General features: G+C 46.9%; 1 pseudogene across 1 annotated transcript; it reads right to left on the reverse strand.

The window, feature by feature from the left end:
- Positions 1-21,629: 21,629 nt before the first annotated feature.
- Positions 21,630-217,417, reverse strand: LOC309361276 (annotated as a pseudogene). Its single transcript has 27 exons — positions 217,352-217,417; positions 132,171-132,288; positions 131,894-132,088; positions 126,645-126,827; positions 125,827-125,926; positions 125,434-125,684; positions 121,999-122,052; positions 120,061-120,164; positions 118,516-118,650; positions 117,909-118,019; positions 117,285-117,450; positions 116,263-116,471; positions 115,860-115,883; positions 111,969-112,075; positions 41,864-41,981; positions 41,587-41,781; positions 36,329-36,511; positions 35,511-35,610; positions 35,138-35,388; positions 31,703-31,756; positions 29,765-29,868; positions 28,221-28,355; positions 27,609-27,719; positions 26,979-27,144; positions 25,957-26,165; positions 25,554-25,577; positions 21,630-21,745 (listed from the first exon to the last, which is right to left on the reverse strand). The product of its transcript is annotated as an uncharacterized misc_RNA (transcript).
- Between the last annotated feature and the right edge of the window lie 70,941 nt (positions 217,418-288,358).

The raw sequence follows: 288,358 nt of genomic DNA on the forward strand, positions 1-288,358 counted from the left end.
TGATGAGTGTATTTTGGGAATAAGAATTTGTTGAATATTATTGCTTTTTTGGAAGATTTGGAACACAAGAGGGGGTGGGGAGGGGAAGTCCTGGATATTGGAAAAAGTTTATGAATTGGATTTTATTTGTTTTAATTTGGAAAACCTTAATAAAAATTATTTAAAAAAAAAAAGAAAGAATGTTCCTTCATTTTCCTTACATTTCCAACATTTGTTATCAGACGAATGGTATATTTTGGCCAATTTAACTGGGGTCATGTACCATGTATACATCATTTTCATTACATTTTCCTTCAGAGCATTACATGCAGTGAAGTTCAGCCCAGTGGTCCACAACCTTTCCCAATCTTCAAACATAATATTATGCCCAATATCCTGTGCCCACTTTATCATAGCCGATTTAACCATTTCGTCTTGTGTGTTCCATTTCAGCAGCAAATTATACATTTTTGAGGGTTCGGCCTGCTTTCAATCATTCATGAATCACGTCCTGGGGCCATTGCTCTACAAGAACTGCGTAGCGTTCTTAGATGACGTCCTGGTGTACTCAGAGAATGAGGAGCAGCATGTGCGAGATGTAAGAGAAGTACTGAGCAAACTGCGAGAAAATCGGCTGTGGGTGAAACTGGAGAAGTGTCAGTTTCATACCAGGGAGGTGGAATTCCTGGGGTACCGGTTGTCTGACAAGGGATTGGCCATGGATCCCAGCAAGGTTCAAGCGGTACTGGAATGGAAAACACCAAAGACCAAGAAGGACGTGCAAAGATTCCTGGGCTTCGGAAACTTCTATAGGAAGTTCATCAAAAACTTTGCCCATTTAACAGTGCCCATCACGGATTGTCTTAGCAGCAAGAAAAAAATTGTTTGGACGGAAGAAGCGCAGCGGGCGTTCGAACACTTAAAGCAGGCGTTTGCGTCGGAAGAGCAACTTTTGCACGTAGATTTACAACAACCAATGAGAGTGGAGACTGACGCGTCAGACCGAGCGGTGGGGGCCGTGCTTCTCCAGCCGCGAAAAGATACGTCTGAATGGAGACCGTGTGCATTCTTCTCGCGGAAGTTGAACAAATCCGAGAGGAACTACACAGTATACGACCGAGAACTGCTCGCCATTCATGAAGCATTCCGAAGATGGCGGCACTTGCTGATTGGGGCGCAGCACAAGGTTCAAGTCCGAACTGACCACAAAAATCTGGAATACTGGAGAACAGCCCGCGTGCTGAACCAGAGACAAGTGAGATGGGCCCAGGAGTTCTCCAAATTCCACTTTGAGATTCGTTACGTGCCAGGCTCCGAGAACGTGAGGGCGGACGCTCTTTCCAGGAAACCTGAGTACTTAGAGGGGGAGGCAGCGCCTGAGGCAAGGCATGTAATCCCTGAAGACCGCTGGGTGTGTGGGGCGGCATTGGTGGGGCAGAGGGAGCTGATAGAGGGTACTGAAAACGATGAATACGCCCAAGAGAAACTCAGAGAACTCAGGAGGACAGAGGAGAACACAGGGGGGTTTGAAGAAAAGAACGGGGCGTTGTATTACAAAGGGGCACTGTACATACCCGATGGGGAACTGAGGGGCAGAGTACTCAAGCAGTTGCATGACAGCCCCACAGCGGGACATTTTGGACAGCACAAAACCATGTGGTTGGTTACCAGGGAGTTTTGGTGGCCCAAGGTGAGGGAGGACGTACGGGAATATGTCAGGGGTTGCGACAGGTGCCAGCGAGCGAAAGGGGAGAGGGTGGCGCCAGCGGGGCTATTACAACCCTTACCCACACCAGAAAGGCCATGGGAGGCAGTATCCATAGATTTTATGACGGACCTGCCAAAATCCAAGGGCAAGACGGCTGTCATGGTGGTGGTAGATCTATTAACTAAGATGTGTCATTTTATAGCCTGTTCACATGCGGTCACAGCGGAGGAAACCGCCAAGTTGTTTGTAGAGCATATTTTCAGGTTGCATGGCGCCCCCTTGAGGGTGGTCAGCGACAGAGGGAAACAGTTTACTTCCAGGTTCTGGAGGAAACTTATGAGCTTACTGTACGTGGAACTCAATTTCTCAACTGCCCGGCACCCAGAAACAAATGGGCAAGCGGAAAGGGCAAACGGGATTTTACAACAATACCTGAGGTGTTATGTAAAAGACAGAGAAAATGATTGGGTAGATAAGTTACCTCTAGCAGAATTTGCCTACAACAACGCGGAGAACGTGTCCACAGGGATGAGTCCTTTTCTGGCAAATTATGGGTGTCATCCCCGGGCATTCCCAGGAGAAGGAGGGGAGAGGTGGAGCGTGCCGGCGGCGGAACATTTTGTTGAAGAGATGGAAGCGATCCACCGTCAGCTTCAACTTAACTTAGAGAAAGCCAAGGAAGAATATAAGAAGCAAGCAGACAGAAATAGGAGGGAAGGTGAAACTATAAGGGTGGGAAACCGGGTGTGGCTATCCACCCAAGGACTACCGTTCAAGGGAGGGAGTAAGAAATTGAGACCCAAAAGATTGGGACCCTTTGAGGTCATACAGCAGGTCAACCCAGTAGCATTCAAACTCAGACTGCCCAGTCACATGAAATTGCACCCAGTATTTCACAGGTCATTACTGTCGCCGTACCGAGAGGGACGTGAGTGGGGGGAGAGTGAGAGAGAGGTCACCCAAACGCCCGTGATAGAAGAGAGAGAACGTGACATGAACGTGGCAGGAATCATTGATTCCAGGTGGAAGGGGAATCAGGTGGAATATCTGGTAGAATGGGAGGGGGAAGTAGAGTCGGAAAACACTTGGGTACCAGCAGAGGTAGTCAATGACGAGGTTTTAATAGAAACATTTCATCAGCGTTTCCCAAAAAGACCGCAACCCGTGGCACGATTTAGAAGGGAACACTTTGGGACCACCGATGAGGAAGGAGAGTTTGAAGGGTACCCAGAGTCAGGGGTGGGTGAGGAAGCCGACTCCGACGAAGAAGAGGAAGACGGGGAGAGAGACGGTACGCCGTGGCTAGAAGTGTTTGAATCCTCGGACGACGAGGAGAGTTCCTTCAGGGGCTTTCCGCCCTCACCGCCAGTGGGAGAGGAGGCGGGGGGGGTGAAGGGGGCCCTGGGGGGGAGGTGGATGTCAGGGAAATGCCATTGGAGGGACAGGTGGTGGAAAGGCTCCAGGAGAATAGGAGAGACTCTGCAGCAGAAGAAGGAACCAGCAGGGGGAGAGCAGGAGTTCCAGCAGGGGGAGAGCAGGAGTTCCACTCTCCAGGCAGGCGCCCAACGTGGCCAGCTGGCAAGGGCTCTTTCTTACTCCAGCCTTGGCGTGCAGATCCCGGGTTCAGCCCCAGATCTCTGGAGCGGAAAGGCTCTTGGGCGTGAATATGAAAGGCAGCATCTGTCAGAATAGGGCATACTGAGCCAGTACAGATGAACGTGACTATTGGTTCGCTTCCTCTGCTATCTGCCTTTTCGGGCACAGAGAGAGGCAGGGGAGAGACCCCTTTCCTCCATGTCCCCACCCCAACTCTTAGGACCAGAAGCAAGAGACAGCTTTGCTGACAGGAAAATAGGATTTCAGAAGGAGAGGTCAAAGTTAGAAACAGAACTGTTAGAACCCAATACTAAGAACTTGTCTAGAATGTACAATTTGCTGTTGAAATGGAATACACAGGATGAAACGGTGAAATCAGCTATGATTAAATGGGCACAGGACATCGGTCATAACATTATGTTTGCTGACTGGGAACAGTTATGGACCACCGGTGTTAAATTCAAGGCATGTAATGCCTTAAAAGAGAACATAATGAAAATGATTTACAGGTGGTACATGACCCCAGTCAAGCTTGCAAAAATATACCATTTGCCCAATAATAAATGTTGGAAATGTAATGAGACTGAAGGTACCTTTTACCACCTTTGGTGGACCTGCCCAAAGATTAAAGCCTTCTGGGAAATGATCTATAATGAAATTAAGAAGGTCCTTAAATGGACTTTTCCAAAGAAACCTGAGGCTTTTCGCCTGGGCATGGTTGGCCAATTGGTGCCAAAGAAGGACAGAACCTTTTTTATGTATGCTACCACAGCAGCAAGAATTCTTCTGGCAAAGTATTGGAAGATGCAAGAACTACCTACTCTGGAAGAATGGCAGACAAAGGTGACAGACTTCATGGGACTAGCAGAGATGACCGGCAGAATCCGAGACCAGGGGAAAGAGACAGTGGAAGAGGACTGGAAGAAGTTTAAATTATATCTTAAAAACTGTTGTAAAATTGAGGAGTGTTGAGATGCCAAGGGGTAAGAAGTAGAGAAATACAGCGGTAACTATTAAGTTTAAGGAAATCTAATGAAAGGGAATCAACAGATAATCTGATCAAAGGGTTGCTAAAGAACTATGGAATAAGGATGCAGCGAAAGGGAGGTATGGGGAAGTCGGTATATGTTTAATGTTGTGTATGTTGTTGTTTTGTAATGTGTCTGTTTTTTATTATGTGTTTGAAAAATCAATAAAAATTCTTTAAAAAAAAAAAAAAGAGACAGCTTTGCTGAGCACGTGCCCCTTCCCAGGAAGATGCAACTCTGCACTACTGTTCCCTGAATTGCCCCCAAAGCAGCCATACTCCAGGCTCTTATTGTCACAGCCCTGCAGGATCAGACCAAGGCCCATCTAGTCCAGCTCTCAGCAGCCCAGCAGATGTCCAAGGGAAGCCCCAAGCAGACTCCAAATGCAGCCCCACTCTCCCCACTGGGGACACCCACAACGGGTAGGCAGAGGTAGACTGCCTCTGCGGCTGGAGGTGCAACATGGTCTAAGCCTCCATGAATTTGACGAATCCTCTCTTAAAGCCATCCCCATCAGTGCCTCTGGAAGGAGGAAATTTCAGTGTCACTAGGCACTGTGTCTGGCCTGAATCTGCCATCATTCCGCTTTCTTAAAGAGATCCAGGTTCTGATATTATGAGGAGGAAACATCGCTCTGCACCTTTCCCACATCATGCATACTTCTATGATGTCCCCACTTTCCCCCCTCTCGCAAAGCCCCAAAGCCTCCTACATTGTAAGCCTTCCTTACAGGGGAATCATCAGAAGCACCTGTGCTGCAGAGCTTCTGGCTGAAAGGCGACTCATGGAGATTTGCAATGACTGCTGCAATGCACCCCTAATGATTCAGATTGTATCATTATAGCGTCATTGCCTGTCCATTCCCAACAGCAAGGGCCCCTCGCCAGTTGGCTTGCTTCCTCTGAGGCCGCCTCAGCTCCTGGCAGCCCACACCCCTTGGCCAGCCCCAGAGGCACCATTCTCTGGGGGAGAACAGCTGGGCAAGCCTTGGGGAGGCAGAGATGGCATCCAAGGAGGGAGGGAAGGAAAGAGGGACAGAGGCCAGTGTCTCCCGCGGCACCCCAACCATCATTCAAGGCACCCCAGCTGCCACAGCACACTGCTTGAAAACCACTGCAGAACTGGGATGGGAAAGGTTTCTAGTCCAACTGACTGGTCTGGAGAAGAGGAAAGGCAGCCATGCTTGCTCCTTTGTCTTCTCCGAGGAGACTTCCAGCCTGACTTCTCATCTTGAGGCCCCAGGGAGAAGTGGGAAGAGGAGGAGGAGGAAGCATCCCCAGAAGAAGTGTGCTCCCCACCAGTAGGTGCTTCCACCCCCCTCTCCTAAATCTGCTTCCAACAGATACTTGGGGGGGGGGCATCCTGCACCATCTGGTCAATTCCTGGTGTTAGGAGAATTAGAAGGTCTAAGATATAAACACATACATAAATACCGTAAGTAGTTCCCATCACAAAAGAATATGCAGGTAAACCCATGAACAGCCAGGTAAACCCATCAACAGGTGTCAGGGAAATGCCATCGGAGGGACAGGTGGTGGAAAGGCTCCAGGAGAATAGGAGAGACTCTGCAGCAGAAGAAGGAACCAGCAGGGGGAGAGCAGGAGTTCCAGCGGAAGGGGAGTCGGAGGGGAGGCTCTGGGATACTTCTAGTGAGAATAGTGAAGAGGTAACAAGACCCCCGTTAGGAACTCCCACCCTTCGCCGGAAACTGTCACGCAGAGAGTCACGAAGGCGCATGTCCGTCAAACAGCTTTTATGTTGGAGTAAATTCCGTAGACGCCCACTGTCAGATTCTACCAGCGACTGACGGAGTCATGCTTTGGGGGCTCCGTTAGTGCCTCGGTTTGGTTGACCAGCCAAACCCCAGAGGGATCAAGCTTTTACGCACAAGCAGCTCATTATCCCATCACAACAGGTTTCCTGCCAGACAGGAGTCTGTTGTAGGCCGCCCCTTCTGTGATGTATGTATCGTTTTTCGCTGTATCGAATCGTATCCTTTTTGCTGTATCTTTCTCATTGACTTTAAGAATGGATCTGAATGTATTTTTCCTCAAAATGCTGTCCTTTTCTAAATGTATCCAAATGTATCCGAATGGGTTTTTGTATTTCCCCCCAATCTCATCGCCTAGAGAATGTTCCTTAAATGTAACAATCACTTGTTCCAAATGTATTTGATTCAAATGTATTTAAGGCCCCACTTTTCCCATGGTGTCCTGTTGTGTGGTCGGAAAGTACTCTTTATTGTTTGATTTGGGTTAATGTCAGAATAAAAGCGAGTTCCTTCAAAACAACACATTCCTTTTTATCTTACCAATTTCTCACATTGTAAGAAGCGGAAGAAGAAACCATAGAGAGCATTCCTATTTTCCTTCTGATCAATGAAGTCAAACGTTACAATTATCCATTTGAGAATGAGCACCTATAGGGAGAAGACAGATCTCAGTAAGCCAAAGCAAGGCCAAGACAACCAACCCCTTCTGGAATATGGTCAGCGTGTACAACATCTAGCTGAATCATCACCAGGATAACTAAGTCAGACTGGGGGAAATATCATTCTTCAGAACCAAGACATCATTGCCATGCTTTCCAAGTTACCTGAAAGTCACGACTTCCGGGTCGGCGCCATCGCCGAATGGCGGGCTCCCTCCGAGCTCCGGAGGGAGCCTGCTCGGCAGGGGCTGGGTCCTACCGCCCCGGCGATGCGGGGACCCTCAAAAACCACGGCCAGAGTGAGGCCGTGGACATGGAGACTCGGCTGGCACCGTTAGCGCCCTCCCGGCTCGTGAAGGAGCCTTTTTAAAGGCTACGGATCGGGCGCCGGGGAGAAGCGTGGTGCTTTGAGTTCTCTGCTATCCCTGCCGAGCGAAGCCGCATGCCATCCGGCGGAGAGCGCCGACTTCTTCTATTGAAAATTTGGACCTAAAAGAAGAACCCGTGAGTAATTGGACTATGGATTAAAAAAGAGGGATAAATTTTTAAAATCTGGAGCGAACGGGGGAGGTGGAAAAAAGGAAGTCAGCCTACCCCTTAATTGTAGAAGAGCCAAAACAAAGGACTTAACGACTAAGATCGAGCGTATCTCTATCTTCATGAATTAGCAACTTCGCGAGGGAAAATTATAAGACTGTGCTGGAGGAGAAAAGTGGAATTTGTATTAAAAAAACAACCCCCCCCCCGGAATCCCTGGAGTGATCCGCGAAACTACCTGGGGAAGAGCATCGGGAGTTTTGACAGCTGTCAAAGGCTGTCAAAACGGAAGAATAAAGCAGGGACTTTGCTGTGAGGACTTTGCCGGTTACATTTGTTTTAAATTGTATACAAATTGTTTCAAATAAGGATTTACAAACTATTTGGACTAATGGATTCGATCTGGAAGGGAACATAGTTACTGCGATCCACCTAGAGGAGCTGAGCGACATTGCATGTGTTTTTCTCAGGAAACCTGAACAGTTGTAACTTTTAATCTCTTGGGAACTGCAGAAATGGAACAGTGTTTTGTCTACAGAGGGCTACAAACTACAGGAAACAATGGATTCTTTAGTTGGAAAACGAAAGGGACATGACATAATGTTTTGCTTCTGAATAACAAGCCTCTGCAGAAAATAAGAAGGTCATGGAAAAAGAACATTTTTGCGGGAAAACAGGGAAACAGAAGGAGGAGAGAGAATGACAAGAATATGGAAACATCATGAACTGGACAGAATTGGGAACATTTGGGACATCCAGATTTGACAGGCTTATGGAAATTAAATGGGAGTTTTTTACTCCTGGATATAAAAATCTGGATAGAAAAAATGGGCCCCTTTTTGAGACAGACTCCTTCCAAGATTGGACATTTGTAATTAAATATGACTGGCAAACTACTAGAGGGACATGGATTAAGTGGGTAGGAACTTCAGGAAGACATTAGGATGAAGGGATAGAAGGAACACAACAGAGAAAGGGGGGAGGGAAATTTGGAATCCAAAGGTTGTAAAATTATTTTTTTTATCTTTATATCTTTTTTTCTTTTTTTATAAAATTTTGAAAGGGGGAACTCGTGGAAGGGAAAAAATCGATCTTAGGGGATGGGAATTTGGAAAAATTGGGTTATTGATGTTAAGTGAGTCATGGGATAAAAACTTGTTGAATTTAATTGCTTATTCGGAAGATTTGGAACGCAATTGGGGGCGGGAAGGGGAAGTCCTAGCTTTGGTTTTGGAAGAAAGTGTATGAATTGGATCTAATTTGTTTTTAATTTGGAAAATCTTAATAAAAATTATATTAAAAAAAAAAAAAATGAAAGTCACTAGAACACTTGCGAGCACAGAGCCAAGACGCAGCTGAAAGAAGAGAATCCTCTGTTCTTACGGAAATGGGAATCAGAGTCTTCAGTAGCCTAGTGCTTATCACTGTGCCTGCAAGACCTTGAAAGACACTGCTGAACATGCTGAACAACTTCACTCTTGCTAATTTCTCACAAGTTCGAAGCAGCCCCGGTTCTTGTTAAGGGAGAAGGCAGGGCAATGCAGCTCCGTTGACATACTTTGCTGCCAAGGGGAAAGAGAAGAAGCCAAAACATGTTTTCTTTACCAAGCTTGGCACTGAGTGCGAGTTCAGCAAGTTCTGAATTTCTTCTGGTGCCAAGCCTCTCTCTTGCGCAATCTTTTCCACAGTCTCCAAAGGACTCTGCAAAGCTCCCTGCTTCCGTGAGGCACTATCTTGAATTAGGAAAAAGTCCAAGTGTGATTCAAATCCATTCGAAAAACCGTCCTCATGCATGATGGCCTCTCCAATGGCTTGCTTTACCATCAATTGGCAAGGGAGCCCCATTGAGATGCCATGGCATTTGGAAAACTCTGGAATGCTGGACTTGCCTTTTGCTTTCTTGCTCCTTCGTTCAGTGGGTAGGTAGGTGTAGGTCGGGGCAAGTCGAAAGCTTCCTTGAAATTCCTCAGCCCCAGCCAGCATTGCCAATGGGCAGGATGGTGAGAATTGTAGCTCAGCAACGTCTGGAGAGCCAGAGGTTACCCTCACCTGTTTTATCAGTTAGTGTGCTAAGATCTGGGCACAAGCCCAATTCAGCTGACGGTACTTAACAAGGGCTTGCTTTACACAAAACATGAGAGCTAATACACTATTCTGCTCCAATATACAAAACAGCCCCTTCTCTAGAGAAAGCTCAAGAAAATACAAACTTTGGGGTTTGTAGATGGTTGTAAAGGTTTCCATTTCACTAGTTGGAAACAGCTTCCAGGCTAGGCAGGACCAAGGTTGCTTTGTAACTGTTCCTGTCTGCCTGCTTGCCATCGTGCATATTTGTAAACCATTTCTGCCAAAATATCTACATCTGCAATAGTAGTTTCTGGAAGCAGACCCTGCAGTAGTGCACACTCCATGAAGTCCATATGAAGAGTGTTACGGAATGGAGGGGGGGGCATATGAATGAAGTCTTACTCCCGAGTAAGAGACGTAGAGCCCGAGGCGATGACCTCAAGGGAACCCTGCCACACTAGGGCTCCCCTCGCCCCGTCCCAACGTTGCACCAAGCACCGCACAAAAGTCCAAAACCCCGAGAAGAAAGCGCCATTTCTGACCCCGTATCCCGATGCTATACACGATTGATGCATTTTATGAATGAACAATGCATTTGTTTTTGTTTTTTTTAAAGATATTTATTAAAGTTTTGAGAGTTATACAGAAAAAAGAAAAAAACAATAGCAAAAACAAAACACAAACACAGAAAATAACAGATATATATATATATATATAAGACAAAATACAAAACTAAAAACTATTTAAAAACAAATAAGGTTTTGTTCCCTTATTTTCTTATAACTTACTTCCCCGACCTCCTCATACCTCCCCTTTCTGTATTCCAATTTCTAATTATTAATTCAACAAATCCTCTCCCTTAATTTTCATTTAATTTTTAACCTTTCTTTTCTTTTTACTTAATCATTACAGCTGAAAACCACTTACTTTCTAAACCAACATCATTCTAACATTCATTAATTTTGCAGTATTTCCTGAGATAATCCTTAAATTTCTTCCAATCTTCTTCCGCCGTCTCTCTTCCCTGGTCTCGGATTCTGCCAGTCATTTCTGCCAGTCCCATGTAGTCTATCACCTTCATCTGCCATTCTTCCAAGGTGGGTAGATCTTGTGTCTTCCAATACTTTGCGATGAGTATTCTTGTTGCTGTTGTAGCGTACATAAAGAATGTTCTATCCTTCTTTGGCACCAATTGGCCGACCATGCCCAGGAGAAAGGCCTCTGGTTTCTTCAGGAAGGTAAATTTAAATACCTTTTTCAGTTCATTATATATCATTTCCCAGAACGCCTTAATCTTTGGGCACGTCCACCAAAGGTGAAAGAACGTACCTTCATTTTCTTTGCATTTCCAACATTTATTATCAGGCAAGTGGTAAATTTTTGCAAGCTTGACTGGGGTCATGTACCACCTATAAATCATTTTCATAATATTTTCTCTTAGGGCATTACATGCCGTAAATTTCATACCGGTGGTCCACAACTGTTCCCAGTCAGCAAACATATCTTGTGCCCACTTGATCATGGCTGATTTAACTGTTTCATCCTGCGTATTCCATTTCAACAGCAAGTTATACATTTTTGACAAATTCTTAATTTTGGGTTCTAACAATTCTGTTTCCAATTTTGATTTTTCCACCTGGAAGCCAATTTTCTTGTCCAACTTGTAAGCCTCCATTATTTGATAATAATGAAGCCAGTCTCGCACTTTATCTTTTAATTTCTCAAAACTCTGCAATTTCAGTTTATCCCCTTCTTGTTCCAGAATTTCCCAATATTTCGGCCATTTGGACTCCATATTGAGTCTTTTCACAGCCTTTGCCTCCATTGGCGACAACCACCTTGGAGTCTTATTTTCCAGCAAGTCTTTATATTTCATCCAAACATTATACAATGCTTTCCTGACAATATAATTTTTAAAAGCTTTATGAGCTTTAACCTTGTCGTACCACAAGTATGCATGCCACCCAAAAATATTGTTAAAACCTTCTAAATCCAAAATGTCTGTATTCTCAAGAAGCAGCCAGTCTTTCAACCAGCAGAAAGCTGCTGATTCATAATAAAGTTTAAAATCCGGCAGGGCAAATCCCCCCCTTTCCTTTGCATCAGTTAAAATCTTAAATTTTATTCTGGGTTTCTTGCCCTGCCAGACAAATTTAGAAATGTCTTTTTGCCACTTCTTGAAACAGTCCATCTTGTCCACAATTTGCAGTGTTTGAAACAAAAACAACATTCTAGGCAATACATTCATCTTTATAGCTGCAATTCGACCAGACAAGGAAAGCTTCAAATTTGACCAGATTTCTAAATCTTTTTTCACTTCTGTCCAACATTTCTCATAGTTATCTTTAAATAAATTCACATTTTTAGCTGTCATGTTAATCCCCAAATATTTCACTTTCTTAACCACAGTTAGACCTGTCTCATTCTGAAACCTCTCTTTTTCGATAGCTGTTAAATTTTTCTCTAATACCTTAGTTTTTAACTTGTTCAGTTTAAATCCTGCTACTTGACCAAACTCTTGAATTAATTCTAAAACCCTTTTAGTACTAGATTCTGGCTCTTGTAATGTAAGTACAAGATCATCTGCAAATGCTCTCAATTTGTACTGTTTGGCTCCGACCTGTACACCTTTAACCAGCTGGTCTCTTCTGATCATGTTCAGCAAGACCTCCAGGGCTGATATAAAAAGTAGTGGGGAGATTGGGCACCCCTGACGTGGAATGAACAATGTATTTGCATGAGGATGCGCTCTAGCCTATCAGATGGTGTTGAATGTAGCCCTTCAGCCAATCGCAGCAATGCCATGGCTCTGCAGAGGCAGCTCAGCTCCAGCTGTTTTGCACGCTCCACTGAGCGCTGACAAGGTGATGACAGCTCCCGCTGCGAGAACAACGGACTGAGTCAATCGAAACCTCGTTACCCTGTTAATCCAATCAAAACTTGATGTTGTTTAGTCGTTTAGTCGTGTCCGACTCTGCGTGACCCCCTGGACCAGAGCACGCCAGGCCCTCCTGTCTTCCACTGCCTCCCGCACTTTGCTCAAACTCATGCTGGTAGCTTCGAGAACACTGTCCAACCATCTCGTCCTCTGTCGTCCCCTTCTCCTAGTGCCCCCCATCTTTCCCAACATCAGGGTCTTTTCCAGGGAGTCTTCTCTTCTCCTGAGGTGGCCAAAGTCTTGGAGCCTCAGCTTCAGGATGTGTCCTTCCAGTGAGCACTCAGGGCTGATTTCCTTCAGAATGGATAGGTTTGATCTTCTTGCAGTCCATGGGACTCTCAAGAGTCTCCTCCAGCAGCAGAATTCAAAAGAATCAATTCTTTGGTGAATGTAAGCGGTATTGGCTTAGGCATTGATTGGACCTGACTATATCTGACTCCTGCCCATTGTGCAGGAAGTCCCAGCAGGGGGAGCCCTGTCGATGCGAACCAACTCAAGCTCCCCCTGGTGCTCCCGTCGGGGTCGTGTCAAGGCCTTAGTCCCCCAGCCGGGCTTCAGACTAGATGAACACCCCCGGATTCCTTTAACGGAATACCCTTAAGCATGGAGGGGCAGGTGGTGGCCACACCTCCCCTCCCCCACACAAGGTCAAACAATGCCTAACCGCAATAGAATGTCCTGGGAGATTGAAACCAGTAGGAGAACACTTCAATCTCCCAGGACATTCTATACAAGATCTCAAAGTAGCTGTTCTACTACAAAGGAATTTCAGAAATAGACTGGAAAGAGAAGCTGCTGAATTGCAACTTATTACCAAACTTAAAACCATGGAGAGACCTGGTCTGAACAAAGACATTGGATTCTTATCTCATTATACATGACAAAGCCATTTTTCACCTTCTCACCCCTTGCTTTTTCCTGTAAGACCTATTGCAGTCGTTAAGAGTCGTCAACAGGCTCATCACAGCTATCACCCATTCCCACCACCCTTCTGAGTAATACCCCTCCCCACCTTCTCACTATATAGAAGGGTCTGGTGACTTCTGTTTCAGTGTATCTGAAGAAGTGTGCATGCACACGAAAGCTCATACCAAGAACTAACTTAGTTGGTCTTTAAGGTGCTACTGGAAGGAATTTTTTTTTGTTTTGACTATGGCAGACCAACACGGCTACCTATCTGTATGTTGCTTTAAGTGTATATTTGACATTCTTCAGATTGTTTTATTTATGTTTTAATATGCTGTAAACTGCTTTGATTTTTTTCTTGAAAATATAAAGCGCTATAGAAATGAAATAAATAATAATAATAATAATAATAATAATAATAATAATAATAATAATAATAATAACAATAATGTTCATTGAAATGTTGTGTCCAAAGACTGCAGCCGATGAAGAGATCACCCCTCCCTCAATTTTCTATCAGATTATTTAGATTTGGTAAATAATTCTTATTGCTATTCTTATTGTATTGATTATTATAATTGATTTATGTAGTTCTGACGGTTTAGCTGCCTTGAGCATGAAAATAGAAAGGCAGGATACAAACCTAATCTAATAAAGAGCCCTCCTCCTCCTCCTCCTCCTCCTGAGCCTGGGGCAGGACCGTAGCCTGAGAGAGAGAGGGTTGCACAGTTCCCTGATTCTTTTGGAGGAATTCCACACCACACATTTAAAGCTCTTACACCACTTGAAAGAGTCCAGGCTTTCCCTCAAGAATCCTGGGAACTGTAGTTTGCCAAGGGTGCTGAGAGATGTTAGATCTGTAGCAAACAGAGGTTCCCAGGATGTGTTGGGTGAATCTGTGACTCTTAGTGCAATGCTTCTTGAAATGTGTGGTTGTGACCATTGCCCTCATAACAGCACTGGGGTTCGGATTGTAGTGTGTGTGTGTGTGTGTGTGTGTGTGTGTGTGTGTGTGTTGCAGAATGGTTTAATTAGCTCATTCTCCTCCTAGCACATCGTCTTCATTCAACTCTGGCTGTTGAATGAATGCTTTCTTATAATCATTCTGATGTTTAAGTGGGCTTTGGCCTCCTTCCAGACAGCAGCTTGAAAGGGAAGCAGAGGAAAGCTCAAATGATGACAGAAGGCAGGGGCATCCCACAACCAAGAGTTTTGGTTTGGATGTGACACTTTGAGACTTCCCCAAGCCATCCCGAAGCCCCCATTTCACTCTGGTCCATCTGAGTATCTCCTTTCCACCCATGCCTCCCCTCCCCCCCAAATATTCACAATTAAGAAATCAGAAAACAACCCCCACCTCTCTTTCGACAGAACTAGATGGAATGATCAGGCATAGCACCTCCTGCAGAGAGGATAAAACCAAAATGTTTCCAAGGGACACATTTATCAAGCAAGATATCTGCCCATAGCTCAGTCAGTAGAGTGTGAGACTCTGCATCTCAGGGTCGTGGGTTGGAGCCCCACGTTGGGCAAAATATTCCTGCATTGCAGGGGGTGGACTAGATGACTCTTGTGGTCCCTTCCAACTCTACAATTCCATGATATCCTGTGAGGAGTAGTCTGAAGTGAAGGCAGAAGACAGGAGTTGATCATCATGTGAGCTGCGCACAGGTGGGCTGAAGCGAGCTGCTGACCAGTCCTGTGGAGCCTCCTTTTATTGAGACAAATATGCAAGCTAGGCAGATACATTTTGGCCTGTGACCTTTACACACCTTTGGTCCCGAGATCGTGGGGTGGTACAAAGTTATTTTGGCACCTGTTTCCACCGCGTCATTTTCCCCTTGCACAGTGTATGACGAAGGAGACAAAAGGTCTCAGGGACAAAGGTTACAGACAGGACACCGCAGACTGCTGAGACCGCAAAAGGTCAGACAGAGGGAACGATGTTCCAGACAGCCATGACTTTGTCTGTGAGGGGGAGTATGCTACGCACCCCAGGGTCACGCGTGCAGGCAGACTGTGGCTGCCTGCTGGTGGGGAGTGTGCTCCCTCCGGACCCCACTGCCCACTCCGCGATTATCCCTACAGTAGTCAACTGAGTTTTACTCAAAATCAACACAGCCACGTAATTTGTGCCCATCAATTTAAATAGGTCTGCTGTGGAAAGGACTGATGTTGACTACAACCCTGATGTTTTCTGATTATTTTACAGAGCGTTTCCCTCAATACCAAAAAATGGAGGCAGAGACAATTTACTGAATTTCAAAACCACCGAAGCTTTATTGAATGAACGAATCAGTTTATTACAGTCACAAACCAGAATATGGACTTCTACAGAGATAGAGAAAATGTGGAAGAAGAAGAGTTTGGATTTGATATCCCGCTTTATCACTACCCTAAGGAGTCTCAAAGCAGCTAACATTCTCCTTTCCCTTCCTCCCCCACAACAAACAGGTGAGTGGGGCTGAGAGACTTCAGAGAAGTGTGACTGGCCCAAGGTCAGCCAGCAGCTGCATGTGGAGGAGCGGAGACGCGAAGCCGGTTCCCCAGATTACGAGACTACCGCTCTTAACCACTACACCACACTGGCTCTCATATATATGTAGGTTAAAATCAAAATCTATAAGCTAGAACACAGTAAAGAATACAGATGTGAAACTATTAAAATGTGTAGTTTAAGACCTTAACCGCTAATTTAAAATATGCATGTCAATGCTTTATTATAATTAAGGCAGGTAAAATAATTATTACTCTTAATAGTAGTCATTGCTATGAGGCTTCTTGAAGCAATTCAGAATACAATCAACATTAGCAGAACACTTTCCTTTACAAGGACAACTTAAAAAGCAACAATTTAAAAGCAATAAAAAAGTAATATTGCATAGGAAAGAATTCTAAAACAACAGCAACAAGACACAATGAAACAGCAAGCAACAATTGCCACTCCATCATCGCTGAGCCTTGAAACTTGTGTCTTCTCCCCATAATCGAAACTGACATCAAGTCTTATGTCATCTGGAAGAGAATGAAGGAGAAGAGAGATGAATTTCTGCCACCTTTACTGATTCACCAAATTGACCTGGCCCCCATTTACAAGGAGGCTTCCAGGGCTGGGGTTCTATTTATGGATCCTGCCTTTGGTGGCAACGACTCCTTCCAAGCCTGCAGTTTGGCCATCTTTGTGCTGTGGCAGGATTGCACAGCCACATGACCCAGGAGGTCTGCATCAAGCAAGGATGCTGCAGCTACTGAGTGGGCTCTCCTTAGTCTGGAAAGTGCGACTGAGGGAAGCGGCTGGCTCAGGGGGCGTGACCAGCCCTATTTATCGCTGGCGGGGCCGGGGATCTCCCTCTTTTGCCCGACTTGGTTTTTCGCCTGGGGGGGGGGGTGCGAGTTGACGTGCATCAGCAGGACTCCCCCTACTGGTGGTTAACCCTTCCCGGACCTCAAGCGGACGGGCTGAAGCCGGATAGTCGGTTAGGACCAATGCCTAAGCCAATACCACTCATCACCTGTAACCAATAAAGTTGTGGCCATATTTAGCCCATTGACCTGAAATAATTGTGGCATGTGTCTTTATTTCCACAGGCCCCAAACGGCTCTCCACAGGAACACAGTGGTGCATCTCATGTATGTGGGGGGGATTCCAACACTCCCCCCCCCCAATCCCCAGCAAAGGAAAGATAAGGGAAGCATTTCCAGCATTTAAAAGAGCCCTCAGCACAATGCTGTTAGGACAGCAGCCCTGCCTGGAGAGCGAAGGGGGCTGCTAGGAAGGTCGTCAAAGCATCAAGGCATAGATGAGCCAAAGAATGCAATGAAAACTCTCTTAGAGTCAGAGTGACTGACAGGAAGACTGACAGAACCCCTGTCTGTTGCAGTTGATGGCTGAAGAGTTGAGAAACGGAGAAGGGGTAGAGAGAGGGGGGTGTATAGTGGCTAGAATTCTGGACTAGGAGGACCTGGGAGATCCGAGCGCAAATCCCCACTCAGTCATGAAGTGCACTGTTTGATGTTGGGTCCAGTCACTCTCATCCTAGCCTGCCTAACAGGTTTGTTGTGAGGGGAGAAACAGGGGGAAAGGCAAGCCATCAATGCCACCTTGAACTGCTTGGATGAAAAGTGGGCTACGAATGTAATAAAAAGCATCCCCAAATAATGATCATGGAAGGTCTAGTCCAACCCCCTGCAATGCAGGAATCTGCAGCTGTACCTTCTGGGAATCGGGCCTGCAACCTTGGTGCTATCTGCAGCTCCCTCTAACCAGCTGAGCTGCAATGAGATTGGAGGGAGAATGGGAAGGCGGGTGGGAAGAGAAGTTAAGCTGTTCAGGAAGGGGTTAAATTCCATGGGGATGCTGGCCGTGTGGGGGACCCCAAGCCCTCGCCCCAGAAGATTAAAAGAAAGAAGCAGAAGACATCCTACTTACAGATTCACGATGCTGGCCATCTCTTCAGCTGAAATCCCCTCCTGTTTAAACTCAACTGCTTTAAAATGCTCACACAACACTAACTGTGAACCTTGCCTCCAACCCTATTGCTACTCCTCTCTGTCTAAAGTATACAGGAAAATAGGTGCACAAAATATACAGAGGAAAATGAAATGATAAAGTGAAAGCATTTGCTGAAATACAGTAGAGAACTCACGCCTCCCGAGTTGAGGGAGGCCTTGCTTTGCATGCAGGAGATCCCAGGTTCAGTCCAGGATCTCCACTAGACAGGGCTGGGACTGCCCCCGTCTGAAAACCCTGCAGCGCTGCTGCCAGTCAGTGTAGGCAGTGCTAGGCTAGATTGACTCTGTCAAGTGCAACTTCCTATGAATGCTCCTCTTATACGATTTCTCGAGACACAAGCAAGCTACCTTATCAACGAGTTGTGAGAGTTCATTCATGACTTTTAACAAACAGCAGAAACCATTTTATTATTTCTATGTGAGTACAGAAATCCTGAATATGAAAGGAAGGAAACCTCCTGCCTCTGCAATAAAGGCAGCTGCACTGCTAGGTGAGCTGTCCCGATGCCAACTGAAACAGACCCTCCAAAGGTGAAAAGGGAATTTTGAGCATCTGAGCACAACTGGGCCGTCTTCTGCGTTAACGTGAAGTGCAGGAAGTGATTGCCTTGAGCAGGGGTAGGCAAGCGAAGGCCCGGGGGCCGGACAGTCCGGGAATCAATGTGTTTTTCCATGAGCAGAATGTGTCCTTTCATTTAAAATGCATCTCTGGGTTCTTGGTGGGGCATAGGAATTCGTTCATTTTCTCTCTCCAAAATATAGTCCAGCCCCCCACATGCTGTGAGGGACGGTGGACCAGCCCACGGCTGAAAAAGGTTGCTGGCCTCTGGCCCTTGCTGATTCTACTGAGTCCATCAGTAGATTGTTGTGAAGTGACCTGGCATTTTTAATGAAGTGCAATATAGGCTTGTCTTACATCTTTAACAACAACAACAACAACACAGTAAATTGCACAGAAGAATTCCATGTTGCCTGTGGGAGCGGCTGGGTAGACCTCTTTGCAGCTGCATGATCCATGCATTTGATCTATAAGCAATTGGTCAATCTTCATAATTGGCTCTGGCTTCGTGTAGGAGATTGAACGCATTCTTCTAGTTCTCAGCCCTGTATTCCACCCCCACCCCCCTCCTCCTATACTCGGACGGTGCCGACTACTCATCTCTACAGAGTGAAATGTTTATGAGTCCTGCAGATCTAGTCTCAGACGTCAAAGCTCTACCCCAAAGACGGGGGAGCCTGTGACCTTCTAGAGCATACATTTCTTTGGACTGCTATATGCTGAAGTGAACAAATGTTTTGTCTGAAACCCTTGAGAGCTTCTGTGGGCCGCCCTAGAGACCACTGGGCTAGAGGGATCATGGGGATGACTTGTTCCACAACAGCAGATGGCATGCAGAAATTTAAACTGTAGCAAAGGGAGGTAAACTGTCTAGCTAGCATGCACTCCTCTTAGCCAAAGCCCCAAGAATTGCAAGCGTGGAGCCACACAAACACGCCTGATCTCGACACTGTCTTGGGGGAAACTCCTGATGCTGGAAAATTCATGTGCTCAATTTCTGCTCATTGAGACAGGAGCCAAAGAAAGCACACGCAGAGTAGGGGAGCTCATAAAAAAGGTTTCTTTGGGAGGGGGTGGGTTGAGGTTTGCTCCCATGTGAAAGCGAAAGAGCAGGCTTTCACAGAGAAAGGAGCAGAGTAAGGCGGAACCTACTGGGACCCGTGCTTTCCAGGCACGCTGACGGGAGGGATGAGTCCAGCATTGCATTGTTGGGTCGTATTTCCAGTGACAACTATTTATGACAGAGGTTTACAGAAAATTGATCTAAACCCTCTGCTTGTAAGAGGCTATGGGCATTTGAAGAAGCCCATCATAATCTTTACATGAAATGTATCTTTAGAACACCGGTGGCGTCATGTCCCCATTTGTTGCCTTAGTTTCTCCATCAATGCACCACCCACAATTTGCCATCATATTGGCATCAGGTGTTCTCCAGGCCAGTGAATGTCAGCAACCCCTTCTTCTCAAGCTGCTTCCCCAGTTTCATCCAAAATAGAAAGAAATGCCATTTGGTGGCCCAGTGAGAAGCTTTGGGAAGTAATGAAATACATTTCTGAAAGTTATTTATGGATGCACAAGGTCACCACATCTTTGCTTAAGGTGAATGGAAAGGAACATTTCCCCAGGCGGCACACCACTGTCCCCGAATCTCGTCCGCTGCTTGGTCATTTCAACAGATTGTGTGTACATTTCAGAAAGCTTCCCCTTGCCTACAAATGAAGTGCATGATTTTTCAAAAACTTATTAATGCCCCGTGCTTTTACTTCTGGTGTGGTAAAAAATGGCAGAATCTGGCTATCATTTAAAGCAGTGTAAGACGCTGGTTTACGTTTCCCCTCACATTTGGTGACTAGGTAGGGATATGCAGTTTTGTGTTTTGTTTTTTGAAGAGTTGCTAAGGAGTCCTGCTGCTTCCGAGTTTTATTTTGGGGGTTGTTGTTGTTTTTGTTTACAAAAAGGTAGTCCAGTTGTAACCCTTTTCTAGGTACAATTCTGTACATTCTGGTACTACCTGTTCACTCATGGTCCCTCCAAATCCCTTTGTTTCTTTTAGCAATGTGCCCTTGTGTATCTGCACAAGCTTTTCAAAGCCTGCTACCTTTGCTTACAGAATTTCTCCTGAGGGGCGCTTTGAACATGTCCCGTAATACATGTGGATAAAAGGAATCGCCTTTGTTAATTTCAAAAGCCATTTTATTTCTTCCATGATTTTCCTCTCTTGTTAATTTATTTTGTAAAAGCAAGTGGGGTTTAGTCACCAAAGAGGTGGAGTCTGTGGTTTTGCTCAATAGGTCATGGTCATTTCAAGAGCCATAGGGCCTGAGATGGTTCCAGCTCTAATTTACGTGTAAGATTAGGAGTCCAAGAATGTGGAATCAGTACTGCAGAAGGTCAGTTCTGACATACTTCCCCCCTAAATAGTGGGTGAAGTCCTTTTGGAAAGGACTCAAAGGTTTCAAAGTGTCAAGTTTTGCTGTACTGAAGGACTGTCCATATCTAATCTATTAGAACACTGAACCCTCCTCCCCACTCCAGGAATTTTGCTATCCAGTTGCTCATCTCATTTCCATGGAGGACATTCCAAGAAAGAAAAGTGGGTTTGAATTTGGATAATAAAAGTTTCCAGTCGAGTAGATTTATATATTTTAGTGAAGGTAAGCAACTTAAAATGACCCCAGACCCAGTAAAACTCATTACAAAGAGAAGAGAAACAACATTTAAAAGCAGATACAAATAATGAGGCATTATTCTTTTCTCAAGAAGCCAGCAAAATTTCATCTTTCCTGTTTTATTTTAAGCATGCTTTTTATTCAAGTTTTTAACAAACAACAAGGTGGTAAGCTGCTGACTATAGGCAGACCATCCTTTCTCAAGGGCCATTCCAAATGGGATGAGGTACATCCTGGATAGCATGAAGAACAATCCAACCCTGGGGTGCATAACGTGAGGTCGAGGAATGCCACAATGGAGAGAAGCCCCTCACCAAGAGAGCTGGCACAAGGGCTAAGAATTGTATCCCGCCTGCTTTCCACAGTAGCATTCCTACTACCCTTCTCCTGATTTGGGGCAATGGGAGAGTCAAATCATTCCCCGCGTCTTCTAGTGGCGAGTCTCAGAGAGCCGCTTTGCTAGGGATAGACAGACAATGGTTGGGAACACTTGGGTTCTTCTGAGCCGCTCTAAGGAAGACCGTATGCTGGATGTCCCACCCGCTGCGCTCCACCAAGGTGCCACTATACTCACAGCAGGAGCTCGTAACAGCGAGTTGGTAGCTAAGATATAAATCAGTTGGGACGTTTGGAACCTGCACACCCCAAAACTGGTACTGGATTCCAGCCCACACCCATCCTTTCAATGGTACCCTCCCCCTCAGCTCACCTGGTGGCAGGCATTCTTGAAGAGGTGGTCCACCAAAAGCCAGATCTCCTTGGCCGCTCAGTGGAGTCATCACCATCCTGGGGTACGATATCCAGAAACTGCTTCTCCTGGAGGTCCAATGACAAGGGGGACTGGCATGAGAGCCTGACAGAATGTGTGCCAGTATGCATTCTTTCCTTGCTCCAGCTGGGTGGACAACTCTTGCCCTCTGAGGCCAGAACTAGGGCTGGGTGATAGCTGACTTTCAACACGGTGATATATCACTAGCTAAACATTGCAATACACCAATATATCATGATGTCTGAAATAAGATGGAGCTATGTAGAGGCATTGGCTGGCTTCACGGTTTCCCCCGCATTGTGATTTCGGCTGCCCCCTGCAGGAGGGCAGGGGAAAGCTGAACCGGCAGAGTCCACAGGGGCTGCAGGAATCTAAAGAAGCATTGTCTGGCTTCACAGTTTCCCCCCACATGGTGTTTTTTGCATAGTACACACACACACATCATGATTCGCAATATATTGCCGGGTCAGAAATTATGAAACCAGTCTCACTATCTAGACTTCAAGCTGATTTGAAAATATATCGCCCGGCCCTAGCCACAGCAAGCATCTCAAGTGGGGAAACAAAAAACTAATTGCTCGCACCCCAAATCCAAGCTCCCCCTCCCCCTATTAATATGCAGCTAGTAATCCTCCCACTCCGGATGTGCAGTTCACCCAAAAGCTTACTGAATATGCAGCTGTGGACATGAGGTTTGGCTAACATTTTATTTAAATTGTTGGAACCTGCCCTGGGACCTTAGGGTGAAGGGCAGGAAATAAGTAACAAAAACAGCAACAGAACATGGATGGGCCTTCATAGGTTGATGGGCTGCAGCCCCAGCCAGCATGATGAGATGAGGGGGTCACATGTTCACCACCCCTTGTCTAGAGCACGTTGCAGAGGCAGGGGTAGAAACTGAGCAACAGCTGGAGCCCCAGCCCACGACTTTGTCTGGGCAATGCAGCACACAGCAGCTGGTGAACAATGCCTCCGGCCTCCTTCCCATCTTCCTCTCCAGGAATGTTCAGGGTGGTTATTTCTATCTCAAGCTACCACATTCAAGAGAAAGAGAAAGAGAGGAGGGGGGAGCAAGAGAGCTTTAGGAGCACAGCAGTGGCAAGCAGCCCATCACTGAAAGTGAGGCATCTAATGATAAGCCTGCATTTTTATCAAAGCTTATATATTTTATTAAGGCTTGCTTGTATTTAAAAATGAGCTTTAAAAAAAGGATTTTCAAATGTTTCATGCCAGGCAGAGAAAAAACCTTGGCTTTTCTCCTAAGACAAGAGGGCCCCATTGATTTATAGTAGAAAAACAATTCTCAAAGTCATAAAAAGGGGAAATTACATATGCTGCCCTTGCAGGCTGAGAAAACACAATTAGGAATGAGTAAATAGTAAAATAATACCAATGTGCCTCCCAGTAAAATGAGCCATATCTTCTTCCTAAGGTTGAAAGGCCAAGAGCAGTGAAAAAGACAACTGACTTGGCTGGAAGAATGAGAGTATTTTTTGGGAAATCTTTTAAAACATTTAGCTGACAGAAAAGAGAGCATTTTTGAAAAGTCTTTTCTAAAGCTGTTTCTTTCTTAAACTGAGAGAGTTAAAAAGGGCAATAAATGTTGGGAAAAGGCAACTGGCTTGGCTGGAGAAGAAGCTTCTTTCTACTTTATTTTTAGGCTGGAAAGGGGGGTGAAAGGGGGAGGTGTAAACTGAAGAGGTTTCTTTTTAAAAGCTGTTTTTTTACTGAGTTCCTTCCTTTTTACTTTGAGAAGCTTTATTCTTTTAAGAGGCTACCTATGATAATGTATGAAATATAATAGCTTAAATATATTGGCTTAAATGTAATTATGCAAAGGATTTAAGGAATGCTAGATTCTTATTTCATATGGTTGTAAGAGTTGTATTTATCCTGAAATTAAGTCAGCCACCAGCCTAGCCCCCCTGCCAGACAGAAGACGCCATCCAAGCACTCTTGATATATAGTTGTCAGGCATTTGTTTAGAAACCTTAAATGAAGGAAATCTTTCAATGTTGATGTGAACTCAAGATCCTTGACATCTGTTGAACATAAAAATGTAAGATTAAACATTTGTTTTAGAAGGCAATAGGGCAAGGAGGGCAAGAGGTGAGCTGGTAATTAAGATTCCATGTAAGATATATTATTACTTATTTGTCATATATATAGCTCTTTGTCTCCCTTATAAGGGCAAGGAAATGGGTGTATCTTTTGTGGGTGTATCTTTTGTGATTGGTTCTACCAAACAGCCAATAGGAATTTCAACCAGGCTGATTGGACAGAGGCAGCCACAGGAGGAGCAAAGGGGGCTGGATTAAGGGAATATAAGTGCTGGCCAGGATGGCAGGAGGCCAGGCCAGAGCTTGGTAACCATATACCACTGAGCCTCTCATTTATTTGTCTGACAAATAAATTAATATTTTAATTTCTCTATTGCTGCGTTGAATATTTCATTCCAGCTAAGCGTTAACCACAAGCAGAGGTGCTACAAAAGGAGTTGGCAAGGATGGAGAATTTGATCCCCTCATCCCCAGGGCAGCTGTTGATTAGGACCCAGTTCATCCCCCCTCCCCCCCCCCGCCAATACTCCCCGCCCCTGGAGAGAGAGAGAGAGAGAGAGAGAGAGAGAGAGAGAGAGTGTGTATTGGTGTGGGGAATGACACATGCTGTATCAGAGTCTTAGTGCAAGAGTAGCTGGTGCATGCTAAAGAACACAGGAGCCTTGCTGGGTTAGATCAGCATTCTGTTCCCACAATGGCCAACCACATGCCCTTGGGAGTCCATAGGGACACGGGGACAAGAGCACTCTGTCCATCATGTTCCCCAGAAACTGGTAATCAAAAGCATGTGGTTTGTGATAATAGTGGCAAGAAATAGCCCTGACCGGAGCCACTGATCAACATATCCTCCATGATTCTAAATGTCTACAGCTGTCCAAATTGACAGTCACCACGGTCTCCTTGTGGCTAGGATAATACACCCAAGTTGATCTGATTTCGAGAGGAGTGACATTTCCCTGAGCCACCCCAAAGCAGCCACTACCGCTTCCCAAATGCCAGTGCTCAGGTGGTGAGAGTAAGCCAGAGTGGCACAGCCTGTGCAGCAGTTGCTGAGCACAGAGACAAGGAGAAAACTGGCTCTTGGGGCCAGAGGGGGCTGGCGCCTGCATCATGAGACTGGGCTTTCTGCCTCCCGTGCTGCCAATCGCAAGCGGACCCAGAGTCAAGCAGCGATGGCAAATTCTGGTTTCGTCTCCGTTCTCCTCTGCCGAGTTCTACAAGGGCCACGTTGAGACTAGGGGAGAGACCAAAGCAGAGAGCTAGAGCCACCACCTGGACTGGATTTGAGTCAGAAGGCAGGCAGGTGTGGGTACCTGAGAGGAAAGTCCGGTTGGTGGGGTAGTGCCTGGTTTGCCCTAAGGGACCAGCTGCCACTGCATGGAGCAGCTGCTGATCGTTGACAAGGGCAACTCCATTTACGTGCCTTCGAGGCACATGCACACTGCCGCAGAGCTGGAAGGGGCACTGGAGGGGGCAAAAATGTCCCCCCCCCAAAAGCACAAAAGCGGCAAAGTGGCATGGAAACAGCATCTCGACTCCCTCCCAGGAGCTTTGGCACCGACCTTTCAGACCTGTGGAGAGTTGGAGCAAGGAGTTTTGCAGGGAGGCTGCTGGTTTTCAAAAGGCCTTTCAAAAGGGCTTCCGGGAGTTTAGAGGGTGTTTGCAGGCTTTTCCAATGCTGCCCCCAATATACGCAATTTCATTTAAATGCACGGCACCTCGGAACGCAACCCCCGTGTAAACCTGCTTTGAGCCCGCTACAAGAACATCTAGAGGATAGCAAACCAACTGTTACCTTTTCTAGGAAGCCGTCTTCTCCCTGAGATCAGAGGAGGAAGGCAAGAGCAACAGACAACCAAGGGTGTTAATGGCACAGGCCCTGAGAAGAGAAAGAAACAGCCCATTGGCTGAACAGAATCTGGGCAGATGGCAGGGAAATGCACACGGTTCAGTGGCCCTGCGAAAGGGCAGGTGGGAGGACCAGAACCTGGGATGACTCAGTCAAGGCAAACAAAGGGCATGAACAGCACACAGGAAGCGGATGCAGAGCTACAGAAGCTGAAGCTGAATGCAGCGGAGGACCCCCAGCCCCCACATTGCTGAGTGGAAGAGCAGCTGTTTTCCAAGCAGGCAAGCAGAGTGGGAAGGGTAGACATCCAGCACATGAACCTGCCAGGTAAATCAACCCCTTTCCCTACCAGGTCAATAAGTCTGGTGACGGGAACTCCGCCAAGCGGCTGCCTCATCCAGCACAAGGCTTCCAAGGAGGTCCCGAAGCAGCTTGGTAGGTAGCTCCCACCGATGGTGAGGAAATAGTCCTTGCCAGGGTCAAGGTGAAGGACAAAGATAGCCTCAATCTTCTCTTCCTTGCTGACGTACACATCCAGGGAAATGTCCACCGTCTCACCTAAAACGGGAGGAGGTCAGGTAGATACACTCTTGGGCACAGCCAAGTTGCCTTGTCTGTAAATTAAAAGTGAAGACGGTGAAGAATTGAACAGAAGGACACAATAGGAGGCTGCTGGATCAGGCCAACGGCCCATCTAGTACAGCATCCTGTTCTCACAGGTGTATGGGGCAAACCTTAACTTCAAGAATTAGGAGAAGAAGCGACTCAGTTCCCACCCCCACCCCACTTTCCTCTCTAGTCCTCCAAAGCAGCAGCTGCACAGAAGATGGTGACAGGATACTGGGGGGTGAGAGAAAGTGATCCTAACAAAAGAATATCAAAAGGGAAAGGATTTTTGCGCCCCCAATGTAACTTTCTTTTTTAGTTTACATTTCATTGAGTTTTTAAAGGTTTGGCTAGTTCTATATGTTCCCCAAGATATTTTTGTGCCTCCACAACATAAAAATACGATTATTTTTTTAAAAAAGTAATTTTTGGACGGACTGCTCTCACTGGTTCCCTGCGATGCCAAAAGGTGTTTGGGGACCCTCCAGCATTGCTTGGCTTCAATTCATTTGTCTGTGTGTCTTTGTTTAAAGCTGGTCACACACACTTTTACACTTTGGGCTCAGCTGCTTTGACGTGTGGCCCTTGGAGGCTTGAGCATGGGGCAATGCAGCCCACAAATGTTAAGCCTCCCCTGCTCTACCAAACTCCCAAGGTTTGAGGGAGGAGGGTTGGGAAGAGGAGGGGAAAAGGAAGGCCTTCCCTAGATGAGCCTTGGGGTCCCTTTCCAACTCTACAGTTCTCTGATTCCAGAGAGAGACGCGCAGGGCTCCAAGTATCCCTCGCAGGGCTCAGCGCGAAGCCATGGCTTCCAATACTGGCTGTCACTGAGCTTGGGGATAAAGGAGAAGTGGAGGGTGACCTGCCCGTTGTTTGTGATCTGGAACCTCTCCTTCTGCAGCTGCCGGAACTTCACATTCTCAAACGGAAACTGCAGAGCAAAACGGGGGGGGGGGGAGGAAAGAGAGTGTTTGCCTTCAGCAGAGGCAAGGAAACATGCTCCAGGGGGAAGTTTGTCCTTGGCCCCGGCCTCTCATTTAGGGGACTGCACATGCAACAGGTCCACGTGGGGCTCTCCAGATATTGCTGCACTTGCCACTGGCCATGTTGGCTGGGGATGATGGGAGTTGTAGTCCAGCATCTGGAGGGCACCACGCTGGCGACCCCTGGAGTCTTTGCCTGCGAGGAAGAGGAAGAGGCTGCCGCTCAGTGGAAGGGCATCTGCCTTGCATGCAAAGGTCCCAGGTTCTATCCCCAGCATCTTCAGGTAGGGCTGGGAGAGATCCCCCGGAAATCCTGGGGAACCGCTCAAGACTGAGCTAGATGGGCCAAGGCCTTCTTTCCCCCCTGGTCTTTTTGCAGCAAACCCTCTTTAAGGGGTTGGAGAGGATCCTATTCGTCCTTACCTCCCTCCAGGGAGGGAAGGAATTCGTTCTCCATCCTGTCCATCAACTGAACAATATCCTCAATCACTTTCCGGTACCGTCGGTCATCCACAACCTTCACCTATCGGGGGGGGGGGGGGCAGAGCACATTTGTTGGGGCTATGGACTAAAAAGGGGGGGCATGAGTTAAGAGCAGAAAGGCCTGATGCACCCCCTGTTCCCAGCCCTGAAAGAGGCAAGTACTGTAACTCTGAGAGCTTCCCCAGGATGGCAGCGGCTGTGACTTCCAGAGCCAATGGGCTGAAGCCCAATGCTCCAAGCCAAGTACCACAGAAGCTCCATTGCATGAATGGAGCCAACGGTTAAGGTATACAGTTCAGCCCATGTGGTCTGCCATGCCTGCAGGAGCAGCGTGTACTCAGAACAGTGGAGAATGGAAGCCTAGGGATTTAACAGAGCCAAAACCTGCCCACTCCTTGCACCGGAAGTCATTGGCCAAGGAGGAGCTCTGTGGAAAGGGGCCTGGTTGTTGGTCAGGGCCTGCCCAGATTCGAGGAGGTGCCACATAGCAGGCAACTAAAAAGCCTGAATAGACGATAGCCCTGGCCAGGGCAGGTGTTACCCTGTGAGGAAGAGGGAGCTGGCGGGCTTGTGGTCGCTCCTTTTCAATTCCATGTGGCTTCGGTAGCTGAGCTGATTCACGCTGCCTCCTCTCCAGAGGATTGGCTCACACCATGCTGGCACACGGCACTTCCCACTGCAAGGAGACAGTTGGACTGGCTGAGGCAACACACAAGGCTCACACAGTCAAACTTTGGCTCCACACACGGCCTGTGATCTTGACCACGGTCAAGAGCTGGAGATGATGGGGCTTGGGAGTCCAACTTCTGAAGGGGCGGACCTTGCAGGTGTGCAGGCATTTTGCCTCATGGAGAGAGTTGTCAGGAAATCAAAAGCTGCCTTCTACCAGGTCAGAATGATTTTCTGACCTCCCCCAGTTTGGATTCCTACATTGCAAGGGATTGGACGAGATGACCCTCGTGATCCCTTCCAACCCCACAATTCATTAATTAAGTCTCCTCTGGCTGGCAGCAGCTCTCTGTGGCCCAATCCTTTTTCAGGTGGAGGTGCCTTTCAACTTGAGACTCTGCATACAAAGCATATGGCACACCACCAAATGATGATCCTTCCCCAAAGCAAGGGGCCCCGTTATTCTTGTTCAGACACTATTTTTTCAGTGATCCAAAAGACCCTTTCTGGCACCTGAAATGCTGCCCAAAGGAGCCTGCCGTTTTCCGGCTTCGTCACTACATGTTCCGCCTGTCCTTTTGATTTCCCCATTACCACAGCAAGAGCAATGAAACTAGCAGGCCTAGGTGGCTTCTGACAGTTGTCAAGAACCACAAGAATATGCCACATCCTGGATGGTGAGGCTCAATGGCTACTAGCCATAATGGCCAGAGAACATACTCCACCAAGAGAAGCAGTATGGCTTGGAGGAGGGGAGCGTGCTGTTGCACCCAGGTCCTGTTTGTGGGCTGCCCGAGAGGCATCTCATTGGCCAATGTGAGAACAGGATGCTGGGCCAGATGGACCAATGGCCTGATCCAGCAGGGCTGCTCTCATGCTCTTATGCCCTGGCAGACTCATCTTGAGAGAGCACCAAGTCTCATTCCCAGACTTCCTTGACACAAACAGGATTCTCTGCTTAAACACGCCATGAAACAGGATGCTGATTATCAGGACAAATGTGGGGGAAAGGCTGCTTGTGGAAAGGAGCCAAAACATTTCCAGAGACTTTGAGCAGGGATGGCTTGAGGAAGACAACATATCACAGCCTTGCATTTCACAACTCGCCTAGCAGCCTTTGGCAACCGGGAATTCCATGCAAGCAAAGTGAGCAGGTGAAGGAGAGCTGGATCTCTCTCTTCCTCCGTGGCTTGGTGTCCATTCTGGCTGCAGAGGAAAGGAAGTCCGTCCAGCCCTCAACTCTAGCCCTCCTCCAACAGCTTGCTTAGCAGAAAGCCATGTTTAAAATATATGTTTTACTAGCCTGCTCAGGAGGATGGAAAGGCAGGACACTACTAGCATCTCAGCAGACTAGGAAAAACAAACAAGCCTTGCAGAAGAATGATTGAGAGGACTTACTTACAAAGGCTCAACTATCAAGCAGGATCTGTTTTAGAGTCGAATTTGTACGTCGGGATGAACTTGATCTCTCCCTCTGTGAAATCAGCAAAAGCTGTCTTTTGGGTACGCTGAATGTTTAGCTAAAGCCAAAAAGAAATCGCTTATCAGCAGAGAAGCAGAAGACCCCCTGTTGCCTGACAATGGAGTCTATTAACAGCCACTGTTGTGCTGGAAGACCAAGGTGAAGTACTAGTAGGTTAAAGGTAAAGGTAAAGGGACCCCTGACCATTAGGTCCAGTCGTGACCGACTCTGGGGTTGCGGCGCTCATCTCGCGTTATTGGCCGAGGGAGCCGGCGTACAGCTTCCGGGTCATGTGGCCAGCATGACTAAGCCGCTTCTGGTGAACCAGAACAGCACACAAAAACAGCGTTTACCTTCCCGCCAGAGCGGTACCTATTGATCTACTTGCACTTGGACGTGCTTTCAAACTGCTAGGTTGGCAGGAGCAGGGACAGAGCAAGGGGAGCTCACCCCGTCGCGGGGATTCGAACCGCTGACCTTCTGATCGGCAAGCCCTAGGCTCTGTGGTTTAACCCACAGCGCCACCCGCGTCCCTACTAGTAGGTTAGCCAAGTGCAAAAAAGGGGTATACCTGCTGAGATCCTATCTTATACCCAATTCTTAAAGGTACAGGATGCTTATGCATTTTTGCCCCATGTCATCTTAAATTACTTTGCTGCATCACACGACAGGAAAATCCTCTAACTCAGGAGTAGCAGACACGTGGCCCTCACAATGCTGCAGAACTACAATTCCCATCATCCCTGATTACTGGCCATGATGGCTGGAGCCAACAGGAACTGCAGCTCAGTAACATCCGGCAGACCACAGGTTAGCTATACCTCCAATAGACAATCTTATATGTACCAATAATCCATACAAACTGTTAACAACCACCAGAATACACCCCCGACACTAAGAGCAACTGCAAAACCACCCTTTTGCATCCTACGTTGGCTCCCAGGACGTTTCTGAGCACAATTCTCAGTGTTGGCGCCAACCTTTAAAGCCCTAAATGGCCTCAGCCCTGAAAGAGTGTCTCCATCCCCATTGTTCAGCCCAGGCATCAGGGTCCAGCACCGAGGGCCTTCTGGCCTTTTCCTCACTGTGAGAAGCGAAGTTACAGGGAACCAGGCAGAGGGCCTTCTGAGTAGTGGCACCTGCCCTGTGGGACACCCTCCCGTCAGATGTCAAGGAGATAAGTAACTATACAGCCTTTAGGGAAGTTTTTAATGTGTTATGATGGTTTTGCATATGTTGGAAGTCCCCCCCTTGCCTTCCTTGCAGCATCCTTCTCAAAGGGCTAAGGCACGACTACGCTCACAGAGTTTAAATCCACCGTAAGGTGCAGCAATCAGGCCTGTTTCAACACAAAATACCAATGCTCCTTATGCCAAGTGGGAGAAAGGTCGTCAACATGATGAACACACAAACCTTGGAGAGAAAAATGTAAAACAAAAAGCACCAGCAATTTAATTGGACTTAATGGAAGTCTCTGCTGATAAGAACATGTGAGCAACGCAGATTTTCCAGACAGATGCAAAACCTAGAGCAGGAAACCTTAGACCTTTCGATATTGCTGGACAGCAGCTATGCTGGGGCTGATGGGAGTCCAACAACATCTGGAGCGTGTGCTGAGCTAGGAAAGCCCTCTAACTGGGAAACGGCAGAGCAGTCCTACTTATTCCAAGGCAACCCTCCAACTTAATTGGGACTTGCTTCTAATTCAGGTTGCACAAACCGGCAACCTTAAAAAGCATTTGTAGAAGTCGCAGTCATCCTATGTTATAGCTACACTTTGCTCCTAACTGCCTGAAAGTGGTTTCTCTAGCCTAGGCTGGGGTATCCCAGACAAAGGAAATAAACAGGGCAATATCCTAAACCACCACATATAACACAAAGATGTCTCTCACCTGGTCGTAGGTCAGAAGTCTCTGAAGCTCATTTTTAGTGATCAGATGACAATGCTGGAAAAAAGCAAAGCAACCACAGCTACAGGCTAGCTCACGGGGTCGGGGGTCGGGGGTCGGGAGGCAGCCTGCTGCCACTTCCTGCAATATGTAGTAAGACTGATAACTAGGATTGGGCAGTATGATCATATTAGGCTAGTGCTCTGTGAACTAGACTGGCTCTTGAACTGCTTCCAGGCCCAATTCAGAGCATCCCATTTGGCCTTTCAAGTGTTTCAAGGTTTGGGGAAAGGGTACCAGAAGAAGGCCCACTTATGTTTGCACTGCCTCTCCACTGACTAGAATCCCTTTCCCAGGGAACTCCTGCTCTTTCAAGCATGGCAGGGCCTTTTCAGTCATGGCACCCGACCTTTCAGAATAATCTCCCAAAGAGGTTCACCTGGCCCCTGCTTTGATGTCCTTTCAGCAAAGACTTTTAGAATTTCCCCTGGTTCTTGAATTCATGGGCAGGGCGCTTGTGGCCCTCCAAACCCTGCTGTAGTACACAGGAACATGGGAAGCGACCTTATATTGAGGCAGACCATTGACCCATCAAGCTCAGGACGGACTACATGGACTGGCAGCAGCTTTCAGGCAGAGATCATGCCCAGCCCTAGCTGCACACACTGGTGACTGAGCCGGGAACCTTCTCCATGCAAAATGGCCGCTCTGCTTTCGCGTTACTGCCCTTAACAAACTGCAACTCCCACCCCGATCACTGGAGAAGTTGCCCACATTTGCTATAATCTCATCTAATACATCTCTGCCACTCGGTTTATGTTGCTCTCTCCTGGCTGCTCTAGTAGAAACCTTAGTGGTGCAGCTGCAGCAGCAGGGATCGCCGACACTGCACCCTCCTGGTGTTGCTGAAGTGGAACTCTCATGAGCCCGTCAGCAAGGCCAATTCTTAGCAATTATGGGAATTTTGGTCAATCAACATTTGGAGAGCACAATGCTGCCTGCCATAAAGAAGGCTGATCACCGAAGAATTGATGCTTTTGAATTCTGGTGCCGGAGGAGACTCTTGAGAGTCCCAAGGACTGCAAGAAGATCAAACCTCTCCATTCTGAAGGAAATCAGCCCTGAGTGCTCACTGGAAGGACAGATCCTGAAGCTGAGGCTCCAAGACTTTGGCCACCTCATGAGTGGCCAATGGATCCAAACTACAAGAAAGAAGATTCCACCTAAACATTAGGAAGAACTTCCTGACAGTAAGAGCTGTTCGACAGTGGAATTTGCTGCCAAGGAGTGTGGTGGAGTCTCCTTCTTTGGAGGTCTTTAAGCAGAGGCTTGACAACCATATGTCAGGAGTGCTCTGATGGTCTTTCCTGCTTGGCAGGGGGTTGGACTCGATGGCCCTTGTGGTCTCTTCCAACTCTATGATTCTATGAGAAGAGAAGACTCCCTGGAAAAGACTCTGATGGATGAATGTATTGCCAAAAATGTTATTTTTGTTTCAGTCATTGCAAATTCTGGACAAGATGGACTGTTTCAAGAAGTGGCAGAAAGACATTTCTAGATTTGTCTGGCAGGGCAAGAAGCCCAGAATAAAATTTAAAATACTAACTGACGCAAAGGAAAGAGGTGGATTTGCCCTGCCAGACCTTAAACTTTACTATGAATCAGCAGCATTCTGCTGGTTGAGAGATTGGCTGCTTCTTGAGAACACAGACATTTTGGACTTAGAAGGTTTCAACAATGTTTTTGGGTGGCATGCATATTTGTGGTACGACAAGGTTAAAGCACATAAAGCATTTAAAAACCATATTGTCAGGAAAGCATTGTTTAATGTCTGGATAAGATACAAAGACTTACTGGAAAATAAAACCCCAAGGTGGTTGTCACCAATGGAAGCAAAGGCTCAGAAAAAACTCAATATGGAGGCCAAATGGCCGCAATATTGGGAAATATTGGAACAAGAAGGAGACAAATTGAAATTGCAGAGTTTTGAGAAATTAAAAGATAAAGTGCAAGACTGGCTTCATTATTACCAAATAAGAGAGGCCTATAATTTGGACAAAAAAAATGGCTTCCAGGTGGAAAAATCAAAATTGGAAACAGAACTGTTAGATCCCAAAACTAAGATACTTTCAAGAATGTATAACTTGCTGTTAAAATGGAATACGCAGGATGAAATGGTTAAATCTGCTATGATTAAATGGGCACAAGACATTGGTCATAACATTATGTTTGCTGACTGGGAACAATTGTGGACCACCGGTATGAAATTTATGGCATGGCATGTAATGCATTGAGAGAGAATATTATGAAAATGATATACAGGTGGTACATGACACCAGTCAAGCTTGCAAAAATATATCATTTGCCCGACAATAAATGTTGGAAATGTAAAGAAAATGAAGGTACATTCTTTCACCTTTGGTGGACGTGCCCAAAGATTAAGGCCTTCTGGGAGATGATCTATAATGAAATGAAAAAGGTATTTAAATATACCTTCCTGAAGAAACCAGAGGCCTTCCTCCTGGGCATAGTCGGCCAATTGGTGCCAAAGAAGGATAGAGCTTTTTTCATGTATGCAACAACAGCAGCAAGAATACTTATTGCAAAGTATTGGAAGACACAAGATTTACCCACCCTGGAAGAGTGGCAGATGAAGGTGATGGACTATATGGAATTGGCGGAAATGACTGGCAGAATCCGAGACCTGGGAGAAGAGTTGGTGGAAGAAGACTGGAAGAAATTTAAAGACTATTTGCAGAAACACTGTAAAATTAACGAATGTTAAAATGATGTTGGATTGAAAATAAGTGGCATTAGCAACAAAGTTATTAAGAATATGCAAAAATGAATTGATAATGGTTGGAAATAAAGAGTTATAATATGTTAAGATATAGAGATAAGACAATGAATGAGGGTAAGGATTTGCTGATTTGATTATGTAAAGGGGATACAAAAAGGGGAGGTGAGAGGAGGTCAAGGAAACAAGCAAATGAGTTTAAAGTTATAAAAAAACAGATTTGTTTTTATTTTTTCTTATTTTCTTTTTGTCTTTTGTCTTTTGTATGTTGTATTTTTATTTTTATTTTTTCATGTATTTTTGTACTTATGTTTTTGTAAAACTTTAATAATTATTTCTTTAAAAAAGAGAAAAGACTCTGATGTTGGGAAAGATGGAGGGCACAAGGAGAAGGGGACGACAGAGGACGAGATGGTGGGACAGTGTTCTCGAAGCTACCAGCATGAGTTTGACCAAACTGCGGGAGGCAGTGGAAGACAGGAGGGCCTGGCGTGCTCTGGTCCAGGGGGTCACGAAGAGGCGGACACGACTAAACGACTAAACAACAACAAATGCTGCCTACCCTGAGCTACACACAGGCAGGAAAGTTACAGAAACGTGACTCAATTTGCTTCTCCAGATAGCGGAGACCAGCAAGTTACATCAGCCAAGGCTCTCTCCCTCCAAGCCCTCGAAACGCACTCGTGTTTCATGATTGTCAGCTGCGGCAGACCCTGGTCAGGGGGCAGGAAGCTCATCTGGGCACCGATATCCTTGTAATCCTGGTTTCGGCGCCCGAAGTCTTCCACGTGGGCAGCAAGGTGGGAATTGACCATGCAGAAGCTGGTATTGTTGCAGACAAGCCTCACGGCCACACACCCCTTGTTACCCTGCAGGGGCGGAGCAAAGATGGCTGTTAGTGAGCAAGCAGGAAAGAGGGGGAACTGGTTGGCAGAGATTAGAAAAACAGACAGACAGACAGACAGACAGACAGACAGAAAGATCGACGTAGGGAATTCCGCTGTCAGGGTCTACTCCCCATCTTCCCCATGATGCCTGTGGCCACTGTCTCCCTCATCACTTCCTTGATGCGGCTGAGCTGGTCCTTCCTGACAAAGATGAGCACCAGCTGCACCTAGAAGATGCAAGGTACTGGGATGTCTACCAGCTCTGTTCATTGCTTGCTGTCCTGGGCCGGCTGGATGCAGATAGGAGTGGCAGGTGGCACCAACTGGGGATCCCCCAAGGGAAGAAGGCTCAGAGCCAGGGAACTGGTGGGGGGTCGTCCGAGGGAGAAGAGGGAGCAGACTGTGAGCAAGAGGAGGTGTTGGAAACTGAAGAGGCAGGAGGGCAGGAAGATTCTGTGGCAAACAGCAGCCCAGAATCCGAGGCAGAAGTGGAGGCTGGAGGCGGGGGTCAAGAGGCAGAGATCAGGCAGGCTGCTGAAGAAGCCAGGGGGTCTCCCCATCCTGCTGCGATCAGCTCCCCTCCCTGCTGGTCTCCCAGAACACAGAGAAATTAAGAGGAGGGAGCAAAGACAGGCAAGGTGTCAGAGTCTCAGGATGCTTGGGAAGGACCAGGGGGAGGAGGAGACTTCAGAGAGTGGTGGGTGGGTAGCAACCTTCAGCCTTCACAACTACCTCACTGGGGCAAGACCTGTTGGGAAAGGTTTCTGTGATCACGAGGCCTGCACGGTTTGGGTTTCTTTGAATAAAGAATGTGGGCTTCTTTTGAATAAAACACCACTGACACCAGGTGTTTTTTCTTGCTGACCTCCTCCTCCTCCTCCTCCTCCTCACTCCAGCTCCTGACAGCTGTCTGGCTGCTGAAGAAATGGGTGGGGTTGGACTTACTTTCTTGTACTTGGATTTGGAACGCAAAGCCTTTTCCACAGCTGTCAGCCACTCTTGCTCCTTTGTCGAGTCCAAGTAGAAGAAAGCCTCTGTGCTCAGGTCCAGCTCCTGGAACCGAATGCCCAAGTGCCAAAGAGAAGGATGTGGAAGTGCAGGAATAGGACTCCAATCGGAACAGACGTGCTGGTCAAATATGCAAAGACAACAGGAGTGTGCAAGGGCAGGCAAGATCAGGACCAAGAACAAACAAGTAATACCAGCCACTTCTTCCTCAGCTTAGCTATTCGGGGCCCCAAAGGAGCTTTGCTAATGAAAGAAAAAAAGCTTTTCCCTTGTATTTTTTAAGATGTGTCAGCCAGCCTGATATCTAAGCACTATCCCAGTAGCCACAGGCAACCAGAAATTCTTTGAAGGCAAGTGAGTTGGTTGATCTCTCCATTCTTCCTTCACCTGGCAACCTGGTTTCCAGGCTGGCTTTCCGGGAGCAGAAAACCACCTCTCAGATCTGTTGTGCCAAGCTTGTTTGCTAGAAGATTACCCCGTAACACCCTTGTCCTCTTTGCAAACCTCCTAAAAGGCTAGCCTTCTGTGTTTCCATGCTGGCCATGAAGGAATGGGCATTCCCGACTCTGAAAACAGCACAGAAATACAGCCTGTCTAGTAAAGGGGTAAAAAGAGCAAGCTAAACAGCCTCTGTAAAACAGTAGCATCTGAAGCTGCTAACCACATACTGATAAACATATCATAAAAGGAGACATGAAAAACAAATGGCCACTGGGTACTACTAACAGTGGGACACGGGTGGCGCTGTGGGTTAAACCACAGAGCCTAGCACTTGCAGATCAGAAGGCCGGCGGTTCGAATCTCCGTGACGGGGTGAGCTCCCGTTGCTCGGTCCCTGCTCCTGCCAACCTAGCAGTTCAAAAGCACGTCCAAGTGCAAGTAGATCAATAGGTGCCGCTCCGGCGGGAAGGTAAACGGCATTTCCGTGTGCTGCTCTGGTTCACCAGAAGCGGCTTAGTCCTGCTGGCCACATGACCCAGAAGCTGCACACCAGCTCCCTCGGCCAGTAAAGCGAGATGAGCGCCGCAACCCCAGAGTCGGTCACGACTGGACCTAATGGTCAGGGGTCCCTTTAACTTTACCTTACTACTAACAGTACGAGGAAATAACCAAAGCAAAAACTCAAAAACTTTGTTTGAAGTAGTAAGCTTAGCATTATAAGGATGACCCACACCAAGTGTTGGGGGGGGGGGTGTCACACCTCCCTTTCCTCCAGCACAGCTTTTAGGAGGAGTTCCAAAGGTTTTGCTTCAGTTTTGGATTAACTGCATCTTGTCACAATGTCTGAAGCTGCACAAACCGCTTCATTTGAACCATGGCTCCTTGAAACAAGCCCATTTCCAATCGTGGGTTTACAAAGCTGGTCAAATGAACCACCTTAGGATCTGGACACACCAAACTGTGGTTAATTTAAAATCCAAGTGGAAGCTTCCCAATAGGCTTGGGGTGGGGGAGAGGTGTGCAAACCTGGAGGAGAGGCTGCCGTCCTGCTCATAATATGAAGCCACGGTTCAGTATGTGGCACCAAGGGAAATTGCCCACCACAACTAATACTTTCAATTACCCACCCATGTGGCCTGAGTGAACAGGACAGACTTTGCCTGGCACCCAACAATAAAGCTGTCATGTAGATGTCGCTTTCTCCAGCCCCAACTCTGATACAGGTTATAATAATAATAATAATAATAATAATAATAATAATAATAATAATAATAATAATTTATTATTTATACCCCGCCCATCTGGCTGAGTTTCCCCAGCCACTCTGGGCGGCTCCCAATCAGTGTTAAAAACAGTACAGCATTACATATTAAAAACTTCCCTGAACAGGGCTGCCTTAAGATGTCTTCTGAACGTCAGGTAATTCTTTATCTCTTTGACATCTGATGGGAGGGCGTTCCACAGGGCGGGCGCCACTACCGAGAAGGCCCTCTGTCTGGTTCCCTGTAGCCTCACTTCTCGCAATGAGGGAACCGCCAGAAGGCCCTCGGCGCTGGATCTCAGTGTCCGGGCTGAACGATGGGGGTGGAGACGCTCCTTCAGGTATACAGGACCGAGGCCGTTTAGGGCTTTAAAGGTCAGCACCAACACTTTGAATCGTGCTCGGAAACGTACTGGGAGCCAATGCAGATCTCTCAGAATCGGTGTTATGTGGTCCCGGTGGCCACTCCCAGTCACCAGTCTAGCTGCCGCATTCTGGATTAATTGCAGTTTCCGGGTCACCTTCAAAGGTAGCCCCACGTAGAGCGCGTTGCAGTAGTCCAAGCGGGAGATAACTAGAGCATGCACCACTCTGATGAGACAGTCCGCGGGCAGGGAGGGTCTTAGCCTGCGTACCAGTTGGAGCTGGTAGACAGCTGCCCTGGACACAGAGTTAATCTGCGCCTCCATGGACAGCTGTGAGTCCAAAATGACTCCCAGGCTTCGCACCTGGTCCTTCAGGGGCACAGTTACCCCATTCAGGACCAGGGAATCCTCCACACCTGCCCGCCTCCTGTCCCCCCAAAACAGTACTTCTGTCTTGTCAGGATTCAACCTCAATCTGTTAGCCGCCATCCAACCTCCAACCGCCTCCAGGCACTCACACAGGACCTTCACCGCCTTCACTGGTTCTGATTTAAAGGAGAGGTAGAGCTGGGTGTCATCTGCATACTGATGAACACCCAGTCCAAACCCCCTGATGATCTCTCCCAGCGGCTTCATATAGATATTAAAAAGCATGGGGGAGAGGACAGAACCCTGAGGCACCCCACAAGTGAGAGCCCAGGGGTCTGAACACTCACCCCCCACCACCACCTTCTGAACACGGCCCAGGAGGAAGGAGCGGAACCACGGTATGACAGTGCCCCCAGCTCCCAGCCCCTCTAGACGGTCCAGAAGGATGTTATGGTCGATGGTGTCAAAGGCCGCTGAGAGATCCAGCAGAACTAGGAAACAGCTCTCACCTTTGTCCCTAGCCCGCCGGAGATCATCAACCAGCGCGACCAAGGCAGTTTCAGTCCCATGGTGAGGCCTGAATCCCGATTGGAAGGGATCCAAATGGTCCGTTTCCTCCAGGCGTGCTTGGAGTTGTTCAGCAACCACCCGCTCAATCACCTTGCCCAAGAATGGCAGATTTGAGACTGGGCGATAGTTGGCCATTCACCACCCCGCAGAGCCCATCGCCCAGCCCTTCCCGGCTCGCTTTTATCAGCCAGGATGGGCAAGGATCAGGGAGACAGGTGGTCGGTTTCACTCGTCCAAGCAGCCTGTCCACATCCTCGGAGGTAACAGATTGGAATTGATCCCATGTAACAGGACCAGACAGAACTCTAGCACTCTCCCGCCCTGGCCCTGCTCCCACGGTGGAGTCTAGCTCCTTCTGAATCTGAGCGATTTTATTCGCAAAAAACTTTGCAAAAGCATTGCAGGAGGTCTTGGGGTCCCTACCAGGCCCCGGTGGTACAGGTGGTTCTGATAGATTGCGAACCACCTGAAAAAGTCTCCTGCTGCTGTTTTCTGCAGATGCAATGGAGGCGGCGAAGAAGGCCCTCTTCGCCGTCGCCATTGCCACTTGGTAGGCTCGACGTTGAGCTCTAACCCGTGTCCGGTCTGATTCAGAATGAGTTTTCCGCCACCGGCGCTCTAGCCGTCTCAACGATTGTTTCATCACCCTCAGCTCCGGGGAAAACCACGGGGCTGTCCGGGCTCCATGCAATCGGAGAGGGTGCTTCGGAGCCAGACAGTCAATAGCCCTGGTTAACTCCGCATTCCAGCGTGCCACCAGGGAATCAGCTGAAAGGCCATCAACTTGGGATAAAGCATCCCCTACCACTCTCTGGAAGCCAATTGGATCCCTTAAGTGGCGGGGGCGGACCATCCGAATCGGTCCCACCTCCCTGCGTAGGGGAAGGGTTGCGGAGAAGTCCAGTTGCACCAGGAAGTGATCTGACCATGGCACTTCTTTTGTTTCGCTTTTAGTTAATGTCAGATCACCAACATCCGTAGAGGTAAACACCAAGTCTAAGGCATGTCCGTGGCTATGAGTTGGGCCAGACTTATTCAGGGACAGCCCCATGGAGGCCATGCTTTCCACGAAGTCCCAAGCGGCCCCTTGTAAGGTCGTGTCGGCATGGATGTTAAAATCCCCCAGGACAACCAAGCTAGGTGTCTCCAGGAGCATATCCGCCACGACCTGAAGCAGCTCGGGCAGGGAATCCTTGGTGCAGCGGGGAGGTCGGTACACCAGTAGGAATCCTGTACTGCCCCTATTGCCCAACTTCCAGAACATGCACTCAGAAAACTGGGTCTTCCCAATAGGACGCCTGGTGCAGACTAATGACTTCCTAAAAATCACTGCAACCCCCCCCCCCCCCCCGCCCACATGACCTGGGTTGCTGTGCGTAAGAGAAACCTGGTGGGCAAGCAGCGGCAAGGACAGGCCCATCTGCTTCATCCAACCAGGTCTCTGTCACACATGCCAGATCAAATCCTCCATCCACAATCAGGTCGTGGATGGCAGTGGTTTTATTCATCATTGACCTGGCATTGCACAGCAACACCTTCAGGTCATGTGGGTTTCCCTTGCTGATTACTGTATCCTTCCGGTCAGGACCAGACCTGGAGGCAGGGATAGTCCTCAAACAACGACTAAACCTGCCTCCTCGGTAATGACATGGTCTGGTCTTAGCATAATTCCTCCTCCTGCCCGTGATCACTGAGATCGGGTGTCCCAATACATCTCCCCCTGTGGAACCTGCCCCACCCAATCTATTGGCTGAGGCCCACTCCCAGGCAGCCATGACCCTTCCCCTTAAAAGGCAAAATACAAACTATATAATAATTTAACAGAATAATAATAATAATAAAACAAAACAGAACAAAACAAAACAAAACAAAGCAAGAAACAATAGCCCTGACTAAATGCTTATCCCACCCCAAGCAAAAATAAAGTAATGAAATAATATAATATTATATAAAAAAAACAACCACCATTTAAAGTGCTGCAAATTAAAAGCGATTAAAACATTTAAAACCATTGTGTCCATTGCTGCTGGTAGCTGCTCTAAACTGTAGTGGTAGTGCAGGCCCCGCCCCCTAGGCCGGATGGAGTTGGCAGGAGAGGGAGCGGTCCTCCCAACACTCACGCAAGCAGCAGCAGCAGCAGCCGTGTCCCGGAAGCCTCTCTCAGGCCTCTTATGCTGTGGTGGTTCCACTGGTCTTTGCACTTTGGCATGATCTGAGCTGAAATTCTGGGTGTTGACATATTCCTTCTCTCTCTTGGCGAGGACGTGCTGGATGAGTCCCTCTCTCTGTCCGGACTGCGGATGTGTGGAAGGCACAAAGAGCTGGCGCATAGTGTGGGTCATTGGGGTTGCTTCTTGCTCATGCTCTCCTTGTCACGGATACGCCTCAGGGAGATGAGAACACAACTCAAGTAGTCCTTCAAAGCAAGGAGGCGGGAGGGCACAGTACACCTCTAAGGCAACTTACAGCCTGCTTGGTGGCAGCGGTGGGGGTGGAGGCTCCCCATTTGCTGATTCTGCAGGTTTCTTTCCTTCTCCATGAAGTTATCCTCGAATCCCAGAATTCCCGAGAGAGGAAAAGACTTCTGAGGTTAGAGAGGCTTGTCGCCGGAAATCACCCCCCCCCCTCCATTAACACGTGTAACGCACAAGCACCACACTCACACATGCACGCAGCTCCCCTCCCTGACCCCAGAGATGTCCCTTTAGAGGGCCATCTCTTAACAGCCTTCCGTAAATAAGGAAGCGCTAGTCTGACAGCTCTTCTCTACAGCGCTCCGCATCGCCCTATCTTTATTGTGAGTAGACCGGCCGCCTGAACTTTAGGTCAAACGGCGGCCGCCTCAGCCAATCAACATTGCCGAACAGCGCCCCTTGCGGCGGCCACGCTGGTACTGCAGGCTGCAAGCGCCTTTTCCTCACCTTTTGACAGCTCTCGATACAATGTTTCCGAGTTTAATTGACCGTGACTGATGTAATCAAAATGTAGCAAGTAACTTCCGAAAGGCGAAAGTACTTTGAACTTCAAGGACAATATTCTTTATAAATTCACCAAAAATCAGCCGTACATCGGATTTTCACCGGACCACTTTTATTTTGCTACATATTACAAGGACTATCAAAGGGGGGTGACCTGATGTGGGGCAGCCATAATCCCTTGACCGAGCGGTCACGTAGTCAGCGGCCCTTCTCAGCGGACGTGACTACCTTGATAGCCATCATGATGGGCTCAGACAGAAGGCTATCAAGGACACAATAAACTGCACCCTTTAGTGTATTCCATGCGGACTCGCACAAAAGGACTCTGACCGGATTCCCCTCAGGGGGCAGGAAACTTCGCCCTTCTCTTTTGTTCTTGTAAATAACTCATATGGGGAGGGGAGAGGAGGCTCCGACCAGGTGTCAGGTCACTCAGATTACCTGTGTAGCCCCTCCTCGACTCCTCCTAATATTAATGTAATCATGATGTAAATGTGATGTAATTCTGGGGGTGTAGCATAGGGGATTAGCAACTAATAAAAGTTAGGGTCTCCCTTTGTTCGGGGCTTCCATCTTGCTTCACCTCGTGGGCGGTGGGAGTCCTGTCGCGACAGTCTTTTCTTGAATAAAGACCGAGCCTACTGGCTGCTGTTTTGCTCTGAATTGCTCTGGTCGGTGTCTTCATTTGTCCAAGAGAGCCCTCGGACTTTCCTGTAACAGGCTTCAGAACCGTTTGGGGAAGTTTCGGGAAAGGAACTTAGAAAATACTTAACTGCAGGAAAATGTTCCTGCCTCCCCACAGCACCACATTTGCCGGACAATTGCCTCTCAGCTTATGCATGTTTAGGAAGGATTGTGGAGGCAAGAGGTCCTCCCCTCAAGGCCTTTTCCTCTAAAGGAGGTAGACTGGTCTTCTCCAATCCTCTGGCCACTGCTGAGTTTTCCAAACTTGCTGGCATATTGCGTGTAGCACCTTAACAGCATCATCTTTAACAAAATTTAATAGTTCAGCTGGAATACCATCACTTCCACTGGCCTTGTTATTAGCAGTGCTTTCTAAGGCCCATTTGACTTTGCTCTCCAGGATGTCAGGCTCAAGGTCAGCAACCACACTACCTGGGGTGTATGAGACATCCATATCTTTCTGGTATAATTCCTCTGTGTATTCTTGCCACCTCTTCTTGACGTCTTCTGCTTCTGTGAGGGTCTTTCCACCTTTGTCCTTTATTATGGTACTCTTTGTATGAAATGTTCCTTTCATAGCTCCAGTTTTCTTGAACAGATCTCTGGTTCTTCCCATTCTGTTGTTTTCCTCTATTTCTTTGCATTGCTCGTTTAAGAAGGCCCTCCTGTCTCTCCTTGCTATTTTTTGGAAATCTGCATTCAATTTCCTGTATCTTTCACTATCTCCCTCGCATTTTGCTTGCCTTCTCCAAGTCCACCTTTCCTTTTGAAGCAAAATGTCATTGAAATGGGGGAGAAATGCCCTGCATGAAGTCTTGGGTTTGCAATTTGGGGAGAGGGAAGACTGTCTGCGGCGCTGGGGAGCAGGCAGGCTAGCGAGGCCCCCTAGATCTAGAGGCCCATGGCTTCTGCCTACTTAGCCTATACATAAATCCGGCCCTGCCTATGTCACAGTGAGCACAGGCCCATCGATCACGTGCAAGGCATTCTGCATGTTGGGAAGGAGCCTCCTGTTCTGGGCCAGGTGGAAGAGTGACACCAGCAGAAGACTGGGTGGTGGGGTCGAAGCTGATCCCGGGGAGCACGTGAGGAGTCAAGGCTTCCCGCATGAAGGCCTCGCTTCCCCTAGAAGTCCCTGCCTCCTGGTCTGTGTTCGCTTTCTTCTTCAGGTACAGCGCCAGCATGTTCTGGATGGTGCACCTGCTTTCGGGGGAGAGCTTGTCGAACTGGTCCACACTAGAAGAATAGCCATGAGACGGGTGAGACTCCTGCAAGGCGTCCCCAAAGTCAGGGGAACATAAGCGCATTTGAAGAGCCTTGCTGGCTCAGGCCAAGGCCCATTCAGTCCGACATCCTGTTGGCATGTAGTTGGTCCACCACAATTGCAAGATTATTGCATCCTTCAGGAATGGTGTGTCCAGCTCCATCTGAGTCATCATCCAGGCACGCTGTGGAGCTGCATGGATGAGAGATGGGCATCTTCGGCCAGTCAGGGCTGAAGAGCTGGCAAGATCCCCAGGGGGCCATGATGTGGTAACACTGGTGAAGCATTGCAGAGCAACTGAGAAAGCAGAATGATGTTTGCGTGGACAGTCCATTAGAAAGCTGCACTATTATTGCATCGATAGCACATTGCAGAATACGGCCCCCCTCCAGGCAAAAACATCCGTCTGGCGGGACAGTAGCTTTGATTTCGGAGGTTGTGGTTTTACATCTTCCTATTTATTTATTTATTTATTTATTTATTTATTTATTTATTTAAAATTATTTATTTATTTCATAAAATTAAACGCTGAAGAAGTGAATACCAGAATAGATCAGAACTCACTCCCAAGGTAAGGGGAAGAGACATGGCTAAGATGGCAGGACAGCTTACTCTATGGTGTTAACCCCTTCATGCACTAATTAGACTGAAGCATGTTGGTTATATGAGACTGGTTATCCCGCACAATATGCTCTCACACAACCCATGCCCTCCAACTGAAAACCCATTTCCTGGACAATATCAACATTGTGTTTTGTGCCTGTGAACTGCACAGTGAATATTTTTATTAGAAAAGAAAACAGCCCGGTGTTTCAGCTTCTCAGAGTTGTTTTATTCAGTGCGCTGCTACAGCTTGTCACACCCAAATCCTCCAAAGGAATCTGCCAAAGTGCTTTTCCAGGCAAAAGGGGGCAGAGGGAGAGAAACCAAGAACCTCAAATTCACTAGACCAGGGGTGGGGAATTGTGTGGCCCTCTAGATGTTGTTGGATTCCATCACCCCTGACCGTCAGCCATGCTGCCTGAGGCAGAAGGCCATTGGATCTGGCAATATCTGGGAGCCCACAAGATTCCCTGCCCCCGCCCTACACAAACAACCAGGCACTCAGCTGTGAGGCACACCTCTTACCGGAGGGAGGGTCACTCCAGAGGCAGCTGTGGCATGAGGGTGCTGGATCATGCCTTTGTGGGCCCATCTGAGGATTAAAGAGGACCCCCTAGGAAGCGTGCTTGGAGATCTTCCTTACCACGTGGCTCTCTGGCAAAAACACAACAGTACTAACGGCCATATGGAACCACACCTCAAAGCTGGATCAGACTTCCCAGATCCTGTAGCCTACATCAGGAGGAAGACTGGGGCAGAGGGGCCTAGAGTGGGAGTCAGAGCTGCTCTTAGGGCTGCATGTCTGAAGCATGGGCAGAAATCTTTGGGTGTGAGGTTGCATGGGGCTGTCTCTTTGTGTTTTGGTGATGCCAGGCCGCCAGCCAGCCAGAGGCAGGCAACCAACTGGCTTCAGGGGCAAGCTCCTTTGCAAAGCCAGTCTGATTTCACCAAATGCAATGGCAGAGTGACCATTCGGCCCGTGTTCTGCTTCGCTGTGAAATGGCGTGTGTTCCTCAACCCAGAGAACCTCTTGTTCAACGTCAAGCTGGTCTAAGGAAGAAAAGCATAAGAGTCAGTCTTGAATCCCCACACAGATGTGCTGGGAGATGCCTGCACACCGCACACGTAAAGCACATCTCCTCCCACCCACACCCAAAACGTCCTGGGAACAATGGTTTGTTAAGGGTGCTGGGAATCGTAGCACTGTGAAAGGAAAAGTAAGGTTCTTAGGATGCTTTGGAGGGGGTGGAATGTTGAATACACAGCGGCCACATGGACGGATGGACACACCCACACCCACACACCCCAGCATAGCTTCAGCGTTTAGCACCAAAAGTCTTCAGCCAGATGTCATGCAACCCTTTGGCAGGGGCAACTTATCATTTTATTGATTTTCCATAACAAAGAATTAAAAAGGCGGCCAATCTTGCAAAGGAGTGTTGCCATTTAAACTGCAGGTGTGACGTAGGAACCCGAACAAAGAGAAGGAACCAGCTACCCAGAGTCTGCTTCCGATTGCCCTTGTTCTCCACCTCCCTCTTTCCTAATCAGCCGCAAACAAGAGTTCAGATTTGAAAGCCTTGTTATCACCTCATTCCCTTCAATTAGCCAGCTGCTCTGGCAGATGACATCAGTTCCTTCCCGCTCCCAATATTCCTGCTCCTAACCTGGTTAGCCATAGCCCGGAAGCTGAATCTCAGGGGAACGCCTTTGGGCTGGGAAGGGCTCCTGGCCTGTGAAATGCGCTCAAAATGTAAAGATGCCTTCTTTCCAGGGAGCCAAGGGAGAAGGGGGGAATTTGAAATACCTCCCAAACTTCCCACGTCAGAGATGCAGGAGTTGCATCACCTCCAACTTCCTCGGGGATGAAGCAGCTACGAAAAACGAAGCATCCCACCTGGGCACGGTTTCTGAGAGAGCAACAGCAGAAGACCCAGACTCTGGCAAGATGAGCATTTGTCCAGTGGATTCTGGCCGCTCCATGAGGGCAGACAGGGGATGGCTGCGGTGGCCGCCAGCCCCTTCCCACTCCATCTCAGATACAGAACACATTTGCTCTGCCACTCCTTGGCTCTGGCGCCACCTACTGTTGGCCTCCTTGCCTTCCACCCTCCCAGTCCCAATGAGCACCATCCACCCCTGCTCCAGAGGCGCAGAGCAGTAGTTAGGTGATCTTGCGCCCCGGCAGAACTGTCCAGATTGCGCCCCCAGCCAGGGACAAGTTAGCTCTTCTTTCTGCCTCTCCTCCACCCCACCCCCAACCATTCAATTCACCCTGGAAGTACAAGTATCAAAAAGTAAAATGTTAGAGGCTTCCCCCCACCCCATAGCAATATAATTGGATTCAGCTAGCTGGTCAGTCTACTTTCGGTTTCACTCCTGGCTCCTTGTTAAATTAATACTGCATCAGAAACTTCCCAAGCAGATATCCAAAGTTCTTTGGCATTTCTCCAGTTGTTAATGAGATGTCTCTTCTAGTCCAGGGGAGTCTTTTCATCTTCTTCCAGGAAACTAAGAGTCGAAAGCCTTGATTTTCCGTTTTTTTTTTTTCTTTTTCCAGTCATTTCCACAGTTAGTCATTATTAGAGTTATTAAAACCTTATTATATTAACAATTTTTTTAAGTCTCCCTTGCTTTCCTGGTGACCTTCAGCTTAAACACAAACTGCTCTGGAGTGAGAAAAACCCTTCACACTCCAAAAGCCCAGCTGGAGGGACCTGGAAGTGTGCGGGGAAGAGCAGTTTTGTAGTGGGTTTGTTGCACAGGAGCACCAAGTTCACTAACTGGCTGATTCAGATTGAATCCCATTCAAAAAGAGTGCAATGGTGTGTGTTTCAGCCAGCCATCCGGCTGCTGCAACTATTCCCTGGGTGCCACCACACTGTCCTGTCTGTGTGTTTGGAAGGGAATGGGAGCTATGCTCCCCCCAGAGACACTCCACTCCTTCTTCCTTAGCTGTGTTGCTCAACAGTTGAGGCAACCTTCACAGTTCTGGGATGCCGAGGAAGCGAACCAATAGTCATGTTCATCTGTACTGGCTCAGTTACAGATAGGTAGCTGTGTTGGTCTGCCATAGTCAAAACAAAAAAATTCCTTCCAGTAGCACCTTAAAGACCAACTAAGTTAGTTCTTGGTATGAGCTTTCGTGTGCATGCACACTTCTTCAGCAAGGTATCTGAAGAAGTGTGCATGCACACGAAAGCTCATACCAAGAACTAACTTAGTTGGTCTTTAAGGTGCTACTGGAAGGATTTTTTTTTGTTTTGTACTGGCTCAGTATGACCTATTCTGACAGGTGCTGCCTTTCATATTCACGCCCAAGAGCCTTTCCGCTCCAGAGATCTGGGGCTGAACCCGGGATCCCTAAAGAGGGCTGCCTTCAGTTGTCTTTTAAAAGTAAAATAGTTGTTTATTGGTTTGACATCTGCTGGGAGGGCGTTCCACAGGGCAGGTGCCACTACCGAGAAGGCCCTCTGCCTGGTTCCCTGTAACCTTACTTCTCACAATGAGGGAACCGCCAGAAGACCCTCGGCGCTGGATCTCAGTGTCCGGGCTGAACGATGGGGGTGGAGACGCTCCTTCAGGTATACAGGACTGAGGCCGTTTAGGGCTTTAAAGGTCAGCACCAACACTTTGAATTGTGCTCAGAAACGTACTGGGAGCCAATGCAGATCTCACAGAACCGGTGTTATGTGGTCCCGGCGGCCACTCCCAGTCACCAGTCTAGCTGCCGCATTCTGGATTAATTGCAGTTTCCGGGTCACCTTCAAAGGTAGCCCCACGTAGAGCGCGTTGCAGTAGTCCAAGCGGGAGATAACTAGAGCATGCACCACTCTGATGAGACAGTCCGCGGGCAGGGAGGGTCTTAGCCTGCGTACCAGGTGGAGCTGGTAGACAGCTGCCCTGGGCACAGAATTAACCTGTGCCTCCATGGACAGCTGTGAGTCCAAAATGACTCCCAGGCTGCGCACCTGGTCCTGCGCACCTGATCCTCTCAAGAGAGGAGAGTTTCCTGCAGAGTCTGGCCAGCTGCTCATCCCTTCTCCCTGCAATCTCCTTCTTCACCTCTTCCACGTGATTCAGCAGACGCTCTTCTTCTTCTTCTTCTTCTTCTTCTTCTTCTTCTTCTTCTTCTTCTTCTTCTTCTTCTTCCAGGAACTGGCGCAGTTGTCTCAACTTCTCCACAGTCTTCAGCCTCTCCACTCACAATTAGGATTGGGATTTGAATTGAACTGCTTCCACCCTCTCAGCTCACAAGTCCTCAGGCTTCTCCTTGACTGCTTTTCACATAATAAACAACAATGGGAAATAAACTCCATTTAGCTGCATTCAAAGGTGAACTTACCTAATTCACCATTCTTGGGAAAATATGGAGACCAAAACAGCATTCTTTTGAAATTCACACCTCTGAATTTCTCAAGGTTGACCCAGCCAGGTAATGTTCACAAAAAATGAATTTATGAGGGTAAAGCACGTATCAACATATTTATACGAGAAGGTAGCCACCCTAGCATTTGTTTTTTTTAAAAAAAATATTTATTACTTTTAAAGATTACAAAAAAGGAAAAGAAAAGAAAAAAAAGACAAAAGAGAAAAAACAAAGGAGAAAAAAACAATACAATATATAGACAATACAAAACACAACCTAAACCCGTTAAACTAAACACATTAAACTAAACTAAACAAAACCGAATCCCTAACCCTAACCCTAAATAAAACAAAACAAAAACAATTTAAAAACATACACCACACCTTTTCCATACTCTATCTTTCATTCCCTTGTTTCCTCGACCTCCTCTCACCTCCCTTTTTGTATTCCACTTCTATTAATTGTTTCAGCAAATCCTTTCCATCTTTCTCTATTTTCTATCATATTATAAATAACATATTTTTTAACCTTATTTTCCATTAAAACTAAAATACTTATATATGCTTAACTCTTTATAACATTTCTGCTAAGGCCATAAAATATCATTCCACCATTTTTCTATCACTCATTAATTTTACAATATTTCTAATCTTCTTTCACCATCTCCTCTCCCTGGTTCCGGATTCTGCCAGTCCTTTCCGTCAATTCCATATAGTCCATCAACCTGGAGATCTTATGTCCGAGGCTCTTAACTCTTTTCCAGGTCCCTTCTGCAGGTCTTCTTCATATTCTTTAATGCTAAAGAGCAAATCTCGGGAAAACTCCAACCTAACAATACTTTTATTCCTTCTGGACAGGTCAGCCAAATTTCCATATTTGAAGCTAAGATCCATAAAGTGTTTCAGAACATGTTTCAGGATTCCTCCAAATCCAAAGGCCCCCAGAACTTCAATCTCCTCCAGACCCAAGTCCATGTCAGTTAATCCCTGCATAGAGGGATCTTTCCAACTTTCCTTCTTCAGTCCAAGCCGGGATCCGATCCTCAAAATCTGACTTCTTCTAGATTCAATCATAAAAGGCCTCAATTTGTAGTCCTCAATTTGCTTCCGTAAGACTAAGGATCCCGCTTGTATTACTTTAGGTTCAACAACAACAGCTTTCTCCTTCTCCTCCACAATTTGTCCTGCCCAAGTAGATTCCTGTACCAAGTCCTGAATTACTTCTGTGTTGATGCTCACTTTTTGTCTCAAATTAATCACTTTCTGTTCCAAGTTATCAATTTTAAAAGTCATGTCATCCGTCTTCTTATGAAGCTGTTCCAGCGAATAGCTTATCTTACATAATACAGTCACTATGGCTTCTCCTGTCAACATTTTAAAATGGTCCAAGGTCAATCTCTGGTTCTCACAATTCCTTATCTTGCAGCTGGCGATTCCCCAGTTACACTCCTGTAACAGTTTCAAAAGCTCCCTCTAGAGGGAAACAGTCTCCACTTGTATCAATCCTTTCAAACACAACTCAAACCATAAAAATAGTTTCCATTTTCAGTTACTTTTCCTCCTTTTTAAGAGCAGAAGAGGGCAATGGAAACAGTATCTTTCTCTTATTTAGCTAGCTGTCAAATATGGTCTGTTCGCAGTTAATGAACTCTTTTCTTTCCAGGTTCAGAGCAGTGGTAATTTGATTTTTCACTCTCTCCTGCAGGCTCGCTAGGTCCAAAATTTCCCCCCTCTTCTCCTGCTTCCAAGGGGGGTTTTGTAATTTTAACCGATGGAAATTTAATCCTTTGCCAAAAGCTTTCAAAGACTTTAGCTTGTACCGTCTTTGCTTCAATGTATTTACAAAAGCGGAAGGCGGACTTCCTGTTTAAGACCTTCCCGCTTTGGTGCCAAATTAAGGTATTTAAAGATCCAATTTTCCGTTCTACTCACGGGTAGTTGTTTAAAGTCCAATTGTCCACAGGAAAAAGTCAGCGCTCTCCGGCAACAGCAATGCGGCTTCACTCCGTGAAAGAAGCAGTCAATTCGAAGCACCGCGCCACTCACCCCACGTCACTCTGGATCCCCAAAACAGGGTTTCCCCGCGAGTAGGGGAGGCGCAAAGGGTGCCAGCCGAATCCCAGGTTCACAAGCTTCTCCCGCTTGTGATTTCAGTGGGTCTCCGCCTTCGCCGTGGTGGTCAGACCCTGCTTTCCATGGAGCAAGTTCCTCCTGATCGGAGGAGCTCCGCCATTGCCGGAGGCGGGTAGCCACCCTAGCATTTGATTCATTTTCAGAATAATAAATAAATAGCAAACCGATATGGGAAAAGGAGAAATGGGGAGAAGTTGAAATGAGAAGTCAGTCCGGACTTGCTTCTTGAAGTGCTTGTTCCCTCACTAGTAACAAGAGGGACACTTCCAAGGAGGTCTTTGCTTTCCTTGTCCAGGTCTGCTTGATAGGCCAGAATTTCCCCTCTCTCTTTCCTCCGAATCTCCAGGCGGCGACAGATCTCTCCCTGACAAGAAAAGGGAAAACTCAGCTTTGATTGAGACACAAAAAGAGGAGATGAATATTATACTGGCTTCTTGGGTCCAGTGGCCTTGCTATATATATATATTTTAAATAATATTTATTAAAGTTTCAAAAAAGTTACAAAAATGAGAAAAGAAAAGGAATAAAAAAAATAAAAAGAGAGCACAAAATACAAAATACAGCAAAATAAAAACAATTAAAAACATTTCCTTCTTTCCATGTCTTGTCTTTCATTTACTTGTTTCCCTGACCTCCTCACACCTCCCTTTTTTGTATTCTAGTTCAATTAAATATTTCAGCAAATCCTTTCCAGCTTGGTTTTTATCCTAATAATTTATCTTAGTGTACTATAATTTTACATTCTCATTTCACCAATTAAAAAATCAATTTTTACCTAATCTTTTATATCGTTTCTGCTAAAACCACATTACTTCATTCCAACATCCTTCTAACATTCCTGGATCTTACAATGTTTCTGTAAATAAATTTTAATTTTTTTCCAATCTTCTTCCACCAACTCTTCACCTTGGTCTCGGATTCTGCCAGTCATCTCCGCCAGTTCCATATAGTCCATCACTTTCATCTGCCATTCTTCCCGGGTGGGTAAATCTTGTGTCTTCCAGTATTTTGCGATGAGTATTCTTGCTGCTGTTGTTGCATACATAATAAAGTTCTATCCTTCTTTGGCACCAATTGGCCGACCATGCCCAGGAGAAAGGCCTCTGGTTTCTTCTGAAAGGTATATTTAAGTACCTTTTTCATTTCATTATAGATCATCTCCCAGAAGGTCTTAATCCTTGGGCACGTCCACCAAAGGTGAAAGAATGTACCTTCAATCTCTTTACATTTCCAACATTTATTATCGGGCAAATGATAGATTTTTGCAAGCTTGACTGGTGTTATGTACCACCTGTATATCATTTTCATTATATTCTCTCTTAAGGCATTGCATGCCGTAAACTTAATACCTGTGGTCCATAACTGTTCCCAGTCAGCCATCATAATGTTATGTCCAACATCTTGAGCCCATTTAATCATAGCTGATTTCACCGTTTCATCCTGAGTGTTCCATTTCAACAGCAAGTTATACATTCTTGACAGATTCTTAGTTTTAGGATCTAACAATTCTGTTTCCAATTTTGATTTCTCCACTTGAAACCCAATTTTCTTATCCAAATTATAAACCTCCATTATTTGATAATAATGAAGCCAATCCCTTACTTTGTTTTTTAGTTTTTCAAAACTCTGCAGCTTTAAGCTGTCTCCTTCCTGTTCCAATATCTCCCAATATTTTGGCCAGTTGGCCTCCATATTGAGGCCTTAGCTTCCATTGGTGACAACCACCTTGGGGTTTTATTTTCAAGCAGATCCGTGTATCTTATCCAAACGTTAAACAAAGCTTTCTTGACAATATGGTTTTTAAATGCTTTATGTGCTTTGACCTTGTCATACCACAAATATGCATGCCACCCAAATACATTGTTGAAACCTTCTAAGTCCAAAATGTCTGTGTTCTCATGAAGCAGCCATTCTTTCAGCCAGCAAAATGCGGCTGATTGATAGTAAAGTTTGAGGTCTGGCAGGGCAAATCCACCTCTTTCTTTTGCATCAGTTAATATTTTAAATTTTATTCAGGGCTTCTTGCCCTGCCACACAAATCTAGAAATATCTTTCTGCCACTTCTTGAAACAGTCCATTTTGTCCAAAATTTGCAATGTTTGAAACAAAAACAACATCCTTGGCAATACATTCATTTTTATCGCTGCAATTCGGCCTAGCAATGAAAGCTTCAAATTTGACCATATTTCTAAGTCCTTTTTCACTTCCGTCCAACATTTTTCATAATTATCTTTAAATAGGTTCACATTCTTAGCAGTCATGTTAACCCCAAGGTATTTCACTTTCTTAACCAATGTTAATCCTGTCTCTTTCTGAAACCTCTCTCTCACAATCGGTGTTAGATTTTTCTCTAAAACCTTAGTTTTCAACTTATTCAACTTGAAACCTGCTACCTGACCAAATTCTTGAATCAATTCCAATACTCTTTTAGTACTAGATTCTGGCTCCTGTAATGTCAATACCAAATCATCCGCAAATGCTTTCAATTTGTACTGTTTAGCTCCGACTTGTATGCCTTTAACTAATTGGTCCTTTCTAATCATATTTAGCAAAACCTCCAGGACCGATATAAAAAGCAATGGAGAGATTGGGCACCCCTGCCGTGTTCCTTTCTCAATCTTAAACTCTTCTGTAACTACGTTATTCACAACCAATTTGGCTTTTTGTTCTGAATAAATTGCACCTATACCGTTTTCAAAACCTTGGCCTACCCCCATTCCCTGTAATTTTTTCTTCATAAAACTCCAAGAAATATTGTCAAAGGCTTTCTCCGCGTCCACAAATATCAAAACTGCTTTTGTGTTGACCTTCACTTGTAATTTTTCTAATGTAATTTTTTCTAATGTTAATTATATTCCTCGTATTGTCAGACAAGTGTCTCCCCGGGAGAAAGCCCGCTTGATCTTTATGGCTTTCTTCTACCAGTATCTTTCTTAACCTTTTAGCCATAATATCAGCAATAGTATAACAGCAAAGTAATTTACTGGAGGAAAGAAAAGTACAGAACACATACATAAATACCATAAGTAGTTCTCATCACAAAAGAATATGCAGGTAAACCCATGAACAGCCAGGTAAACCCATCAACAGGTTTCCTGCCAGACAGGAGTCTGTTGTAGGCCGCCCCTTCTATGATGTATGTATGATGTATGGAGGGATGGTCTTGGGCTCCAGGGTGGGCAATTTCAAATGTCTATATAAGGACTTGGTTCGGGGTCTCCTCCTCCCTCCTGCGTGGGGGGGTGTGAGCACCCTGTTGCAACAGGTAATAAAGATCTGGCTTACTAGCTGCTTTGCTTCTCAGTATTCTCTGGTTGGCCTCTGTTATTTTCTCCTACCGATAGAGAAGCTACAAAAGGACCCTATATGGGCTCTGAGGTACCCCAGAAGGGAAAAGGAGCCCCCAGTCCCCACCCCCTTGCAGCTGACCCCTTGCTGCTCTCTGCTTGGCAGGGTATTGAGGAGGCATCCTGCTAGCCAAAGGAGACATGTGCAATTCACATTTGTAGTGTTCTAAATGTGTACAAAGCAACCTTGCTGGGGGATGTGGATGAGGTTAACCCTTTCTCTCCCTGCCATGGTCCCAACCCAAATCTTTGAAGCTGCTGTATTTCAAGGGAAGATCCCTTGGCCCCCCTGGCAGAGAGAAAGACTTTGACTCCCTCCTCCCAGCCATCCCAGCAGCCCTCAGGCTTCCCCTTGGCTGCTTCTAAGGTAATAAACAACCACCAAGGAATACCATGCCTACTCTGGATCTGAGAATTAAGAAGATCACCTGCCAAGAAGAATACACAGCTATTTCTCCCCCTCAAGGTACCTTGTATTCCTCGGCAGCCTCTTCCAGAGGAATCACCTCGTGGTGTTGGTGCTTCTTGGATCTGCCCCAAACCACACAGAGAAGGACCCTACCAATATCAAATAGACCGTATTCTGCCTTCACACCCTACAAGAAGGTCAACGGTGCCTTGGGGAATGGATCCTTTTTCGCTGTATCTTTCTCATTGACTTTAAGAATGGATCTGAATGTATTTTTCGACTCAAATGTATTTTTCCTCAAAATGCTGTCCTTTTCTAAATGTATCCAAATGTATCCGAATGGGTTTTTGTATTTTCCCCCAATCTCATCGCCTAGAGAATGTTCCTTAAATGTAACAATCACTTGTTCCAAATGTATTTGATTCAAATGTATTCGAGTGTATACTTTTATGGGGAAACGTAGCTAGGACAATGTGGAGATATATATATCTTGCTTATAGTGCCTTTGAACGGTCAACGTTCCACCCTCTATCCTTTCAGGAGCTGCCAAAAACACTCTCCACACCACACTGCCATCTACTGGGTCTACAAATGATACCATGAATACACACAAATACAAGCTTTAAAATAAATTAGTTGTATTTCCCCATAAGTATGCAAACATAAGACTATCACACCCAAATTGATAGCTATGCAGAACAGGATTCCCCCCTCCCTCCATCGGATAGCTGCCTGCGCGGCTGTCTTTGGGGGGGTGGAGGGAGGAACGGGCGGGATCGACATCCGATAGCTGCCTGCCTGTCTGAAGATGCCGTGCCCCCGGGGGGCGCTGTGACATTTGGTCAAGTAGCAGGATTTAAACTGAACAAACAGAAAACGAAAGTGCTGGAAAAAAATTTAACAATGGAAGAAAGAGAGAGATTTCAGAGTGAAACAGGGTTGGAAATAACAAAAAAAGTGAAATACCTGGGGGTGAACTTAACATCTAAGAATGTGAATTTATTTAAAGACAATTATGAAAAGTGTTGGACATAAGTAAAGAAAGATTTAGAAATATGGTCTAGACTGAGACTTTCCTTGTTAGGCCGAATTGCTGTTATTAAGATGAATGTATTGTCAGGAAAGCATTATACAATGTTTGGATTCGATATAAAGACTTGTTGGAAAGTAAAACTCCCAGGTGGTTGTCACCAATGGAAGCTAAGGCGGTGAAAAAACTTAATATGGATTCTAATTGGCCAAAATACTGTGAAATCCTAGAACAAGATGGTGAGAAGCTTAAACTTCAGAGTTATGAGAAACTAAAGTTCAAAGTTCGAGACTGGTTACATTACCATCAGATAAATGAGACATTTAAGCAGGACAGGAAAATAGGATTTCAGAAGGAGAGGTCAAAGTTAGAAACAGAACTGTTAGAACCCAATACTAAGAATTTGTCAAGAATGTATAACTTGCTGTTGAAATGGAATACACAGGATGAAACGGTGAAATCAGCTATGATTAAATGGGCACAGGATATCGGTCATGACATTATGTTTGCTGACTGGGAACAGTTATGGACCACTGGTGTTAAGTTCACGGCATGTAATGCCTTAAAAGAGAACATAATGAAAATGATTTATAGGTGGTACATGACCCCAGTCAAGCTTGCAAAAATTTACCATTTGCCCAATAATAAATGCTGGAAATGTAATGAGACTGAAGGTACCTTTTACCACCTTTGGTGGACCTGCCCAAAGATTAAAGCCTTTTGGGAAATGATCTATAATGAAATTAAGAAGGTCCTTAAGTGGACTTTTCCTAAGAAACCTGAGGCTTTTCTCCTGGGCATGGTTGGCCAACTGGTGCCAAAGAAGGATAGGACTTTTTTCATGTATGCTACTACAGCAGCAAGAATTCTTCTGGCAAAGTATTGGAAGATGCAAGAACTACCTACTCTGGAAGAATGGCAGACAAAGGTGACAGACTTCATGGGACTAGCAGAAATGACCAGCAGGATCCGAGACCAGGGGAAAGAGACAGTGGAAGAGGACTGGAAGAAGTTTAAATTATATCTTAAAAACTGTTGTAAAATTGAGGAGTGTTAAGATGTCAAGGGGTAAGAAGTAGAGAATTACAGCTGTAACTAATAAGTTTAAGGAAATTTAATGAAAGGGAACTAATAGATAAATTGACTAAAGGGTTGCTAAAGAATTGTGGAATAAGGATGCAGCGAAAGGGAGGTATGGGGAAGTCGGTATATGTTTAATGTTGTGTATGTTTTTGTTTTGTGTTGTGTTTGTTTTTTATTATGTGTTTGAAAAATGAATATTTATTTTTTTTTTAAAGAGGATGTTCCTTAAATGTAACAATCAGTTGTTCCAAATGTATTTGATTCAAATGTATTCGAGTGGATACCTTTATGGGGAAACGTAGCTAGGACAATGTGGAGATATATATATCTTGCTTATAGTGCCTTTGAACGGTCAACGTTCCACCCTCTATCCTTTCAGGAGCTGCCAAAAACACTCTCCACACCACACTGCCATCTACTGGGTCTACAAATGATACCATGAATACACACAAATACAAGCTCTAAAATAAATTAGTTGTATTTCCCCATAAGTATGCAAACATAAGACTATCACACCCGAATTGATAGCTATGCAGAACAGGATTCCCCCCTCCCTCCATCGGATAGCTGCCTGCGCGGCTGTCTTTGGGGGGGTGGAGGGAGGAACGGGTGGGATCGACATCCGATGCCTGCCTGCCTGCCTGAAGATGCCGTGCCCCCGGGGGGCGCTGTGACCGGCGCCCATTGGGAAGGAACAAGACAGGAAAAGGAAGGAAATGGGAGAGGTATTTGTAAGGCCCCACTTTTCCCATGGTGTCCTCTTGTGTGGTCGGAAAGTACTCTTTATTGTTTGATTTGGGTTAATGTCAGAATAAAAGCGAGTTCCTTCAAAACAACACATTCCTTTTTATCTTACCAATTTCTCACATTGTAAGAAGCGGAAGAAGAAACCATAGAGAGCATTCCTATTTTCCTTCTGATCAATGAAGTCAAACGTTACAATTATCCATTTCAGAATGAGCACCTATAGGGAGAAGACAGATCTCAGTAAGCCAAAGCAAGGCCAAGACAACCAACCCCTTCTGGAATATGGTCAGCGTGTACAACATCTAGCTGAATCATCACCAGGATAACTAAGTCAGGCTGGGGGAAATATCATTCTTCAGAACCAAGACATCATTACCATGCTTTCCAAGTTACCTGAAAGTCACTACAACACTTGCGAGCACAGAGCCAAGACACAGCTGAAAGAAGAGAATCCTCTGTTCTTACGGAAATGGGAATCAGAGTCTTCAGTAGCCTAGTGCTTATCACTGTGCCTGCAAGACCTTGAAAGACACTGCTGAACATGCTGAACAACTTCACTCTTGATAATTTCTCACAAGTTCGAAGCAGCCCCGGTTCTTGTTAAGGGAGAAGGCAGGGCAATGCAGCTCCATTGACATACTTTGCTGCCAAGGGGAAAGAGAAGAAGCCAAAACATGTTTTCTTTACCAAGCTTGGCACTGAGTGCGAGTTCAGCAAGTTCTGAATTTCTTCTGGTGCCAAGCCTCTCTCTTGCGCAATCTTTTCCACAGTCTCCAAAGGACTCTGCAAAGCTCCCTGCTTCCGTGAGGCACTATCTTGAATTAGGAAAAAGTCCAAGTGTGATTCAAATCCATTCGAAAAACCGTCCTCATGCATGATGGCCTCTCCAATGGCTTGCTTTACCATCAATTGGCAAGGGAGCCCCATTGAGATGCCATGGCATTTGGAAAACTCTGGAATGCTGAACTTGCCTTTTGCTTTCTTGCTCCTTCGTTCAGTGGGTAGGTAGGTGTAGGTCGGGGCAAGTCGAAAGCTTCCTTGAAATTCCTCAGCCCCAGCCAGCATTGCCAATGGGCAGGATGGTGAGAATTGTAGCTCAGCAACGTCTGGAGAGCCAGAGGTTACCCTCACCTGTTTTATCAGTTAGTGTGCTAAGATCTGGGCACAAGCCCAATTCAGCTGACGGTACTTAACAAGGGCTTGCTTTACACAAAACATGAGAGCTAATACACTATTCTGCTCCAATATACAAAACAGCCCCTTCTCTAGAGAAAGCTCAAGAAAATACAAACTTTGGGGTTTGTAGATGGTTGTAAAGGTTTCCATTTCACTAGTTGGAAACAGCTTCCAGGCTAGGCAGGACCAAGGTTGCTTTGTAAATGTTCCTGTCTGCCTGCTTGCCATCGTGCATATTTGTAAACCATTTCTGCCAAAATATCTACATCTGCAGTTTCTGGAAGCAGACCCTGCAGTAGTGCACACTCCATGAAGTCCATATGAAGAGTGTTACGGAATGGAGGGGGGGCATATGAACAAAGTCTTACTCCCGAGTAAGAGACGTAGAGCCCGAGGCGATGACCTCAAGGGAACCCTACCACACTAGGGCTCCCCTCGCCCCGTCCCAACGTTGCACCAAGCACCGCACAAAAGTCCAAAACCCCGAGAAGAAAGCGCCATTTCTGACCCCGTATCCCGATGCTATACACGATTGATGCATTTTATGAATGAACAATGTATTTGCATGAGGATGCGCTCTAGCCAATCAGATGGCGTTGATTGTAGCCCTTCAGCCAATCGCAGCAATGCCATGGCTCTGCAGAGGCAGCTCAGCTCCAGCTGTTTTGCACACTCCACTGAGCGCTGACAAGGTGATGACAGCTCCAGCTGCGAGAACAACGGACTGAGGCAATCGAAACCTCGTTACCCTGTTAATCCAATCAAAACTAGATGTTGTTTAGTCGTTTAGTCGTGTCCGACTCTGCGTGACCCCCTGGACCAGAGCACGCCAGGCCCTCCTGTCTTCCACTGCCTCCCGCACTTTGCTCAAACTCATGCTGGTAGCTTCGAGAACACTGCCCAACCATCTCGTCCTCTGTTGTCCCCTACTCCTTGCGCCCTCCATCTTTCCCAACATCAGGGTCTTTTCCAGGGAGTCTTCTCTTCTCATGAGGTGGCCAAAATATTGGAGCCTCAGCTTCAGGATCTGTCCTTCCAGTGATCACTCAGGGCTGATTTCCTTCAGAATGGAGAGGTTGGATCTTCTTGCAGTCCATGGGACTCTCAAGAGTCTCCTCCAGCACCAGAATTCAAAAGCATCCATTCTTCGGCGAACAGCCTTCTTTATGGTCCAGCTAGATACAAAGTAGCAATGTCAGGCCAGGCCACTTCCCAAAAGAACCGTCTGTATTAAAAAAGCCTAAAAACGCTTGGAAATTCATAGAAAACCACTGGTTTCACCGATTCTCTTCATTCCACCGCCAGTCTGCGTTGTTGGCCAAGGACTTGGGAACCCCTGGGTCCCCGCCAGAATTCCCCAAGCAGGAGGTCACCTACTCACAGGAAGGTACTTTACCCGTAGGTGACAATCGCTGGGCAAAAGCTCTCCTCCGGACTTACCCAGGCGGCAGACTATGCAAACCAAAGTTCTATTGTCCTCTTCCAGTAGGTGCTTAGAATGTACTTGGGTGTCGAGACCCCGCAGCCACCCCCTCGTTGGAAATGACTCACACAAGGACACGGATATTAGGTTTATGTTACTGGGCAAATTTTGGCCACAACTTTATTGAAATTAAAGAATGTGAGCGGTATTGGCCAAGGCACTGATTGGACCTGACTATATCTGACTCCTGCCCATTGTGCAGGAAGTCCCAGTAGGGGGAGCCCTGTCGATGCGAACCAACTCAAGCTCCCCCTGGTGTTCCCGTCGGGGTCGTGTCAAGGCCTTAGCCCCCCAGCCGGGCTTCAGACTAGATCAACACCCTTTAACGGAATACCCTTAAGCATGGAGGGGCAGGTGGTGGCCACACCTCCCCTCCCCCACACAAGGTCAAACAATGCCTAACCACAACCCTAACAAAGTTGTGACGATTGCTATGAGGTAGGCGAAAAGTGTGGGATGTAAACACAGGAGCAGTCAATGACAACATTCCTAGAGTGTACATGTTAGAACATGGGGAGGGATGTCTGTCTAGCAAGCAGGTAAACTTCCTGGGTACGGACTTCCTCCGCATGTGACCAGAGGTGGGTGTGGCCTCACCTGTGCAGGTAAATGATAAAAGCACAGGGCAGGCAGCCATCTCTCTCTCTCTGCCATCTTCCTTCGATGGGGAAACATCTAAGGATGCTCTCTTGGCTCCCAGCCAAGAGAGGAGATAAGGACTATCTTGCTACAAGATAGATTCTAAATGTATTTTACCTTTTTAAGTCTGTGTGCCTTCTGGGATCATATTGTGAACAGAATGTGAGTAAACTCTTTTATACTTTTATAAAGACTGTGTTGTGTCTTGTATTTTAAGAGGGAACAAAGGGGAAATTACCAGAGTAATTATTATAGAGGTTCTAGCGAACCTGTGCAGACGTTACCGTTGCGAACTTAAAGGGGAATGTCTATAAACTCTGCTGATATTTTGGGAACTTGTTAGCACAAGTTGGATAAGGATATAATTAGTCAATATATCCTCTCCTGCACCCCTGAACATTCCCACAAAAACCAAGTGTCCAGTGCCAATTTGCCAAGTGGAAAAATTCCTACCAGGCCCCTCGGACAACCAAGGCGACCAACCAAAGTCCATAGCAAGGCCATTGCCTAACCTGCAAAATCGGGAGGGAGGGCGGGTGATTGAGGAAGCGAGCCAAAGAGGAAGTTCTCTGGGGGTTGGCTGGCCGGACTCTGACGTGGGCAGGATCCCATAGGCAACGGGGGACAGAGTCCCCCGCCCCTGGTGGGGAGTGGGTGGCCACGTGGTCCACCGCAATTCCTCCCCACTGGGAAGTGGAGCGGATTTCCCAAGACATATCCTGTATTTGCATGTTACCCCAACACATTCCTCCTATGTTAATCATGCATAACCCGCCCCTTTTCTGATGGAGTGGTGATGTTTAGCGAACTGCCTGCTGGGATAAGATAGGAACATTTAAAAGTCCTTGTCACCCCGTTCTTGGGGTTCAATTCCTCTCTGAACCTGTTGTGCGATAAACTTTGGTCTCCGCTATTTGCTCCGGTTGGGGGCTGGACTCCTTCTTTGTTCCGCAGGGACCCACGGGCTCTGAGCAGCCTCCCAGCTGCAATGTTGTAATCTAAATGAGCACATCTTCCTACAAGTGAATAGTAGCCACCTATCTGGGGGGAAATAAAGTGGTATGCTGAGAGACATGGTTACGGTGGAGAGCAAATCTGTGTTCCACAATCCGAACATCCCGAGAGAAACCAGATGGCAGCTATGTTTTACTGTGTCCACAGAACTCAATGAAAGCCAACCAATGGTTTGGGTCAGGTTAAGTAGAAGCATGTTGAAATCTGCAGATGGCACAAAGTTCATTGGCAGTAAATCAGAAAGAGGGGCAGTCCTTAAACAGCTGAAGAGAAGGGGATAAACCTCAACTGAGCATCCAAGTATTAACATCCTGACGGTAAGGACCTTACCCAACCCTAGTCACATGGAAACACCATTTTAAAGTATGGCTTGATGAGCTAAAAGATGAAGAGGAGTACCCATTCAGAAGCACATCATATTGGAAACAATGCAGTTCAGTACTAACACTCAGATATGCACCAGCTTTATTCCCAGTTCGTGACCCAGCAAGAGACAAACGTACTGGAGCTGATTTACATGTCTTGTTCTTCTTTGCTGGATTGGGGCATAAGCACTGAGCCCTATCTTTCTTCTTACCTTTATTCAAACGGGTCAAGGCTTCTTCAATGGAAAGTCGGTCATCTTCTGTCTCTTCTGGTTTGTTTACTACCAGTAGCCAGCAAAGCTTGTTCTGGCACCTTAGAATTCTCGTGTCTCTTCATTTTTTTCTTATTCCAGGAAAGAAACACAAGACAAGGTCAGCTTTTTTCCCCCTTTTCTTTTGCTAGTATTTTCCTGTCCTCCAATAATCAAGTTTGGTGCAGAAAAGGAATGGAGAGCTTTGTTGTTGTTGTTGTTTAGTCGTGCCCGCCTCTGTGTGACCCCCTGGACCAGAGCACGCCAGGCCTCCCGCAGTTTGGTCAAACTCATGCTGGTAGCTTCGAGAACACTGTCCAACCATCTCGTCCTCTGTCATCCCCTTCTCCTAGTGCCCTCCATCTTTCCCAGCATCAGGGTCTTTTATAATTCCTCATAGTAATCCCATCTGATCACTACATCTCTGGATATTTGCACTCCTACATAGGCTGAGCCTGTGACCTGGCTCAGGAACTAAGTCTTTGTCATTACAAAAGACTGGCCAGGCTCCCCAGGGTACCCAATCAAGTGAGCACTAACAGGTCACCTGCCAGACAGGAGGTAAACAACACACTCAGATGTCTGTTGTAGACCGCCCTTTCTGTGATGTAGGTACGATGTATCTGGGGGTGGTCTTGGCCTCCAAGGCGGGCAATTTAAAATGTCTCTATAAGGGCAGGCACATCTTTGTTGTGGGTCCTCCTCCTTCTCCTGCCTGTGGGGGGAGCACCCTGTTGCAACAGTTCAATAAAGATCAGGCTTACTAGCTGCTTTGCTTCTCAATCTTCTCTGCTTGGCCTCTGCTATTTTCTCCGACCGATGGAGAGCCTACCAAGGACTCTAGAAGGGCTCTTGTGTTCCCCATAAGGGAATAAGGACAGGTTTTTGCTTATTACAATATGCAGGAGTGGGCTGCAAAAGGCGGAGTTTGGCCTCATTAGGTCCCCCTACCATGAACTCCTTAGGTGGGCCACCCTGCGTCCGCCTCGGCATCGTGCCTCGCTATTCTGCAACTCGAGATAACACTGAACTGCTCTGCAGGGTTGTTGTAGGGATTGCAAGTCAAGGCATCCAAAGTGCCTTTGAACATTGAACAGCCCCTAGTCAATGCTTTGAACTACTGTCGCTTTAAAAAGGAAACTCTGATTAGTAAGTGTTTGGGGGATTAAAAATTGGTTTGTCCTGGGGGCGCTGAAGCTGTGTTCTGGCTTGAAAAGCCAGTGAGACCACTGGGCCATCTAGCTCTGTATGGTCTGCCACTCCAGGTCTGCTCTCCAGGATTTCAGAGCTCTCTTTCCCATGAATGGGTTGGAACTGCCGCTTTTTGCATCATGTGCCTCTCCCAGTGGGCCACCCCGAGCCATTTGCTGTATAGCGTTCTACATCCCATGTAGTCCTGCTTCTTCCAGCTCAGTTCAGTTCATTCTGCAACTGTGCAAGTTAGGCCGCATCTGCTTTATGCATTCAAAGCACCATCATGCCCCTTGACATGCTAACAGTTGCATCTTGGTATTCAATCCCTTCAGCACCTTGGACAGCAGTCTCTCAAGGCTCAGCCACAGGTTCCTGGTGCCCCATGCTTCCTAGGCCCAGGTCCGTGCTTTAAAGGCACTGTGTCCGAGTCTTTTGTTGTCCCAGGGCTTTCTAATTTTCAGCATCCCTTTCCAGGGCAGCTTTATTTATTTCATGTCTGAAAGGAGTCCTCTGTGCGTGGCAAAGGCTTCTTGCTGGGACAATAGGAGGCTGCCTTATACTGAGTCCCACTATGGCTCTATCTAGCTCAGTCTTGTCCACAATGGATGGCAAAAACTCTCCAGGGTTTCAGACAGAGGACATTCTAGCTGGAGATACAACAGATTGAACCGGAGAGCTTCTGCATGTAAGCAGCTGCTTTACCACTAAGCTATGGCCCTTCTCCCATTGCTTCCGCCCTGAATGAACTGCAAGCCTGTCCTCCAGTCCTCCCAAAACTCTCTTTTGTGGCTACACTCTGCAGGAGGTCATTGGTTGCAGAAGTTGAGCTGTCTGCACAAGTGACTGAATCCGTGAGAAGGCTGATCTGGAATGAAATGCTGACTTTCAAGCATCTCTTGAAGACCTTTTTTATGCCAACAGCTCTGTGCTATCATTTAAACATTTCCTGAGCACCCAGACATTTGAATTCTTTGGACTGATTTTAATGTCCACCCTCCACCCGCTTTTGTACATTGCTGTCTTTTATGACATGCCCTAGCTTCTGAGAAGCCTTTCGCTCAAACCAGTTAGACATGTATGGAACAGACCCTGACGAATCAAATGACAAGGCATAATTAATCCCCCAGCTGAACTGAACAGGGAGCAGCAGCTGGGGTAGAACATGCAAACAAGAAATTATTAGTTCAAGGTACAGAAGCCCCAGAATACCCCAGCCACATGGAGGTCTTGCTCAGATGGAGATGTCTTATTTCCTTTGAAGATATAAGCTGATTAGAATTTTAGGCTGCCGGGGGTGGGGCAAAATCTGAGGATGGGAAAAATGACATCACTGGCAGTCACATGGGAGGCTGCTGAAAATGCACATGGAGAAACAATGGGTCCTTGAACTGAGGGGACTGTCTGACCTGCAGGAGGAAGCCAGTTGTTGAAAGGGAACATGGATCTGAGAAGGAGCTTAGAGGGAGATTTCCACCTCCAGCTGGAGCCATCAATAGCAGTTCGTCACTAGTTTGGAGTTGGGGACTCTTTTTCAGTCTTAAGGGCCATATTCTCCTCTGGGAAGCCTTCCAGGGGCCGTGTGCCTGTGGTGGAAGGGGCCACAGGTGAAAGTGGGTGGAGTGATGAATGTAAACTTTGGTTTCCTAAGGAAGGCTGGTTTCTACACACATTCAACTCTCCACTCTCTGTCCTTCATGACTCAAGGGTGTGAGGGGAGGGGTAGTACCTCTGGTGGGGGGCACGTTGTGCTCCTTCTGGGGTAGTTTGTCCACCTTTGGTCACTACAGTTCTTCTCTTAGAAACTGTCAGCCTGCAGCAGCAGCCACACCCCAGGAATGGCTTCAACTGGTGGGCTAACCAGGTGAGGGGTGTAGATGGGTCTCAAACCCTCAGTGAGTTAGGGGCTTCCTCTGTAGACAAAGCTAGTGTCGGGTACTGGCTAGAGGAGGAGGAATGGTGGGAGGCTACAGCCAGGGAACCCCCGAGGGAAGCATCAAAGTGGGAAGGCTCCAAGCCAAGAGACTGCTGGTGGGGTGCAGGAGACAGGTCAGAAGAAGAAGGGGGAGCAGATGGCTTGGAGGCTAAACAAGCAACAGGTTTAAGGGAGACTGAGGCAGCTGAGGAGGAGGAGAAGGAGGTGGAGGCTGAGGCTGCAACAGATCCCCAGGCACCTGCCATGTCCACTGTTCCCTTCTCCCCTCCTCCTCTGTCCCCAGGAACAAGGGAGGCATTACATGGAGCAGAACAAAAGGCACAGAGAGCCCCTCCATGACTGTTGGGAAGTCAGCCGACTGAGGAGGAGTCTTAGGATAGGGATGCCATATTTCTAATAGTAGAAACCAAGACACCCCGAAAGCTGTGGCGCTATTTTTAGGAAGACCCCCAAATTGTTGAGCTTCTTAAAGGAAGACCCAGAAGCTGTTGATGTCTGATAGCCCTACCTTAAGAGGAGGCTAAGATCCTCCGTTCTGGCAACTGGGGCTAGTCCTGCCTGTGGAGTTTCTCTGTCGGGTTTTGTCTCTCTGAAGAAAGAGTCCACCTTACTGCTCATCTCTGAGTTTTGATGCTGAACTGCAGCTGAATCAGCCCTGACAGCCAGGCTCCGGCCAATTGGGCTGATGAGACCACTAGGGGGTCCAACAGTCAAGAAGGTGGTTTCTGCCCGTGCTGTAGAGGGAAGTGACGAGCAGTGGGGCTCATCCACCTGGGAAGGTAGCTCATTTAAGAGAAGCAAGTCCCTGATCCTAAACCTGATTGATCCATTTAGCCCAGTATTGCCCACTTCCGGCCTGAGTGGCAGAAGCTCTCCAAGGTCTTGGGCAGAGAGAGGCTCCTACCTACATTGAGCTTCTAACTGCAGGTGCTAGGGACTGCACCTGGGACCTTCTGCATGCAATGCAGGTGCTGAGACACTGAGGCTCTGGCGCCTCCACAAAACCTTCAGGTATGGGCAGGAGGCACTACTCGGCCTCCTTATATTATTCCACCCTTCCTCCCAAAGGAGTCCAGGGCAGCAAAGACACAACAGTTAAACAACCAAAACATCCAAAAACGGTTCCTACACAGAAGCAGACTAAGAAAAATCTCTCCTTAGAAGGCTTCTTGAAAGAGGAAGAGGAAGTAGGCATTGAAAAGATAGCAGAGAAGGGACCCCCGATAAGATGGTACCTGCAGGAAGCCGTCATCTGCAGAGCAGAGCCATCCATTAAGGGGTGATATGATTTTTCAGGTGCCTTAGCCTCAACCAATACCTCAAACTATCAATCAACCTCCTCAGTCTCCTATATGCTTCTGATGAAATAGGCTATGCCTGCATAAGTTTTTGTTATGTTGTCCTAAAATGCCCCTACTCTTTTGTCTCTTCCTTCTGAAGGATCCCCGTGAACAAGCCAAAAGCCCTTGAAAACACACACACACACACACACGGACAAGACAAGACAGGGCTGCGCACCACAAACCATCCCCAAATAAGCCTCCATTCCCCATCAATCAATATTGGGCTAAAAGCTATAGAACACAAAGCTAAATGCACCTAAAAACTGGTTTTGAAATAGCCTTGGTCTTGCCTAGTCCCTCAGCCTTGTGAGCATTCCACTTTCTCTACACTATGCGTGTACCCCTGACCGTGTCCTCCCTTACTCATTTCCCCCCTAAACTAGAAAGCCCCAAATGTTTTAGCTTCTCATCTGGGAGTTGCTCCAGCCCCTTGATAATTTTGGTTGCCCTCTGCTGAACATTCCTGCCCCCCCAAGCTCTGCCTTCAACTACAAACATGGCAGACAATGCCTTCCCTGCAGTTGCACTGCCAAAAAAGTTCAGTTTTACTTTTAAGGACAGGAAATTCTCCTGCAGGCCATCTGTGCTAAAGAGAGGGTGCAGCTATAAGTCTCCTTCTTTTGGACCACCCAATTTGCATAACAATAAGACAAGATTAAAAGTGTTGAGTTTTCCCCACCCCATGGAAAAGGAGCAAATGAAAAATCCTCTCCTGAGCTCTGGCTGCGACTTCCTGAGCATGAGAGATGAAAAGGGCCTGTGTGGATTTGGCAAAGTCAGCATTCACAGTTCGAGAATCACACTTGGCTCATGACCAAGGGTGTCCAAAAATAGCAAAAGCCAAACTTTTGGCTCAGAGTTGAAATGCTGACGTTCCTCTTCTCTATGGCCTGCTGGTCAGCGGATGCCTTGACCAAGACCTGGTTGTCTAACTTGAGACCTTTCGCCTACAGCTGCTGTTCTGGGCTATGAAACAAGAGCAGCAATTCAGCCCTTGGCTCACTGCAAATCATGTGTGCAAACACAGAACCTGGCTTGGGGCTGCTTTGCCTCTGACTTACTTTGCAACATCCTCTCCCCCCAGAGGAATCTTGCTTTGAACAAAAGTAACCCACAGTGGAGGATCAACTTCACTTTACTTGACTAGACCCAGTGGCGTAGTGGGCTGCGGGGCACAGGGGCAGTTGCCCCAGGCACAAAATTGTTAGAGGTGCACAATTTCAGCACCTGGTGCTGCCTCAATACAGCTGCACGCTTCCATCACTGGGGTCCGATGACAACGGCTTGTCCATGCGATCAGGTAAGTGACCTCTCCAGACAATGGGGTGGCTCTTCTTTTCTCATCTCTGTGGCTGTGATCCCCTGGGTGATGTGGATGCCATTGGGCAGTCGAATGCGCATGCATACTCCGTCTGTTTCCCTCCCTCCTACCCCCTCCTCCACGTGGCCCCGGGAACTGGCAAGGAAGAGCTCTGGCACCCTCCTCCCTTGGTGGAGTCTACCTCTTTTTATCTCATGACAGGAGTCATGGCAGGAGATCTTGGACTCTGTATCAGACCCTGATGGCAAAGGTGGTTCTGTTAGACTATGAACCACCTGAAAGAGTCTCCTGGTACTGTTTTCACCAACAGATCACAGCGCCAGGTTTAGACCGCAGCGCCACCCGCGTCCCTCCTGCACATCCATACCCTGGGGCAAGTCTGGGGATGGGCTCTTGGTTTCTTTGGCCAACTAACTGCTCAGTAAGTGTCACCTTTGGGCACTTCCCTGGGTGTACACGTGTCCTCACGCTTGAGGGATTATGGCGGGAGATAGAGGGGGAAAGAGTCCTTTCCTTAAGGGCAAGAATGGCGTTGGAATGGAGGAAATTGATGCAGGGGGTGGATTTTCTGAAGTGAGGGGCTTTTCCTAAGCCGGCAGTCCATAAGGGAAGTGGCTTGACAGATTTCTTGCAACAAAGGATCACTTTGGGCAATAGAAACCAGTTCATGGGCTTTTGATGGACGGAGTCCATTGTTCTCTCAGCCGGCGGCCACTCAGGAGCTCAGTCAAGCTGGCGAAGCTCCGCTGCTCCGCAGAAGGGAAACAGGCAGCGGCCCAAGACAGATTCTGTCCACTAGAGGCCGCTAAGCGCTATTGGCTAGCTGTCCAAATCCGATGCTTTTGATTGGGCTATACGCAGCAGTATGTAAATACAGAGTTCATGCCCAAGTCCCCGCTCATATTGATAGGCTTTCATACCAGAAAGAGGGAAGCAGGGTCTTTTCTTCTTAAAAAAAGATGTGGTGCTTGGTGCGACAGGGGAAGGAAAGGGCTTTCTCGAGCTCATTGTCCCGCGCCCTAGCTATGAGGAGGGGTTTCTGGGGAAGGCGAGATCCCTAGCGAATTCCCCCCTCGGAAATTCCGTGTAGCATATTCTTAGAAAAGGAAAAAAAGGAAAAAGGAGGGGGAGAGAAAAGACTGCAAGGGAAGAAAGGTTTCCTCTGTTCCCCTCCACTCTTCCAAAATACTTCCGAGCTGAGGTGCACAGCTCTTTCCTCCCTTGTGACCTCCCCACCCGCCTCCTCCTCCCTCCCACCTAACTGGCTGTGTCACCTTGCCTGCCAATCATACCTCCCTTTGAACTTAAGCAGAGTCCCATCCCTGTTTGTGCCAGTTCTGGAGTCTAAAAGCCGAGGACCTAAATCAGCCAAAGGAAAATGACACCCTTCCTACCCACGCAAAAATGCAACTTTCATTGGTCTGTTTGCTACTGGACGTGGGTTTGTTTTTTTCTTTTGGTTTAAGAAGCGAAGCAATAGCTCATTTGCTTGCGAGTGTGGGAGTCTGCAATTCTTGGTGTTCCAGGGCTTTTTGCAAGTTGGAGTTGCCTCCAGTCCACCCCGGATGTAAGAACAGTCCTTCTGGATTAGACCAATGGATGATCTAGTCCAGCACCTTGTTCCCCATAGTTGCCCAGCAGAGGCTCACAACAAGCCCATAAGCAGGACCTGAGTGCAATGGCCCTCTCCCACTCATATTCCCAAGCAGGGCCGGACCTCTGATGAGCCAGAGTGAGGCAGCTGCCCAGAATGGCTGGGGCAACCCAGTCCGATGGACAGCATAGAAATCTCAAGGTTGAATTTGTCTGATTTCCTTTCAGAGCCATTCAAGTTGGTACTTTTCAGCACCTAGGGGTGTAGTGGCATCTGGACCATGGACCTCTCAGCTGGTGACTTGTGGGAGTCAGTCTGCAGCTCACCACACCTCAGCCAGTGGGATGTATCACCAGAGATTACAGAACCCCAGCCGAGTCTTCAGAGATGTCCTGCTCTCAGCAGAACAGCTTCTTCCAGAGCAGTGGCGGAGCAGGGTGTCATCCTGCGGGGGGGGGGGCATTCACTGGTGGCTTGGGAAGCTGGGAGTCATGGGTGGGCGCTCCCGGCTGGAGGAGGCAGGCAGGGGAGAGGACGGGAAGGAGGCAGGTGAGCAAAGAACGGAGGGGGGCAGGAAGGGGAGAGGAAGGAAGCGGGATCGGTGGGTGCGCCTTTCATTCTGCCTGGAAGACCAGCGCCTACAGCTGGACTACCATGTGGATTGAAAGGGTCACTTTGGGGGCAGCGCTGCAAATGCAGAAGGAATCTTGATCGTTTGGGATCTTCATAAGCTTTCTTCAGCCCGAACATCACAGCGACTGATGCCAAGTGACACCGGCACACTTAGGGATCCGCAGAGTTTGTGCATCATGCGTGACAGACCTCAGCAACTCAGCATTTTGGCTAATCAACTTTATTTACATATCAACATACACACGGAGCACTGCAACATGGCTCCCTCTCTCTCGAGCATCAGACAGCAAAGAGAAAAAGAACAAAGGACAATAGTCCCACTTCACGGAACACAGGAACACAAACATCCTGTCGCCGTCACTTCCCACTCTGTGGAGTCAAAACATAGACAACAATCCCATGACTGCAATCATGGAGCTGGAATTCTCACAGTTTCAAGCGCTACCACAGGTTCCGCAGAATATCTGTACTGCATGGTTTAGTGTGGCAGCACCTGCCCTTTGGAACTCCCCGCCTCTTGCAACAAAGCACGTGCCTTTGCTAGACGCTTTTCAGGCACCTGCTAAAAGCATTCTTGTTGAGGCAAGCATACCTAGAAGCTTAGGAAGTTGAAGTAATTTTCATCTCTTTTAATATTTTAGATTTTGTATGTTTTAAAGTAGGATTATTGATTTTTCTTAATTTTACTGCTGTGGTGGTTTTTTTGTTTTTTGTTTTGGTAAACCACTTTGCAGGCTTTTAAAAATAAATTTTATTAAATAAAGAAGCAATACATAGAACTAAGAATAGAAATATATAGGGAAATATATATCCCCCCCTTTTCTTTATTTTTCCTTCTCCACCTGCTGCTGCTCCTCCTCCTCCTCCTCGTGTTCCTCACCTGAAGGAAAAGCCAAAGAACCACCATTAAAATTGGTGCCTGGTATGTGCAACCATATGCTGTATTTTTATTCTTTTTGGCAAGAAAATGGGCACACAAGGAGGCAGCAAACCTTTGTGCCCTTCAGAGGCACATGCGCAGTCTGCTACTGGCCTCTGGTCTCCTGCGCATGGGGTGGGGGTGGGGGGGAGGCCACCCCTTCCACGCAGCGAAGGCGACCCTGGCATGGCTACCAGCTGCCCACAAAGGCGCACTGAACTGGGCTCCAGACTGTGGTGGGACTCCCCTAAGCCCCAGCCAACATGGCCAGCGCTCATCAGGGATGATGGGACTTGAAACCCAACATCATTGGGAGGGAGGGCCATGTGAAGACAGGATTCTCAAAAATACCTCTGGCTTGCGGCTCCTGGAGTGTTGCTGGCAACGCCTGGAGTTTCTCTTCAAGCTCCTGGAGCTTCACACGGAACACTTGAGCTTCCTTAAATACTGTTTCAGCTGCATGCCACACCCCAGCCAAAAGAGCTGTAATCACTGAGAAAAAGAAAGGAGCATCTGTGCATGCCATTCCGGTCAAGTTGCACCAAAGTGGGGCTTGTTCATCTGAGCTCCACAGGCTTTTTTTCTAATTGTTTGACTGGGGTTGTTTGTTGGTTTTTCTTTAATTTGGGCAAGGCCTTTTTATGTGCCCTTTCAGTCCCCAAGAGCCAGCACTGTAAATCAGTTTTAAGGGAGTCTTACAACCACAGCTGCCGCCACCCCCCAACATCATCAGTAGTTACACATACAGGCTTTTAAAACCTATTTAATATCTTTTTAAAAAAGTTAACCTTGTAATTCCTAAATCATTTTAAACACTTTGAAATACTTTCTAAAATTCTGCTTTTTAACATTTATGTAAATGGTGTAGTAAAGGAACCCAAATGGCCAGATATTTCCCTGTTTCAGTTTTATCCCATAATGTATCCATTTTGCTACATGCCAACGATACGGTGTTGTTAGCACAAACGCAAGTGGGTATGAGGCGATTGCTAAAGAACTTTGGGAGACTGTGTCGTAACAAAGATTTGAATACAAATTATTCCAAGACAAAAGCCGTAGTATTGGGGGCACAGCCCAGGAAGCAGAAATGGCTCCTAAATGGACAAGCCATTGAACAAGCCAGGCATTTCAACTACAGTGGTACCTCTGGTTGCGAAGGGCCTCCGTTCCGGAGCCCCGTTCGCATCATGAGCAGAACGCAACCCGCGTCTGCGCGTGTGTGGGTCGCGATTTGCCGCTTCTGCGCATGCGTGTGACGTCATTCTGAGCGTCTGCACATGCGCGAGCAGCGAAACCTGGAAGTAACCCGTTCCGTTACTTCCGGGTCGCCGCGGGACGCAACCTGAAAAGACGTAACCTGAGCCGAGCGGAAGAAGAGGTATGACTGTATTTGAGGATTTGCTTCTCTGATAGGAGTACTGGGTCTCATCAGATGACAGCCTCGGCCTTGAAGGCATCAAGATCTGCACAAGCAATTCTTAGCTTTACCAGAACTGAAGGCGGCAATGGGATTGCCCCTGCTCCGAGAAGATATACAGTGGTACCTCAGAAGTCAAACGGAATCCATGCCAGAAGTCCGTTTGACTTCCAAAACATTCGGAAACCAAGGCGCGGTTTCCGATTGGCTGCAGGAGCTTCCTGCACTCAATCCGAAGCCGCGGAAGCCCCGTCGGACATTTGGGCTCCAAAGAACATTCACAAACCGGAACACTCACTTCCGGGTTTGTGGCGTTCGGGAGCCAAAACATTCGAGACGCAAGGCGTTTGGGATCCAAGGTACGACTGTATTGGTAAGGATAGGAGGGGATCGGGAGAGACAGGGAAGCCCGGAGGGAACGCCCCAGCTAGCCCAGCTCCGACCCCAAGCCAATATCACCAGCGGCTGGAGCAAAAGAGCAGAGGAACCGCGCACCGGGGACCGGCTGGGGGCTAGAAGAACGCGGCGTGGACCCTGCCCTGCCAGTGCAGGGGGGCACAGCAAAACCCATGCTTTATTTTATTTAGTTTATTTTCAGTCCATTTCTTATCCGTATTTTAAAGCCCTATGAACCCAGGTAGGCGGCCTGAACCATTGGAGCCCATTTCCTGGAACGGCCGCCTCAGCCCCGATCTAGGGACCCGACACCAAGCCCTGGGGGTCCCACAGGAGAATTCAAACTGCCCCTTTTTCTTGTTCCCTTCTCTCTCTCTCTCCTCCTTCTTCTTTAGTTATACACACAACCCTCCCTTTTTTATTAATACATTATTACTCATTATTCATCCATTTCTATTCACTTCTTACTCATTTACTCATTTTCATTATTATTACTCATTTTTTCTTTTTTTTTAAAAAAAAGTTTTTTTAAATTTCTCATTAATGAATTCTATATATACCGTATTTTTCGCTCTATAGGACGCACCGGACCATAGGAGGCGGAGAACAGGGGAAAAAAATTCTCCCCCTCTCTGCTAAGCATCCCTTCAGCGAAGTGGCAGGAGAAACGGAGCCCCTTCCATTTCTCCTCCCGCTTCGCTGAAGGGGCGCTGCACAGAGAGGGAAAACTGTGCAGCGCCTCTCCAGCAAAGCGTAGCCTCGAGAGCAAGAGGGATCGGTGTGCACAGACCCCTCTCACTCTCCAGGCTTCAGGCGGCAATCCGCAAGCCTTCGGAGCACAGAATTCCATTAGCCTTTACATTTTTAACTTTGGACTCTTATCTGCAAACTCCCAACCCCACCTCCCCACCTTAACACTGGGAGGGCCATGTCCCCGGAATTTGTGAAGACAGGATTCTCAAAAATACCTCTTGCTTGCGGCTCCTGGAGTATTGCTGGCAACGGCTGGAGTTTTTCTTCAAGCTCCTGGACCTTCATATGCAATGCTTGATCATCCTTAAGTACTGTTTCCGCCCCCGTCTTAGGGCTATTGGGCGCCTTCTTCAGTATTTCAACATCCTGGAGAGGACAGACACTTCCTGCTAGACATTTACTCCAGACATTTACAGAAGGCACAGAGGCACTGGTTGAAGAAGTTGGGAATGAGCAGACAGTGCTATTGCTGAGAAGGAGCTCCACCCCAGGGTGCTAGAGAGCTCTTTCCCTAGCCTGCAGGTGCCAGAAGGCCAAGCGCTGATGTTGCAGTGGTGGTACTTCAGAGGCGTAGGAGAAAAGGCTGCTCTGGATTCTGGGTATATAAATGGCCTTGCCTGAAGCTGTGGATTGTGCTCTGCATTAGCAGAGAGGCTCTACTTAGTTGCAAATGAAGCACATTTCAGTTATTATAGAAACCGGTGTTTCCATGCAGGCTTGTTCAGGAACTCTGTGAACTAGACAGCCACTGTTTTAAACTGGCCCTTTTTCTGGCAGGTTAAACGATTAAAGTTGACTTGATTCACTTCAGCCGCCAACTACCCTTCTAAGCAACCAGAGCAATTACAAATAAAAGGCTCTCCAACCGTGCGCTATCCCTATCTGCAAGCGAGCTCTCCCACAAAGTGGGGGGGGACAGGGGATCCCCTCTGCTGTGCTTTGCCTCAACGCCCCAAAGACAAGCCGTCCAGCTGGAGAAAAGGGGGGAGGGGTGTACGCCACAGGAACGGCCAAGAACGCTGATTTTTGCTCAGCAATGAGGCGTTAAAGCAGACAGACCTTCCTCTGGGTCTCTTCTCTCTCGGGTCGGGCTCTCCCTCTCCTCAGCGGCGGTGGCTGCAGCAAGGTCGGGGCACCCCCCCCCCAGCCAGCGGATTGGCTGGCTGGAATGTCCCCGGATTTAATTAATGTCCCCGGATGTAGTTGGGACCTCCGATGCTGCTTGCTGCCATGGCGTCAGCCATGTTGCAGCGCAGGAAGTCCCCAGGCGTAAATCCGGGGATATTCCGGGGACACATTTCTGCCGGGGACAGATTGCTGAGTCCGGGGACTGTCCCTGGCAACCGGGGACGACTGGTAAGCCTCCTTCTGGCCTTACCTGAGCAGCAAGTGCAGCTTGCCCTGGATCCCCATGGATCCCTTCAGCTGCCATCAAGCTCCCAGGTGTGGATCTGTTGTCCTGACCTGATTTTTAAATAGAATTCCATTAGCCTTTACATTTTTAACTTTGGACTCTTATCTGCAAACCCGCAGCCCCACCTCCCCACCTTAACACTGGGAGGGCCATGTCCCCGGAATTTGTGAAGACAGGATTCTCAAAAATACCTCTGGCTTGCGGCTCCTGGAGTGTTGCTGGCAACGCCTGGAGTTTCTCTTCAAGCTCCCAGAGCTTCACAAGGAATGTCTGAGTTTCCTGAAATACTGTTTCAGCTCCTTGCCACACCCCAGCCAAAAGAGCTGCTATCACTGAGAAAAAGAAGGCAGCATCTGTGCATGCCATTCCGGTCAAGTTGCACCAAAGTGGGACTTGTTCATCTGAGATCCACAGGCTGGTTTTTTTAATTGTTTGACTGGGGTTGTTTGTTGGTTTTTCTTTAATTTGGGCAAGGCCTTTTTATGTGCCCTTTCAATTCCCAAGAGCCAGCACTGTAAATCAGTTTTCTTGTCCCCCCCCCTCTCCCTCTCTCTCTCTCTCCCCTCCTTCTTCTTTAGCTATACACACAACCCTCCCTTTTTTATTAATAAATTATTACTTATTATTCATCCATTTCTATTCACTTCTTACTCATTTACTCATTTTCATTATTACTCATTTTTCTCTTTTTTTAAAAAAAGGTTTTTTAATTTCTCATTAAAGAATTCTATATATATATCTACTTTTCCATCACCACTCCCCCTCCCCCCTATTCTCAAAAATACCTCTTGCTTGCGGCTCCTGGAGTATTGCTGGCAACGGCTGGAGGTTTTCTACAAGCTCCTGGACCTTCATACGCAATGCTTGATCATCCTTAAGTACTGTTTCCGCCCCCGTCTTAGGGCTATTGGGCGCCTTCTTCGGTATTTCAACATCCTGGAGAGGACAGACACTTCCTGCTAGACATTTACTCCAGACATTTACAGAAGGCACAGAGGCACTGGTTGAAGAAGTTGGGAATGAGCAGACAGTGCTATTGCTGAGAAGGAGCTCCACCCCAGGGTGCTAGAGAGCTCTTTCCCTAGCCTGCAGGTGCCAGAAGGCCAAGCGCTGGTGTTGCAGTGGTGGTACTTCAGAGGCGTATGAGAAAAGGCTGCTCTGGATTCTGGGTATATAAATGGCCTTGCCTGAAGCTGTGGATTGTGCTCTGCATTAGCAGAGAGGCTCTACTTAGTTGCAAATGAAGCACATTTCAGTCATTATAGAAACCGGTGTTTCCATGCAGGCTTGTTCAGGAACTCTGTGAACTAGACAGCCGCTGTTTTAAACTGGCCCTTTTTCTGGCAGGTTAAACGATTAAAGTTGACTTGATTCACTTCATCCGCCAACTACCCTTCTAAGCAACCAGAGCAATTACAAATAAAAGGTTCTCCAACCGTGCGCTATCCCTATCTGCAAGCGAGCTCTCCCACAAAGTGGGGAGGGACAGGGGATCCCCTCTGCTGTGCTTTGCCTCAACGCCCCAAAGACAAGCCGTCCAGCTGGAGAAAAGGGGGGAGGGGTGTACGCCACAGGAACGGCCAAGAACGCTGATTTTTGCTCAGCAATGAGGCCTTAAAGCAGACAGACCTTCCTCTGGGTCTCTTCTCTCTTGGGTCGGGCTCTCCCTCTCCTCAGCGGCGGCGGCTGCAGCAAGGTCGGGGCACCCCCCCCCCCCCAGCCAGCGGATTGGCTGGCTGGAATGTCCCCGGATTTAATTAATGTCCCCGGATGTAGTCAGGACCTCCGATGCTGCTTGCTGCCATGGCATCAGCCATGTTGCAGCGCAGGAAGTCCCCAGGCGTAAATCCGGGGACATTCCGGGGACACATTTCTGCCGGGGATAGATTGCTGAATCCGGGGACTCTCCCTGGCAACCGGGGACGCCTGGTAAGCCTCCTTCTGGCCTTACCTGAGCAGCAAGTGCAGCTTGTCCTGGATCCCCGTGGATCCCTTCAGCTGCCATCAAGCTCCCAGGTGTGGATCTGTTGTCCTGACCTGATTTTTAAATAGAATTCCATTAGCCTTTACATTTTAAACTTTTGACTCTTATCTGCAAACCCGCAGCCCCACCTCCCCACCTTAACACTGGGAGGGCCATGTCCCCGGAATTTGTGAAGACAGGATTCTCAAAAATACCTCTGGCTTGCGGCTCCTGGAGTGTTGCTGGCAACGCCTGGAGTTTCTCTTCAAGCTCCTGGACCTTCATAGGCAATGCTTGAGTTTCCTGAAATACTGTTTCAGCTGCATGCCACACCTCAGCCAAAAGAGCTGCTATCACTTAGAAAGTTTAACAAGCTTTTTTTAATTTATCATTAAAGAATTCTCTCTCTATATAACTACTTTTCCATCCCCACTCCTCCCCTTTTCCTATTTACGTATTACAATGGGTTTTTTTTTCTTTTCCTTCTCTTTTCTGAACAAACAAACTATTTTCAGTAGGAATTTTTGTGTGTTTTTTTTTCTTTCTTCTTTTTCTCTCTATCTCTTTTCTCTGTTCCTTATCTTTTCTTTTCCATCTTGTCTTTTCTCTGACACTATAACTTGAACCACCACAGCGACTTTTGATTTTTAAATAGAATTCCATTAGCCTTTACATTTTTACCTTTGGACTCTTATCTGCAAACTCCCAACCCCACCTCCCCACCTTAACACTGGGAGGGCCATGTCCCCGGAATTTGTGAAGACAGGATTCTCAAAAATACCTCTTCCTTGCGGATCCTGGAGTATTTCTGTCAACAGCTGGATTTTTTCTTCAAGCTCCTGGACCTTCATAGGCAATGCTTCATCATGCTTAAGTACTGTTTCCGCCCCCGTCTTAGGGCTATTGGGCGCCTTCTTCGGTATTTCAACATCCTGGAGAGGACAGACACTTCCTGCTAGACATTTACTCCAGACATTTACAGAAGGCACAGAGGCACTGGTTGAAGAAGTTGGGAATGAGCAGACAGTGCTATTGCTGAGAAGGAGCTCCACCCCAGGGTGCTAGAGAGCTCTTTCCCTAGCCTGCAGGTGCCAGAAGGCCAAGCGCTGGTGTTGCAGTGGTGGTACTTCAGAGGCGTATGAGAAAAGGCTGCTCTGGATTCTGGGTATATAAATGGCCTTGCCTGAAGCTGTGGATTGTGCTCTGCATTAGGAGAAAAGCACATTTCAGTTATTATAGAAACTGGTGTTTCCATGCAGGCTTGTTCAGGAACTCTGTGAACTAGACAGCCGCTGTTTTAAACTGGCCCTTTTTCTGGCAGGTTAAACGATTAAAGTTGACTTGATTCACTTCATCCGCCAACTACCCTTCTAAGCAACCAGAGCAATTACAAATAAAAGGCTCTCCAACCGTGCGCTATCCCTATCTGCAAGCAAGCTCTCCCACAAAGTGGGTGGGGGGGAGGGGGATCCCCTCTGCTGTGCTTTGCCTCAACGCCCCAAAGACAAGACGTCCAGCTGGAGAAAAGGGGGGAGGGGTGTACGCCACAGGAACGGCCAAGAACGCTGATTTTTGCTCAGCAATGAGGCGTTAAAGCAGACAGACCTTCCTCTGGGTCTCTTCTCTCTCGGGTCGTGCTCTCCCTCTCCTCAGCAGCGGCGGCTGCAGCAAGGTCGGGGCACCCCCCCCCCCAGGCCTTTACATTTTTAACTTTGGACTCTTCTCTGCAAACCCGCAGCCCCACCTCCCCACCTTAACACTGGGAGGGCCATGTCCCCGGAATTTGTGAAGACAGGATTCTCAAAAATACCTCTGGCTTGCGGCTCCTGGAGTGTTGCTGGCAACGCCTGGAGTTTCTCTTCAAGCTCTTGGAGATTCACACCGAATGCTTGAGTTTCCTGAAATACTGTTTCAGCTGCATGCCACACCTCAGCCAAAAGAGCTGCTATCACTTAAAAGTTTAAAAAGTTTTTTTTTAATTTCTCATTAAAGAATTCTATATATATATAACTACTTTTCCATCCCCACTCCCCCCTTTTCCTATTTACTTATTACATTGGTTTTTTTCTTTTCCTTCTCTTTTCTGAACAAACAAACAAACCATTTTCAGTAGCATTTTTTGTGTTTTCTTTTTCTTTCTTTCTTCTTTTCTCTCTATCTCTTTTCTCTGTTCCTTATCTTTTCTTTTCCATCTTGTCTTTTGTCTGACACTATAATTTGAACCACCACAGCGACTTTTGATTTTTAAATAGAATTCCATTAGCCTTTATATTTTAAACTTTTGACTTTTGACAAGGTCCCAGGTGTGGATCTGTTGTGATTTTACATCTCCATTCCAACACGAAACGAAAGCCCAGAGCCTGGCTTCATGCTCCCCCTCATCTGGAATATGGTCACTTCAAGCCCCCTCCCAGCCCAAGGATCTCCTTGTAGAGGACGGCTTGCAGGAAAAGAATAGAAGAGTAGCCATAGATTTTGTAGTCCAGCCTATTCACATAAGCAGACCAGTCCCCTGCAGTGCACACCCTCCTACTCAAAACCAAGTCAGCTCACCGCCATAAACTGGGCCTCTTTCTCCTGCTTCACTTCTGAGATATTTCAGGGCAGGCTGGATTAAAGTCGGCTCACATTCCTGGCAAGGCTGTTTTCGTCCACGGAGTTTGTCCTATGAGACACATGAGCCAAATAGCCAAGGAGACAGTTTTTTAGCTGCCTGTCATTCATACACTTTATACTGAAAGGATTTCAGGGGCAGATGCTCTTTTTCTGCATGGAGGGTGGGGGTTTCCAAAGGGGCACTATTCAGACCTGCATTCATGGCTTATGAGTCGTAGCCGTGTGACAACTGCACATCATGCTGATGTGTTGAAGGGCTGATGTTGCACTTCCAGGTAGAAGAGCTCATTGGCATTATTTTAGGCTCTGTGTCAATTGACTTTGTAACATGATGGGGGGGGGGGGAGTTCTTATTTTTTGAGTATTTACCTGCAACCTATTATGTGGGAATCTCAAGGTACTTTACAACTAGGTCCGAAAATAGGCAAACATTGAAATGCAGGCCTACAGTAAAAAAATATCCTTCAAAGCCCATATTGGCTGGCAGCAGCATCCCCCCAAGTCCATGATGGATAAACATTTTCCCCCCATGGAGCAGAATTGCACCCATGTTGGCAAAGGCCTCCTTTCTAGAAGGGGGAGCAGAGGCTGCCCCCACCCACTGCTCTCTTCTCCCAGGCATCTGAAGAGACAAACGGCTCCCCTTCTCTACCTGTGTGCCACAAGCCTGAATTGCAAGACAGTTCCCACTTTGGGGCAACAGGGAACAAACATGCAGAGGATGAGTTCTGAGGCTCCCCCAACAAAGCCATTTCCCTGGGCCCACCTGCCAGCCTGCTGCTGGCTGGCTGCCCACCCACAGGAAAGTGGCACGATCCTCCCCACCAACAGGACATAACAAGAAGATGGGGACGATAACATAGGACTTCCTAACTTGTGAGTTCTGATGAGCCGCTGCTGCTTCCCCAGTTTAAAGGATGGCGGCTCAGGTGAGCCATTAAGCTAGAAGGAGGAAAAGGACCGACCCCGGGATGGGCTGTCTGCCTTCCTTTTGCCTTCCACCTCACGACATCCTTCCCCAGCCTGGTGCACTCCAGGTGTTCTGGGGCTCCATCTCTCACCAGGCCCAGGCGGTATGGCCAGGGGTCAGGGATGGGGGCAGTTGTCCAAAGCAGCTGGAGAGACTCAAGGAGGGCATTACAGCCTCAAAGCCCTTTCCCTACCTCTCAATCTGGACTTACCTGGCCTTGCCCCTGGCCGCCTTTAGCCAGATCAGCTGTGCTCGGAGCTGGGACAGACCCCTCTGGAGACTTAGAGGCAGAGGAAACAGCCTGGGTCCCCTGGAGAGCACTCTCAAAGGAGATGCCCGCAAAGCAGATCACACTTTTCCTACTCCCAGACTGCAGGCTAGAGAACGTCGCTGCACGCTGGTGACCCATTCCCTGGGTGGTGCACTGGGAAGAAGAAACCTCACCCAGAGATGGGAGGGAAGCACTTTGGCCAGTGCCATGGGGCCTTTCTTCGGCAAGCTGCTCGGGGACATGCAATGGAGCACTGCCCAAGGAGGAGGAAATGTGGGAGGCCTGCTGGGAAGGCTGCTGGGACCCCGACTCTTCCTGGCTAAGGGAAGCAGCTCTTCCAGTGGTATCTCTGGGAACAGAGGGCATCGAAGTGAGCTGGCAATGAGAAGGCTCAGCCAGGTGGGAGCCGGAGGTCTCTGGGGTCGCACCCAGGGATTCGTTGGGCGAACTTTTCCTCTCCATTCTGTGGACACGAAGGCAAGTCTTCTGACCAGTGTACCAGCTGGTTTCAAAGGCTAATTTTTATGAAAGCTTGAAAAAGAAAGAAAACACAATATACAGAAATCAGTGTCAGATATCAAGCATTTTGAAAACATAAAAATGAAAAGAAACAGAAGACGAAAAGCTTTCTTCTTTGTTGCAAAGTAATTCCCAAGAATAAGCCCAGAGTAGGTAGGCCTTTTTACTCCTGGGGAAATCACCGGCAATTTCATGCCAAATGCAGCAGAGAGAAGGGGCACAGGAGCTGCTATGAAACAGACGATCCTCAAATCACAGCTGTTTGATGCAGGGATGGAATCAATCCTTTTGCTTCAGTAAAAACCTCAAGGGTCGTAGGTTGTGGTTAAGCGAACTGGATGGTGTTACAAAGGGTCTCAAAATGAAACACCGCTTTTCAATTTGAAAACTGTTGAATGATCTTTACCTATCCTGGGAACAGTACATGAAGAACTACATGAAGATGATGTACAGATGGTATACAACACCAGTGCAGTTAGGGAAAATGTACAAAACTAGTTCAAATATATGTTGGAAGTGTAAGGAAAAGGAGGGAACATTTTATCATATGTGGTGGGAGTGTAAGGTAATTAAAACATTTTGGGAAATGATATACAATGAATTGAAGATAATGTCCCATTTATCATTTGTTTAAAAACCCGAGGCATTTTTGTTGGGGATTGTAGGGAAAGGTCTGCCAAAAAAGTTGAAAAACATCTTCATGTATGCGACAATGGCCGCGAGAGTTCTGGTTGCGCAAGGATGGAAGACTGAAGAAACCCCAACTAAAGAATCATGGCAAGAAAAGTTGATGGACTATGCAGAAGTGGCAAAATTGACATATAAGCTACAGGACAAGGAGAACTATGACTTTAAGGATGAATGGGAACCTTTCACAAAGTCTCTGAAGACGCATTTTTTTTTTTTTTTGCTGATAATAATCAGCTAAACAGTTTGAGGATCTATACAACTTTGTAACATGCAGAGAATAGCAATATTAGAGAAACCAAAGACTGGAACTGAGGGAAGTCAGGAGGTGGGGTGGGGTGGGGGTTATGGGGGGGAGGAAAAATGGGGGGGGGGATAAGGATATGTTTTTGGATAATATGTCTTGTTATAACTTTGAATATATTTTATTTTATTTTAATATCCTGGGAACAGTACACCGCAGTGGTGGGCAGTTCCACAGACCCTCCTCCTCTGCTCAAAATGCATACAGACCCATCTTTGCGCAGGGAAGATCCAGACAAAAGGAGTCTGTTTTCAAAGTACCCGCGGAGGGCTTTAGACGGCTCCATCCTCTTGCCTCCCCCGCCCCCCCCCCCCGATCACTGTTTCACTCCGGAAGGCGTCTCAGACCTGGGTGGAGCAGCCACAAATGACAGGCAAAGAGACAAGGTCCTGCCCAGATTCAGGCTTCCTCATGATCGTGTGGAATCTGTACAGGTTTCTGTTGGCGCTTCCACTAGTGATTTATCTGTACAGGATCGGACTTCATTTCAGCCAACCACATCCTTCCTCTTCCCCCGACAGCATACTAGAGTTCATATGGATTTCAAAGCATGCTTTGAGAACTTGTATGCTTAGCTTTAAACTCCACAAAATTAGCCTATGGCTAGGATGCTATTTATCAAGGTCTGTGTCCATTAAGATATGGTCAGATACAAGTATGCTTTCCCCCTTGTTATACAATTATTATTTTTAAAATTGCATTCAACCATTTACTATTTAAACAGCTTATACACCACTTGACTATAATCATTTCTGAAGTGACACACGAGAAATACATTGCAGAAAAAGTTAACATGGATGACATCAGACTTCCGTTAAAAAGACCTGCTGGAATAAAAAAAGGCTTCGGTAGGTGCTGGGTGCTCTGCCTGATGCTCTCAACTGACAAGATGTAGGTGTGGTTGAATCAAATGGGAACAGTGACCACAGTGCTATCAAATTCAACATACACAGTATGGAAGTGGACAATTGCTAAGGAAATCCAGAACAGTCACATTTGACGTCAAAAGAGGAGACTTCCTCAAAATGAGGGATTGGGTAGAAAGGCAGTTGAAGGGGGAAAGTCAAGGATGGTGAGCCCTTCTGTGCTCCAGAGGGCCTGGGTGGCCTCATTCCCCTCTTGTTCTGAGCACTGCAGAGGGAGGCAAACATGTCCTTCCTGGGGGCTGGTCCCTCCCCGCCCTGTTCCTGGAGGGCAGCAGGAGGAGGGGGCTGCTGCAGCTGCCTCCTTTGGGGGCATGGCTCACCTTGCCTGCTCCTGCCCTCCTCCAACACACACAACCTTACCTGCCTCAGCCATCCATGGGGGCTTGAGAGTGTGTGAGCAGACTTTCTCATGGGAGGAGGCAGGCCTTGCAGAGGAGGAATGCTGGGGGCAGGCATTCAAACTCAGCCCTGAAGCTCACTGGGTGACCCTGGGCCAGGCACTCACGCTCAGCCTAACCTACCTCAAAGGGTTGTTGTGAGGATAAAATGGGGGGGGGAGAGAGAGAACTCTGCACACCAACTGGACCTCCTTGCAGGAAATGGGGGCTATAAATGTAATTGTGTTATTTGTACCCCACCCACCTCACTGGGTTTCCCCAGCCTCTCTGGGCGGCTTCCAACACATATTAAAACAACAAACATTCAAAGCCTCCCTATAAAGGGCTGCCTTCCAGAGGTTTGATAGTTGCTCATCTCCTTGTCACCTGTAGGGAGGGCGTTCCACAGAGAGGCTGCCACCACCGAGAAGGCCCTCCCTCTGCCTGGTTCCCTGCAACCTCGCTTCTCACGGGGAGGGAACCACCAGAAGACCCTGGGAGGAGGACCTCCGGGCTGAAGGATGGGGGTGGAGATGCTCCTTCGGGTATACTGCGCTGAGCTTCCTGACCTAACATTTGCCTCGCTTAACATAATTAATTAGGAAGTGAAGTTTTCCTCTTTCATTCAAGCAGTACAGGAAGTAAGAACATGCAAACAGGAATACTACTTCTAGAATTCCCAACTCCTGACATAAAACAGCACAAAGGTTGCCTTTTCTTGACCATCAATCACCTGCGCAAAGTCCCTACACCCCCCCCTATTGTGCTTCAATACAGCCCCATCGGTCAGGCCGGACACTGAGGTCCAGCGCTGAGGGCCTTCTGGTGGTTCCCTCATTGCGAGAAGCGAAGTTACAGGGAACCAGGCAGAGGGCTTCTCGGTAGTGGCGCCCGCCCTGTGGAACGCCCTCCCACCAGATGCCAAAGAAATAAACAAGTATATGACATTTAGAAGACACCTGAAGGCTGCCCTGTTTAGGGAAGCTTTTAATGACTGATGTTTTAATGTATTTTTAATCTTTTGCTGGAAGCCGCCCAGAGTGGCTAGGGAAACCCAGCCAGATGGGCCAGGTAGAAATAATTTAAAAATATAATTATTAAATTATTATACGCGTTAGAAACAGAATTTGAAGGGGCAGTCTTTTCTGGCAGTGCCAAATGAAGCTGCTGACCCATTTCTAAGTCCTAAAATCCACATTTTCTCTGAATGCCTGAAAAACCCAGTGGTGCAGGACCTCCTAGCATGCCATCTGCTGGGGAACATTTCCTAGCACTTGGCTGGGAGCTGCTGCAGCGCTATAGTCAGGAAAGGCTTTCTGTATATCGGTAAGTCCCAACAGTTGAATAGGAACCTTCAAAAACAATGTATGTATTTGTATCTCATATGTTTTAAGCTATTTCACATGTCCACCAAGCACGAGAAAATGTCCTTTCATCTTCTTGACATTTCCAACAAATATTTGGTATGTTTTCATGTATTCTAAATAACTTCTTGGGAGTTAGATACCAACAATACTTAAATATATATATATTTAAAAGTCTATTTCAAGACATAACTCAATTATTATTTTAACTCTTTAGTCCACATATGTTACCACTATTCCAACTGTACAATATAACCAAAAAAGAGAAACTCTTGCCCCTTTAATCATGCACTTTTTAATCTGTTCCTCTTCCATTTAGGATTTCAACAAAAGTTTGTACATTTTTGATATCACATGATGTGCACAATTGTATCTCAAAACCCGTCTTCCACTCTTCCATACCCCAGGTCTTCATTTCCAACTAGACTCTCTCAATCAATCAATCAATCAATCAATCATTTATTTGTATGTTGCCTTTCCAAATTTCAAACCATGTGCAAGGCAGCTTACAAAAAAAATAAAACTTTACATAACTGCAAACATAACAAAACTAGTCGTAAACAATGAAGAAAATATCAAAAAGTACACAACGAAATTGAAAAAAATTCCACATAAATAATAAAGATTCCACGTAAATCATATAATCCAAGCTAAAGAGGAAAAAAAAAAAAACATCACCAACAGCAAACCCCCCCCCCCCCGGAAAAAGAACCCGTAAACAACACCCCAACCCTCTTTTATTAAGTGTAAAAGAGAAACCCCTTGTTTTAATTTTACAATCTCCCCGTTTTCACTTTAAGAACTCTCAGTAGATTAACCATTTCTCTTTATCCGTCACCCTTTTGTCTATAAAAAGGGTCTTCTGGTGAAACAGAGTCTTTGCGTATAAACTAACTTTATATCTATTTTCAGATTCTTAATACGCCACACACGTCTAATACAGTGGTTCTCAAGATGCGCATTTACTCTGACTTGATCTACCACAAATATCCAAGCCATCTAACCCTGAAATCCTAACCTTCTAATTCCAAGTCTCTTCTTTCTCAATATCCCCATTCCGTTAACCGCACCAGGCAACAAGCTGTAAAATGCAAGTTTAAAACGCAGGCTTTCCTTTGCATCTCGCAGAACTTTATATGTAATTCGTGGTTTTTTTCACCTGTCCTCCAAACTTCGGTCTTTTTGCCATCCTTTAAATGGGAAATCAGTAGTCGAGCCTTACTTTTTGGTAAAACGTTCGTCTGGATCCCGGAAGTCCTACCTGAGAAGAACAATGGGAGTGTCCGCTTCTCCTTCTGCAAGCAGCGCCACCCGAATTCCCACCTGGGATGAGCCGCTAAAGTGAGCCGCAGGAGAAAGACTGGGGCGGGCGGCAAGTGGGAGGGGGAAGTCGGGCGCCTCTGTCCCGTCAGAAAAGTGCTGCTCCTCCCCGGAGGCAGCCTGCTTGCAGAGAAGGGGGCCGGGCTGCCTCAAAGCCCATCAAGGCCACGGGCTGCTAGCATGACTCATCCCGGCTTTATCATCTGAGGGGAAAGGATGCGTGGTCTTAAATGCTTGGCAACTTGGCTTAGCAACCTTGGGTCAGCTTAGCCTCCCTCACAGAGGGTTGTTTTGAAGATACACTCAGGAAAACACCCGAGGCATGAAGAAGAAGAACGAGGAGAGTCTGGAAAGGGGGGTGGGGAGCGCTCCCCCCCCAGCCGCTCCAGGACGGGAAGTGCGTCCCGGGGGAAGCGGGATTCAGGCGGAGGAGGACGTCGGGTTGGGTGGGGGTTGCCAGGAGCAGCACGATGTCCCTCCAACCCCCTCTTCCACTCTCCAGGCAGGCGCCCAACGTGGCCAGCTGGCAAGGGCTCTTTCTTACTCCAGCCTTGGCGTGCAGATCCCGGGTTCAGCCCCAGATCTCTGGAGCGGAAAGGCTCTTGGGCGTGAATATGAAAGGCAGCATCTGTCAGAATAGGGCATACTGAGCCAGTACAGATGAACGTGACTATTGGTTCGCTTCCTCTGCTATCTGCCTTTTCGGGCACAGAGAGAGGCAGGGGAGAGACCCCTTTCCTCCATGTCCCCACCCCAACTCTTAGGACCAGAAGCAAGAGACAGCTTTGCTGACAGGAAAATAGGATTTCAGAAGGAGAGGTCAAAGTTAGAAACAGAACTGTTAGAACCCAATACTAAGAACTTGTCTAGAATGTACAATTTGCTGTTGAAATGGAATACACAGGATGAAACGGTGAAATCAGCTATGATTAAATGGGCACAGGACATCGGTCATAACATTATGTTTGCTGACTGGGAACAGTTATGGACCACCGGTGTTAAATTCAAGGCATGTAATGCCTTAAAAGAGAACATAATGAAAATGATTTACAGGTGGTACATGACCCCAGTCAAGCTTGCAAAAATATACCATTTGCCCAATAATAAATGTTGGAAATGTAATGAGACTGAAGGTACCTTTTACCACCTTTGGTGGACCTGCCCAAAGATTAAAGCCTTCTGGGAAATGATCTATAATGAAATTAAGAAGGTCCTTAAATGGACTTTTCCAAAGAAACCTGAGGCTTTTCGCCTGGGCATGGTTGGCCAATTGGTGCCAAAGAAGGACAGAACCTTTTTTATGTATGCTACCACAGCAGCAAGAATTCTTCTGGCAAAGTATTGGAAGATGCAAGAACTACCTACTCTGGAAGAATGGCAGACAAAGGTGACAGACTTCATGGGACTAGCAGAGATGACCGGCAGAATCCGAGACCAGGGGAAAGAGACAGTGGAAGAGGACTGGAAGAAGTTTAAATTATATCTTAAAAACTGTTGTAAAATTGAGGAGTGTTGAGATGCCAAGGGGTAAGAAGTAGAGAAATACAGCGGTAACTATTAAGTTTAAGGAAATCTAATGAAAGGGAATCAACAGATAATCTGATCAAAGGGTTGCTAAAGAACTATGGAATAAGGATGCAGCGAAAGGGAGGTATGGGGAAGTCGGTATATGTTTAATGTTGTGTATGTTGTTGTTTTGTAATGTGTCTGTTTTTTATTATGTGTTTGAAAAATCAATAAAAATTCTTTAAAAAAAAAAAAAAGAGACAGCTTTGCTGAGCACGTGCCCCTTCCCAGGAAGATGCAACTCTGCACTACTGTTCCCTGAATTGCCCCCAAAGCAGCCATACTCCAGGCTCTTATTGTCACAGCCCTGCAGGATCAGACCAAGGCCCATCTAGTCCAGCTCTCAGCAGCCCAGCAGATGTCCAAGGGAAGCCCCAAGCAGACTCCAAATGCAGCCCCACTCTCCCCACTGGGGACACCCACAACGGGTAGGCAGAGGTAGACTGCCTCTGCGGCTGGAGGTGCAACATGGTCTAAGCCTCCATGAATTTGACGAATCCTCTCTTAAAGCCATCCCCATCAGTGCCTCTGGAAGGAGGAAATTTCAGTGTCACTAGGCACTGTGTCTGGCCTGAATCTGCCATCATTCCGCTTTCTTAAAGAGATCCAGGTTCTGATATTATGAGGAGGAAACATCGCTCTGCACCTTTCCCACATCATGCATACTTCTATGATGTCCCCACTTTCCCCCCTCTCGCAAAGCCCCAAAGCCTCCTACATTGTAAGCCTTCCTTACAGGGGAATCATCAGAAGCACCTGTGCTGCAGAGCTTCTGGCTGAAAGGCGACTCATGGAGATTTGCAATGACTGCTGCAATGCACCCCTAATGATTCAGATTGTATCATTATAGCGTCATTGCCTGTCCATTCCCAACAGCAAGGGCCCCTCGCCAGTTGGCTTGCTTCCTCTGAGGCCGCCTCAGCTCCTGGCAGCCCACACCCCTTGGCCAGCCCCAGAGGCACCATTCTCTGGGGGAGAACAGCTGGGCAAGCCTTGGGGAGGCAGAGATGGCATCCAAGGAGGGAGGGAAGGAAAGAGGGACAGAGGCCAGTGTCTCCCGCGGCACCCCAACCATCATTCAAGGCACCCCAGCTGCCACAGCACACTGCTTGAAAACCACTGCAGAACTGGGATGGGAAAGGTTTCTAGTCCAACTGACTGGTCTGGAGAAGAGGAAAGGCAGCCATGCTTGCTCCTTTGTCTTCTCCGAGGAGACTTCCAGCCTGACTTCTCATCTTGAGGCCCCAGGGAGAAGTGGGAAGAGGAGGAGGAGGAAGCATCCCCAGAAGAAGTGTGCTCCCCACCAGTAGGTGCTTCCACCCCCCTCTCCTAAATCTGCTTCCAACAGATACTTGGGGGGGGGGGCATCCTGCACCATCTGGTCAATTCCTGGTGTTAGGAGAATTAGAAGGTCTAAGATATAAACACATACATAAATACCGTAAGTAGTTCCCATCACAAAAGAATATGCAGGTAAACCCATGAACAGCCAGGTAAACCCATCAACAGGTGTCAGGGAAATGCCATCGGAGGGACAGGTGGTGGAAAGGCTCCAGGAGAATAGGAGAGACTCTGCAGCAGAAGAAGGAACCAGCAGGGGGAGAGCAGGAGTTCCAGCGGAAGGGGAGTCGGAGGGGAGGCTCTGGGATACTTCTAGTGAGAATAGTGAAGAGGTAACAAGACCCCCGTTAGGAACTCCCACCCTTCGCCGGAAACTGTCACGCAGAGAGTCACGAAGGCGCATGTCCGTCAAACAGCTTTTATGTTGGAGTAAATTCCGTAGACGCCCACTGTCAGATTCTACCAGCGACTGACGGAGTCATGCTTTGGGGGCTCCGTTAGTGCCTCGGTTTGGTTGACCAGCCAAACCCCAGAGGGATCAAGCTTTTACGCACAAGCAGCTCATTATCCCATCACAGCAATCTGACAGTCTTTGAAAGCAGCTTGTGCAAGCAGAGGGCATCATGAGCGAACCAGCCGGAACCGGAGGAGCAGGAGCTGGAGCTGGAGCAGGTCCAAGCCTGGAAGAAAGGTACAGGGTGTTGGAGGTCCAGCTCGCGCTGCAGACGGCGAGGCTCGAGGAGAGGAGGGCTCAAGATGCGGATAAGGGGAAAACCACCCCACTTGCCAGAAAGGTGCCTGGATTGGTGCAGAAATTTGGGGGGGATCCCAGGAACTATCAAGCCTTTAGGGCAGAGATGCAATATGCTCTCAATCTACTGTTTGATGACTTCCCCGATGAGAACTCTAGAGTGGCGTACGTGATTGGCCATCTAGAGGGAGGGGCGAAGGACTGGGTTCGGCCCCTGATGGCAGCCAATAATGAAATCTTAAAGGACACAATGAAGTTTTTTCGCGCCATGGACTTGATGTTTTCCAGCGAGATTGAGCAGGGGGTGGTGCGCAGGCAGTTAATGGCGTGTAAACAGGGGAGCCGATCTGTACGTGAGTACTGGACTGAGTTCACCATGCTGATTCACAGATTGGGGTGGGAACTTGCGAGTGAACCTATTCAAATGCTGTTTGAAGAAGGGCTCTCTCCGGCAGTGAAAGATGAACTTTCCCGGGCGCCTAGGGCGGAGTCTATGGATCAGCTGACTAAATCTGCGCTGTCCATAGGAGCGCGCCAGGAAGCTAGAGCTTTGGAAAAGGAAGGAAAGGGGGAACGTTGGAAGGACTTCCGCATTCCAGAGATTCCGGAGCAGCCTTTCCCGCCAGCAGAGCCGATGGAACTTGGAACAGCGCGCGCGCACGCGCGCGCAGTTTCAAACCCCAGTGAAGGGCGGAAGAAGGAGGGAAAGAGCGGCAAGAGATGCTATCTCTGCCAACAGCCAGGTCACTTTGCCAGAGTCTGTCCGCAAAGGAAGGAATGGCAAGGGATGGCGGGAACTGTTGGTGGGAAGGAGGAAGAAGAAATCAAGGAGCAAGTAAAAGCCAACGCCTGGCTGCCAACATCAGGGCACAGCAGCCAGGCCAGGGAGTAGTGAATGTGCCCACACCGGAACCTCCAAGACCAGCGCTTGTGATAGAGGTGTTGCTGGAACTGTCAAACGGACACCCACTAAAGATAAAAGCGCTATTGAATTCAGGTAGCTCCTGTAATTTCATGAGTAAGGAGTTTGCAGCTGAACACCAGATACAGACTATCCCATTAAGTAAGCCTTTGCAGGTTACCACCATTGATGGGAGGGAGCTGTTGGGAGGAGAAGTGAGCCAACAGACTGTACCAATGATAATGAGGGTGGCACGACACACAGAACTGATAGCGTTTAACGTAGCCACCTTGGGAGGAGCTCCTATTATCTTGGGAATGAGCTGGTTGGCACTACACGATCCGCTAGTAGGCTGGCATCAGAGAGTAGTTTCCTTTGGATCAGCACATTGCCTAGAACACTGCAAGGAGGGAGAGGCTCAGTTAGGCGCCAGGGCCACTCTAGCAGGGATGGAAGTGATGAACAAGGGGAAGGTGCCACCGCAATACGCTGACTTGATTGACGTCTTTAGCGAAAAAGAAGCAGATAAACTGCCCCCGCACAGACCCTTTGACTGTCAAATTACCTTACTCCCAGGAGCACAATTGCCAGTGGGCAAGCTGTATGCAATGTCAGACAGTGAGATGCAGGAGTTAAGGGAGTTCATTGACAAAAACCTCAAGCGAGGTTTCATCAGAGAGTCACGAGCGGTGGGGGGCAGCCCAGTGTTCTTTGTGGACAAAAAAAACACGGGTAAACCCAGGCTTGTATGTGATTTTAGGGCCCTAAATGCAGTGTCAGAACCAGTGACTTTCCCTATGCCTAGAATTGATGACATTCTGACACGGGTGAGAAAAGGGAAATTTTTTACCAAGCTGGACCTTAGAGGGGCATATAACCTAATACGTGTGAGAAAGGGGGATGAGTGGAAGACCACTATGTTCACCCCCCCCTTGGGGGCCTTTGAGTACTTGGTTATGCCTTTCGGATTACAAGGGGGTTCGGCCTGCTTTCATTTTTTTTTAAAATATAAATTTTTATTAAGGTTTTTTAATACAAATGCATATTTAATAAACAACATTGGTTATTTAACATCTTTTCATTACTACTTTGGACCTCCTCACGTCTCTCGCTCCCACTTGCATCATTATAAAATTATTTCCAAGCAAATTATCACTTTGTTTAGAATCTTAACTCCAATCCTTTAAACACAATCCAAAAAGGTATATATACTTTCCTTATTTCCCTTATCATTAAACTCACATCTAATTTAATGGTAGACAGTTGTTTCTATTCTGACATCCTTGTTAACATTCAACCAAATTACAGTACTTTTGTAAATAAGTCTTGAATTTCTTCCAGTCTTCTTCAACCCTCTCCTCTCCCAGGTCTCGGATTCTGCCAGTCATCTCAGCTAGTTGCATATAGTCCATCAGCTGCATCTGCCATTCTTCCAGTGTGGGTAAATCTTGGGTTTTCCAGTTATTAGCGATGAGTATCCTTGCTGCCATTGTTGCATACATTAAAAAATGTTCTGTCCTTCTTTAACACATTCTGGCCGACAATGCCCAGAAGGAAGGCCTCTGGTTTCTTAGTAAAGGTATACTTAAACACCTTTTTCAGCTCATTATATATCATTTCCCAGAAGACCTTCACTCTAGGGCAAGTCCACCAGAGGTGAAAGAATGTTCCTTCATAGACTTCCGGGTCGGCGCCATCGCCGAATGGCGGGCTCCCTCCGAGCTCCGGAGGGAGCCTGCTCGGCAGGGGCTGGGTCCTACCGCACCGGCGATGCGGGGACCCTTAAAAACCACGGCCACGGAGGCCGTGGACATGGAGACTCGGCTGGCACCGTCAGCGCCCTCTCGATTCGTGAAGGAGCCTTTTTAAAGGCTACGGATCGGGTGCCGGGGAGGAGCGTGGTGCTTTGAGTCCTCTGCTATCCCTGCCGAGCGCAGCCGCATGCCATCCGGCGGAGAGCGCTGACTTCTTCTATTGAAAATTTGGACCCAAAAGAAGAACCCGTGAGTAATTGGAATATGGACTAAAAAGAGGGATAAATTTTTAGAATTTGGAGCGAACGGGGGAGGTGGAAAAAAGGAAGTCAGCCCCCCCCCCAAGTTGTAGAAGAGCCAAAACAAAGGACTGGATAACTAAGATCGAGAGGAACCTTATCTTGCCGAACTAGCAACTTCGCGAGGGAAATTTATAAGATTGAGCTGGAGGAGAAAAGTGGAATTCGTATTAAAAAGCAACCCCCCCGGAATCCCTGGAGCGATTCGTGAAAATGCCTGGAGAAGAATAACGGAGGTTTTGACAGCTGTCAAAGAGCTGTCAAAACGGAAGAATGAAATTGAGACTTTGCTATGAGGACTTTGCCGGTTACATTTGTTATAAATTGGAGATAAATTGTTTCAAATAAGGATTTATAAGTTATTTGGACTGGCGGATGTGATCTGGAAGGGAACTTTGTTATTGTAATCCACCTAGAGGAGCTGAGGGACATTGCATGTGTTTTCGACGGGAAACTTGAACAGTTGGATAGAACTTTTAATCTCCTGGGAAACTGCAGAAATGGAACATTATTTTGTCTACAGAGGCCTACACTTTACTGGAAACAATGGATTATGTTTTGCTCCTGAATAACAAGCCTCTGTAGAGACACTAGAAGCCTTTGGAAAAAGAACATTTCTGTGAGGGAACAGGGAAGTAAAAAGGAGGAGAGTGATTGACAAGAACAAGGAAACAACAAGAACTGGACAGAACTGGAGTGGGAACATTTGGGATATCCAGATTTGACAAGCTTATGGATATAAAATTGGAGTTTATACTCCTGGATATAAAAATCTGGATAGAAGAAATGGGCCCCCTTTGATAGACTCCTTCTATGATTGGACATCTGTAATTTTAAAAAAAAAGAGACCGGTAAAGAACCAGAGGGATGTGGGTTTAGTGAAATGTGGGTTCATCAGGAAGACATTGGAAGTGGAGGGATAGGAGGAACGCAACAGGGAAAGAGGGGAGGGAAATTTGGAATCCAAAGGTTGTAAAATTATTGTTTGTTTTTATTCTATTTTCATCTGTACTATATTTGAAAGGGGGGAACTCGTGGAAGGGAAGAGGTCGACCTTAGGGGATGGAAATTTGGATAAATTGAGTTATTGATGATGAGTGTATTTTGGGAATAAGAATTTGTTGAATATTATTGCTTTTTTGGAAGATTTGGAACACAAGAGGGGGTGGGGAGGGGAAGTCCTGGATATTGGAAAAAGTTTATGAATTGGATTTTATTTGTTTTAATTTGGAAAACCTTAATAAAAATTATTTTTTTTTAAAAAAAGAAAGAATGTTCCTTCATTTTCCTTACATTTCCAACATTTGTTATCAGACGAATGGTATATTTTGGCCAATTTAACTGGGGTCATGTACCATCTATACATCATTTTCATTACATTTTCCTTCAGAGCATTACATGCAGTGAAGTTCAGCCCAGTGGTCCACAACCTTTCCCAATCTTCAAACATAATATTATGCCCAATATCCTGTGCCCACTTTATCATAGCCGATTTAACCATTTCGTCTTGTGTGTTCCATTTCAGCAGCAAATTATACATTTTTGAGGGTTCGGCCTGCTTTCAATCATTCATGAATCACGTCCTGGGGCCATTGCTCTACAAGAACTGCGTAGCGTTCTTAGATGACGTCCTGGTGTACTCAGAGAATGAGGAGCAGCATGTGCGAGATGTAAGAGAAGTACTGAGCAAACTGCGAGAAAATCGGCTGTGGGTGAAACTGGAGAAGTGTCAGTTTCATACCAGGGAGGTGGAATTCCTGGGGTACCGGTTGTCTGACAAGGGATTGGCCATGGATCCCAGCAAGGTTCAAGCGGTACTGGAATGGAAAACACCAAAGACCAAGAAGGACGTGCAAAGATTCCTGGGCTTCGGAAACTTCTATAGGAAGTTCATCAAAAACTTTGCCCATTTAACAGTGCCCATCACGGATTGTCTTAGCAGCAAGAAAAAAATTGTTTGGACGGAAGAAGCGCAGCGGGCGTTCGAACACTTAAAGCAGGCGTTTGCGTCGGAAGAGCAACTTTTGCACGTAGATTTACAACAACCAATGAGAGTGGAGACTGACGCGTCAGACCGAGCGGTGGGGGCCGTGCTTCTCCAGCCGCGAAAAGATACGTCTGAATGGAGACCGTGTGCATTCTTCTCGCGGAAGTTGAACAAATCCGAGAGGAACTACACAGTATACGACCGAGAACTGCTCGCCATTCATGAAGCATTCCGAAGATGGCGGCACTTGCTGATTGGGGCGCAGCACAAGGTTCAAGTCCGAACTGACCACAAAAATCTGGAATACTGGAGAACAGCCCGCGTGCTGAACCAGAGACAAGTGAGATGGGCCCAGGAGTTCTCCAAATTCCACTTTGAGATTCGTTACGTGCCAGGCTCCGAGAACGTGAGGGCGGACGCTCTTTCCAGGAAACCTGAGTACTTAGAGGGGGAGGCAGCGCCTGAGGCAAGGCATGTAATCCCTGAAGACCGCTGAATACGCCCAAGAGAAACTCAGAGAACTCAGGAGGACAGAGGAGAACACAGGGGGGTTTGAAGAAAAGAACGGGGCGTTGTATTACAAAGGGGCACTGTACATACCCGATGGGGAACTGAGGGGCAGAGTACTCAAGCAGTTGCATGACAGCCCCACAGCGGGACATTTTGGACAGCACAAAACCATGTGGTTGGTTACCAGGGAGTTTTGGTGGCCCAAGGTGAGGGAGGACGTACGGGAATATGTCAGGGGTTGCGACAGGTGCCAGCGAGCGAAAGGGGAGAGGGTGGCGCCAGCGGGGCTATTACAACCCTTACCCACACCAGAAAGGCCATGGGAGGCAGTATCCATAGATTTTATGACGGACCTGCCAAAATCCAAGGGCAAGACGGCTGTCATGGTGGTGGTAGATCTATTAACTAAGATGTGTCATTTTATAGCCTGTTCACATGCGGTCACAGCGGAGGAAACCGCCAAGTTGTTCGTAGAGCATATTTTCAGGTTGCATGGCGCCCCCTTGAGGGTGGTCAGCGACAGAGGGAAACAGTTTACTTCCAGGTTCTGGAGGAAACTTATGAGCTTACTGCACGTGGAACTCAATTTCTCAACTGCCCGGCACCCAGAAACAAATGGGCAAGCGGAAAGGGCAAACGGGATTTTACAACAATACCTGAGGTGTTATGTAAAAGACAGAGAAAATGATTGGGTAGATAAGTTACCTCTAGCAGAATTTGCCTACAACAACGCGGAGAACGTGTCCACAGGGATGAGTCCTTTTCTGGCAAATTATGGGTGTCATCCCCGGGCATTCCCAGGAGAAGGAGGGGAGAGGTGGAGCGTGCCGGCGGCGGAACATTTTGTTGAAGAGATGGAAGCGATCCACCGTCAGCTTCAACTTAACTTAGAGAAAGCCAAGGAAGAATATAAGAAGCAAGCAGACAGAAATAGGAGGGAAGGTGAAACTATAAGGGTGGGAAACCGGGTGTGGCTATCCACCCAAGGACTACCGTTCAAGGGAGGGAGTAAGAAATTGAGCCCCAAAAGATTGGGACCCTTTGAGGTCATACAGCAGGTCAACCCAGTAGCATTCAAACTCAGACTGCCCAGTCACATGAAATTGCACCCAGTATTTCACAGGTCATTACTGTCGCCGTACCGAGAGGGACGTGAGTGGGGGGAGAGTGAGAGAGAGGTCACCCAAACGCCCGTGATAGAAGAGAGAGAACGTGACATGAACGTGGCAGGAATCATTGATTCCAGGTGGAAGGGGAATCAGGTGGAATATCTGGTAGAATGGGAGGGGGAAGTAGAGTCGGAAAACACTTGGGTACCAGCAGAGGTAGTCAATGACGAGGTTTTAATAGAAACATTTCATCAGCGTTTCCCAAAAAGACCGCAACCCGTGGCACGATTTAGAAGGGAACACTTTGGGACCACCGATGAGGAAGGAGAGTTTGAAGGGTACCCAGAGTCAGGGGTGGGTGAGGAAGCCGACTCCGACGAAGAAGAGGAAGACGGGGAGAGAGACGGTACGCCGTGGCTAGAAGTGTTTGAATCCTCGGACGACGAGGAGAGTTCCTTCAGGGGCTTTCCGCCCTCACCGCCAGTGGGAGAGGAGGCGGGGGGGGTGAAGGGGGCCCTGGGGGGGAGGTGGATGTCAGGGAAATGCCATTGGAGGGACAGGTGGTGGAAAGGCTCCAGGAGAATAGGAGAGACTCTGCAGCAGAAGAAGGAACCAGCAGGGGGAGAGCAGGAGTTCCAGCGGAAGGGGAGTCGGAGGGGAGGCTCTGGGATACTTCTAGTGAGAATAGTGAAGAGGTAACAAGACCCCCGTTAGGAACTCCCACCCACTGACGGAGTCATGCTTTGGGGACTCCGTTAGTGCCTCGGTTTGGTTGACCAGCCAAACCCCAGAGGGATCAAGCTTTTACGCACAAGCAGCTCATTATCCCATCACAACAGGTTTCCTGCCAGACAGGAGTCTGTTGTAGGCCGCCCCTTCTGTGATGTATGTATCGTTTTTCGCTGTATCGAATCGTATCCTTTTTGCTGTATCTTTCTCATTGACTTTAAGAATGGATCTGAATGTATTTTTCCTCAAAATGCTGTCCTTTTCTAAATGTATCCAAATGTATCCGAATGGGTTTTTGTATTTCCCCCCAATCTCATCGCCTAGAGAATGTTCCTTAAATGTAACAATCACTTGTTCCAAATGTATTTGATTCAAATGTATTTAAGGCCCCACTTTTCCCATGGTGTCCTGTTGTGTGGTCGGAAAGTACTCTTTATTGTTTGATTTGGGTTAATGTCAGAATAAAAGCGAGTTCCTTCAAAACAACACATTCCTTTTTATCTTACCAATTTCTCACATTGTAAGAAGCGGAAGAAGAAACCATAGAGAGCATTCCTATTTTCCTTCTGATCAATGAAGTCAAACGTTACAATTATCCATTTCAGAATGAGCACCTATAGGGAGAAGACAGATCTCAGTAAGCCAAAGCAAGGCCAAGACAACCAACCCCTTCTGGAATATGGTCAGCGTGTACAACATCTAGCTGAATCATCACCAGGATAACTAAGTCAGACTGGGGGAAATATCATTCTTCAGAACCAAGACATCATTGCCATGCTTTCCAAGTTACCTGAAAGTCACTAGAACACTTGCGAGCACAGAGCCAAGACGCAGCTGAAAGAAGAGAATCCTCTGTTCTTACGGAAATGGGAATCAGAGTCTTCAGTAGCCTAGTGCTTATCACTGTGCCTGCAAGACCTTGAAAGACACTGCTGAACATGCTGAACAACTTCACTCTTGATAATTTCTCACAAGTTCGAAGCAGCCCCGGTTCTTGTTAAGGGAGAAGGCAGCGCAATGCAGCTCCGTTGACATACTTTGCTGCCAAGGGGAAAGAGAAGAAGCCAAAACATGTTTTCTTTACCAAGCTTGGCACTGAGTGCGAGTTCAGCAAGTTCTGAATTTCTTCTGGTGCCAAGCCTCTCTCTTGCGCAATCTTTTCCACAGTCTCCAAAGGACTCTGCAAAGCTCCCTGCTTCCGTGAGGCACTATCTTGAATTAGGAAAAAGTCCAAGTGTGATTCAAATCCATTCGAAAAACCGTCCTCATGCATGATGGCCTCTCCAATGGCTTGCTTTACCATCAATTGGCAAGGGAGCCCCATTGAGATGCCATGGCATTTGGAAAACTCTGGAATGCTGGACTTGCCTTTTGCTTTCTTGCTCCTTCGTTCAGTGGGTAGGTAGGTGTAGGTCGGGGCAAGTCGAAAGCTTCCTTGAAATTCCTCAGCCCCAGCCAGCATTGCCAATGGGCAGGATGGTGAGAATTGTAGCTCAGCAACGTCTGGAGAGCCAGAGGTTACCCTCACCTGTTTTATCAGTTAGTGTGCTAAGATCTGGGCACAAGCCCAATTCAGCTGACGGTACTTAACAAGGGCTTGCTTTACACAAAACATGAGAGCTAATACACTATTCTGCTCCAATATACAAAACAGCCCCTTCTCTAGAGAAAGCTCAAGAAAATACAAACTTTGGGGTTTGTAGATGGTTGTAAAGGTTTCCATTTCACTAGTTGGAAACAGCTTCCAGGCTAGGCAGGACCAAGGTTGCTTTGTAACTGTTCCTGTCTGCCTGCTTGCCATCGTGCATATTTGTAAACCATTTCTGCCAAAATATCTACATCTGCAATAGTAGTTTCTGGAAGCAGACCCTGCAGTAGTGCACACTCCATGAAGTCCATATGAAGAGTGTTACGGAATGGAGGGGGGGCATATGAACAAAGTCTTACTCCCGAGTAAGAGACGTAGAGCCCGAGGCGATGACCTCAAGGGAACCCTACCACACTAGGGCTCCCCTCGCCCCGTCCCAACGTTGCACCAAGCACCGCACAAAAGTCCAAAACCCCGAGAAGAAAGCGCCATTTCTGACCCCGTATCCCGATGCTATACACGATTGATGCATTTTATGAATGAACAATGCATTTGTTTTTGTTTTTTTTAAAGATATTTATTAAAGTTTTGAGAGTTATACAGAAAAAAGAAAAAAACAATAGCAAAAACAAAACACAAACACAGAAAATAACAGATATATATATATATATATAAGACAAAATACAAAACTAAAAACTATTTAAAAACAAATAAGGTTTTGTTCCCTTATTTTCTTATAACTTACTTCCCCGACCTCCTCATACCTCCCCTTTCTGTATTCCAATTTCTAATTATTAATTCAACAAATCCTCTCCCTTAATTTTCATTTAATTTTTAACCTTTCTTTTCTTTTTACTTAATCATTACAGCTGAAAACCACTTACTTTCTAAACCAACATCATTCTAACATTCATTAATTTTGCAGTATTTCCTGAGATAATCCTTAAATTTCTTCCAATCTTCTTCCGCCGTCTCTCTTCCCTGGTCTCGGATTCTGCCAGTCATTTCTGCCAGTCCCATGTAGTCTATCACCTTCATCTGCCATTCTTCCAAGGTGGGTAGATCTTGTGTCTTCCAATACTTTGCGATGAGTATTCTTGTTGCTGTTGTAGCGTACATAAAGAATGTTCTATCCTTCTTTGGCACCAATTGGCCGACCATGCCCAGGAGAAAGGCCTCTGGTTTCTTCAGGAAGGTAAATTTAAATACCTTTTTCAGTTCATTATATATCATTTCCCAGAACGCCTTAATCTTTGGGCACGTCCACCAAAGGTGAAAGAACGTACCTTCATTTTCTTTGCATTTCCAACATTTATTATCAGGCAAGTGGTAAATTTTTGCAAGCTTGACTGGGGTCATGTACCACCTATAAATCATTTTCATAATATTTTCTCTTAGGGCATTACATGCCGTAAATTTCATACCGGTGGTCCACAACTGTTCCCAGTCAGCAAACATATCTTGTGCCCACTTGATCATGGCTGATTTAACTGTTTCATCCTGCGTATTCCATTTCAACAGCAAGTTATACATTTTTGACAAATTCTTAATTTTGGGTTCTAACAATTCTGTTTCCAATTTTGATTTTTCCACCTGGAAGCCAATTTTCTTGTCCAACTTGTAAGCCTCCATTATTTGATAATAATGAAGCCAGTCTCGCACTTTATCTTTTAATTTCTCAAAACTCTGCAATTTCAGTTTATCCCCTTCTTGTTCCAGAATTTCCCAATATTTCGGCCATTTGGACTCCATATTGAGTCTTTTCACAGCCTTTGCCTCCATTGGCGACAACCACCTTGGAGTCTTATTTTCCAGCAAGTCTTTATATTTCATCCAAACATTATACAATGCTTTCCTGACAATATAATTTTTAAAAGCTTTATGAGCTTTAACCTTGTCGTACCACAAGTATGCATGCCACCCAAAAATATTGTTAAAACCTTCTAAATCCAAAATGTCTGTATTCTCAAGAAGCAGCCAGTCTTTCAACCAGCAGAAAGCTGCTGATTCATAATAAAGTTTAAAATCCGGCAGGGCAAATCCCCCCCTTTCCTTTGCATCAGTTAAAATCTTAAATTTTATTCTGGGTTTCTTGCCCCGCCAGACAAATTTAGAAATGTCTTTTTGCCACTTCTTGAAACAGTCCATCTTGTCCACAATTTGCAGTGTTTGAAACAAAAACAACATTCTAGGCAATACATTCATCTTTATAGCTGCAATTCGACCAGACAAGGAAAGCTTCAAATTTGACCAGATTTCTAAATCTTTTTTCACTTCTGTCCAACATTTCTCATAGTTATCTTTAAATAAATTCACATTTTTAGCTGTCATGTTAATCCCCAAATATTTCACTTTCTTAACCACAGTTAGACCTGTCTCATTCTGAAACCTCTCTTTTTCGATAGCTGTTAAATTTTTCTCTAATACCTTAGTTTTTAACTTGTTCAGTTTAAATCCTGCTACTTGACCAAACTCTTGAATTAATTCTAAAACCCTTTTAGTACTAGATTCTTGCTCTTGTAATGTAAGTACAAGATCATCTGCAAATGCTCTCAATTTGTACTGTTTGGCTCCGACCTGTACACCTTTAACCAGCTGGTCTCTTCTGATCATGTTCAGCAAGACCTCCAGGGCTGATATAAAAAGTAGTGGGGAGATTGGGCACCCCTGACGTGGAATGAACAATGTATTTGCATGAGGATGCGCTCTAGCCTATCAGATGGTGTTGAATGTAGCCCTTCAGCCAATCGCAGCAATGCCATGGCTCTGCAGAGGCAGCTCAGCTCCAGCTGTTTTGCACGCTCCACTGAGCGCTGACAAGGTGATGACAGCTCCCGCTGTGAGAACAACGGACTGAGTCAATCGAAACCTCGTTACCCTGTTAATCCAATCAAAACTTGATGTTGTTTAGTCGTTTAGTCGTGTCCGACTCTGCGTGACCCCCTGGACCAGAGCACGCCAGGCCCTCCTGTCTTCCACTGCCTCCCGCACTTTGCTCAAACTCATGCTGGTAGCTTCGAGAACACTGTCCAACCATCTCGTCCTCTGTCGTCCCCTTCTCCTAGTGCCCCCCATCTTTCCCAACATCAGGGTCTTTTCCAGGGAGTCTTCTCTTCTCCTGAGGTGGCCAAAGTCTTGGAGCCTCAGCTTCAGGATGTGTCCTTCCAGTGAGCACTCAGGGCTGATTTCCTTCAGAATGGATAGGTTTGATCTTCTTGCAGTCCATGGGACTCTCAAGAGTCTCCTCCAGCAGCAGAATTCAAAAGAATCAATTCTTTGGTGAATGTAAGCGGTATTGGCTTAGGCATTGATTGGACCTGACTATATCTGACTCCTGCCCATTGTGCAGGAAGTCCCAGCAGGGGGAGCCCTGTCGATGCGAACCAACTCAAGCTCCCCCTGGTGCTCCCGTCGGGGTCGTGTCAAGGCCTTAGTCCCCCAGCCGGGCTTCAGACTAGATCAACACCCCCGGATTCCTTTAACGGAATACCCTTAAGCATGGAGGGGCAGGTGGTGGCCACACCTCCCCTCCCCCCCACAAGGTCAAACAATGCCTAACCGCAATAGAATGTCCTGGGAGATTGAAACCAGTAGGAGAACACTTCAATCTCCCAGGACATTCTATACAAGATCTCAAAGTAGCTGTTCTACTACAAAGGAATTTCAGAAATAGACTGGAAAGAGAAGCTGCTGAATTGCAACTTATTACCAAACTTAAAACCATGGAGAGACCTGGTCTGAACAAAGACATTGGATTCTTATCTCATTATACATGACAAAGCCATTTTTCACCTTCTCACCCCTTGCTTTTTCCTGTAAGACCTATTGCAGTCGTTAAGAGTCGTCAACAGGCTCATCACAGCTATCACCCATTCCCACCACCCTTCTGAGTAATACCCCTCCCCACCTTCTCACTATATAGAAGGGTCTGGTGACTTCTGTTTCAGTGTATCTGAAGAAGTGTGCATGCACACGAAAGCTCATACCAAGAACTAACTTAGTTGGTCTTTAAGGTGCTACTGGAAGGAATTTTTTTTTGTTTTGACTATGGCAGACCAACACGGCTACCTATCTGTATGTTGCTTTAAGTGTATATTTGACATTCTTCAGATTGTTTTATTTATGTTTTAATATGCTGTAAACTGCTTTGATTTTTTTCTTGAAAATATAAAGCGCTATAGAAATGAAATAAATAATAATAATAATAATAATAATAATAATAATAATAATAACAATAATGTTCATTGAAATGTTGTGTCCAAAGACTGCAGCCGATGAAGAGATCACCCCTCCCTCAATTTTCTATCAGATTATTTAGATTTGGTAAATAATTCTTATTGCTATTCTTATTGTATTGATTATTATAATTGATTTATGTAGTTCTGACGGTTTAGCTGCCTTGAGCATGAAAATAGAAAGGCAGGATACAAACCTAATCTAATAAAGAGCCCTCCTCCTCCTCCTCCTCCTCCTGAGCCTGGGGCAGGACCGTAGCCTGAGAGAGAGAGGGTTGCACAGTTCCCTGATTCTTTTGGAGGAATTCCACACCACACATTTAAAGCTCTTACACCACTTGAAAGAGTCCAGGCTTTCCCTCAAGAATCCTGGGAACTGTAGTTTGCCAAGGGTGCTGAGAGATGTTAGATCTGTAGCAAACAGAGGTTCCCAGGATGTGTTGGGTGAATCTGTGACTCTTAGTGCAATGCTTCTTGAAATGTGTGGTTGTGACCATTGCCCTCATAACAGCACTGGGGTTCGGATTGTAGTGTGTGTGTGTGTGTGTGTGTGTGTGTTGCAGAATGGTTTAATTAGCTCATTCTCCTCCTAGCACATCGTCTTCATTCAACTCTGGCTGTTGAATGAATGCTTTCTTATAATCATTCTGATGTTTAAGTGGGCTTTGGCCTCCTTCCAGACAGCAGCTTGAAAGGGAAGCAGAGGAAAGCTCAAATGATGACAGAAGGCAGGGGCATCCCACAACCAAGAGTTTTGGTTTGGATGTGACACTTTGAGACTTCCCCAAGCCATCCCGAAGCCCCCATTTCACTCTGGTCCATCTGAGTATCTCCTTTCCACCCATGCCTCCCCTCCCCCCCAAATATTCACAATTAAGAAATCAGAAAACAACCCCCACCTCTCTTTCGACAGAACTAGATGGAATGATCAGGCATAGCACCTCCTGCAGAGAGGATAAAACCAAAATGTTTCCAAGGGACACATTTATCAAGCAAGATATCTGCCCATAGCTCAGTCAGTAGAGTGTGAGACTCTGCATCTCAGGGTCGTGGGTTGGAGCCCCACGTTGGGCAAAATATTCCTGCATTGCAGGGGGTGGACTAGATGACTCTTGTGGTCCCTTCCAACTCTACAATTCCATGATATCCTGTGAGGAGTAGTCTGAAGTGAAGGCAGAAGACAGGAGTTGATCATCATGTGAGCTGCGCACAGGTGGGCTGAAGCGAGCTGCTGACCAGTCCTGTGGAGCCTCCTTTTATTGAGACAAATATGCAAGCTAGGCAGATACATTTTGGCCTGTGACCTTTACACACCTTTGGTCCCGAGATCGTGGGGTGGTACAAAGTTATTTTGGCACCTGTTTCCACCGCGTCATTTTCCCCTTGCACAGTGTATGACGAAGGAGACAAAAGGTCTCAGGGACAAAGGTTACAGACAGGACACCGCAGACTGCTGAGACCGCAAAAGGTCAGACAGAGGGAACGATGTTCCAGACAGCCATGACTTTGTCTGTGAGGGGGAGTATGCTACGCACCCCAGGGTCACGCGTGCAGGCAGACTGTGGCTGCCTGCTGGTGGGGAGTGTGCTCCCTCCGGACCCCACTGCCCACTCCGCGATTATCCCTACAGTAGTCAACTGAGTTTTACTCAAAATCAACACAGCCACGTAATTTGTGCCCATCAATTTAAATAGGTCTGCTGTGGAAAGGACTGATGTTGACTACAACCCTGATGTTTTCTGATTATTTTACAGAGCGTTTCCCTCAATACCAAAAAATGGAGGCAGAGACAATTTACTGAATTTCAAAACCACCGAAGCTTTATTGAATGAACGAATCAGTTTATTACAGTCACAAACCAGAATATGGACTTCTACAGAGATAGAGAAAATGTGGAAGAAGAAGAGTTTGGATTTGATATCCCGCTTTATCACTACCCTAAGGAGTCTCAAAGCAGCTAACATTCTCCTTTCCCTTCCTCCCCCACAACAAACAGGTGAGTGGGGCTGAGAGACTTCAGAGAAGTGTGACTGGCCCAAGGTCAGCCAGCAGCTGCATGTGGAGGAGCGGAGACGCGAAGCCGGTTCCCCAGATTACGAGACTACCGCTCTTAACCACTACACCACACTGGCTCTCATATATATGTAGGTTAAAATCAAAATCTATAAGCTAGAACACAGTAAAGAATACAGATGTGAAACTATTAAAATGTGTAGTTTAAGACCTTAACCGCTAATTTAAAATATGCATGTCAATGCTTTATTATAATTAAGGCAGGTAAAATAATTATTACTCTTAATAGTAGTCATTGCTATGAGGCTTCTTGAAGCAATTCAGAATACAATCAACATTAGCAGAACACTTTCCTTTACAAGGACAACTTAAAAAGCAACAATTTAAAAGCAATAAAAAAGTAATATTGCATAGGAAAGAATTCTAAAACAACAGCAACAAGACACAATGAAACAGCAAGCAACAATTGCCACTCCATCATCGCTGAGCCTTGAAACTTGTGTCTTCTCCCCATAATCGAAACTGACATCAAGTCTTATGTCATCTGGAAGAGAATGAAGGAGAAGAGAGATGAATTTCTGCCACCTTTACTGATTCACCAAATTGACCTGGCCCCCATTTACAAGGAGGCTTCCAGGGCTGGGGTTCTATTTATGGATCCTGCCTTTGGTGGCAACGACTCCTTCCAAGCCTGCAGTTTGGCCATCTTTGTGCTGTGGCAGGATTGCACAGCCACATGACCCAGGAGGTCTGCATCAAGCAAGGATGCTGCAGCTACTGAGTGGGCTCTCCTTAGTCTGGAAAGTGCGACTGAGGGAAGCGGCTGGCTCAGGGGGCGTGACCAGCCCTATTTATCGCTGGCGGGGCCGGGGATCTCCCTCTTTTGCCCGACTTGGTTTTTCGCCTGGGGGGGGGGTGCGAGTTGACGTGCATCAGCAGGACTCCCCCTACTGGTGGTTAACCCTTCCCGGACCTCAAGCGGACGGGCTGAAGCCGGATAGTCGGTTAGGACCAATGCCTAAGCCAATACCACTCATCACCTGTAACCAATAAAGTTGTGGCCATATTTAGCCCATTGACCTGAAATAATTGTGGCATGTGTCTTTATTTCCACAGGCCCCAAACGGCTCTCCACAGGAACACAGTGGTGCATCTCATGTATGTGGGGGGGATTCCAACACTTCCCCCCCCCCCCAATCCCCAGCAAAGGAAAGATAAGGGAAGCATTTCCAGCATTTAAAAGAGCCCTCAGCACAATGCTGTTAGGACAGCAGCCCTGCCTGGAGAGCGAAGGGGGCTGCTAGGAAGGTCGTCAAAGCATCAAGGCATAGATGAGCCAAAGAATGCAATGAAAACTCTCTTAGAGTCAGAGTGACTGACAGGAAGACTGACAGAACCCCTGTCTGTTGCAGTTGATGGCTGAAGAGTTGAGAAACGGAGAAGGGGTAGAGAGAGGGGGGTGTATAGTGGCTAGAATTCTGGACTAGGAGGACCTGGGAGATCCGAGCGCAAATCCCCACTCAGTCATGAAGTGCACTGTTTGATGTTGGGTCCAGTCACTCTCATCCTAGCCTGCCTAACAGGTTTGTTGTGAGGGGAGAAACAGGGGGAAAGGCAAGCCATCAATGCCACCTTGAACTGCTTGGATGAAAAGTGGGCTACGAATGTAATAAAAAGCATCCCCAAATAATGATCATGGAAGGTCTAGTCCAACCCCCTGCAATGCAGGAATCTGCAGCTGTACCTTCTGGGAATCGGGCCTGCAACCTTGGTGCTATCTGCAGCTCCCTCTAACCAGCTGAGCTGCAATGAGATTGGAGGGAGAATGGGAAGGCGGGTGGGAAGAGAAGTTAAGCTGTTCAGGAAGGGGTTAAATTCCATGGGGATGCTGGCCGTGTGGGGGACCCCAAGCCCTCGCCCCAGAAGATTAAAAGAAAGAAGCAGAAGACATCCTACTTACAGATTCACGATGCTGGCCATCTCTTCAGCTGAAATCCCCTCCTGTTTAAACTCAACTGCTTTAAAATGCTCACACAACACTAACTGTGAACCTTGCCTCCAACCCTATTGCTACTCCTCTCTGTCTAAAGTATACAGGAAAATAGGTGCACAAAATATACAGAGGAAAATGAAATGATAAAGTGAAAGCATTTGCTGAAATACAGTAGAGAACTCACGCCTCCCGAGTTGAGGGAGGCCTTGCTTTGCATGCAGGAGATCCCAGGTTCAGTCCAGGATCTCCACTAGACAGGGCTGGGACTGCCCCCGTCTGAAAACCCTGCAGCGCTGCTGCCAGTCAGTGTAGGCAGTGCTAGGCTAGATTGACTCTGTCAAGTGCAACTTCCTATGAATGCTCCTCTTATACGATTTCTCGAGACACAAGCAAGCTACCTTATCAACGAGTTGTGAGAGTTCATTCATGACTTTTAACAAACAGCAGAAACCATTTTATTATTTCTATGTGAGTACAGAAATCCTGAATATGAAAGGAAGGAAACCTCCTGCCTCTGCAATAAAGGCAGCTGCACTGCTAGGTGAGCTGTCCCGATGCCAACTGAAACAGACCCTCCAAAGGTGAAAAGGGAATTTTGAGCATCTGAGCACAACTGGGCCGTCTTCTGCGTTAACGTGAAGTGCAGGAAGTGATTGCCTTGAGCAGGGGTAGGCAAGCGAAGGCCCGGGGGCCGGACAGTCCGGGAATCAATGTGTTTTTCCATGAGCAGAATGTGTCCTTTCATTTAAAATGCATCTCTGGGTTCTTGGTGGGGCATAGGAATTCGTTCATTTTCTCTCTCCAAAATATAGTCCAGCCCCCCACATGCTGTGAGGGACGGTGGACCAGCCCACGGCTGAAAAAGGTTGCTGACCTCTGGCCCTTGCTGATTCTACTGAGTCCATCAGTAGATTGTTGTGAAGTGACCTGGCATTTTTAATGAAGTGCAATATAGGCTTGTCTTACATCTTTAACAACAACAACAACAACACAGTAAATTGCACAGAAGAATTCCATGTTGCCTGTGGGAGCGGCTGGGTAGACCTCTTTGCAGCTGCATGATCCATGCATTTGATCTATAAGCAACTGGTCAATCTTCATAATTGGCTCTGGCTTCGTGTAGGAGATTGAACGCATTCTTCTAGTTCTCAGCCCTGTATTCCACCCCCACCCCCCTCCTCCTATACTCGGACGGTGCCGACTACTCATCTCTACAGAGTGAAATGTTTATGAGTCCTGCAGATCTAGTCTCAGACGTCAAAGCTCTACCCCAAAGACGGGGGAGCCTGTGACCTTCTAGAGCATACATTTCTTTGGACTGCTATATGCTGAAGTGAACAAATGTTTTGTCTGAAACCCTTGAGAGCTTCTGTGGGCCGCCCTAGAGACCACTGGGCTAGAGGGATCATGGGGATGACTTGTTCCACAACAGCAGATGGCATGCAGAAATTTAAACTGTAGCAAAGGGAGGTAAACTGTCTAGCTAGCATGCACTCCTCTTAGCCAAAGCCCCAAGAATTGCAAGCGTGGAGCCACACAAACACGCCTGATCTCGACACTGTCTTGGGGGAAACTCCTGATGCTGGAAAATTCATGTGCTCAATTTCTGCTCATTGAGACAGGAGCCAAAGAAAGCACACGCAGAGTAGGGGAGCTCATAAAAAAGGTTTCTTTGGGAGGGGGTGGGTTGAGGTTTGCTCCCATGTGAAAGCGAAAGAGCAGGCTTTCACAGAGAAAGGAGCAGAGTAAGGCGGAACCTACTGGGACCCGTGCTTTCCAGGCACGCTGACGGGAGGGATGAGTCCAGCATTGCATTGTTGGGTCGTATTTCCAGTGACAACTATTTATGACAGAGGTTTACAGAAAATTGATCTAAACCCTCTGCTTGTAAGAGGCTATGGGCATTTGAAGAAGCCCATCATAATCTTTACATGAAATGTATCTTTAGAACACCGGTGGCGTCATGTCCCCATTTGTTGCCTTAGTTTCTCCATCAATGCACCACCCACAATTTGCCATCATATTGGCATCAGGTGTTCTCCAGGCCAGTGAATGTCAGCAACCCCTTCTTCTCAAGCTGCTTCCCCAGTTTCATCCAAAATAGAAAGAAATGCCATTTGGTGGCCCAGTGAGAAGCTTTGGGAAGTAATGAAATACATTTCTGAAAGTTATTTATGGATGCACAAGGTCACCACATCTTTGCTTAAGGTGAATGGAAAGGAACATTTCCCCAGGCGGCACACCACTGTCCCCGAATCTCGTCCGCTGCTTGGTCATTTCAACAGATTGTGTGTACATTTCAGAAAGCTTCCCCTTGCCTACAAATGAAGTGCATGATTTTTCAAAAACTTATTAATGCCCCGTGCTTTTACTTCTGGTGTGGTAAAAAATGGCAGAATCTGGCTATCATTTAAAGCAGTGTAAGACGCTGGTTTACGTTTCCCCTCACATTTGGTGACTAGGTAGGGATATGCAGTTTTGTGTTTTGTTTTTTGAAGAGTTGCTAAGGAGTCCTGCTGCTTCCGAGTTTTATTTTGGGGGTTGTTGTTGTTTTTGTTTACAAAAAGGTAGTCCAGTTGTAACCCTTTTCTAGGTACAATTCTGTACATTCTGGTACTACCTGTTCACTCATGGTCCCTCCAAATCCCTTTGTTTCTTTTAGCAATGTGCCCTTGTGTATCTGCACAAGCTTTTCAAAGCCTGCTACCTTTGCTTACAGAATTTCTCCTGAGGGGCGCTTTGAACATGTCCCGTAATACATGTGGATAAAAGGAATCGCCTTTGTTAATTTCAAAAGCCATTTTATTTCTTCCATGATTTTCCTCTCTTGTTAATTTATTTTGTAAAAGCAAGTGGGGTTTAGTCACCAAAGAGGTGGAGTCTGTGGTTTTGCTCAATAGGTCATGGTCATTTCAAGAGCCATAGGGCCTGAGATGGTTCCAGCTCTAATTTACGTGTAAGATTAGGAGTCCAAGAATGTGGAATCAGTACTGCAGAAGGTCAGTTCTGACATACTTCCCCCCTAAATAGTGGGTGAAGTCCTTTTGGAAAGGACTCAAAGGTTTCAAAGTGTCAAGTTTTGCTGTACTGAAGGACTGTCCATATCTAATCTATTAGAACACTGAACCCTCCTCCCCACTCCAGGAATTTTGCTATCCAGTTGCTCATCTCATTTCCATGGAGGACATTCCAAGAAAGAAAAGTGGGTTTGAATTTGGATAATAAAAGTTTCCAGTCGAGTAGATTTATATATTTTAGTGAAGGTAAGCAACTTAAAATGACCCCAGACCCAGTAAAACTCATTACAAAGAGAAGAGAAACAACATTTAAAAGCAGATACAAATAATGAGGCATTATTCTTTTCTCAAGAAGCCAGCAAAATTTCATCTTTCCTGTTTTATTTTAAGCATGCTTTTTATTCAGGTGTTTAACAAACAACAAGGTGGTAAGCTGCTGACTATAGGCAGACCATCCTTTCTCAAGGGCCATTCCAAATGGGATGAGGTACATCCTGGATAGCATGAAGAACAATCCAGCCCTGGGGTGCATAACGTGAGGTCGAGGAATGCCACAATGGAGAGAAGCCCCTCACCAAGAGAGCTGGCACAAGGGCTGAGAATTGTATCCCGCCTGCTTTCCACAGTAGCATTCCTACTACCCTTCTCCTGATTTGGGGCAATGGGAGAGTCAAATCATTCCCCGCGTCTTCTAGTGGCGAGTCTCAGAGAGCCGCTTTGCTAGGGATAGACAGACAATGGTTGGGAACACTTGGGTTCTTCTGAGCCGCTCTAAGGAAGACCGTATGCTGGATGTCCCACCCGCTGCGCTCCACCAAGGTGCCACTATACTCACAGCAGGAGCTCGTAAGAGCGAGTCGGTAGCTAAGATATAAATCAATTGGGACGTTTGGAACCTGCACACCCCAAAACTGGTACTGGATTCCAGCCCACACCCATCCTTTCAATGGTACCCTCCCCCTCAGCTCACCTGGTGGCAGGCATTCTTGAAGAGGTGGTCCACCAAAAGCCAGATCTCCTTGGCCGCTCAGTGGAGTCATCACCATCCTGGGGTACGATATCCAGAAACTGCTTCTCCTGGAGGTCCAATGACAAGGGGGACTGGCATGAGAGCCTGACAGAATGTGTGCCAGTATGCATTCTTTCCTTGCTCCAGCTGGGTGGACAACTCTTGCCCTCTGAGGCCAGAACTAGGGCTGGGTGATAGCTGACTTTCAACACGGTGATATATCACTAGCTAAACATTGCAATACACCAATATATCACGATGTCTGAAATAAGATGGAGCTATGTAGAGGCATTGGCTGGCTTCACGGTTTCCCCCGCATTGTGATTTCGGCTGCCCCCTGCAGGAGGGCAGGGGAAAGCTGAACCGGCAGAGTCCACAGGGGCTGCAGGAATCTAAAGAAGCATTGTCTGGCTTCACAGTTTCCCCCCACATGGTGTTTTTTGCATAGTACACACACACACATCATGATTCGCAATATATTGCCAGGTCAGAAATTATGAAACCAGTCTCACTATCTAGACTTCAAGCTGATTTGAAAATATATCGCCCGGCCCTAGCCACAGCAAGCATCTCAAGTGGGGAAACAAAAAACTAATTGCTCGCACCCCAAATCCAAGCTCCCCCTCCCCCTATTAATATGCAGCTAGTAATCCTCCCACTCCGGATGTGCAGTTCACCCAAAAGCTTACTGAATATGCAGCTGTGGACATGAGGTTTGGCTAACATTTTATTTAAATTGTTGGAACCTGCCCTGGGACCTTAGGGTGAAGGGCAGGAAATAAGTAACAAAAACAGCAACAGAACATGGATGGGCCTTCATAGGTTGATGGGCTGCAGCCCCAGCCAGCATGATGAGATGAGGGGGTCACATGTTCACCACCCCTTGTCTAGAGCACGTTGCAGAGGCAGGGGTAGAAACTGAGCAACAGCTGGAGCCCCAGCCCACGACTTTGTCTGGGCAATGCAGCACACAGCAGCTGGTGAACAATGCCTCCGGCCTCCTTCCCATCTTCCTCTCCAGGAATGTTCAGGGTGGTTATTTCTATCTCAAGCTACCACATTCAAGAGAAAGAGAAAGAGAGGAGGGGGAGCAAGAGAGCTTTAGGAGCACAGCAGTGGCAAGCAGCCCATCACTGAAAGTGAGGCATCTAATGATAAGCCTGCATTTTTATCAAAGCTTATATATTTTATTAAGGCTTGCTTGTATTTAAAAATGAGCTTTAAAAAAAGGATTTTCAAATGTTTCATGCCAGGCAGAGAAAAAACCTTGGCTTTTCTCCTAAGACAAGAGGGCCCCATTGATTTATAGTAGAAAAACAATTCTCAAAGTCATAAAAAGGGGAAATTACATATGCTGCCCTTGCAGGCTGAGAAAACACAATTAGGAATGAGTAAATAGTAAAATAATACCAATGTGCCTCCCAGTAAAATGAGCCATATCTTCTTCCTAAGGTTGAAAGGCCAAGAGCAGTGAAAAAGACAACTGACTTGGCTGGAAGAATGAGAGTATTTTTTGGGAAATCTTTTAAAACATTTAGCTGACAGAAAAGAGAGCATTTTTGAAAAGTCTTTTCTAAAGCTGTTTCTTTCTTAAACTGAGAGAGTTAAAAAGGGCAATAAATGTTGGGAAAAGGCAACTGGCTTGGCTGGAGAAGAAGCTTCTTTCTACTTTATTTTTAGGCTGGAAAGGGGGGTGAAAGGGGGAGGTGTAAACTGAAGAGGTTTCTTTTTAAAAGCTGTTTTTTTACTGAGTTCCTTCCTTTTTACTTTGAGAAGCTTTATTCTTTTAAGAGGCTACCTATGATAATGTATGAAATATAATAGCTTAAATATATTGGCTTAAATGTAATTATGCAAAGGATTTAAGGAATGCTAGATTCTTATTTCATATGGTTGTAAGAGTTGTATTTATCCTGAAATTAAGTCAGCCACCAGCCTAGCCCCCCTGCCAGACAGAAGACGCCATCCAAGCACTCTTGATATATAGTTGTCAGGCATTTGTTTAGAAACCTTAAATGAAGGAAATCTTTCAATGTTGATGTGAACTCAAGATCCTTGACATCTGTTGAACATAAAAATGTAAGATTAAACATTTGTTTTAGAAGGCAATAGGGCAAGGAGGGCAAGAGGTGAGCTGGTAATTAAGATTCCATGTAAGATATATTATTACTTATTTGTCATATATATAGCTCTTTGTCTCCCTTATAAGGGCAAGGAAATGGGTGTATCTTTTGTGGGTGTATCTTTTGTGATTGGTTCTACCAAACAGCCAATAGGAATTTCAACCAGGCTGATTGGACAGAGGCAGCCACAGGAGGAGCAAAGGGGGCTGGATTAAGGGAATATAAGTGCTGGCCAGGATGGCAGGAGGCCAGGCCAGAGCTTGGTAACCATATACCACTGAGCCTCTCATTTATTTGTCTGACAAATAAATTAATATTTTAATTTCTCTATTGCTGCGTTGAATATTTCATTCCAGCTAAGCGTTAACCACAAGCAGAGGTGCTACAAAAGGAGTTGGCAAGGATGGAGAATTTGATCCCCTCATCCCCAGGGCAGCTGTTGATTAGGACCCAGTTCATCCCCCCTCCCCCCCCCCCCCCGCCAATACTCCCCGCCCCTGGAGAGAGAGAGAGAGAGAGAGAGAGAGAGAGAGAGAGAGAGAGAGAGAGAGAGAGAGAGAGAGTATTGGTGTGGGGAATGACACATGCTGTATCAGAGTCTTAGTGCAAGAGTAGCTGGTGCATGCTAAAGAACACAGGAGCCTTGCTGGGTTAGATCAGCATTCTGTTCCCACAATGGCCAACCATGTTCCCCAGAAACTGGTAATCAAAAGCATGTGGTTTGTGATAATAGTGGCAAGAAATAGCCCTGACCGGAGCCACTGATCAACATATCCTCCATGATTCTAAATGTCTACAGCTGTCCAAATTGACAGTCACCACGGTCTCCTTGTGGCTAGGATAATACACCCAAGTTGATCTGATTTCGAGAGGAGTGACATTTCCCTGAGCCACCCCAAAGCAGCCACTACCGCTTCCCAAATGCCAGTGCTCAGGTGGTGAGAGTAAGCCAGAGTGGCACAGCCTGTGCAGCAGTTGCTGAGCACAGAGACAAGGAGAAAACTGGCTCTTGGGGCCAGAGGGGGCTGGCGCCTGCATCATGAGACTGGGCTTTCTGCCTCCCGTGCTGCCAATCGCAAGCGGACCCAGAGTCAAGCAGCGATGGCAAATTCTGGTTTCGTCTCCGTTCTCCTCTGCCGAGTTCTACAAGGGCCACGTTGAGACTAGGGGAGAGACCAAAGCAGAGAGCTAGAGCCACCACCTGGACTGGATTTGAGTCAGAAGGCAGGCAGGTGCGGGTACCTGAGAGGAAAGTCCGGTTGGTGGGGTAGTGCCTGGTTTGCCCTAAGGGACCAGCTGCCACTGCATGGAGCAGCTGCTGATCGTTGACAAGGGCAACTCCATTTACGTGCCTTCGAGGCACATGCACACTGCCGCAAAGCTGGAAGGGGCACTGGAAGGGGCAAAAATGTCGTCCCCCCCCCCCAAGAGCACAAAAGCGTCAAAGCGGCATGGAAACAGCATCTCGACTCCCTCCCAGGAGCTTTGGCACCGACCTTTCAGACCTGTGGAGAGTTGGAGCAAGGAGTTTTGCAGGGAGGCTGCTGGTTTTCAAAAGGCCTTTCAAAAGGGCTTCCGGGAGTTTAGAGGGTGTTTGCAGGCTTTTCCAATGCTGCCCCCAATATACGCAATTTCATTTAAACGCACGGCACCTCGGAACGCAACCCCCGTGTAAACCTGCTTTGAGCCCGCTACAAGAACATCTAGAGGATAGCAAACCAACTGTTACCTTTTCTAGGAAGCCGTCTTCTCCCTGAGATCAGAGGAGGAAGGCAAGAGCAACAGACAACCAAGGGTGTTAATGGCACAGGCCCTGAGAAGAGAAAGAAACAGCCCATTGGCTGAACAGAATCTGGGCAGATGGCAGGGAAATGCACACGGTTCAGTGGCCCTGCGAAAGGGCAGGTGGGAGGACCAGAACCTGGGATGACTCAGTCAAGGCAAACAAAGGGCATGAACAGCACACAGGAAGCGGATGCAGAGCTACAGAAGCTGAAGCTGAATGCAGCGGAGGACCCCCAGCCCCCACATTGCTGAGTGGAAGAGCAGCTGTTTTCCAAGCAGGCAAGCAGAGTGGGAAGGGTAGACATCCAGCACATGAACCTGCCAGGTAAATCAACCCCTTTCCCTACCAGGTCAATAAGTCTGGTGACGGGAACTCCGCCAAGCGGCTGCCTCATCCAGCACAAGGCTTCCAAGGAGGTCCCGAAGCAGCTTGGTAGGTAGCTCCCACCGATGGTGAGGAAATAGTCCTTGCCAGGGTCAAGGTGAAGGACAAAGATAGCCTCAATCTTCTCTTCCTTGCTGACGTACACATCCAGGGAAATGTCCACCGTCTCACCTAAAACGGGAGGAGGTCAGGTAGATACACTCTTGGGCACAGCCAAGTTGCCTTGTCTGTAAATTAAAAGTGAAGACGGTGAAGAATTGAACAGAAGGACACAATAGGAGGCTGCTGGATCAGGCCAACGGCCCATCTAGTACAGCATCCTGTTCTCACAGGTGTATGGGGCAAACCTTAACTTCAAGAATTAGGAGAAGAAGCGACTCAGTTCCCACCCCCACCCCACTTTCCTCTCTAGTCCTCCAAAGCAGCAGCTGCACAGAAGATGGTGACAGGATACTGGGGGGTGAGAGAAAGTGATCCTAACAAAAGAATATCAAAAGGGAAAGGATTTTTGCGCCCCCAATGTAACTTTCTTTTTTAGTTTACATTTCATTGAGTTTTTAAAGGTTTGGCTAGTTCTATATGTTCCCCAAGATATTTTTGTGCCTCCACAACATAAAAATACGATTATTTTTTTAAAAAAGTAATTTTTGGACGGACTGCTCTCACTGGTTCCCTGCGATGCCAAAAGGTGTTTGGGGACCCTCCAGCATTGCTTGGCTTCAATTCATTTGTCTGTGTGTCTTTGTTTAAAGCTGGTCACACACACTTTTACACTTTGGGCTCAGCTGCTTTGACGTGTGGCCCTTGGAGGCTTGAGCATGGGGCAATGCAGCCCACAAATGTTAAGCCTCCCCTGCTCTACCAAACTCCCAAGGTTTGAGGGAGGAGGGTTGGGAAGAGGAGGGGAAAAGGAAGGCCTTCCCTAGATGAGCCTTGGGGTCCCTTTCCAACTCTACAGTTCTCTGATTCCAGAGAGAGACGCGCAGGGCTCCAAGTATCCCTCGCAGGGCTCAGCGCGAAGCCATGGCTTCCAATACTGGCTGTCACTGAGCTGGGGGATAAAGGAGAAGTGGAGGGTGACCTGCCCGTTGTTTGTGATCTGGAACCTCTCCTTCTGCAGCTGCCGGAACTTCACATTCTCAAACGGAAACTGCAGAGCAAAACGGGGGGGGGGGGGGAGGAAAGAGAGTGTTTGCCTTCAGCAGAGGCAAGGAAACATGCTCCAGGGGGAAGTTTGTCCTTGGCCCCGGCCTCTCATTTAGGGGACTGCACATGCAACAGGTCCACGTGGGGCTCTCCAGATATTGCTGCACTTGCCACTGGCCATGTTGGCTGGGGATGATGGGAGTTGTAGTCCAGCATCTGGAGGGCACCACGCTGGCGACCCCTGGAGTCTTTGCCTGCGAGGAAGAGGAAGAGGCTGCCGCTCAGTGGAAGGGCATCTGCCTTGCATGCAAAGGTCCCAGGTTCTATCCCCAGCATCTTCAGGTAGGGCTGGGAGAGATCGCCCGGAAATCCTGGGGAACCGCTCAAGACTGAGCTAGAGGCCTTCTTTCCCCCCTGGTCTTTTTGCAGCAAACCCTCTTTAAGGGGTTGGAGAGGATCCTATTCGTCCTTACCTCCCTCCAGGGAGGGAAGGAATTCGTTCTCCATCCTGTCCATCAACTGAACAATATCCTCAATCACTTTCCGGTACCGTCGGTCATCCACAACCTTCACCTATTGGGGGGGGGCAGAGCACATTTGTTGGGGCTATGGACTAAAAAGGGGGGGCATGAGTTAAGAGCAATAAGGCCTGATGCACCCCCTGTTCCCAGCCCTGAAAGAGGCAAGTACTGTAACTCTGAGAGCTTCCCCAGGATGGCAGCGGCTGTGACTTCCAGAGCCAATGGGCTGAAGCCCAATGCTCCAAGCCAAGTACCACAGAAGCTCCATTGCATGAATGGAGCCAACGGTTAAGGTATACAGTTCAGCCCATGTGGTCTGCCATGCCTGCAGGAGCAGCGTGTACTCAGAACAGTGGAGAATGGAAGCCTAGGGATTTAACAGAGCCAAAACCTGCCCACTCCTTGCACCGGAAGTCATTGGCCAAGGAGGAGCTCTGTGGAAAGGGGCCTGGTTGTTGGTCAGGGCCTGCCCAGATTCGAGGAGGTGCCACATAGCAGGCAACTAAAAAGCCTGAATAGACGATAGCCCTGGCCAGGGCAGGTGTTACCCTGTGAGGAAGAGGGAGCTGGCGGGCTTGTGGTCGCTCCTTTTCAATTCCATGTGGCTTCGGTAGCTGAGCTGATTCACGCTGCCTCCTCGCCAGAGGATTGGCTCACACCATGCTGGCACACGGCACTTCCCACTGCAAGGAGACAGTTGGACTGGCTGAGGCAACACACAAGGCTCACACAGTCAAACTTTGGCTCCACACACGGCCTGTGATCTTGACCACGGTCAAGAGCTGGAGATGATGGGGCTTGGGAGTCCAACTTCTGAAGGGGCGGACCTTGCAGGTGTGCAGGCATTTTGCCTCATGGAGAGAGTTGTCAGGAAATCAAAAGCTGCCTTCTACCAGGTCAGAATGATTTTCTGACCTCCCCCAGTTTGGATTCCTACATTGCAAGGGATTGGACGAGATGACCCTCGTGATCCCTTCCAACCCCACAATTCATTAATTAAGTCTCCTCTGGCTGGCAGCAGCTCTCTGTGGCCCAATCCTTTTTCAGGTGGAGGTGCCTTTCAACTTGAGACTCTGCATACAAAGCATATGGCACACCACCAAATGATGATCCTTCCCCAAAGCAAGGGGCCCCGTTATTCTTGTTCAGACACTATTTTTTCAGTGATCCAAAAGACCCTTTCTGGCACCTGAAATGCTGCCCAAAGGAGCCTGCCGTTTTCCGGCTTCGTCACTACATGTTCCGCCTGTCCTTTTGATTTCCCCATTACCACAGCAAGAGCAATGAAACTAGCAGGCCTAGGTGGCTTCTGACAGTTGTCAAGAACCACAAGAATATGCCACATCCTGGATGGTGAGGCTCAATGGCTACTAGCCATAATGGCCAGAGAACATACTCCACCAAGAGAAGCAGTATGGCTTGGAGGAGGGGAGCGTGCTGTTGCACCCAGGTCCTGTTTGTGGGCTGCCCGAGAGGCATCTCATTGGCCAATGTGAGAACAGGATGCTGGGCCAGATGGACCAATGGCCTGATCCAGCAGGGCTGCTCTCATGCTCTTATGCCCTGGCAGACTCATCTTGAGAGAGCACCAAGTCTCATTCCCAGACTTCCTTGACACAAACAGGATTCTCTGCTTAAACACGCCATGAAACAGGATGCTGATTATCAGGACAAATGTGGGGGAAAGGCTGCTTGTGGAAAAGGAGCCAAAACATTTCCAGAGACTTTGAGCAGGGATGGCTTGAGGAAGACAACATATCACAGCCTTGCATTTCACAACTCGCCTAGCAGCCTTTGGCAACCGGGAATTCCATGCAAGCAAAGTGAGCAGGTGAAGGAGAGCTGGATCTCTCTCTTCCTCCGTGGCTTGGTGTCCATTCTGGCTGCAGAGGAAAGGAAGTCCGTCCAGCCCTCAACTCTAGCCCTCCTCCAACAGCTTGCTTAGCAGAAAGCCATGTTTAAAATATATGTTTTACTAGCCTGCTCAGGAGGATGGAAAGGCAGGACACTACTAGCATCTCAGCAGACTAGGAAAAACAAACAAGCCTTGCAGAAGAATGATTGAGAGGACTTACTTACAAAGGCTCAACTATCAAGCAGGATCTGTTTTAGAGTCGAATTTGTACGTCGGGATGAACTTGATCTCTCCCTCTGTGAAATCAGCAAAAGCTGTCTTTTGGGTACGCTGAATGTTTAGCTAAAGCCAAAAAGAAATCGCTTATCAGCAGAGAAGCAGAAGACCCCCTGTTGCCTGACAATGGAGTCTATTAACAGCCACTGTTGTGCTGGAAGACCAAGGTGAAGTACTAGTAGGTTAAAGGTAAAGGTAAAGGGACCCCTGACCATTAGGTCCAGTCGTGACCGACTCTGGGGTTGCGGCGCTCATCTCGCGTTATTGGCCGAGGGAGCCGGCGTACAGCTTCCGGGTCATGTGGCCAGCATGACTAAGCCGCTTCTGGTGAACCAGAACAGCACACAGAAACAGCGTTTACCTTCCCGCCAGAGCGGTACCTATTGATCTACTTGCACTTGGACGTGCTTTCAAACTGCTAGGTTGGCAGGAGCAGGGACAGAGCAAGGGGAGCTCACCCCGTCGCGGGGATTCGAACCGCTGACCTTCTGATCGGCAAGCCCTAGGCTCTGTGGTTTAACCCACAGCGCCACCCGCGTCCCTACTAGTAGGTTAGCCAAGTGCAAAAAAGGGGTATACCTGCTGAGATCCTATCTTATACCCAATTCTTAAAGGTACAGGATGCTTGTGCATTTTTGCCCCATGTCATCTTAAATTACTTTGCTGCATCACACGACAGGAAAATCCTCTAACTCAGGAGTAGCAGACACGTGGCCCTCACAATGCTGCAGAACTACAATTCCCATCATCCCTGATTACTGGCCATGATGGCTGGAGCCAACAGGAACTGCAGCTCAGTAACATCCGGCAGACCACAGGTTAGCTATACCTCCAATAGACAATCTTATATGTACCAATAATCCATACAAACTGTTAACAACCACCAGAATACACCCCCGACACTAAGAGCAACTGCAAAACCACCCTTTTGCATCCTACGTTGGCTCCCAGGACGTTTCTGAGCACAATTCTCAGTGTTGGCGCCAACCTTTAAAGCCCTAAATGGCCTCAGCCCTGAAAGAGTGTCTCCATCCCCATTGTTCAGCCCAGGCATCAGGGTCCAGCACCGAGGGCCTTCTGGCCTTTTCCTCACTGTGAGAAGCGAAGTTACAGGGAACCAGGCAGAGGGCCTTCTGAGTAGTGGCACCTGCCCTGTGGGACACCCTCCCGTCAGATGTCAAGGAGATAAGTAACTATACAGCCTTTAGGGAAGTTTTTAATGTTTTATGATGGTTTTGCATATGTTGGAAGTCCCCCCCTTGCCTTCCTTGCAGCATCCTTCTCAAAGGGCTAAGGCACGACTACGCTCACAGAGTTTAAATCCACCGTAAGGTGCAGCAATCAGGCCTGTTTCAACACAAAATACCAATGCTCCTTATGCCAAGTGGGAGAAAGGTCGTCAACATGATGAACACACAAACCTTGGAGAGAAAAATGTAAAACAAAAAGCACCAGCAATTTAATTGGACTTAATGGAAGTCTCTGCTGATAAGAACATGTGAGCAACGCAGATTTTCCAGACAGATGCAAAACCTAGAGCAGGAAACCTTAGACCTTTCGATATTGCTGGACAGCAGCTATGCTGGGGCTGATGGGAGTCCAACAACATCTGGAGCGTGTGCTGAGCTAGGAAAGCCCTCTAACTGGGAAACGGCAGAGCAGTCCTACTTATTCCAAGGCAACCCTCCAACTTAATTGGGACTTGCTTCTAATTCAGGTTGCACAAACCGGCAACCTTAAAAAGCATTTGTAGAAGTCGCAGTCATCCTATGTTATAGCTACACTTTGCTCCTAACTGCCTGAAAGTGGTTTCTCTAGCCTAGGCTGGGGTATCCCAGACAAAGGAAATAAACAGGGCAATATCCTAAACCACCACATATAACACAAAGATGTCTCTCACCTGGTCGTAGGTCAGAAGTCTCTGAAGCTCATTTTTAGTGATCAGATGACAATGCTGGAAAAAAGCAAAGCAACCACAGCTACAGGCTAGCTCACGGGGTCGGGGGTCGGGGGTCGGGAGGCAGCCTGCTGCCACTTCCTGCAATATGTAGTAAGACTGATAACTAGGATTGGGCAGTATGATCATATTAGGCTAGTGCTCTGTGAACTAGACTGGCTCTTGAACTGCTTCCAGGCCCAATTCAGAGCATCCCATTTGGCCTTTCAAGTGTTTCAAGGTTTGGGGAAAGGGTACCAGAAGAAGGCCCACTTATGTTTGCACTGCCTCTCCACTGACTAGAATCCCTTTCCCAGGGAACTCCTGCTCTTTCAAGCATGGCAGGGCCTTTTCAGTCATGGCACCCGACCTTTCAGAATAATCTCCCAAAGAGGTTCACCTGGCCCCTGCTTTGATGTCCTTTCAGCAAAGACTTTTAGAATTTCCCCTGGTTCTTGAATTCATGGGCAGGGCGCTTGTGGCCCTCCAAACCCTGCTGTAGTACACAGGAACATGGGAAGCGACCTTATATTGAGGCAGACCATTGACCCATCAAGCTCAGGACGGACTACATGGACTGGCAGCAGCTTTCAGGCAGAGATCATGCCCAGCCCTAGCTGCACACACTGGTGACTGAGCCGGGAACCTTCTCCATGCAAAATGGCCGCTCTGCTTTCGCGTTACTGCCCTTAACAAACTGCAACTCCCACCCCGATCACTGGAGAAGTTGCCCACATTTGCTATAATCTCATCTAATACATCTCTGCCACTCGGTTTATGTTGCTCTCTCCTGGCTGCTCTAGTAGAAACCTTAGTGGTGCAGCTGCAGCAGCAGGGATCGCCGACACTGCACCCTCCTGGTGTTGCTGAAGTGGAACTCTCATGAGCCCGTCAGCAAGGCCAATTCTTAGCAATTATGGGAATTTTGGTCAATCAACATTTGGAGAGCACAATGCTGCCTGCCATAAAGAAGGCTGATCACCGAAGAATTGATGCTTTTGAATTCTGGTGCCGGAGGAGACTCTTGAGAGTCCCAAGGACTGCAAGAAGATCAAACCTCTCCATTCTGAAGGAAATCAGCCCTGAGTGCTCACTGGAAGGACAGATCCTGAAGCTGAGGCTCCAAGACTTTGGCCACCTCATGAGTGGCCAATGGATCCAAACTACAAGAAAGAAGATTCCACCTAAACATTAGGAAGAACTTCCTGACAGTAAGAGCTGTTCGACAGTGGAATTTGCTGCCAAGGAGTGTGGTGGAGTCTCCTTCTTTGGAGGTCTTTAAGCAGAGGCTTGACAACCATATGTCAGGAGTGCTCTGATGGTCTTTCCTGCTTGGCAGGGGGTTGGACTCGATGGCCCTTGTGGTCTCTTCCAACTCTATGATTCTATGAGAAGAGAAGACTCCCTGGAAAAGACTCTGATGGATGAATGTATTGCCAAAAATGTTATTTTTGTTTCAGTCATTGCAAATTCTGGACAAGATGGACTGTTTCAAGAAGTGGCAGAAAGACATTTCTAGATTTGTCTGGCAGGGCAAGAAGCCCAGAATAAAATTTAAAATACTAACTGACGCAAAGGAAAGAGGTGGATTTGCCCTGCCAGACCTTAAACTTTACTATGAATCAGCAGCATTCTGCTGGTTGAGAGATTGGCTGCTTCTTGAGAACACAGACATTTTGGACTTAGAAGGTTTCAACAATGTTTTTGGGTGGCATGCATATTTGTGGTACGACAAGGTTAAAGCACATAAAGCATTTAAAAACCATATTGTCAGGAAAGCATTGTTTAATGTCTGGATAAGATACAAAGACTTACTGGAAAATAAAACCCCAAGGTGGTTGTCACCAATGGAAGCAAAGGCTCAGAAAAAACTCAATATGGAGGCCAAATGGCCGCAATATTGGGAAATATTGGAACAAGAAGGAGACAAATTGAAATTGCAGAGTTTTGAGAAATTAAAAGATAAAGTGCAAGACTGGCTTCATTATTACCAAATAAGAGAGGCCTATAATTTGGACAAAAAAAATGGCTTCTAGGTGGAAAAATCAAAATTGGAAACAGAACTGTTAGATCCCAAAACTAAGATACTTTCAAGAATGTATAACTTGCTGTTAAAATGGAATACGCAGGATGAAATGGTTAAATCTGCTATGATTAAATGGGCACAAGACATTGGTCATAACATTATGTTTGCTGACTGGGAACAATTGTGGACCACCGGTATGAAATTTATGGCATGGCATGTAATGCATTGAGAGAGAATATTATGAAAATGATATACAGGTGGTACATGACACCAGTCAAGCTTGCAAAAATATATCATTTGCCCAACAATAAATGTTGGAAATGTAAAGAAAATGAAGGTACATTCTTTCACCTTTGGTGGACGTGCCCAAAGATTAAGGCCTTCTGGGAGATGATCTATAATGAAATGAAAAAGGTATTTAAATATACCTTCCTGAAGAAACCAGAGGCCTTCCTCCTGGGCATAGTCGGCCAATTGGTGCCAAAGAAGGATAGAGCTTTTTTCATGTATGCAACAACAGCAGCAAGAATACTTATTGCAAAGTATTGGAAGACACAAGATTTACCCACCCTGGAAGAGTGGCAGATGAAGGTGATGGACTATATGGAATTGGCGGAAATGACTGGCAGAATCCGAGACCTGGGAGAAGAGTTGGTGGAAGAAGACTGGAAGAAATTTAAAGACTATTTGCAGAAACACTGTAAAATTAACGAATGTTAAAATGATGTTGGATTGAAAATAAGTGGCATTAGCAACAAAGTTATTAAGAATATGCAAAAATGAATTGATAATGGTTGGAAATAAAGAGTTATAATATGTTAAGATATAGAGATAAGACAATGAATGAGGGTAAGGATTTGCTGATTTGATTATGTAAAGGGGATACAAAAAGGGGAGGTGAGAGGAGGTCAAGGAAACAAGCAAATGAGTTTAAAGTTATAAAAAAACAGATTTGTTTTTATTTTTTCTTATTTTCTTTTTGTCTTTTGTCTTTTGTATGTTGTATTTTTATTTTTATTTTTTCATGTATTTTTGTACTTATGTTTTTGTAAAACTTTAATAATTATTTCTTTAAAAAAGAGAAAAGACTCTGATGTTGGGAAAGATGGAGGGCACAAGGAGAAGGGGACGACAGAGGACGAGATGGTGGGACAGTGTTCTCGAAGCTACCAGCATGAGTTTGACCAAACTGCGGGAGGCAGTGGAAGACAGGAGGGCCTGGCGTGCTCTGGTCCAGGGGGTCACGAAGAGGCGGACACGACTAAACGACTAAACAACAACAAATGCTGCCTACCCTGAGCTACACACAGGCAGGAAAGTTACAGAAACGTGACTCAATTTGCTTCTCCAGATAGCGGAGACCAGCAAGTTACATCAGCCAAGGCTCTCTCCCTCCAAGCCCTCGAAACGCACTCGTGTTTCATGATTGTCAGCTGCGGCAGACCCTGGTCAGGGGGCAGGAAGCTCATCTGGGCACCGATATCCTTGTAATCCTGGTTTCGGCGCCCGAAGTCTTCCACGTGGGCAGCAAGGTGGGAATTGACCATGCAGAAGCTGGTATTGTTGCAGACAAGCCTCACGGCCACACACCCCTTGTTACCCTGCAGGGGCGGAGCAAAGATGGCTGTTAGTGAGCAAGCAGGAAAGAGGGGGAACTGGTTGGCAGAGATTAGAAAAACAGACAGACAGACAGACAGACAGACAGACAGACAGACAGACAGACAGACAGAAAGATCGACGTAGGGAATTCCGCTGTCAGGGTCTACTCCCCATCTTCCCCATGATGCCTGTGGCCACTGTCTCCCTCATCACTTCCTTGATGCGGCTGAGCTGGTCCTTCCTGACAAAGATGAGCACCAGCTGCACCTAGAAGATGCAAGGTACTGGGATGTCTACCAGCTCTGTTCATTGCTTGCTGTCCTGGGCCGGCTGGATGCAGATAGGAGTGGCAGGTGGCACCAACTGGGGATCCCCCAAGGGAAGAAGGCTCAGAGCCAGGGAACTGGTGGGGGGTCGTCCGAGGGAGAAGAGGGAGCAGACTGTGAGCAAGAGGAGGTGTTGGAAACTGAAGAGGCAGGAGGGCAGGAAGATTCTGTGGCAAACAGCAGCCCAGAATCCGAGGCAGAAGTGGAGGCTGGAGGCGGGGGTCAAGAGGCAGAGATCAGGCAGGCTGCTGAAGAAGCCAGGGGGTCTCCCCATCCTGCTGCGATCAGCTCCCCTCCCTGCTGGTCTCCCAGAACACAGAGAAATTAAGAGGAGGGAGCAAAGACAGGCAAGGTGTCAGAGTCTCAGGATGCTTGGGAAGGACCAGGGGGAGGAGGAGACTTCAGAGAGTGGTGGGTGGGTAGCAACCTTCAGCCTTCACAACTACCTCACTGGGGCAAGACCTGTTGGGAAAGGTTTCTGTGATCACGAGGCCTGCACGGTTTGGGTTTCTTTGAATAAAGAATGTGGGCTTCTTTTGAATAAAACACCACTGACACCAGGTGTTTTTTCTTGCTGACCTCCTCCTCCTCCTCCTCCTCCTCACTCCAGCTCCTGACAGCTGTCTGGCTGCTGAAGAAATGGGTGGGGTTGGACTTACTTTCTTGTACTTGGATTTGGAACGCAAAGCCTTTTCCACAGCTGTCAGCCACTCTTGCTCCTTTGTCGAGTCCAAGTAGAAGAAAGCCTCTGTGCTCAGGTCCAGCTCCTGGAACCGAATGCCCAAGTGCCAAAGAGAAGGATGTGGAAGTGCAGGAATAGGACTCCAATCGGAACAGACGTGCTGGTCAAATATGCAAAGACAACAGGAGTGTGCAAGGGCAGGCAAGATCAGGACCAAGAACAAACAAGTAATACCAGCCACTTCTTCCTCAGCTTAGCTATTCGGGGCCCCAAAGGAGCTTTGCTAATGAAAGAAAAAAAGCTTTTCCCTTGTATTTTTTAAGATGTGTCAGCCAGCCTGATATCTAAGCACTATCCCAGTAGCCACAGGCAACCAGAAATTCTTTGAAGGCAAGTGAGTTGGTTGATCTCTCCATTCTTCCTTCACCTGGCAACCTGGTTTCCAGGCTGGCTTTCCGGGAGCAGAAAACCACCTCTCAGATCTGTTGTGCCAAGCTTGTTTGCTAGAAGATTACCCCGTAACACCCTTGTCCTCTTTGCAAACCTCCTAAAAGGCTAGCCTTCTGTGTTTCCATGCTGGCCATGAAGGAATGGGCATTCCCGACTCTGAAAACAGCACAGAAATACAGCCTGTCTAGTAAAGGGGTAAAAAGAGCAAGCTAAACAGCCTCTGTAAAACAGTAGCATCTGAAGCTGCTAACCACATACTGATAAACATATCATAAAAGGAGACATGAAAAACAAATGGCCACTGGGTACTACTAACAGTGGGACACGGGTGGCGCTGTGGGTTAAACCACAGAGCCTAGCACTTGCAGATCAGAAGGCCGGCGGTTCGAATCTCCGTGACGGGGTGAGCTCCCGTTGCTCGGTCCCTGCTCCTGCCAACCTAGCAGTTCAAAAGCACGTCCAAGTGCAAGTAGATCAATAGGTGCCGCTCCGGCGGGAAGGTAAACGGCATTTCCGTGTGCTGCTCTGGTTCACCAGAAGCGGCTTAGTCCTGCTGGCCACATGACCCGGAAGCTGCACACCAGCTCCCTCGGCCAGTAAAGCGAGATGAGCGCCGCAACCCCAGAGTCGGTCACGACTGGACCTAATGGTCAGGGGTCCCTTTAACTTTACCTTACTACTAACAGTACGAGGAAATAACCAAAGCAAAAACTCAAAAACTTTGTTTGAAGTAGTAAGCTTAGCATTATAAGGATGACCCACACCAAGTGTTGGGGGGGGGGGGTGTCACACCTCCCTTTCCTCCAGCACAGCTTTTAGGAGGAGTTCCAAAGGTTTTGCTTCAGTTTTGGATTAACTGCATCTTGTCACAATGTCTGAAGCTGCACAAACCGCTTCATTTGAACCATGGCTCCTTGAAACAAGCCCATTTCCAATCGTGGGTTTACAAAGCTGGTCAAATGAACCACCTTAGGATCTGGACACACCAAACTGTGGTTAATTTAAAATCCAAGTGGAAGCTTCCCAATAGGCTTGGGGTGGGGGAGAGGTGTGCAAACCTGGAGGAGAGGCTGCCGTCCTGCTCATAATATGAAGCCACGGTTCAGTATGTGGCACCAAGGGAAATTGCCCACCACAACTAATACTTTCAATTACCCACCCATGTGGCCTGAGTGAACAGGACAGACTTTGCCTGGCACCCAACAATAAAGCTGTCATGTAGATGTCGCTTTCTCCAGCCCCAACTCTGATACAGGTTATAATAATAATAATAATAATAATAATAATAATAATAATAATAATAATTTATTATTTATACCCCGCCCATCTGGCTGAGTTTCCCCAGCCACTCTGGGCGGCTCCCAATCAGTGTTAAAAACAGTACAGCATTACATATTAAAAACTTCCCTGAACAGGGCTGCCTTAAGATGTCTTCTGAACGTCAGGTAATTCTTTATCTCTTTGACATCTGATGGGAGGGCGTTCCACAGGGCGGGCGCCACTACCGAGAAGGCCCTCTGTCTGGTTCCCTGTAGCCTCACTTCTCGCAATGAGGGAACCGCCAGAAGGCCCTCGGCGCTGGATCTCAGTGTCCGGGCTGAACGATGGGGGTGGAGACGCTCCTTCAGGTATACAGGACCGAGGCCGTTTAGGGCTTTAAAGGTCAGCACCAACACTTTGAATCGTGCTCGGAAACGTACTGGGAGCCAATGCAGATCTCTCAGAATCGGTGTTATGTGGTCCCGGTGGCCACTCCCAGTCACCAGTCTAGCTGCCGCATTCTGGATTAATTGCAGTTTCCGGGTCACCTTCAAAGGTAGCCCCACGTAGAGCGCGTTGCAGTAGTCCAAGCGTGAGATAACTAGAGCATGCACCACTCTGATGAGACAGTCCGCGGGCAGGGAGGGTCTTAGCCTGCGTACCAGTTGGAGCTGGTAGACAGCTGCCCTGGACACAGAGTTAATCTGCGCCTCCATGGACAGCTGTGAGTCCAAAATGACTCCCAGGCTTCGCACCTGGTCCTTCAGGGGCACAGTTACCCCATTCAGGACCAGGGAATCCTCCACACCTGCCCGCCTCCTGTCCCCCCAAAACAGTACTTCTGTCTTGTCAGGATTCAACCTCAATCTGTTAGCCGCCATCCAACCTCCAACCGCCTCCAGGCACTCACACAGGACCTTCACCGCCTTCACTGGTTCTGATTTAAAGGAGAGGTAGAGCTGGGTGTCATCTGCATACTGATGAACACCCAGTCCAAACCCCCTGATGATCTCTCCCAGCGGCTTCATATAGATATTAAAAAGCATGGGGGAGAGGACAGAACCCTGAGGCACCCCACAAGTGAGAGCCCAGGGGTCTGAACACTCACCCCCCACCACCACCTTCTGAACACGGCCCAGGAGGAAGGAGCGGAACCACGGTATGACAGTGCCCCCAGCTCCCAGCCCCTCTAGACGGTCCAGAAGGATGTTATGGTCGATGGTGTCAAAGGCCGCTGAGAGATCCAGCAGAACTAGGAAACAGCTCTCACCTTTGTCCCTAGCCCGCCGGAGATCATCAACCAGCGCGACCAAGGCAGTTTCAGTCCCATGGTGAGGCCTGAATCCCGATTGGAAGGGATCCAAATGGTCCGTTTCCTCCAGGCGTGCTTGGAGTTGTTCAGCAACCACCCGCTCAATCACCTTGCCCAAGAATGGCAGATTTGAGACTGGGCGATAGTTGGCCATTCACCACCCCGCAGAGCCCATCGCCCAGCCCTTCCCGGCTCGCTTTTATCAGCCAGGATGGGCAAGGATCAGGGAGACAGGTGGTCGGTTTCACTCGTCCAAGCAGCCTGTCCACATCCTCGGAGGTAACAGATTGGAATTGATCCCATGTAACAGGACCAGACAGAACTCTAGCACTCTCCTGCCCTGGCCCTGCTCCCACGGTGGAGTCTAGCTCCTTCTGAATCTGAGCGATTTTATTCGCAAAAAACTTTGCAAAAGCATTGCAGGAGGTCTTGGGGTCCCTACCAGGCCCCGGTGGTACAGGTGGTTCTGATAGATTGCGAACCACCTGAAAAAGTCTCCTGCTGCTGTTTTCTGCAGATGCAATGGAGGCGGCGAAGAAGGCCCTCTTCGCCGTCACCATTGCCACTTGGTAGGCTCGACGTTGAGCTCTAACCCGTGTCCGGTCTGATTCAGAATGAGTTTTCCGCCACCGGCGCTCTAGCCGTCTCAACGATTGTTTCATCACCCTCAGCTCCGGGGAAAACCACGGGGCTGTCCGGGCTCCATGCAATCGGAGAGGGTGCTTCGGAGCCAGACAGTCAATAGCCCTGGTTAACTCCGCATTCCAGCGTGCCACCAGGGAATCAGCTGAAAGGCCATCAACTTGGGATAAAGCATCCCCTACCACTCTCTGGAAGCCAATTGGATCCCTTAAGTGGCGGGGGCGGACCATCCGAATCGGTCCCACCTCCCTGCGTAGGGGAAGGGTTGCGGAGAAGTCCAGTTGCACCAGGAAGTGATCTGACCATGGCACTTCTTTTGTTTCGCTTTTAGTTAATGTCAGATCACCAACATCCGTAGAGGTAAACACCAAGTCTAAGGCATGTCCGTGGCTATGAGTTGGGCCAGACTTATTCAGGGACAGCCCCATGGAGGCCATGCTTTCCACGAAGTCCCGAGCGGCCCCTTGTAAGGTCGTGTCGGCATGGATGTTAAAATCCCCCAGGACAACCAAGCTAGGTGTCTCCAGGAGCATATCCGCCACGACCTGAAGCAGCTCGGGCAGGGAATCCTTGGTGCAGCGGGGAGGTCGGTACACCAGTAGGAATCCTGTACTGCCCCTATTGCCCAACTTCCAGAACATGCACTCAGAAAACTGGGTCTTCCCAATAGGACGCCTGGTGCAGACTAATGACTTCCTAAAAATCACTGCAACCCCCCCCCCCCGCCCACATGACCTGGGTTGCTGTGCGTAAGAGAAACCTGGTGGGCAAGCAGCGGCAAGGACAGGCCCATCTGCTTCATCCAACCAGGTCTCTGTCACACATGCCAGATCAAATCCTCCATCCACAATCAGGTCGTGGATGGCAGTGGTTTTATTCATCATTGACCTGGCATTGCACAGCAACACCTTCAGGTCATGTGGGTTTCCCTTGCTGATTACTGTATCCTTCCGGTCAGGACCAGACCTGGAGGCAGGGATAGTCCTCAAACAACGACTAAACCTGCCTCCTCGGTAATGACATGGTCTGGTCTTAGCATAATTCCTCCTCCTGCCCGTGATCACTGAGAACGGGTGTCCCAATACATCTCCCCCTGTGGAACCTGCCCCACCCAATCTATTGGCTGAGGCCCACTCCCAGGCAGCCATGACCCTTCCCCTTAAAAGGCAAAATACAAACTATATAATAATTTAACAGAATAATAATAATAATAAAACAAAACAGAACAAAACAAAACAAAACAAAGCAAGAAACAATAGCCCTGACTAAATGCTTATCCCACCCCAAGCAAAAATAAAGTAATGAAATAATATAATATTATAAAAAAAAAACAACCACCATTTAAAGTGCTGCAAATTAAAAGCGATTAAAACATTTAAAACCATTGTGTCCATTGCTGCTGGTAGCTGCTCTAAACTGTAGTGGTAGTGCAGGCCCCGCCCCCTAGGCCGGATGGAGTTGGCAGGAGAGGGAGCGGTCCTCCCAACACTCACGCAAGCAGCAGCAGCAGCAGCCGTGTCCCGGAAGCCTCTCTCAGGCCTCTTATGCTGTGGTGGTTCCACTGGTCTTTGCACTTTGGCATGATCTGAGCTGAAATTCTGGGTGTTGACATATTCCTTCTCTCTCTTGGCGAGGACGTGCTGGATGAGTCCCTCTCTCTGTCCGGACTGCGGATGTGTGGAAGGCACAAAGAGCTGGCGCATAGTGTGGGTCATTGGGGTTGCTTCTTGCTCATGCTCTCCTTGTCACGGATACGCCTCAGGGAGATGAGAACACAACTCAAGTAGTCCTTCAAAGCAAGGAGGCGGGAGGGCACAGTACACCTCTAAGGCAACTTACAGCCTGCTTGGTGGCAGCGGTGGGGGTGGAGGCTCCCCATTTGCTGATTCTGCAGGTTTCTTTCCTTCTCCATGAAGTTATCCTCGAATCCCAGAATTCCCGAGAGAGGAAAAGACTTCTGAGGTTAGAGAGGCTTGTCGCCGGAAATCACCCCCCCCCTCCATTAACACGTGTAACGCACAAGCACCACACTCACACATGCACGCAGCTCCCCTCCCTGACCCCAGAGATGTCCCTTTAGAGGGCCATCTCTTAACAGCCTTCCGTAAATAAGGAAGCGCTAGTCTGACAGCTCTTCTCTACAGCGCTCCGCATCGCCCTATCTTTATTGTGAGTAGACCGGCCGCCTGAACTTTAGGTCAAACGGCGGCCGCCTCAGCCAATCAACATTGCCGAACAGCGCCCCTTGCGGCGGCCACGCTGGTACTGCAGGCTGCAAGCGCCTTTTCCTCACCTTTTGACAGCTCTCGATACAATGTTTCCGAGTTTAATTGACCGTGACTGATGTAATCAAAATGTAGCAAGTAACTTCCGAAAGGCGAAAGTACTTTGAACTTCAAGGACAATATTCTTTATAAATTCACCAAAAATCAGCCGTACATCGGATTTTCACCGGACCACTTTTATTTTGCTACATATTACAAGGACTATCAAAGGGGGGTGACCTGATGTGGGGCAGCCATAATCCCTTGACCGAGCGGTCACGTAGTCAGCGGCCCTTCTCAGCGGACGTGACTACCTTGATAGCCATCATGATGGGCTCAGACAGAAGGCTATCAAGGACACAATAAACTGCACCCTTTAGTGTATTCCATGCGGACTCGCACAAAAGGACTCTGACCGGATTCCCCTCAGGGGGCAGGAAACTTCGCCCTTCTCTTTTGTTCTTGTAAATAACTCATATGGGGAGGGGAGAGGAGGCTCCGACCAGGTGTCAGGTCACTCAGATTACCTGTGTAGCCCCTCCTCGACTCCTCCTAATATTAATGTAATCATGATGTAAATGTGATGTAATTCTGGGGGTGTAGCATAGGGGATTAGCAACTAATAAAAGTTAGGGTCTCCCTTTGTTCGGGGCTTCCATCTTGCTTCACCTCGTGGGCGGTGGGAGTCCTGTCGCGACAGTCTTTTCTTGAATAAAGACCGAGCCTACTGGCTGCTGTTTTGCTCTGAATTGCTCTGGTCGGTGTCTTCATTTGTCCAAGAGAGCCCTCGGACTTTCCTGTAACAGGCTTCAGAACCGTTTGGGGAAGTTTCGGGAAAGGAACTTAGAAAATACTTAACTGCAGGAAAATGTTCCTGCCTCCCCACAGCACCACATTTGCCGGACAATTGCCTCTCAGCTTATGCATGTTTAGGAAGGATTGTGGAGGCAAGAGGTCCTCCCCTCAAGGCCTTTTCCTCTAAAGGAGGTAGACTGGTCTTCTCCAATCCTCTGGCCACTGCTGAGTTTTCCAAACTTGCTGGCATATTGCGTGTAGCACCTTAACAGCATCATCTTTAACAAAATTTAATAGTTCAGCTGGAATACCATCACTTCCACTGGCCTTGTTATTAGCAGTGCTTTCTAAGGCCCATTTGACTTTGCTCTCCAGGATGTCAGGCTCAAGGTCAGCAACCACACTACCTGGGGTGTATGAGACATCCATATCTTTCTGGTATAATTCCTCTGTGTATTCTTGCCACCTCTTCTTGACGTCTTCTGCTTCTGTGAGGGTCTTTCCACCTTTGTCCTTTATTATGGTACTCTTTGTATGAAATGTTCCTTTCATAGCTCCAGTTTTCTTGAACAGATCTCTGGTTCTTCCCATTCTGTTGTTTTCCTCTATTTCTTTGCATTGCTCGTTTAAGAAGGCCCTCCTGTCTCTCCTTGCTATTTTTTGGAAATCTGCATTCAATTTCCTGTATCTTTCACTATCTCCCTCGCATTTTGCTTGCCTTCTCCAAGTCCACCTTTCCTTTTGAAGCAAAATGTCATTGAAATGGGGGAGAAATGCCCTGCATGAAGTCTTGGGTTTGCAATTTGGGGAGAGGGAAGACTGTCTGCGGCGCTGGGGAGCAGGCAGGCTAGCGAGGCCCCCTAGATCTAGAGGCCCATGGCTTCTGCCTACTTAGCCTATACATAAATCCGGCCCTGCCTATGTCACAGTGAGCACAGGCCCATCGATCACGTGCAAGGCATTCTGCATGTTGGGAAGGAGCCTCCTGTTCTGGGCCAGGTGGAAGAGTGACACCAGCAGAAGACTGGGTGGTGGGGTCGAAGCTGATCCCGGGGAGCACGTGAGGAGTCAAGGCTTCCCGCATGAAGGCCTCGCTTCCCCTAGAAGTCCCTGCCTCCTGGTCTGTGTTCGCTTTCTTCTTCAGGTACAGCGCCAGCATGTTCTGGATGGTGCACCTGCTTTCGGGGGAGAGCTTGTCGAACTGGTCCACACTAGAAGAATAGCCATGAGACGGGTGAGACTCCTGCAAGGCGTCCCCAAAGTCAGGGGAACATAAGCGCATTTGAAGAGCCTTGCTGGCTCAGGCCAAGGCCCATTCAGTCCGACATCCTGTTGGCATGTAGTTGGTCCACCACAATTGCAAGATTATTGCATCCTTCAGGAATGGTGTGTCCAGCTCCATCTGAGTCATCATCCAGGCACGCTGTGGAGCTGCATGGATGAGAGATGGGCATCTTCGGCCAGTCAGGGCTGAAGAGCTGGCAAGATCCCCAGGGGGCCATGATGTGGTAACACTGGTGAAGCATTGCAGAGCAACTGAGAAAGCAGAATGATGTTTGCGTGGACAGTCCATTAGAAAGCTGCACTATTATTGCATCGATAGCACATTGCAGAATACGGCCCCCCTCCAGGCAAAAACATCCGTCTGGCGGGACAGTAGCTTTGATTTCGGAGGTTGTGGTTTTACATCTTCCTATTTATTTATTTATTTATTTATTTATTTAAAATTATTTATTTATTTCATAAAATTAAACGCTGAAGAAGTGAATACCAGAATAGATCAGAACTCACTCCCAAGGTAAGGGGAAGAGACATGGCTAAGATGGCAGGACAGCTTACTCTATGGTGTTAACCCCTTCATGCACTAATTAGACTGAAGCATGTTGGTTATATGAGACTGGTTATCCCGCACAATATGCTCTCACACAACCCATGCCCTCCAACTGAAAACCCATTTCCTGGACAATATCAACATTGTGTTTTGTGCCTGTGAACTGCACAGTGAATATTTTTATTAGAAAAGAAAACAGCCCGGTGTTTCAGCTTCTCAGAGTTGTTTTATTCAGTGCGCTGCTACAGCTTGTCACACCCAAATCCTCCAAAGGAATCTGCCAAAGTGCTTTTCCAGGCAAAAGGGGGCAGAGGGAGAGAAACCAAGAACCTCAAATTCACTAGACCAGGGGTGGGGAATTGTGTGGCCCTCTAGATGTTGTTGGATTCCATCACCCCTGACCGTCAGCCATGCTGCCTGAGGCAGAAGGCCATTGGATCTGGCAATATCTGGGAGCCCACAAGATTCCCTGCCCCCGCCCTACACAAACAACCAGGCACTCAGCTGTGAGGCACACCTCTTACCGGAGGGAGGGTCACTCCAGAGGCAGCTGTGGCATGAGGGTGCTGGATCATGCCTTTGTGGGCCCATCTGAGGATTAAAGAGGACCCCCTAGGAAGCGTGCTTGGAGATCTTCCTTACCACGTGGCTCTCTGGCAAAAACACAACAGTACTAACGGCCATATGGAACCACACCTCAAAGCTGGATCAGACTTCCCAGATCCTGTAGCCTACATCAGGAGGAAGACTGGGGCAGAGGGGCCTAGAGTGGGAGTCAGAGCTGCTCTTAGGGCTGCATGTCTGAAGCATGGGCAGAAATCTTTGGGTGTGAGGTTGCATGGGGCTGTCTCTTTGTGTTTTGGTGATGCCAGGCCGCCAGCCAGCCAGAGGCAGGCAACCAACTGGCTTCAGGGGCAAGCTCCTTTGCAAAGCCAGTCTGATTTCACCAAATGCAATGGCAGAGTGACCATTCGGCCCGTGTTCTGCTTCGCTGTGAAATGGCGTGTGTTCCTCAACCCAGAGAACCTCTTGTTCAACGTCAAGCTGGTCTAAGGAAGAAAAGCATAAGAGTCAGTCTTGAATCCCCACACAGATGTGCTGGGAGATGCCTGCACACCGCACACGTAAAGCACATCTCCTCCCACCCACACCCAAAACGTCCTGGGAACAATGGTTTGTTAAGGGTGCTGGGAATCGTAGCACTGTGAAAGGAAAAGTAAGGTTCTTAGGATGCTTTGGAGGGGGTGGAATGTTGAATACACAGCGGCCACATGGACGGATGGACACACCCACACCCACACACCCCAGCATAGCTTCAGCGTTTAGCACCAAAAGTCTTCAGCCAGATGTCATGCAACCCTTTGGCAGGGGCAACTTATCATTTTATTGATTTTCCATAACAAAGAATTAAAAAGGCGGCCAATCTTGCAAAGGAGTGTTGCCATTTAAACTGCAGGTGTGACGTAGGAACCCGAACAAAGAGAAGGAACCAGCTACCCAGAGTCTGCTTCCGATTGCCCTTGTTCTCCACCTCCCTCTTTCCTAATCAGCCGCAAACAAGAGTTCAGATTTGAAAGCCTTGTTATCACCTCATTCCCTTCAATTAGCCAGCTGCTCTGGCAGATGACATCAGTTCCTTCCCGCTCCCAATATTCCTGCTCCTAACCTGGTTAGCCATAGCCCGGAAGCTGAATCTCAGGGGAACGCCTTTGGGCTGGGAAGGGCTCCTGGCCTGTGAAATGCGCTCAAAATGTAAAGATGCCTTCTTTCCAGGGAGCCAAGGGAGAAGGGGGGAATTTGAAATACCTCCCAAACTTCCCACGTCAGAGATGCAGGAGTTGCATCACCTCCAACTTCCTCGGGGATGAAGCAGCTACGAAAAACGAAGCATCCCACCTGGGCACGGTTTCTGAGAGAGCAACAGCAGAAGACCCAGACTCTGGCAAGATGAGCATTTGTCCAGTGGATTCTGGCCGCTCCATGAGGGCAGACAGGGGATGGCTGAGGTGGCCGCCAGCCCCTTCCCACTCCATCTCAGATACAGAACACATTTGCTCTGCCACTCCTTGGCTCTGGCGCCACCTACTGTTGGCCTCCTTGCCTTCCACCCTCCCAGTCCCAATGAGCACCATCCACCCCTGGTCCAGAGGCGCAGAGCAGTAGTTAGGTGATCTTGCGCCCCGGCAGAACTGTCCAGATTGCGCCCCCAGCCAGGGACAAGTTAGCTCTTCTTTCTGCCTCTCCTCCACCCCACCCCCAACCATTCAATTCACCCTGGAAGTACAAGTATCAAAAAGTAAAATGTTAGAGGCTTCCCCCCACCCCATAGCAATATAATTGGATTCAGCTAGCTGGTCAGTCTACTTTCGGTTTCACTCCTGGCTCCTTGTTAAATTAATACTGCATCAGAAACTTCCCAAGCAGATATCCAAAGTTCTTTGGCATTTCTCCAGTTGTTAATGAGATGTCTCTTCTAGTCCAGGGGAGTCTTTTCATCTTCTTCCAGGAAACTAAGAGTCGAAAGCCTTGATTTTCCGTTTTTTTTTTTTCTTTTTCCAGTCATTTCCACAGTTAGTCATTATTAGAGTTATTAAAACCTTATTATATTAACAATTTTTTTAAGTCTCCCTTGCTTTCCTGGTGACCTTCAGCTTAAACACAAACTGCTCTGGAGTGAGAAAAACCCTTCACACTCCAAAAGCCCAGCTGGAGGGACCTGGAAGTGTGCGGGGAAGAGCAGTTTTGTAGTGGGTTTGTTGCACAGGAGCACCAAGTTCACTAACTGGCTGATTCAGATTGAATCCCATTCAAAAAGAGTGCAATGGTGTGTGTTTCAGCCAGCCATCCGGCTGCTGCAACTATTCCCTGGGTGCCACCACACTGTCCTGTCTGTGTGTTTGGAAGGGAATGGGAGCTATGCTCCCCCCAGAGACACTCCACTCCTTCTTCCTTAGCTGTGTTGCTCAACAGTTGAGGCAACCTTCACAGTTCTGGGATGCCGAGGAAGCGAACCAATAGTCATGTTCATCTGTACTGGCTCAGTTACAGATAGGTAGCTGTGTTGGTCTGCCATAGTCAAAACAAAAAAATTCCTTCCAGTAGCACCTTAAAGACCAACTAAGTTAGTTCTTGGTATGAGCTTTCGTGTGCATGCACACTTCTTCAGCAAGGTATCTGAAGAAGTGTGCATGCACACGAAAGCTCATACCAAGAACTAACTTAGTTGGTCTTTAAGGTGCTACTGGAAGGATTTTTTTTTTTTTGTACTGGCTCAGTATGACCTATTCTGACAGGTGCTGCCTTTCATATTCACGCCCAAGAGCCTTTCCGCTCCAGAGATCTGGGGCTGAACCCGGGATCCCTAAAGAGGGCTGCCTTCAGTTGTCTTTTAAAAGTAAAATAGTTGTTTATTGGTTTGACATCTGCTGGGAGGGCGTTCCACAGGGCAGGTGCCACTACCGAGAAGGCCCTCTGCCTGGTTCCCTGTAACCTTACTTCTCACAATGAGGGAACCGCCAGAAGACCCTCGGCGCTGGATCTCAGTGTCCGGGCTGAACGATGGGGGTGGAGACGCTCCTTCAGGTATACAGGACTGAGGCCGTTTAGGGCTTTAAAGGTCAGCACCAACACTTTGAATTGTGCTCAGAAACGTACTGGGAGCCAATGCAGATCTCACAGAACCGGTGTTATGTGGTCCCGGCGGCCACTCCCAGTCACCAGTCTAGCTGCCGCATTCTGGATTAATTGCAGTTTCCGGGTCACCTTCAAAGGTAGCCCCACGTAGAGCGCGTTGCAGTAGTCCAAGCGGGAGATAACTAGAGCATGCACCACTCTGATGAGACAGTCCGCGGGCAGGGAGGGTCTTAGCCTGCGTACCAGGTGGAGCTGGTAGACAGCTGCCCTGGGCACAGAATTAACCTGTGCCTCCATGGACAGCTGTGAGTCCAAAATGACTCCCAGGCTGCGCACCTGGTCCTGCGCACCTGATCCTCTCAAGAGAGGAGAGTTTCCTGCAGAGTCTGGCCAGCTGCTCATCCCTTCTCCCTGCAATCTCCTTCTTCACCTCTTCCACGTGATTCAGCAGACGCTCTTCTTCTTCTTCTTCTTCTTCTTCTTCTTCTTCTTCTTCTTCTTCTTCTTCTTCTTCTTCTTCTTCTTCTTCTTCTTCTTCTTCTTCTTCTTCCAGGAACTGGCGCAGTTGTCTCAACTTCTCCACAGTCTTCAGCCTCTCCACTCACAATTAGGATTGGGATTTGAATTGAACTGCTTCCACCCTCTCAGCTCACAAGTCCTCAGGCTTCTCCTTGACTGCTTTTCACATAATAAACAACAATGGGAAATAAACTCCATTTAGCTGCATTCAAAGGTGAACTTACCTAATTCACCATTCTTGGGAAAATATGGAGACCAAAACAGCATTCTTTTGAAATTCACACCTCTGAATTTCTCAAGGTTGACCCAGCCAGGTAATGTTCACAAAAAATGAATTTATGAGGGTAAAGCACGTATCAACATATTTATACGAGAAGGTAGCCACCCTAGCATTTGTTTTTTTTTAAAAAAATATTTATTACTTTTAAAGATTACAAAAAAGGAAAAGAAAAGAAAAAAAAGACAAAAGAGAAAAAACAAAGGAGAAAAAAACAATACAATATATAGACAATACAAAACACAACCTAAACCCGTTAAACTAAACACATTAAACTAAACTAAACAAAAACGAATCCCTAACCCTAACCCTAAATAAAACAAAACAAAAACAATTTAAAAACATACACCACACCTTTTCCATACTCTATCTTTCATTCCCTTGTTTCCTCGACCTCCTCTCACCTCCCTTTTTGTATTCCACTTCTATTAATTGTTTCAGCAAATCCTTTCCATCTTTCTCTATTTTCTATCATATTATAAATAACATATTTTTTAACCTTATTTTCCATTAAAACTAAAATACTTATATATGCTTAACTCTTTATAACATTTCTGCTAAGGCCATAAAATATCATTCCACCATTTTTCTATCACTCATTAATTTTACAATATTTCTAATCTTCTTTCACCATCTCCTCTCCCTGGTTCCGGATTCTGCCAGTCCTTTCCGTCAATTCCATATAGTCCATCAACCTGGAGATCTTATGTCCGAGGCTCTTAACTCTTTTCCAGGTCCCTTCTGCAGGTCTTCTTCATATTCTTTAATGCTAAAGAGCAAATCTCGGGAAAACTCCAACCTAACAATACTTTTATTCCTTCTGGACAGGTCAGCCAAATTTCCATATTTGAAGCTAAGATCCATAAAGTGTTTCAGAACATGTTTCAGGATTCCTCCAAATCCAAAGGCCCCCAGAACTTCAATCTCCTCCAGACCCAAGTCCATGTCAGTTAATCCCTGCATAGAGGGATCTTTCCAACTTTCCTTCTTCAGTCCAAGCCGGGATCCGATCCTCAAAATCTGACTTCTTCTAGATTCAATCATAAAAGGCCTCAATTTGTAGTCCTCAATTTGCTTCCGTAAGACTAAGGATCCCGCTTGTATTACTTTAGGTTCAACAACAACAGCTTTCTCCTTCTCCTCCACAATTTGTCCTGCCCAAGTAGATTCCTGTACCAAGTCCTGAATTACTTCTGTGTTGATGCTCACTTTTTGTCTCAAATTAATCACTTTCTGTTCCAAGTTATCAATTTTAAAAGTCATGTCATCCGTCTTCTTATGAAGCTGTTCCAGCGAATAGCTTATCTTACATAATACAGTCACTATGGCTTCTCCTGTCAACATTTTAAAATGGTCCAAGGTCAATCTCTGGTTCTCACAATTCCTTATCTTGCAGCTGGCGATTCCCCAGTTACACTCCTGTAACAGTTTCAAAAGCTCCCTCTAGAGGGAAACAGTCTCCACTTGTATCAATCCTTTCAAACACAACTCAAACCATAAAAATAGTTTCCATTTTCAGTTACTTTTCCTCCTTTTTAAGAGCAGAAGAGGGCAATGGAAACAGTATCTTTCTCTTATTTAGCTAGCTGTCAAATATGGTCTGTTCGCAGTTAATGAACTCTTTTCTTTCCAGGTTCAGAGCAGTGGTAATTTGATTTTTCACTCTCTCCTGCAGGCTCGCTAGGTCCAAAATTTCCCCCCTCTTCTCCTGCTTCCAAGGGGGGTTTTGTAATTTTAACCGATGGAAATTTAATCCTTTGCCAAAAGCTTTCAAAGACTTTAGCTTGTACCGTCTTTGCTTCAATGTATTTACAAAAGCGGAAGGCGGACTTCCTGTTTAAGACCTTCCCGCTTTGGTGCCAAATTAAGGTATTTAAAGATCCAATTTTCCGTTCTACTCACGGGTAGTTGTTTAAAGTCCAATTGTCCACAGGAAAAAGTCAGCGCTCTCCGGCAACAGCAATGCGGCTTCACTCCGTGAAAGAAGCAGTCAATTCGAAGCACCGCGCCACTCACCCCACGTCACTCTGGATCCCCAAAACAGGGTTTCCCCGCGAGTAGGGGAGGCGCAAAGGGTGCCAGCCGAATCCCAGGTTCACAAGCTTCTCCCGCTTGTGATTTCAGTGGGTCTCCGCCTTCGCTGTGGTGGTCAGACCCTGCTTTCCATGGAGCAAGTTCCTCCTGATCGGAGGAGCTCCGCCATTGCCGGAGGCGGGTAGCCACCCTAGCATTTGATTCATTTTCAGAATAATAAATAAATAGCAAACCGATATGGGAAAAGGAGAAATGGGGAGAAGTTGAAATGAGAAGTCAGTCCGGACTTGCTTCTTGAAGTGCTTGTTCCCTCACTAGTAACAAGAGGGACACTTCCAAGGAGGTCTTTGCTTTCCTTGTCCAGGTCTGCTTGATAGGCCAGAATTTCCCCTCTCTCTTTCCTCCGAATCTCCAGGCGGCGACAGATCTCTCCCTGACAAGAAAAGGGAAAACTCAGCTTTGATTGAGACACAAAAAGAGGAGATGAATATTATACTGGCTTCTTGGGTCCAGTGGCCTTGCTATATATATATATTTTAAATAATATTTATTAAAGTTTCAAAAAAGTTACAAAAATGAGAAAAGAAAAGGAATAAAAAAAATAAAAAGAGAGCACAAAATACAAAATACAGCAAAATAAAAACAATTAAAAACATTTCCTTCTTTCCATGTCTTGTCTTTCATTTACTTGTTTCCCTGACCTCCTCACACCTCCCTTTTTTGTATTCTAGTTCAATTAAATATTTCAGCAAATCCTTTCCAGCTTGGTTTTTATCCTAATAATTTATCTTAGTGTACTATAATTTTACATTCTCATTTCACCAATTAAAAAATCAATTTTTACCTAATCTTTTATATCGTTTCTGCTAAAACCACATTACTTCATTCCAACATCCTTCTAACATTCCTGGATCTTACAATGTTTCTGTAAATAAATTTTAATTTTTTTCCAATCTTCTTCCACCAACTCTTCACCTTGGTCTCGGATTCTGCCAGTCATCTCCGCCAGTTCCATATAGTCCATCACTTTCATCTGCCATTCTTCCCGGGTGGGTAAATCTTGTGTCTTCCAGTATTTTGCGATGAGTATTCTTGCTGCTGTTGTTGCATACATAATAAAGTTCTATCCTTCTTTGGCACCAATTGGCCGACCATGCCCAGGAGAAAGGCCTCTGGTTTCTTCTGAAAGGTATATTTAAGTACCTTTTTCATTTCATTATAGATCATCTCCCAGAAGGTCTTAATCCTTGGGCACGTCCACCAAAGGTGAAAGAATGTACCTTCAATCTCTTTACATTTCCAACATTTATTATCGGGCAAATGATAGATTTTTGCAAGCTTGACTGGTGTTATGTACCACCTGTATATCATTTTCATTATATTCTCTCTTAAGGCATTGCATGCCGTAAACTTAATACCTGTGGTCCATAACTGTTCCCAGTCAGCCATCATAATGTTATGTCCAACATCTTGAGCCCATTTAATCATAGCTGATTTCACCGTTTCATCCTGAGTGTTCCATTTCAACAGCAAGTTATACATTCTTGACAGATTCTTAGTTTTAGGATCTAACAATTCTGTTTCCAATTTTGATTTCTCCACTTGAAACCCAATTTTCTTATCCAAATTATAAACCTCCATTATTTGATAATAATGAAGCCAATCCCTTACTTTGTTTTTTAGTTTTTCAAAACTCTGCAGCTTTAAGCTGTCTCCTTCCTGTTCCAATATCTCCCAATATTTTGGCCAGTTGGCCTCCATATTGAGGCCTTAGCTTCCATTGGTGACAACCACCTTGGGGTTTTATTTTCAAGCAGATCCGTGTATCTTATCCAAACGTTAAACAAAGCTTTCTTGACAATATGGTTTTTAAATGCTTTATGTGCTTTGACCTTGTCATACCACAAATATGCATGCCACCCAAATACATTGTTGAAACCTTCTAAGTCCAAAATGTCTGTGTTCTCATGAAGCAGCCATTCTTTCAGCCAGCAAAATGCGGCTGATTGATAGTAAAGTTTGAGGTCTGGCAGGGCAAATCCACCTCTTTCTTTTGCATCAGTTAATATTTTAAATTTTATTCAGGGCTTCTTGCCCTGCCACACAAATCTAGAAATATCTTTCTGCCACTTCTTGAAACAGTCCATTTTGTCCAAAATTTGCAATGTTTGAAACAAAAACAACATCCTTGGCAATACATTCATTTTTATCGCTGCAATTCGGCCTAGCAATGAAAGCTTCAAATTTGACCATATTTCTAAGTCCTTTTTCACTTCCGTCCAACATTTTTCATAATTATCTTTAAATAGGTTCACATTCTTAGCAGTCATGTTAACCCCAAGGTATTTCACTTTCTTAACCAATGTTAATCCTGTCTCTTTCTGAAACCTCTCTCTCACAATCGGTGTTAGATTTTTCTCTAAAACCTTAGTTTTCAACTTATTCAACTTGAAACCTGCTACCTGACCAAATTCTTGAATCAATTCCAATACTCTTTTAGTACTAGATTCTGGCTCCTGTAATGTCAATACCAAATCATCCGCAAATGCTTTCAATTTGTACTGTTTAGCTCCGACTTGTATGCCTTTAACTAATTGGTCCTTTCTAATCATATTTAGCAAAACCTCCAGGACCGATATAAAAAGCAATGGAGAGATTGGGCACCCCTGCCGTGTTCCTTTCTCAATCTTAAACTCTTCTGTAACTACGTTATTCACAACCAATTTGGCTTTTTGTTCTGAATAAATTGCACCTATACCGTTTTCAAAACCTTGGCCTACCCCCATTCCCTGTAATTTTTTCTTCATAAAACTCCAAGAAATATTGTCAAAGGCTTTCTCCGCGTCCACAAATATCAAAACTGCTTTTGTGTTGACCTTCACTTGTAATTTTTCTAATGTAATTTTTTCTAATGTTAATTATATTCCTCGTATTGTCAGACAAGTGTCTCCCCGGGAGAAAGCCCGCTTGATCTTTATGGCTTTCTTCTACCAGTATCTTTCTTAACCTTTTAGCCATAATATCAGCAATAGTATAACAGCAAAGTAATTTACTGGAGGAAAGAAAAGTACAGAACACATACATAAATACCATAAGTAGTTCTCATCACAAAAGAATATGCAGGTAAACCCATGAACAGCCAGGTAAACCCATCAACAGGTTTCCTGCCAGACAGGAGTCTGTTGTAGGCCGCCCCTTCTATGATGTATGTATGATGTATGGAGGGATGGTCTTGGGCTCCAGGGTGGGCAATTTCAAATGTCTATATAAGGACTTGGTTCGGGGTCTCCTCCTCCCTCCTGCGTGGGGGGGTGTGAGCACCCTGTTGCAACAGGTAATAAAGATCTGGCTTACTAGCTGCTTTGCTTCTCAGTATTCTCTGGTTGGCCTCTGTTATTTTCTCCTACCGATAGAGAAGCTACAAAAGGACCCTATATGGGCTCTGAGGTACCCCAGAAGGGAAAAGGAGCCCCCAGTCCCCACCCCCTTGCAGCTGACCCCTTGCTGCTCTCTGCTTGGCAGGGTATTGAGGAGGCATCCTGCTAGCCAAAGGAGACATGTGCAATTCACATTTGTAGTGTTCTAAATGTGTACAAAGCAACCTTGCTGGGGGATGTGGATGAGGTTAACCCTTTCTCTCCCTGCCATGGTCCCAACCCAAATCTTTGAAGCTGCTGTATTTCAAGGGAAGATCCCTTGGCCCCCCTGGCAGAGAGAAAGACTTTGACTCCCTCCTCCCAGCCATCCCAGCAGCCCTCAGGCTTCCCCTTGGCTGCTTCTAAGGTAATAAACAACCACCAAGGAATACCATGCCTACTCTGGATCTGAGAATTAAGAAGATCACCTGCCAAGAAGAATACACAGCTATTTCTCCCCCTCAAGGTACCTTGTATTCCTCGGCAGCCTCTTCCAGAGGAATCACCTCGTGGTGTTGGTGCTTCTTGGATCTGCCCCAAACCACACAGAGAAGGACCCTACCAATATCAAATAGACCGTATTCTGCCTTCACACCCTACAAGAAGGTCAACGGTGCCTTGGGGAATGGATCCTTTTTCGCTGTATCTTTCTCATTGACTTTAAGAATGGATCTGAATGTATTTTTCGACTCAAATGTATTTTTCCTCAAAATGCTGTCCTTTTCTAAATGTATCCAAATGTATCCGAATGGGTTTTTGTATTTTCCCCCAATCTCATCGCCTAGAGAATGTTCCTTAAATGTAACAATCACTTGTTCCAAATGTATTTGATTCAAATGTATTCGAGTGTATACTTTTATGGGGAAACGTAGCTAGGACAATGTGGAGATATATATATCTTGCTTATAGTGCCTTTGAACGGTCAACGTTCCACCCTCTATCCTTTCAGGAGCTGCCAAAAACACTCTCCACACCACACTGCCATCTACTGGGTCTACAAATGATACCATGAATACACACAAATACAAGCTTTAAAATAAATTAGTTGTATTTCCCCATAAGTATGCAAACATAAGACTATCACACCCAAATTGATAGCTATGCAGAACAGGATTCCCCCCTCCCTCCATCGGATAGCTGCCTGCGCGGCTGTCTTTGGGGGGGTGGAGGGAGGAACGGGCGGGATCGACATCCGATAGCTGCCTGCCTGTCTGAAGATGCCGTGCCCCCGGGGGGCGCTGTGACATTTGGTCAAGTAGCAGGATTTAAACTGAACAAACAGAAAACGAAAGTGCTGGAAAAAAATTTAACAATGGAAGAAAGAGAGAGATTTCAGAGTGAAACAGGGTTGGAAATAACAAAAAAAGTGAAATACCTGGGGGTGAACTTAACATCTAAGAATGTGAATTTATTTAAAGACAATTATGAAAAGTGTTGGACATAAGTAAAGAAAGATTTAGAAATATGGTCTAGACTGAGACTTTCCTTGTTAGGCCGAATTGCTGTTATTAAGATGAATGTATTGTCAGGAAAGCATTATACAATGTTTGGATTCGATATAAAGACTTGTTGGAAAGTAAAACTCCCAGGTGGTTGTCACCAATGGAAGCTAAGGCGGTGAAAAAACTTAATATGGATTCTAATTGGCCAAAATACTGTGAAATCCTAGAACAAGATGGTGAGAAGCTTAAACTTCAGAGTTATGAGAAACTAAAGTTCAAAGTTCGAGACTGGTTACATTACCATCAGATAAATGAGACATTTAAGCAGGACAGGAAAATAGGATTTCAGAAGGAGAGGTCAAAGTTAGAAACAGAACTGTTAGAACCCAATACTAAGAATTTGTCAAGAATGTATAACTTGCTGTTGAAATGGAATACACAGGATGAAACGGTGAAATCAGCTATGATTAAATGGGCACAGGATATCGGTCATGACATTATGTTTGCTGACTGGGAACAGTTATGGACCACTGGTGTTAAGTTCACGGCATGTAATGCCTTAAAAGAGAACATAATGAAAATGATTTATAGGTGGTACATGACCCCAGTCAAGCTTGCAAAAATTTACCATTTGCCCAATAATAAATGCTGGAAATGTAATGAGACTGAAGGTACCTTTTACCACCTTTGGTGGACCTGCCCAAAGATTAAAGCCTTTTGGGAAATGATCTATAATGAAATTAAGAAGGTCCTTAAGTGGACTTTTCCTAAGAAACCTGAGGCTTTTCTCCTGGGCATGGTTGGCCAACTGGTGCCAAAGAAGGATAGGACTTTTTTCATGTATGCTACTACAGCAGCAAGAATTCTTCTGGCAAAGTATTGGAAGATGCAAGAACTACCTACTCTGGAAGAATGGCAGACAAAGGTGACAGACTTCATGGGACTAGCAGAAATGACCAGCAGGATCCGAGACCAGGGGAAAGAGACAGTGGAAGAGGACTGGAAGAAGTTTAAATTATATCTTAAAAACTGTTGTAAAATTGAGGAGTGTTAAGATGTCAAGGGGTAAGAAGTAGAGAATTACAGCTGTAACTAATAAGTTTAAGGAAATTTAATGAAAGGGAACTAATAGATAAATTGACTAAAGGGTTGCTAAAGAATTGTGGAATAAGGATGCAGCGAAAGGGAGGTATGGGGAAGTCGGTATATGTTTAATGTTGTGTATATTTTTGTTTTGTGTTGTGTTTGTTTTTTATTATGTGTTTGAAAAATGAATAATTTTTTTTTTTTTTAAAGAGGATGTTCCTTAAATGTAACAATCAGTTGTTCCAAATGTATTTGATTCAAATGTATTCGAGTGGATACCTTTATGGGGAAACGTAGCTAGGACAATGTGGAGATATATATATCTTGCTTATAGTGCCTTTGAACGGTCAACGTTCCACCCTCTATCCTTTCAGGAGCTGCCAAAAACACTCTCCACACCACACTGCCATCTACTGGGTCTACAAATGATACCATGAATACACACAAATACAAGCTCTAAAATAAATTAGTTGTATTTCCCCATAAGTATGCAAACATAAGACTATCACACCTGAATTGATAGCTATGCAGAACAGGATTCCCCCCTCCCTCCATCGGATAGCTGCCTGCGCGGCTGTCTTTGGGGGGGTGGAGGGAGGAACGGGCGGGATCGACATCCGATGCCTGCCTGCCTGCCTGAAGATGCCGTGCCCCCGGGGGGCGCTGTGACCGGCGCCCATTGGGAAGGAACAAGACAGGAAAAGGAAGGAAATGGGAGAGGTATTTGTAAGGCCCCACTTTTCCCATGGTGTCCTCTTGTGTGGTCGGAAAGTACTCTTTATTGTTTGATTTGGGTTAATGTCAGAATAAAAGCGAGTTCCTTCAAAACAACACATTCCTTTTTATCTTACCAATTTCTCACATTGTAAGAAGCGGAAGAAGAAACCATAGAGAGCATTCCTATTTTCCTTCTGATCAATGAAGTCAAACGTTACAATTATCCATTTCAGAATGAGCACCTATAGGGAGAAGACAGATCTCAGTAAGCCAAAGCAAGGCCAAGACAACCAACCCCTTCTGGAATATGGTCAGCGTGTACAACATCTAGCTGAATCATCACCAGGATAACTAAGTCAGGCTGGGGGAAATATCATTCTTCAGAACCAAGACATCATTACCATGCTTTCCAAGTTACCTGAAAGTCACTACAACACTTGCGAGCACAGAGCCAAGACACAGCTGAAAGAAGAGAATCCTCTGTTCTTACGGAAATGGGAATCAGAGTCTTCAGTAGCCTAGTGCTTATCACTGTGCCTGCAAGACCTTGAAAGACACTGCTGAACATGCTGAACAACTTCACTCTTGATAATTTCTCACAAGTTCGAAGCAGCCCCGGTTCTTGTTAAGGGAGAAGGCAGGGCAATGCAGCTCCATTGACATACTTTGCTGCCAAGGGGAAAGAGAAGAAGCCAAAACATGTTTTCTTTACCAAGCTTGGCACTGAGTGCGCGTTCAGCAAGTTCTGAATTTCTTCTGGTGCCAAGCCTCTCTCTTGCGCAATCTTTTCCACAGTCTCCAAAGGACTCTGCAAAGCTCCCTGCTTCCGTGAGGCACTATCTTGAATTAGGAAAAAGTCCAAGTGTGATTCAAATCCATTCGAAAAACCGTCCTCATGCATGATGGCCTCTCCAATGGCTTGCTTTACCATCAATTGGCAAGGGAGCCCCATTGAGATGCCATGGCATTTGGAAAACTCTGGAATGCTGAACTTGCCTTTTGCTTTCTTGCTCCTTCGTTCAGTGGGTAGGTAGGTGTAGGTCGGGGCAAGTCGAAAGCTTCCTTGAAATTCCTCAGCCCCAGCCAGCATTGCCAATGGGCAGGATGGTGAGAATTGTAGCTCAGCAACGTCTGGAGAGCCAGAGGTTACCCTCACCTGTTTTATCAGTTAGTGTGCTAAGATCTGGGCACAAGCCCAATTCAGCTGACGGTACTTAACAAGGGCTTGCTTTACACAAAACATGAGAGCTAATACACTATTCTGCTCCAATATACAAAACAGCCCCTTCTCTAGAGAAAGCTCAAGAAAATACAAACTTTGGGGTTTGTAGATGGTTGTAAAGGTTTCCATTTCACTAGTTGGAAACAGCTTCCAGGCTAGGCAGGACCAAGGTTGCTTTGTAACTGTTCCTGTCTGCCTGCTTGCCATCGTGCATATTTGTAAACCATTTCTGCCAAAATATCTACATCTGCAGTTTCTGGAAGCAGACCCTGCAGTAGTGCACACTCCATGAAGTCCATATGAAGAGTGTTACGGAATGGAGGGGGGGCATATGAACAAAGTCTTACTCCCGAGTAAGAGACGTAGAGCCCGAGGCGATGACCTCAAGGGAACCCTACCACACTAGGGCTCCCCTCGCCCCGTCCCAACGTTGCACCAAGCACCGCACAAAAGTCCAAAACCCCGAGAAGAAAGCGCCATTTCTGACCCCGTATCCCGATGCTATACACGATTGATGCATTTTATGAATGAACAATGTATTTGCATGAGGATGCGCTCTAGCCAATCAGATGGCGTTGATTGTAGCCCTTCAGCCAATCGCAGCAATGCCATGGCTCTGCAGAGGCAGCTCAGCTCCAGCTGTTTTGCACACTCCACTGAGCGCTGACAAGGTGATGACAGCTCCAGCTGCGAGAACAACGGACTGAGGCAATCGAAACCTCGTTACCCTGTTAATCCAATCAAAACTAGATGTTGTTTAGTCGTTTAGTCGTGTCCGACTCTGCGTGACCCCCTGGACCAGAGCACGCCAGGCCCTCCTGTCTTCCACTGCCTCCCGCACTTTGCTCAAACTCATGCTGGTAGCTTCGAGAACACTGTCCAACCATCTCGTCCTCTGTTGTCCCCTACTCCTTGCGCCCTCCATCTTTCCCAACATCAGGGTCTTTTCCAGGGAGTCTTCTCTTCTCATGAGGTGGCCAAAATATTGGAGCCTCAGCTTCAGGATCTGTCCTTCCAGTGATCACTCAGGGCTGATTTCCTTCAGAATGGAGAGGTTGGATCTTCTTGCAGTCCATGGGACTCTCAAGAGTCTCCTCCAGCACCAGAATTCAAAAGCATCCATTCTTCGGCGAACAGCCTTCTTTATGGTCCAGCTAGATACAAAGTAGCAATGTCAGGCCAGGCCACTTCCCAAAAGAACCGTCTGTATTAAAAAAGCCTAAAAACGCTTGGAAATTCATAGAAAACCACTGGTTTCACCGATTCTCTTCATTCCACTGCCAGTCTGCGTTGTTGGCCAAGGACTTGGGAACCCCTGGGTCCCCGCCAGAATTCCCCAAGCAGGAGGTCACCTACTCACAGGAAGGTACTTTAACCGTAGGTGACAATCGCTGGGCAAAAGCTCTCCTCCGGACTTACCCAGGCGGCAGACTATGCAAACCAAAGTTCTATTGTCCTCTTCCAGTAGGTGCTTAGAATGTACTTGGGTGTCGAGACCCCGCAGCCACCCCCTCGTTGGAAATGACTCACACAAGGACACGGATATTAGGTTTATGTTACTGGGCAAATTTTGGCCACAACTTTATTGAAATTAAAGAATGTGAGCGGTATTGGCCAAGGCACTGATTGGACCTGACTATATCTGACTCCTGCCCATTGTGCAGGAAGTCCCAGTAGGGGGAGCCCTGTCGATGCGAACCAACTCAAGCTCCCCCTGGTGTTCCCGTCGGGGTCGTGTCAAGGCCTTAGCCCCCCAGCCGGGCTTCAGACTAGATCAACACCCTTTAACGGAATACCCTTAAGCATGGAGGGGCAGGTGGTGGCCACACCTCCCCTCCCCCACACAAGGTCAAACAATGCCTAACCACAACCCTAACAAAGTTGTGACGATTGCTACGAGGTAGGCGAAAAGTGTGGGATGTAAACACAGGAGCAGTCAATGACAACATTCCTAGAGTGTACATGTTAGAACATGGGGAGGGATGTCTGTCTAGCAAGCAGGTAAACTTCCTGGGTACGGACTTCCTCCGCATGTGACCAGAGGTGGGTGTGGCCTCACCTGTGCAGGTAAATGATAAAAGCACAGGGCAGGCAGCCATCTCTCTCTCTCTGCCATCTTCCTTCGATGGGGAAACATCTAAGGATGCTCTCTTGGCTCCCAGCCAAGAGAGGAGATAAGGACTATCTTGCTACAAGATAGATTCTAAATGTATTTTACCTTTTTAAGTCTGTGTGCCTTCTGGGATCATATTGTGAACAGAATGTGAGTAAACTCTTTTATACTTTTATAAAGACTGTGTTGTGTCTTGTATTTTAAGAGGGAACAAAGGGGAAATTACCAGAGTAATTATTATAGAGGTTCTAGCGAACCTGTGCAGACGTTACCGTTGCGAACTTAAAGGGGAATGTCTATAAACTCTGCTGATATTTTGGGAACTTGTTAGCACAAGTTGGATAAGGATATAATTAGTCAATATATCCTCTCCTGCACCCCTGAACATTCCCACAAAAACCAAGTGTCCAGTGCCAATTTGCCAAGTGGAAAAATTCCTACCAGGCCCCTCGGACAACCAAGGCGACCAACCAAAGTCCATAGCAAGGCCATTGCCTAACCTGCAAAATCGGGAGGGAGGGCGGGTGATTGAGGAAGCGAGCCAAAGAGGAAGTTCTCTGGGGGTTGGCTGGCCGGACTCTGACGTGGGCAGGATCCCATAGGCAACGGGGGACAGAGTCCCCCGCCCCTGGTGGGGAGTGGGTGGCCACGTGGTCCACCGCAATTCCTCCCCACTGGGAAGTGGAGCGGATTTCCCAAGACATATCCTGTATTTGCATGTTACCCCAACACATTCCTCCTATGTTAATCATGCATAACCCGCCCCTTTTCTGATGGAGTGGTGATGTTTAGCGAACTGCCTGCTGGGATAAGATAGGAACATTTAAAAGTCCTTGTCACCCCATTCTCGGGGTTCAATTCCTCTCTGAACCTGTTGTGCGATAAACTTTGGTCTCCGCTATTTGCTCCGGTTGGGGGCTGGACTCCTTCTTTGTTCCGCAGGGACCCACGGGCTCTGAGCAGCCTCCCAGCTGCAATGTTGTAATCTAAATGAGCACATCTTCCTACAAGTGAATAGTAGCCACCTATCTGGGGGGAAATAAAGTGGTATGCTGAGAGACATGGTTACGGTGGAGAGCAAATCTGTGTTCCACAATCCGAACATCCCGAGAGAAACCAGATGGCAGCTATGTTTTACTGTGTCCACAGAACTCAATGAAAGCCAACCAATGGTTTGGGTCAGGTTAAGTAGAAGCATGTTGAAATCTGCAGATGGCACAAAGTTCATTGGCAGTAAATCAGAAAGAGGGGCAGTCCTTAAACAGCTGAAGAGAAGGGGATAAACCTCAACTGAGCATCCAAGTATTAACATCCTGACGGTAAGGACCTTACCCAACCCTAGTCACATGGAAACACCATTTTAAAGTATGGCTTGATGAGCTAAAAGATGAAGAGGAGTACCCATTCAGAAGCACATCATATTGGAAACAATGCAGTTCAGTACTAACACTCAGATATGCACCAGCTTTATTCCCAGTTCGTGACCCAGCAAGAGACAAACGTACTGGAGCTGATTTACATGTCTTGTTCTTCTTTGCTGGATTGGGGCATAAGCACTGAGCCCTATCTTTCTTCTTACCTTTATTCAAACGGGTCAAGGCTTCTTCAATGGAAAGTCGGTCATCTTCTGTCTCTTCTGGTTTGTTTACTACCAGTAGCCAGCAAAGCTTGTTCTGGCACCTTAGAATTCTCGTGTCTCTTCATTTTTTTCTTATTCCAGGAAAGAAACACAAGACAAGGTCAGCTTTTTTCCCCCTTTTCTTTTGCTAGTATTTTCCTGTCCTCCAATAATCAAGTTTGGTGCAGAAAAGGAATGGAGAGCTTTGTTGTTGTTGTTGTTTAGTCGTGCCCGCCTCTGTGTGACCCCCTGGACCAGAGCACGCCAGGCCTCCCGCAGTTTGGTCAAACTCATGCTGGTAGCTTCGAGAACACTGTCCAACCATCTCGTCCTCTGTCATCCCCTTCTCCTAGTGCCCTCCATCTTTCCCAGCATCAGGGTCTTTTATAATTCCTCATAGTAATCCCATCTGATCACTACATCTCTGGATATTTGCACTCCTACATAGGCTGAGCCTGTGACCTGGCTCAGGAACTAAGTCTTTGTCATTACAAAAGACTGGCCAGGCTCCCCAGGGTACCCAATCAAGTGAGCACTAACAGGTCACCTGCCAGACAGGAGGTAAACAACACACTCAGATGTCTGTTGTAGACCGCCCTTTCTGTGATGTAGGTACGATGTATCTGGGGGTGGTCTTGGCCTCCAAGGCGGGCAATTTAAAATGTCTCTATAAGGGCAGGCACATCTTTGTTGTGGGTCCTCCTCCTTCTCCTGCCTGTGGGGGGAGCACCCTGTTGCAACAGTTCAATAAAGATCAGGCTTACTAGCTGCTTTGCTTCTCAATCTTCTCTGCTTGGCCTCTGCTATTTGCTCCGACCGATGGAGAGCCTACAAAGGACTCTAGAAGGGCTCTTGTGTTCCCCATAAGGGAATAAGGACAGGTTTTTGCTTATTACAATATGCAGGAGTGGGCTGCAAAAGGCGGAGTTTGGCCTCATTAGGTCCCCCTACCATGAACTCCTTAGGTGGGCCACCCTGCGTCCGCCTCGGCATCGCGCCTCGCTATTCTGCAACTCGAGATAACACTGAACTGCTCTGCAGGGTTGTTGTAGGGATTGCAAGTCAAGGCATCCAAAGTGCCTTTGAACATTGAACAGCCCCTAGTCAATGCTTTGAACTACTGTCGCTTTAAAAAGGAAACTCTGATTAGTAAGTGTTTGGGGGATTAAAAATTGGTTTGTCCTGGGGGCGCTGAAGCTGTGTTCTGGCTTGAAAAGCCAGTGAGACCACTGGGCCATCTAGCTCTGTATGGTCTGCCACAGCCAGCAGCTGCTCTCCAGGATTTCAGAGCTCTCTTTCCCATGAATGGGTTGGAACTGCCGCTTTTTGCATCATGTGCCTCTCCCAGTGGGCCACCCCGAGCCATTTGCTGTATAGCGTTCTACATCCCATGTAGTCCTGCTTCTTCCAGCTCAGTTCAGTTCATTCTGCAACTGTGCAAGTTAGGCTGCATCTGCTTTATGCATTCAAAGCACCATCATGCCCCTTGACATGCTAACAGTTGCATCTTGGTATTCAATCCCTTCAGCACCTTGGACAGCAGTCTCTCAAGGCTCAGCCACAGGTTCCTGGTGCCCCATGCTTCCTAGGCCCAGGTCCGTGCTTTAAAGGCACTGTGTCCGAGTCTTTTGTTGTCCCAGGGCTTTCTAATTTTCAGCATCCCTTTCCAGGGCAGCTTTATTTATTTCATGTCTGAAAGGAGTCCTCTGTGCGTGGCAAAGGCTTCTTGCTGGGACAATAGGAGGCTGCCTTATACTGAGTCCCACTATGGCTCTATCTAGCTCAGTCTTGTCCACAATGGATGGCAAAAACTCTCCAGGGTTTCAGACAGAGGACATTCTAGCTGGAGATACAACAGATTGAACCGGAGAGCTTCTGCATGTAAGCAGCTGCTTTACCACTAAGCTATGGCCCTTCTCCCATTGCTTCCGCCCTGAATGAACTGCAAGCCTGTCCTCCAGTCCTCCCAAAACTCTCTTTTGTGGCTACACTCTGCAGGAGGTCATTGGTTGCAGAAGTTGAGCTGTCTGCACAAGTGACTGAATCCGTGAGAAGGCTGATCTGGAATGAAATGCTGACTTTCAAGCATCTCTTGAAGACCTTTTTTATGCCAACAGCTCTGTGCTATCATTTAAACATTTCCTGAGCACCCAGACATTTGAATTCTTTGGACTGATTTTAATGTCCACCCTCCACCCGCTTTTGTACATTGCTGTCTTTTATGACATGCCCTAGCTTCTGAGAAGCCTTTCGCTCAAACCAGTTAGACATGTATGGAACAGACCCTGACGAATCAAATGACAAGGCATAATTAATCCCCCAGCTGAACTGAACAGGGAGCAGCAGCTGGGGTAGAACATGCAAACAAGAAATTATTAGTTCAAGGTACAGAAGCCCCAGAATACCCCAGCCACATGGAGGTCTTGCTCAGATGGAGATGTCTTATTTCCTTTGAAGATATAAGCTGATTAGAATTTTAGGCTGCCGGGGGTGGGGCAAAATCTGAGGATGGGAAAAATGACATCACTGGCAGTCACATGGGAGGCTGCTGAAAATGCACATGGAGAAACAATGGGTCCTTGAACTGAGGGGACTGTCTGACCTGCAGGAGGAAGCCAGTTGTTGAAAGGGAACATGGATCTGAGAAGGAGCTTAGAGGGAGATTTCCACCTCCAGCTGGAGCCATCAATAGCAGTTCGTCACTAGTTTGGAGTTGGGGACTCTTTTTCAGTCTTAAGGGCCATATTCTCCTCTGGGAAGCCTTCCAGGGGCCGTGTGCCTGTGGTGGAAGGGGCCACAGGTGAAAGTGGGTGGAGTGATGAATGTAAACTTTGGTTTCCTAAGGAAGGCTGGTTTCTACACACATTCAACTCTCCACTCTCTGTCCTTCATGACTCAAGGGTGTGAGGGGAGGGGTAGTACCTCTGGTGGGGGGCACGTTGTGCTCCTTCTGGGGTAGTTTGTCCACCTTTGGTCACTACAGTTCTTCTCTTAGAAACTGTCAGCCTGCAGCAGCAGCCACACCCCAGGAATGGCTTCAACTGGTGGGCTAACCAGGTGAGGGGTGTAGATGGGTCTCAAACCCTCAGTGAGTTAGGGGCTTCCTCTGTAGACAAAGCTAGTGTCGGGTACTGGCTAGAGGAGGAGGAATGGTGGGAGGCTACAGCCAGGGAACCCCCGAGGGAAGCATCAAAGTGGGAAGGCTCCAAGCCAAGAGACTGCTGGTGGGGTGCAGGAGACAGGTCAGAAGAAGAAGGGGGAGCAGATGGCTTGGAGGCTAAACAAGCAACAGGTTTAAGGGAGACTGAGGCAGCTGAGGAGGAGGAGAAGGAGGTGGAGGATGAGGCTGCAACAGATCCCCAGGCACCTGCCATGTCCACTGTTCCCTTCTCCCCTCCTCCTCTGTCCCCAGGAACAAGGGAGGCATTACATGGAGCAGAACAAAAGGCACAGAGAGCCCCTCCATGACTGTTGGGAAGTCAGCCGACTGAGGAGGAGTCTTAGGATAGGGATGCCATATTTCTAATAGTAGAAACCAAGACACCCCGAAAGCTGTGGCGCTATTTTTAGGAAGACCCCCAAATTGTTGAGCTTCTTAAAGGAAGACCCAGAAGCTGTTGATGTCTGATAGCCCTACCTTAAGAGGAGGCTAAGATCCTCCGTTCTGGCAACTGGGGCTAGTCCTGCCTGTGGAGTTTCTCTGTCGGGTTTTGTCTCTCTGAAGAAAGAGTCCACCTTACTGCTCATCTCTGAGTTTTGATGCTGAACTGCAGCTGAATCAGCCCTGACAGCCAGGCTCCGGCCAATTGGGCTGATGAGACCACTAGGGGGTCCAACAGTCAAGAAGGTGGTTTCTGCCCGTGCTGTAGAGGGAAGTGACGAGCAGTGGGGCTCATCCACCTGGGAAGGTAGCTCATTTAAGAGAAGCAAGTCCCTGATCCTAAACCTGATTGATCCATTTAGCCCAGTATTGCCCACTTCCGGCCTGAGTGGCAGAAGCTCTCCAAGGTCTTGGGCAGAGAGAGGCTCCTACCTACATTGAGCTTCTAACTGCAGGTGCTAGGGACTGCACCTGGGACCTTCTGCATGCAATGCAGGTGCTGAGACACTGAGGCTCTGGCGCCTCCACAAAACCTTCAGGTATGGGCAGGAGGCACTACTCGGCCTCCTTATATTATCCCACCCTTCCTCCCAAAGGAGTCCAGGGCAGCAAAGACACAACAGTTAAACAACCAAAACATCCAAAAACGGTTCCTACACAGAAGCAGACTAAGAAAAATCTCTCCTTAGAAGGCTTCTTGAAAGAGGAAGAGGAAGTAGGCATTGAAAAGATAGCAGAGAAGGGACCCCCGATAAGATGGTACCTGCAGGAAGCCGTCATCTGCAGAGCAGAGCCATCCATTAAGGGGTGATATGATTTTTCAGGTGCCTTAGCCTCAACCAATACCTCAAACTATCAATCAACCTCCTCAGTCTCCTATATGCTTCTGATGAAATAGGCTATGCCTGCATAAGTTTTTGTTATGTTGTCCTAAAATGCCCCTACTCTTTTGTCTCTTCCTTCTGAAGGATCCCCGTGAACAAGCCAAAAGCCCTTGAAAACACACACACACACACACACGGACAAGACAAGACAGGGCTGCGCACCACAAACCATCCCCAAATAAGCCTCCATTCCCCATCAATCAATATTGGGCTAAAAGCTATAGAACACAAAGCTAAATGCACCTAAAAACTGGTTTTGAAATAGCCTTGGTCTTGCCTAGTCCCTCAGCCTTGTGAGCATTCCACTTTCTCTACACTATGCGTGTACCCCTGACCGTGTCCTCCCTTACTCATTTCCCCCCTAAACTAGAAAGCCCCAAATGTTTTAGCTTCTCATCTGGGAGTTGCTCCAGCCCCTTGATAATTTTGGTTGCCCTCTGCTGAACATTCCTGCCCCCCCCAAGCTCTGCCTTCAACTACAAACATGGCAGACAATGCCTTCCCTGCAGTTGCACTGCCAAAAAAGTTCAGTTTTACTTTTAAGGACAGGAAATTCTCCTGCAGGCCATCTGTGCTAAAGAGAGGGTGCAGCTATAAGTCTCCTTCTTTTGGACCACCCAATTTGCATAACAATAAGACAAGATTAAAAGTGTTGAGTTTTCCCCACCCCATGGAAAAGGAGCAAATGAAAAATCCTCTCCTGAGCTCTGGCTGCGACTTCCTGAGCATGAGAGATGAAAAGGGCCTGTGTGGATTTGGCAAAGTCAGCATTCACAGTTCGAGAATCACACTTGGCTCATGACCAAGGGTGTCCAAAAATAGCAAAAGCCAAACTTTTGGCTCAGAGTTGAAATGCTGACGTTCCTCTTCTCTATGGCCTGCTGGTCAGCGGATGCCTTGACCAAGACCTGGTTGTCTAACTTGAGACCTTTCGCCTACAGCTGCTGTTCTGGGCTATGAAACAAGAGCAGCAATTCAGCCCTTGGCTCACTGCAAATCATGTGTGCAAACACAGAACCTGGCTTGGGGCTGCTTTGCCTCTGACTTACTTTGCAACATCCTCTCCCCCCAGAGGAATCTTGCTTTGAACAAAAGTAACCCACAGTGGAGGATCAACTTCACTTTACTTGACTAGACCCAGTGGCGTAGTGGGCTGCGGGGCACAGGGGCAGTTGCCCCAGGCACAAAATTGTTAGAGGTGCACAATTTCAGCACCTGGTGCTGCCTCAATACAGCTGCACGCTTCCATCACTGGGGTCCGATGACAACGGCTTGTCCATGCGATCAGGTAAGTGACCTCTCCAGACAATGGGGTGGCTCTTCTTTTCTCATCTCTGTGGCTGTGATCCCCTGGGTGATGTGGATGCCATTGGGCAGTCGAATGCGCATGCATACTCCGTCTGTTTCCCTCCCTCCTACCCCCTCCTCCACGTGGCCCCGGGAACTGGCAAGGAAGAGCTCTGGCACCCTCCTCCCTTGGTGGAGTCTACCTCTTTTTATCTCATGACAGGAGTCATGGCAGGAGATCTTGGACTCTGTATCAGACCCTGATGGCAAAGGTGGTTCTGTTAGACTATGAACCACCTGAAAGAGTCTCCTGGTACTGTTTTCACCAACAGATCACAGCGCCAGGTTTAGACCGCAGCGCCACCCGCGTCCCTCCTGCACATCCATACCCTGGGGCAAGTCTGGGGATGGGCTCTTGGTTTCTTTGGCCAACTAACTGCTCAGTAAGTGTCACCTTTGGGCACTTCCCTGGGTGTACACGTGTCCTCACGCTTGAGGGATTATGGCGGGAGATAGAGGGGGAAAGAGTCCTTTCCTTAAGGGCAAGAATGGCGTTGGAATGGAGGAAATTGATGCAGGGGGTGGATTTTCTGAAGTGAGGGGCTTTTCCTAAGCCGGCAGTCCATAAGGGAAGTGGCTTGACAGATTTCTTGCAACAAAGGATCACTTTGGGCAATAGAAACCAGTTCATGGGCTTTTGATGGACGGAGTCCATTGTTCTCTCAGCCGGCGGCCACTCAGGAGCTCAGTCAAGCTGGCGAAGCTCCGCTGCTCCGCAGAAGGGAAACAGGCAGCGGCCCAAGACAGATTCTGTCCACTAGAGGCCGCTAAGCGCTATTGGCTAGCTGTCCAAATCCGATGCTTTTGATTGGGCTATACGCAGCAGTATGTAAATACAGAGTTCATGCCCAAGTCCCCGCTCATATTGATAGGCTTTCATACCAGAAAGAGGGAAGCAGGGTCTTTTCTTCTTAAAAAAAGATGTGGTGCTTGGTGCGACAGGGGAAGGAAAGGGCTTTCTCGAGCTCATTGTCCCGCGCCCTAGCTATGAGGAGGGGTTTCTGGGGAAGGCGAGATCCCTAGCGAATTCCCCCCTCGGAAATTCCGTGTAGCATATTCTTAGAAAAGGAAAAAAAGGAAAAAGGAGGGGGAGAGAAAAGACTGCAAGGGAAGAAAGGTTTCCTCTGTTCCCCTCCACTCTTCCAAAATACTTCCGAGCTGAGGTGCACAGCTCTTTCCTCCCTTGTGACCTCCCCACCCGCCTCCTCCTCCCTCCCACCTAACTGGCTGTGTCACCTTGCCTGCCAATCATACCTCCCTTTGAACTTAAGCAGAGTCCCATCCCTGTTTGTGCCAGTTCTGGAGTCTAAAAGCCGAGGACCTAAATCAGCCAAAGGAAAATGACACCCTTCCTACCCACGCAAAAATGCAACTTTCATTGGTCTGTTTGCTACTGGACGTGGGTTTGTTTTTTTCTTTTGGTTTAAGAAGCGAAGCAATAGCTCATTTGCTTGCGAGTGTGGGAGTCTGCAATTCTTGGTGTTCCAGGGCTTTTTGCAAGTTGGAGTTGCCTCCAGTCCACCCCGGATGTAAGAACAGTCCTTCTGGATTAGACCAATGGATGATCTAGTCCAGCACCTTGTTCCCCATAGTTGCCCAGCAGAGGCTCACAACAAGCCCATAAGCAGGACCTGAGTGCAATGGCCCTCTCCCACTCATATTCCCAAGCAGGGCCGGACCTCTGATGAGCCAGAGTGAGGCAGCTGCCCAGAATGGCTGGGGCAACCCAGTCCGATGGACAGCATAGAAATCTCAAGGTTGAATTTGTCTGATTTCCTTTCAGAGCCATTCAAGTTGGTACTTTTCAGCACCTAGGGGTGTAGTGGCATCTGGACCATGGACCTCTCAGCTGGTGACTTGTGGGAGTCAGTCTGCAGCTCACCACACCTCAGCCAGTGGGATGTATCACCAGAGATTACAGAACCCCAGCCGAGTCTTCAGAGATGTCCTGCTCTCAGCAGAACAGCTTCTTCCAGAGCAGTGGCGGAGCAGGGTGTCATCCTGCGGGGGGGGGGGCATTCACTGGTGGCTTGGGAAGCTGGGAGTCATGGGTGGGCGCTCCCGGCTGGAGGAGGCAGGCAGGGGAGAGGACGGGAAGGAGGCAGGTGAGCAAAGAACGGAGGGGGGCAGGAAGGGGAGAGGAAGGAAGCGGGATCGGTGGGTGCGCCTTTCATTCTGCCTGGAAGACCAGCGCCTACAGCTGGACTACCATGTGGATTGAAAGGGTCACTTTGGGGGCAGCGCTGCAAATGCAGAAGGAATCTTGATCGTTTGGGATCTTCATAAGCTTTCTTCAGCCCGAACATCACAGCGACTGATGCCAAGTGACACCGGCACACTTAGGGATCCGCAGAGTTTGTGCATCATGCGTGACAGACCTCAGCAACTCAGCATTTTGGCTAATCAACTTTATTTACATATCAACATACACACGGAGCACTGCAACATGGCTCCCTCTCTCTCGAGCATCAGACAGCAAAGAGAAAAAGAACAAAGGACAATAGTCCCACTTCACGGAACACAGGAACACAAACATCCTGTCGCCGTCACTTCCCACTCTGTGGAGTCAAAACATAGACAACAATCCCATGACTGCAATCATGGAGCTGGAATTCTCACAGTTTCAAGCGCTACCACAGGTTCCGCAGAATATCTGTACTGCATGGTTTAGTGTGGCAGCACCTGCCCTTTGGAACTCCCCGCCTCTTGCAACAAAGCACGTGCCTTTGCTAGACGCTTTTCAGGCACCTGCTAAAAGCATTCTTGTTGAGGCAAGCATACCTAGAAGCTTAGGAAGTTGAAGTAATTTTCATCTCTTTTAATATTTTAGATTTTGTATGTTTTAAAGTAGGATTATTGATTTTTCTTAATTTTACTGCTGTGGTGGTTTTTTTGTTTTTTGTTTTGGTAAACCACTTTGCAGGCTTTTAAAAATAAATTTTATTAAATAAAGAAGCAATACATAGAACTAAGAATAGAAATATATAGGAAAATATATATCCCCCCCTTTTCTTTATTTTTCCTTCTCCACCTGCTGCTGCTCCTCCTCCTCCTCCTCGTGTTCCTCACCTGAAGGAAAAGCCAAAGAACCACCATTAACATTGGTGCCTGGTATGTGCAACCATATGCTGTATTTTTATTCTTTTTGGCAAGAAAATGGGCACACAAGGAGGCAGCAAACCTTTGTGCCCTTCAGAGGCACATGCGCAGTCTGCTACTGGCCTCTGGTCTCCTGCGCATGGGGTGGGGGTGGGGGGGAGGCCACCCCTTCCACGCAGCGAAGGCGACCCTGGCATGGCTACCAGCTGCCCACAAAGGCGCACTGAACTGGGCTCCAGACTGTGGTGGGACTCCCCTAAGCCCCAGCCAACATGGCCAGCGCTCATCAGGGATGATGGGACTTGAAACCCAACATCATTGGGAGGGAGGGCCATGTGAAGACAGGATTCTCAAAAATACCTCTGGCTTGCGGCTCCTGGAGTGTTGCTGGCAACGCCTGGAGTTTCTCTTCAAGCTCCTGGAGCTTCACACGGAACACTTGAGCTTCCTTAAATACTGTTTCAGCTGCATGCCACACCCCAGCCAAAAGAGCTGTAATCACTGAGAAAAAGAAGGGAGCATCTGTGCATGCCATTCCGGTCAAGTTGCACCAAAGTGGGGCTTGTTCATCTGAGCTCCACAGGCTTTTTTTCTAATTGTTTGACTGGGGTTGTTTGTTGGTTTTTCTTTAATTTGGGCAAGGCCTTTTTATGTGCCCTTTCAGTCCCCAAGAGCCAGCACTGTAAATCAGTTTTAAGGGAGTCTTACAACCACAGCTGCCGCCACCCCCCAACATCATCAGTAGTTACACATACAGGCTTTTAAAACCTATTTAATATCTTTTTAAAAAAGTTAACCTTGTAATTCCTAAATCATTTTAAACACTTTGAAATACTTTCTAAAATTCTGCTTTTTAACATTTATGTAAATGGTGTAGTAAAGGAACCCAAATGGCCAGATATTTCCCTGTTTCAGTTTTATCCCATAATGTATCCATTTTGCTACATGCCAACGATACGGTGTTGTTAGCACAAACGCAAGTGGGTATGAGGCGATTGCTAAAGAACTTTGGGAGACTGTGTCGTAACAAAGATTTGAATACAAATTATTCCAAGACAAAAGCCGTAGTATTGGGGGCACAGCCCAGGAAGCAGAAATGGCTCCTAAATGGACAAGCCATTGAACAAGCCAGGCATTTCAACTACAGTGGTACCTCTGGTTGCGAAGGGCCTCCGTTCCGGAGCCCCGTTCGCATCATGAGCAGAACGCAACCCGCGTCTGCGCGTGTGTGGGTCGCGATTTGCCGCTTCTGCGCATGCGTGTGACGTCATTCTGAGCGTCTGCACATGCGCGAGCAGCGAAACCTGGAAGTAACCCGTTCCGTTACTTCCGGGTCGCCACGGGACGCAACCTGAAAAGACGTAACCTGAGCCGAGCGGAAGAAGAGGTATGACTGTATTTGAGGATTTGCTTCTCTGATAGGAGTACTGGGTCTCATCAGATGACAGCCTCGGCCTTGAAGGCATCAAGATCTGCACAAGCAATTCTTAGCTTTACCAGAACTGAAGGCGGCAATGGGATTGCCCCTGCTCCGAGAAGATATACAGTGGTACCTCAGAAGTCAAACGGAATCCATGCCAGAAGTCCGTTTGACTTCCAAAACATTCGGAAACCAAGGCGCGGTTTCCGATTGGCTGCAGGAGCTTCCTGCACTCAATCCGAAGCCGCGGAAGCCCCGTCGGACATTTGGGCTCCAAAGAACATTCACAAACCGGAACACTCACTTCCGGGTTTGTGGCGTTCGGGAGCCAAAACATTCGAGACGCAAGGCGTTTGGGATCCAAGGTACGACTGTATTGGTAAGGATAGGAGGGGATCGGGAGAGACAGGGAAGCCCGGAGGGAACGCCCCAGCTAGCCCAGCTCCGACCCCAAGCCAATATCACCAGCGGCTGGAGCAAAAGAGCAGAGGAACCGCGCACCGGGGACCGGCTGGGGGCTAGAAGAACGCGGCGTGGACCCTGCCCTGCCAGTGCAGGGGGGCACAGCAAAACCCATGCTTTATTTTATTTAGTTTATTTTCAGTCCATTTCTTATCCGTATTTTAAAGCCCTATGAACCCAGGTAGGCGGCCTGAACCATTGGAGCCCATTTCCTGGAACGGCCGCCTCAGCCCCGATCTAGGGACCCGACACCAAGCCCTGGGGGTCCCACAGGAGAATTCAAACTGCCCCTTTTTCTTGTTCCCTTCTCTCTCTCTCTCCTCCTTCTTCTTTAGTTATACACACAACCCTCCCTTTTTTATTAATACATTATTACTCATTATTCATCCATTTCTATTCACTTCTTACTCATTTACTCATTTTCATTATTATTACTCATTTTTTCTTTTTTTTTAAAAAAAGTTTTTTTAAATTTCTCATTAATGAATTCTATATATACCGTATTTTTCGCTCTATAGGACGCACCGGACCATAGGAGGCGGAGAACAGGGGAAAAAAATTCTCCCCCTCTCTGCTAAGCATCCCTTCAGCGAAGTGGCAGGAGAAACGGAGCCCCTTCCATTTCTCCTCCCGCTTCGCTGAAGGGGCGCTGCACAGAGAGGGAAAACTGTGCAGCGCCTCTCCAGCAAAGCGTAGCCTCGAGAGCAAGAGGGATCGGTGTGCACAGACCCCTCTCACTCTCCAGGCTTCAGGCGGCAATCCGCAAGCCTTCGGAGCACAGAATTCCATTACCCTTTACATTTTTAACTTTGGACTCTTATCTGCAAACTCCCAACCCCACCTCCCCACCTTAACACTGGGAGGGCCATGTCCCCGGAATTTGTGAAGACAGGATTCTCAAAAATACCTCTTCCTTGCGGATCCTGGAGTATTGCTGGCAACGGCTGGAGTTTTTCTTCAAGCTCCTGGACCTTCATACGCAATGCTTGATCATCCTTAAGTACTGTTTCCGCCCCCGTCTTAGGGCTATTGGGCGCCTTCTTCAGTATTTCAACATCCTGGAGAGGACAGACACTTCCTGCTAGACATTTACTCCAGACATTTACAGAAGGCACAGAGGCACTGGTTGAAGAAGTTGGGAATGAGCAGACAGTGCTATTGCTGAGAAGGAGCTCCACCCCAGGGTGCTAGAGAGCTCTTTCCCTAGCCTGCAGGTGCCAGAAGGCCAAGCGCTGGTGTTGCAGTGGTGGTACTTCAGAGGCGTATGAGAAAAGGCTGCTCTGGATTCTGGGTATATAAATGGCCTTGCCTGAAGCTGTGGATTGTGCTCTGCATTAGCAGAGAGGCTCTACTTAGTTGCAAATGAAGCACATTTCAGTTATTATAGAAACCGGTGTTTCCATGCAGGCTTGTTCAGGAACTCTGTGAACTAGACAGCCACTGTTTTAAACTGGCCCTTTTTCTGGCAGGTTAAACGATTAAAGTTGACTTGATTCACTTCATCCGCCAACTACCCTTCTAAGCAACCAGAGCAATTACAAATAAAAGGCTCTCCAACCGTGCGCTATCCCTATCTGCAAGCGAGCTCTCCCACAAAGTGGGGGGGGGACAGGGGATCCCCTCTGCTGTGCTTTGCCTCAACGCCCCAAAGACAAGCCGTCCAGCTGGAGAAAAGGGGGGAGGGGTGTACGCCACAGGAACGGCCAAGAACGCTGTTTTTTGCTCAGCAATGAGGCGTTAAAGCAGACAGACCTTCCTCTGGGTCTCTTCTCTCTCGGGTCGGGCTCTCCCTCTCCTCAGCGGCGGTGGCTGCAGCAAGGTCGGGGCACCCCCCCCCCCCAGCCAGCGGATTGGCTGGCTGGAATGTCCCCGGATTTAATTAATGTCCCCGGATGTAGTTGGGACCTCCGATGCTGCTTGCTGCCATGGCGTCAGCCATGTTGCAGCGCAGGAAGTCCCCAGGCGTAAATCCGGGGATATTCCGGGGACACATTTCTGCCGGGGACAGATTGCTGAGTCCGGGGACTGTCCCTGGCAACCGGGGACGACTGGTAAGCCTCCTTCTGGCCTTACCTGAGCAGCAAGTGCAGCTTGCCCTGGATCCCCATGGATCCCTTCAGCTGCCATCAAGCTCCCAGGTGTGGATCTGTTGTCCTGACCTGATTTTTAAATAGAATTCCATTAGCCTTTACATTTTTAACTTTGGACTCTTATCTGCAAACCCGCAGCCCCACCTCCCCACCTTAACACTGGGAGGGCCATGTCCCCGGAATTTGTGAAGACAGGATTCTCAAAAATACCTCTGGCTTGCGGCTCCTGGAGTGTTGCTGGCAACGCCTGGAGTTTCTCTTCAAGCTCCCAGAGCTTCACAAGGAATGTCTGAGTTTCCTGAAATACTGTTTCAGCTCCTTGCCACACCCCAGCCAAAAGAGCTGCTATCACTGAGAAAAAGAAGGCAGCATCTGTGCATGCCATTCCGGTCAAGTTGCACCAAAGTGGGACTTGTTCATCTGAGATCCACAGGCTGGTTTTTTTAATTGTTTGACTGGGGTTGTTTGTTGGTTTTTCTTTAATTTGGGCAAGGCCTTTTTATGTGCCCTTTCAATTCCCAAGAGCCAGCACTGTAAATCAGTTTTCTTGTCCCCCCCCCTCTCCCTCTCTCTCTCTCTCTCCTCCTTCTTCTTTAGCTATACACACAACCCTCCCTTTTTTATTAATACATTATTACTTATTATTCATCCATTTCTATTCACTTCTTACTCATTTACTCATTTTCATTATTACTCATTTTTCTCTTTTTTTAAAAAAAGGTTTTTAAATTTCTCATTAAAGAATTCTATATATATATCTACTTTTCCATCACCACTCCCCCTCCCCCCTATTCTCAAAAATACCTCTTGCTTGCGGCTCCTGGAGTATTGCTGGCAACGGCTGGAGTTTTTCTTCAAGCTCCTGGACCTTCATACGCAATGCTTGATCATCCTTAAGTACTGTTTCCGCCCCCGTCTTAGGGCTATTGGGCGCCTTCTTCGGTATTTCAACATCCTGGAGAGGACAGACACTTCCTGCTAGACATTTACTCCAGACATTTACAGAAGGCACAGAGGCACTGGTTGAAGAAGTTGGGAATGAGCAGACAGTGCTATTGCTGAGAAGGAGCTCCACCCCAGGGTGCTAAAGAGCTCTTTCCCTAGCCTGCAGGTGCCAGAAGGCCAAGCGCTGGTGTTGCAGTGGTGGTACTTCAGAGGCGTAGGAGAAAAGGCTGCTCTGGATTCTGGGTATATAAATGGCCTTGCCTGAAGCTGTGGATTGTGCTCTGCATTAGCAGAGAGGCTCTACTTAGTTGCAAATGAAGCACATTTCAGTCATTATAGAAACCGGTGTTTCCATGCAGGCTTGTTCAGGAACTCTGTGAACTAGACAGCCGCTGTTTTAAACTGGCCCTTTTTCTGGCAGGTTAAACGATTAAAGTTGACTTGATTCACTTCATCCGCCAACTACCCTTCTAAGCAACCAGAGCAATTACAAATAAAAGGTTCTCCAACCGTGCGCTATCCCTATCTGCAAGCGAGCTCTCCCACAAAGTGGGGAGGGACAGGGGATCCCCTCTGCTGTGCTTTGCCTCAACGCCCCAAAGACAAGCCGTCCAGCTGGAGAAAAGGGGCGAGGGGTGTACGCCACAGGAACGGCCAAGAACGCTGATTTTTGCTCAGCAATGAGGCCTTAAAGCAGACAGACCTTCCTCTGGGTCTCTTCTCTCTTGGGTCGGGCTCTCCCTCTCCTCAGCGGCGGCGGCTGCAGCAAGGTCGGGGCACCCCCCCCCCAGCCAGCGGATTGGCTGGCTGGAATGTCCCCGGATTTAATTAATGTCCCCGGATGTAGTCAGGACCTCCGATGCTGCTTGCTGCCATGGCATCAGCCATGTTGCAGCGCAGGAAGTCCCCAGGCGTAAATCCGGGGACATTCCGGGGACACATTTCTGCCGGGGATAGATTGCTGAATCCGGGGACTCTCCCTGGCAACCGGGGACGCCTGGTAAGCCTCCTTCTGGCCTTACCTGAGCAGCAAGTGCAGCTTGTCCTGGATCCCCGTGGATCCCTTCAGCTGCCATCAAGCTCCCAGGTGTGGATCTGTTGTCCTGACCTGATTTTTAAATAGAATTCCATTAGCCTTTACATTTTAAACTTTTGACTCTTATCTGCAAACCCGCAGCCCCACCTCCCCACCTTAACACTGGGAGGGCCATGTCCCCGGAATTTGTGAAGACAGGATTCTCAAAAATACCTCTGGCTTGCGGCTCCTGGAGTGTTGCTGGCAACGCCTGGAGTTTCTCTTCAAGCTCCTGGACCTTCATAGGCAATGCTTGAGTTTCCTGAAATACTGTTTCAGCTGCATGCCACACCTCAGCCAAAAGAGCTGCTATCACTTAGAAAGTTTAACAAGCTTTTTTTAATTTATCATTAAAGAATTCTCTCTCTATATAACTACTTTTCCATCCCCACTCCTCCCCTTTTCCTATTTACGTATTACAATGGGTTTTTTTTTCTTTTCCTTCTCTTTTCTGAACAAACAAACTATTTTCAGTAGGAATTTTTGTGTGTTTTTTTTTCTTTCTTCTTTTTCTCTCTATCTCTTTTCTCTGTTCCTTATCTTTTCTTTTCCATCTTCACTTTTCTCTGACACTATAACTTGAACCACCACAGCGACTTTTGATTTTTATATAGAATTCCATTAGCCTTTACATTTTTACCTTTGGACTCTTATCTGCAAACTCCCAACCCCACCTCCCCACCTTAACACTGGGAGGGCCATGTCCCCGGAATTTGTGAAGACAGGATTCTCAAAAATACCTCTTCCTTGCGGATCCTGGAGTATTTCTGTCAACAGCTGGATTTTTTCTTCAAGCTCCTGGACCTTCATAGGCAATGCTTCATCATGCTTAAGTACTGTTTCCGCCCCCGTCTTAGGGCTATTGGGCGCCTTCTTCGGTATTTCAACATCCTGGAGAGGACAGACACTTCCTGCTAGACATTTACTCCAGACATTTACAGAAGGCACAGAGGCACTGGTTGAAGAAGTTGGGAATGAGCAGACAGTGCTATTGCTGAAAAGGAGCTCCACCCCAGGGTGCTAAAGAGCTCTTTCCCTAGCCTGCAGGTGCCAGAAGGCCAAGCGCTGGTGTTGCAGTGGTGGTACTTCAGAGGCGTAGGAGAAAAGGCTGCTCTGGATTCTGGGTATATAAATGGCCTTGCCTGAAGCTGTGGATTGTGCTCTGCATTAGCAGAGAGGCTCTACTTAGTTGCAAATGAAGCACATTTCAGTCATTATAGAAACCGGTGTTTCCATGCAGGCTTGTTCAGGAACTCTGTGAACTAGACAGCCGCTGTTTTAAACTGGCCCTTTTTCTGGCAGGTTAAACGATTAAAGTTGACTTGATTCACTTCATCCGCCAACTACCCTTCTAAGCAACCAGAGCAATTACAAATAAAAGGCACTCCAACCGTGCGCTATCCCTATCTGCAAGCAAGCTCTCCCACAAAGTGGGTGGGGGGGAGGGGGATCCCCTCTGCTGTGCTTTGCCTCAACGCCCCAAAGACAAGCCGTCCAGCTGGAGAAAAGGGGGGAGGGGTGTACGCCACAGGAACGGCCAAGAACGCTGATTTTTGCTCAGCAATGAGGCCTTAAAGCAGACAGACCTTCCTCTGGGTCTCTTCTCTCTCGGGTCGTGCTCTCCCTCTCCTCAGCAGCGGCGGCTGCAGCAAGGTCGGGGCACCCCCCCCCCCAGGCCTTTACATTTTTAACTTTGGACTCTTCTCTGCAAACCCGCAGCCCCACCTCCCCACCTTAACACTGGGAGGGCCATGTCCCCGGAATTTGTGAAGACAGGATTCTCAAAAATACCTCTGGCTTGCGGCTCCTGGAGTGTTGCTGGCAACGCCTGGAGTTTCTCTTCAAGCTCTTGGAGATTCACACCGAATGCTTGAGTTTCCTGAAATACTGTTTCAGCTGCATGCCACACCTCAGCCAAAAGAGCTGCTATCACTTAAAAGTTTAAAAAGTTTTTTTTTAATTTCTCATTAAAGAATTCTATATATATATAACTACTTTTCCATCCCCACTCCCCCCTTTTCCTATTTACTTATTACATTGGTTTTTTTCTTTTCCTTCTCTTTTCTGAACAAACAAACAAACCATTTTCAGTAGCATTTTTTGTGTTTTCTTTTTCTTTCTTTCTTCTTTTCTCTCTATCTCTTTTCTCTGTTCCTTATCTTTTCTTTTCCATCTTGTCTTTTGTCTGACACTATAATTTGAACCACCACAGCGACTTTTGATTTTTAAATAGAATTCCATTAGCCTTTATATTTTAAACTTTTGACTTTTGACAAGGTCCCAGGTGTGGATCTGTTGTGATTTCACATCTCCATTCCAACACGAAACGAAAGCCCAGAGCCTGGCTTCATGCTCCCCCTCATCTGGAATATGGTCACTTCAAGCCCCCTCCCAGCCCAAGGATCTCCTTGTAGAGGACGGCTTGCAGGAAAAGAATAGAAGAGTAGCCATAGATTTTGTAGTCCAGCCTATTCACATAAGCAGACCAGTCCCCTGCAGTGCACACCCTCCTACTCAAAACCAAGTCAGCTCACCGCCATAAACTGGGCCTCTTTCTCCTGCTTCACTTCTGAGATATTTCAGGGCAGGCTGGATTAAAGTCGGCTCACATTCCTGGCAAGGCTGTTTTCGTCCACGGAGTTTGTCCTATGAGACACATGAGCCAAATAGCCAAGGAGACAGTTTTTTAGCTGCCTGTCATTCATACACTTTATACTGAAAGGATTTCAGGGGCAGATGCTCTTTTTCTGCATGGAGGGTGGGGGTTTCCAAAGGGGCACTATTCAGACCTGCATTCATGGCTTATGAGTCGTAGCCGTGTGACAACTGCACATCATGCTGATGTGTTGAAGGGCTGATGTTGCACTTCCAGGTAGAAGAGCTCATTGGCATTATTTTAGGCTCTGTGTCAATTGACTTTGTAACATGATGGGGGGGGGGAGTTCTTATTTTTTGAGTATTTACCTGCAACCTATTATGTGGGAATCTCAAGGTACTTTACAACTAGGTCCGAAAATAGGCAAACATTGAAATGCAGGCCTACAGTAAAAAAATATCCTTCAAAGCCCATATTGGCTGGCAGCAGCATCCGCCCAAGTCCATGATGGATAAACATTTTCCCCCCATGGAGCAGAATTGCACCCATGTTGGCAAAGGCCTCCTTTCTAGAAGGGGGAGCAGAGGCTGCCCCCACCCACTGCTCTCTTCTCCCAGGCATCTGAAGAGACAAACGGCTCCCCTTCTCTACCTGTGTGCCACAAGCCTGAATTGCAAGACAGTTCCCACTTTGGGGCAACAGGGAACAAACATGCAGAGGATGAGTTCTGAGGCTCCCCCAACAAAGCCATTTCCCTGGGCCCACCTGCCAGCCTGCTGCTGGCTGGCTGCCCACCCACAGGAAAGTGGCACGATCCTCCCCACCAACAGGACATAACAAGAAGATGGGGACGATAACATAGGACTTCCTAACTTGTGAGTTCTGATGAGCCGCTGCTGCTTCCCCAGTTTAAAGGATGGCGGCTCAGGTGAGCCATTAAGCTAGAAGGAAGAAAAGGACCGACCCCGGGATGGGCTGTCTGCCTTCCTTTTGCCTTCCACCTCACGACATCCTTCCCCAGCCTGGTGCACTCCAGGTGTTCTGGGGCTCCATCTCTCACCAGGCCCAGGCGGTATGGCCAGGGGTCAGGGATGGGGGCAGTTGTCCAAAGCAGCTGGAGAGACTCAAGGAGGGCATTACAGCCTCAAAGCCCTTTCCCTACCTCTCAATCTGGACTTACCTGGCCTTGCCCCTGGCCGCCTTTAGCCAGATCAGCTGTGCTCGGAGCTGGGACAGACCCCTCTGGAGACTTAGAGGCAGAGGAAACAGCCTGGGTCCCCTGGAGAGCACTCTCAAAGGAGATGCCCGCAAAGCAGATCACACTTTTCCTACTCCCAGACTGCAGGCTAGAGAACGTCGCTGCACGCTGGTGACCCATTCCCTGGGTGGTGCACTGGGAAGAAGAAACCTCACCCAGAGATGGGAGGGAAGCACTTTGGCCAGTGCCATGGGGCCTTTCTTCGGCAAGCTGCTCGGGGACCTGCAATGGAGCACTGCCCAAGGAGGAGGAAATGTGGGAGGCCTGCTGGGAAGGCTGCTGGGACCCCGACTCTTCTTGGCTAAGGGAAGCAGCTCTTCCAGTGGTATCTCTGGGAACAGAGGGCATCGAAGTGAGCTGGCAATGAGAAGGCTCAGCCAGGTGGGAGCCGGAGGTCTCTGGGGTCGCACCCAGGGATTCGTTGGGCGAACTTTTCCTCTCCATTCTGTGGACACGAAGGCAAGTCTTCTGACCAGTGTACCAGCTGGTTTCAAAGGCTAATTTTTATGAAAGCTTGAAAAACAAAGAAAACACAATATACAGAAATCAGTGTCAGATATCAAGCATTTTGAAAACATAAAAATGAAAAGAAACAGAAGACGAAAAGCTTTCTTCTTTGTTGCAAAGTAATTCCCAAGAATAAGCCCAGAGTAGGTAGGCCTTTTTACTCCTGGGGAAATCACCGGCAATTTCATGCCAAATGCAGCAGGGGGAAGGGGCACAGGAGCTGCTATGAAACAGGCGATCCTCAAATCACAGCTGTTTGATGCAGGGATGGAATCAATCCTTTTGCTTCAGTAAAAACCTCAAGGGTCGTAGGTTGTGGTTAAGCGAACTGGATGGTGTTACAAAGGGTCTCAAAATGAAACACCGCTTTTCAATTTGAAAACTGTTGAATGATCTTTACCTATCCTGGGAACAGTACATGAAGAACTACATGAAGATGATGTACAGATGGTATACAACACCAGTGCAGTTAGGGAAAATGTACAAAACTAGTTCAAATATATGTTGGAAGTGTAAGGAAAAGGAGGGAACATTTTATCATATGTGGTGGGAGTGTAAGGTAATTAAAACATTTTGGGAAATGATATACAATGAATTGAAGATAATGTCCCATTTATCATTTGTTTAAAAACCCGAGGCATTTTTGTTGGGGATTGTAGGGAAAGGTCTGCCAAAAAAGTTGAAAAACATCTTCATGTATGCGACAATGGCCGCGAGAGTTCTGGTTGCGCAAGGATGGAAGACTGAAGAAACCCCAACTAAAGAATCATGGCAAGAAAAGTTGATGGACTATGCAGAAGTGGCAAAATTGACATATAAGCTACAGGACAAGGAGAACTATGACTTTAAGGATGAATGGGAACCTTTCAAAAAGTCTCTGAAGACGCAACAAAGTGAATTGGACTCCTTGCTAGGTTTTGAATAAGCATCCACAATTTTTTTATATGTTTTTGGATAATATGTCTTGTTATAACTTTGAATATATTTTATTTTATTTTAATATCCTGGGAACAGTACACCGCAGTGGTGGGCAGTTCCACAGACCCTCCTCCTCTGCTCAAAATGCATACAGACCCATCTTTGCGCAGGGAAGATCCAGACAAAAGGAGTCTGTTTTCAAAGTACCCGCGGAGGGCTTTAGACGGCTCCATCCTCTTGCCTCCCCCCCCCCCCCGATCACTGTTTCACTCCGGAAGGCGTCTCAGACCTGGGTGGAGCAGCCACAAATGACAGGCAAAGAGACAAGGTCCTGCCCAGATTCAGGCTTCCTCATGATCGTGTGGAATCTGTACAGGTTTCTGTTGGCGCTTCCACTAGTGATTTATCTGTACAGGATCGGACTTCATTTCAGCCAACCACATCCTTCCTCTTCCCCCGACAGCATACTAGAGTTCATATGGATTTCAAAGCATGCTTTGAGAACTTGTATGCTTAGCTTTAAACTCCACAAAATTAGCCTATGGCTAGGATGCTATTTATCAAGGTCTGTGTCCATTAAGATATGGTCAGATACAAGTATGCTTTCCCCCTTGTTATACAATTATTATTTTTAAAATTGCATTCAACCATTTACTATTTAAACAGCTTATACACCACTTGACTATAATCATCTCTGAAGTGACACACGAGAAATACATTGCAGAAAAAGTTAACATGGATGACATCAGACTTCCGTTAAAAAGACCTGCTGGAATAAAAAAAGGCTTCGGTAGGTGCTGGGTGCTCTGCCTGATGCTCTCAACTGACAAGATGTAGGTGTGGTTGAATCAAATGGGAACAGTGACCACAGTGCTATCAAATTCAACATACACAGTATGGAAGTGGACAATTGCTAAGGAAATCCAGAACAGTCACATTTGACGTCAAAAGAGGAGACTTCCTCAAAATGAGGGATTGGGTAGAAAGGCAGTTGAAGGGGGAAAGTCAAGGATGGTGAGCCCTTCTGTGCTCCAGAGGGCCTGGGTGGCCTCATTCCCCTCTTGTTCTGAGCACTGCAGAGGGAGGCAAACATGTCCTTCCTGGGGGCTGGTCCCTCCCCGCCCTGTTCCTGGAGGGCAGCAGGAGGAGGGGGCTGCTGCAGCTGCCTCCTTTGGGGGCATGGCTCACCTTGCCTGCTCCTGCCCTCCTCCAACACACACAACCTTACCTGCCTCAGCCATCCATGGGGGCTTGAGAGTGTGTGAGCAGACTTTCTCATGGGAGGAGGCAGGCCTTGCAGAGGAGGAATGCTGGGGGCAGGCATTCAAACTCAGCCCTGAAGCTCACTGGGTGACCCTGGGCCAGGCACTCACGCTCAGCCTAACCTACCTCAAAGGGTTGTTGTGAGGATAAAATGGGGGGTGGAGAGAGAACTCTGCACACCAACTGGACCTCCTTGCAGGAAATGGGGGCTATAAATGTAATTGTGTTATTTGTACCCCACCCACCTCACTGGGTTTCCCCAGCCTCTCTGGGCGGCTTCCAACACATATTAAAACAACAAACATTCAAAGCCTCCCTATAAAGGGCTGCCTTCCAGAGGTTTGATAGTTGCTCATCTCCTTGTCACCTGTAGGGAGGGCGTTCCACAGAGAGGCTGCCACCACCGAGAAGGCCCTCCCTCTGCCTGGTTCCCTGCAACCTCGCTTCTCGCGGGGAGGGAACCACCAGAAGACCCTGGGAGGAGGACCTCCGGGCTGAAGGATGGGGGTGGAGATGCTCCTTCGGGTATACTGCGCTGAGCTTCCTGACCTAACATTTGCCTCGCTTAACATAATTAATTAGGAAGTGAAGTTTTCCTCTTTCATTCAAGCAATACAGGAAGTAAGAACATGCAAACAGGAATACTACTTCTAGAATTCCCAACTCCTGACATAAAACAGCACAAAGGTTGCCTTTTCTTGACCATCAATCACCTGCGCAAAGTCCCTACACCCCCCCCCCCCTATTGTGCTTCAATACAGCCCCATCGGTCAGGCCGGACACTGAGGTCCAGCGCTGAGGGCCTTCTGGTGGTTCCCTCATTGCGAGAAGCGAAGTTACAGGGAACCAGGCAGAGGGCTTCTCGGTAGTGGCGCCCGCCCTGTGGAACGCCCTCCCACCAGATGCCAAAGAAATAAACAAGTATATGACATTTAGAAGACACCTGAAGGCTGCCCTGTTTAGGGAAGCTTTTAATGACTGATGTTTTAATGTATTTTTAATCTTTTGCTGGAAGCCGCCCAGAGTGGCTAGGGAAACCCAGCCAGATGGGCCAGGTAGAAATAATTTAAAAATATAATTATTAAATTATTATACGCGTTAGAAACAGAATTTGAAGGGGCAGTCTTTTCTGGCAGTGCCAAATGAAGCTGCAGACCCATTTCTAAGTCCTAAAATCCACATTTTCTCTGAATGCCTGAAAAACCCAGTGGTGCAGGACCTCCTAGCATGCCATCTGCTGGGGAACATTTCCTAGCACTTGGCTGGGAGCTGCTGCAGCGCTATAGTCAGGAAAGGCTTTCTGTATATCGGTAAGTCCCAACAGTTGAATAGGAACCTTCAAAAACAATGTATGTATTTGTATCTCATATGTTTTAAGCTATTTCACATGTCCACCAAGCACGAGAAAATGTCCTTTCATCTTCTTGACATTTCCAACAAATATTTGGTATGTTTTCATGTATTCTAAATAACTTCTTGGGAGTTAGATACCAACAATACTTAAATATATATATATTTAAAAGTCTATTTCAAGACATAACTCAATTATTATTTTAACTCTTTAGTCCACATATGTTACCACTATTCCAACTGTACAATATAACCAAAAAAGAGAAACTCTTGCCCCTTTAATCATGCACTTTTTAATCTGTTCCTCTTCCATTTAGGATTTCAACAAAAGTTTGTACATTTTTGATATCACATGATGTGCACAATTGTATCTCAAAACCCGTCTTCCACTCTTCCATACCCCAGGTCTTCATTTCCAACTAGACTCTCTCAATCAATCAATCAATCAATCATTTATTTGTATGTTGCCTTTCCAAATTTCAAACCATGTGCAAGGCAGCTTACAAAAAAAATAAAACTTTACATAACTGCAAACATAACAAAACTAGTCGTAAACAATGAAGAAAATATCAAAAAGTACACAACGAAATTGAAAAAAATTCCACATAAATAATAAAGATTCCACGTAAATCATATAATCCAAGCTAAAGAGGAAAAAAAAAACATCACCAACAGCAAACCCCCCCCCCCCCGGAAAAAGAACCCGTAAACAACACCCCAACCCTCTTTTATTAAGTGTAAAAGAGAAACCCCTTGTTTTAATTTTACAATCTCCCCGTTTTCACTTTAAGAACTCTCAGTAGATTAACCATTTCTCTTTATCCGTCACCCTTTTGTCTATAAAAAGGGTCTTCTGGTGAAACAGAGTCTTTGCGTATAAACTAACTTTATATCTATTTTCAGATTCTTAATACGCCACACACGTCTAATACAGTGGTTCTCAAGATGCGCATTTACTCTGACTTGATCTACCACAAATATCCAAGCCATCTAACCCTGAAATCCTAACCTTCTAATTCCAAGTCTCTTCTTTCTCAATATCCCCATTCCGTTAACCGCACCAGGCAACAAGCTGTAAAATGCAAGTTTAAAACGCAGGCTTTCCTTTGCATCTCGCAGAACTTTATATGTAATTCGTGGTTTTTTTCACCTGTCCTCCAAACTTCGGTCGTTTTGCCATCCTTTAAATGGGAAATCAGTAGTCGAGCCTTACTTTTTGGTAAAACGTTCGTCTGGATCCCGGAAGTCCTACCTGAGAAGAACAATGGGAGTGTCCGCTAGCGCCAACCGCTTCTCCTTCTGCAAGCAGCGCCACCCGAATTCCCACCTGGGATGAGCCGCTTGGCGCACTAAACTGAGCCGCCGGAGAAAGACTGGGGCGGGCGGCAAGTGGGAGGGGGAAGTTGTGCGCTTCTGTCCCGTGAGAAAAGCGCTGGGCTCTGTCTCTCCAGTTGCGCTTCCTCGGTTCAGAGGTGGACTATAGCAGCTGGGCTGGGTTGCCACTGTAGCAGGAACCCCCCCCCACCCCAATCATTCTGTTTGTATAAACTACACACTCACACACTATATACACCACATTTCTGTTATAAATTCATAGAAAATCAACCATACATCGGATTTGCACTGTTCCATTTTTATTTTACTCCATATGACAAGAACTAACAAAGGGGGGTTACCAGATTTTTTTTCAAAGAATCTGGGGACACTTTTTTTTTTTTCAAAAGAGAAAAAAATGTTATTTTTTAAAAATCATTTTTTAAAAAACTAAGAAGTAATACCTTCTCTTCTGGGTCTCCTCTGTCGCGTGGCCTTCCTCTGGGCCCCAGCCTGATCTCTTGGAGTGCTATCTGCCCTGGAGTAGGCTCGGGTCGGGCCTGGGCTCGGCCCCGTGTCCTTGCCCTCCTGGTGCTCTCCTACCTCTCTTCCTCAGCGGCCGCAAGGTCGGGGCTCCCCTCTTTTTTCTCCTTCCTCTTTCTCTCTCTTCCTTCTCCTTCTCCTTTCCTCCGTCTCCCTGGGTTGGCTCCGGGGTTTTTACTGGCCCTGGAGCGCCACTGGGCAATTGTCCACGTGGCCGGGCGCTCTCGCTCCCGCCTCAATTTGGGTCCTGGGGGGGGGGGTCAGCGGTTCCCCCAGTTGACGCACCGGGCATCCCTGGTTCCCCCTCGGCAGTGGCAGCGCAGGTGGCAGTCTCAGCAGCCCGGAGCCAGCCTGGTAGTGCACTTGGCTCTGGCTGGCTTCAGGAGCTGCTCATTGCCGTGGCACCCGCCATTTTGCCTCGCCGGAAGTCCCCATATGATGTGTCTTGTGCCGTTGAACCAATCACGCAACATTCCTTCCCTACTAATAAATCTACAACACTTAAAATATGAATCTGGGGGCCTTAAATGAAATCCAGGGACATTCCAGGGACTGATTTTGTTGGGGACAGATTTTTAAATCCGGGGACTGTCCCCGGGAGACGGGGACATCTGGCAACCATTCCGTAATAGGGCTTCTCCTGCCTTTGCCAGTATGTCAGCCTTCTCCGCCTCCTTAAAGAGGGCGTTCAGAAGCACTTGTACGTCTGGCCATATGGGATTGTGAGTGGAGAAGGTGGCGCAGTCTGGATGAGTCCCTCTGTCTTGCTCTTTGGTCACTGTGGCCGAGCACCATTTTGGGCCGATCAGGATCTATGGGGAAGGGGATCCACCCAGAAGTTGTGGAGGGAACGGGAAGAGAAGCTTGGTCAAGAGACTGGCTCATGTCAGAAGGAGGCCTGACTGCATCCTTGGCGAAGCCCAGGGCAGGGCAGGAAGGCAGCATTGCCCAGCGGGAAGGCATTCGGAGGCAAATCATCAGCAAGGAGCAGAAAATCCCCTCCCCTTCCCTCAAGAAGACTGAAGAATCTCTAGTCGGCCTTCAGGTGAGTTCAGCATCCCAGGTCTCTGGGGTGTTCCTGTCCATTACAAAGCTGACTCGAGGCTCCGTCAACTGAGCCCCTACACTCCTTGTGTACATGGAAGGGGCACATAAAGGATGGGAGGCAGCCTTTTCCTGGAGCCGTCTTACCTGCAGCAGTTCACTCGCTGGCTGCTGACCCTTTTCCTCCATCACCTGGATGATCCTCTCAGGAGAGGAGAGTTTCCTGCAGAGTCTGGCCAGCTGCTCATCCCTTCTCCCTGCAATCTCCTTCTCCACCTCTTCCACATGATTCAGCAGACGCTTTTCTTCTTCTTCTTCCAGGAACTGGCGCAGTTGTCTCAACTTCTCCACAGTCTTCAGCCTCTCCGGTTCTGAGGAGGTCTGAGTGAGGAAGATGGTCAGCCTTCAAAACATCAGCAAGAGAATTAGGATTTGAAGTGAACTGCTTCCACCCTCTCAGCTCACAAGTCCTCAGGCTTCTCCTTGACTGCTTTTCACATAATAAACAACAATGGGAAATAAACTCCATTTAGCTGCATTCAAAGGTGAACTTACCTAATTCGCAATTCTTGGGGGAAATATGGAGACCAAAACAGCAATCTTTTGAAATTCACACCTCTGAATTTCTCAAGGTTGGCCCAGCCAGGTAATGTATTTATGAGGGTAAAGCACGTATCAAACTATTTATACGAGAAGGTAGCCACCCTAGCATTTGATTCATTTTCAGAATAATAAATAAATAACAAACCAATATGGAAAAACGAGAAATGAGAGAAGTTGAAATGGGCAGATTTCCCTCTCCCTCCTCAATCCGGACTTGCTTCTTGAAGTGCTTGTTCCCTCACTAGTAACAAGAGGGACACTTCCAAGGAGGTCTTTGCGTTCCTTGTCCAGGTCTGCTTGATAGGCCAGAATTCCCCCTCTCTCTTTCCTCCGAATCTCCAGGCGGCGACAAAGAGAGGAGATGAATATTCTACTGGCTTCTTGGGTCCAGTGGCCTTGCTATAATAGGAAAGGAATTGACTGGAGGAAAGAAAAGTACAGAGGTTTTCAACCTTTTGGGGTCCACGGCTCCCTGGACCAACTCCCTTCTTTCTGCGGCACCCCTGTGGGGCTCAGGAGACCAGTTAGGTCCCCCCTTGCTTGCCACCCCTCCCCCTTTCTTGAACAGCCTCCCTTGCGGAGTGCTCTCTCAGCCTCCTCTCCTCTCCCCTCTCATTAGGAGTCCTCCTCTTGGTCTCTGAGCTGCCCCTGCTGCCCCCCAGGGGGCTGGGACTTGCCTGTCCATTCCCAACAGCAAGGGCCCCTCGCCAGTTGGCTTGCTTCCTCTGAGGCCGCCTCAGCTCCTGGCAGCCCACACCCCCTGGCCAGCCCCAGAGGCACCATTCTCTGGGGGAGAACAGCTGGGCAAGCCTTGGGGAGGCAGAGATGGCATCCGAGGAGGGAGGGAAGGAAAGAGGGGCAGAGGCCAGTGTCTCCCGCGGCACCCCTGACCATCATTCAAGGCACCCCAGCTGCCACAGCACACTGCTTGAAAACCACTGCAGAACTGGGATGGGAAAGGCTTCTCGTCCAACGAACTGGTCTGGAGAAGAGGAAAGGCAGCCATGCTTGCTCCTTTGTCTTCTCCGAGGAGACTTCCAGCCTGACTTCTCATCTTGAGGCCCCAGGGAGAAGTGGGAAGAGGAGGAGGAGGAAGCATCCCCAGAAGAAGTGTGCTCCCCACCAGTAGGTGCTTCCACCCCCCACTCCTAAATCTGCTTCCAACAGATACTGGGGGGGGGGGGCATCCTGCACCATCTGGTCAATTCCTGGTGTTAGGAGAATTAGAAGGTCTAAGATATAAACACATACATAAATACCGTAAGTAGTTCTCATCACAAAAGAATATGCAGGTAAACCCATGAACAGCCAGGTAAACCCATCAACAGGTTTCCTGCCAGACAGGAGTCTGTTGTAGGCCGCCCCTTCTGTGATGTATGTATGATGTATGGAGGGGTGGTCTTGGGCTCCAGGGTGGGCAATTTCAAATGTCTATATAAGGACTTGGTTCGGGGTCTCCTGCGTGGGGGGGGGGTGAGCACCCTGTTGCAACAGGTAATAAAGATCTGGCTTACTAGCTGCTTTGCTTCTCAGTATTCTCTGGTTGGCCTCTGTTATTTTCTCCTACCGATAGAGAAGCTACCAAAGGACTCTATATGGGCTCTGAGGTACCCCAGAAGGGAAAAGGAGCCCCCAGTCCCCACCCCCTTGCAGCTGACCCCTTGCTGCTCTCTGCTTGGCAGGGTATTGAGGAGGCATCCTGCTAGCCAAAGGAGACATGTGCAATTCACATTTGTAGTGTTCTAAATGTGTACAAAGCAACCTTGCTGGGGGATGTGGATGAGGTTAACCCTTTCTCTCCCTGCCATGGTCCCAACTCAAATCTTTGAAGCTGCTGTATTTCAAGGGAAGATCCCTTGGCCCCCCTGGCAGAGAGAAAGACTTTGACTCCTTCCTCCCAGCCTTCCCAGCAGCCCTCAGGCTTCCCCTTGGCTGCTTCTAAGGTAATAAACAACCACCAAGGAATACCATGAGAAGATCACAGCTATTTCTCCCCCTCAAGGTACCTTGTATTCCTCAACAGCCTCTTCCAGAGGAATCACCTCGTGGTGTTGGTGCTTCTTGGATCTGCCCCAAACCACACAGATGGGGGCTTCATCCTCCTTGCAAAAGAGTTTCAGGGGCTCCTGGTGCTTCTCACAGACTCCTCCTTTTTGCTGATATTGGGTCCAGCAAGCTTCCCAGTTTAGCTCCGTATCCCTGGAAGCACTGAGCTGGCCTAGCAGAGTAAATGCAGCGGTCCTGAGTCCATGTGAGAAAGGGATAAATTAAGTCCAAGAGACAGATCGGTTCTTATCTCTAGAAGCGTTTATTTACAAGTCATAAGTCAGTCTCTCCATCAGAAACCTCCGCCATTCCAAAGGCATTCCTCCGTGCTTTTAAAAAAGCACACAGACAGCTCCGTTGAGCTGTCTCTCTCAGCGTCTCTCAGTGAGAACTGAAACTAACTCTCACAGACAAAGCCTGTGATGTAGGGTCCTGCTTCCGGCCCCTCCCAGATGCAGGGCACCACGGAGTTTTAACCCTGTTTGTTCCAAACTCCACATCCTTTCCCTCTGGAAGACTGAGAGTCTTGGCTACTTCGCCCATTGCGGACGAGGCTCCTTCTCTGGACTCCAACTCGGCCTTGAGGACAGGAAGCCAGCCTCCTTTTTGCACTGCATCAGGCCGGACCGGCAGAAGTTGTGCCCACACTCTGGGATGGTCCCTGTGTCTTAAGAGAGTCAGGGTCAGAGAGGGGAATGAAGGAGAAGGACCCTACCAATATCAAATAGATCGTATTCTGCCTTGACACCCTACAAGAAGGTCAACGGTGCCTTGGGGAATGGATCCTTTTTCGCTGTATCAAATTGTATCCTTTTTGCTGTATCTTTCTCATTGACTTTAAGAATGGATCTGAATGTATTTTTCCTCAAAATGCTGTACTTTTCTAAATTGTAATGGTTCTAGGGGTTGCTCGTGTGTAAACCGGTGCAACACCTGGCTGGGTTGCCTGAGTGAACCTTTTCTGTCCGGACAGCCACTCACCTGTGGCTGTCTCAATCGTTGGCAGAATCCGTCAGCGGGCGTTTCTTGAACTTCTTCTAGAAAAGAAGCTCTTTGATGTCTAGTCTCCTCCTACTCTCCCTGCTCGGAAGCCTTCTGCGCAAGGAGGGCGTAGGCAGCGGAGGACCCTTACTCTCCCCGCTGGTCCCTGGCAAGGAGTCATGGGACCGCCTCGCCGATTCCCCCATCTGCCCCTCTTCTCCACTGGTGCTACGCTGATTCTCTTCCCCAGAAGATGGGCTGCCTCTCCCCATCCCGGGACGCTCTCTGGGACCCCTCTGGAGCCCTCCCTCTCCCTCCGGCCCTGATGGCAGTTCCCTGACATCCACCTCCTCCCCAGGACCCCCCCCCCCCGCCCCCGGCATGATCCACTGCACTCTGGGATGACGTCTGTGAAGACTTCCCCTTACCCATGCAGCTATCACCCTGGCGGTCTGCTTCATTCAGAATCACAGCAGTATCACAGGCTACTCTGAGCTGAGCATGTGGCTGATTGGCATCAGATTCCCCACTTGCATCAGCCAGCCTTCTGCAGCTAGCCATCATGACTCTGGCATTAGCCTTCTGCATCATCTCTGCTGCTTTAAATCAAGCTGCTTTATACAAGCTGCTTCTCTGCTGCTTCAAACCTCATTCCAAAGGCACTTTTAAACGTTACTTTCGCTTTCCCCCAAGCCTCTACGCTTGTGCCGTGGCAAACGGCCTTAAAAAGTTCAAAGTCCAGCCATAAAGCCATTAATTAGGAGCTGGCAGGCTGCCCGGAGCATGAGCACATACCTCTCAATCAATCAACTTGACGCAGAGAAGATAAGACCGGTCCGTTTCTCTGTTCCTTTGCCGGAACTCCCACTCGACCCACGGAGTCCATCCGTCAGATTGATCGCGTTTTTCTGGGCCCAGGACCAAAAATGTTGATTGTGCAGAGTCCTTTACACAGCAGAAGAATGAGTAGTACATGCTACATGCTTAAGTTTTAGTTTATTTACACTTCAATGCTGAGAGATTACAAGCAGGCATCTTGCCTCTGCTAGAGCAGAGAGGCAACCCCTCTCTCCTCGGAAAACAAAGAACTCCGAGAGAACTGTGAAAAACAGGAAACCAGTGTATGTCACATCCAGTCTCCTCTTCCCGTGGGAAACCAACAGTGCATTTACTGTGGAATGTAAACAACCTGTCTCGTGACAAGCACTTCGCTGCACAGAGAAGAAAGCAGAAACCAACAGTATTGCCTTAAGAGAGAATATAATGAAAATGGTGCCAAAGAAGGATAGAACCTTTTTTATGTATGCAACAACAGCAGCAAGAATACTCATCGCAAAGTATTGGAAGACACAAGATTTACCCACCCGGGAAGAATGGCAGATGAAAGTGATGGACTATATGGAACTGGCGGAGATGACTGGCAGAATCCAAGACCAAGGTGAAGAGTTGGTGGAAGAAGATTGGAAAAAAATTAAAGTTTATCTACAGAAACATTGTAAAATTCAGGAATGTTAGAAGGATGTTGGAATGAAGTAATGTGGTATTAGCAGAAATGATACAAAAGATTAGGTAAAAATTGATTTTTTAACTGTTGAAAGATCAGAATGTAATATTATACTACATTAGGATAAACTATTAGGATAAAAACCAAGTTGGAAAGGATTTGCTGGAATACTTAAGTGAACTAGAGTACAAAAAAGGGAGGTGTGAGAAGGTCAGGGAAATAAGTCAATGAAAGATAAGACATGGAAATGTTTTTAACTGCTTTTATTTTTCTGTATTTTGTATCCTTTTTTCATTTTTCTTTTTTTCTTTCTCATTTTTGTAACTTTTTTGAAACTTTAATAAATATTTTTTAAAAAATGAAATAGAGCTAGAATAAGTGCTAGAGCCAAAGACTGAGACAAAGCCTAATAAAGAGCAGAAGCCTGAGCCTGAGCCTGAAACAGTGCTTGATACAGTGCCAGAGCCTGAAACAGAACCAGAGCCACAGCTACAGCCATAGCGCCACAGCCTGAGTCTGCAACAGTGGTTGATACAGCGCCAGAGCCTGAAACAGAGACACAGCCTGAAACAGAACCTGAGCCTGGTTATTAGCATGGCAATTAAAGAAGAGAGAGGCAGAAAGGCTTATAAATAGAGTTAAGTGCAAAGGCAAAATAATAAACAACCCTAAAGAAATAGAGAAACGATAAGGATAAATCTATAAGGAAGGAAATGAAACAACAGAAGAAGTTAAAGAACATTTAGAACAGAACTGTCTTCCGAAACTTGCTAAAGAACAAAAAGAACTGTTGAATGCCCCTATCACATCGTATGAAATTCAAAGAGCAATTAAGGAAGCAAAGATAGGAAAGCCACCAGGGCCAGACGGCCTACCGGCAATATATTGTAAAAAATTGAGGAATTACTGTCTGACCCATTAAGAAGTATCTTAAAAGACGGAACCATGCCGGATTCTTGGAAAGACAGCCTTATTGCATTAATTCCAAAACAGGGAATGGACAATCTACTTATTAACAACTATAGGCCTATCGCACTTCTAAATAACGATTATAAATTATAGGCAAATATTTTAGCCGAAAGATCAACAAAAGTCTTCCAGATGATGATACACAATGACCAAGCTGGCTTTTTGCCCGGGAGGCACATTTATAGCAACACTAGAAACATTATAAACTTATTAGCGTATTTAGACTTAAGAATAGAAAAGAAGGCAGTCTTAATGGCTATAGATGCAGAAAAGGCTTTTGACAGGGTATTCTGGAAATTTATGAAAGGTCTATTACACCATATGGATTTTGGTATACAGTACAGTATATAAAAGGGATTGAAGCAATATAATCAAAACAAAAAGCTAAAATCATAATCAATGGAAATTTATCACAGGAGTGTGAAATCAGTAAAGGGGTCAGACAAGGTTGCCCACTATCCCCCTTAATTTTCATATTAACATTGGAAGTTTTATGTAAACAAATTAGGGAAGAAAAAGAAATAAAAGGGATTATGCTAGGAAATAGAAGTTACAAAATGAGGGCATTTGCTGACGATTTAATTATAACTACGGAGCAACCAAAACAGAGTTTAAGAAAGGCGTTGGAAATAATATATGGCTACGGTAAAGTTGCGGGGTTCAAAATGAATTTAAACAAGACAAAACTATTAGTTAAAAATATGTTGCCAGATGAAAAAGCAGAATTAGAACAAATAATACGCATTAAAATCTACCCCAAATCAAGTATTTAGGATTATGGATAACACCAAAGAATATTAACTTATATGAAGATAATTATACCAATTTTTGGAAAGATATCAAAAGACAGTTGGAGACATGGACAAGGTTAAATTTATCATTCCTGGGCCGTATTTCGGTAATTAAAATGATAGTTTTACCGAAGCTACTCTTTCTATTCCAAACGATTCCAATTACAGGAAAGACCAGCAGTATCAACAAGTGGCAAAAAGAAATTTCTAAATTTTTGTGGAAGGGTAAAAGACCAAGAGTAAAGCATAAGATATTAATAGATACTGTAGAAAGAGGTGGCTACGGGTTACCGGATTTGAAGCTATATTACGAAGCCTCATGTCTTCTCTGGTTGAAAGATTGGTATTTATTAAAAAATTGGGATATTTTAGATCTAGAAGGTCATGACACCCGTTTTGGGTGGCATGGCTATCTTAATTATGGGAAAATAAAGACGCATAGGAGTTTTTCAAATCATATAATAAGAAATGCTATATATAAGGTATGGGGAAAATACAAAAGATATTTGGAACAGGAAACCCCAAGATGGAACTCTCCACTAGAAGCAATCGCTGTTAAAAAAAGGAACAACATCAAAGAGAACTGGATAATCTATAACACAATATTAAGGGGGGAGGAGGAGGTGAATTACTTCCAGGTTGCTTCCAGGTGAATGAAGTGTTCAGACAGGATAAGCAGATAGGTTTTGAAAAGGAGCCTTCAAGATTTGATAGAGAACTACTGAATAGTAAAACCAAAATAATCGCAAAAATCTATAGACTTCTTTTAGACTACGAAGTAATGGATGAGGAGGTTAAGGCTTCAATGATAAAGTGGGCCCAAGATGTGGGCCGTCCAATTATGCTAAAAGATGGGGAAAACTGATGGAATGGAAATTTGAAATTTACAGCCAGCTATAATATAAGAGAGAACATGATGAAAATGGCTCGTAGGTGGTACCTCACTCCTTCCAGATGATCAAGAATGTATAAAAATTTGGCGAATGCTTGTTGGAGATGTGGAGGAAGTAACGGTGACATGAGTATTTTAGATAAAGAGATCCCAAAAAAATCTAAGAGAGGATTATTGTTTTGTGTACATTGCATTGTAAGAATGGAAACAGAGCCAGAGCCACAGCCACAGCCTAAGTCTGAAACAGTCCTTGATAAAGTGCCAGAGCCAGAGCCTGAGCCAGAGCGAGACCCTGAATCAGGGCCAGAGCCAAGCCCTCATTCAGAACCAGAGCCTGAGAAAGAGCCAGAACCAGAACCAGAGCAACAGCCACAGCCTGAAACAGCCCTTGATAGAGAGCAGTCTGAAACAGCCCTTGATAGAGAGCCAGAATCAAAGAATCAGAATCAGAGTCAGAACCAGATCTTCGGTAAAGACGTGGTCTGGTCTTAGCGCAACTGCTCCTCCCACCCGCGATAACAGAGATTGGGTGTTCCAGTACATACCCCCGTAGGGAACCTGCCCCAGCCATTCTGTTGGCTGAGGACCCCTCCCAGGCAGCCCTGACCCTTTCCCCTTGAAAAGCAAAATACAAACTATACAATAACCTAAAAAAATAGTAAAAGAAAAACAAACCAAGAAACAATTATGCTAAACCGCCCCAACTAAACATTTGTCCCACCCCAGAAAGAAACTAACAACAACAACAACAAACCACCGTTTTTGGCGCAACAGAGACACAGCCAGAGACAGAGTGAGACCCTGAATCAGTGCCATAACCAAGCCCTCATTCAGAAACAGAGCCTGAAAAAGAGCCACAGCCCGAACCAGAGCAACAGCCACAGCCTAGAGCCACAGCCTGAGTCTGCAACAGTACTTGATACAGTGCCGGAGCCTGAAACAGAGACACAGCCTCAAACAGAGCCTGAGCTTGAAACAGAGGCAAAGCCACAGCCACAGCCTGAGTCTGAAACAGTCCTTGATAGAGTGCCAGAGCCAGAGCCAGAGAGAGACCCTGAATCAGAGCGAGACCCTGAATCAGAGCCAGAGCCAGAGCCAGAGCCAGAGCCAGAGCCAGAGCCAGAGCCAGAGCCAGAGCCAGAGCCAGAGCCAGAGCCAGAGCCAGAGCCAGAGCCAGAGCCAGAGCCAGAGGGGGTCAACCTTGTGTCGGAACCAGTGACCTTCCCAATGCCCAGAATTGATGACATTTTGAGCAGGGTAAGGAAGGGGAAGGTTTTTACCAAGCTGGACCTTCGGGGGGAGTACAATTTGATAAGGATGAGGGAGGGGGATGAATGGAAAACCACCATGTTCACCCCTCTGGGGGCCTTTGAGTACTTAGTTATGCCCTTCGGATTACAATCAGGCTCGGCCTGCTTTCAAGCTTTCATGCACCACGTGTTGGGGTCCCTGCTGTACAAGAATTGCGTGGCTTTCCTAGATGACGTGTTAATCTACTCGGAGAACGAGGAGCAGCATGTTAAGGACGTCAGGGAAGTGCTGAAAAGGCTGCAGGAGCACCAGCTGTGGGTCAAACTGGAGAAATGCCAATTCCACGCCCGAGAGGTTGAGTTCCTGGGCTACAGGTTGTCGGACAAAGGCTTAGCCATGGACCCAGGCAAGGTGCAGGCGGTGCTAGAATGGAAGACTCCCAAGAACCGGAAGGACGTGCAGAGGTTCCTGGGGTTTGGGAACTTCTATAGGAAGTTTATCAAGAACTTTGCCCACTTAACTGCACCCATCACCGATTGTCTCAGCAGCAAAAAGAAGTTTGAATGGACAGAAGAGGCACAGCAGTCCTTTGAAAGGCTAAAGAGGGCGTTCGCTTCGGAAGAGCAGCTCTTACACGTGGATCTGCAGAAGCCTATGAGGCTGGAGACCGACGCGTCAGACAGAGCGGTGGGGGCCGTACTGCTTCAGACGGGAAATCAGTCCGAGTGGAGGCCGTGCGCTTTTTTTTCAAGGAAGCTGAACAAGTCAGAACAGAACTACATGGTGTATGACCGGGAACTGCTTGCAATTCATGAAGCTTTTCGACGCTGGAGACATTTTTTTTAAAAAAATATTTTTTATTGCTTTTTAACATACATATCATACATATCACAAACATACTTACACAGCCAAGAAAAAAGAAAAAAAGAAAAAAAAGAAAAACGAAACATGTAATACATAAAAACATAGGCAACTCAACTTACATTGACAAACACTCATCGACTTCCCTTTATCTCGATTTCGGAATAAAGTTATCATATTTTTTATCTGCAGTGTCTCATTTTTCAAGCAATTTTTACGTAGTAAGCGTTATCTCATACCTACTGTGAATTTTTCAAATATATATTTGTTTTTTATCAACATTTTTATTTTCCTTTTATTTCTGATTCCATATATAACTTAAATTTATCCCATTCATTATTAAATTTTGTACTTTTTTTATTTCTTATTTTCTGTGTCAATTTTGCCAGTTCTAAATAGTCAAATAGTTTAGATTGCCACTCTATTATCGTTGGGATTTTTTTTAATTTTTTTTTAATATAATTTTTTATTAAGTTTATAAAATGCAAAATCCAACTTCAAATTACAAATTTCAATAGATCTAGTGGACTTCCCCCATCTTCCGAACCCTGCATTCTCTGTAAATTCAAAACATCAGCAATTTGTTAACTTATTTCAAACACAATAATGTATCTTTCATTTTATCGTGATGTCTAATCTCTAAAACGTTGTAACCCAAGTCCTTAAGCTTTTAGTTTCAACACAATAAAGTTATTTCATTGCACCACCTCTAGTTTCTTGTACCTTATTTTCCATTTCAATAATTTACAAATGCTGAAACTATAATTTCCAAAAAAGAGCATTTTTTTAACATTCATACAGCTTATAGTGCTTTTTCAGATAGTCCTTAAATTTTTCCCAGACTTCCTCCGTTGTTTCTTCTCCCAAGTCTCGGATTCTGCCAGTCATTTCGGCCAATTCCATATAGTCCATCAACTGCGTCTGCCATTCTTCCAGCGTGGGTAGATCTTGTGTCTTCCAATACTTTGCAATCAGGATCCTTGCTGCTGTGGTAGCGTACATAAAGAAAATTCTATCTTTCTTGACCACTCTCTGGTCTACCATGCCCAGGAGGAAGGCCTCCGGTTTCTTAGGTAAGGTAAATCTGAGTACCTTTTTTAATTCATTATGTATCATCTCCCAGAAAGCCTTCACTTTCGGGCAGGTCCACCAGAGGTGTAAGAATGTCCCTTCCTCCTCCTTACATTTCCAACATTTGTTGTCCGACAGGTGGTATATCTTTGCAAGCTTGACTGGGGTCATGTACCACCGGTATATCATTTTCATAATATTTTCCTTCAAGGCACTACATGCCGTAAATTTCATTCCGGTGTTCCATAACCTTTCCCAGTCTTCAAACATAATGTTATGCCCCAGATCCTGCGCCCACTTTATCATGGAAGATTTAACTGTCTCATCCTGTGTATTCCATTTAAGCAGCAAGTTGTACATTCTCGAAAGTAACTTAGATTTTGGCTCTAGCAACTCTGTCTCTAATTTCGATTTTTCCACCTGGAAACCCACTTTTTTATCCGCTTTAAAAACTTCCTGAATTTGAGCATAGTGCAACCAATCTCGCACCTTGTTTTTTAACTTTTCCATACTCTGCAACCTCCAATTATCTCCGATTTTTTCAATTATTTCCCAATATTTAGGCCAGTAGGCCTCCATATTAAGTCTTTTACGTGCTTTGGCCTCCATCGGCGAGAGCCACCTCGGAGTCTTACTCTCCAATAAGTCTTTGTATTTTGTCCAGACCATAAAAATTGCTCTTCTGACAATATGGTTTTTGAACGATTTGTGAGCTTTAACCTTGTCGTACCACAAATATGCATGCCACCCAAAAGCGTTACCAAACCCTTCCAGATCAAGGTCATCGGTGTTCTCCAATAAAATCCAATCTTTCAACCAGCAGAAGGCTGCAGATTCATAATATAACCTCAAGTCTGGCAGGGCAAACCCCCCTCTTTCTTTCGCATCAGTTAGTATTTTAAACTTTATTCGGGGCTTTTTGCCCTGCCAAACAAATTTAGAGATGTCCCTCTGCCATCTTCCAAAACATTCCACCTTGTCCACGATCTGAAGGGCCTGAAACAAAAATAACATTTTCGGCAATACATTCATCTTTATAGCTGCTATTCTACCCAACAAGGAAAGTTTCAATCTTGACCATGTTTCCAAATCTCTTTTAATCTCTGACCAACATCTCTCGTAATTATCTTTAAACAAGTTCAAGTTTTTGGAGGTCAGGTACACCCCTAGGTACTTTACTTTTTTAACCACATTTAATTCTGTTTCTTTCATAAACTCCTCTATTTCTGTAGTTGTCAAGTTTTTTGCTAAAACCTTAGTTTTTTGTTTGTTCAACTTAAATCCCGCTACCCGACCAAAGTCAGAAATTAATTCTATCACTCTTTTAGTACTAGGGACTGGCTCCTGTAGTGTTAATACCAAGTCATCTGCAAATGCTTTCAATTTATATTGTTTCTCTCCGACCACAATTCCCTGTGCCAACCGGTCATTTCTAATCATGTTCAATAGCACCTCCAGGACTGAGATAAACAACAGAGGAGACAGAGGGCACCCCTGTCGTGTCCCTTTTTCAATTTTAAACTCCTCTGTCACCACGTTGTTTACTATCAATTTAGCTTTTTGTTCTAAATAAATTGCTTCTATTCCATTTTCAAACCCCCGCCCCACTCCCATCCTTTCCAAATTTTTCTTCATAAACATCCAAGAGATATTGTCAAAGGCTTTCTCCGCATCAATAAAGATCAACACTGCTCTTGTATTTGAGTTTGTTTGTAAAAATTCCAAAATGTCAATGATGTTTCTTGTATTGTCAAACAAATGCCTGCCAGGGAGAAAGCCTGCTTGGTCCTTATGAATCACTTCATTTAATACTTTTTTAAACCTACTTGCCAAAATGTCTGCAAAAATTTTGTAATCCACATTTAGGAGTGAGATGGGACGGTAGTTCTTAAGTTGGGTTTTTTCAGTTTCTAATTTTGGTATCAACGTGATGAAAGCTTCTTTCCACGTTTCCGGTGCCTTCCTCCCCTCCATAATCTGGTTGCAGACCTCCAACAGTGGTTGTATCAAAGAGTCCTTCAACACCTTATAATATTTGGAAGTAAGTCCATCAGGGCCTGGAGACTTGCCTAGTTGAAGGTTCTGAATGGCACATTCAATTTCTTGATGCGTAATGTTACAATTCAAGGTTGTTCTCATTTCCGGGGGTATTTTTTGTAATCCGTTAGTTGTAAGAAATTGATCCACCTCGGAATCTTTTTGCGGCCCTTGAGAATAAAGTTCTTTGAAATATCTCTGGAAACATTTTCTAATTTCCTCGGGTTTCTGAACCATTCTCCCTTTGATCTCTAGATTTGTAACTGTATTAAGTTTTTGTCTCTTTTTCAACTGCCATGCTAGCAGTTTCCCACACTTATTAGCTGATTCAAAAGATCTTTGTTTCATTTGTTTAATTTTCCATTCCACCTCTTGATTTATCAGTTTCGAATATTGTGCCTGGAAAAACTTCACTTCTCTCAACACTTCCTTCGACTTAGGCCTAGATCTCAATTTTTTCTCTCCTTCTCTTATTTTCTCCAAGATCTTCTCCTTCTTTTCATTCCAGAGCCTTTTTTTAATCGTGTTCTGCTGTATTAGAAACCCTCTCATAACTGCTTTACTTGCGTCCCAGATTATTCTTTTTTCCACAGCCGTCTTTAAATTTATTTCAAAATAGTCCTTTAAGGCTTTTTGGGCCTTCTTGACAATCTCCTGATCTCTTAGTAAAGTGTCATTCATTTTCCATCTGAAAGATCCGGTTGTATTTAATCTCAATTCCATTCTCAAAGCGTTGTGGTCGGAGCAAGTTTTTGGGCAGATTTCCACTTTTCTAGTCTTAGGTGCCAGTCCTCTAGTTATCCATATTTGGTCGATTCACGTCCATGTCATGTGAGCTTCAGAAAAGAAAGTTCCTTCTTTCCCTAGAGGGTTCTTGACCCTCCATATATCAATCAAATCCATATTGTCAGTCATTTCAAAAAAGGTTTTTGGTAGTCTGCCATCTTTCGTTATGTTAGCACTTTGCGACTTGTCCATATTCACAGAGACAACCCCATTCATGTCTCCCAACATAATGATGTTGTTGTAATCCAAATAGTCCAGCATAATCTCATGCAGCTTCCTGAAAAATTCCGATTTTCCTTCATTTGGGGCGTATATTCCTAAAATTAAAAACTTTTCTCCTTGTGTCTGAATTTCAATCGCCAAAATTCTGCCCTGTTCATCTTTAAATAAAAATTTTGGTGACAAGCTCTCCTTTGCATATATCACCACTCCTCTTTTCTTGACTTTGTCCGATGAGATAAATTCTTGGCCTAATCTTTTATTAATTAACACTTTTCTATGAAGCCTTGTCACATGTGTTTCTTGTAAGCAGATAATGTCCAATTGTTCTTTTTTCAAAATATGGAATACTTTTTTCCTTTTTTCTGGAGAATTCCCGCCGTGTATATTCCAGCTAAGAAGCTGCAGAGACATCCTGGTCTAGTTCTTAGATATTACAATTGGGTGTCTAAGTTTCCCTCCGTTCCCAGAGGTAGTGGTGCTGGTCCAGATCCAGGTGGTACACGTCCTGGTGGTAGTCCCGGTGGTGGTGGCCAAGAAGCTGCAGCTCCCTTTTGGAGGTCCTCCTCGTTGTCGTGTAGGAACTTCTGCTGGTCCTCAGGTGCTTTAATTCTTACCTTCCTTCCTTTGTAGGTAAATGATAGTCCTTGAGGAAATTCCCACCTATAAGGAATTGCGTTGTACCTCAGCAATTTGGTCAAGTCTATATATGAGGCCCTAAGGTCCAACAGATATTTAGGGATGTCTCTATAGATTTCTGCCTTTTTGCCTTCTATTTCCAAAGATTTTTTAAAATGTAGGCCTAATATCTTATCTCTTTCCTCTCTTGTTCTCAAGACAACCAAACAGTCTCTGGCCTTGTCTTTCTTAACCGATCTTCCCAGTCTGAAGGCCGTCACAATTTTAAAGTCTTTGTCTTCCTCAACCCCCCAAAATTTAGAGAATAGAAGCGTCAGAAATCCCTCTAGGTTGCCCTGTTCCAGTTCTGGAACGGCCCTCAGCCTGAGATTACTTTCCTTACTTTTCAGTTCCACCAGTGACAGGTAGGCTTGCTGTTCTCCTACCTGTCTTTTCAGAGGTCTTACTTCCCCCTTGATCTCTTCAACCTTTTTACACGCCTGCTCAGCTTTTTGGTTGGCTTCCGCAGCTAATTTATAATTCTCTGCCGTAGCTCCTTGCAGTTTCTCAATGGCCTGAGTATGCTGGGAAACCTGGTCCGATAACTTACTGATAGTGGATGTAGCTCGGTCAATTTTAGATGACTGATCGTCCACCTTCTTGTTCAAAAGTGCCAATTGTTCCAAAATTTGTCTCAGGACTGGGTCAGATCCTCCAGTTGCCATGTCTTCTGTGACAGGCGGTTCAACTTCCACCTCCTGTGCTGTCAGCACAGCTGGGACAGATGATCTGCGTTGGTGGGTTAACGTTGTTTGAACAAGTTGCGCAGATTTCTTTTCTTTTTCTTTGGCTTTAGCTGCTCTTGTTTTCCCTGAGCCACTCATTCCACAGCTGCCTCTGTTCAAGGTCAGATAGTCTTTCAATCCATGAGAAAGGCAGGTCCAGAATGTAAACAATTTAACCACAAAAAATCTCCATATGGTACAGTTCCCAGACCTCTATATCTCCGCAAATCCTCTAGGGGGAGTGTTTCAAAGTTTCATAAGAAGGAAAAGCTCTTTTCCGCCATTGAAGCTCCTATTAAACCTTTGTAATCCTCAAGTTCAAAAGGGAGGCTTCCAGAGGTTTCTGTTTCAAAATAATGCCACAAGATGACAGAAAGGTCCCAGCAAAGATGTTAAAGCGCTAGTGTATCAACCACAGTTTATACTCCAAGAAAAGTTTCAGCAGTTTGACAGTTCTCCTTTTGCACACTGGCAGCCCGGCAACTTGATTATCACCTTTAACTCCGCATAGCTCAAAAGTAGGAAGAAAGTTCCGTAATAAAAAAACCAGAAAGTTTAGCCAATATATCCTTTTGTCTTCTAAATACACAGTCTGTTAATGCCCCTTTGTCCTGCTTTTACAGTCTCTTTTAAGCGCTTCAGCCCACTTCAAATTCTTTGCTTTGATCTAGCTAGCAGGATCGGGAGACGGACTTCCTGTTACTCGCCTCCCGTTTTCAGCCCAATCAATCAGATTAAAGCCAGCCTTTGGTACCTCTTACTCACGGGTAAATTGCAGCCAATTCCGATATTTTCAAGAAGAAAGGTCAGCGCTCATCGGCAGCAGCAGCGCGGCTTCACTTCCGCGAAAAGAGCGATGAACTCACAGCGCCGCTCCCCCTTTCACGTTCCGGAGCCTCTTACGAGGTCCCTTCTTCGTTTCTGGGGGGGCTTCTGGCGCCCGCCGAGTCCCACGGCCGCAGGCTCGCTCTGCCTGCGGTTTTTCTTAATGGGTCTCCACTTTGCCGCAGCGGACGACCCTTTTTCGCGGAGCCCCTCTTCACACAGTAAAGAGGACCGCCATTGCCGTTTTGCGCCGCCTCCGGAAGTCCTTTTATTTTCCTTTTATTTCTGTTTCCATATATAACTTAAATTTATCCCATTCATTATTAAATTTTGTACTTTTGTTATTTCTTATTTTCTGTGTCAATTTTGCCAGTTCTAAATAGTCAAATAGTTTAGATTGCCACTCTATTATCGTTGGGATTTTAGACGTCTTCCAATACTGTGCTATGAGGGTTCTGGCAGCCACTGTTGCGTATTGAAAAAATGTTTTATCTTCCTTTTTAATTTCTTCGCCAATTATCCCCAGGAGGAAAGCTTCAGATTTTTTGCTAAAGGTGTATTTGAGGACTTTTTAAAATTCATTATAGATAGATTCCCAAAATTTTTAAAGTGTCTCACATGACCACCACATATGTATAAAGTCGCCCTCCTTACTCTTGCATTTCCAACACATTTTATCACCTGTTTTATAAATTTTATCCAATTTTACCGGCGTCATGTACCATCTGTACATCATCTTATACATGTTCTCCTTGAGTGTTGTACATGCCGTGAAGTTCATACCTTTACACCATAAAGCCTTCCATTTGTCAAATTCTATATTATAACCCAAGTCCACTGCCCACTTCACCATCACCTCCTTCACTTCCTCATCTTTGGTGTCCCACTCAAGTAACTGGTTATACATTTTTGATAATAATTTTGTTCTTCCTTCTATTATTTCAATCTGAAATCTAGATTTCTTCTCATTTATCCCAATCTTTTTATCTTCCGTCCACATGGAGTTAATTTGGTGATATTGAATCCAGCCAGTCAACTTGTTTTTTATTTCTTCATATGGTCTGATTCTCCACCCGGATTCATTTCTAACTAATAGATCTTCATATGTCCATCTTTCCCCTTCAGTGTTTATTTTCTTTTTTGTCAGTATATCGATTGGTGATAACCACCAGGGGGTTTTCTGTTCCAATAATTTTTTATTCCTTTCCCACACTTCTAACAGTGGCCCTCTAATAATATGGTTAGAAAAATCTTTATGTTTCTTTCCATTATCCTGCCACAGATAGTCATGCCATCCAAATCTTAAGTTAAAACCCTCTAGATCTAACAAATCTTTATTTTTAATGACAATCCATTCTTTTACCCAACAAAGGCATGCTGCTTCATAATATAACTGTAAATTTGGGACAGCAAATCCCCCCCTGTCTTTTTGGTCTGTGAGCAATTTGAATTTAATCCTTGGTCTTTTTCCTTGCCAAATAAATTTAGAAAGTAGTCTCTGCCAATCTTTAAATAGTGAAACTCCCCTAATTATCGGTAAATTTTGGAATAAAAAGAGTAATTTTGGTAATAGATTCATTTTGATCGCAGCCATTCTCCCCAACCAAGAGAGGTGTATTCTGTTCCAAGTATCCAAGTCCTTTGTTATTTCTTTCCATGTGTTCTTGTAGTTATTTTCAATCAGATTTATGTTCTGCCTCTAGGTCCCAGCTCACAGAGGGCTGCCTCTAGGTCCCAGCTCACAGAGGACCAACGCTAGTCAGTAATAACGTACAAAAGTCTTTATTGACGATTAGTTTCCACTTCCAAACCGCAGCGTGCAGCTCTACGTCTAGAAGCTAGACCGGCGAAGCTCCATCTGAGTCTCCGCCCCCTGTACACCAGTTTAAGACTCTAGCCTTACTCCACCTCTTCCGTTGCTCTTTCCTCCTCTGGGTCCTTCTGCCCCCTGGGGTTTCCTCCTTTCTGGACTCTTCTGACGCTGACCCCCCTGATTCTTGCCCCTCCTTTCGGCGGGCTTTAGGACCTGGCTCCCTATCCGGGCTATCTGCTGTGCCGCTCGCCTGTACATTTGAACTTGGCGCGCGCGCCCAGCCGGCAACCTTCCTCTCGACCGTTTCCCCGCTCTCCGATGGAGGCGTGGTCAATCCTGACTCATCTCCTCTCGCTGGTGGTGGGAACACTGGTCCCGATGCCTGGGATTCCTCCCCCCCACTGCGCTCTGGTGGGGAAGCTGGTCCTGATTTCCAACTGCTGCTCTGGGAGTCCCCGCTGGCCCCTTCCTTCTGGGGTGTCCCCCTTGGCACCCCCCTTGCCCTGGCCATCGGCGCTCCCTTCTGCGAGTCTTCCGATTCGCTGGACAGACTCCAGGAATCCCTCGGGCCACTGTCACCCCCTACACTGCCCTCGGATTCCTCCCCCTCGCTCTCCATTTCCTCCCTCTCCTGTGCCTCTGCTCCTGAGCCCCTGACAACCAGATTCCGAGATATTTTACTTTTTTGGCAATTTTAATCCCTGTTTGAGTTTCAAGATCATTTTTTGTCTTTTCTTCCAGATTTTTGGTCATTATTTTGGTTTTTACTCTGTTCAATTTAAAACCGGATAGTTTTCCAAATTCCTCTAGTAGTCCCACTACTTTACCAACACTCTTTTTTGGGTCTTCCAGCGACAACATAAGATCATCAGCATATGATTTCAATTTGTGTTCTTTCACTCCTATTTTTATACCCCGAATATCTTGAGTTTTCCTTATCTTATTTGTAATTATCTCTAGCACCATAATGAACAGTAACGGGGACAGAGGGCACCCCTGTCGGGTACCTTTCGCTATCTTTAACGGATCTGTCAAATTGTTATTTATGATTAGTCTAGCACTTTGTTGTGTATAAATCGCTTTAATTCCTTCCAGGAATGTGCCCTCTATCCCCGACCTTTCCAAACATTTTATCATGAAAACCCAAGACACATTATCAAATGCCTTTTCGGCGTCAACGAACATTAAAACTGCTGGAATTTCATTATGACATTCTAGATATTCAATGATGTCTATTGTATGTCTTATGTTGTCTTTAATTTGTCTATTGGGTAGAAAACCGGCCTGGTCAGTATGGATGAGATTACTCAGACACTTTTTAAGTCGGTGTGCCATTATATCGGCAAAGATCTTATAATCATTATTCAATAATGAGATCGGTCTGTAGTTCTTGATGTTAAGTTTGTCTGAATCTGGTTTCGGAATCAACGTGATGTATGCTTCTTTCCAAGATATTGGTGTTTTTCCTCCTCTTAAAATCTCATTCATTACATCACATAATACCGGTGTTATATATTCTTCTAGGGTCTTGTAATACTTAGCAGATAACCCGTCTGGGCCTGGGGCTTTCCCCAGTTTCATCCTCTTAATTGCCTCTCTAATTTCCTCTACTTTTATAGGTTTATTTAAATCGTTTCTTTCCTCTTCTGATATGTTATTTGGGCTGTTTTCTTCTAAATATTTTTCTATACTTGTTAAGTCTTCTTCCTCTATTTTATATAACTTTTCATAGAATTTAAGGAAGTTCTTTTTTATTTTGTTGGGGTCCTCTAGCACTTGCTCTTCCACTTTTATTTTGTTGATAAGACTGAGTTTTCTCCTTTTTCTCAATTGCCACGCCAGGAACCTTCCAGTTTTGTTTGCAGATTCAAAAAACTTTTGTTTCATTAACTTGATTCCCCATTCCACTTCTTGATTTATTAATATTGAGTATTGTGTTTGGAGCATTTTATATTCTTGTTTATAACCATTGTTGTTCGAATTTTTTATCATGTTTTTCTCACATATTCTCATTTTATTAATTACTTCTTCTTTTTTCTGTTCTTTGGCCTTTTTTCTTTGAATATTTTGCTGTATCAGGAGGCCTCTTAACACTGCCTTGCTAGCGTCCCACACTACATCTATGTCTGTCCCTTTATTCATATTTAGGTCAAAATAGTCTTTTATAGTAGTTTTTGCTTTTTCAATCACTTCTTCTGTTTCAAATAAGTAGTCATTCATTCTCCATCTGTATAGTCCCTGGGTGTTCCACTTTAGTTGTAGTGTTATTGGGTTATGGTCCGACAGAGTTCTGGGTTGGATCTCACAATTCACCACTCTTGTTGTTAATTCTCTTGAGATCCAGATCTGATCCAACCTACTCCAGCTCTGGTGTGGTTCAGAGAAGTGGGTGAATTGTTTTGTCGTAGGGTTTTTGTATCTCCGTATATCTATTAGATCTAAATTTTCCTCAAGGTCATTGAAGGATTTTGGTAATTTCCCTTGGTTTAACTTCTTTTTTCTTACACTTCTATCTAGTTCTGGTGTCGGTACTCCATTTAAATCTCCAAGTAAGACCAATTTGTTGTTATCTAAGTCTAATAAGATTTGCTCCAATTTTTTAAAAAACTCCAGTCTATTTGAGTTTGGGGCATAAACTGTAACCACATTTATTTTTTCTCCCTGGTATTTAATTTGTACTCCTAGGATTCTTCCTTCCTCATCCTTTCATATTTGCTTGGGTTCTAATCCCTCTTTTCTTTTTTGAGTCTGAGTTGATAAATTCTATTCCAAGCTTCTTATTTATTAAAATATGCTTGTGTTTTTTGGCAACATGAGTTTCTTGGCAACAAATGACATCAATATTTTTTTTCTTTATAATTTTTTCAAATTTATTCCTCTTGGACTTATCGTTAAAGCCATTCACATTCCACAATATAAACTTAATGGTCATTTCAAGTTATGACTAAGTACACTTTATCCTACTTTCTGATTTAAAGTCTGGTGCTTCCCTTTCTGTTGAACTCTCTGTCTTCTCCCTCCTCCTCTTCCTCCGATCTAAAATCCTCCGTTTCCTCCTCTGACTCCCCCCCTCCTCGACTCCACCCCCTCCACTCCCCCCTGTGACCAAGTCGCCTCCTCGCTGTCCTACTTCTTCTTTACCCAGGTCTTTCTCGTATCTTCTCACGAACTTTTCTGCTTCATGAATATCTGTCAGTTTGAATTTTTTATTTTTATGATAGAAAGAAACCCCCTCTGGGAATTCCCATTTGTATTGTATTGCGTTCCTCTTCCAAACACTTGTTAACTGTCTGTATCCTTCCCTTTTGCGCAGGATCCTAATTGGAATTTCTTTAAAGATGGTGATTGGACGGTCTCCAATCATCAACTTTCTTTTAAAACTATTTCTTAATATTATATTTTTCATTTCAATGGAGTTGAATATTACTAAACAGTCTCCGGGGATTCTTTTGGACTTAAATTGTTGTGGTTTTCCTCTTATTCTAAACGCGTTCTCTATTGTATATGCTATTTGTTCTTCTTTCATCTCCAACCATTTTGCAAGTTCCTGAACTATTTTTCCTCTTATGTTTTCATTTGCTTCTTCGGCAATCCCTTTAAATTTTAAATTAAGATTTTTTTGACGCATTTCTGTCATAGCTAAATTGTCCAATAATTGGTCTTGTGTTTTATTTAATTTTTTTATTTCTTCCTTCAGCTTTTCTGTTTCCTTCTTTTGGTCCCTCAAATCTTTTTGTGTTTTTTTTATTGGAGTTTTCAATTATTTTTGATTTAACTGTCAAATCTTGTATCTTTTTCGAGAGTTCGCCTACAGCACTTTCTATTTTCCTATCAATTTGCTCCTGTATTTCTCCTAGTTTGTTTTCCATGTGTGTTTCCCTTTGCTTAAATTCCTCTTTAATCTTAAACCACAAAAAGTCTAAGTCTTTAATTTCCTCTTGTCGAGATGCTTTTCTTTCTCCCGGGGTCCCTCCAGCTTTTTTACCATTTCCCCCCCGACATCCTGTGGTTTATATTTCTCTCCCCTAGAGGGCTCACAATCTGTTTTCCCCCCTTTTTTATGTTTTCCAAACCATAAACACCTTAAACTGTATTAGTTTAAAACTCTTGCCCTCCTGACCTCCTATCCTCTTTTGTTTTCTTAATATCAAGGGGGCTTCCAATACCTTATTTCAGTTTACTTACATCAATTATTCACACAATATTAACCAGTCCCACTTATATTTCCAGAAACTTTTTGTTGTTAAATATTTGCTTTGTATTAGTATATTAGTATAATTGTTTCAGAGACAGAGGGGGGATGAGCAAAAAATAAGAAAGCGTAAACAAAAATCGGTGTCTTTCTGTTATATTCCAGGGGGAAAAAAGAAGAAGTTGTATAGTCTCTATATATTCAGTAGTTTCAGCCACTTGTATAATCCTGTAATTTTCAGCCACTTATTTATTTAGTCCAGTTCGCGGGGGCTGTGCAAAGTTTTATTGCACTCTGGAATTTCCAGTTCCAAATTCCAATGCGTCTCTTTGTTCGGTCTTGGTGAGGTGTAGTTATATCCAGGAAACCACACTGGGTGCCTCAGATGTTAGCTGTTATCCCATTGGTTGTGTTTTCAGGAGATAAGGGATCATCCTAAATTAAATGTTATGATTCCGATGATTTAGAGTTCCTCCAAAAATTGGTGAGTAGAAAATAGGTTGGATAAGTTGTTAGTTATGTTATTAAAATAAAGAGGAAAGAGAAACAGACAGTAAAACAGAGTTGGAGGGGAGGGAGGAGGGAGAGAGGGGACAGGAGAGGGGAAGGAAAAAAAATATAGAGTAACCAATTTATTTTTTGACTTAACGCAAAAATGTAAATGTCATAAATGGTATAACAGAACGTGGGATAGAAGGGGGGACCAGGGGAGGGGAAAAGAATGATAATCACGAACTTATGAGCATGGTATATGTACAGTTTTGACAGAGGTAGGCTGGAGGAATATATTTTAGCTTCGTATGGTTTTTAGTTTCAGTCGTAGAGGCCTTGAGCAAACCTCCAGTGTGTCCACGAGAGCCAACAAGTTAGGGAGAGTTCTTTTTATTAATATTTCCGACGGTTTTCTCGAGCCGTTTTTTCTGTGCCCTTCTACATAGAGTTCCATAGGCAGCTCTTCTCTCCTGATCTGCAAAGCTCCATTTCAAACTGCTCTGCAGCCTTCCGATTTTACACTCTCTTTTTAGATTTTAGATTTAAGCCGCTCCTCTCCAAAGAGGCTGGCTGTCCAGGGTTGAGGAATGTTTCAAATTTTTACGTTCGTTACATTAGAAGTCCAAGACAGTTACTTAGTAACTCACACAGTCGGGCGGAAAGAAAAAAAACTTCCTGTCGACGCTGGAGACATTTTCTAATAGGCGCACAACACAAGATCCAGGTGTGCACGGACCATAAGAACCTGGAATATTGGAGGACTGCACGAGTCCTCAACCAAAGACAGGTGCGATGGGCACAGGAGTTTTCCAAGTTCTTTTTTTGAAATTCGCTACGTGCCGGGGAAGGAAAACGTCAGAGCAGACGCCCTCTCCCGGAAACCGGAGTACTTGGAAGGAGAGGGAGCGCCGGAACTACCACATGTGATACCGGAGGACCGATGAGTAGTGGTAGAGTGACGAGAACTAGCCGGGTTGACAAGGAATGACGAGTACGCCCAAACAAAAATCAGGGAGATCAGAGACGCAGAAGAAAATCAGGGGGGTTTTGAGGAAAAGGAAGGGGCACTGTACTATAGGGGAGCATTGTACATACCAGAAGGGGACTTGAGGAGAAGAGTACTCAAACAACTACATGACAACCCCACGGCGGGGCATTTTGGTCAACACAAAACCATGTTGCTTGTCACCAGGCAGTTCTGGTGGCCAAGGGTGAGGGAAGATGTGCGGGAATACGTACGGGGGTGCGAACGCTGCCAGCGGGCAAAAGGGGAGAAGGCAGCACCCGCAGGGTTACTGGAACCCTTACCCACCCCGGAAAGACCATGGGAGGTGGTATCCATAGATTTTATGACCGATTTACCCAAGTCCAGGGGGAAAACAGCAGTCATGGTGGTAGTTGACTTGTTGACCAAAATGTGCCATTTCATTGCTTGCTCGCATGCAGTGACGGCAGAGGAAACAGCTAGGCTGTTTGTAGATCACATCTTCAGGTTGCATGGCGCCCCCTTGAGGGTTTTGTCCGACAGAGGAAGGCAATTTACTTCCAGATTCTGGAGGAAGCTCGTGAGCCTGCTGGACGTCGAGGTGAGCTGCTCGACGGCCAGACACCCGGAGACCAACGGACAAGCAGAAAGAGCTAATAGCATACTCCAACAGTACCTACGCTGCTACGTCAACGAAAGGGAGAACGATTGGGTGGAAAAACTAGCGCTGGCCGAATTTGCATACAATAACGCTGAACATGTGTCCACGGGGATGAGTCCGTTCATGGCCAATTACGCGTGTCACCCCAGGGCCTTCCCAGGGGAGGGGGAGGGGAGGGGGAGTGTGCCGGCGGCCGAGCAGTTTGTGGAAGAAATGGAGGCTTTACACCAACAACTTAAGGTTAACCTGGAGAGGGCGAAGGAAGCGTACAAGAGGCAGGCAGACAAGCACCACAGAGAAGGGGAGACAATAAGGGTTGGGGACCGGGTGTGGTTGTCAACCCAAGGGCTACCGTTCAAAGGGGGTTGTAAGAAATTACGGCCAAGGCGACTGGAACCTTTCGAGGTAACACAACAGGTGAATCCTGTGGCCTTTAGACTCAACTTGCCCACCAACATGAAACTGCACCCGGTGTTCCACAGGTCATTACTCTCACCGTACCGGGAAGGGAGGGAATTTCTGGGGCGAGAAAGAGAAATCCCCATGCACCCACAGGTGGAGGAAAGGGAACTCAGTAGTCAAGCCGCGGAAATTCTCGATTCAAGGTGGAGAGGGAGACGGGTGGAATATTTGGTGTCTTGGGAGGGGGAGCCCGAGTCGGAAAACACTTGGGTTCCTGCAGAAGAGATCAAGGATGAGTATCTGCAGGAGGAGTTTCATCGCAGGTTCCCAAGGAAGCCGAAACCACTAGGGAGGTTCTGGGAGGAGCAATTTGGCACCACGGATGATGAAGAAGAGTTTATGGGATTTCCAGCCTCCGAAGATGAGGAAGGGGGGGGGTATCCGAGGGAGAGGAATCCGACTGGGGAGATTGGGCAGCGGAAAGAGACAGCAGCAGGTGGAGAGCGGTGTTTGAATCATCTGAGGAAGGGGATAGTTCCTTCCAGGGATTCCCCGCATCACCGTCCAAGGAACGGACGGGGGGAGAGGAGGGCCCTGGGGGGGAGGTGGATGTCAGGGAACTGCCATCGGAGCCAAGAGGAGAGGTAAGGCTCCCCAATGATGCCGGAGAGGGAACTAGCAAGGAGAGAGGGAGAGCTTCCGCTGGGGAAGGAAATCAAGGTGACACCAGGAAGAAAGGGGAGGCTGAGAGTACTTCGGAGGGAAGGCTCCGAGACTCTTCCAGTGAGATCAGCGGGGAGAGCACAGTGTTGGAATTCTGCCTGGGTCAGAGGAATGTGCCACAGCGTAGGCACCGGCAGATATTCCTTGTCGACCTCCCTGCTGCGCCACTCTGCTGATAAGCAGGCAAGGTCTCGGCGATTCATCTCAGATGTGTGAGAGGAACACACCGTTCTTCCTCTCTCCCCTTTGGTGTCTCCCAGGGAGGGGAAAGATTCAGACAGAAATCTATTTACATCCTTTATTTCTGTCTCTTTACATCAGTACAGAGAAACATGTCTGCACTCCACAGCAGTAAGAATAAACTCCACCCATGCACTTCCAGTACGGGTCATCTGACACACACACTGAGCTAACATCCGGTGCTCAGTACAGAATGGACTGCCCCTTTGTTCCCATGGCAACAGTCAGAAACATCCTGTTTGGCTTTCCAGCCACAAGCAGCTGACTGAGCTGCTAGAGCCTTTGCTTGCTGCAGCTTTGGTGCTTTATGGTAACATACTCCCCCTAAAGTATCAATGCATGCTGCGAGCAAAGCGTCATCCAGAGAAGAAAACAAACAGTTGTTATACTTATAACATTCCCCTGTTGTTTCAGTTCCACCCTTGGAACTACCCACCACTGGTTTTACCAATGTACCTCTCTGGTTGTGTGACTTCCAAGGAATGAGTGCTTCTGCATTACCTTGGTTAACAACTTTCTGTTGTGCCTTTGTCTCTGACTCAGACACAGCTTCAATTTGTCCTTGGTCGTTTACAACAGCAACACATGCAATAGCTAGGTTGGCAAATTCCTTTGAATACCTCTTGGGTGGTACACCCTTCGTTGCTCTCTCAGACCTACGTAAGAGTTGCTGCTCTTCTTTGCTTTCTGGTTCAACCTTTGAACTCTCTGGAGAACCAGTACTAAGCTTAATCAGTGGTTCATCCTCCTCTTCTGAGGGTCTTGTCATTATGTGAGATTTCCTCTCAATGACTGTGTCAACTGAGCTCCCTGAGCTATCGCTGTCATCATCAGTACTACTGAACTCAATAAGATCAAACTCATCATCATCATCATCATCAGAATCATCTGCAGTGAGAAATGTGTGATCAATCACTCTCTCCTGTTCAGGAGCACTCTCTAGAAATTTTGTGAGAATCACCTGACCAGATTCAGACAAAATTACTCTGTAGAGACCCTTTTCATAACCCACAAAAATGCCTCTGGCATTCTTTACCCCACCTGGAGTTTCTGTTCTCACATGAGACCCAAAAACCTTGAAATGGGCAACTGAAGGTTTTCTATGGAACAGTTTCTCAAACGGAGAACATCCCAACTCTTTTGAAACCTTTCTCAACCACGGGTGCAGAATGCCGCAGCGAGACTCCTTACGGGGTCTTCGGTTAGAGATCACATTCATCCGGTGCTATACCAGCTGCACTGGCTCCCGGTGGAGTACAGGATCAGGTTTAAGGTGCTGGTTTTAACCTTCAAAGCCCTATACGGCCTAGGGCCCTCGTACCTACGGGACCGCCTCTCCTGGTATGCCCCACAGAGGAACTTACGGTCTTCAAACAAAAACACCTTGAAGGTCCCAGGCCACAGAGAGGTTAGGCTGGCCTCAACTAGAGCCAGGGCCTTTTCGGCTGCGGCTCCAACCTGGTGGAATGCTCTGTCACAAGAGACAAGGGCCCTGCAGGACTTGACATCTTTCCGTAGGGCCTGCAAGACAGAGCTGTTCCGCCAGGCCTTTGGTTAGGGCGCAGCCTGACTCCCTCCTTTGGCAACCTTTACAAAACTTTATGGCTGCCATCAATCTTGATTTTAATTAATTTTTATAATGTTTTTATAATGTCGCACTATTTTGGTGTTGTTAGCCGCCCTGAGCCCGGCTTCGGCTGGGGAGGGCGGGATATAAATAAAATTTATTATTATTATTATTATTATTATTATTATTATTATTATTATTATTATTATTATAACAAAATGACATTAGCGACTCCGCCCAGAATTCATTTGGCAGATGCGAACTAAGCAATTGCGCATGCATTCCCTTTTGCAATTCTTTGTTCACCCTAACACAGACACATCTTTTCCAAGATTCTTCGGAACTAGCAATTTTGTGTCTTATCCCTTTCTTCTTCAGGAACCTCTGGAAATCCTGTGAAAGAAAAATTGGCATCTTATCTGTGCAAAGACAATCTATGTCAGCATCATGCATATTTTTAACTTTGTCACAAAACTCTTTAAACCTTTCTAAGGCTTTTTTAGGTCTCTTCAAAACATAAATCCAGACATAATTTGAGAAAGAATCCACACACACAAGGTAGTATTTTGCATTGCCTCTAGATGGTGCTAGAGGACCAATCACATCAGCATACACCCGCTGAAATTCTCTGTCGACCCTCGAGGTCACCTTCTTGGTGTTCTTCTTGGTCAGACCTGCAAAAGAGATCATGTTAGAATCACAAGAATTACATTCCATGTAATCACTTTGATCAAAAGTCAACAAATATAGTCCATCTTTCTCTTTGGCAGAAAGATACAACTCTCCATCTTTGTAGATCTCGCAGTTCTCATCATCATAGGACAGTTTTAGTCCCTTCTTGGCAATCTGCGAAACGCTGAGCAGATTGAACTTCAACTCTGGAACCAAGTAAACATCGCTTATAGTCAAGTTCAGACTTTCAAGGTACACAGTTCCAATCCCCGTCGCTTCCAACTTCTGACCGTTGGCTTGTTGCACAGCGAAGCTTTGCTTCTTAAACATCGAAAATAGCTGTCTGTTCGGGGACATATGAACCGTGGCGCCCGTGTCTATGACAAAAGCGTTCTCCACTTTTGGCGTGGTTCCTTTCGACATCAAAGCCTTTGCAGTCTTTGCCTTTGGGATGGTATGACCTTTGCCTGACGCCTCAGACTTTGTAGAGCTCGCCTTGGCTCCTTTGTGCTGACGTGGCTTCTTGCAGTACCGCTGAAGATGCCCAGTCTGGCCACAATTGTAACATCGGACAACGTTTAAAGCTACAGCATTTTCTCCAGTAGCAACAGCAGTGGGGGCGTTAGAACTCCGTTCTTCCCTCCCCCTGTCCTTGACCTCCAGGGCAGCAAGTCTGTAATGTTCATTCAGAACCACAGCAAAGACCCTCTCCGAAGTTAACTGCGCCGCCGGTAGCGAACCAAGCTGACTGGCAACGGATTTGTAAGTCCGATTCAGGCTGTTTATCACCATGAAGCAAAACACTTCCTCCTGCAGACGGAAATTACGTTCCACCATCTGTTGACGCAGATATTTCATTTCCGTCAGGTGCGCTTGAACATCTCCATCAGGCGCAAGCCTCAGATTGGTCAGCTTCTCAAAATACAGCAACGCTGAAGAACCTGCATCTCTCTGATGTGTCCTTCTCAGCGTGTCCCAAACCTCTTTCGCGTGCTCTAAATCCTGAATATGCACAAGCTGCGAGTCTGACACACACAGAATTATAGCCGTTCTGGCCTTCACATTCTGTGACTCCCAAGCACGTGTTGGTGCTGCAGGGATGGGGTTCTCAATCACCTGAAACAGTCTCTGATTCTGCCACAGGGCCTTCATCTTAATAGACCAAGATGCATAATTGTCATTGGTCAGGAGGGGTGGAGAAGGCAAGCCTCCGCCCTTCTTAGCATCCATTTTTGAGTCCTTGCATTAACTCTCAAACACAAGCCTCTAAAATCCAAAAGCTTGTTTGTTTGCACTCTTGTGCACCTGGCAGCTCTTAACGCTAGCTGCTTTGGAAAGTCCCTTTCCAAAGGGACTTCATGAGAGCCTAGTCACAACAAACTTTGTTTTTGCCTCTCTGAGGCATAGCCTGACTGTCCAGCCCTCTCGAGTAACTTTCCACTTGACTGGCGGGCGTTGCTTAGCAACAGTGCATTCCTTCCCTTGTACAGGAAACCACAAGAATCTCTGGAATGCAAGCCTCTTCCCACTCGGAGCTGTTTTTCCCAAACGCTGCTCCCCGTGAAGCAGAGAATAACTCAATCTGTGTTCACTCTTTTAAGCCCGAAAATCTCATACCTTGGGCTCCGTGGCTTTGGCTGTCAGCTTCTTCTGGTCAGCTTCTGGCTGCAGAGGATCAGCTTTCTCACCTCAGGCTTCCATGGAGGGATGAAAACAGCAGCTCTGCTACTCTTTTTGCAGACTTCCATGGATTGAGGAAACCAGCAACCGGCATCTGCTACCACTGTTGGAATTCTGCCTGGGTCAGAGGAATGTGCCGCAACGTAGCCACCGGCAGATATTCCTTGTCGACCTCCCCGCTGCGCCACTCTGCTGATAAGCAGGCGAGGTCTCGGCAATTCATCTCAGATGTGTGAGAGGAACACACCGTTCTTCCTCTCTCCCCTTTGGTGTCCCCCAGGGAGGGGAAAGATTCAGACAGAAATCTATTTACATCCTTTATTTCTGTCTCTTTACATCAGTACAGAGAAACATGTCTGCACTCCACAGCAGTAAGAATAAACTCCACCCATGTACTTCCAGTACGGGTCATCTGACACACACACTGAGCTAACATCCGGTGCTCAGTACAGAATGGACTGCCCCTTTGTTCTCATGGCAACAGTCACAAACATCCTGTTTGGCTTTCCAGCCACAAGCAGCTGACTGAGCTGCTAGAGCCTTTGCTTGCTGCAGCTTTGGTGCTTTATGGTAACACACAGGACCTCCGCTTGGCACGCCTACGCTGCGCAGAAAGCTTCCGCGCAGAGACTAGGCGGACTTGGAGTCAAGGAATTTTTATGTTGGAAGAAATTCAGGAAACGCCCACTGACGGATTCTGCCAGTGACTGAGACAGTCGCGTTGTAAGGGCTGTCAAGCCAGGGAAAGGTTTAGCCATACAACCAGCTTGGAGCAGTTTGTGGCTTACGCACAAGCAACCCCAATTCCCATTACAATAAGGTATGGGGAAAATACAAAAGATATTTGGAACAGAAAACCCCAAGATGGAACTCTCCACTAGAAGCAATCGCTGTTAAAAAAAGGAACAACATCAAAGAGAACTGGATAACGTATAACACAATATTAAGGGGGGAGGAGGAGGGCCAACTAATATTGATAAGTTATGAGAAAATAAAAGATCACTTTTCTAGTTGGCTAGATTACGTCCAGGTGAATGAAGTGTTCAGACAGGATAAGCAGATAGGTTTTGAAAAGGAGCCTTCAAGATTTGATAGAGAACTACTGAATAGTAAAACCAAAATAATCGCAAAAATCTATAGACTTCTTTTAGACTACAAAGTAATGGATGAGGAGATTAAGGCTTCAATGATAAAGTGGGCCCAAGATGTGGGCCGTCCAATTATGCTAAAAGATGGGGAAAACGGATGGAATGTAAATTTCAAATTTACAGCCAGCTATAATATAAGAGAGAACATGATGAAAATGGCTCCTTCCAGATAGAGAGCCAGAATCAGAGAATCAGAATCAGAGTCAGAACCAGATCTTCGGTAAAGATGTGGTCTGGTCTTAGCGCAACTGCTCCTCCCACCCGCGATAACAGAGATTGGGTGTTCCAATACATCCCCCCGTAGGGAACCTGCCCCAGCCATTCTGTTGGCTGAGGCCCCCTCCCAGGCAGCCCTGACCCTTTCCCCTTAAAAAGCAAAATACAAACTATACAATATCCTAAAAAAATAGTAAAAGAAAAACAAAGCAAGAAACAATTATGCTAAACTTAAAATAATCCCCGCCCCAACTAAACATTTGTCCCACCCCAGAAAGAAAATAACAACAACAACAACAAACCACCGTTTGTGGTGCAACAGAGACACAGCCAGAGACAGAGCGAGACCCTGAATCAGTGCCATAACCAAGCCCTCATTCAGAACCAGAGCCTGAAAAAGAGCCACAGCCCGAACCAGAGCAACAGCCACAGCCACAGCCTAGAGCCACAGCCTGAGTCTACAACAGTACTTGATACAGTGCCGGAGCTGGAGCCAGAGCCAGAGACACAGCCAGAGCCAGAGCAAAACCCTAATTCAGAACCAGAGCCTGAAAAAGAGCCAGACCCTGAAATATAGCTGGGTCAGAGGCAGAGGAAGAGCCATCATGAGACCCTGAATCAGAGTCAGAACCAGATCTTCATTCAGAACCAGACCCTGAAAGAGAGCCAGAGCCACAGCCAGAGCCACAGTCTGAGTCTGAAATAGTGCTTGATAGAGTGCTGGATCCTGAAACAGAAACACTGTCTGAAACTGAGCCTGACGCTTAAACGTAGCCAGGGGCAGAGGTTCAGCAACTTCTACCGGAAGTTCATCAGGAACTTTGCCCACTTGACAGCGCCTATCACAGATTGTCTCAGTAGCAAAAAGAAGTTCGTCTGGACAGAAATTGCCCAGCAATCCTTCGAAAGGCTGAAGAAAGCGTTCGCTTCGGAAGAGCAGCTCCTGCACGTGGATCTGCAGAAGCCAATGAGGCTGGAGACCGACGCGTCAGACCGGGCCATCGGAGCGGTACTGTTGCAGCCGGGGCCCCAGCAGAGCTGGAGGCCGTGCGCCTTTTTCTCGAGGAAGCTGAGCAAGTCGGAGCAAAACTACACGGTGTATGACCGCGAACTGCTTGCAATTTATGCAGCATTTCGACGATGGAGACATCTGCTAATAGGGGCGCAGCACGAGATCCAGGTGTGTACGGATCACAAGAACTTGGAATACTGGAGGACTGCGCGAGTACTCAACCAGAGACAGATTTGATGGGCACAGGAGTTCTCCAAGTTTTTCTTCGAGATCCGGTACGTGCCGGGGGAGGAGAACGTAAGAGCAGATGCTCTCTCCCGGAAGCCGGAGTACATGGAAGGAGAGAGACCGCCGGAAGTCAGACACGTGTTCCCCGAGAACCGATGGGTGTGGGGGGGGGAGTGTTGGTTGGGAAACGAGAACTAGCCGGGCTTACTAGAAACGACGAATTCGCTCAAACAAAAATCAGGGAACTCCGGAACGGAAGGGAAAACCAGGGAGGGTTTGAGGAAAAGGAAGGGGTACTGTACTACAAGGGAGCGCTGTACGTACCGGGGGAGACCTTGAGGGGAAGGGTACTCAAACAACTCCACGACAACCCAACAGCGGGACATTTTGGTCAACACAAAACCATGTTGCTTGTCACCAGGCAGTTCTGGTGGCCAAGGGTAAGGGAAGATGTACGGGAATATGTACGGGGGTGCGACCGCTGCCAGAGGGCAAAGGGGGAGAGGGCTGCACCCGCAGGGTTACTGGAACCCTTACCCACGCCGGGAAGACCCTGGGAGGTGGTATCCATAGATTTTATGACAGATTTGCCCAAATCAAGGGGGAAGACAGCAGTCATGGTAGTAGTCGATCTGCTAACAAAAATGTGCCATTTCATAGCTTGCTCGCATGCGGTAACGGCAGAGGAAACAGCCAGGTTGTTTGTAGATCACATCTTCAGGCTGCATGGGGCTCCCTCGAGGGTCATCTCGGATCGCGGGAAACAATTTACTTCCTGGTTCTGGAGGAAGCTCATGGGCTTGCTACAGGTCGAGGTGGGCTTCCACGGGAATGAGCCTGTTCATGGCCAATTATGGGTGTCACCCCAGGGCCTTCCCGGGGAGGGGGGAGGAAGGGGGGAGCGTACCTGCGGCAGAGCAGTTTGTGGAAGAAATGGAGGCCTTGCACCAGCAACTTAAGATGAACTTGGAACGGGCCAAGGAAATTTACAAGAGGCAGGCAGACAAGCACCGTCGGGAAGGGGAGACCATAAGGGTGGGAGACTGGGTGTGGTTGTCAACCCAAGGGTTACCCTTGTAGGGGGGGTGTAAGAAGTTGCAGCCAAGGCGGCTGGGACGTTTTGAGGTAACACAGCAGGTGAACCCCGTGGCATTCAAGCTCAAGTTGCCTGACAGCATGAAAATACACCCGGTGTTCCATAGGTCCCTACTCTCACCGTACAGGGACGGGCGGGAATTCCCGGGGCGAGAGGGAGAAGTCACCACACACCCGCAGGTAGAGGAGAGGGAACACCACAACCAAGCCACGGAAATACTCGATTCAAGATGGTGAGGGCGCCAGGTGGAGTACTTGGTAGCTTGGGAGGGAGAACCCGAGTCAGAAAACACGTGGGTTCCAGCGGAGGCTATCAATGATGGGTATCTTGCGGAGGAGTTCCACAGCCTGTTCCCAGATAAACCTAAACCACTAGCGAGATTCTGGGAGGAGCAATTTGGAACCACAGATGATGAAGAGGATTTTGTGGGTTTTCCTGCCTCCGAAGAGGAGGGAGGAGAGGCGTCAGAGGAATCGGACTGGGAGGGCCACCCGGCGGGAAGAGATCGGAGCAGGTGGGAAGCGGAGTTTGAATCATCAGGGGATGGCGACAGCTCCTTCCAGGGATTCCCCGCAACGTCGGCTGAGGAAAAGGACGTAGTTGGGTCAAAAGGTCCTGCCGGGGGTGGAGGGGGTCCTGGGGAGGGTGGATGTCAGTGAACTGACATCGGAGCCAGAAGTGGAGGCAGGGCTCCCAAGCGCAACCCCATATAACCATTAAACACAATATTAAGGGGGGAGGAGGAGGGTCAACTAATATTGATAAGTTATGAGAAAATAAAAGATAACTTTTCTAGTAGGCTAGATTACTTCCAGGTGAATGAAGTGTTCAGACAGGATAAGCAGATAGGTTTTGAAAAGGAGCCTTCAAGATTTGAAAGAGAACTACTGAATAGTAAAACCAAAATAATCGCAAGAATGTATAGACTTCTTTTAGACTACGAAGTAATCTAAGAGCAGAGTCAGAGTGAGACCATGAGCCTGAGCCAGAGCCAGAGCCAGAGCCAGAGCCAGAAATAGGGCTTGATACAGAATCAGAATCAGAATCAGGGCCAGGGCCAGATACAGGGCTTGATACAGGGCCAGGGCCAGATACAGGGCTTGATACAGGGCCGGAGCGCAAAACATAGCTGCAGCCACAGCCTAGAGCCGCAGCCTGAGTCTGCAACAGTACTTGATACAGTGCCGGAGCTGGAGCTGGAGCCAGAGCCAGAGACACAGCCAGAGCCAGAACAAAACCCTAATTCAGAACCAGAGCCTGAAAGAGAGCCAGACCCTGAAACAGTGCTTGATAGAGTGCCAGAGCCTGAAACAGAGGCAGAGGCAGATACAGGGCTTGAAACAGCGTCGGAGACTGAGACAAAGCCTAATAAAGAGCAGAAGCCTGAGCCTGAGCCTGAAACAGTGCTTGATACAGTGCCAGAGCCTGAAACAGAACCAGAGCCACAGCTACAGCCATAGCGCCACAGCCTGAGTCTGCAACAGTGGTTGATACAGCGCCAGAGCCTGAAACAGAGACACAGCCTGAAACAGAACCTGAGCCTGGTTATTAGCATGGCAATTAAAGAAGAGAGAGGCAGAAAGGCTTATAAATAGAGTTAAGTGCGAAGGCAAAATAATAAACAACCCTAAAGAAATAGAGAAACGATTTCTCGAATTATTTAGAGAAGAAGGAAAGAAATGAAACAACAGAAGAAGTTAAACAACATTTAGAACAGAACTGTCTTCCGAAACTTACTAAAGAACAAAAAGAACTGTTGAATGCCCCTATTCAGTGGCGTAGCGTGGGGGTGCAGGGGGGGCCGGCCGCACCGGGCACAACACCTGGGGGTTAGGGTTAGGGGGCGCAAATCCACGGGTTAGGGGGCGCAAATTACTTGCCTTGCCCCGGGTGCTGACAACTCACGCTACGCCACTGCCCCTATTACATCGTACGAAATTTGAAACCACAGATGATGAAGAGGATTTTGTGGGTTTTCCTGCCTCCGAAGAGGAGGGAGGAGAGGCGTCAGAGGAATCGGACTGGGAGGGCCACCCCGCGGGAAGAGATCAGAGCGGGTGGGAAGCGGAGTTTGATTCCTCAGGGGACGGCGACAGCTCCTTCCGGGGATTCCCCGCATCGTCGGCTGAGGAAAAGGACGTAGTTGGGTCAAAAGGTCGGGCCGGGGGTGGAGGGGGTTCTGGGGGGGTGGATGTCAGTGAACTGACATCGGAGCCAGAAGTGGAGGCAGGGCTCCCAAGCGATGCCGGAGAAGGGACAAGCAGGGAGAGAGGGGACTCAGCAGCTGGGGAAGGAAATCAGTGTAACACCAGGGATAAAGGGGGGCGGATGGGGGAATCGGAGAGAGGGCTCCAGGACTCTTCGCTGGAGACCAGCGGGGAGAGCACAGGTGTAGGAATGAAAATCACGGGAGACGAGTAGCAGGTGTCATGTGAGAGGCGTCTGCCGGGAAGTCCCGGGAACTCTCTTTTATTGAATATCACAAAACATTGCCACAGGTGTACTTGTGGTTGATTGGTTGATACAAACACAAAGAAACTCATTGCCTATTGGTTAATGCAAATGCAAGGTGGGAATTACATGTGGGGGTGGGAATTACATGTGAACATTAATCACTGGTAGATTAAAGGCTGGGAAACAAGGTTGGGACTAGACAAGCATGAAACCTCCTAATTAATTATAACTAAAGATTAATATAGCATAAAACAATTACTAATGATTGATCATAACATATAACAATCGAGTTCCGTAGATGTGGTCAGCTATGCACTGAGAAAAGGTCATCATGATCTTAAGATGAACTGGGCAAGGAGGGAATGTCTTGGTGTTTGGAACAGGTTCGTACAGTGTGTGCAGAAACAGAGAAAAGCTTATGAGTGAGACTTCCCAGAATGCAAGAGAAAAGAAGCAATGCTTCCCATAGCAAGACTTCCCATAAGGCCACAGTTATGTATCCCTATAATGCAACAGTTATGTGCAGAGGGAATGATCTTATGTGCAGAAGGAAAACTTCCCATTATCTCCCCCTTTCTTTTTCTTATATGCGAGGCGTTCTGGGTAAATAAGGCAAAAATATTTCGGGATTAGTGGTGTGCCAGCGAATGCCCAAAATAAATTCGCCAGGGAGGATGGGACAAAAAATACTACAAGATACGTGGTTTGCCAACGCATGCTCGAAATAAATCTGCCCATATCTCCCCTTTGGTTTACTGTTGGTGTTGCCATTTCGCAAAATAAGCAGCAAGGATTTTATTGGGTGGCTGAGGGGGAGAGAGAAATCGAGAGAAAAGACTTATGAGGCCAGGAATGCATTGGAGGAAGCAGCATAGTAGAATCAATATACAAATTATGACAATAGCATATTGAAAGAGATTACGAAGCCAAGTAAGGTTTGGCAGCCAAGCAGTAAGCCACTGGGTGAAAGAATCCCAGAAAGCAGGAAAACCAACATCCTGTTTGATGTGATGTGTGAGATTTTGCAAATGAGAGATTTGTTTTTGAATAGCCTTAGAATTGTCAGTGATATTAAAGCAGCACATGTTTTCCACTTGTTCGCATCCGTAATGATGGAGCATCAATAGATAATCGATAGCAGCGCGGTTCTGCAGGACGCCATGCTGGAGTTCACTCTGCTCTTTATTCAAAAGATGAAGGGCTTGTGATGTAAAGTTCAGAGCCTTTGCTGCGGAGCAAGCTAAAGAGTTAATGTTCCTGCTATTCCGGACAGCCAGTCCAGGGACTCCTAGAAGAGATACAGCTAGAGAAATATATTCAGATCTGCTAGGGAGAGAGACAGAATCATCGCAATTATTATTCAATTCTATAGCGCGTCGATATCAAGAGCGGGATAAATGATGCTTCTTGGGTAAAATAATAGACATACGGCTTAAGCAGCAGGGCGTGCCATGACTGATGTTTGCAGGAATGTAATTAAATGTGAAGCCTGGACACGACCAAAACCAGCCGTCAGGCAGCTCTGTGTATTTATATATATATGAAATATTTACATAATCAGAGCAATTGAAATTAGCCTCGCCCATTTTTACACTGTTGGTTTTTGTGCAGTTCACCATACGGGCACAAATAACATTAAAGGAAGCCACGTATGGGGTCATGGAATTGGCTGCGTGGAGAAATGATGCAAAACTTTAACAGCAGCTGCCAGCTCAGAATGCTGGGCAAACTTCTGTGGAAGAATGTAGAGGCTGTGCCATTTATCATTTTGTAGCCATGCAATGACCCCCCTGGAGGGGGCTCCATTAGTAAACACAGTAAGGGCATCCAACGGGACAGAGCTACTGCGCTATGCTTAAATTCACTTTGGTTGGCTGCCAAATTTGGATTGGCTCCGGCAAGCAAGGACATGGCATGGCTCAGATCGTACTTAGGACGGTTAATGATTGACTGCAAAGCCTTCTTACAGTCAGTGTTTGCATTTTCAAAAGCCAATTTTTTCATCAGTTCATTCTGGGCTGTAGTATTATCAACCTGCCTGGTGACTGCTTCTTTCAATCTATCTATAAATTGATGGTAGGGCTCTGAATGTTGTCGTTTAATATTAACAAAAGAGCTAATAGGGAAAGCAGAAGGCAATTCCCCAGCCCACACAGATTCCTCCTCTAAGGACAGAATTCCTTTCTGCCTAGCCAGGGAAAGTGAGGTGCGCACAGCTCCTGTAGGAGAGCACGAAGGGGTTGTGGCAGGCAAAGCAGGCAAAGGAGGAAGGGCAGGGGTGGATGGGTTTGTGGGCTGAGGTGTAGGGAGGGGTTGGCAAGGCTGCAATGGAGGCAAAAGCTTAGGATAAGGAGGGGGGGGATTGTCTGCAACAGCCAGAAGGGCAGGAGCCGAAGGAGACGCCTGGGGTCCTAATTTAGCAACGGCAGCTGCACATTTCTGCCAGGTGAGCAAACAATGAATTGGAGCCCTCGGTTCTGCAAAGAGGGTCTTCCCGATCTTTTGCCAAGTCTCTACCTCCAAGGACCCACTTTCAGGGTAGGAGGGGCATTGGCAAGCAATCTCCAAAAGCAATTGTTCCATTTCTTTTAAAGAAATTTGAACACCCACCACCCGCTGTCTAACTAAAGAAAGCAATTCTCTAGCATGCATTTTCTGGAATTTAGTCAATTCCCCCCCCATACTCACGAAGTAGCGCGCTGAGACTTTTCCAGTCGAGTGAAGTACAGGTGCTAGGCTGCGTAAGGGATCTGGCACGTCGGGGTCACCAGATGTAGGAATGAAAATCACGGGAGACGAGTAGCAGGTGTCATGTGAGAGGCGTCTGCCGGGAAGTCCCGGGAACTCTCTTTTATTGAATATCACAAAACATTGCCACAGGTGTACTTGTGGTTGATTGGTTGATACAAACACAAAGAAACTCATTGCCTATTGGTTAATGCAAATGCAAGGCGGGAATTACATGTGGGGGTGGGAATTACATGTGAACATTAATCACTGGTAGATTAAAGGCTGGGAAACAAGGTTGGGACTAGACAAGCATGAAACCTCCTAATTAATTATAACTAAAGATTAATATAGCATAAAACAATTACTAATGATTGATCATAACATATAACAATCGAGTTCCGTAGATGTGGTCAGCTATGCACTGAGAACAGGTCATCATGATCTTAAGATGAACTGGGCAAGGAGGGAATGTCTTGGTGTTTGGAACAGGTTCGTACAGTGTGTGCAGAAACAGAGAAAAGCTTATGAATGAGACTTCCCAGAATGCAAGAGAAAAGAAGCAATGCTTCCCATAGCAAGACTTCCCATAAGGCCACAGTTATGTATCCCTATAATGCAACAGTTATGTGCAGAGGGAATGATCTTATGTGCAGAAGGAAAACTTCCCTTTACACAGGTCCTCCGCTATCCACACCCACCCTGCGCAGAAGACTTCCGCGCAGGGAAAGTAGGTGGAGACTTGGCGTCAAAGAACTTCTTTGCTGGAAGAAGTTCAAGAAACGCCCACTGACGGATTCTGCTAGCGACTGAACAGCCACGAAGTGAAGGGCTGTACAGCCAGGAAAGGTTTAACCAGGCTACCTAGCCAGGAGTGGTGGCATCTTACGCACGAGCAACCCCATATAACCATTACACACAATATTAAGGGGGGAGGAGGAGGGTCAACTAATATTGATAAGTACATCCCCCCGTAGGGAACCTGCCCCAGCCATTCTGTTGGCTGCGGACCCCTCCCAGGCAGCCCTGACCCTTTCCCCTTAAAAAGCAAAATACAAACTATACAATAACCTAAAGAAATAGTAAAAGAAAAACAAACCAAGAAACAATTATGCTAAACTTAAAATAATCCCCGCCCCAACTAAACATTTGTCCCACCCCAGAAAGAAAATAGCAACAACAACAACAACAACAACAACAACAAACCACCGTTTGAGGTGCAACTGAGACACAGCCAAAGACAGAGCGAGACCCTGAATCAGTGCCATAACCAAGCCCTCATTCACAACCAGAGCCTGAAAAAGAGCCACAGCCCGAACCAGAGCAACAGCCACAGCCACAGCCTAGAGCCACAGCCTGAGTCTGCAACAGTACTTGATACAGTGCCAGAGCTGGAGCTGGAGCTGGAGCTGGAGCCAGAGCCAGAGACACAGCCAGAGCCAGAACAAAACCCTAATTCAGAACCAGAGCCTGAAAGAGAGCCAGACCCTGAAACAGTGCTTGATAGAGTGCCAGAGCCTGAAACAGAGGCAGAGGCAGATACAGGGCTTGACACAGCGTCAGAGCCTGAAACAGAGAAACAGCGTGAAACAGAGACAAAGGCTGAGACACAGGCCGAGCCTGAAATAGAGCTAGAATAAGTGCTAGAGTCAAAGACTGAGACAAAGCCTAATAAAGAGCAGAAGCTTGAGGCTGAGCCTGAGCCTGAAACAGTGCTTGATACAGTGCCAGAGCCTGAAACAGAACCAGAGCCACACCTACAGCCATAGCGCCACAGCCTGAGTCTGCAACAGTGGTTGATACAGCGCCGGAGCCTGAAACAGAGACACAGCCTGAAACAGAACCTGAGCCTGGTTATTAGCATGGCAATTAAAGAAGAGAGAGGCAGAAAGGCTTATAAATAGAGTTAGGTGTGAAGGCAAAATAATAAACAACCCTAGAGAAATAGAGAACTGTCTTCCGAAACTTACTAAAGAACAAAAAGAACTGTTGAATGCCCCTATCACATCGTACGAAATTCAAAGAGCAATTAAGGAAGCAAAGATAGGAAAGCCACCAGGGCCAGACGGCCTACTGGCAATATATTATAAAAAATTGAGGACTTACTGTCTGACCCATTAAGAAGTATCTTAAAAGACGGAACCATGCCGGATTCTTGGAAAGACAGCCTTATTGCATTAATTCCAAAACAGGGAACGGACAATCTACTTATTAACAACTATAGGCCTATCGCACTTCTAAATAAAGATTATAAATTATATGCAAATATTTTAGCCGAAAGATCAAAAAAAGTCTTCCAGATGATGATACACAATGACCAAGCTGGCTTTTTGCCTGGAGGCACATTTATAGCTGTGATGGCCTGGGAATCCAATTTAGAGGCTCAACCGGAGGAATCCCAGCCTGCACAGGAGTCCCCGCCTCCAGGGCCGGCTGAACTGGGGCAGGGCCTTGGATCTGAAGAGCCTGCACCTGTGCCGGATCCTCAGGAGCAGGCACCAGGTGATTCCACTCTAGCTCCAGAGGTGATTAAGGACACAGTGCCTACAGGTGCGCCTCTCCCGGCCCTGCCAGAGGAAGGAGAGTCTCCCCCTGGGTCCAGTAACTCCCCAGCCTCTCCTGAACTGCAGAGGCTTAGGGCAGAGAGGCGGAGGGAACTGGTTTCTCCCAGGAGGTGTGCTCGCCTTAAGGCCAAGAGAGGCGGGTCTCCTGGGGGCCGGGGCCGCCCCTGGCCTCAGAGAAGATAAAGGCCAGTCAGCCCGGTCCCAGGTTGTGGGAGCAACGTCGTTGAGTACCTGCTCCTGCCCGGACCCAGACCTGACCCTCCAGTGTTCCTGTCCCCGCCCGGCTTCCTGCTTCGGACTTGCTCCTTGTGAACTGTTTCCAGGCTAGTCACCCAGGACCAGACTTTGACTACGCCAACGGTAACCTTCCCCCGGGACCAGCACAAAAGCAACACTAGAAACATTATAAACCTATTAGCGTATTTAGACTTAAGAATAGAAAAGAAGGCAGTCTTAATGGCTATAGATGCAGAAAAAGCTTTCGACAGGGTATCCTGGAAATTTATGAAAGGTCTATTACACCATATGGATTTTGGTGTACAGTATATAAAAGGGACTGAAGCAATATAATTAAAACAAAAAGCTAAAATCATAATGGAAATTTATCACAGGAGTGTGAAATCAGTAAAGGGGTCAGACAAGGTTGCCCACTATCCCCCTTAATTTTCATATTAACATTGGAAGTTTTAGGTAAACAAATTAGGGAAGAAAAAGAAATAAAAGGGATTATGCTGGGAAATAGAAGTTACAAAATGAGGGCATTTGCTGACGATTTAATTATAACTACGGAGCAACCAAAACAGAGTTTAAGAAAGACGTTGGAAATAATATATGGCTACAGTAAAGTTGCGGGGTTCAAAATGAATTTAAACAAGACAAAACTATTAGTTAAAAATATGACGCCAGATGAAAAAGCAGAATTAGAACAAATAATATTAAAATTAAAATCTACCCCCAAATCAAGTATTTAGGATTATGGATAACACCAAAGAATATTAACTTATATGAAGATAATTATACCAATTGTTGGAAAGATTATCAAAAGACAGTTGGAGACATGGACAAGGTTAAATTTATCATTCCTGGGCCGTATTTCGGTAATTAAAATGATAGTTTTACCGAAGCTACTCTTCATATTCCAAACGATTCCAATTACAGGAAAGACCAGCAGTATCAACAAGTGGCAAAAAGAAATTTCTAAATTTTTGTGGAAGGGTAAAAGACCAAGAGTAAAGCATAAGATATTAATAGATACTGTAGAAAGAGGTGGCTACGGGTTACCGGATTTGAAGCTATATTACGAAGCCTCATGTCTTCTCTGGTTGAAAGATTGGTATTTATTAAAAAATTGGGATATTTTAGATCTAGAAGGTCATGACACCCGTTTTGGGTGGCATGGCTATCTTAATTATGGGAAAATAAAGACGCATAGGAGTTTTTCAAATCATATAATAAGAAATGCTATATATAAGGTATAGGGAAAATACAAAAGATATTTGGAACAGAAAACCCCAAGATGGAACTCTCCATTAGAAGCAATCGCTGTTAAAAAAAGGAACAACATCAAAGAGAACTGGATAACGTATAACACAATATTAAGGGGGGAGGAGGAGGGTCAACTAATATTGATAAGTTATGAGAAAATAAAAGATCACTTTTCTAGTTGGCTAGATTACTTCCAGGTGAATGAAGTGTTCAGACACGATAAGCAGATAGGCTTTGAAAAGGAGCCTTCAAGATTTGAAAGAGAACTACTGAATAGTAAAACCAAATTAATTGCAAAAATCTATAGACTTCTTTTAGACTACGAAGTAATGGATGAGGAGGTTAAGGCTTCAATGATAAAGTGGGCCCAAGATGTGGGCTGTCCAATTATGCTAAAAGATGGGGAAAACTGATGGAATGTAAATTTGAAATTTACTGCCAGCTATAATATAAGAGAGAACATGATGAAAATGGCTCATAGGTGGTACCTCACTCCTTCCAGATGGTCAAGAATGTATAAAAATTTAGCGTATGCTTGTTGGAGATGTGGAGGAAATAACGGTGACATGAGCCACATGTGGTGGACGTGTGAAAAGATTAAGATTTTTTTGGGGGGGGGAATATACGATGAATTAAAAAAGATGTTGGGGATAACATTTACGAAAAAAACGGAGGCATTTCTATGAAGTATATTCCATTGTGTACATTCCATTGTAGGAATGGAAACAGAGCCAGAGCCAGAGCCACAGCCACAGCCACAGCCTAAGTCTGAAACAGTCCTTGATAGAGTGCCAGAGCCAGAGCCAGAGCCAGAGTGAGACCCTGAATCAGGGCCAGAACCAAGCCCTCATTCAGAACCAGAGCCAGAGCCAGAACCAGAGCAACAGCCACAGCCACAGCCTGAGTCTGAAACAGCCCTTGATAGAGAGCCAGAATCAGAGAATCAGAATCAGAGTCAGAACCAGATCTTCGGTAAAGACGTGGTCTGGTCTTAGCGCAACTGCTCCTCCCACCCGCAATAACAGAGATTGGGTGTTCCAATACATCCCCCCGTAGGGAACCTGCCCCAGCCATTCTGTTGGCTGAGGCCCCCTCCCAGGAAGCCCTGACCCTTTCCCCTTAAAAAGCAAAATACAAACTATACAATAACCTAAAAAAATAGTAAAAGAAAAACAAAGCAAGAAACAGTTATGCTAAACTTAAAATAATCCCCGCCCCAACTAAACATTTGTCTCACCCCAGAAAGAAAATAACAACAAGAACAACAACCCACCGTTTGTGGTGCAACAGAGACACAGCCAGAGACAGAGCGAGACCCTGAATCAGTGCCATAACCAAGCTCTCATTCAGAACCAGACCCTGAAAAAGAGCCACAGCCCGAACCAGAGCAACAGCCACAGCCTGAGTCTGCAACAGTACTTGATACAGTGCCGGAGCCTGAAACAGAGACACAGCCTCAAACAGAGCCTGAGCCTGAAACAGAGGCAGAGCCACAGCCAGAGACTGAGTCTGAAACAGTCCTTGATAGAGTGCCAGAGCCAGAGCCCCAGAGAGACCCTGAATCAGAGTCAGAGTGAGACCAAGAGCCAGAGCCAGAGCCAGAGCCAGAGCTTGATACAGGGCCGGAGCGCAAAACATAGCTGCAGCCACAGCCTAGAGCCACAGCCTGAGTCTGCAACAGTACTTGATACAGTTCCGGAGCTGGAGCCGGATCCAGAGCCAGAGACACAGCCAGAGCCAGAACAAAACCCTAATTCAGAACCAGAGCCTGAAAGAGAGCCAGACCCTGAAATATAGCTGGGTCAGAGGCAGAGGAGGAGCCATCATGAGACCCTGAATCAGAGTCAGAACCAGATCTTCATTCAGAACCACACCCTGAAAGAGAGCCAGAGCCACAGACGGAGCCTAGAGCCACAGCCGAGATCCACAGCCTGAGTCTGAAATAGTGCTTGATAGAGTGCTGGATCCTGAAACAGAGACACTGTCTGAAACTGAGCCTGACGCTTAAACGTAGCCAGCGGCTGAGGGATAGGCAGAGCCTGATACAGTGCTTGATACAGCGTAGGAGCCTGAAGCAGAGACACAGCCAGATCCAGAGACACAGCCAGAGCCAGAACAAAACCCTAATTCAGAACCAGAGCCTGAAAGAGAGCCAGAGCCAGAAACAGAGGCAGAGGCAGATACAGGGCTTGAAACAACCCCCAAGAAGTGCTTCCTCTGCCAACGGCCAGGACATTTTGCCAGGGTCTGCCCTCAAAGAAAGGCATGGTAAGGGATGGTGGGAGCCGCTGGCTGTGAGGAGGAGGGGGAAAATCCCTCGAGGGTCATCTCGGATCGCGGGAAACAATTTACTTCCCGGTTCTGGAGGAAGCTCATGGGCTTGCTACAGGTCGAGGTGGGCTTCCACGGGAATGAGCCCGTTCATGGCCAATTATGGGTGTCACCCCCATATAGTTTGCAAAATACAAACTATACAATAACCTAAAGAAATAGTAAAAGAAAAACAAAGCAAGAAACAATTATGCTAAACTTAAAATAATCCTGGCCCCAACTAAACATTTGTCCAACCCCAGAAAGAAAATAGCAACAACAACAACAACAACAACAACAAACCACCGTTTGAGGTGCAACTGAGACACAGCCAAAGACAGAGCGAGACCCTGAATCAGTGCCATAACCAAGCCCTCATTCAGAACCAGAGCCTGAAAAAGAGCCACAGCCCGAACCAGAGCAACAGCCACAGCCACAGCCACAGCCTAGAGCCACAGCCTGAGTCTACAACAGTACTTGATACAGTGCCGGAGCCGGAGCTGGAGCCAGAGCCAGAGACACAGCCAGAGCCAGAACAAAACCCTAATTCAGAACCAGAGCCTGAAAGAGAGCCAGACCCTGAAATATAGCTGGGTCAGAGGCAGAGGAAGAGCCATCATGAGACCCTGAATCAGAGTCAGAACCAGATCTTCATTCAGAACCAGACCCTGAAAGAGAGCCAGAGCCACAGAGAGAGCCACAGAAGGAGCCTAGAGCCACAGCCGAGATCCACAGCCACAGCCGAGATCCACAGCCTGAGTCTGCAACAGTACTTGATACATTGCCAGAGCCTGAAACAGAGACACAGCCTCAAACAGAGCCTGAGCCTGAAACAGTCCTTGATAGAGTGCCAGAGCCAGAGCCAGAGAAAGACCCTGAATCAGAGTCAGAGTGAGACCATGAGCCAGAGCCAGAGCCACAGCCAGAGCCACAGCCTGAGTCTACAACAGTACTTGATACAGTGCCGGAGCTGGAGCTGGAGCCAGAGCCAGAGCCACAGCCAGAGCCAGAACAAAACCCTAATTCAGAACCAGAGCCTGAAAGAGAGCCAGACCCTGAAACATAGCTGGGTCAGAGGAAGAGCCATCATGAGACCCTGAATCAGAGTCAGAACCAGATCTTCATTCAGAACTAGACCCTGAAAGAGAGCCAGAGCCACAGACAGAGCCACAGATGGAGCCTAGAGCCACAGCCGAGATCCACAGCCTGAGTCTGAAATAGTGCTTGATAGAGTGTTGGATCCTGAAACACAGACACTGTCTGAAATTGAGCCTGATGCTTAAACGTAGCCAGGGGCAGAGGGAGAGGCAGAGCCTGATACAGTGCTTGATACAGCCTAGGAGCCTGAAGCAGAGACACAGCCAGAGCCAGAACAAAACCCTAATTCAGAACCAGAGCCTGAAAGAGAGCCAGAGCCAGAGCCAGAAACAGTGCTTGATAGAGTGCCAGAGCCTGAAACAGAGGCAGAGGCAGATACAGGGCTTGATACAGCGTCAGAGCCCGAAACAGAGAAACAGCGTGAAACAGAGACAAAGGCTGAGACACAGGCCGAGCCTGAAATAGAGCTAGAATAAGTGCTAGAGCCAAAGACTGAGACAAAGCCTAATAAAGAGCAGAAGCTTGAGCCTGAGCCTGAGCCTGAAACAGTGCTTGATACAGTGCCAGAGCCTGAAACAGAACCAGAGCCACAGCTACAGCCATAGCGCCACAGCCCGAGTCTGCAACAGTGGTTGATACAGCGCCAGAGCCTGAAACAGTGACACAGCCTGAAACAGAACCTGAGCCTGGTTATTAGCATGGCAATTAAAGAAGAGAGAGGCAGAATGGCTTATTAATAGAGTTAAGTGCGAAGGCAAAATAATAAACAACCCTAAAGAAATAGAGAAACGATTTCTCGAATTCTTTAGAGAAGGAGGAAGGAAATGAAACAACAGAAGAAGTTAACATTTAGAACAGAACTGTCTTCCGAAACTTACTAAAGAACAAAAAGAAGTGTTGAATGCCCCTGTCACATCGTACGAAATTCAAAGAGCAGTTAACGAAGCAAAGATAGGAAAGCCACCAGGGCCAGATGGCCTACCGGCAATATATTATAAAAAATTGAGGACTTACTGTCTGACCCATTAAGAAGTATCTTAAAAGGACTTCCTGGCGTGGTGCGCTCAGCGTCGGGTCAGGGAAAGCGCTCTGCTGCAGTAAGAACACTCCCAATCACGGCTACGGGATAAAAAGGCGGGGAAGCGAGGGCGACGCAAACCCTGAAGAGGTCTGAGAGGAGGTCCCAGACTGAAGAAAACAGATCCAAGCAGCGCATAAAGGGGTTTTCTGCCGTCCCAGCACAAAAAGTGCAGGGAGGTGGAAGAACTTCAGCGCAGAAAAGGTCGCACACCCGACCGTGCGTATTTTTTTAAAAAAACTTGGACTTTTTTTTAAAAAAAATTAAATATTTGAGATGAACTGATAACAACATAGGGTAAAACCACCGGAATCTTAACTGACTTTCAATCCCATCAGGCAAAATGACCAAATTATAGACTATAAACAGAGCATTTTCAAAGTTTAGGAATATATATATTCTTGGTTTGAAATAAAGACATCTAGATCAGAACCAAAAGGAAGAATGACAAATATGGGTTCTAAAAAATACCAAACTACACTGACATCTGGGTCAGGTCTACAAGTGAGAAGACAATCACCAGCTGAAACAGACCCCAATGCTGACATAAAAGACCCTATAATGGGGATGGAAAAGAGCCTAAATGATAAGTTGGACATACTAACTGGCAACATCCAACAAAACTCAAAGCTAATAATAGACCTAACAACACAAATAAGTGACCTCTCACTTAAAAACAAAGAACTGGATAAATCTGTACAAGAACTTAAGAGTAAATCTACCAAACAAGAGGAAATGACGAAGAAATTGCAGATGGAAAATAAGGACATTAAAAAATCACAAGACTCAACGAAGGAAGAAATAAACGACCTAAAGAGAGCCCATGAAGAGCTGCTAGATGATATATCATTGATGGAGATGCGTCAGAAGGAGATGGTCCTTCGCTTCCGAGGCGTCCCACAAACTCATGATGAACAAATTCAAGAGAAACTATCACAGGAGATTGCAAACTGGTTGGGAGTAGAGGTAGAAGAGATGCTATTGGATATTGATAAAATTTTCAGGATCAAATCAGAAAGATCGGACACTTATAAAGGGCCAGGAGATTGCTTAATTTTTTTCAACTCAAGACTTTTAAAGGACAAAATATTACATCAAAAAGGACAAGTGAAGTTAGTAATAGATGATAGGCCTATCAAAATATTTAAGGAAATTCCAAAAAGAATTCTGAAGAAAAGGCAGAATTATAAGACAGTAACAGAAGCACTCAAGAAGAATTCGATTAGATTCCGGTGGGAATTTCCCGAGGGTATCACCTTCACATATAAGGACAGAAGAAAAACTTTTAAATCAGTAGATGAGCTGGGAAAATTCTGGAGGAAGTACAAAAAAGAATTAACTGGAGAGCCAACATTGGAGCGAGAGGAAACAACGCAGACACCACAAGAAGCATAGAGAGACAAGCGCGTATTAAGGGGGGGGGGGGAGAGTGGAAGAAGCAGATTATCAAAATCCTAAAATTTCTGAGTTTTTTCTCTTTTTTCTCTTTTCTTTTTTTTACTTACCCAACGAAACTACTGTAGATAATAAATAAAAATTAATGAATCTAAAAATTATATCTTGGAATGTTAACGGTCTAAATGATAAGAGGAAGAGAAATAAAATAGAACATGTATTGAGGAAAGAACAATGGGATATTATATGCTTGCAGGAGACCCATGTGACTAGAAACCATAGAAGGGTTTTAGAAAATAAGAGATTGGGTCAAGAATTTATATCCTCAGATGTAAAAATGAAAAGGGGAATTGTGATCTATGTGAACCCTAAACTAGACGCAAAAAAAATCTTCAAGGATGATGAGGGTAGAATACTAGGGGTAAAAATAACAAAAGGTAAAGAACATTTAATTATAGTAGGAGTTTATGCACCGAATGGTAACAAAACAGAATTTTTCAGAAAAGTAGAAGCTAATTTACTGGAATTTATAGAAGAAGGAATGATTTTGACGGGAGACCTAAATGGTGTCACATCAATAGAATTGTCACATCAATAGACAGAGAGAGAAAGAAAATCCAAAAAAGGCAGACTCCCAGACACCTTCTTTCAGATGGTAGAAAACTTAAATTTGATTGATACATGGAGATATAAAAACCCAGGAGAAAGACAGTATACACATTTCTCGGAAGTTAAAAAATCAGCCGGCAGAATTGACAGCATATGGGTATCAAATAACTTAACAACTAAAATTAAAAAAGCAGAAATACAGACCAAAATTATTACAGATCACAACCCAGTCACATTAGAATTAAAGGAACACAAGAAAACTAATACAAGATGGAGACTTGATGAAAGATTATTAAATGACGAAAAGATTGTGAAAAAAGCGCAAGAACTATTGAAAGAATTTTTTGAATTAAATAAAGAACAGGATACAGACTTCAGGACAATATGGGATGCAAGTAAAGCTTTCATAAGAGGCTTTTACATACAACAAAGTGCAATAAGGAAAAGAAACAGAGAGCAAAAACTGGAACAAATAAGGAAGGAAATAGGAATAAATGAAAAATTATTAGCAAAACAACCAAAAAATGAATTAATAAACCAAAAACTAAAAATATTACAAACTCAGGCTTCAGCAATATTAAATAGTGAAATTGAGGACAATATTAAATGGATGAAACAAAGGTCGTTCGAATTTGCAAATAAACCCGGAAAGAGGCTAGCCTGGCAACTGAAAAAGAGACAAAAGGAAAAACTGATTGATAAAATAGTGGAAGAGGGGAGAACTTTAGATAACCCTGAGGAAATTAAAAAGTGTTTTACAAAATATTATAACAAGCTATATGAAGCAGGAAATGAGACAGAGGTTGAAATAAGAGAGTATTTATGTGGAAAGGATATACCTAAAATTAAGAAAGAAAAGATTCAAGAGCTAAACTCCCCAATAACCACGACAGAGCTTCATCAAGCGATAATTAAGATGAAACTGGGAAAATCCCCAGGCCCAGATGGTCTTACCGCAATACATTACAAAAAATTAGAGGAACCATTATTATCACCTATGAAGACACTCTTAAATAAAATATTAGAAGACGGGAAGATTCCCAACACCTGGAAACAGGCGCACATAGTAGTAATCCCAAAACAAGGACGAAATAAAGAGTTTATAACCAATTATAGACCAATATCATTACTAAATAATGATTACAAGATCTATGCACAAATATTGGCAACAAGATTAAAGACAGTTTTGCAGGATTGTATAAATAAAGAGCAGGCAGGGTTCTTGCCGGGCAGGAAAATGAGTGACAATATAAGAACAGTGATTGATATGATCAAGTATTTAGACATGAAACCAAGTAAGAAGGTAGCCTTTGTTTTTGTGGACGCGGAAAAGGCGTTTGACAAAGTATCATGGAAATTTCTAAAAATATTATTAGACCAGATGGACATGGGAGACCAAATCACAAGAGGGTTAAAAGCAATTTATGAACAACAAGAAGCAAATATAATAATAAATAATGACACGACTGATTATTTTAAAATACAGAAGGGCACCAGGCAAGGGTGCCCACTTTCACCTTTGTTATTCATTTTGGTTTTGGAAATATTAAATCAAGAAATCAGATTGGATCAAGAAATAAATGGAATATCCCTAGGAGAGAAAATATACAAAATAAGGGCATTTGCAGATGATTTAGTTTGAATGGTGGAAAATCCAAAGGAAAGCATAGCAAAGGCTCTAGAAAAAATGGAAAACTTTGGATGGGTATCAGGTTTTGCCTTGAATAAAGAAAAAACGAAACTAATGGTAAAAAACATGGGAGATCAAGAGAAAAAGGAACTGGTAGAAAAATTTGGATTACAAATTGTAAAAAAAGTGAAATATTCAGGTATACAAATAACAATGAAAAATATAAATTTGTTTGAAGATAATTATAAAAAAATTTGGGAAGTAACAAAAAGAGAAATGGAAACTTGGACAATATTGAAATTAACACTCTGGGGTAGAATTTCGGCTATTAAAATGAATATCTTACCAAAACTTCTGTTCCTTTTTCAAATGATTCCCATAATAGGTAAAGATGATTGTTTTAAAAAATGGAAAATGGACCTAACAAAGTTTATATGGCAAGGCAAAAAGCCACGGATCAAACATAAATTATTAACTGACATAAAAGAGCGGGGAGGTTTTGGACTCCCAGACTGTTCGGATAGATATCGATCTGGCCCTTGATCGATAGAGCCGCGACTTCAGACAGCTTTACGATCCCAATCAATCACTTACAGCAGTCCGGCACGCTTCCTCCCAAGCTGCGCAATAACTCCTGCTGTCTCTTCAGGTCACGGCTTTTAGCAGAGTAGAACACAGCGTGTAAAGCAGTCTTGCTTCTTGTAAGCACACATAGACAGCTCCGTCTATTTACAGCTCTTTATTAAAACATTTCAGCTAACAAAGAGCAGGGCTTCTTTCAGCCATGTCTCTCTCACAGATACACAGAGAGAAGTGAAAGTACAGGGAAAAACTCCTCCTCCTGAGCTTCTAAAAGCTTCTGTCTCCGCCCAGCTGTAAGCTGACGTCAGCAGGTGACACACACCAGGGAATTTAACCAGTTAAGTTCTGAACTATAACACCCCCCCTTGTGTCCCTGCGTGATACCTGTGCAACATCTTCAGTAACGCCTTGTGAGATCAATCCCTTCCCCAATGCCTTGCGCCTTCCCTTGACAAACCTGTTTGGCATTTGTGGAACCACCTCACAACTCTCAGAATCGCACTGTGCGAAACTTACCCACGCACCTGTGGCCTGATACCTCTCTGGTGGAATACCCTTTGTTGTGCGACTGGACCTCCTAGGCACAAACTCAGGTGTTCCCTCTGACTCACTTTGATCAGCAGGTGTGTCCTCTGCATCATGGGACTCTCCTTCTGACTTAAAGCGTCTTCGAATCCTCTCCATCACACAGGAGAACTAGGCTGACTTTTGGGCACTCTCTTAACAACTTGTGGAGATGCCACATCCTGCTCTTGACCCTGGTCAGTGACCTGGTCGTCATCAGCAGCCTCAGCCCCTTCTTCCTCTGCCTCATCAGAACTGTCTTCTGGATCAGAGAGACATTCTGAGAGAACATCACGCCTGACAGGAGTCTTTGACTTTATATCCTCCTCTAAGAACTCAGCATGTTTACTGATCAGCACCTTACTCTGATCACCTGACGGGTAGGCAAACCGCCATGCACGGGCTTCTGGCTCATACCCACAGAAGATCATTTTCTGGAATTTGGCTCCATCTGGCCCTCGCAAAGCCTCAGGCACAGAGATAACCGCAGGAGACCCAAACGTCCGCAGAAAGTGAACCTGGGGTTTTCGGCCATTTAACAGAGAAAACGGTGTGTCACCTACCAGCGAATTGTAGGTCCTATTCCAGGTGAATGACACAGCCCTAGTAGCCTCCAATCAAAACTTAGGAGGTAACCTGGCTTCTTTCAGCATCACCTGTGCAGCCTTAACCAGAGCTCCACTCCTCAGCTCTGCCACCCCCCCTTGCTGGGGTGAAATAACTGTGTGTCGTATCCCTCTCTTCTGAAAGAACTTCTGCAAAGCAGAACCAGTGTACTCAGCATTTCTGTCACTGATGATCGCTTGAACCCTGGTGGAGAACCTCTGTTCCACCCCCTCAATCCAGCTCTTGATCAGCTGTGCTGCATCCTCCCTGGATTTGAGACCGTGAGTCCAGGAATTCTGCGAGAAATCATCCAGAAAGGTTAGCAGAAACCTGGCCCCCCCTAGACTCTGTGCCTTGACAGGACTGGACAAATCTATGTGTACCAGCTCAAAAGGTTTGGTGGCTACACGTTCCACCTTTGGGTAACTGCACCCTCTCACCTTTGCTTGCTTGCAAGTGTCACAATTAATGGCACTTTGACAATTTCTAATCTTACAACCTGAAACAACCTCAGGCAACGCCTGCAAATCCTCTAAAGGATTGTGAATCGTTCTCTGATGCCATACGCATGCACATGTAACATTATGAGCGGGAATTGTAGCCCGCTGGTTGGGAACTGTAGCACGCAACGCTTGTGCTTTCTCAACCTTCCCCTCACCTCCAAGAGACGTTTTAAGAATGAAAAGATCATTCTGTCCCTTCCGCACTTTGGCCAGTAACCTCCCCCCTTTGGAGATTGTGCAGACATCATTTTCAAAACAAACCTTGAACCCCTTACTTAACAAATAAGGCACAGATAACAAACAGTGATGAATCTCTGGAACAATACAAAAATCCATCGACTCCTGTAAAACAGAAAGAAAGGCATTAGTGCACTTGGAAACTCTAGTTTTCTGTCCATTCGCGAACTTAATAGTCTGTCCCTTCGGAACTGCCGTGCAATTCCACCTCTTGACTGCAGGGGTCTCTGGAACCATGTTGCGGTTAGCTGCAGAGTCTATTACAAAGGCCATCTCGGAATTTTCCACTCGGCCGTCTTCGAACACTGCCATACTCGCAGAAACCTGATAAGACTCTTCTCCCTGCTGTTTACCACGGCCACCTGGCTCAGTTCCACGCCTGCCTGTCTTCCCAGGCCTGTTGCCATGGAAACCCGCCTGATTCCCATGGGAAAAGTCTTTGCAAACATCCTGCATCGGCTCTCTGCTCCGGTGGGGGCAACTGCCACGCAGACGTTGAACTCCAGTGGAAAAACACTGCCCGGGGCTCCTGCCAGCTGGCCTGGCCTTCCTCCTTCTGGAACGGCGCCTCCCACCAGCCTGGCCCACCCTGAAGCTCCTCTCTGCTTCAGCACAAAGGGAAAGTTCTTTAAACTCGCCTTTGGAACTCTTCGCCCCCCCGATCTGCTCACTAGCGCTCCTAGAGGCCAAGACATCGGGAACAGGGCCTGCCAGTCCAGCCTCTCCAGGACTCAGTCCATCACACAGACGTGTAGAAGCATTGCAACAGCTCCACAACACTGTCTCAGCCCCCATTGGGCTTTCTGGGCATCCTTCTGCCTCTCCTGGGCTTCCTCCAGGGCTCTGGCCTTTCGCTGACGCCTCACACAAGCCCTTCAGCAAATTCCAGGCAGCCCACGCTGTCGTTACGCCCTCCAAATGAGGCCTCAGTGATACATCAACGCATGCTTTGAGCATCTCTAGCTCTTGATGCAGCCTCTGGCTATCTTCAGCCAACACAGCCCCACAGCTTGCATCGCCTGCTCCAGCTGCTGGCCGGCTAAGGGGTGATTTTGGCTCCCATTGGTTTGCTTCCCAGACGCCTTCAACCAAGAACCATCCCCTTATTCTTCTGGACCACGTTGCCCAACTCTTTAGAGTGAGCTTTTCCAGCGGTATATTCTGGCTTTTGGCCATCTTCTCCCGTTCTCCCAAGGTGCCCCTCAAGCTGTACTTACTCAGTACCAGCTGACTCCGGCCTTCCTTTACGTGGAGAAACGTCTTGAGCTGCGTCTCAGCTTCCAGCTTTTAGCTGCTTTTTAGCTCCAGCTCTCTGTATCAGAAGCTCTCACTGCCTCTCGGAAGCAGGCAATTAATCATTCTTGCTCTCCGGCACCCAGTCAGCTCCCGTTCTGCTCCTCAGCCGCAGACCGCTGACTTCAAAGACATTCCTGGAGCTCACACCGACTGCTTTACGAGCGTTGGCTGACCTTCCATAACCTGTTCGGATAGATATCGATCTGGCCCTTGATCGATAGAGCCGCGACTTCAGACAGCTTTACAATCCCAATCAATCACTTCCAGCGGTCCGGCACGCTTCCTCCCAAGCTGCGCAATAACTCCTGCTGTCTCTTCAGGTCACGGCTTTTAGCAGAGTAGAACACAGCGTGTAAAGCAGTCTTGCTTCTTGTAAGCACACATAGACAGCTCCGTCTATTTACAGCTCTTTATTAAAACATTTCAGCTAACAAAGACCAGGGCTTCTTTCAGCCATGTCTCTCTCACAGATACACAGAGAGAAGTGAAAGTACAGGGAAAAACTCCTCCTCCTGAGCTTCTAAAAGCTTCTGTCTCCGCCCAGCTGTAAGCTGACGTCAGCAGGTGACACACACCAGGGAATTTAACCAGTTAAGTTCTGAACTATAACAAACTATAACACAGACCTGAAACTATATTACGATGCAGCATGCTTTACTTGGATCAAGGATTGGATCAAATTGGATAACAGTGACATTTTGGATTTGGAGGATGGAACTGTTGGAATCAAGCCTTGTCAGAGGAATGTGCCACTCTTCAGGCACCCGGCTGATTTCCTTGTTGACCTCCCCGTCTGCGACTCCCGGCAGGAAACAGGCGAGGTCTCTAATCGGCGATCCTTCTCAAACGTGAGAAGAACACACCACTCCTTCACTCTCCTCCCTGCTATCCCCAGGGAGGGGAAAGAGACAGACAGAAATGTATTTACATGCCATTATTTCAGTCTTTTGCAGCAGTACAGAGAAACATGTCTGCACTCTCTTAACATCAACAGCAGAGAGAGATTAGACTCCACCCATGTACTTCCAGTACAGGTCAGATGACACACCGAGCTAACATCCGTTGCTCAGTACAGTGAATGGACTGCCCCTTTCTTCCCATGGTAACAGTCACAAACATCAACATCCTGTTTGGCTTTCCAGCCAGCTGCTGAAGCTGCTGCTCGCTGCTGCATTGCTCCTTTTTGGTAACATACTCCCCCAAAAGAATCAATGCGTGCTGCGAGCAAAGCGTGATCCAGAGAAGAAAACAAACAGTTGTTATACATATAACATTCCTCTGTTGTTTCAGTTCCACCCTTGGAACTACCCGCCACTGGTTTCCCCAGTGTACTTCTCTGGTTGTGTGACTTCCAAGGAATGAGTGCATCTGCATTACCTTGGCTAGCAACTCTCTGTTGTGTCTTTGTCTCTGACTTAGACACAGCTTCAACCTGTCCTCGGTTGTTTACAACAGCAACACATGCAACAGCTAAGTTGGCAAACTCTTTTGAATACCTCTTGGGTGGTACACCCTTCGTGACTCTCTCAGACCTACGTATGAGGTGCTGATCTTCTCTGCTCACTGGTTCAGTCTCCGGACTCTTTGGAGAACCAGTACCAATTGTAAACAGTGGTTCGTCCTCCACCTGTGAGGGTCTAGCCATTATGTGAGATTTCCTCTCAATGACTGTGTCAACTGAGCTCTTTGAGCTACTACTGTCATCATCAGTACCACTGTAATCAATAAAATCATCACCATCATCCGAATCATCCCCTGTGGGAAATGTGTGAACAATTACTCTTTCCTGTTCAGGAGCACTCCCTAGAAATTTTGCGAGAATCACCTGACCAGATTCAGACAAAATTACTCTGTAGAGACCCTTTTCATATCCCACAAAAATGCCTCTGGCATTCTTTACCCCACCTGGAGCTTCTGTTCTCACATGAGACCCAAAAACCTTGAAATGGGCAACAGAAGGTTTTCTATGGAACAGTTTCTCAAAAGGAGAACTTCCCAACTCTTTTGAAACCTTTCTCAACCACGTATAAGTATATGACATTAGCGACTCCGCCCAGAACTCATTTGGCAGATGTGAACTAAGTAATTGCGCTCGCATCCCCTTTTGCAATTCTCTGTTCACCCGTACACAGACACCCCTGTTCCACGCTTCCGCTGAAGCAGCAATCTTGTGTCTTATCCCTTTCTTCTGCAGGAACTCCTGAAAATCCTGTAAAAGAAAAATTGGCTTCTCATCTGTGAAAAGACAATCAATGTTAGCATCATGCATATTTTTAACCTTGTCACAAAACTCTCTAAACCTTTCTAAGGCTTCTTGTGGTTTCTCTAACACATAAATCCAGACAAAATTTGAGAAACAATCCACACACACAAGGTAAAATCTTGCATTGCCTCTAGAAGGTGCTAGAGGACCAATCACATCAGCATACACCCGCTGAAATGCCTTATCGACCCTTGTGGTCACCTGCTTGGCGTCCTTCTTGGTCACACCTGCAAGAGAGATCATGTTAGAATCAGAAGAATTACATTTCATGTAATCACTTTGATCAAAAGTCAACAAATACAGTCCATCTTTCTCTCTGGCAGAAAGATACAACTCTCCATCTTTGTAGATCTTGCAGCTCTCAGCATCATAGGACAGTTTTAGTCCGTTCTTAGCGATCTGCGAAACACTCAGCAGATTGAACTTCAACTCTGGAACCAAGTACACATTGTTTATAGTTAAGTTCAGACTCTCAAGATACACAGTCCCAATCCCGGTCGCTTCCAGCTCCTGACCGTTGGCCTGTTGCACAGCGAAGCTTTGCTTCTTAAACGTTGAAAACAGTTCTCTGTGTGGACACATATGGACGGTGGCTCCAGTGTCCAGAACAAAAGAGTTCCCCACTTCTGGTATGGCTTTTAGCGACATCAAAGCCTTTGCAGGCTTCGCCTGAGACTTGGTATGACTTTTGCCTGTCGCGTCAGACTTCGCAGAGCCCCCCTTGGCTCCTCTGTGCTGACGTGGCTTCTTACAGTTCCGCTGAAGATGCCCAGTCTGTCCACAATTGTAACATCGGACAACGCTCAAAGCTACAGCATGCTCTCCAGTAGCTACATCAGTGGGGGAATTAGAACTCCGTTCTTCCCTCCCCCTGTCAGCAACATCCATTGCAGCTTGTACAGGAACAGCAACAGCAACAGTTCCTTCACTCCCCCATCTGGGGTCAAAGCTCTCCTCAGCTTTCGATGAGCTCTTAGGAACTTGACCAGCATCATCTTGGCTCACCCCTTTTGGGGTAGTCATCCATCCAGACCATGATGAATAACTAGGCAGGGGAGATTGATAAGGCAAGCCTCCCCCCTTCTTGGCATCCATTTTGAATCCAAGCCTCATCTCTCACTCTCAAGCAGCTCTTAAGCCTGCTAATATCCAATAGCTGGCTGTTTACACTCTTGGCACCTGGCAGCTCTAACGCTGACTGCTTTGGAAAGTCCCTTCCAAGAGCTCGTGAGATTCTAGCCAAAACATTCCATTGTTTTTCCGCCTCTCTCAGGCCCAGCCTCACAGTCCTCACAGTCCAGCCCCTTTTCAGTAGTTTTCCACTACTAACGGCCGTTGCTTAGCAACAGTGCATTCCTTTCTTTGAACAGGAAACCTTATCAACCACAAGAATTCCTGGAATGCAAGCCTTCTCTCTCGGAGCTGTTTTTTTCCAAACGCAGCTCCCGTGAACCAGAGAATAAATCAATCTGCGTTCACACATTTAGCCCGAAATTCTCATACCTTGGGGCTCCGTCACCTGTCTGTTCAGCTTCTGGCTGCACGCAGACGTTATCTTCTTGCCTTAGGTGCAGAGGATGACAAACGATCCATCAACCTCCTTTTGCAGACTTCCATGGAGCGAAACCATCGGCCCTGCTACCATTTGTTGGAATCAAGCCTTGTCAGAGGAATGTGCCACTCTTCAGGCACCCGGCTGATTTCCTTGTTGACCTCCCCGTCTGCGACTCCCGGCAGGAAACAGGCGAGGTCTCTAATCGGCGATCCTTCTCAAACGTGAGAAGAACACACCACTCCTTCACTCTCCTCCCTGCTATCCCCAGGGAGGGGAAAGAGACAGACAGAAATGTATTTACATGCCTTTATTTCTGTCTTTTGCAGCAGTACAGAGAAACATGTCTGCACTCTCTTAACATCAACAGCAGAGAGAGATTAGACTCCACCCATGTACTTCCAGTACAGGTCAGATGACACACTGAGCTAACATCCGGTGCTCAGTACAGTGAATGGACTGCCCCTGTCTTCCCATGGTAACAGTCACAAACATCAACATCCTGTTTGGCTTTCCAGCCAGCTGCTGAAGCTGCTGCTCGCTGCTGCATTGCTCCTTTTTGGTAACAGGAACAACAGATATGGTTGGCATGCCTATTTAATTTATAACAAAGTGGCAGTCCATAAAGAATTTCTAAGCCACGTAATTAGAAATGCATTATACAAGGTCTGGGTGAGACATAGAAGGTTGTTAGAACCAAAAACCCCATGGTGGGTCTCACCGCTAGAAGTAATATCGGTTAAAAAGAAAAATACTATAGGAAGAATGGCAACTTACCAGCAGCTCCTAAAGGAAGAACAGGGCCAATTAAAACTAAGACCATACGATGAGGTGACCCAATACTGTACCACATGGTTACAATATCACCAAATTGCACAAATATTCAACCAGGATAAAGTAATAGGATTTGAAAAAGAAGAATCAAAATTACAAAAAGTATTATTACAAAACTCAAAAAAATATATATCCAAAATGTATAATTTATTATTAGAATGGGAATTAAAGGATGAAGAAGTAAAAGAAGTTATGATCAAATGGGCATGTGATATAGGATATGTAATTCGGCTGGACCAATGGGAGAAATTATGGAAATATGACATTAAATTCACGGCATGTTATACAATAAGAGAAAATTTTATGAAAATGGTGTACCAATGGTACTTAAGTCCAGTAAAATTGGCTAAAATTCACAAATTAAAATCGAATACCTGTTGGAGATGTAAAAAAGAAATAGGAACAATGTTTCACATGTGGTGGGAATGCCGACCTATTAAACAATTCTGGAATGAAATCTATGAAGAACTCAAAAAGATGTTTAAAATATCTTTTAGTAAAAAACCGGAGGCATTCCTTTTAGGTTTAATTACAAATGATATCCCCGAAAATCAAAGGAAAGTATTCCTTTATGCAACAACAGCTGCCAGGATGCTTATAGCTAAAAACTGGAAAGGCAGAAAAATTCCATCAGTGAAAGATCCGCAAATTAAATTTTGTGAATACATAAATCTGACAAGACTCACAGCTTACATAAGGGGACAATTGGACCAGAAATTATTAAAAGAATGGGGTTGTGCTAAAGAGTATATGAAAAAACATTGTTCTGGAGTTAGTATATTGGTATGTAATGAATGATGCTTTACAGGGTTAAAGAATAAGAAAACCTTCCCCCCGGGACCAGCACAATAGCAACACTAGAAACATTATAAACCTATTAGCGTATTTAGACTTAAGAATAGAAAAGAAGGCAGTCTTAATGGCTATAGATGCAGAAAAAGCTTTCAACAGGGTATCCTGGAAATTTATGAAAGGTCTATTACACCATATGGATTTTGGTGTACAGTATATAAAAGGGACTGAAGCAATATAATCAAAACAAAAAGCTAAAATCATAATGGAAATTTATCACAGGAGTGTGAAATCAGTAAAGGGGTCAGACAAGGTTGCCCACTATCCCCCTTGATTTTCATATTAACATTGGAAGTTTTAGGTAAACAAATTAGGGAAGAAAAAGAAATAAAAGGGATTATGCTGGGAAATAGAAGTTACAAAATGAGGGCATTTGCTGACGATTTAATTATAACTACGGAGCAACCAAAACAGAGTTTAAGAAAGGCGTTGGAAATAATATATGGCTACGGTAAAGTTGCGGGGTTCAAAATGAATTTAAACAAGACAAAACTATTAGTTAAAAATATGTCGCCAGATGAAAAAGCAGAATTAGAACAAATAATATTAAAATTAAAATCTACCCCCAAATCAAGTATTTAGGATTATGGATAACACCAAAGAATATTAACTTATATGAAGATAATTATACCAATTGTTGGAAAGATATCAAAAGACAGTTGGAGACATGGACAAGGTTAAATTTATCATTCCTGGGCCGTATTTCGGTAATTAAAATGATAGTTTTACCGAAGCTACTCTTTCTATTCCAAACGATTCCAATTACAGGAAAGACCAACAGTATCAACAAGTGGCAAAAAGAAATTTCTAAATTTTTGTGGAAGGGTAAAAGACCAAGAGTAAAGCATAAGATATTAATAGATACTGTAGAAAGAGGTGGCTACGGGTTACCGGATTTGAAGCTATATTACGAAGCCTCATGTCTTCTCTGGTTGAAAGATTGGTATTTATTAAAAAATTGGGATATTTTAGATCTAGAAGGTCATGACACCCGTTTTGGGTGGCATGGCTATCTTAATTATGGGAAAATAAAGACGCATAGGAGTTTTTCAAATCATATAATAAGAAATGCTATATATAAGGTATGGGGGAAAATACAAAAGATATTTGGAACAGAAAACCCCAAGATGGAACTCTCCACTAGAAGCAATCGCTGTTAAAAAAAGGAACAACATCAAAGAGAACTGGATAACGTATAACACAATATTAAGGGGGGAGGAGGAGGGTCAACTAATATTGATAGGTTATGAGAAAATAAAAGATCACTTTTCTAGTTGGCTAGATTACTTCCAGGTGAATGAAGTGTTTAGACAGGATAAGCAGATAGGTTTTGAAAAGGAGCCTTCAAGATTTGATAGAGAACTGCTGAATAGTAAAACCAAAATAATCGCAAAAATCTATAGACTTCTTTTAGACTACGAAGTAATGGATGAGGAGGTTAAGGCTTCAATGATAAAGTGGGCCCAAGATGTGGGCCGTCCAATTATGCTAAAAGATGGGGAAAACTGATGGAATGGAAATTTGAAATTTACAGCCAGTTATAATATAAGAGAGAACATGATGAAAATGGCTCGTAGGTGGTACCTCACTCCTTCCAGATGATCAAGAATGTATAAAAATTTGGCGAATGCTTGTTGGAGATGTGGAGGAAATGACGGTGACATGAGCCACATGTTGTGGACATGTGAAAAGATTAAGATTTGGGGTGGGGGGAATATACGATGAATTAAAAAAGATGATGGGGATAACTTTTACGAAAAAAAGGAGGCATTTCTATAAAGTATTTTAGATAAAGAGATCCCAAAAAATCTAAGAGAGGATTATTGTTTTGTGTACATTCCATTGTAAGAATGGAAACAGAGCCAGAGCCACAGCCACAGCTTAAGTCTGAAACAGTCCTTGATAGAGTGCCAGAGCCAGAGCCAGAGCGAGACCCTGAATCAGTGCCATAACCAAGCCCTCATTCAGAACCAGAGCAACAGCCATAGCCACAGCCTGAGTCTGAAACAGCCCTTGATAGAGAGCCAGAATCAGAGAATCAGAATCAGAGTCAGAACCAGGTCTTCGGTAAAGACATGGTCTGGTCTTAGCGCAACTGCTCCTCCCACCCGCGATAACAGAGATTGGGTGTTCCAATACATCCCCCGTAGGGAACCTGCCCCAGCCATTCTGTTGGCTGAGGCCCCCTCCCAGGCAGCCCTGACCCTTTCCCCTTAAAAAGCAAAATACAAATTATACAATAACCTAAAAAAAAATAGTAAAAGAAAAAGAAAGCAAGAAACAATTATGCTAAACTTAAAATAATCCCCGCCCCAACTAAACATTTGTCCCTGTGGAGTTTGGAACAGACAGGGTTAAAACTCCGTGGTGTCCTGTATCTGGGAGGAGCTTGACGAAGAGAAGTGCGTCACAGTCTGTGAGCAGACTTGCTTTCGCTTCTGCCTGAGAGACACAGCTCAGCTCCGAGGCTGCAGGCTGTGTGTGCTTTTGGCACAGAGAAATGCCGGAAAGCTCTGATGGAAAGAGACTGATTTATGGCTTGTAAATAAACGCTACTAGAGATAAGAACCGAACTGTCTCTGGACTTGATTTATCCCTTTTTCTCACACGGACGCAGGACCCGCTGCTACTCTGCTATCCTGCTAGGCCAGCTTCGGAGACACAGAGGCTGCGCAGGGAAGCCTGGCTGGACGCAGGATTTATATTCACACGAACAGGTTATGGAAGTTCCGTGTTTCCTGACAAGTGTGAGAAGGGAGGAAGACTGCCAGCTTTGAGTTGCTGTGATCTCCTGCCAGGAAGGGCAGTGGGAGATGCTGGTGATCGGAGCCAAGAGCCAAGAGAGACGGCTGCTTCGGAGGTCCAGCTTGCTGGCAGAGTTAGTACGCTTTAAGCCCTGGTGGGTGGAAGATGGCTGCTCAGGCACAGCAGGGCCATGAGAGTTTCAATATCCCCCTCGAAAGATTAAATGGGGCCAATTGGGAGGCCTGGTCAAGAAGAGCCAGGGGGTGGTTTGTGGCCACAGGGCTCTGGAGTCCAGTCCAGAAGGAGCCGGCCCCACCCACGCTAGCTACTGCTCTGCTGAAGGAGAGAGAGCAGAGGCAGCTTTGCATGTTGCAAGCATCTCTGGACGCTTTGCTGTTGCCTCATCTGGAGGGCATTAAATTGGCCCAGGCCGCCTGGCAGGCGCTGAGGAGTCTGTGTGAAAGCTCAGCGGGAGCCAGACCAGAAGGGGATGGAAGCCCAGGAGGGGCTGAAGGATGCCCAGAAAGCCCAGTGGGGGCTGGCACTATGTTGGGAAGCTGTTGCAATGCTTCAACACGTCTGTGTGATGGACTGTGTACAGGAGAAAGGCTGAGAGCTGAAAAGAGGAAAGCAGTGGCAAGCTGTTCCTCAGGCAACAGTGCACCCAAGAGTGGGGGTGCAGGCCGATCCAAGAGCTCTGAGAAAGCGAAAGTCTCCGAAAGTTGTTTGTGCTTTGCTGCGACCTCCAACAGCGCTGGGAAGCATCCACTTGAAGCCCAGGCTGCCAAGGACACCAGCTGGAGTGGAATGTCAACAAAGCAGTTTCCCAAGGCCGGTTCTCAGCAGCGACGTGGGAAAGCGGCAGGCCAGGAGAAAAACAAAGACAAGGCGTCTTATCACCTCACAGCTGCGACGGCGTCTCTGGGAAAAGGCAAAAGCCTTGGTCGGGGGGAGGCTGTGTCCATGGCAACCGGTGGGGGTGCGAGCAACGCCATGGCAGCTTTGGAAAACAGCCAGAGAGACACTTTATCTCTTATTATCGACTCTGGAGCTTCTCACAGTCTAGTGCCATCTAGAGAGTTCCTGAGGAACTGCAAGATAGTTAAAACTGAACGCTATGTCAAATTAGCAGATGGGTCTCAGAGACCATTGACTGAATCTGGGTTTTTATATTGTTCTTTCTTGGATCATTGGGTGCAGGCTTTTGTGGTCCCAGAGCTTGCACATTCTCTTTTAAGTGTGCCAGCACTAAATGATGATGGGTTCAATGTTCTGTTCTCTAACAATTTGTGCTCCTTTTACAGGGATGGGAAGAAGGTCTACAGTGTTGAGCGAAAAGACAGGCTCTTTCTGGTGCAAATGCCTGTTGAAAATGGGACTGGTGGAAAAATGGGGCTGGTGGAAAATGGGGCTAGTGGAGAGTCCATTGAAGATGCCCATGTGCAGTGTGCAAACGTCCCACCACACAATTATTGTATACACATGTGGCACCGAAATTTTGGGCACGCTGGATGGTCGCTTGTGCGAAAAGCTGCAGAAAACACCATTGGTTGTAGGTTCAAGGCTTGTGACAAATACCTAGATTGTCAAGCCTGTAAGCAGTCGAAGGTCACAACATGCACATATCCCAGGTCAGAGAGGAGAACCAGCAAACACTTTAAACTTGTGCGTGCAGATTTGTCAGGTCCCATGCCAACACCTTCTTTAGCTGGGTCAAAATGGATTCTGGTTCTGATTGACGATTTTTCAAAATTTTCTTGGGTTTTTGCGCTTAAATGTAAGTCAGAAGCAGCTGCGCTGATCAGGGATTGGATCACAGCGATAGAGCTGCAGTTCACTACCAGGGTGATTTCCTTTCAATCTGATCGGGGGGGGGGGGGGAGTTCACAGGTTCTGCGCTGCAATCGTTTTTCAGGCAGAAGGGCATCAGTCATCGACTGACGACCCCCCACTCTCCGCAACAGAATGGGGTTGCAGAGAGAAAGTTTCTCACACTACAGGAATCTGCAAACGCTATGCTGGCAGACTCGGGTTTACCACAGCGCTTTTGGGCTGAGAGTTATAAGACAGCATGTTTTTTGCAAAACGGGGTGTACAATTCCAGTGTAGGCAACACACCGTATTTCTTGTTGCATCAGAAGAAGCCGAAAGTACACAACTTTCATGTCTTTGGTTCTCAGGCTTGGGTTCTCATTCCAAAGGCCATGCGCAGAAAGGGTGAGCCAAGGTCCAGGAAGATGATCTTTGTAGGCTATGAGCCGGGTTCAAAGGCGTGGCATTTTGCATACCCTACTGGCAACCAGTCTAAGCTGCTTATTAGTGGCAGTGCTGAGTTTTGTGAGCAGAGTGGGTGGAAACGTCTTCATGGGAACCCGGATGTTCTGTTAGACTCAGGTGAGGAAGAGGAGGAGGACGAGGCTGAACCTGTTGCTGAGATGCACGGTCCACAGCCACAGAGTCCAGAGCAGGGATCTCCAAGGGGGAGGCTCCGTATCGCTCCAAAAGGGAGTCCCAGGACCCCTCCACAGGTTTCTGTCAAGTCTGAGCTAAGGAGTGAACCATCCTCGCCAGCAGAACCAGCTGTACGCCCGAAACGGCGCAGCAAGTCAGAGGGGGATGTTTCAGACACAGAGGATAGTAGGGCTGATCCAGGTGAATCAGGCGCAGTTCCAGAATTCACGCTGAGGAGGTCAGCAAGATCAACCAAGGGAAAGCCACCTGAAAGGTATGAAGCCACTAGTGTCTGGGTTGGTGTGGCTAGATGTGAACCTGAATCCTTTGAGGATGTTCAAAAGTTGCCTCAGGAAGAAGCCAGCAAATGGCGTGAGGCGATGCAGAAGGAGATGAACTCAATGGAGTCTCTTGGTGTGTTCTCACTCACTCAGCTGCCGGCTAACCAGAGAGCTGTTAGTTGCAGGTGGGTTTACCGTTTGAAACCCACAGAAGCGGGAGAACCACAGTATAAAGTGAGATTAGTGGCCCGAGGATTCACACAGAAAAAGGGTGTCCACTTCACGGAGGTGTATTCGCCAACGTCACGAGCGGAGACTCTAAGAACGCTTTTGGCGATAGCAGCACAGAGAGGTTGGAAGGTGAACCATTTTGATGTAGATGTCGCCTACCTGAACTCAGATCTCAAGGAGGAGTTGTACATGCTTCCTCCTCCAGGGTTTGAAGTCAGTGAGCCAGGCATCGTGTGGCGGTTGCACAAATCCATCTATGGATTACGCCAATCTGCCAGGAATTGGAATATGTGCCTACATGAAGCCTTAGAAGAGCTAGGTTTTAAGAGATCTCTTGCAGACAGTTGTCTTTACATTAGAGGTTCAGGCGTAAAACAGCAAGTGGTGCAGGTGTTTGTTGATGATATCTTAGTCATGACACAGACAGGTGAACAGGTGGAGAAGTTTGCTAAAGAGCTTGGAAAGCGGTTCAAGCTAAAGCAGCTTGGAGATGTCAAGTCCTATTTAGGCGTGCAGATCACAAAAGCAAGTGATGGAAGCTTCTTGCTTTGCCAGAAAGGTAAGATTGAACAGTTGCTTGAGAAGTTCAGAATGTCTGATTGTGCAGGTGCCAGATCACCCATGGAGACTGGATACGTGAAGGAGTGTCAGCAAGTAGAACGCGTGGTGTTCGAAAATACTGAACTCTTTCAGTCAGCTCTGGGTAGTCTGTTGTATCTGTCACAGTGGAGCAGGCCAGACATTGCATTTGCTGTCAATCTGCTCAGTAGAGAGGCTTCAAGTCCTAGTGTGCAGGTCTGGAACGGTATAAAGCGGGTGCTGCATTACCTGCAAGATACCAAAGATTTTTGTCTTAGGTTGCCAGCCCAAGGAGAAGTCAAACTGACTTGCTTTGTGGACGCAGATTAGGGTAACTCTGAGGACTGCAGATCAGTGTCAGGCCTAGTGGTGAAGTTTGGGGACTCAGTGATTGGGTGGAGGTCCCGGAAGCAAAATCTCATAGCGCTTTCGTCTACTGAAGCTGAGTTCAGTGCGCTATCAGATGCTTGCAGAGAGCTGGAGTTCTATGTGTGTTTGGTCGAGGAAATCTGTGGAGAGAATTGTCTGCCCGTTGTGGTGCATGAAGACAATCAACCGTGCCTTAAATTGGCTGAGACGGGGCAATTAAAGGTGAGGACCAAACATTTGGACATACGTTTTCAAAATGTGTGTCAGAGCGTTCGTGAGGGGCTAGTTGCTCTGAAATACTGTCCCTCAACAAAGAACCTCGCTGATGGTTTCACAAAACCATTAACCTTCCAGAAGCACGAGGAGTTCTGTGAGGGTCTGTGTATGGGGAAAGCATTGTTGGCTATTGTCCCCAGATGCAATACAAGAGGGGGTGTGGAGTTTGGAACAGACAGGGTTAAAACTCCGTGGTGTCCTGTATCTGGGAGGAGCTTGACGCAGAGAAGTGCGTCACAGTCTGTGAGCAGACTTGTTTTCGCTTCTGCCTGAGAGACACAGCTCAGCTCCAAGGCTGCAGGCTGTGTGTGCTTTTGGCACAGAGAAATGCCGGAAAGCTCTGATGGAAAGAGACTGATTTATGGCTTGTAAATAAACGCTACTAGAGATAAGAACCGAACTGTCTCTGGACTTGATTTATCCCTTTTTCTCACACGGACGCAGGACCGCTGCTACTCTGCTATCCTGCTAGGCCAGCTTCGGAGACACAGAGGCTGCGCAGGAAGCCTGGCTGGATGCAGGATTTATATTCACTGTACTTGATACAGTGCCGGAGCTGGAGAATCAACAGTCTCTGATTCTGCAACAGGGCCTTCATCTTAATAGACCAAGATGCATAATTGTCATTGGTCAGGAGGGGTGGAGAAGGCAAGCCTCCGCCCTTCTTAGCATCCATTTTTGAGTCCTTGCATTAACTCTCAAACACAAGCCTCTAAAATCCAAAAGCTTGTTTGTTTGCACTATTGTGCACCTGGCAGCTCTTAACGCTAGCTGCTTTGGAAAGTCCCTTTCCAAAGGGACTTCATGAGAGCCTAGTCACAACAAACTTTGTTTTTGCCTCTCTGAGGCATAGCCTGACTGTCCAGCCCTCTCGAGTAACTTTCCACTTGACTGGCGGGCGTTGCTTAGCAACAGTGCATTCCTTCCCTTGTACAGGAAACCACAAGAATCTCTGGAATGCAAGCCTCTTCCCACTCGGAGCTGTTTTTCCCAAACGCTGCTCCCCGTGAAGCAGAGAATAACTCAATCTGTGTTCACTCTTTTAAGCCCGAAAATCTCATACCTTGGGCTCCGTGGCTTTGGCTGTCAGCTTCTTCTGGTCAGCTTCTGGCTGCAGAGGATCAGCTTTCTCACCTCAGGCTTCCATGGAGGGATGAAAACAGCAGCTCTGCTACTCTTTTTGCAGACTTCCATGGATCGAGGAAACCAGCAACCGGCATCTGCTACCACTGTTGGAATTCTGCCTGGGTCAGAGGAATGTGCCACAACGTAGGCACCGGCAGATATTCCTTGTCGACCTCCCCGCTGCGCCACTCTGCTGATAAGCAGGCGAGGTCTCGGCGATTCATCTCAGATGTGTGAGAGGAACACACCGTTCTTCCTCTCTCCCCTTTGGTGTCCCCCAGGGAGGGGAAAGATTCAGACAGAAATCTATTTACATCCTTTATTTCTGTCTCTTTACATCAGTACAGAGAAACATGTCTGCACTCCACAGCAGTAAGAATAAACTCCACCCATGCACTTCCAGTACGGGTCATCTGACACACACACTGAGCTAACATCCGGTGCTCAGTACAGAATGGACTGCCCCTTTGTTCCCATGGCAACAGTCACAAACATCCTGTTTGGCTTTCCAGCCACAAGCAGCTGACTGAGCTGCTAGAGCCTTTGCTTGCTGCAGCTTTGGTGCTTTATGGTAACACACAGGACCTCCGCTTGGCACGCCTACGCTGCGCAGAAAGCTTCCGCGCAGAGACTAGGCGGACTTGGAGTCAAGGAATTTTTATGTTGGAAGAAATTCAGGAAACGCCCACTGACGGATTCTGCCAGTGACTGAGACAGTCGCGTTGTAAGGGCTGTCAAGCCAGGGAAAGGTTTAGCCATACAACCAGCTTGGAGCAGTTTGTGGCTTACGCACAAGCAACCCCAATTCCCATTACAATAAGGTATGGGGAAAATACAAAAGATATTTGGAACAGAAAACCCCAAGATGGAACTCTCCACTAGAAGTAATCGCTGTTAAAAAAAGGAACAACATCAAAGAGAACTGGATAACGTATAACACAATATTAAGGGGGGAGGAGGAGGGCCAACTAATATTGATAAGTTATGAGAAAATAAAAGATCACTTTTCTAGTTGGCTAGATTACGTCCAGGTGAATGAAGTTGTCAGGGGCTCAGGAGCAGAGGCATAGGAGAGGGAGGAAATGGAGAGCGAAGGGGAGGAATCCGAAGGGAACGTAAGCGATGACAGTGGTCCGAGGTCTCTGAGTCTTTCCAGCGAATCGGAAGACTCACAGAAAGGGGCTCCCATGGTCAGAGCAAGGGGGTTGCCTAGGGGAACACCCCAGGAAGAAGGGACCAGAGGGGACTCAGAGAGCAGCAGTTGGAAATCAGGACCAGCTTCCCCACCAGAGAGCAGTAGGGGGGAGGAGTCCCAGGTATCGGGATCAGGCTGCTCACCGCCAGCGGGAGGAGATGAGTCAGGATTGGACACGCCTTCATCCGAGAGAGAGGAAACGGTTGAGAGGAAGGTTGGAAACTGGGCGCGCGCGCCAAGTTCAAATGTACAGGCGAGCGGCACAGTGGGTAGCCCGGGTAGGGAGCCAGGTCCTAAAGCCCGCCAAAAGGAGGGACAGGAGTCCGGGGGATCAGCGTCAGAAGAGTCCAGGAAGGAGGAGACACAGGGGGGCAGAAGGACCCAGAGGAGAAAGGAGAGACGGAAAAGGTGGAGTAAAGCGAGAGTCTTAAACTGGTGTACAGGGGGTGGAGACTCAGACGGGGCTTCGCCAGCGTCTAATGGCGGTCCTTGCCTTGAGCTCCGAGGCAGGACTGCTCCGTAAGTTCGGGTCTGACCCGCTACGGCGAGCGGGGGACCCCTAAAATCACAGGCGCTGAAGCCTGTGAACAAGGAGATTCGGTGGGCACCTTTGCGCCCCCCGGTATCGCGAAGGAGCCTTTTTAAAGGCTTCGGAACGGCACCGGGTGTGAGCGCGGTGCTGAGGATCGCAACCCAGCTTACGGAGTGAAGCCGCGTCGCCATTGACGGAGAGCGCCGATTCCTTCCTGAAACAACTGATTGGCAACAATACCCGTGAGTAAGATCTACAAAGTAAAGTGAACGGGACTTTTAAAGTTTTCTAAGAAAATTCGGCTGAAAACGGAGAGGCAAAATTAAGGAAGTCAGCCCTCCGGAACTGCATGATTGTTCAAGCAAGGGGAAAACCAAGCTATTCTTAAAGGAAATATCTCTTTTAAAACTCAATCGAACTTTTGACATTGAAGATTTCTCCCCCCCCCCATAGGCAGGAAAAGGGGGGGGGGGAAGAGGAAAGAAAAATAACTTAATCTGCCAGAGGGAAAGGGACTAGAATTGAAGCTCTCCGCTGCCGAAACCTCTGCTCAGGCTGCCGGAGAGATTAGCGCCTGGAAGTGAACTGTCAGAAAAGTTGCTGGATATAAAGGTTAGACTTAATGGATACAATTTAACGGACTTTGGGTGGAATTTACAGTATTTTGGATTGTAACAAACAGGGCTTTGTCTGGACTTTGATCTATGGAACTTTGCATTGGTTACTTTTTCCCTGTTTTTTGGATGGTTACTGCTGTTGCCAATGTTTGGATACAATTTCACCCTCTAGAGGACTAAAAGAGAGAGACAGTTGCATTGTGCTAGAAACAGAGAAGTGGGATTTTCCACTTGCAATTCTCCTGTGTGAACGACCTTGAGTTATGAGTACTCCACTGGAGGAAATAGCAACAAGAAGCAAAACAAAACAGGCTCAAAAGCAGACTCAAAGAAGAGGCTCCACAGGAGCTGCAGCTGCACAGGAAAAAGGAACAACAGCATCAATGGATTCTATGACACAAGCACTGCTCAGAATAAATAAATCTTTAGAAGCATTAACTAAGCAGTCCACAGAGAACTCCAAGAAATTGACAGATAACTCTAAGAAGTTGACAGAGTTAACAACAAGACTAGACCTGAACACAACAGCAATAGCAAGTAACACAGATTCTATAAATCGCCTTGTGCAAGAAAGCACAGAAACGAGGAAAATAGCCGAGAGCGCAAGGTGCACGGCTGAGGACACTAAGGGAAAATTTGTACCCATTGCAAAGAAAGTCCACGAACATGACGCAGCTTTGGCCTTTATGGAACTAGAGAGGAAAAATAAAAATCTGAAACTGAGATCTGTACCAGAGGAGGAAGAAGGCAACCTGGGAGAATTTCTTACAGACAAGTTTCAAGAATTTTGGACTGATGAATTAGAAGGGGAAGAAGACGAATTTGTAATCACTTCGGCCTTCAGGATTGGCAGAAAACAAGGCAAGAAACCAAGGGACTGTTTAATTAGTTTAAGATCCAAGGAAGAAAGGGATAAAATACTGAATCTACATTACCAGAAGGCTTTGATTGTAAAGAATTCCCAGATACAGATCTTCAAGGATGTTCCTAAGTACTTTCTAGAGGTGAGGTCCCAATTTAAGACTCTAACGGATTTGCTGAAAAAACACGAGATCCCATTTAGGTGGGAATACCCTCAAGGATTGTCTTTCAACTTTAAAGGGAAAAAAATCAAGATCAAAACAACCCAAGAAAAAGATCAGTTTTTGGAGAGAAATTTTGAGGACTTCGAAAAAGGAACTGCAAGTGAGAGAGAAATAACGGATGTAGCAAATCTTCCATTTGGATTACCCCCAGTACCTACAGACGAGGAACAAGAACTTGGAGCAGTCGGTGGGAAAGCAGCCCAATAACAAAAATGTCTCTGCAACTTGTGAGCTGGAACTGTAATGGTTTGAACCACCCTCGAAAAAGAAGACAGGTGTTTCATATTTTAAAAAAAGAAAATTTGGATATAATATGTCTGCAAGAAACCCACATTGCCAGGATAAACAGGAAACTTTTGATAAATAAAAGATTAGGATCGGAATTCATCTCTTCAGACAAAGTGAAGAAAAGAGGTGTGGTGATCTATGTTAAAGAAAAATTGGAACCTAAACTGATTTTCAAAGATGAACAAGGAAGATTCCTGGCAGTGGAAATTCAAATGTATGGAGAAAGAATTTTGATTGTAGGAGTTTATGCACCTAATGAGGGGAAGGCCGAGTTTTTTAAGAAGTTGCATGAGACTTTAATGGACTTCATGGACTTAAAAATAATATTGATGGGCGACTTGAATGGAGTAGTCTCCACAAATATGGATAAAGCACAAAGGCAAACAATATCAAACAATGGGAGACTGCCGAAGACCTTTTTTGAACTGACCGACACCATGGACTTGATTGATATCTGGAGAACAAGGAACCCTCTGGAAAGAGAGGGGACCTTCTTCTCTGAAGCAAATATGACATGGACTAGGATTGACCAAATATGGATCTCTAGCAATCTGGCACCAAGGGTTAAGAAAATAGAAATCTGCCCGAAAACCTGTTCAGATCACAATGCAGTAAAGATGGAAATGAAACTGACCACTGCTGGAACCTTCAGATGGAGAATGAATGACACCCTGTTTAAAGATGAAATAATTTATAAAAAGGCCCAAAAGACATTGAAAGACTATTTCGAGATAAATTTAAGATCAGATGTCGAAAGAAGAACAATATGGGACGCAAGCAAGGCCGTGATGCGAGGCTTCCTGATTCAGCAAAACTCCATAAAGAGGAAACAACAGAATGCGAAGAAAGAGAAAATTTGGAAACAAATAAAGGAAGGAGAAAAGAAACTGAGGTCTAAACCTAAATCCCAAGAGATTCTAAGGGAAATAAAGTATTACCAGACTCAATATATGGAATTGGTGAATGAAGAGATAGAATGGAAAATAAAACAAATGAGGCAAAAAACTTTTGAATCAGCAGATAAATGTGGGAAGCTCCTGTCATGGCAATTGAAAAAGAGACAAAAGCTGAACACGGTGACATCACTTGAAGTAGAAGGTAAATTTATAAATAAGCCAAATGAGATTAGTATTTGTTTTCAAAGCTTTTTCAAGAAGTTATATGCTCAAGGGCCAAAGAAGGAACAAGAAATTGAAGATTTTATTAAAAAATATGGTCTATCAAAGATCTCGGAAAAGAACAGGAGGATCTTAAATGAGAGAATTACAGACCAAGAATTAGAGGGTGCCATTCAAAACATGCAATTGGGGAAATCACCAGGACCAGACGGGCTGACTGCAAGATATTATAAAGCATTGAAGGAATGGCTGATACAACCACTGAAAGAAGTTTGCAACCAAATCTTGGAGGGGAAAAAGGCTCCCGAGTCGTGGAAAGAAGCATTCATCTCACTTATACCGAAGACAGAAACTGAGAAACATCAAGTTAAGAACTACCGCCCTATATCACTTTTAAATGTGGATTATAAAATTTTTGCAGACATTTTAGCAAAAAGATTCAAAAAAGTGTTGCAAGAGGAGATTCACAGAGATCAAACAGGCTTTCTCCCAGGGAGACATATGTCAGATAACGTGAGGAACATTATAGACATTTTGGAATTGTTGGAGACTGACATAAACAGAAAAGCAGTCTTGATTTTTGTGGATGCGGAGAAAGCCTTTGACAATATTTGTTGGAGTTTTATGAAGAGGAATCTCCAAGGGATGGGGGTAGGCCAAAACTTTGAAAACGGTATAGGTGCTATATATTCTGAACAAAAAGCTAAATTAATTGTGAATGGTATGGTTATGGACGAAATTCCAATAGAAAAAGGGACACGACAGGGATGCCCAATGTCCCCTCTATTGTTTATATCAGCCCTGGAGGTACTGTTGAACATGGTAAGAAGGGACCAGCAGGTAGAAGGAATACGATTGGGAACTAAGCACTATAAGCTGAGGGCATTTGCAGACGATTTAGTCTTGACTTTGCAAAGACCCGAAGCCAGCACAAAAAGAGTTTTAGAACTTATTGAAGAATTTGGTCAAGTGGCAGGTTTTAAATTGAATAAGCAAAAAACAAAGGTGCTGGGGGAAAATCTGACGTTGGGGGAAAAAGAGAACTTTCAAAGGGAAACTGGTTTGGAAATAACAAAAAAAGTTAAATACCTGGGGGTGAATTTAACATCTAAAAATGTGAATTTATTTAAAGATAATTATGAGAAATGTTGGTTGGAAGTGAAGAAAGATCTTGACATATGGACTAGGTTGAGACTTTCCTTGTTAGGCCGAATGGCTGTTATTAAGATGAATGTGTTGCCGAGACTGTTGTTTTTGTTTCAGACATTGCAAATTTTGGATAAGATGGACTGTTTCAAGAAGTGGCAGAAAGACATATCTAATTTCGTCTGGCAGGGCAAAAAGCCCAGAATTAAGTTTAAAATTTTAACTGATGCAAAGGAAAGAGGGGACTTCGCCCTGCCGGACTTAAGACTTTACTATGAAGCAGCAGCTTTTTGCTGGCTGAAACAGTGGCTACTTCTTGAGAATACAGACATCTTAGATTTAGAAGGGTATGATAACAACTTCGGCTGGCATGCATATTTATGGTATGACAAGGTAAAGGTGCATAGAGGTTTTAAAAACCATATCGTTAGGAAAGCACTGTTCAACGTATGGAATCGTTATAAAGACTTGTTGGAGAATAAAACCCCCATGTGGTTGTCACCCCTGGAAGCCAAGGCGGTAAAAAAACTTAATATGGATTCAGATTGGCCAAAATATGGTGAAATTATAGAATATGATGGTGAAAAGATTAAATTACAGAGTATGGAGAAATTAAAACCCAAGGTTCGAGACTGGTTACATTACCAGCAGATCAATGAAACGTTCAAGCAAGACAGGAAAGTAGGATTTCAGAAGGAGAGGTCAAAGTTAGAAACAGAATTATTGGAACCCAATACTAAGAATCTGTCTAGAATGTATAGTTTGCTGCTGAAATGGAATACACAGGATGAAACAGTAAAATCAGCAATGATTAAATGGGCACAAGACATTGGTCATGACATCATGTTTGCAGACTGGGAATGGTTATGGACCACAGGTATTAAATTCACGGCGTGTAGTGCCTTAAAGGAGAACATAATGAAAATGATCTATAGGTGGTACATGACCCCAACCAGACTAGCAAAGATTTATCATTTGCCCAATAATAATTGCTGGAAATGCAATGAATGTGAAGGAACTTTTTATCACCTTTGGTGGACCTGCCCGAAGATTAAGGCCTACTGGGAGATGATCTATAATGAAATTAAGAAAATTCTTAAGCGGACATTTGCTAAGAAACCGGAGGCTTTTCTCTTGGGCATGGTCGGCCAAACGATATTAAGGGAAGATAGAACATTCTTCATGTATGCAACCACGGCGGCAAGAATTCCATTGGCAAAGTATTGGAAGACTCAAGAAATACCTACTCTGGAAGAATGGCAAACCAAGGTGACAGAATTTATGGGATTGGCAGAGATGACCGGCAGAATCCGTGACCAGAGGAGAGAGACGGTGGAAGAGGACTGGAGAAAGTTTAAAATATATCTTAAGAACAACTGTAAAATTTTGGAATGTTAAAATGTCAAAGGGTATGAAATACAGAATTATAGCTGCTAAATTTGAAATATGAGAAAATCTAAGGGAAAATAGCTTTGAATCTGAATGAAGGATTGTTAAAAAATGATATTTTAAAACTAAGGATGCAGTGAAGGGGAGGTTTGGGGAAGTCACATTATGTGTTAGTTTGTCTTGTTTAGTTGTTTTTGTCTTGTGTGTTTTGTTATGTTTGTGAAAACTAATAAAAAATATTTTTTTTAAAAAAAACAATTCCCATTACAATAAGGTATGGGGAAAATACAAAAGATATTTGGAACAGAAAACCCCAAGATGGAACTCTCCACTAGAAGCAATCGCTGTTAAAAAAAGGAACAACATCAAAGAGAACTGGATAACGTATAACACAATATTAAGGGGGGAGGAGGAGGGTCAACTAATATTGATAAGTTATGAGAAAATAAAAGATCACTTTTCTAGTTGGCTAGATTACGTCCAGGTGAATGAAGTTGTCAGGGGCTCAGGAGCAGAGGCATAGGAGAGGGAGGAAATGGAGAGCGAAGGGGAGGAATCCGAAGGGAACGTAAGCGATGACAGTGGTCCGAGGTCTCTGAGTCTTTCCAGCGAATCGGAAGACTCACAGAAAGGGGCTCCCATGGTCAGAGCAAGGGGGTTGCCTAGGGGAACACCCCAGGAAGAAGGGACCAGAGGGGACTCAGAGAGCAGCAGTTGGAAATCAGGACCAGCTTCCCCACCAGAGAGCAGTAGGGGGGAGGAGTCCCAGGTATCGGGATCAGGCTGCTCACCGCCAGCGGGAGGAGATGAGTCAGGATTGGACACGCCTTCATCCGAGAGAGAGGAAACGGTTGAGAGGAAGGTTGGAAACTGGGCGCGCGCGCCAAGTTCAAATGTACAGGCGAGCGGCACAGTGGGTAGCCCGGGTAGGGAGCCAGGTCCTAAAGCCCGCCAAAAGGAGGGACAGGAGTCCGGGGGATCAGCGTCAGAAGAGTCCAGGAAGGAGGAGACACAGGGGGGCAGAAGGACCCAGAGGAGAAAGGAGAGACGGAAAAGGTGGAGTAAAGCGAGAGTCTTAAACTGGTGTACAGGGGGTGGAGACTCAGACGGGGCTTCGCCGATCTAGCGTCTAGACGTAGGGCTGCACGCTGCGGCTTGTAAATGGAAACTGAATCTCAATAAAGACTTTTGTACATTACTACCGGCTAGCGTTGGTCCTCTGTGAGCTGGGACCTGAAGGCAGCTCTGACAGTAAGCCCCGTCTCTGGTTGTCACCAAGAACCTCGCAAGTGAGTGGACGCAGCGAGGGGCGAAGATTGGTGCTTTGCGAGCTCACAAAAGCAAGGAAAGATGACTACCGAACAGCAAATGGCTGACCTGCAAAATGCAGTGACGCGACTCAACCAGGAGATTCTCGCATCTAGGAAGAGAGAAGACGAAGCAGCTGCTGCCTGCAGAGATCTACAAGCCAGGTTGGACGCGTTTACTAAGCAGGAGCAACCCCCCCCCCAAAACCGGAGGGGATTGGGTTGGGGAGGAGAGGAGCCAGCCTTGTGTCTCATTTTGATGGGAATTTGCAGCAGTACCCTAACTTCCGAGCAGACGTGATGTTTGCGCTGCAATTGCTGGATAAAGACTTTAGAGATGAGCAGGAGAGAGTGGGATTTATATTATCTCATTTGCATGGAGAAGCTAAAGCGTGGCTGCGCAACCTGTGGAGAGATAAGGATCCGGCGCTCCGAAGTGCGAATGCCTTCATTAAAGCGATGGATTCGTGTTTTTTATCAACAATAGACATTGATATCGCCAGAAAAGAGATTCATGGACTGAAACAAGGGAGAGCCACTGTGAGGCAGTATCATTCCCGCTTTTTTGCATTGGTGAATGCTCTGGGATGGGAGAAAGATTCAGATGCAGTCAGAGAACTTTTCTGGGAAGGGCTGAATGGAGCTGTGAAAGACGAAATCGCAAGGGGGGAGAGACCACAAAGCACTCAGGAAGTTGTGCAGAGGGCACTGACGATTGGGGTGAGGCTGGAAGAGCGTCCCTGGGGCAAAGAAGAAGGGCGTTGGGGATGCGCGCCAGCGAGAGCACCTCCCCTCTTTCCCAGGGATGCAGCGCGTACGCAATCCGCACCTCCGCAGGGAGGGGGAGAAGAACCAATGGAGATTGGAGGCGCCAGGGCTCAGTCAGCAGCCAGAGCCCTAACACCGGGAGCAGTCAAAGCGAAGCCTCCTAGAGGGAACAGGAAGTGCTACATCTGCGACAGTGCTCAGCACATGGCAAGAGAGTGTCCCCAGAGGCTCCACAAGCACATTGCAGCCTCAGCAACAGTAACAGAAGCAGCTCAGCAAAGAGAACCACAGCAGGGAAACAACCAAGTCTGGCTGGAATCAGAGGCACTGGGGCCCAGCCAGACAAGTCAGTGAAGCAGTCCCCAGAGATTTTGCAGCCCACAGACCCTCTCCCGCCCAAACCAGTGGTGCAACTCACTGCATCGCTCCAGTTACCCAATGGACTCACAATGGAAGTACCCATTACCATTGACTCTGGTAGTAACGCTGACTTTATAGGACTGGATTTCATTAAGCAACACAGCATAGCGCTCCTGCCTGCCACGCTGCCCCTGAAGGTTGTCACGGTGGATGGCAGGGAATTGCTGGGGGGGGGGGCAGGTGGTGAAGCAAACGCCGCCGATGGTGATGCAGATTGGCAATCACCGGGAAGTCATCAGCTTCAATGTCACCCAACTGTCGGACACGCCTGTAGTATTGGGCATGAGTTGGCTGCACAGGCACAGCCCAGCGTTGGCATGGTACCAGCGCCAACTGACTTTCAGCTCCTCCTACTGTGCAGAACACTGCATTCTGCCTAGCCCGGAAGGGGAAGAGGATGACCCGCAGCTACAATTAGGCACGCTGCAAGCAGTGCCCCACAAGTACACAGCTTTTTTGGAGGTTTTCTGCGAGAAGGAAGCGGACAAGCTACCTCCCCACAGGTCCTATGACTGCAAGATTGACCTCCTGCCGGGGGCGACGCTACCGACCGGGAAACTATATTCCATGTCTGAAGACGAACTACAGGAACTCAGGGAGTTCATAGATCACAACTTGAAGCACGGTTTCATCAGGGAGTCCAAGGCAGTGGGGGGCAGCCCCGTATTCTTCGTGAAGAAGAAAGACACGCCCCAAAAGAGGCTTGTAGTTGATTACCGGGTCATAAACTCGAGGACGAAGCCCACGGCATTCCCCATGCCCAAGATCGACGACCTACTCGCGACGGTGAGGAAGGGACGCATCTTCACCAAGCTGGATCTTCGAGGGGCGTACAACCTCATACGTGTGCGGGAGGGCGATGAGTGGAAGACAGCCATGTTCACGCCCCTGGGCACCTATGAATACAGAGTTATGCCGTTTGGATTACAAAATGGCTCCCACTGTTTTCAAGCCTTCATGCATCACGTGTTAGCGGGACTCCTCTACAAAAAATGCGTCTGCTTCCTGGACGACATCCTGATATTCTCAGACTCGCAGGAGGCGCACGAGAGGGACGTCAAGGAAGTTCTGCAGAGACTGCAGGAGCACAGACTGTACGCCAAGCTGGAGAAGTGCCAATCGGACAAGGGTCTCGCCATGGACAGCGCCAAAGTTTGTTCGCTGTTGGACTGGAAAAGCCCGCGCACTCGGAAGGAGGTCCAGCGGTTTGTCGGCTTTGCAAACTTTTATCGCAAGTTCATCAAGGGGTTCGCTATGCAGACGGCGGCCATCACCGACACGCTCAGCTCCAAGAAGAAGAAGTTTGTCTGGACGGAGCAGGCGGAGCAGTCCTTTCAGAAACTGAAGCGTCTCTTCGCGTCCGAAGAGCAGCTACTGCATGTGAACCCCAGCAGACCGATGAGGGTGGAAACGGACGCCTCAGACAGGGCCGTGGGTGCAGTCCTGTTGCAGCAAGACCCACATGGGGACTGGAGGCCGTGCGCCTTCTACTCCAGGAAGCTCAGCAAGTCGGAGCAGAACTACACCATCTGGGACAGGGAGTTGCTGGCCATTCATGCAGCATTCAAGGCGTGGCGGCACTTCCTCATCGGAGCCAAGCAGACAGTGCAGGTCTGCACTGACCATAAGAACCTGGAGTACTGGCGCACGGCGAGGTTCCTGAACCAGAGAAACATACGCTGGGCGGAGTTCTTTGCGGATTTCGACTTCAAGATAGAGTACATCCCAGGCGACAACAACGTCATGGCAGATGCACTGTCCAGGAAGCCGCAATACCTCGAGGAGGCGGCTCCAGCGGCGGCAAAGCACATTTTCGCACCGAAGGCGTGGGCATGCGCTTTGGCAACCGTGGACCTGGATGCTGTACGTCGCGCGCTGCAGGAGGACCCCTTCGCGCAAGCCAAGATGGAGGAGGTGCACAGTGGCAAGGCGAAGGACGACGAGTTCCAGATACGCGCCGGATTGCTCATCCGCAAAGGGGCCCTCTACGTACCGGGGGACGACCTCCGCGCGAAGGTACTGCAGCAGCTGCACGACGCACCCACCGCCGGGCACTTTGGCAAAGAGAAGACTGTAGAATTGCTAGCCAGAGACTTTTGGTGGCCCAGGATGCGAGGGGAAGTAGCGGACTACGTCTCGAGGTGCGACACCTGCCAGAGGGCCAAGCCAGTGCACAAACCGCCGGCGGGACTGCTGGAACCGCTGCAGACTCTGCTCGAACCGTGGGAGAGGGTGGCATTGGACTTTGTCACGGATCTACCCAGCTCGCGGGGCAAGACAGCAGTTCTAGTAGTGGTGGACATGTTCACCAAAATGGCCCATTTCATTCCGTGCGCGAAGGTGGCCACAGCGGAACAGACCGCCAAGCTGTTCATAGACCACGTGTTCAAGGTTCACGGTCTACCACGATCTATCCTGTCCGACCGGGGGCGACAGTTCATCTCGAATTTCTGGCAAAAGCTGATGGGCATCCTGAACGTCAAGATCAACCTAGCGTCGGCGAGACACCCGCAGACCAACGGGCAAGCGGAGCGGGTCATCGCCATCATGCAGCAGTACCTAAGATGCTACGCGAATCAGCAACCTGCGACATGGGTGGACTACCTGCCGCTCGCCGAGTTTGCATACAACAACACGAAGCACGTGTCCACGGGGGTGACACCGTTCTTCGCCAACAATGGGAGACATCCCAGAACCTTCCCGGGATTAGAGAGAGTGGGGGAGGGGGAGCCACAGGCAGCGGACGCCTTCGCGTCAGAGTTGCAGGAGATCCACGAACAGCTCCGAAGGCAGTTAGAACTAGCAAAGCATGCATACAAACTACAGGCTGACAAACACAGAAGGGCCGGGGAAAACATACAGGTGGGAGACTGGGTTTGGTTAGCAGCCCAGGCAGTGCCGGCCAGATCGTTAGCGAAGAAGAAGCTCGGACATAAGCAGCTAGGGCTGTACCAAGTCGAGGCACAGGTCAATCCAGTGGCCTTTCGGTTAACACTTCCGGAAGGTTCCAGAATGCACCCGGTCTTTCATAGATCAGTGCTCACGCCCTACAAGGCACCTCACAGATTTCAGGAGCCAAGAAAGGCACCAGAACCACTCAGGGAAACGCCCACAGACAGGGGGTCGCCAAGGGGGGAACCCATCAACGAGGTAACAGAGATTTTAGACTCGAGATGGGGGAAAGAGGGGGTTGAGTATCTCCTCGCCAGGGAAGGTACCCCGGCAAGTGCCAACAGCTGGGTGCCGTACTATGAGGTGGAGGAGCACTACCTCAAGGACGAGTTCCACGCACTCTTCCCACACAGACCTATGCCGGCAGATTATTTCGACGAATATCTTTTCACACCCACACTTTCAGCCAGCACGTTCCAGGGGTTCTCCTCGGACGGGGAACCGGCAATGGACACACGTTCCCCGGAGGGATCGCCCTCGGGGTTTGCCTCAGACCGCTCTTATTGGTGGGACGATCGACCAGAGGAGCAGTGGCGCAGGAAGTGGTTGGAGGGTCCCTGGCAGGCAACATCTCCAGAGGAAACCGGGGGAGAGGCGGACATGGACGCGTTGGGAGAGGACCTTGGTTTCGAGCACGGAGGCGAAGAGATGGAAGCAGAGGAGATCGATGTCGACGAGAACATGGAGGACGATCAGAACTCCTCCAGCTGGCTGCACGCCACGAGAGACGAACTGTATCCGGCACTCACCCCCACAACAATGGAGCGCCCAGTACCCACACCTGAAGGAGGGGAGGGGGGAAGGGGGGGCTTCGAGGGGGGGATGGATGTCAGGGGCTCAGGAGCAGAGGCACAGGAGAGGGAGGAAATGGAGAGCGAAGGGGAGGAATCCGAAGGGAACGTAAGCGATGACAGTGGTCCGAGGTCTCTGAGTCTTTCCAGCGAATCGGAAGACTCACAGAAAGGGGCTCCCATGGTCAGAGCAAGGGGGTTGCCTAGGGGAACACCCCAGGAAGAAGGGACCAGAGGGGACTCAGAGAGCAGCAGTTGGAAATCAGGACCAGCTTCCCCACCAGAGAGCAGTAGGGGGAAGGAGTCCCAGGTATCGGGATCAGGCTGCTCACCGCCAGCGGGAGGAGATGAGTCAGGATTGGACACGCCTTCATCCGAGAGAGAGGAAACGGTTGAGAGGAAGGTTGGAAACTGGGCGCGCGCGCCAAGTTCAAATGTACAGGCGAGCGGCACAGTGGGTAGCCCGGGTAGGGAGCCAGGTCCTAAAGCCCGCCAAAAGGAGGGACAGGAGTCCGGGGGATCAGCATCAGAAGAGTCCAGGAAGGAGGAGACACAGGGGGGCAGAAGGACCCAGAGGAGAAAGGAGAGACGGAAAAGGTGGAGTAAAGCGAGAGTCTTAAACTGCTGTACAGGGGGTGGAGACTCAGACGGGGCTTCGCCGATCTAGCGTCTAGACGTAGGGCTGCACGCTGCGGCTTGTAAATGGAAACTGAATCTCAATAAAGACTTTTGTACATTACTACCGGCTAGCGTTGGTCCTCTGTGAGCTGGGACCTGGAGGCAGCTCTGACAGAAGTGTTCAGACAGGATAAGCAGATAGGTTTTGAAAAGGAGCCTTCAAGATTTGATAGAGAACTACTGAATAGTAAAACCAAAATAATCGCAAAAATCTATAGACTTCTTTTAGACTACGTAGTAATGGATGAGGAGGTTAAGGCTTCAATGATAAAGTGGGCCCAAGATGTGGGCCGTCCAATTATGCTAAAAGATGGGGAAAACTGATGGAATGTAAATTTCAAATTTACAGCCAGCTATAATATAAGAGAGAACATGATGAAAATGGCTCCTTCCAGATAGAGAGCCAGAATCAGAGAATCAGAATCAGAGTCAGAACCAGATCTTCGGTAAAGATGTGGTCTGGTCTTAGCGCAACTGCTCCTCCCACCCGCGATAACAGAGATTGGGTGTTCCAATACATCCCCCCGTAGGGAACCTGCCCCAGCCATTCTGTTGGCTGAGGCCCCCTCCCAGGCAGCCCTGACCCTTTCCCCTTAAAAAGCAAAATACAAACTATACAATAACCTAAAAAAATAGTAAAAGAAAAACAAAGCAAGAAACAATTATGCTAAACTTAAAATAATCCCCGCCCCAACTAAACATTTGTCCCACCCCAGAAAGAAAATAACAACAACAACAACAAACCACCGTTTGTGGTGCAACAGAGACACAGCCAGAGACAGAGCGAAACCCTGAATCAGTGCCATAACCAAGCCCTCATTCAGAACCAGAGCCTGAAAAAGAGCCACAGCCCGAACCAGAGCAACAGCCACAGCCACAGCCTAGAGCCACAGCCTGAGTCTACAACAGTACTTGATACAGTGCCGGAGCTGGAGCCAGAGCCAGAGACACAGCCAGAGCCAGAGCAAAACCCTAATTCAGAACCAGAGCCTGAAAAAGAGCCAGACCCTGAAATATAGCTGGGTCAGAGGCAGAGGAAGAGCCATCATGAGACCCTGAATCAGAGTCAGAACCAGATCTTCATTCCGAACCAGACCCTGAAACAGAGCCAGAGCCACAGCCAGAGCCACAGACGGAGCCTAGAGCCACAGCCGAGATCCACAGCCTGAGTCTGAAATAGTGCTTGATAGAGTGCTGGATCCTGAAACAGAGACACTGTCTGAAACTGAGCCTGACGCTTAAACGTAGCCAGGGGCAGAGGTTCAGCAACTTCTACCGGAAGTTCATCAGGAACTTCGCCCACTTGACAGCGCCTATCACAGATTGTCTCAGTAGCAAAAAGAAGTTCGTCTGGACAGAAAGTGCCCAGCAATCCTTCGAAAGGCTGAAGAAGGCGTTCGCTTCGGAAGAGCAGCTCCTGCACGTGGATCTGCAGAAGCCAATGAGGCTGGAGACCGACGCGTCAGACCGGGCCATTGGAGCGGTACTGTTGCAGCCGGGGCCCCAGCAGAGCTGGAGGCCGTGCGCCTTTTTCTCGAGGAAGCTGAGCAAGTCGGAGCAAAACTACACGGTGTATGACCGCAAACTGCTTGCAATTTATGCAGCATTTTGACGATGGAGACATCTGCTAATAGGGGCGCAGCACGAGATCCAGGTGTGTACGGATCACAAGAACTTGGAATACTGGAGGACTGCGCGAGTACTCAACCAGAGACAGATTTGATGGGCACAGGAGTTCTCCAAGTTTTTCTTCGAGATCCGGTACGTGCCGGGGGAGGAGAACGTAAGAGCAGATGCTCTCTCCCGGAAGCCGGAGTACATGGAAGGAGAGGGACCGCCGCAAGTCAGACACGTGTTCCCCGAGAACCGATGGGTGTGGGGGGGGGAGTGTTGGTTGGGAAACGAGAACTAGCCGGGCTTACTAGAAACGACGAATTCGCTCAAACAAAAATCAGGGAACTCCGGAACGGAAGGGAAAACCAGGGAGGGTTTGAGGAAAAGGAAGGGGTACTGTACTACAAGGGAGCGCTGTACGTACCAGGGGAGACCTTGAGGGGAAGGGTACTCAAACAACTCCACGACAATCCAACAGTGGGACATTTTGGTCAACACAAAACCATGTTGCTTGTCACCAGGCAGTTCTGGTGGCCAAGGGTAAGGGAAGATGTACGGGAATATGTACGGGGGTGCGACCGCTGCCAGAGGGCAAAGGGGGAGAGGGCTGCACCCGCAGGGTTACTGGAACCCTTACCCACGCCGGGAAGACCCTGGGAGGTGGTATCCATAGATTTTATGACAGATTTGCCCAAATCAAGGGGGAAGACAGCAGTCATGGTAGTAGTCGATCTGCTAACAAAAATGTGCCATTTCATAGCTTGCTCGCATGCGGTAACGGCAGAGGAAACAGCCAGGTTGTTTGTAGATCACATCTTCAGGTTGCATGGGGCTCCCTTGAGGGTCATCTCGGATCGCGGGAAACAATTTACTTCCCGGTTCTGGAGGAAGCTCATGGGCTTGCTACAGGTCGAGGCGGGCTTCCACGGGAATGAGCCCGTTCATGGCCAATTATGGGTGTTATCCCAGGGCCTTCCCGGGGAGGGGGGAGGAAGGGGGGAGCGTACCTGCGGCAGAGCAGTTTGTGGAATAAATGGAGGCCTTGCACCAGGAACTTAAGATGAACTTGGGAACACCACAACCAAGCCACGGAAATACTCGATTCAAGATGGTGAGGGCGCCAGGTGGAGTACTTGGTAGCTTGGGAGGGAGAACCCGAGTCAGAAAACACGTGGGTTCCAGCGGAGGCTATCAATGATGGGTATCTTGCGGAGGAGTTCCACAGCCTGTTCCCAGATAAACCTAAACCACTAGCGAGATTCTGGGAGGAGCAATTTGGAACCACAGATGAATAATAATAATAATAATAATAATAATAATAATAATAATAATAAATTTTATTTATATCCCGCCCTCCCCAGCCAAAGCCGGGCTCAGGGCGGCTAACAACAATAAAACAGTACAAAAGTACAGCACAAACAACACTCTAAAATCATTCATTATAAAATTGGTTCAAATCAAGCCACTGGCAACCATTGTGCCAGAGCTCCATGAAGATTGCCGAGGGAGGGAGTCAGGCTGTGCCCTGGCCAAAGGCCTGGTGGAACAGCTCTGTCTTGCAGGCCCTGCGGAAAGATGACAAGTCCCGCAGGGCCCTAGTCTCTAGTGACAGAGCGTTCCACAAGATCGGAGCCACAGCCGAAAAAGCCCTGGCTCTAGTTGAGGCCAGCCTAACTTCTCTGTGGCCTGGGACCTTCAAGATGTTTTTATTTGAAGACCATAAGTTTCTCTGTGGGGCATACCAGGAGAGGCGGTCCCGTAGGTACGAGGGTCCTAGGCCGTATAGGGCTTTAAAGGTTAAAACCAGCACCTTAAACCTGATCCTGTACTCCACCGGGAGCCAGTGCAGCTGGTATAGCACCGGGTGAATGTGGTCTCGCAGCGAAGACCCCGTAAGGAGTCTCGCTGCAGCATTCTGCACCTGCTGGAGTTTCTGGGTCAGTCTCAAGGGCAGCCCCACGTAGAGCGAGTTACAATAATCCAGGCTGGAGGTGACCGTCGCATGGATCACAGTGGCTAGGTCAGGGCGAGAGAGGTAAGGAGCCAACTGCTTAGCTTGGCGGAGATGAAAAAATGCTGCCTTTGTTATAGCTGCAGTCTGCACCTCCATGGAAAGGGAGGTGTCGAAGATTACACCCAAACTCTTAACGGATGGTGCTGGCACTAAGTGCACCCCCGCAAGAGATGGGAGTTGCCCCCCCCCCAATCCCATATCGTCCCGTCCCAGCCACAGGACCTCTGTCTTCGAAGGATTTAGCTTCAACCGGCTCCCTCGTAACCATCCAGCCACAGCTTCCAAACATCTGGTCAGTGTGTCTGGGGCCGAGTCAGGATGGCCATCCATCAACAGATAGAGTTGGGTGTCATCAGCATACTGATGGCAACCCAGCCCAAAACTCCGGACAAGCTGGGCGAGGGGGCGCATAAAGATGTTGAAAAGCATCGGGGAGAGTATTGCACCCTGAGGTACTCCACACACCAAGGAGTGGCGCGATGACAATTCCCCCGCAAGCGCCACCCTCTGTCCCCGACCAGAGAGAAACGAGCGCAGCCATTGAAGGACTGTGCCCTGAATCCCCACGTCGGCAAGGCGGTGGTCCAGGAGTTCGTGATCGACCATGTCGAAAGCTGCTGACAGATCTAGAAGAATCAGCAGCCCTGACCCGCCTCGATCCAGCTGTCTACGAAGATCATCTGTTAGGGCAACCAGAGCCGTCTCGGTCCCATGACCCGCGCGGAAGCCGGACTGGAATGGATCCAGAGCTGATGTTTCATCCAGAAACCTACCAAGCTGTTCGGCAACCGCTCTCTCAATCACCTTACCCAGGAACGGAAGATTTGAAACCGGGCGGTAATTGGATAGATCTAAAGGATCTAATGATGTTTTCTTTAAGAGCGGGCGCACCACTGCCTCCTTCAGTTCTGCAGGGAATGTCCCCGTGCCAAGGGACAAATTGATGATATCCCCCAGGAGGGCCCGCACCTCGTCTGGACACGCTCTAATCGGCCAAGACGGGCACGAGTCGAGAGGACAGGTGGTGGCCTTTCCAGCTCGGAGGAGTCTGTCCACATCGGCTGGGGATATCCGGTCGAAGTGGTCCAATACTGGACCCGAGGACAGTCGAGGGGCCTCCAGTTCCTTTATTGTATCCAAATTGGTAGGGAGGTCATGGCGGAGCACCAAGACCTTCTCCGCAAAAAAGCTCGCAAATGCCTCACAGCTATGTGCCAAATTATTATTTAAATTTGGCTGTCCCTCAAGGGACGTTAAAGACCTGATTATACTAAATAATTGTGCCGGGCGAGAGCTAGCGGATGCAATGGAGGCCGAGAAGTAAGACTTCTTAGCAGCCTTCACCGCCATCTCATAGGTTTTCATAAAAGCCCTATAAGATGTTCTTGAGGCTCCGTCACGGGCACCCCGGCATACTCGCTCTAGCCGTCTGAGGTCCCGCTTCATTTTCCGGAGCTCTTCGGTAAACCAGGGAGCCCGGTTTCTGCGGGGTCGCAGAGGGCGCTTAGATGCGATCCCATCAATGGCTGCCAGGAGCTGGATATTCCAGCCCTCAACAAGCTCAGTCAATGAGTCGCCAGGGGGAGCAAGGTCCTGCAAGGCTTGACAGAATCTATCAGGGTCCATCAGCCTCTGCGGGCGAGCCCAAATTGGCTCGCCACCTAAGCAGGGTGGGGGTGGAAAGTCAATCCTGGCTTTCAGAGCGTAGTGATCAGGCCATGGCACTTTCATCGAAGGAGACATGATCACATCTATACCTATGCCAAAGATCAAATCCAGCGTGTGGCCTGCTTGATGTGTGGGGCCCGAAACAAACTGGGAGAACCCTAGTGTCGCCATGGAAGACACCAGGTCAAGAGCATGTGAGGAGGGAGTGGCATCAGCATGGATGTTGAAGTCCCCCAATACCAATAGGTTAGGGAACTCCAAGGCCCAGCCAGCCACCGCCTCCAATAGGCCTGACAGGGTGGCTGCTGGTGCGCTAGGTGGCCGGTACACCAGCCAAACAGCCAAGCTCTCCTCGGAGCCCCACACTAGGCCAACACATTCAATGCCGGGGATCGATGGCGATGGTAGAGCCCTGAAAGGACAATCTTGAAGAGGATTTTGTGGGTTTTCCTGCCTCCGAAGAGGAGGGAGGAGAGGCGTCAGAGGAAGAGGAATCGGACTGGGAGGGCCACCCCGCGGGAAGATATCAGAGCGGGTCACTTTTCTAGTTGACTAGATTACTTCCAGGTGAATGAAGTGTTCAGACAGGATAAGCAGATAGGTTTTGAAAAGGAGCCTTCAAGATTTGAAAGAGAACTACTGAATAGTAAAACCAAAATACAACAACAACAACAATATTTATTACGGCCATAGGCCCATACAAGTAAAAACAACACATAAATAACAGCTTGTGTACGTGGGAAGAAAAAAACAAAAAAACAAACAAACAAAAAAAAACAGCCGCTAGAACACCACAATAACAATAAAATACTATAAAATAGAATGGCATACTACGCCTTAGTTAGCTTGTAGTGCTCCTTGGCGTCGCTTTTGGGTAAGGACAGCGACCAGGAACCTTGCCACTTTCAGGGTCGTATGAGTATCCTTATCCTGCAAGATTTGGGCAAGGTGGAATTTTGGTGGGGTACCCTCTAGTTTCTGTATGATTGATCCCAACAAATTTGCCCGTGGCACATTGAACAGGGGGCAAGTGAACATGATGTGCTGGAGCGACTCCAGCGTCTCCTTATCACAAAACCAAAATAATCGCAAAAATGTATAGACTTCTTTTGGACTACGAAGTAATCTAAGAGCAGAGTCAGAGTGAGACCATGAGCCTGAGCCTGAGCCTGAGCCTGAGCCTGAGCCAGAAAAAGGGCTTGATACAAAGCCGGAGCGCAAAACATAGCTGCAGCCACAGCCTAGAGCCACAGCCTGAGTCTGCAACAGTACTTGATACAGTGCCGGAGCTGGAGCAGGAGCCAGAGCCAGAGACACAGCCAGAGCCAGAACAAAACCCTAATTCAGAACCAGAGCCTGAAAGAGAGCCAGAGCCAGAAACAGTGCTTGATAGAGTGCCAGAGCCTGAAACAGAGGCAGAGGCAGATACAGGGCTTGAAACAGCGTCGGAGACTGAGACAAAGCCTAATAAAGAGCAGAAGCCTGAGCCTGAGCCTGAAACAGTGCTTGATACAGTGCCAGAGCCTGAAACAGAACCAGAGCCACAGCTACAGCCATAGCGCCACAGCCTGAGTCTGCAACAGTGGTTGATACAGCGCCGGAGCCTGAAACAGAGACACAGCCTGAAACAGAACCTGAGCCTGGTTATTAGCATGGCAATTAAAGAAGAGAGAGGCAGAAAGGCTTATAAATAGAGTTAAGTGCGAAGGCAAAATAATAAACAACCCTAAAGAAATAGAGAAACGATTTCTCGAATTCTTTAGAGAAGAAGGAAAGAAATGAAACAACATTTCATTTCGGCGCCAGCGCTTAATGGCGGCTCTCTCTCTGATCTCCGGAGAGAGGGCTGCTCCACGAGTTCGGGTCTGACCGCTACGGCAAAGCGGGGACCCCTAAAATCACAGGCGCAGAAGCCTGTGAACAAGGAGACTCGGTGGGCACCATTTGCGCCCCCCCTTACTGCAAAAGAGCCTTTTTAAAGGCTCCGGAGGAGCATTGGGGGATCGCGCGGTGCTGAGAGTCGCTACCCAGCCCGTGGAGTGAAGCCGCGTCGCCACAAGCGGAGAGCGCTGACTTCTTCCTGAAATTTGGACTGAAATTCAACATCCGTAAGTAGGATTGAGAAACCTATTGGGACTATAAAATTTCTTTGAAATTCGGCTGAAAACGGGGACGGTAAATAAAGGAAGTCTGCCTCCCCCCCCCCCCCCGGCTGCATGATCTTTAAAGCAACGGAATTTAAAGCTGCAATTGAAGGAGAAGTAATTTTGAACTTTTTAAAGTGGTTTAACCCTGGCATTGAGTTTGAACCTCCCCCCCAGCAAGCAGGAGCGAGGGGGGGAAGAAAAGGGAACTTGATTTAACCTGCATGAAAGGAAGCAAAGGGAAAAACTTTCCGCTGTCTCTGACTCTGGGAGCGAGCTGCCTGGGTGAAACACTTGACAGGGACTGTCAGAAAGGATAGACTGTGACTTTATTTGATACAATCTTGGTTTTCGTGACTTTGGGATTTTGCTGAAAGATCAATTTGATAGCTTGTTGCAACTAGAAGACTCTGGTTAAAAATTTTCCTCTTTGGGGACTTTTGGCTTCTTTGTCTTTTCTCTGCCTTGTGGATACATTGAATTGCTCCCTCTAGAGGACCTAAGGACAATAGTTGCAACATAGACTGTAAAAAAAATAAAATAAAACAAGTCACTGGATTTTTCCATTCAAAGCTGCTCCTGTGGGAACGACCTTGGGACATGAGCGGCCCAGCAGAGGAGATAGCAACAAGGTCTAAAGCTAAAGCCGCACAAAAGAAAAGGGGCTGTACATCAGGTACATTGTCAACAGGCGCAGCAGGACAGGAAAGAGGGACAGATATATTGATGGATTCAGTGACACAAGCTTTGCTTAAGATAAATGAATCTTTAGAAAATCTGACAAAGCAGAGTACGGAAAATACCAAACAGCTGACAGAACTTACTACAAAATTGGACTTGAACACCAAAAGTATAACATCCAACACAGCAACTATAAATAAATTAATTGAGGAAAATGCAACAACCCGAAAAATAGCGGAAGAAGCGAAATCCACTGCAGACAATACACAGGAAAAATTAGCACCAGTTTGTAAGAGGTTGGACGAACATGAGGCCGCTTTGTCTTTATGGGAGATGCAGAGGAAAGAGAGGAATTTAAGACTTAGATTGGTCCCAGAAAGTTAGGGGGACAACTTAGTGGACTTTCTCACCAAAGAACTTTCAGAATTCTGGCAGGTAAACACAGAGGAGGAAGATTTTAAGATAACGGCAGCCTTCAGATTGGGGAGAAGGCAGAATAGAAAGATTCCGAGGGATTGCCTGATAACTTTGAGATCAAAGGAGGAAAGAGATAAAATATTAGATCTACACTATCAAAGAACCCTTGAGATTGAGAAGGTTTTTGTGCAAATTTACAAGGACATCCCGAAATATATTCTGGAGGCTAGATCTCATTATAAGAACCTGGTTTACCTGCTGAAACAGAATAACATTCCTTTCAGGTGGGAGTTTCCACAGGGTTTGTCCTTTAGTTACAAAGGAAAGAAAGTCAAGATAAGAACAGTACAAGATAAAGAACAATTTCTGGACAGAAACGAAGAGGACCTACAGAAAGGAGTGGTAGAATTGACCTCTGAGACAGATCTTGGAAACCTGACATTTGGACTTAAATCACCAACGGAAGAAGAACAGCCGCAGGGAGCGGCTGGAGGTAACTAATTAATGATGTCTCTGCAATTTTTGACTTGGAACTGTAATGGACTGAACCTTCCCAGAAAAAGGCGCTAAGTTTTCCATATTCTGAAAAGAGAACAATTGGATTGGATTTGTTTACAAGAGACCCACATAACAAGGACACATAGAAAATTGCTTATAAACAAAAGGTTAGGACAGGAATTCATTTTGTCGGATAAAGTTAAGAAAAGAGGAGTGGTGATCTATGTAAAGGAGAAATTGGCCCCTAAATTGATCTTTAAAGATGAACAAGGAAGATTTTTGGCAATTGAAATACAAATCCAGGGAGAAAATGTTTTGACAGTTGGCATTTATGCACCTAGTGAAGGGAAGGCAGAATTCTTTAAGAAACTGCATGAGACATTAATGGACTATCTGGATTATAAGGTAATTTTATTAGGAGACATGAATGGTGTGGTTCCCACTAACATGGACAAAGCACAAAGACAGGTGGTCTCTAAGGATGGGAGATTACCCAAGACTTTTTTTGAAATGACAGAGAATTTGGACTTGATAGATATTTGGAGAACTAGAAACCCTCTCGAGAGAGAGGGAACGTTCTTTTCCGAGGCACAAATGACATGGACAAGAATTGATCAAATTTGGATTACGAGTGGCATGGCTCCAAGGATAAAAAAAGTAGAAATCTGCCCAAAGACATGCTCCGACCATAACGCGGTGAAGATGGAAATGAAACTAACAACAGCTGGCTCCTTCAGATGGAGAATGAATGACACCCTATTTAGAGACGATGAGATCTACAAAAAGGCCCAGAAAACTTTGAAGGATTATTTCGAGATAAATTTGAGGACGGATGTTGAAAAAAGAGTGATCTGGGATGCAAGTAAAGCCGTGGTGCGAGGTTTTTTAATACAACAGAACACTTTAAAGAGGAAAAAGCAAAATGAGAAGAAAGATAAGATTCTGGAAAAAATAAAAGAGGGAGAAAAGAGATTGAGGTCTAAACCAAAGTCTCATGAGATTCTGAGAGAAATTAAATTTTACCAGATGCAGTATATGGAACTGATGAATCAAGAGATAGAATGGAAAGTTAAGCAAATGAGACAAAGGACATTTGAATCAGCAGATAAATGTGGGAAACTACTCGCATGGCAATTGAAGAAGAGACAAAAACTGAATACAGTCACAAATTTGGAGGTGAATGGAAAGAACATCATCAAACCAAATGAGATTAGCAACTGTTTTCAGAGTTATTTCAGAAGATTATATGCACAAGGGCCGGAGAATGAACGAGATATAGAAGACTTTCTTAAGAAATATGGACTACAAAAAATTTCTCAACAAAGTATGTTGGTTTTAAATGAGAAAATAACAGATAAAGAAATAGAGGGTGCCATTCAGAATATGCAACTAGGTAAATCTCCAGGACCAGATGGATTAACCTCCAGATACTACAAAGCTTTGAAAGAATGGATAATACAGCCGTTGAAGGAGGTTTGTAATGAAATATTAGAGGGGGAAAAGGCTCCTGAATCGTGGAAAGAAGCTTTTATTACACTTATACCAAAGTCTGAAACTGAAAAAAATCAGATTAAGAACTACCGCCCTATATCATTACTTAATGTGGATTACAAAATATTTGCTGACATTTTAGCAAAAAGACTTAAGAAGGTGCTGGTGGAGGAGATTCATAAAGACCAGGCAGGCTTTCTCCCGGGAAGATACTTGTCGAACAATGTAAGGAATATAATTGATATTATGGAAATGTTGACAGTAAATATCAATACGAAGGCAGTTTTAATATTTGTGGACGCGGAGAAAGCCTTTGATAATATTTCTTGGAACTTTATGAAGAAGAATCTCCATGGGATGGGGGGTAGGCCAAAGGTTTGAAAATGGTATAGGTGCAATATATTTGGAGCAAAAGGCAAAGTTAATTGTAAATAATGTGGTGACTGATGAACTTCCGATAGAAAAAGGGACACGGCAGGGGTGCCCAATATCCCCATTACTCTTTATATCAGTCCTGGAGGTTTTATTAAATATGATCAGGGGGGACCAGTTGGTAAAAGGAATTCGGGTCGGAGCCAGACAGTACAAATTAAAGGCATTTGCAGATGACCTGGTATTGACTTTACAAGAGCCAGACACTAGCACTAAAAGAGTTTTGGAACTAATTCAATTCTTTGGCCAGGTTGCAGGATTTAAACTGAATAAACAAAAAACTAAGGTCTTGGGAAAAAATTTAACAAATGGCGAAAGGGAGAAGTTTCAAAGTGAAACTGGGCTGATGGTGGCCAAGAAAGTGAAATATTTGGGGATTGACATGACATCTAAAAATGTGAATTTATTTAAGGACAATTATGACAAATGTTGGACGGAGGTAAAGAAAGATCTAGAAATATGGTCGAAATTGAAGCTTTCCTTGTTAGGCCGAATTGCGGTGATCAAAATGAATGTTTTGCCAAGAATGCTATTTTTGTTTCAGACATTACAGATTGTGGATAAACTAGATTGTTTCAAGAAGTGGCAGAAAGATATATCTAGATTTGTCTGGCAGGGCAAAAAGCCCAGAATAAAATTTAAGATATTAACTGATGCAAAAGATAGAGGGGGGTTTGCCCTGCCGGACTTAAGACTTTATTATGAAGCAGCAGCTTTCTGCTGGTTGAAGGATTGGCTACTTCTTGAGAATACTGATATTTTGGATCTGGAAGGGTTTGACAATAGGTTTGGTTGGCATGCTTACATATGGTATGACAAGGTTAAAGCTCATAAAGGTTTTAAAAATCATGTGGTTAGGAAAGCATTATATAATGTCTGGATTCGATATAAGGATTTGTTGGAAAATAAAACTCCTAGGTGGTTATCACCAATGGAGGCTAAAGAAGTGAAGAAACTTAATATGGAATCTAATTGGCCAAAATATTTTGAAATTTTAGAACAAGAAAGTGGTAAATTCAAACTAAAGAGATTTGAAGAAATAAAGTCTAAGGTAAGAGATTGGCTCCATTATTATCAAATAATGGAGACCTTTAAACAAGACAGGAAAATTGGCTTCCAGGTGGAGAAATCTAAATTAGAAACAGAACTGTTAGAACCCAATACTAAGAATTTATCAAGAATGTATAATCTGTTGCTGAAGTGGAATACAATAGATGAAACAGTCAAATCAGCTATGATTAAATGGGCACAGGACATCGGTCATGACATTATGTTTGCGGACTGGGAACGGTTATGGACCACCGGTATTAAATTTACGGCATGTAATGCCTTAAGAGAAAATATTATGAAAATGATTTATAGGTGGTACATGACTCCAGTCAAGCTTGCAAAGATCTATCATTTGCCCAATAATAAATGCTGGAAATGTAATGAAATTGAAGGTACTTTCTTCCACCTTTGGTGGACCTGCCCAAAGATTAAAGCCTTCTGGGAAATGATCTATAATGAAATCAAGAAGATACTTAAATGTACTTTTCATAAGAAACCAGAGGCATTTCTCTTGGGCATGGTTGACCAATTGGTGTCAAGAAAGGATAGGATTTTTTTTATGTACGCTACCACAGCAGCAAGGATACTTCTAGCAAAGTATTGGAAGACGCAAGAATTACCCACACTGGAAGAATGGCAGATGAAAGTGATCGACTTTATGGGATTGGCAGAAATGACCGGCAGAATCCGGGACCAAGAGAAAGAGACGGTGGAGGAAGATTGGAAGAAATTTAAAGTTTATCTTAAGAACAGTTGTAAAATTGTTGAGTGCTAAAAGGTCAAGGGGAAGGAAGATGCAGAATTGCAGCTGAAACTGTCTGATAAATTATGATGAAACTCAAAAAATAAGTTATTAATATAATGGGACCAAGGGGTTGCTGAAAAATTGTAAAATAAGGATGCAGAGAGGGGGAGGTATGGGGAAGTTCATGAAAGAAGGCTTATGAAAAGGAGGATATGAAAATATACATGTTTGTATGTGTGTGTTTGTTTGTCTTGCTTGTTTTAAAATGAAAAACCAATAAAAAAATTTATATATAAAAAAAGAAATGAAACAACAGAAGAAGTTAAAGAACATTTAGAACAGAACTGTCTTCCGAAACTTACTAAAGAACAAAAAGAAATGTTGAATGCCCCTATTCAGTGGCGTAGCGTGGGGGTGCAGGGGGGGCCGGCCGCACCGGGCACAACATCTGGGGGTTAGGGTTAGGGGGCGCAAATCCACGGGTTAGGGGGCGCAAATTACTTGCCTTGCCCCGGGTGCTGACAACCCACGCTACGCCACTGCCCCTATTACATCGTACGAAATTCAAAGAGCAATTAAGGAAGCAAAGATAGGAAAGATAGGAAAGCCACCAGGGCCAGACGGCCTACCGGTAATATATTATTAAAAAATTGAGGACTTACTGTCTAACCCATTAAGAAGTATCTTAAAAGATGGAACCATGCCGGATTCTTGGAAAGACAGCCTTATTGCATTAATTCCAAAACAGGGAACGGACAATCTACTTATTAACAACTATAGGCCTATCGCACTTCTAAATAACGATTATAAATTATATGCAAATATTTTAGCCGAAAGATAAAAAAAGTCTTCCAGATATATAATCTATATAATCTATATAATAATATATAATATATATAATATATAAAATAACCGCAAAAATCTATAGACTTCTTTTAGACTACCGTCCAATTATGCTAAAAGATGGGGAAAACTGATGGAATGTACATTTGAAATTTACAGCCAGCTATAATATAAGAGAGAACATGATGAAAATGGCTCATAGGTGGTACCTCACTCCTTCCAGATGATCAAGAAAAGATTACCGTACAGGAATTGGTGGAGACGGCTCAATTGACTAGCAAACTCAGAGGAATCTCAAAGCAAAAATTTGCAGGAAAATGGGATGGTTATACAAGATATGTTCAGATAGATAATACTTTATTCGGCTATAAGCCCACAAGGTAAAACAAATCAATAGATAAAATAGCATTTTACAATCTAAAATATCAACTAAAATATTTCAACGCATAATCTCCTTCACATTACTTACAATCTCTAGATGTACCGTGTTATGGCCTTGAAGATAAAGATGGTGCATAGAGTTTACTGGATTTTTAATAGTCATGCAGCATTCCATGAAGTCTTTTATATGAAAGAACTGAAATCAGGAATCTAGCAACCTGTAATGTTCTATAAGAGTCAATGTCCTGGAGTAGATAGGCTAGATGTAATTCAGGTGGTTTAGCAGCAATTTCCAGAATGATTGAACTCAGGATCCTTGATCGGGGAACAATGTATAAGGGGCAATTAAACAAGATGTGATAGAGGGATTCTATTGATTTGTTGTCACATGCGCATAAAACAGAGGTTTTACCGTTAGAAAATCTATTGCTCAGCACATTTGAGGGGAACACATTAAATCTGGCTCTAACAAATGCGAGTCTATGCGACGCAGCCGATAAAGTACACAGATATCGAGGTATCTGGGACATAGATGTAATGCCCTGATTTATCGGGGAACATGTACCTCCACCTGTAGTAAGATTTTGTTGCAAATCTACCTCCTCCAATCTTTGTTTGATGACCTTTTTAGCAGTAATTAGATCTAAATTAAGTATATCGGAAGGAGAGATTCCATAAGACAACAGTTTGGAATGGATTTTTGTTGCCCATGGGCTGGTGAATTCATCTCTCCAAAGGCACTGAATAAGATGGTAGTTTGGCAATTTATGCCAAAGGGACAGCCAATAATTAAAGTCATGTCTCCACATCAGAATCTCTAGGGAGGGGATCTTAAGTTCTAGGCGAATGGCAGAGTTGCTTACACAGGAGGGTAGTTTCAAAAGGCGTCTTAGAAAAAGATTTTGCAATGTCACCAGAGGCAAGAGGTTTACAAAGGGTTTATAAAGGGACCGCATAGGCCATAGTTGCAACCACTTTCGCACTATAAACTTTTAAGGCAGATGGAACATGCATAGCCCCCTCCGTAAAGAAGAAGCGTAATAGAGCATAGATAAGGGCTTTAACCTTATTTTGTAAATATGTGATATGCGCTTTCCATCCCATATTATACTGGAAGTAAATTCCTAGATATTGAAATTTGTAAACTTGTTCAATTGGCTTCCCCTCGAGTTCCCATCTATACAGTTTACGACTCCTGGAAAAAATTAGGACTTTAGATTTGGAATGGTTAATAGTAAGTAAATTTGTTTGGCAGTATAACGCAAAAATCTTAAGGGCCCTCCTCAAACCGATTCGAGAATAAGAGAGGATCACCGCATCGTCAGCGTACAATAATAAGGGGCAGCGATAGTCTGCAAGCCTGGGTGCATGTATGGAGGTTTGGGCCTCAGCTAGGGGCGTTCTCATGTCACTAATATAGAGGTTAAAAAGATAGGGGGCAAGGATGCACCCTTGTCGTACCCCCTTATTTATTGGTACAGGGTTTGTGAGATCGCCCTCAGGTGTTAACCTCACCCTAGCGGGTGCCTGCTCCTCACCTTTTATAGACCCTTCAGGTCTATAAAAGCGGCACATAGAAGACCATGAGTAGGGGAAGAATACTTCCGCGCCAAATGATATAGAATTATAGCAGGGTCAATAGAAGCGCGATTTGGTCTAAACCCGACCTGTTCATGACCTATCAGATTGGAATCTTCGGCCCATTGGGTTAGTCTGGTTAGCAGGAAGCGAGTATAGATTTTCCCGATGATTGATAATAAACTGATGTTACGATAGTTTCCTGGGTCCTCTGGTGGTCCTTTTTTATATATAGGAATTATGATGGACTCCTTCCACGATCTAGGTATCTGGCCCGTGGCATTGATTGCATCAAAGATTTTTGCAAGAATTTTAGCCCACCATGTTGGGTGTTGTTTAATAGCTTCCGCCGGGATCAGATCGGGCCCTGGGGCTTTATCAGTTTTCAGTTTAGCAATTAAATCTACTATTTCCTCCGGGTCAGTATCTGGCCATATGGGCAAGTGACTTGAAAGAGTATCAGATTGAGTGTTAAAGATATCTGTCTGGGAGAAATATTTTCTTAGAAATTGTTCCCATGTCGGGGCTGGGATAACCGTCAATGGGTATTTCCTCGATCTTTTGTTGATTAAATTCCCAAAACCGCGAGAGCTGCGAGGCTTAGAGGCAGCAATCAGCGCTTGCCAACGTCTTAGCCGCCACTCGTGCTTGGCTGACTTCTGTGCCTGTTTGTAAGCAATTTTGGCCTGCAAGTACTCTGGGGGGAGAGTTTCAGCTCCAGAAGATTTATATCTGTTGTAGATACAACAGAGAGAGAGTCTAGCTTGCTTACATTTGGCATCAAACCAAGGTGCACCGAACCTGGGTTGATCTCGGTTAACCGAGTCTGCAACAGTGGTTGATACAGCGCCGGAGCCTGAAACAGAGACACAGCCTGAAACAGAACCTGAGCCTGGTTATTAACATGGCAATTAAAGAAGAGAGAGGCAGAAAGGCTTATAAATAGAGTTAAGTGCGAAGGCAAAATAATAAACAACCCTAGAGAAATAGAGAAATGATTTCTCGAATTCTTTAGAGAAATCTATAAGGAAGGAAATGAAACAATAGAAGAAATTAAAGAACATTTAGAACAGAACTGTCTTCCGAAACGTACTAAAGAACAAAAAGAACTGATGAATGACCCTATCACATCGTACGAAATTCAAAGAGCAATTAAGGAAGCAAAGATAGGAATGCCACCAGGGCCAGACGGCCTACCGGCAATATATTATAAAAAAATGAGGACTTACTGTCTGACCCATTAAGAAGTATCTTAGAAGACGGAACCATGCCGGATTCTTGGAAAGACAGCCTTATTGCATTAATTCCAAAACAGGGAACGGACAATCTACTTATTAACAACAATAGGCCTATCGCACTTCTAAATAACGATTATAAATTATATGCAAATATTTTAGCCGAAAGATCAAAAAAAGTCTTCCAGATGATGATACACAATGACCAAGCTGGCTTTTTGCCTGGGAGGCACATTTATAGCTGTGATGGCCTGGGAATCCGATTTAGAGGCTCAACCGGAGGAATCCCAGCCTGCACAGGAGTCCCCGCCTCCAGGGCCGGCTGAACTGGGGCAGGGCCTTGGATCTGAAGAGCCTGCACCTGTGCCGGATCCTCAGGAGCAGGCACCAGGTGATTCCACTCTAGCTCCAGAGGTGATTAAGGACACAGTGCCTACAGGTGCGCCTCTCCCGGCCCTGCCAGAGGAAGGAGAGTCTCCCCCTGGGTCCAGTAACTCCCCAGCCTCTCCTGAACTGCAGAGGCTTAGGGCAGAGAGGCGGAGGGAACTGGTTTCTCCCAGGAGGTGTGCTCGCCTTAAGGCCAAGAGAGGCGGGTCTACTGGGGGCCGGGGCCGCCCCTGGCCTCAGAGAAGATAAAGGCCAGTCAGCCCGGTCCCAGGTTGTGGGAGCAACGTCGTTGAGTACCTGCTCCTGCCCGGACCCAGACCTGACCCTCCAGTGTTCCTGTCCCCGCCCGGCTTCCTGCTTCGGACCTCGCCCCGCTCCTTGTGAACTGTTTCCAGGCTAGTGACCCAGGACCGGACTTTGACTACGCCAACGGTAACCTTCCCCCCGGGACCAGCAGTTTGCTCCCACCACACCCGCACTCCCCCTTCGTTGGGGTGTGTTCGGGACGAGCCAGAAGCCATGGCCGACCAGGCAGCTGCGCTGGTGGCATTGGCCCAGAAGAACCAGGCCTTGACTCACACCGTGCAGCAGCTCAGCAATGCGGTTACGGCACTTCAGCAGCGGTTGGACGCCCTACCGGCTCCTGGGGCCGACGCCCCGGCTCCTGGCAAGTACCCAGTGGCTTTGCCAGAGAAATTTGATGGGGCCCCGGCCAGCTTTCCCATGTTCCTTGCCCAGGCCAAGTTGTATATTCAGGGGCGAGCCCGGAACTTCCCTGACGACCGCACCAAGGTGCACTTTTTGATTAGTTTGTTAAAGGACCAGGCGGCCAAGTGGGCGTTGCCACTGCTCAGACAAGACTCCCCCTTGCTGACAGACTATATGGGGTTTTGCAATCATTTGGAGGCCGCATTCGGCAACCCCCAGAAGGGGAGTCAAGCCAACCGGGCAATCAGGCGGTTGAAACAGGGCAAGTCCACTGTGGCTGCATACACCACGGAATTCCGGCTGCTGGCACAGGACTTGACCTGGAATGACTCTGCTCTTCGGGACCAGTATCTTGAGGGGCTTTCAGACGAGATACTGGACCAGCTGGCCACAATGGAACGCCCCACCACGCTAGACACCCTCATTCAACGGAGTCTACAGATAGAAGATCGGCTGGAGGACCGTCGTCAGGCCCGGGGCCACCGGCACTTCCAGTTCTCGGCGCCAGTTTCTACCAGCAGCTCCACGGCCACAGCCAAGTCATCGGAGGAGCCTATGCAGCTTGGGGCAGTGCGGCCACGCCTCTCCCCCGCGGAGAAGACGCGGCGTCGGGAGGGGAATCTATGTGTCTACTGTGGCGGAAGCGGACACTACGCCCGGTCCTGTCCTGAGAAACGCCAGCCACAGGGAAACCGCCAACCCCAGTAGCTGATGGCCCTGGCTACCTGGGGTCCCAAACAGCGCAGAATGGGCCCGCACCAATGAAATTGCAACACCTTATGTGTTAGGATATTTCCGTTCCACCTTAAGAGAGAGCAGGCTTGTGAGTCACAGAGTCTGCGCATTTCCTTTTACAGGATGTTTATGTTTGCTATTGCTTTCGTTTTTTCTCTCTCTGCGCCAGAACACGCTAGCAGGCGGTCATGCTTTTCTTTGTTCTGACCAACGCTGAATAAACATTCTAAATGATACCCTCCTGAGTGCAACTTTTGCTGTGTGAATTCTGCTGACAGAGTGTGCACCAGCCCAAGAATGTGGCAAGCTATTTCTTAGGCTTCGTGTCGCTAATTGCTGATACCTACGGGAGGTCGATGGATCGTCCGGCAGCCGGCTTGGGGGCTCAGATGGACTTTATCTCCCTGGCAGTATCCCAACATTATGGTCCCGGTATGTCATACCCTCCAGGTGGGCCCTGGATTCTTACCCATGCTCTGGTGGATTCGAGGGCAACCCGCTCCTATATGGACGCTGCTTTTGCTGCCCATCACCAGCTGTCGGGAAATTCAAGCCCTTCTCAGGAGAAGCTGGCAGCAGTCCCAGGCACCCGGCTTGATTCCCTGTTGACCTCCCTGGCTGCATTCCCCAGCAAGCGCAGCCAAGGTCTCGATCGGCGATTCTTCTCAAATGTGAGAAGAACACACCCCCTCTTCCCCTGGCAGGGGAAAGAGATAGACAGAAACGTATTTACATGCTTTTATTTCTGTCTTTGCAGTGTTACAAAAAACATGACTGCTCTCTCCATACTCCAGCAGTGTTGAGACAAAACACTTCCTGTACTTCCTGTACAGCTCATATTACACTCTGAGGTAATTCCGGTGCTTCCCACAGACAGTCCCATCACGTTTACTCTTCAAGCTAGGACTTTGCAGCAGCATTGCTTCATTATCGTAACATCAGGTGCCACTTCAGAACAAGCCAGAACCGGTACAGGTGGAGGCAATTGACGGACGGCTCCTGCGTTCAGGTGCCATTACTCAGGAGACCCAGCCCTTGGTCCTGTGTCTCCAGCAGCACCGGGAGATGCGAACTTTGGACATTGCCTCCATGCCCCGGTTCCCCCTGGTGCTCGGGATGGACTGGCTGGAGGCTCACAATGTTCAGATTGACTGGGTCAAACGGACTGTGCACTTCCCAGACCCATGTTCCCATGCTCAGTCCGAGATGCTAGCAGCTGCGCCCACTGAGGAGGCTGCATCAACGCTCCCCGCCGAGTACCGGGACTATCACAACGTGTTCGAGGAACGGGGGGCAGACCAGCTGCCGCCGCATCGGTCTTTTGACTGCGGCATAGACCTCCAGCCCGGAGCGCCCCTGCCGGTGAGTCGCTTATACTCTCTAACAGAGCCAGAGCGCGAAGCTTTGCAGGACTTCCTGCGCAAGAACCTGGAGCGTGGTTTCATTAGGCCTTCTACCTCGCCCACCGCTGCACCAGTGCTCTTCGTTAAGAAGAAATGTGGGGAGCTTCGCCTTTGCCATGATTACCGGGCCCTGAACAAAATTACCATCCCAGACCGGTACCCCTTGCCCCTTATTTCGGAGTTGCTGGAGCGGGTGCAAGGGGCGCAGGTGTTCACCAAGCTAGATCTCCGGGGGGCCTACAATTTAATTCGGATCCGAGCCGGGGATGAGTGGAAGACAGCATTCGGGACCCAGTACGGGCAGTTCAAATACCTGGTTATGCCCTTTGGATTGTGCAACGCGCCCACTGTGTTCCAACGGTACACAACCACATGTTCCAGGACTTGCTAGACAAGTACGTGGTGGTGTCCTTGGATGACATTCTGGTTTTCTCCCGTGACCCGGCTCGCCATGAGGGTCAAGTCCGGACCGTGCTGCAGCGCTTGCGGGAGCACCGCCTGTATGCGAAGCTCAGCAAGTGCGAGTTCCATCAGCGGTCAGTGGACTTCCTTGGTCACCGACTCTCTCCAGATGGGGTGCAGATGGATCCTGGGAAGGTGGCAGCGGTTCAGGATTGGGCAGCACCTCGGAACCGCAAGGACCTACAGCGATTCCTGGGGTTCGCCAACTATTACCGGACCTTCATTGCAGATTATGCTCATCGCACCACCCCGTTGACCTGGCTACTGCGCCCCAAGATGCCGTTTTCCTGGGACAAGGAGGCAGAGGAGGCGTTTCAGGGGTTGAAGGCCTGTTTCCAGAGAGCGCCGATCTTGCAACATCCTGATCCCTCTCGACCCTTTGTGGTAGAGACCGACGCCTCCAGTACAGCTCTCGGTGCCGTCTTGTCTCAGCAGTACGGACCTGATGCGCCACTCTTACCCTGCGCCTTCTATTCCCGCCAGCTCCTTCCAGCGGAGCGTAACTATACCGTGTGGGAGCGGGAACTACTGGCCATCAAGGTGGCCTTTGAGGTCTGGTGCCACCATCTTGAGGGGGCACGACACCCGGTGGAGGTGAGAACCGACCACCGGAACCTGGAGTACCTCCAGACCACCCGCAAGCTGAACCAAAGGCAGATCCGGTGGGCGTTCTTTTCCCGTTGCCAGTTCCGGATCCGCTACATCCCTAGCTCCCAAAACCAGAAGGCGGATGCCCTGTCCCGGAAACCTGAAGACAACGCAGACACGGTACAGCAAGCAGTACCCACCACAATCCTACCACCGGCTGCATTCCTGGCCACCCAGGAGGCTGAGCCACTGCAGGCTTGGGTGCTGGAACAGCAGCGGGTCGACGCTTGGGCCCAGGAACGACTCCGGGAACTGTCCAAAGGGTCATGCCCTCAGTATCCAGGGCTGGTCTTGCATCAGGGCCTTCTGCTGCACCACGGTCGCCTGTACATCCCGCCAGGGCCACTGCGGGCTGAGGTTCTCCGGAGCACCCATGATGCCCCAGCAACGGGACACTTTGGGCGGTATCAGACCACCCATCTGGTAAGCCGTGAGTTTTGGTGGCCCCGCCTGAAGGCTGACGTGGCTCGCTACATCGCTGGTTGTGATGTCTGCCGGCGGGCCAAGGGCCCTACCGGGCGACCCCCCGGCCTTCTTCAGCCGTTGCCAGTTCCACCACGTCCTTGGCACACGGTTTCTCTGGACTTTGTAGTGGACTTACCCCCGTCTCGTGGCTGTACCTGCCTTCTAGTTTTTTCCGACTATTTCACTAAGATGGTGCACTGTGCCCCCTGCCCATCCGTACCCTCAGCTCAGGAAACCGCTCAGCTGTACCTTCAGCATGTCTTCCGCCTGCATGGCCTACCTGTGCGTGTGGTGTCCGACCGGGGCGTTTAGTTCACATCCCGGTTCTGGCGAGCTTTGCACCAGACCCTCGGGACAGAGGTCTGTCTCTCATCAGCCTACCACCCACAGACCGATGGCCAGACGGAACGGGCGAACGCGGTGCTGGAGCAGTACCTCCAGTGTTACTGCAGCTACCAGCAGGATGACTGGGTCGACCACCTAGCATTGGCGGAGTTCGCCTACAACAACGCGGTGAATGCGTCCACCCAGCAGACCCCATTCCAGGCCAGTTACGGTTATCATCCACAGCTGTTTCCGGATGTGCTGCCGGCATCCGCGGTCCCTGCTGTGACGGAGTGCCTTCAGGAGCTCCAGTCCCAGCAACAGCTATTGATGGAGCAACTGCGCCAGGCCAAGGAGGCGTACAAGGACCAGGCTGACCGCCACCGCCAGGTGGGGCCGGAACTCCACGTCAGTGTCCTGGTATGGCTCTCCACTCGCCACCTCCACCCCTCTCGACCTTCGCGGAAGCTGGACGCCCGTTTCACCGGCCCGTTTCCTATCGTGGACCAGGTCTCGCCTGTGGCATTCCGTCTCCGTTTGACCACTATCCCCCTTAATTTTCATATTAACATTGGAAGTTTTATGTAAACAAATTAGGGAAGAAAAAGAAATAAAAGGGATTATGCTGGGAAATAGAAGTTACAAAATGAGGGCATTTGCTGACGATTTAATTATAACTACGGAGCAACCAAAACAGAGTTTAAGAAAGGCGTTGGAAATAATATATGGCTACGGTAAAGTTGCGGGGTTCAAAATGAATTTAAACAAGACAAAACTATTAGTTAAAAATATGTTGCCAGATGAAAAAGCAGAATTAGAACAAATAATACGCATTAAAATCTACCCCCAAATCAAGTATTTAGGATTATGGATAACACCAAAGAATATTAACTTATATGAAGATAATTATACCAATTGTTGGAAAGATATCAAAAGACAGTTGGAGACATGGACAAGGTTAAATTTATCATTCCTGGGCCGTATTTCGGTAATTAAAATGATAGTTTTACCGAAGCTACTCTTTCTATTCCAAACGATTCCAATTACAGGAAAGACCAGCAGTATCAACAAGTGGCAAAAAGAAATTTCTAAATTTTTGTGGAAGGGTAAAAGACCAAGAGTAAAACATAAGATATTAATAGATAGTGTAGAAAGAGGTGGCTACGGGTTACCGGATTTGAAGCTATATTACGAAGCCTCATGTCTTCTCTGGTTGAAAGATTGGTATTTATTAAAAAATTGGGATATTTTAGATCTAGAAGGTCATGACACCCGTTTTGGGTGGCATGGCTATCTTAATTATGGGAAAATAAAGACGCATAGGAGTTTTTCAAATCATATAATAAGAAATGCTATATATAAGTGTCAGGGAACTGCCATCGGAGCCAAGAGGAGAGGTAAGGCTCCCCAATGATGCCACAGAGGGAACTAGCAAGGAGAGAGGGAGAGCTTCCGCTGGGGAAGGAAATCAAGGTGACACCAGGAAGAAAAGGGAGGCTGAGAGTACTTCGGAGGGAAGGCTTCGAGACTCTTCCAGTGAGATCAGCGGGGAGAGCACAGGACCTCCGCTTGGCACGCCTACGCTGCGCAGAAAGCTTCCGCGCAGAGAAGCTAGGCGGAGACTTGGAGTCAAGGAATTTTGATGTTGGAAGAAAATCAGGAAACGCCCACTGACGGATTCTGCCAGTGACTGAGACAGCCGCGTTGTAAGGGCTGTCAAGCCAGGGAAAGGTTTAGCTATACAACCAGCTTGGAGCAGTTTGTGGCTTACGCACAAGCAACCCCAATTCCCATTACAGCAATCCGTCAGTCTTCTAAGTTGTTTGTGCGCAGAGCAGAAGAGGCAGCATCATGAGTCAAACAGGAGGAGCAGGCGTCGGAGAGGGGGCCAGGGGAGGACCAACTCTGGAGGAGAGAAAAAGAGATTTGGAACAGCAACTGGCTCTACTAGCGGCGCGGCTCGATGAAAGGCGGACTCAGGATGCCCAGGGGAAGCCCACCCCCCATCGCAAGGAAGGTACCGGGACTAGTGCAGAAGTTTGGGGGCAATCCCAGAGATTATGATGCATTTAAGACAGAGGTGCAGTACGCGCTGGACCTGCAGTATGATGACTTTGTAGACGATGGGGGGAGAGTCGCTTTTGTGATAGGGCATCTGGAAGGTGATGCCAGAGAATGGATCAGACCCTTAATGGCATCGGAGAATGCTGCCTTAAAGGATTTGAGAAAAAAATTTAGCGCCATGGACCATATGTTTTCGAGTGATGTGGAGCAGAGCGTGACGCGCAAGGAACTGATGGGGTGCGAACAAGGGAACCAATCAGTGAGAGAGTACTGGTCGCGATTTGCGATGCTTATCCACAAACTCGGTAGGGAACTGGGTTCAGAACCAGTGCAGATGTTATTTGAGGAAGGCTTATCCCCTTGGGTAAAAGACGAACTTTCCCGCTTGCCCCGCCCGCAATCGATGGACCAGCTGACTAAAATGGCGCTTGCGTGGCAAGGAATGGTGGGGGCAGCTGGTGGTGAGGAGGAGGGGAATAAGGAGCAGGGAAACGCCAATGCTTGGCTGCAGAAGAGCGGGCACAGCAGCCAGGCGAGCAACCAGTAAAAGTGCCCAAGCCAGACCCCCCCCCCCGGGCAGCCATAGCCATAGAGGTGGTGCTAGAACTCCCTAACGGACACCCAATTAAGGTGAAGGCATTGCTGGATTCAGGCAGCTCTTGCAACTTCTTTAGCAGGGATTTTGCACTAGAACACCAGCTCCACGTGGTGCCTCTAGAACACCCCTTGCAAGTAACGAACATTGATGGGAGAGAACTGCTTACAATTCATGAAGCTTTTCGACGCTGGAGACATTTTCTAATAGGCGCGCAACACAAGATCCAGGTGTGCACGGACCATAAGAACCTGGAATATTGGAGGACTGCACGAGTCCTCAACCAGAGACAGGTGCGATGGACACAGGAGTTTTCCAAGTTCTTTTTTGAAATTCGGTACGTGCCGGGGAAAGAAAACGTCAGAGCAGACGACCTCTCCCGGAAACCGGAGTACTTGGAAGGAGAGGGAGCGCCGGAACTACCACATGTGATACCGGAGGACCGAGGGGTGTGTGGGGGAGTAGTGGTAGAGAGACGAGAACTAGCCGGGTTGACGAGGAATGACGAGTACGCCCAAACAAAAATCAGGGAGATCAGAGACGCAGAAGAAAATCAGGGGGGTTTTGAGGAAAAGGAAGGGGCACTGTACTATAGGGGAGCATTGTACATACCAGAAGGGGACTTGAGGAGAAGAGTACTCAAACAACTACATGACAACCCCACGGCGGGGCATTTTGGTCAACACAAAACCATGTTGCTTGTCACCAAGCAGTTCTGGTGGCCAAGGGTGAGGGAAGATGTGCGGAAATACGTACGGGGGTGCGAACGCTGCCAGCGGGCTAAAGGGGAGAAGGCAGCACCAGCGGGGTTACTGGAACCCTTACCCACCCCGGAAAGACCATGGGAGGTGGTATCCATAGATTTTATGACCGATTTACCCAAGTCCAGGGGGAAAACAGCAGTCATGGTGGTAGTTGACTTGTTGACCAAAATGTGCCATTTCATTGCTTGCTCGCATGCAGTGACGGCAGAGGAAACAGCTAGGCTGTTTGTAGATCACGTCTTCAGGTTGCATGGCGCCCCCTTGAGGGTTTTGTCCGACAGAGGAAGGCAATTTACTTCCAGATTCTGGAGGAAGCTCGTGAGCCTGCTGGACGTCGAGGTGAGCTTCTCGATGGCCAGACACCCGGAGACCAACGGACAAGCAGAAAAAGCTAATAGCATACTCCAACAGTACCTACGCTGCTACGTCAACGAAAGGGAGAACGATTGGGTGGAAAAACTAGCGCTGGCCGAATTTGCATACAATAACGCTGAACATGTGTCCACGGGGATGAGTCCGTTCATGGCCAATTACGCGTGTCACCCCAGGGCATTCCCAGGGGAGGGGGACGGGAGGTGGAGTGTGCCGGCGGCCGAGCAGTTTGTGGAAGAAATGGAGGCTTTACACCAACAACTTAAGGTTAACCTGGAGAGGGCGAAGGAAGCGTACAAGAGGCAGGCAGACAAGCACTGCAGAGAAGGGGAGACAATAAGGGTTGGGGACCGGGTGTGGTTGTCAACCCAAGGGCTACCGTTCAAAGGGGTTTGTAAGAAATTACGGCCAAGGCGACTGGGACCTTTTGAGGTAACACAACAGGTGAATCCTGTGGCCTTTAGACTCAACTTGCCCACCAACATGAAACTGCACCCGGTGTTCCACAGGTCATTACTCTCACCGTACCGGGAAGGGAGGGAATTTCTGGGGCAAGAAAGAGAAATCCCCATGCACCCACAGGTGGAGGAAAGGGAACTCAGTGGTCAAGCCGCAGAAATTCTCGATTCAAGGTGGAGAGGGAGACGGGTGGAATATTTGGTGTCTTGGGAGGGGGAGCCCGAGTCGGAAAACACTTGGGTTCCTGCAGAAGAGATCAAGGATGAGTATCTGCAGGAGGAGTTTCATCGCAGGTTCCCATGGAGGCCGAAACCACTAGGGAGGTTCTGGGAGGAGCAATTTGGCACCACGGATGATGAAGAAGAGTTTATGGGATTTCCAGCCTCCGAAGAGGAGGAAGGGGGGGTATCCGAGGGAGAGGAATCCGACTGGGGAGATTGGGCAGCGGAAAGAGACAGCAGCAGGTGGAGAGCGGTGTTTGAATCATCTGAGGAAGGGGATAGTTCCTTCCAGGGATTCCCCGCATCACTGTCCAAGGAACGGACGGGGGGAGAGGAGGGCCCTGGGGGGGAGGTGGATGTCAGGGAACTGCCATCGGAGCCAAGAGGAGAGGTAAGGCTCCCCAATGATGCCGGAGAGGGAACTAGCAAGGAGAGAGGGAGAGCTTCCGCTGGGGAAGGAAACCAAGGTGACACCAGGAAGAAAGGGGAGGCTGAAAGTACTTCGGAGGGAAGGCTCCGAGACTCTTCCAGTGAGATCAGCGGGGAGAGCACAGGACCTCCGCTTGGCACGCCTACGCTGCGCAGAAAGCTTCCGCGC

Source organism: Podarcis melisellensis (genome assembly GCF_964234715.1).
Source record: "Podarcis melisellensis genome assembly, chromosome: W".
In the NCBI taxonomy this organism is placed as follows: Eukaryota; Metazoa; Chordata; class Lepidosauria; order Squamata; family Lacertidae; genus Podarcis; species Podarcis melisellensis.